Here is a 286,979-nt window from a genome sequence, read left to right as displayed (position 1 = left end):
CAGCTTTGTGAGATTCTAGCCACAGAGAAGGTAACTTTCTACCATCAGTTCTAGTTCTCAATTGTGGTATTGCGAAAACAAATTAGTATAGTATTTCAAACTTAATTTAACTCGCCTTCATTTCTGAACAAACTATGATGTGTACTTTTTGGTGACAGCCTTGTATCTCGTACAGTTCTTAAGAGAACACTATTAAACAAAAGCCAAGACTGGCACATCACTGTACAGTATTTACAGTAGATGTAAAAAGTCTACGCACACACAATGCAGCCCTATGAGGGGCACCAGCCAGTGCAAACTGGTAATGGATAGGCTGACCGATGAGGTTAGACTGGAATCCCCGTGGACCATGATGTTCACAGATGAAATTCTGCAATGCACACCGTGGGTACAGAAAGTATTCAGACCCCCTTAAAAATTTAACTCTGTTATATTGCAGCCATTTGTTAAAATTAAGTTAATGTTTTTCCTCAATGTACAAACAGCACCCCATATTGACAGAAAAAAAACTTTTGCTGATTTATTAAAAAAGAAAATCTGAAATATCACACAGCCGTAAGTATTCAGACCCTTTGCTGTGACATATATTTGACTCTGGTGCTGTCCGTTTCTTATGATCATCCAGAGCAAATGAGAATCATGAGGTCAAAGGAACTGCCGAAGAGCTCAGACGGAATTGTGGCTAAGCACAGATCTGGCCATGGTTACAAAAAAATTTACGCTGCACTTAAGGTTCCTAAAAGCACAGTGGCCTCCATAATCCTGAAATGGAAGATGTTTTGGACGATCGTAACCCTTCCTAGAGCTGGCCGTCCGGCCAAACTGAGCAATCGGGGGAGAAGAGCCTTGGCGAGAGCGGTAAAGAAGAAAGTTCTAGAAAATCAACCATCACTGCAGCCCTCCACCTGTCGGGGCTTTGTGGCAGAGTGGCCTGACGGAAGCCTCTCCTCAGTGCAAGACACATGAAAGTCTGCATGGAGTTTGCTTAAAAAAACAAAAACAAAAAACACCTGAAGGACTCAAAGATCGTTAGAAATAAGATTCTCTGGTCTGATGAGACCAAGATAGAAATTGTTGGCCTTAATTCTAAGTGGCATGTGTAGAGAAAACCAGGCACTGCTCATCACCTGTCCCAACAGTAAAGCGTGGTGGTGGCAACATCATGCTGTGGGGGTGTTTTTCAGCTGCAGGGACAGGACGACTGGTTGCAATGGAAGGAAAGATGAATGCTGCCAAGTACAGGGAATATCCTGGACAAAAACCCTCTACAGAGTGCTCAAAAAAGACAGACCCTAAACACACAGCTAAAATAACGGAGTGGCTTCAGAAGAACTCTGACTGTTTTTGAATGGACCAGCCAGAGCCCTGACTTAAATGCAATTGAGCATCTCTGGATAGACCTGAAAATGGCTGCCCATCACCGTTCACCATCCAACCTGACACAACTGGAGAGGATCTGCCAGGAGGAACGGCAGATGATCTCCAAATCAATGTGTGAAAAACTTGTTGCATCATTCCCAAAAAGACTCATGGCTGTATGAGCTCAAAAGGGTGCTTCTACTAAATACTGAGCAAAGGGTCTGAATACTTATGGCTGTGTGATATTTCAGTTTTTCTTTTATAATAAATCTGCAAAAATTTCAACAATTCCGTTTTTTCCCCTCTCAGTATGGGGTGCTGTGTGTACATTGTGGAAAAAAATGAACTTCAATGATTTTAGAAAATGGTCGCAATATAACAAAGACCGAAAAATTTAATGGGTTCTGAATACTTTCCGTATCCACTGTGTGTGTGTGTGTATATGTGTGTATGAGTTTTTGACTTCGGTACCCCTCCCCCATCTCTGCCAGATAGGCAGTTCGGCATCCACAGAATTAAAGTAAAATATATTTTGAGTTACACTAACAATATTCGATCGTGCCTGCAATGTGCAACTCATTGCACGCACCACACCGCCCCTCAGAGCTCAAGACGCCCACAACAGGAACATTGCTCCCAACAACGCACACACAAGCGGCGGCAGTACAAGCGCCTCAAGCCTCATTACATTGTTCCCAACTGCCGCGATAAAACTATACCCCAGATGCATAATGAAATTCAGAAGTGTATTGCTGCACAAGGAGAAAACAAATGCTGTTTTCTCACTATCACTGACATTAAAAAAAAAATAACTGAAGTGACCGTGAATTATTTTCCACTTTAAATGTATCATTTGTATTGATTGGAGTTGTTTTTTTACACTAATTTACTTATTCAATAGAATACATAAATGTTTATTTTAAGCTAAACTGTGGATGTTTTTTTTCTTTTTTCTTCAGGATTTAGTAACTTGTATTTTTTTCAATTGTATTACATTATCTTTAGGTTAAACTTTATGTAACCGTTGGTTAATAATAGTTTTCCCATCATACTTATTTTTGCTGTTACTCTGTTAGAGTAATGTCACTGTTTTATAACATTCCATACTACAAAATTAGTAAAAGTATGTATGTTTTGTGCTCTTACAATATCGCATTAATATCGGTATCTGCCGATACTCACGGCTGCAAATATCAGTATTGGAACAGAAAAAGTTGTCTCTACATCCCTTTTTTTGGGGGGGGGGGGAAATGCTTGTTTATTGGGTATAAAACAAATCTCTTTTTCTCTATCTGTATTTTACATTCCTGAAGCCTGTTTGCGATTATTTTGAAACATTTCAGAGATTGGTTTCATTAGTTTGTTAAAAGGTCGCTGCATGTAAAAGGTAAATGTGCCAGAAACAACCGTACTAGCAATTTATGATTAATGAAAACTTTTTCTGAGGACGTCTTGGTGTTTGTGTTTCTAGGATATGCTGGCTTCTGAACGAGATTACCTAAAACAGGAGATGGGCATTTTCATGGAGCAGACCCAAATATTGGAGAAAGAGAGAGCTGCTATTTCACAAGAGCTGGAAGAAAACCGGGAACTGGAGGAATTCAAATCTCTTGAGAAAAAGTTTGGAAAAGAGCTTGAGGTAATGAAGAAAATAAATACAGTAGAACCTCAATAGAACAGATTAACGGGGGCGGGGGTGTTATCCGATATAGCAGATGGTCCGTTACATTGAAGTACTTTTTTTTTTATTTTTTAAAGTCCATATGCACCCGTTTTGTAAAGTACAAAATGGTTTTGTAGGGTTTTTTTTTCATGGCCTAAAATGCCCATTACAGTACAAAGTTACTGTCAATAAATATAAAAAAAGGCTTAAATGTTTGAAAGTTCCACACACAATCCAAATTTAGCACGCCGGTGTGCTTGGTCATGGTGGCATTGCTGACGTATAGTACTCATCATAGGAAAGTCGCTTCGATGAGTCGCGAGAAATTAGTGTGCGTTCTGGTTCCAAATGCGTTACAAAGGCGAAAGGCTTGACAACATTTTTTACTGTATTAGAAATGGCATGTTCCACACTCCAGAGACTGTTTTTGTATTCCTCAGTTAACACTGCCGTCTTCTCTCTCGTGTACTTTTTCTTTCTACGACACAACAGAACAATCGTGACATGGCTGCCATGTCAATTCCCCACATTCAACATGACCGCCACATAGGCACGGGAGGCACGTCTAGTCATATTGTACATCTGTGACACAGAAATACCTCTGTCCCATTCTCTGCCTGCACTGCACCATTAAACAATAGTGGCCAATCCTGGAACTAACAGACTTTGTCATTGGCAGTTTAAGTGACACATGGAAACTTTTTTGTTTTTCTTTTTTTGACAAATAGTTCTGTCCCGATGGTACGTTTGATCCGATATCTGTTATATCGGGGTCCGTTTCATTGATGTTCCACTGTCTTTATAAACAAATGAGCAACACAACACCTTTTTCCTCCTTTTGGTCACTTGCCTGTACTGTACAATGCGTTCTATATACAGTACGTGCAAGTACACTCATCTACAAAAGTATTGGAACATTGAGGAATATTCCTTCATATTCGCTGTACCTGTACTTAAAAGCATTGCTGTACTTGTAACGGTACACCAAATTTTGAAGTTAAAATTAGCCGTATTTACATGGTGCATTGTATTCTGATTAGAATTGTGTTCGAAGTCTAAATTTAATAAAAATTCTCTATATAAATGCCTCAATCGGAATAAATAGGCTGAAACCAAAATATATTCCATTCGCTTTCAGCCTATTTATTCCAATTTAGGAAGGGAATATCATTCGGTTTCACAGTGGTAGAATATTCTTTTCCTCAAACCGATCAAAAGTCATGTAAAGGCTTTAATCGGAATAGTCAGGCTGTGTTCTGTCTGCGCATTCTGTCTTGACGTAAACATGTAGTGACGTCATAGTTTACTTAGGGCTGCAAGATTTGGCCCAAAACCATTATCTTGATATTTTTAGGCTATATCGCGATACACAATATGTCGATATTCTCCTGTAAATCACTATATAAATGTTAAAATCAACTCTTTGATTAGGAGATGCCAACCCCTATCATCACCTCTCGTACATTCTGTATACTTGTCAATAACAGTTTCATTTTGTCAGGAACTTTTGTATCTTAGACAAAACAAACACATGCCACCAGAATTCTTTTTTTCTTTTATTCGTTCTGAGTGACAAAATATTGACAGCTTTTTTATTATTATTTTTACATATGATTTCAGTTTAGATTTATGTGACTTGGCACTAAATTGCTGAATATCTAATAATGTAGTGACAGTATTATTTAGAGTAACACATTCCAAGAAAAATCAGTTTGTATGGTCCTTTAACAAAGCTAGATTGGATTTATTCCCCCCCCCCCCCCCCCCATCTGTGGTAAGTAAAAATTTTATTTTGGGAACATTTATTGTGCACAGCTCAAAGGTCAAAATCAATACTGATTGCTCTTGCCACACACAGGCTGTATAATGTGTTCATGTACATGTTGGTTGTGATTATGTGGATTTAAGGTTTGTGTATATCTCTAGTGCCAAAAGTATTCGCTCACCTGCGTTGACTCGTGTATGAATTTAAGTGACATCCTATTCCTAATCCCTAGGATTCAATATGATGTTGGTCCATACTTTGTAGCTATAACCTATTCAACTCTTCTGGGATGTCTGTCCACAAGGTTTAGGAGTGTGTTTATGGGAATTTTGTAGCCTTCTTCCAGAAGCGTATTTGTGAGGTCACGCACTGGTGTTGGACAAGAAGGCCTGGCTCTGTCTCCACTCTAATTCATCCCAAAGTTCTATTGGGTTGAATCAGGACTCTGTGCAGTCAACTTCATCCACACCTAACTCTCTCGTCCATGTCTTTATGGACCTTGCTTTGTGCATAGCCAATGTTAGAAATGGAAGAACTGTTCCCCCAAAGTTGGGAGCATGGAATTGTCCAAGGTTTTGGCTCCTTAGTTCCAGTGAAAGGAACTCTGTCGGATTCAGCAAAGCAAGAGAGTTTGGACAATTCATTGCTCCCAACTTTGTGGGAACAGTTTGGATGTGACCCTTTCCCGTTGCGACAAGACTGCACCAATGCAGAAAGCAAGGTCCATAATGATGTGGATGACAGAGTTTGGTGGAGATAAACTTGACTGGACTGCACAGAGTCCTGACACCAACCTGATAGAACACCTTTGGAATGAATTAGAGTGAACGTTCTCGAAGAACATCACTATGTGACTTAAGAAATGCGCTTCTGGAAGAATGGTCAAAAATTCCCTGCCCAAACCCCTAAAACTTATGGACGGCCTTTTCAAAAGAGTTAAAGCTGTTATAGTTTTAAAAGGTGGACCAATGACATATCAAATCTGACTGATTAACAAGGGGATGTCACTTCAGAATGTAACCAGCTAGTGAAACGAGCCTGTTACCACGGTGACTCAGTCGGAATTTGTCTTATCAGGACCTTTGAAACGGGTTTATCAGGCTTTGTTATCTCAGAGTCGACTTCCTCAGAGTTTTCACATAACCTACTTGCTTAAATTCCCCCTCCAGGTCAACAGTTGACCTGAGATCTTCAGTCGGAATGGCGAAAAAAAAAAAGTCTTCATGTAACCCGGGCTATCGATTTGTCTAGTCTAAAACTCCACTTATTTCCCATGATAAACTCACAGAATTTTGCTTGCTTTTTGGAAAATTCCAGCCTGGCTTTTGTATTCTTGCTACTGATTTAGTGAGGGAGTTGAGAGAAGTGTGGTTGGCATCTTGTGGTGTAGAATGTCCCTGTAGCCTTTTGTTCAAGAAGTCAAACAGCCGTTTGTGATATCATCTTTTCTGCCATGTGGGGTTTGTTGCTGATGTCTATCAGTTGTTCTTTGGCTGCTAGCTCTCGTCTCATTCATCTTTACGCGTTGGTCGCAATTTTACGATACTTGTAGAAGGGAGTGTATTGGTAAATTTTTGTTATAAACTGTTGACATTTTACTAATATTTGTGATCTCACAGCGTGAGCTGCAAGACGAAATATGCTCGTTGAAGAAGGCTCTAGAATCCCATGACCTCCAGTGCTCTGAACTTAAGGTTAGGTGGCTTAGAGTTCTAGCTTTTCTTTCAGCTAAGGCCTGGTACACACACAGATTTTTCCACTCTTAAATGTTTTTATTTTTTAAAATCTGCACACAATCTGCAAAAATGGCAAAAATTGGCCATTTAACAGTTTTGGTCATTGTGTGTGGTGTCCTCTGACAATTTCAACGCAACACACGTAAAGATTCTGTTCTACCGCCGATCTAGAAATCTCGGGTGATCACACGTGGTCTCAAAAAAACGAAGAAGAAGAAACACTTCCGGATACGTGCCGATGTTTCCCAAGTGTTCCCAAAGGTTGTCGGAGCCGAGAGCCTTGTAAAATGGCAATGTTCTCAAATAAAACGCCCATCTTTGGAAAATACTTCTTGCCGTCTGGGGAACCCACTTTTCTATAAAAAAATGACATCTGACTCGTGAGACGAGTTTGTTTTCATTTACGTTCGTTTCCGTGTTCGTCAGTCTTTGGTACTTCTTTGATTGGGTACATTTTGTGTCACATCAGAATTCACGGCTTCATGATTCGGGAGAAAACGGCGTTCTCCACACATGAGTTTTGGTTGTAAATATTGAACACGGTCATTATTTAAGATTGTCGGCCAAGACCTGTTTCGGATCCTAAAATCGGGATGAATCCACTTGTAACACATCAGATCTAAGGACAATCTTATAAGACTTAAGATTGTCTGGCGTTTGATGTGCTTGTTTGGGAAGGGGCAGAATTATCACAATCAGGCCAATTATCTTTGTGTGTACTGGGCCTAAAAAGGGACGCAAATAATTTCAATATGCAGTGCTTAAACGCTTAAAAAAAAATTTCATTGAACTTTTAAAGTCCTAACTTGCGTGCATACCGTGCATTTAAAAACAAATGTTTTTTTTGTTTTATTTGAAGAAAAATTTAGAGACCGTCTCCGAAGAGCTGATGAGGAAGACCAAAATTGCTGATGATCTTCAGGATATGGTATACATGGAATATTTGTATGTGGTGATAAGTGGTTAACATTTTCCGAACAGTGAGAATGTTTGTTGAAATATTAACATTTTTTATTAGGAAAATGACAGATGAACAAGGCACAATGTGAAGATAACGGACATGTTTTTTCTCAAATATTTTGAGTTGACATAATGAAACATTGCCAAAGCACATGCTAATATGATAATTCAGTTTAAAAAAAAAAAAAAGGATTTTGTTTGTATTAGTGCACTGTTATGTAACTTATGTACTTAAAACTCTATTAAAAATGAATAACTATCGGATTTTTTTTTTCGTTTAAAGCCTTTGGTATATGTGATATCAGTTGAACTACTTCCTTCTTTCAGTTTGGCAAGGACTTGGCTCAAGAAGTGGCAAAGCTTCATCGCTCTCTCGACGATGCGGAGGGCCTAGGCAGAGAGACAAAGAAAGAATGGGCATTCCTACGAAGTGAAAACATTGGCCTGAAAGAGTTGAAGGTAGGGCTAGGTGATAAGGCAAAAACAAGATCAATAATTTTTTTTCACATCGTCCGATCTCTCATCACATTTTTTTGTTTTTAAACTGCCACTTTTGAACCACTGTACTAAAAACTTAAGCTAGAGTAGTTCAATATTTTAACATATGTAGTAAGTAAATTAAATGAAACCAATTTGTCTTTTTTGATTTCCGTAGCCAGTTGAGGTGTTGTTTTTTTAACTGTATTTTTGAGTACCTAAATAGATTTTTGTTTGAAAGCTATTTTTTTTTTGATGATGATCTTCTCTTCAGAATACCCTGACTGTCAGCCATGAGAAGATGGAAGCTGAGGTCAACAGCCTGCGTTTTCAACTTGAGTCTGAGAAATCAAAATTCAGGAAGATGCAGATCGACCTCCAGAAAGAGCTCAATGTTGTGTTTAACGAGAACACCAAGCTAACCACTCTACTCGATGGCAAAGTCCCCAGAAGTAGGTTTTACGAAATTTTATAATGCAACAGCTGTGTGCAATCTGAATCAATCTCAAAGGTTGACTAGCCCAACAGGAGTGGCTTTTGAGAGTGATGGCAAGTCATAAAATGTTTTCCATAAACAGATATGATGGATAATGTGGAACTTGAGAGAACAGTGATCAACCTGAAAAAAGAGCTAACGGCATCTCAGGAAGCAGAGGGAGTCCTGAGATCTCAGCTGGACGAACTGCGGTCAATTCAGGCTCACCCAAATGAAGTGAACAACCTGGAGAAGGTTTGTTTTTTGTAGCCAAACTCAAACTTCGTTTTGTGGCCGGGGGAGCACCGTAATTTCTCATGTATAATGCGCATTGTTTCCCCCAAATGTCAAGTCAATAGTGCGCATTATACATGGGTATAGGGCAAATTGAAAAAAACTTTTCCATTTTCTAAATGTATGTTGCCATCTGGTGGTTATAAAAAAGCTGTACACTTTCATTCTAATATGCCACCGCCACCTAGTGGTTATAAAAAAGTGTAACCTACACTTTAATTCCAATATGACAGGGGTACGTATGACTGCATATATGTACAGTTGTGCTCATAAGTTTTCATACCCTGGCAGAATTTGTGAAATATTTAAAAAAATTAATAAATGACTGACTGAACAACATCATTAATTTCTTTATGGGTATGTTTTGTGTAATGATGATGCATTTCTGAAATGCTTGACCGTTTAATTTGAATCCCATGAAAATTCATTAAAAATTTAAATTTGCCTGTTCCATCAGGTTTTCTTTAAAGAATTGTACTCCTCTTACAAATTGTGCCTGGGTAATCAAATATATGAGCACGTGTGTGTTTTCTAATTTACTAATTAAAAGTAGGGCTGTGAATTTCAAAATAAGAGCAAGCAAATGAAAAAAAGTATTACGTGTTGAAGTGCTTAACTTCATAATAATTATTTGAAAAAAAACCTAACAAAATACAGATCATCCTTTGTTTTGATCATATGGGTAGACGCAAAATAATGCATTCTAAAAATGCAGTATACATGGGTAGAAGGGTTTTCCAGAATACGCAACTGGGGGTTGCGTATTCTGTATTTTAAAATACATAGTCTTAAAATTAGGTGTCAAAGAAAAGTTTGTAATTGATTAAAGTCAATCATAATTAAGCATTTTAGTGTGTGGGTGAGAGAGGCAACCCTGAATTATGCCCTGACACACCTCCCTCATACAATAACCTTGCATATTAAAGCTGAAGTAACTTTTTTTTGTGCTTATGAAAAAAAAAAAAAAAAAAAACATTTTTACCCAAGCTGACTACTAGAAATGAGACAATGCTGATCAAGCCTAGCTGCTCCTCCTCTTGTATTTTTTCAATATTTGATCTTTTAAAATTTCTTCCACCGGCAACATTTTTATGTTGCGGCACACCATAAATGAAGTATGACTGGAAATGACATATTTTACCCAGCAATGGACGTAGCGTCACCCACTGTTTCCTGTTTTTAAAAAGCTAACTCAATATATTTGGCGTTCTTGTACCAGGGAAAATCTGTCTCCCTCCAAATGTAAATTTTAGAATAAAGCAGATTTTGGACACCACTGATGGGAGAAACATAGTCTATATAAGAACTTAAACACAAGGATAAGAAACACACTGTCTTGATGTGTTGTTCAGATTGCTGCTGAAGAGATGGAGAAACGAGAGTCGGAGGTCACAGCTCTTACAGCAGAGAGAGACCAGATCCGGATGGATCTGCAAGAAAATATAGATATGGTCAGCTACCGCGCTACTAAACTTCCTCATTTCTGTCCCAACATCTTTGAGCTGTTTTTCTTTTTTTTTTGTATTTAAAAATGTTTTCTTTTTTCTTTTGTGTGTTCACGCGCGCGTGTCCAAGGCCGTAATGTCATAGCTCATACAATAAGTGTTTGTCATCAAAACAGATGATTGAGAATCAGGAGGACCTTAGGACTGCTCATGGGAAAATAGTTGCTCTGAAACAACGGATCAAGCAGCTGGAGAGTTCCCAAACAGCTCATTTAGGAAAGCCTATTGATGACATGACTGCAGAGATTGAGACACTTCAAACACAAGTTAGTTACCAAAGCATTTACAAAATTAAGTGTGGGATGCCAACTGAAGGCACATGGGCCAACTGAATGCACCTTTGATTAATCCATAAAACATATGATATATATTTGTGGGAGGTGTTGCGCAGGGGGTAAGAGGAGAGTCGCCGATTCGTATTCCCGCCCAAGTTCTTGTCGTCGGTCTGTCCCTGGACAAGACACTTAACCCACATTGCCTGTGAACGAATGTGGTTGGCTTTTTGGTGGTGGTCGCAGAGGCCGTAGACGGAGAATGGCAGGCACGCTTCTGTCATGCTGCCCCAGGGCAGCTGTGGCTACACAAGTATCATAGCACCACCAAGTGTGACTGTGGCGTGAGTAACTAATATGTGCAATTGTAAAGTGTCTTGGAGACCCAAGAAAAGCGCTGTAAAAGTGAATTGCATTATTATTTATATTGACGAGCCAAAATATGACAACATCCAAAGCAAGAGATATCTATATCAAATTCTGTTCAGGTTATAATGCTTAGTTTTGATTGATACAATTGGAGCGGAATTGTTTTTTTAGCTAGATTCAGCCTGTTCCAGTAGTCTCCACAATGAAAACAACAAGTCCTGTAGAACTGCACTGTATTAGGAGAGAGAAGTGTGTAATATTTTTGGTAAATTTTCCTTTGGTTAATTACCTGAGTCCAAATTATTAGGAACAGCTCTGAATGATTTATGTTTGTATTTTAACTAGCTCTGAATAAGTAGCCAGAGTACAAAATTAAAATACTGCAGTACATGAGGATGTGTTGTACCTTGCAAAGCGTAGCAATCAGTTTTCGGTTTTACAGAGTACGGTCCCAGCCCTACTCTGAAAGTGCCAATCAAATCCGATCTTTAAATATTTGGTGCAGTGCTTCTATTTGGATATTACACTGTATATACAGGACGTGTGAGGACGCTGGCGTGCATGTTGCTGCTTTCGAACCTGTGAAAAATACCCATTCCTACTTTCATATTAGTCTTTTTATATGTATTGTTTTTGACCCAGTGATACATACTTGATACTCGTAGTAGTATCACTGAGAGTACAGTCTGCTCTAATTTCAGCCTAGTCTGACCCTCTGATTTTTCTTTCATAATTGTCATACGGTTATGTTTGTTTTCCCATAAGAGAGAGCAACTTCAGGCTACTCTACAAGTGGTCAGTGAGCAGAAAACACAACTCGAAGCAGAGCTGCAGCGGTTCATTGATGAGGTGAGTGAAGGTTTTGATTTTTTTTTCACGTTTGAAAATAACACACAGATTATGAAATTATTATGGCATATGATGCATTTCCTAATCTTTTAATAACTGAATTGGGGCTTTTGAAACTTGTTTTTGGTCAATTATAGGCTGCAGTGAATCAAAGCCTTCTCTATTCCCTCCAATCTCAGCTTGAAGATCAAATTCAGAAAAATAATGATGTTGAAAGAATGGGTCTAGAGAAGCAAGCTCAGCTGGAACATCAAGTTTGTTATATCTTCAAAATATGAAATGTGGAGCATTTTCCTCAATACTTTAAACTTCCACTTAAATAGTTTCCTCATTTTTAGGTTGAAGAGTCTCAACTTCTTCTACATTCCCTTCAAGATGATTTAGAAGATATGAAGCAGAAGAACTGTAATCTTGTCCAACTCAATGAGGAGGAGTTTAATTTAAAGCAAAGTGTGAGTTCCAAGTGTTATGTCATACTGATTTTGTTTCCCCCATATTTGTCCATCTGTTGGTGGTGTTGTTGCCTATAACATTAGCCCTCTTTTAAACAGATAAAGATTTTGAGTGTAGAGCTTGAAACTGTGAAAGCAGAGAGGGATGGCTTATGTGTCAACAAAGAAGGTGGTCATCAGACTTCCATGGAAGAGACTCAGACGTTGATCTGCAGACTGACATTGATAAGTGAAGAGAGGGATCAGCTCCTTGAGACAGTGGAGGGACTGAGAGAGGAGAAGATCCAGCTCAGAACAGAAGTGGAGGAAACAATGGTAAGGAACTGTAGAGATCTTAAATCATGGCCCATCAACTCGGGATAGCCAAAATCGATTAATGGCTCATAATAAATTCAATCAATTGTATGCAATTGATTGTTTAACGCTGAGGCAAGGCAGGGCACATGACTTCGTTGCAGCCAGCAGAGGCGCTGCTGATTAGTCTCAACTAGTTTGCAGTGATTCCCACCCATTGCCAAGGCATGTTAGTGTGCTGTATGGGCGGGTGTCTCTTTTTGCGCATTGTTTATGAACAATTTTTTTTTATTTTTGATAGAATACTGTACTTTTAATGGATGGAATAATGGCTTGAATAATTAGGAAATAAGATGTGTAACAAATCAAAAGAAGTAAGAATTGCTGCATTTTCTTGCAGAGTTTGCGCTCTTCACTGGAGCATTTCATCACGGCTTCCCCTAAAAGATATTGCAAAGTCTTATTAAAATTTAAGTCCACAGGAGCCATGAACAGATACAGGTGTTCTAAGTGGTTGCGGGGGTCTGTTTTGACCTAAGGTTTAATTGAAAAGGTAACTGTCAAAACTGCCCCAATAAAAACAAGTCTGAAAGATTGTTTTAATCATTAAAATTATGTTCTTACCTAGGGCTGCACAATTATGGCCAAAATAATAATCGATTATTTTGTTCAATATTGAAATCACGGTTGTTAATCACAATTATTCCTCATGTTAGGGAAAAATCTTACATTTGAGTGCACTATTTTTCAATATGTAACAGTTTTCAGTGAAAAATGTATCTCTAAATTCGAATAGATGATGATAAAAAAATTAAATTTACCCCCCAAAAAATTCTTCATTTACCAAGCTAACTTAATAAATGTGCTACAAAGCGCAATCATGAATTGCAACGTAATGGAAGCAAATAGTTAATGCATAAAACGCAAAAACATTAGTCTGCAAGCATCTGCTTTCATTTCAAAATCCCCGTCAATATTGTGAATTGTCAAGCACTGTACGTCTCAGTTGTTATGCTTGACCAGTGGTCAGTCGTGTATGGTCACAAAGTGCAAAAAACTGAGCAGTTGTGATTTCCATCTCTATTTACTTCCGGCGTTTTTTCATTGCGGTCAGGCCAGCCGAAAAGTTGAAGTCAAGGCATTTGCTAAAACAATGGTAAACAGTAGCAAACCAGGAGAAGCTCATCAATGCATTTACCTCAAGTAGACTTGACTATTGTAATGGTCTTCTGACTGGAGTCCCCAAAAGAGCATTAAACAACTCCAGCTCATTCAGAATGCTGCAGCTCGATTCTGACCAGAACAAAGAGGTCTGAGCATATTATTCCATATCTAAAGTCTTTACATTGGCTTCCAGTCAGCTTTAGAATAGTTTTTAAAGTTCTGCTACTGGTCTATAAATCACTAAACTGTTTAGGTCCTGAATACATGAAAGAAATGCTAATGGTATATAACCCAGGAGGGCTCTGAAATCGACACACTCAGGTCAAATAGTGGAGCACAGAGTCCAAAGCAAACATGGTGAAGCAGCATTTAGCTATTGTGCTGCATACAAATGGAATAAGTTGCCAACAGAAGTGACGTCAGTCCCAAGTGTGTGTTTTTAAGTCCAGGTTAAAAACGTTTTTTTTTTCCTTCTCTCATGCTTTTTAGAGCGTTTCCGCTTTTGAATATTTCTTGCAAAGTACGCTGTTTTAATTACATCCATTTTCTATCGCTTATCTGAGGTCGGGTCACAGGAGTAATAGCTTTAGCAGGGACGCCCTGACTTTCCTGGGAACGCCACGGGATCCCCCCGGAAGAGGGGGGATCCCGAGGTGTTCCAGCCGAAAGACGTAGTCTCTCCAGCGTGTCCTGTGTCGTCCCCGGGGTCTCTTCCCGCTGGGACGTGACCGGAACACCTCATCATGGAGGCGTCCGCGAGGCATCCGAATCAGATGCCTCAGCCACCTCATCTGACTCCTCTCGATGTGGAGGAGCAGCGGCTCTACTCTGAGCCCCTCCCGGGTGACCGAGCTTCTCACCCTATCTCTAAGGGAGAGCCCGGACACCCTGCGGAGGAAACTCATTTCGGCCGCGTGTATCCGGGATCTTGTTCTTTCGGTCACGACCCACAGCTCGTGACCATAGGTGAGGGTAGGAACATAGATCGACCGGTAAATTGAGAGCCTTTTGGTTTAGCTCCTTCTTTACCACAACGGACCGATACAAAGTCTGCATCACTGCAGACGCTGCACCGATCCGCCTGTCGATCTACCGTTCCATTCTTCCCTCACTTGTGAACAAGACCCCAAGATACTTCAACTCCTCCACTTGGGGCAGGATCTCACCCCAAACCTAGAGAGGGGACGCCACCCTTTTCCGACTGAGGACCATGGTCTCAGATTTGGAGTTGCTGATTCTCATCCCAGCCGCTTCACACACTGCTGCGGACATTGTGCCAGTGAGAGTTGGAGATCACGGCTTGATGAAGCCAAGAGAACCACATCATCTGCAAAAAGCAGAGATGCAATACTGAGGCCACCAAACCGGGCCCCCTCTCCGCCTCGCTTGTGCCTTGAAATTCTGTCCATAAAAGTTATGAACACAATCGGTGACAAAGGGCATCATTGGCGCAGTCCAACCTCACCGGGAACGAGTCCAACTTACTGCCGGATATGCGGACCAAACTCTGACTACGGTCGTACAGGGACCGAACAGCCCGTATCAGGGGGTTCGGTACCCCAAACTCCCGAAGCACCCCCCACAGGACCACCCGAGGGACACGGTCGAACGCCTTCTCCAAGTACACAAAACACATGTAGACTGGTTGGGCGAACTCCCATGCACCCTCGAGGACCCTACGGCTGTTCCACGGCCAGGATGAAAACCACACTGCACCTCCTGAATCTGAGATTCGACTTCCCGATGGACCCTCCTCTCCAGCACCCCTGAATAGACCTTACCAGGGAGGCTGAGGAGTGTGATTCCCCCTGTAGTTGGAACACACCCTCCGGTCCCCCACCAGGTGGTGATCAGTTGACAGCTCCGCCCCTCTCTTCACCCGAGTGTCCAAGAGATGCGGCCGCAAGTCCGATGACACGACCACAAAGTCGATCATGGAACTGCGACCTAGGGTGTCCTGGTGCCAAGTGCATGTGTGGAAACTCTTATGCTTGAACACAGTGTTCGTTATGTACAATCCGTGATGAGCACAGAAGTCCAATAACAGAACACCGCTCGGGTTCTGATCGGGGGACGTTCCTCCCAATCATGCCCTTCCAGGTCTCACTGTCATTGTCCACGTGAGCATTGAAGTCCCCCAGCAGAACGATGGAGTCCCCAGTGGGAGCTCTCTCCAGCAACCCCTCCAAGGACTCCGAAAAGGGTCGGTACTCTGAACTGCTGTTTGGTGCATAGGCACAAACAACAGTCAGGACCCGTCCCCCCAGGCGGAGGGAGGCTACCCTCTCGTCCACCGGGGTGAACCACAACGTAAAGGCGCTGAGCCGGGGGCAATAAGTATACCCACACCTGCTCGGCACCTCTCACCGTGGGCCATAGTGGAAGAGAGTCCAACCCCTCGAGAGAGGACTGGTACCAGAGCCCAAGCTGTGTGCGGAGGAGAGTCCGACTATATCTAGTCGGAACTTCTCGACCTCACACACTAGCTCGGGCTCCTTCCCTGCCAGAGAGGTGACATTCCACGTCCCTAGGGCCAGCTTCTATAGCCGGGGATCGGATCGCCCCTGCCTTCGGCCACCGCCCAGCTCGCACTGCACCCGACCCATATGGCCCCTCCCACAGGTGGTGAGCCTATGGGAAGGGGGACCCACGTTACCCTTTCGGGCTGTGCCCAGCCGGGCCGCTGTTTCAATTGTACTTTTATCTTGTTTTTTTCTTTGTTTTAAATGTTTATAAGCTTTTTTTTTAATGCTTTTAATCATGTAAAGCACATTAAGTTGCTTTGTGTATGAAATGCGCTGTATAAATAAATGTTTCTTTGCTTTGCTTACTTTGCAAACTCCAATCTGGCCTTCCAATTCTTTTTGCTGATGAGTTGTTTGCATCTTGTGGTACAGCCTTTATTTCTTATCTCGAAGTCTTCATTGAACAGTGGATTGTGATACCTCCACCCCTGCCCTGTGGAGGTTGGCAAACCATTTTGTCTGTCAATTTAAAGACAGAGTAGTCAAAGTAATCGAGAGGAGCTTCGACATGCAACAAATCAATGACCCAAAACACACTGCCAACACAACAAAGAACTTCATCAGGGGGAAAAAGTAAAAGGTCTTAGACAGGCCAAGTCAATCACTGGACCTTAACTAAATAGAGCATGTGTTTTACCTCCTGAAGAGGAGACTGAAGGGAGAAAGCCCCAGAAACAAACAAGAACTGAAAGAGGCTCCAGTAAAGGCTGGAAAAGCATTTCAAATGAAGAAGGCAAAAGTCTGAAGTCAATGGCTCGCAGGCTTGATGCAGTTATTGCAAGTAAGGGTTATGCCACCAAATATTAAATGTAATCCACTTTTAATTGAATTTAATCACATCTGTTCCAATACGTTTGCTCACTTGAAAAGTGGATTAAACAAGGTGGACCGTCCTGAGTGGTTTAACACATCTAGCTGTAAATACCATAAAATGAAAGCTGGAATTCTGAGCTTTTGTCTCATATTCATCTTTTGATCTGAAACCCAAATGTCTTCAGTATATAACAAAAACAATTTACCTTGCTGTTCCAATACTTTTGAAGAGGACTGTACATTTTTGAAAATCAATGTCAACAATTCATTGTACAACTTAGACTCCCTGCTCTTAAGCTATTTTTGCTGTTTGGTTTAAAAGTGCTGATGCTGAATTAAATATCCAATGGAGGATAACATTGATTTTTATAAAATCAAACTTTATTTTTAGAACAATTTTCACACAATGATATACATCTCAAAGTGCTTTACATAGTCAAAATAATCCCCTCCCACCACTGATCCACACAGATGCAAACATGCGCGCGCACACACAGTTTAAAAAAAGTAAGAAAATAACAATGTAATGACTTATGGCTGGGCACAAAGAAACCAAGTGGGAAACACGTCTCCAGGAGCCGGAGATTTTAAGCTTTCTTGTTGCAAAAAATTACAATTTTGTGACACCTTTACTCTTCACAATCCAATCTAAATAGTGGCTGGTATTGAATAACATACATAAAGGTGCATTTTCTTATTTCCACTGTAACATTTATGGTGGCATACAGCACATTTTGACAGAAGAATCATAATCAGCTTTATTGGCCAAGTATGTTACAAGACAGTTTGTCTCCTATAGCTGGAGCCCCTTTTGTATGACAACAAACAGTCACTATGACAAAATATACATTTAGGACATAAAAGAAATGCGTCGAGAGTCTTTGAACTATGAAAGTGTACCAGCAGTGTGGTGATACTGATATAATGGCAATTGTGCAAATGATGCCGAGTCATCAAGCAATTTAGAGCACTTTAAAGTGACTAATAGTGATACTTATACAGTGACGATTGTGGAAATGGTGCAAAAAGTTCTCAAACACAATAATACTGATTTCAAGTGGCTGGCAGGATTTGAATTCGCTCATTTGAACTATGAGTGTCCATTTTTGTTCATGTTGCAATTGTTAATATTCAGAAGAGTCAGAGCCAACCAGAGCTCAGGCTGGCTCAAGACAAGATAGTAGTTCTACAGGAAGAGGTTGACCTGTTGAGGAATGGAAACCAAGATGCTGGCAAATTTCAAGAACTTCAAAATCAGGCATGTGTTTTCTTTGTACACATGGATCTATAGCTTTATTTCTAAATATACTTTAGCCTCTTGACCACTATTATACTGATCTTACACAGTGCTGTATATGCAGTCATAAGCATTGTAATGAATCCAAAATCTCACATTTTCACAGATTCAGAGGCTGTCTGAGGAGCTTGAGTTTGTCGTAACAGAGCGAGACCATGTCCAATCTGAGATGGAGAAACTGATGTGCCAAGTGACATGTCTCAGTGAAGAGCGAAATCAACTGCAGGACCAACTTGAGGTACTGGGACAGGAGACGAGCCAGCTCAGCGCAGAACTGGAGGCCATTACAGGAACATATCAACTTGAGGTTTGTTTGATACAGCTCTACTTGTAGAAAATTTTGTTTGGTGTTTAGCTTTAAGCTTTTTCGGAAGTCAAGCTGTATGGTACAGTATACTGACACGAGTGAAAATTTTAATGGTGAAATATGATCAGTGAAATATAATCAAGGTGCAGGGTTCTTACAGCAAAATGGCTTTCATTTATGTATACAGTCAGGTGTTTTTATTTGTGTACAAAAGCCTATAACATACAGAAAATATAAAGATATAAATATTTATTCACTTACTACAAACGCGTAAAAAATATAGTATGTATTATATACAGTATTAGGGCCTCTGGAACTCACCGAAGGGTAGGGATTTCTTCTACACTGAAAGTTAAAAGCTTTCGCTGCAGATCGCCACAATATTTTAACTCCCCCCCCCCCCCCCATTTCCATCTTTACAGACAGAAGCTTTAACAGAGAAATGTGTGTGTGTTGAAGCTGATAAAATTGTCCTACTTGCTGAGAAGAGCTCCACTGACGAATTGGAGAAGCTAACTTGCAGAGTGCTGTCTCTCAGTGAGGAGCGAGCTATGTTGCAAAAGACACTGGAGATTCTCAGCCAGGAGAAAAATGAGCTCGCAGCGAAGCTGGAGGATGTGGCAGGAACATATAAAGCAGAGGTTTGTTACAACCTTAATACTGTCAGGTTGTTTTTATAAGACTCCATATTATAGTACAGCTTACTAAACAAATGCATTGACTAATTTTTCTTTGTAGAAAATGCATTTACTTGAGAAGTTAGCACTAGCTGAAGCTGACAAAGATGCTCTACTGGCTGAGAAGGAAAGTGGACGCCAGAGCTCGGCTGAGGAATTGGAGGAGCTGACTTGCAAAGTGAATTCTCTTAGTGAGGAACGAGCTCAATTGCAGGAGACACTGGAGATATTCAATCAGGAGAAAAATGAGCTTGCAGTGAAGCTGGAGGATGTGACAGGAACTTATCAAGCAGAGGTTTGTTACGTTAAAACTGTAACATAGTACAGCTTGCTAAAGAAATGCATTGACTATTTTTTCTTTGTAGAAAATGCATTTACTGGAGAAATTTGAATTAGCTGAAGCCGAGAAAGATGTTCTACTGGCTGAGAAGGAAAGTAGGTGTCTGAGCTCTGCTGAGGAATTGGAGAAGCTGACTTTCAAAGGGACTTCTCCCTTTGGGGAACGAGGTCAATTGCAGGAGACATTGGAGATACTCAATCAGGAGAAAAATGAGCTCGCAACGAAGCTGGAGGATGTGACAGGAACATATGAAGCAGAGGTTTGTTACGTTAATACTGTCAGGTTGTTTGTATAAGACTCCCTATTATAGTACAGCTTACTAAACAAATGCATTGACTAATTTTTCTTTGTAGAAAATGCATTTACTTGAGAAATTAGCACTAGCTAAAGCTGAGAGAGATGCTCTACTGGCTGAGAAGGAAAGTGGACGACAGAGCTCTGCTGAGGAATTGGAGGAGCTGACTTGCAAAGTGAATTCTCTCAGTGGGGAACGAGCTCAATTGCAGGAGACACTGGAGATACTCAATCAGGAGAAAAATGAGCTCGCAACGAAGCTGGAGGATGTGACAGGAACATATGAAGCAGAGGTTTGTTACGTTAATACTGTCCGGTTGTTTGTATAAGACTCCCTATTATAGTACAGCTTACTAAACAAATGCATTGACTAATTTTTCTTTGTAGAAAATGCATTTACTTGAGAAATTAGCACTAGCTAAAGCTGAGAGAGATGCTCTACTGGCTGAGAAGGAAAGTGGACGACAGAGCTCTGCTGAGGAATTGGAGGAGCTGACTTGCAAAGTGAATTCTCTCAGTGGGGAACGAGCTCAATTGCAGGAGACACTGGAGATACTCAATCAGGAGAAAAATGAGCTTGCAGCGAAGCTCGAGGATGTGACAGGAACTTATCAAGCAGAGGTTTGTTACATTAAAACTGTAACATTATAGTACAGCTTACTAAACAATACATTGACTATTTTTTTCTTTGTAGAAAATGCATTTACTAGAGAAATTTGAATTAGTTGAAGCCGAGAAAGATGTTCTACTGGCTGAGAAGGAAAGTAGATGTTTGAGCTCTGCTGAGGAATTGGAGGAGCTGACTTTCAAAGGGAATTCTCCCTTTGGGGAACGAGCTCAATTGCAGGAGACATTGAAGATACTCAATCAGGAGAAAAATGAGCTTGCAGCAAAGCTGGAGGATGTGACAGGAACATATGAAGCAGAGGTTTGTTACAACGTTAATACTGTCAGGTTGTTTTTATAACACTCTATTATAGTACAGCTTACTAAACAAATGCATTGATTAATTTTTCTTTGTAGAAAATGCATTTACTTGAGAAATTAGCACTAGCTGAAGCTGACAAAGATGCTCTACTGGCTGAGAAGGAAAGTGGACGCCAGAGCTCTGCTGAGGAATTGGAGGAGCTAACTTGCAAAGTGAATTCTCTCAGTGAGGAACGAGCTCAATTGCAGGAGACACTGCAGATACTCAATCAGGAGAAAAATGAGCTTGCAGCGAAGCTGGAGGATGTGACAGGAACTTATCAAGCAGAGGTTTGTTACGTTAAAACTGTAACATTGTTTTTATGACTCCACATTATAGTACAGCTTACTAAGCAAATGCATTGACTATTTTTTCTTTGTAGAAAATGCATTTACTGGAGAAATTTGAATTAGCTGAAGCTGAGAAAGATGTTCTACTGGCTGAGAAGGAAAGTAGATGTCTGAGCTCAGCTGAGGAATTGGAGGAGCTGACTTGCAAAGTGTATTCTCTCAGTGGGGAACGAGCTCAATTGCAGGAGACATTGGAGATACTCAATCAGGAGAAAAATGAGCTTGCAGCGAAGCTGGAGGATGTGACAGGAACTTATCAAGCAGAGGTTTGTTATGTTAAAACTGTAACATTGTTTTTATGACTCCACATTATAGTACAGCTTACTAAAAAATGCATTAACTGATTTTTCTTTGTAGAAAATGCATTTACTTGAGAAATTGGCACTAGCTGAAGCTGCGAAGGAAAATAGATGTCAGAACTCCGCTGAGGAATTGCAGAAGCTGACTTGCAGTTTAATGTCCCTCAGTGGGGAACGAGCTCAGTTGCAGGAGATACTGGAAGAACTGGAACATGACAATAAACAGATCAGAACAGAGTTGCAGGACAAGATGAGCATGGTATAATTGTGTAGTCATGTTTCATTGTAATTCAAGGCCAGTTACCTCTCTCTTGCACATATATTTATACATGTGTATATATATACACAAAACACTACATTGTATATAGTATTTTATTTTAGTATTTTACTTTTCAATCACCCTTTATCTCCAACTACAGATCTCTGCAATGCAAGAAAAGTTGATCAAGCAGAATAATCTCAATTTGCTGCAGGAGGCGGAGAAAAGAAAACTGGAGACCAGCCTTCAACAAGAGGTAGTTGTCATTCATTCACTTTTATACTGATTGTGACAAACTACAATCAACAAGGCATGTACATTTTCATCAAAACATGCAACAACACATTACGTCTTTGTCTTCTAAATACTAATGCTCAAACTAAAAGAAAATCCAAGTACTGTAAATTATCTCACAAATACCGATTGCCTTTAGGTACAGCAGCTGGAGGAGCAGCTAAAAATTTTAAAGGAAAAGCAATTTGAGGTTCAAGCTGAGTCAAACGCGTCACAGCAGGTTTGTTATTAACTGTTCAGTTTTATTTCTGTTAGTTGACACTCAGTTTCTCTTCCCCAATATTCTTGTTCATCTTTTCAGTTGCTCACTGAAGCAAAGGCAACCATCTCTGAACTCAATGAGAAGCTTAGAAGTTGTGACCAGAACATGACCGATTCCAAGGTGACAGCATCATCGAGGTTGCATGAGTCAACTCTGCGACTTGAGGTAAATCTGTCACATCCACCCACCCGTTGAAAGTAAAATGTACTCCTTTTACCAAAAGCCCTCTTGCCGAAATTTGCCTCTTTTGGTTAGTCCTGTCTCATACAAATGATGCATTTGTATGAGACAGCCACCCTACTCCTTTTACTGCTGGTTCAATGCTGAATACGGCTATCATGATGACGAGAGGCGCAGCAAGGGGGTGGCTACTTGTTGAGCACACAGTCTAAGACCCCTATCTCACTGGGCTGGAGACTAGTTGGGGACTGGAGTCTCCACTGGTTGCAGACGTCTCTGTGACGTCGCCTGAAGACCAGCCGAGCCGCCAAGGAGTCGCTGTGAAATCAAACGTTAGATTTCATTGGAGACCTTTTGGCGACTTGTCTCAATGCTCATCATCGGGAAAAACCTTCACGTAGCTTAATGCCACAAAACTGCAAGCAAACGTCACCAAAATTTGTATGGACATCTCCACATGCCCACTTCACCCTCTGAAAATATCAGAAGTATTGCCCTAATGTTTTAGATTTTATGAAACATTAAAGCATTTTCCTCATCAAAGGACTGTCCTGGTGTCCGTGCTGCACCAGCGTGGCGTAGAGCATGCATCAATATACATATATTTTTTCAATTTTTATATATATATATATATATATATATACACACACACACACACACACACTGTATATACAGTGGAGGGGAAAATATAAAACGAAGCTATTAGTATTCCATTCCAAGATCATTTCTATTCCAACATCTGTGTACCTTTTGGACTATTTTGACACTTTGTGACATTTAAAATATAAAAAAACAAGAATAAAACCGATTTTCTTCTCCCGATCAGCTGGGAATTAATTGATCGACCCAGATTTTTGGTCACGTGATCAGATCGGGACATCCGAATCAGATGCCCCAGCCACCTCATCTGGCTCCTCCTCTTAGAGACTCCCGGAGTTTCTGACCCTATCTCTAAGGGAGAGCCCGGACACCCTGCGGAGGAAACTCATTTCGGCCGCGTGTATCCGGGATCTTGTTCTTTCGGTCATGACCCACAGCTCGTAACCATAGGTGACGGTAGGAACGCAGATCGACCGGTAAATCGAGAGCTTCGCCTTTCGACTTAGGTCCTGGTTTACCACAACAGACCGATACAAAGTCCGCATCACTGCAGATGCTGCAACGATCCGCCTGGCAATCTCCCCTTCCATTCTTCCCTCACTCATGAACAAGACTCCAAGATACTTGAACTCCTCCACTTGGGGTAAGATCTCATCCCCCGACCCAGAGAGGGCACGCCACCCTTTTCCGACTGAGGAACATCGGCTCAGATTTGGAGTTGCTGATTCTCATCCCAGCCGCTTCACACTCTGCTGCGAACCACTCCAGTGAAAGTTGGAGATCACGGCTTGATGAAGCCAACAGAACCACATCATCTGCAAAAAGCAGAGATGCAATACTGAGGCCACCAAACCGGGCCCCCTCTACGCCTCGGTTGTGCATTGAAATTCTGTCCATAAAAGTTATGAACAGAATCTGACAAGGAAACAGTGACAGCAGCAGAAAAAGGAGACATTCAATTTTATTGACAATACAAATTCTGGGAAAAAATGTTAACAAGGTACCAGTGTGTCAAATGGAACTGTTGCTCACAGTCCCTTCTGAGAGACTTTTCTCCTAAACAGAGCAGATAATTTCCAGACAGACAGAAGAAAAGCCTCCTCCTCAAAGCTTGAGGCACTTGGTGTTTCTCTGTGCATACATGCAAATCAGTCGCCTTTCGGCGAAATTTGCCCGATTTGAACTCAAAATAGCCCATTTACTTGATTTGTATAGATCTGATGAGTTTTTCCTGGGGGTGGGTCGCCGTCGGCTGTTTTGTACTCCTTCAACGCTGGTAGCTAGCAGTAACGGTACCTATATTATGTCACAATGATCTAAATGTTGCTCGCTACTTTTATTTATCAATTATTGCTTATCAACTATTTCATGCACGAGAGTACGACTTCCGCATTGGGCGCTATTTGCGGCAGTCTAATTTAAGTGCTAGTGATGTTTTAAATCTAGTTCACCAATCAAACTACAAAAGAAAGTCACATGACCTCGCGCGTCGTCTTCTATTGTGCATACTGGGCATACGCAGTAACACTAGATAAGCCAGCCCAGCTGATCGTCGTGCCTAAATGGCCACCATTTTGGGAAGGTTGTCATTACCGTGAAGGCAACGGCACGCTGCTCTTGTTTACATTTACCCGAACAAAAACAACAGCTTTCATGTATTGTAGTGTTTGTCTGGCACTGTCTGCCCAAAAGTGGATTTTCAGCTCACTTGTAACTTGAGAAAACATTGTGCAGTAAATTGCAATTTTTTAAATTTTATTTATTATTTTTTATTTGAATGCTATTTAGTCAGTACTTGAGTCATTATTTCACTGTGTATTTTTTACTCTTAAATATATTTTTGGAGGACTACTTTTTACTTGAGTCACATTATTGTCAAGTGTAACAGTACTCTTACTTGAGCACGATGTTTGGCTACTCCACCTACCTCTGGAGCGGACATCTTCTATTGTGACTTTGTTTGCGCTGGTCTTTTGTATTTTGGGGTTGAGGTTCTGCGGGTCGTGGCCCTGGTTGGGCTCCTAAGCGGAACCGCAGAGCACACGTAATATCGGCGACAAGAGTTGATCCGCTAGTACATCTTGTATTATGAAACGCGGCTATAATTATCTAATTAGTTTACGGATGTTAATATTAAATGTATTAAGCGACACAGCGATGTTAGGTGTTATGTCACAACACAGAATGAACCAACTTCAAATTCAGAAATTGCCAATAAAAATGGGAAAATATTGAATTTAATATTTTCCTGGATGATGCATTTGGGATTAACCTTTGAAGTTGCTAATAGTGTAAAATGAACTGAAACAGACAATGATTTTAGTCAATTCTTTTCCAGAATGAGAATGCTTAAAGAGGAGGATGCTATTCATGTGGCACAGCTTGTAGCAGGCATCAGATGGAGATGGGCATGGCTCAAGTTTTACAATTGTAATTGTTGGATCTTTTCAAACACGAGGTTGTGCATACTTATGCAACCTGTCATTTTTATTGTTTCTTGTTTTTAATTTATGGGTGTTGTTGAAGTGTTGAAATTAGGTCTAGTCTCTTTTAAAACAAGGATTGCTCATCTCTTGTAGTCCTTATGTTACTTATTTATTTACAGGAGTTATTTGGAAGATTCCAGCAATTTATAGACTCATGCATCGAAGCTCACCACGCAGTCAAAGAGGATAGCCTCAGGATTGAATATTTCCTGAATGACGATGACGCCTTTCCTCAAGCCACAAATGACGCCCACAAGATGGTCTGCGGCCTGGGACACAAGAATTTCACGACTCTCTTTAATATAATTGTAAACAACTGTCCATTCTCTCCATTTAAGACTTCCTAAAGTCCTTTCTTGTACAATATTTACAACATTCTGTTCTTTGCTTTTCCAGGATGCCCTTCTGAAAAAGGCTAAGCTATACAGGATAGATTTCCGGCAGTTAGTTGAATACGACGTGTCCAGCTTTGAGGAGTGGCGCTTGCAGGATGTGTTGCAATGCAGATCACAGGCACCCAGCTTTACTCTGAAAGACCTGGACTGTTGCTCAGGCCAGGGACACAGACTGAGTGAACTGGTCCAAAAAAGACAGTTCTACATGCAGGTGAGCACTGCTGCAGGGCTCTAGAATGAACTCATCTTTCAAGTTACATTTAAAAAGGACAAAGAGAGGAAACATTTATAAACCTTTTTTTGGGGAGGGGCTCTCAATCACTTTCAGATTATAGCCGATTTTCACTACTTGCGGCAGGGCTCGGTCCCGTGAGGGGACACAGTATTTACAATTTTTTGGGGGAACCTACCTATTATTTGCTGGAAAAACTTTACATGTTATCGGTCCTGTACAGCCGACGTGTTTTTTTGTTTTTTTTAAATAACTTCATTGGCTGTCTGATACTTGGACAACTACGTCAAAAGACACGAGACAAGGCTAAAAAAAATTTACTTTTTGAATTCAAATATACTGTACACCATGGCGACGCGGAGTAAATGTCTTTTGCGGAGCATTGATCGGATCGGCAAATTATGACGTTAAAGTCAATGAGCATAAAATGCTAATTATCGGCCGATACCGAGCAGGCCGATCAGATCGGTGTGAAGTCTAGTAATATCTTGCTCTTTGATTTAAAAATTGACAAACATGCTTTGTTTGACAGAAAATGAACAGCATTTTGGAGAACCTCTGGGAAGGCTTGGATTCTTACCGCAATGAACATTCAGCAGAGGTCCAAGAAAGGGCCAGGTTCTTCAAGCAGGTGCAGGATGAGTACAACAGGGGGCCAGTCGTCGTGAGTAGGCTCGACCGCCTCTTTCGCGTTGAGGGTGATGGCAGATCTGCAGTGTCACAACGCAGAACAATGATTTGTAAGGTATGTTTTCGGTACTCCCCTTTTTACCTAAATTGAGCTTTTAATTTAAAACGAGATCATTTTTTTCTATTTGCTTGGCAGGGGGAAAAAAAATACTGTTAGCCCAGCTTTAACTCTTTAAACCAATTTAACCTATATAACTATTACAGTTGCAGTTGCATTTTGGTTTTGTGTTATTTAATTTATTCTTGTTAAACCCCAGCTGTTTTATGTTCCTTGAGGGGGAGGCGGCTCATTGCCCTTTTGACCAACAAACCACTCTGAAATGACACAAAAGCTCATCCTCTCTCAACTCCTGCAGAGCATCCTTGATGAATGGAAAGTTCAGGATCAGGAATTGCAGCAGCTGAGTGCGCAGGCTCAACGCCAGTGGCGAGAAGAAAAAAACAAGCGCGTTACTCTGCAACAGATACTGGAGGAACCTCCAGCAAGGTCAGAGCAGTCTTTGCTCGGCAACAACCAGCAACCTGGTCTACTCTCTCAATCTGAGGAGAAAGTAAAAGTAAGTGCAGTATCATATCACTTGGGGTTCATGACTTTAACACCATGCAACAACAGTTAACTTCCCACGTCTTTAATAAGTAATGTTCTGCATTTGTATTACAGCCTTTTGACTTGAAAAGCACTTTCACAATGTTCAATTATTCACACATTGAGTCTAACAAATCAGTTTCCCCAAATATTAACCAGCTAGTTACTCGAGCAATGCCCAGATAGTACAAAAATATGCCCTACGAAGCTGTGAGCAGGATGGGTCAGGTAATTATGATGATTGCTTTTCTCGCCGGTTATTCATAATAGTAGCCACTTTGCACAATAGCAAAGAATGGAACAGCAAGAAATAACCCACATTCAGAAAGTTATGCTTTGTCACCTGCGTGGAACGGAGACATGCAATTACTGCGTGTAATCTTTCCTTGCCAATTATGCAAGATAACTAGCACCTTGTGTGACCGTAATAAACAATACTAGAAATAATCAAGAGTCAAGAATGTTGAAGTAATCCTTCAGTGTAACATCACACTGTACTATAACATTGTCTACTGAAAGAGATGCAGTGTAATTTAGAGCAAAAAAAGAGAGAGAAGGTCCACTCTAAGCTACAGTAATAGTTGTTCCCACAGAGCAGAAAGAATATATTCCCGTATGTGTTGTTTGAGGGTTGAAGCTTTATAGCTACACTTAATGTAACGTCTGTGGTGTTTCACACTATATGAAAGCATTAAGATACCAGACTTAACGTCGTTTTTTTAAATGAAACAAAGTGTGTTTTTAATGTCACATGTGGGTCTGGAACATATCCCTATTATAAGGAGAGTTTCATCACAGGCCCTAAATCTACGAAGTACAATATTCTGAAATACATTTTGTTTTCAGAGAAAGTGAAAAATGGTGTGTTTGTATTAGCAAAGTGTGACATTTTATCTTTATTAGGCTAAGCAGCAAGAAGAGGACGAGCTGAAAGCCAACAGTTGCGTCTCTGACCACATGATGGTCCTTCAGCGACTGAAGACAGAACTGCTGTCGAGCCAGGCACAAGTTGAAGAGCTCAATAACACTATCAAAACTCTCAATAATCAGTTGCAAGAGTCTGAGGTTTGGTTTCAACTTTTCTATTTCAAAACTACAAGAGGCCATAGAGACATTCAGGATTACCTCTTACACAGGACTGAAACGCTCTTTTTCGACGACTGAAAAAATCCCATACACAGAACTGAAACGCTCACCCTTTTTTTATAGCTCTAATTCATGACTGAGACACTCTCACACACTAAAGCCTTCTCAAGCGCACGACAGGAATGCTCTCGCACACTACTGAAATGCTCTACCACACACAGACACAACTGAATTATTATTTTTTTAATCACATACATAACTGGAATGCGCTCACACACTTCTGAAATGTTCAGGTTGGTCTCAACTTTGGTATTGTCTATTACATAGGTGCTAAACGCAAGGCCCAGGGGCCAGATCCGGCCCGCAAACATCCTTTGTTGCCTGTGAAAGCAAATAATGTGCGTCACTTCATTTCCTGCTAAAATACCACAATTGATTGAGAATTGGAAGCAGTTTTTGTTACTAGTCCCCAGGGTTGGACATCGTTTGAATTTGAGCAATTCCGGTCCCGATTCCTGTTCCTTATTCTAGTTCTAATCGATTCTCGATTCCAATTATTTTAGGGGGCTGGGTCAAAAAAGTTTGCATGCTTTAAATAGTGTGTCCAAATTATGAACATCCATTTTCTTAGGAGCCCACAGCATAGACTAAAATGAACATTTGACTCGGGGTTCTTTATAACAGTATCAATATCAAATCTATTAACTAAAAGGCAATGTGTGTGGAACTAACCCAATTGACTTATTTATTAATTATTAATTGTTTCAGCTAAAAGTTAAATATAGCATTGTTGAAATTGTTATTGGGGACTGTTTTATCACATCAAATGGTTTATAGGTGCAAGTTCTAAGCTTGTGGCCTTTTATTTTGAAGGGTACGCACTCGAACCCAGCATTTTGGCACGAAAAGTAACTTCACACGGCACCGGTGATTTTTAAATGGATGAAATCAAATGCTATAAAACATATGTCAAACTCAGGCCCGGGGGCCAAATTTGGCCCACGATGTAATTATATTTGGCCCGCAAGACCATAACGATGTGGCCCGTGTCCAAAATGAGTTTGACACCCCTGGTCTATTACTACTTAAAAACTATGAGGGACTGTCAGGGATATAATTCAGGGTTACCTGAATACTTAAGCAACTAAAACACTCTCGCATCACTAAAAAGCTCTTACACACACGACTGAAATGCTCTCACACCTACTCCATTTTTTTTGTCACTTACACACAATGCCGCTTTCTATGAAAAGCTGGAAATGTTACTGAAACAACTCAATCTTGCAAAAGAGGTGATAATAATGGGTGACCTAAATGTTAATTGGGAAGTTAACAAAGTTAGGAAAAAATTGAAAAGGGTTATGGATGATATGGATATGACTCAGGTTATTAATGGCCCTACGAGAATTACAAACTCCACCCGAACTCAGATTGATCTAGCCTTTACTAATAGGCCAGAAAGGATCTTGAAGCCATACAATATGCTCACAGGATTGTCTGATCACAATCTTATAATGGTTACAAGAAAATTAAATAAAAAGCGCTTCAAACCCTTGGCCACCACTGAATCCAATAGGATACCAAAACATGAACAACAAAATTTCCAAGATTCCATCCAAGAAGTAAACTGGGATGTATTACTCGCTGGTAAAAATTTAGATGAGGATTGTTCTAAATTTGCCAACAAAATACAAGAAATTATTATACAATTTACACGGATAATTAAACTAAAAGCTAGAAAGAATGGCCTGCCTTGGTTAAACACATTTATTCTGAAACTGATGAAAGAACGCGATCATTCCTTGAAGTTGTCGGTCAAATCAGGATACAATAGACAGCACTTTATCTCACTGAGAAATAGGGTAGTGAAAGAAATAAGAAAATCTAAAGCTGACTTTTTCATTACTGCTCTGAATAGTGCAAAGGGAAATAAAAAAATAACCTGGAATTATATTAAAAAACTATTGGGTGATACACAAAATAACAAAACAAAACTAATGCAAATTCAATTAAATGGAAACATCCTGACGGAACCTCAAGTGATGGCTGATGCTTTTAACTACTTCATTGAATCTGTGTCAGAAATCTCTAAGTTTGCAGTAAAACAAAGGAAGGAATACCCTGCATTGTCTGCAACGCAGTTCTTTACTATTACAAATATTACTGAGACCGAAGTTATCGATTTTAATTCATTCACTCAAACCATCTAAGGCAAAGGATGTTTTTGGAATGGACACGAGCATGCTCAAAGATCTAGGTTCAACTCTTGCTCCTCCTATTGCCTCAATCATTAATCTTTCAATTTCATCTGGTCACTTTCCAAAGGCCTGGAAATCTGCTATTGTTACCCCCGTCTTTAAATCCGGTGACTTAACTTCTCTGAATAACTACCGACCTTTAAGCATTCTTCCGGCCATTTCCAAAGTTGCAGAAAAATGTGTGTCAGAGCAGATTGTCCATTATTTAATCAGCAGCTCCCCCTCTCTCCACGCCATGCAGTTTGGTTTCAGATCCAAGCATTCCACTGAAATGCTACATGCCTCTTCATTGAGAAAATAAAATCTTCTCTCGACAAGGGTGGAGTTGTAGGGGCGGTGTTCTTGGACCTCAGGAAAGCTTTCGATACAGTAAATTACTCTGTTCTTCTTACCAAGCTCTCAAAATTTAACTTCTCTCGCAAAGCTGTGAGCTGGATTGAATCACATCTGCATGACCAAACACAATCTGTATCAGTTAACAACTGCAGATCAGAGTCTCTTTGGCTAACCTCTGGAGTCCCTCAGGGATCAATATTGGGCCCCCTTTTATTTAGTCTTTATATCAACGATTTGCCCACGGTTTGCTCTGAAGCAGAGTGCGTAATGTATGCAGACGACACAGTTTTCTTTGTTCATGGTCGCTCCAAAGATACTGTTGCTGCTAAACTCACTAATACAATGTCCTGTGTCACAACTTGGTTGCAGGAGTGCTGTCTACAGCTAAACATTTCTAAAACTGTAGGCATGTATTTCACTAAAACAAATAGAGTATCACCTGACCCCGACATACTTGTTAATGGAGAAAAAATGCAAATTTTCAGCCAATACAAATATTTTGGGTTAATAATAGATTCACAGCTTTCCTTTAAAGCCCATATTGACAAATTGTGTAAAAATATCAAATTAAACCTCGCAAATTTTCGTGCAATTCAGAATGAAATGTCAACTGAAGCTGCAAAAATTTACCTGCGTTCGATGATTCTTAGTCACTTTAACTATTGCATAACCAGTTGGTCCCAGGCTGGTCAGAATGCAAAAAAAACATTGGAAGTTTTGTACAAACAAGTAATTAAAGTGATGGATAAAAAACCAAGGCACTATCATCACTGTGCAATTTTAAAAAAATAGTCTTTTAAACTGGGACAGTCTTCACATATTTGCAGTTTTAAATTTGATTTATAAAGTACTGCATGATTTGGCCCCAGCTCCTCTGGCTGAGTTCATCAGCCAAAGAAATAGCTCTGAGCGTGTCACTCGAGGCTCTGTCAGAGGTGACTGTCTCATTCCTCTGCGTAGGAGCACTTTCAGTAAGTCAGCCTGGTCAGTGAGGAGCGCTGGTGAGTGGAACTCAGTACCTGAGGAGGTTAAACTGCTTACAACATACAAGGCCTTCACAAAAAAACTGAAAATGTGGCTAGTTAACACGTATAGCTGCCAACACTAAAAGTATGTTATGTTGTCTTTTTGTTATAAATTATGGTTTTATTCTCTCTTAATAGTATAGTTTGATTATGTATCCTGTATTATATTCTCTTGTAGATGTATTTTACTGCTTTTTTACATCATGGCCAGCGGACTACAGATGAAAACTAGCCTTCTGGCTAATTCTGGCTTTTTTAACCATGTGTACTTCATGTGTTTTATGAAATTGCATTGTCCCCTTTCAAAAATAAACTGATAAACTAAACTAAACTGAAACACTTTTGCGGACACGATAGTGATATTTTGCACGCATATACACAACTGAAACGTGTGTATGAGGTATTCCTGAATGATATCCCTGGCTGCCAAAAACAATGTCATTAACACACTGTTTTACTGGTGTAGAAACGTGCATCACCTTGTTCTGCTGAGCTGCAGAAAGTCCAAACCCAACTGTTCAAGATGCAATTGGAGTTGAACGCTGCTTCTGATAAGCATCAACACGAGTAAGGATCAGCCTCACAGTATCAGCACCGTATTCTCCCTGTTCTGAACATTTCTGCCACAAACATTTGCCTCTCTCAGGATCCAGAAGATGACCGTTGTTCTCAATATGAAGGAAGAGTCAGTGAGGAAGCTGAAGGAGAAACTAAGGACATTGCAGCAGCAAGGGGAGGAGTCATGTAAGGCAGTGGTTCGCAAACCTTTTACACCAAGTCCAATGCAAACAAAACTAACTATATTGACCCATGTGGCACGATGGATGACTGGTTCTCACGTCCGCCACACAGTTCTGAAGACGCGCGTTCAAATCCGGCCTCCCTGTGTGGAGTTTGCATGTTCTCCCCGTGCCTTCCTCACACATTCCAAAAACATGCATGGCAGGTGCATTGAAGACTCGAAATTGTCCGTAGGTGTGAATGTGAGTGCGAATTGTTGTCTATGTCCCCTGCGATTGGCTGGCGACCAGTTCAGGGTGTACTCCGCCTCTCCCCCGAAGTTAACTGGGACCCTCGTGAGGATAAGCGGTTCAGATGTATACTTATTTTTGGAAGCCATTGTAACATTATGCAGTTTGAACATCAACACTTTTCTTACATGTATGAAAATAAAAACTGAATCAATTAATGCATTGTACATAAAAATTAACTAGAAATTGTGCCTGAATACAAGTTGTTAAACAATGAAAACGTATTGTAAATTGAATACAACTGAACTTAAAATATATTCTACTGCATTAAAGTTGAAGCTACTGTAACTTTATGCACAGTTTGAACATTTAATTCCGTGATTGCTTTGTGTATCACTCGAGCGCATACCTGTGGACCCTAGTGAGGATAAGCGGTGTCGAAAATGCATAGATGGATAGGGAGCCCGTGTAGTTCATTGATGTAATAGTCCGGGATCATCTGACAACAGTAAGACGTTGACAAGTTTATGAAGCCTATAAGCAAAACATTAATTAAGTTAGACGTTTGCTGTGGTGGAGGTAGTTAAGCCAAGACACTGCAGTGGAGAGATGCCAGCATTCATCCACATCCATCCTTTCTTTTGACCTTTTCACTAAGACTCCATCTTCTGTGTTTTTATTATTATCTCACTGTCTACGACTCTAGAGGACAGAATAATTTCCATTCTTTTTAATCTGCATTGTCAAATAATCCGATTCATATATTTTTTGTTTGTATGAAGCTTGATTCTCAGCTTACTGTATATTTTCACTATATTAAATCATTCCATGGCCCGCTAGAAAAGTATGATCTTATTTTTTAGATTATCATGAAATAATGGAGAAATATTGGGAAGGTTTGGTGGTATATTAACAGCTTTAACATTTTTGAATTTACACAAATGTATTTTTCTTTAGTCCTACAGGGTGAAGAGCTTCATGACCGACTGCTAAATCCTCGAAGTGTGGTGAGCAGGCATGTTCTTCGTGATAGCAAACTGGAGGAGGAAGTCAAACGGCTTCAAATTCAAATCGGTCATCTTGAGAAGTAAGATGAACTCACACAGAAGAAGTAATAGCACATTGGCACATCAGTTCGGTCTCCTCTTGACATGTTCTGTTCCATTCCAGTGTGATTTCCAGTCAGCAGGCTGACCTTGCTAAATGGAAGAACAGAGCGGTCAAGCTGAAGTCCAAAGCCAAAAGGGATGTTCAGCCTTCCCCACCCCATACGCCCACCAAACAGGGACTTTGTGCTTACCCCGACCCCTTGCTTCAGTCACCAAAGAAGTTCTTAGTTGGGCCCCAGAAGGTGCTCGAACCCCCCATTACGCTGCTGGATTCACCAAAAATCCCACTGCTCGACTCTCCAAAAAGCAAATTTTTCGACATTGCTTCAAATGCAGACCTACTCGCCAGAACCTATCCCAGGCAGTTCTTCGATAACTCCAGTCTTGGAACCACTGCAGGTAAGCTCCATGAACAAATCCAACGTTGTACTGCCGTTTATATGCAACTCTTTGTCAAAATATGTCATTTATCAGTGGTTTCCAATGTTCCCATTGGGGCACTGCTTCATGGTGGCATTTTGGATGCTAACTAATGTGTACATTTGTGTGGGGACTTGACTGCACTGACACGTCAAACTGGAACTGCATCCAAGTGCCCATCCTGCTTTTTGATGAATTCCCATTTCTCAACATGTCACATCACTGCCTTGGCAAGTCTTTATCTCAGCAATAGCTGACACGTACTGAGGGTTTCCCTCAAGGGCCTTTACAGCTGTGAAAATCGTAAATGTTTAATCACATCATTGTCATTACGTATAAACAGTTGGCTATGTATTTGAATATTATTTGTCATTTTTAAACGACAAATAGAATTTGAAATTTAAAATTTTTTTGAAAATAGCAGCCATCAAATTCTCAAGTATACAAGTGTTCAATTTGTTAAGATATGCCTTTTTTTTTTTTTTTTTTTATCCCACAATGGGGAAATTCAAATTGTTGGCAACAGCAGTACACTCCACAAGCAAACCAACAGTGCACATAAGTGGACTATATGTATATTAAGAAAAAAATTAATTTAGATACATTGCAAGGAATAGAAAATAGAAGAATATAAAACATTTTGAGGGTGCTTGGATTTGGGGAAAAAATTAATGTAATATTTGTTAAAACTAGGCTTTACACGATCAGGATTTTTGGGGCCGATCAGAGTTTAAAAAAAAAAAGATAACCGATCCGATCACAAGATGGAGCAATGTCTATATACTTGTGTACTGAATACTGAGTATCTTCCAAAGTATTCTCTATTCAGGTCATGTATTCTAATCAGTCAGGTCAACCCAACATTACAACATGACAAATAAAGGGTGCTAACTTACTTTATTGTAATTAAATAACTTCACACACACCAAAACTTAAGAGCATGATTCGACAGAATGCCGGATTGTATATGTACAACCGTTAGTGCTAGCACTAGCGTTCTAGGCTACATAACATTTTGTTGTCTGCTTAGGAGTGGTATCCCATTAAAGGTACGTGAACATACCTCAAGCAATCCTTGAATGAACGGCCTCTCCCGAGCACCAGGGACCACCACCACGTCCCCCCACCCCCCAATTTTGTTCTTATAATACACACGGCGCGATCCATTGGTGTTGTCGTCGCTATGGTAACGCGTGTATCCGGGCGCGTTTGAGTTGACAAGATAAAGCCCAGTGATCGTAAGTGTCGTTCTCTGCAGTTTGTGACCGTGCATGACTGACCGATGGTCAAGAAGAACAACGGAAGCTTATCGTCCTTGGCCATTCTTTATATTGGTGACGGAGATTTTCGAATAAAAAGTCGGTGCTTGCAGTCTGATGTTATTGCCTTCCATTCATGAATTGTATTTGCTTCCATTAAGTTTCAATTTGGTGATTACACTTTGTAAGAGCACATTTATACAGTGGGCCCTTGCTAAAGTTGATTTTATTTTCTTTGGCACATTTATTTTTTAAATACGCTCATTGTATTTTAAGATCCATTTTGAAATGAAAACGTGCATATTGTTTAAAAAGTAGTGCAATAAAATTACGTTTTTCCCTAACGAGGAATAATCGTGATTTTTATTTTGGCCGTCTTCGTGCAGCCTTACCATACATGGTACCACGCTCTTAGTTAATATATGATTAATGCAATACTTTTTGTGTGCTTAATCATTAGTTAACGCTTTAACTTTGACAGCCCTACTTGTTTTATAACCACAATTTTTTAGTCTCGGCAGGTTAAGGTGCACAAGAAATTGTGAAACTGTTATTTCCACATTCACAACAGTGTTGATTCACGAAAACCAGTTCTTAATGGCTGCATTTGTTGTTTTTATTTTGCAGATGCCAACCCGGATGAAAGCTGCTCTCAGCCTCCAAGGCCAGATTGTATAACGCAGTAAACTGGTGTGTTTACTTCATGTTGCTGTTTTCAACTGTTGTTTTTTAATCGGTGTTTTTTAAAATTCAATTAAAACACTTTTATTATTGGGAGTGTCATTCATTGATCTGTTGTGATTTCACCTGACAAACTCCAAATAGCTGGAAACTAACCCAACTACCTACTTATTTGCTTGTATTGTGTGCTTTGTATCGTTAGTCTTTAATCCGTCTTTAAGATTTCATTTTTTATTTAGTTATTTTTGTCCTGTTCAGCTGTTAGCTCAAGCAGAATGGAGGATCTGTATCCCTTTTATGCCGCTGGAGTTTTTAAGCTTCTACTGTGGTTTCTTAGTATTATAATTGAAGTTTGAGAATCAGTCGAACAGTCAAACAAAGTATCTAGAGGGGAGAGAGAAACAAAGACAAAAGACATGGCACTAATTGTAAACAGGATGAGAGAAGTCAATAATTACATTATCTACAAAAATGAAACAAATGTGTTGCATGGGGCTGTTGTGCTACACGCTGTGAGGGAAGGACGGGAGAAGCATGCAGGCCAAGGGTCGTGAACCTGGCTGTACAACAGAAGTGTGGTGGGATTGACTATGTAAACTATAAAAGTATAGGACCAGAGTATGAGTGAGGGGATACACAAGCAATTCGCATAAGAGTTATTTGTCGCAATAAGTGTGTGACCCCACACCCAGTGAAAGAGTCCTTAGGGGTGCGTGCCTGCGGACACATGCAAGTGTATTGACACTGTTTTACATAGACAAAGACTGACAGAAGTGCCCTGTAATTGCTGTGCCTGCACCGCGGAGGATGAGGACCCCAGCCAATCCGGCCGTCCTCAGGAGGACCGCCATGCAGCTAAGTGAGAACCCACCTCCCCCTGTTACTATGACTGCCAGATCCCCGACTTGCAGTCATTGGCCCTACCCTGTGTATCAGTGCCCCCACCCCCCCAAAATGGTGTGCATTACAATCTGGCCCCCACCAGCAGCCAGAGCGGGGTACCCAGGCGGGCGGCAGCTGGCCCCACTCTAGCACCCACGGAACATGGGCGTGTCACCATCACACCAATACTCCCCAGTGGTTCCCCCCCACCCCTGGGAAGACCGGCTCTGCAATAGGTAAGCAGCTTGGTGTGAAGAAATCAACTGTGGGAGCAATTATTAGAAAATGGAAGACAAACAAGTCCGAGTGATGGGCAAATGGTACTGAGGCTTTGGAGCTTGTCACTCTTCCTGAAGCAGAGTGATTCGTAACGCTGTGTCGGAGCTTGTGTCAAAAACACCAGTGTCACGTGACCGATGACGCTCGAAGCTTCGAAGGTCATCCCTGTTTCGCTTCCTACGTCATTCAAAATGTTTCCAAGGTTTTCATTGGCTCGTAGTCTTTCAGTATGTTCCATTGCCTTAATGCGTTTCATATATTCTTTGGGTTAATCTGGAATATGTTTTAGAGTATGGGGGAGAGCATCTGCATATTTTATTTTAAAGACGATATAATCATTATTTGGTATGAATTAACAAAACACTTGAATGACAATACAGACTTTTCTGAACTTTTATTGCTGTCGTGGGAAACTGTTCCAGTGGTGCTCTTTAGAGGTTGCTATGGCATCAGTTGTCCACCAGATGTCACTGAAGCATTGAAATTTTGAATCTTTTTTGGCACAATTCTTAGGAAAGCCTCAGTGCTTCATGAGGCTTCACTTGCCCACCACTAACAAGTCGACTAATAATCTCCCTCGATCTGGGGCTCCACGCAAGATCTCACCCCGTGGGGTCAAAATGGTCACAAGAACGGTGAGCAAAAATCCCAGAACCACGCGCGGGAGACCTAGTGAATGACCTGCAGAGAGCTGGGACAAAAAGTAACAAAGGCTACCATCAGTAACACTACGCCGCCAGGGACTCAAATCCTGCAGAGCCAGATGTGTCCCCCTGCCTAAGCCAGTACATGTCCATGACGGTCTGAAGTTTGCTCGAAAGCATTTGGATGATCCAGAAGAGGATTGGGAGAATGTCATGTGGTCAGATGAAACCAAAATAGAACTTTTTGGTCAAAACTCAACTTGTCATGTTTGGAGGAGAAATAATGCTGAGTTGCATTCAAAGAACACCATCCCTACTGTGAAGCATGGGGGTGGAAACCTCATGCTTTGGGGCTGTTTTTTCTGCAAAGGGACCAGGATGACTGATCTGTGAAAAGGAAAGAATTAATGGCGCCATGTATGGTGAGATTTTGAGTGAAAACCTCTTTCCATCAGCAAAGGCATTGAAGATGAAATGTGGCTGGGTCTTTCAACATGACAATAATCCCAAACCCAACCAAGGAGTGGCTTCGTAAAAAGCATTTCAAGATCCTGGAGTTGCCTGGCCAGTCTCCAGATCTCAACCCCATAGAAAATCTTTGGAGGGAGTTGAAAGTCTGTGTTGCCCAGCGACAGCATCAAAACATCACTGCTCTAGAGGAGATCTGCATGGAGGAATGGGCCAAAATACCAGCAACAGTGTGGGATCCCGAGGCGTTCCCTGGTCAGCCGAAAGACGCAGTCCTGTGTCGTCCCCGGGGTCTCCTCCCGGTGGGACGTGCCCACAACACCTCACCAGGGAGGCGTCTGGGAGGTATCCGAATCAGATGCGAGAGCCCGGACACCCTGCGGAGGAAACTCATTTCGGCCGCTTGTATCCGGGATCTTGTTCTTTCAGTCACGACCCACAGCTCGTGACCATAGGTGAGGGGAGGAACGTGGATCCATCCATCCATTTTCTGAGCCGCTTCTCCTCACTAGGGTCGCGGGCGTCCTGGAGCCTATCCCAGCTATCATCCGGCAGGAGGTGGGGTACACCCTGAACTGGTTGCCAGCCAATCGGAACGTAGATCGACCGGTAAATTGAGAGCTTCGCCTTTCGGCTTAGCTCCTTCTTTACCACGACGGACCGATACAAAGTCCACATCACTGCAGACGCTGCACCGATCTGCCTGTCGATCTCCCGTTCCATTCTTCCCTCACTTGTGAACAAGACCCCAAGATACTTGAACTCCTCTACTTGGGGCAGAATCTCATCCGTGATCTGGAGAGGGCATGCCACCCTTTTCCAACTGAGGTCCACGGTTTCAGATTTGGAGGTGCTGATTCTCATCCCAGCCGCTTCACATTCTGCTGCGGACTGCTCTAGTGAGAGTTGGGGGTCACGGCTTGATGAAGCCAACATAACCACATCATCTGCAAAAAGCAGAGATGCAATACTGAGGCCACCAAACCAGACCCCCTCTACGCCTCGGTTGCGCCTAGAAATTCTGTCCATAAAAGTTATGAACAGAATCTGTGACAAAGGGCAGCCTTAGCGGAGTCTAACCCTCACCGGAAACGAGTCCGACTTACTGCCGGATATGCAGACCAAACTCTGACTCCGGTCGTACGGGGACCGAACAGCCCGTATGAGGGGGTTCGGTACCCCATACTCCCGAAGCACCCCCCACAGGACCCCCCGAGGGACACGGTCGAACGCCTTCTCCAAGTATGCAAAACACATGTAGACTGGTTGGGCGAACTCCCATGCACCCTCGAGGACCCTGCCGAGGGTGTAGAGCTGTTCCACTGTTCCACGGCCGGGATGAAAATCGCACTTCTCCTCTTAAATCTGAGATTCGACTTCCCGATAGACCCTCCTCTCCAGCATCCCTGAATTGACCTCACCAGGGAGGCTGAGGAGTGGGATCCCCCTGTAGTTGGAACACACCCTCTGGTCCCCCTTCTTAAAAAGGGGGACCACCACCCCAGTCTGCCAATCTAGAGGCACTGTCCCCGATGTCCACGCGATGTTGCAGAGGCGTGTCAACCAGGACAGCCCCAAAATATCCAGAGCCTTTAGGAACTCTGGGCGAATCTCATCCGCCCCCGGGGCCTTGCCACCGAGGAGCTTTTTAACCACCTCGGTGACCTCAACCCCAGAGATGGGAGAGCCCGCCTCAGAGAACCCAGACACTGCTTCCTCATGGGAAGGCGGTGGAATTGAGGAGGTCTTTGAAGTATTCTCCCCACCGGCTCACAACTTCCAGAGTCGAGGGTTGCAACGTCCCATCCCCACTATACACAATGTTGATGGTGCACTGCTTCCCCCTCCTGAGATGCCGGATTGTGGACCAGAATTTCCTCAAAGCCCGTCCGGAAGTCTTTCTCCATGGCCTCACCAAACTCCTCCCATGCCCGAATTTTTGCTTCAGCGACCACCAAAGCCGCATTCCGCTTGGCCAGCCGGTACCCATCGGCTGCCTCAGGAGTCCCACAGGCCAAAAAAGCCCGATAGGACTCCTTCTTTAGCTTGATGGCATCCCTCACCGTTGGTGTCCATCGATGGGTTTGGTGATTCGGTCACTGCCTCAGCAATGTAGGCGAGGAACATGGTGGGAGTTTAAACTCCTTCTGACAGGGGATTCCGCCAGACGTTCCCAGCAGACCCTCACGTTTGGGCCTGCCACGTCGGACCGGCACGTCGGACCGGCATCTTCCCCCACCATCGGAGCGTATTCCCCACCAGGTGGTGATCAGTTGACAGCTCCGCCCCTCTCTTCACCCGAGTGTCCAAGACATGCGGCCGCAAGTCCGATGACACGACCACAAAGTCGATCATTGAACGGCGACCTAGGGTGTCCTGATGCCAAGTGCACGTGTGGACACCGTTATGCTTGAACATGATGTTCGTTATGGACAATCCGTGATGAGCACAGAAGTCCAATAACAGAACACCGCTTGGGTTCTAATCGGGGTGGGCCGTTCCTCCCAATCACCCCTTTCCAGGTCTCACTGTCATTGCCCACGTGAGCATTGAAATCCCCGAGCAGAACAATTGAGTCCCCAGCAGGAGCGCTCTCCAGTACCCCCTCCAAGGACTCCAAAAAGGGTGGGTACTCTGAACTGCTGTTTGGTGCATAGGCACAAACAAGAGTCAGGACCCGCCCCCTCACCCGAAGGCGGAGGGAGGCTACTCTCTCGTCCACCGGGGTGAACCCTACCGTACAGACGAGCCAGGGGGCAATAAGTATACCCACAACTGCTCGGCGCCTCTCACCGTGGGCAACTCCAGAGTGGAAGAGAGTCCAACCCCTCTCAAGAGGACTGGTACCAGATCCCAAGCTGTGTGCGGACTCGAGTCAGACTATATCTCGTCGGAACTTCTCGACCTCACACACCAGCTTGGGCTCCTTCCCTGCCAGAGAGGTGACATTCCACGTCCCTAGAGCCAGCTTCTGTAGCCGGTGATCGGATCGCCAAGGTCCCTGCCTTCGACCACCGCCCAGCTCACACTGCACCCGACCCCTGTGGCCTCTCCCACAGGTGGTGAGCCCATGGGAAGGGGGACTCACGTTACCCTTTTGGGCCCTATGGGTACAGGCCCGGCCACCAAGCGCCCTCCAGGCCTGGCTCCAGAGGGGGCCCCTGGTGACCCGTGTCCGGGCAAGGGAAACAGAGATCCATTTGTTTCTGTCTTCACAGGGGTTTTTGGAGCCGTGCTTTGTCTGGTCCCTCACCTAGGACCTGTTAGGCATGGGTGACCCTACCAGGGGCGTGAAGCCCCAGACAATTTAGCTCCTGGGATCATTGGGACACACAAACCCCTCCACCATGGTAAGGTGAGGGATTCCACCATAATTTATTAGCAAAGTATTCAAAAATCAGACAATGTGATTTTCTGGATTTTTATTTATTTATTTTTTTCCCTCCTAATTTTGTCTCTCATAGGTGAGGTATAACTATGATGCAAATTACAGGCCTCTCTCATCTTTTTAAGTGAGAGCACTTGCACAATCGGTGGCTGACTAAATACTTTTTTGCCCAACTGTACATCCATAGGGCGGCACGGTGGACGACTGGTTAGAGCGTCAGCCTCACAGTTCTGAGGAGCGGGGTTTCAATCCCCGGCCCCGCCTGTGTGGAGTTTGCATGTTCTCCCCGTGACTGCGTGGGTTTTCTCCGGGCACTCCGGTTTCCTCCCACATCCCAAAAACATGCATGAATTGAAGACTCTAAATTCCCCATAGGTGTGAATGTGAGGGCGGATGGTTGTTTGTTTGTATGTGCCCTGCGATTGGCTGGCAACCAGTTCAGGGTGTACCCCGCCTCCTGCCCGATGATAGCTGGGATAGGCTCCAGCACGCCCGCGACCCTAGTGAGGAGAAGCGGCTCAGAAAATGGATAGATGGATGTACATCCATATAATTGAGCACAAGATGTTTCCCACATAATACTACACTGTACTGCATTTTATTACTATACGATTTAAGTTAAATAAACGGTTTTTGATTTCTTGTCTGTTTAGACCAGCTGTCTAGAAAATGGATGGATGGGATTAAGAGTAAAACAAAAAACAAATGTTTTTTTCCCCCAAGGTTTCATCTTTTTCTATTTTTTTTTTCTTTATTTTTTAAGGTTGGCGGCAAATGTTGGATTGCAGTGTCGACTTCAAACCAACAGGGAGCACACTAAGACTTTGTTGCAGTACGTTAAGATGAAAGAACATGCATAAACATGCGTTTTCTATTTGGAAAAAAAAAAATACTGAGATTAAAATGGATAATTAGGTTGTGAGTATTGTTGAGGTTCTGACTAATGATTTCAGAAAAGTGCTGCTGTCTTGCTCTGTTTAGTCTTTCGCCACTTACATTCAGCTTTTTTTCCTCCACTTTGTTTTAGAGGCCTTTAGCATCACGGTGCTCCTCCACGGTGTTTAAGGTCAGCTCACGGTTGGCCAAGTTTTGAGGAGAGCAACAGCACCCATGACATTTGAGATTTTCTAGGTGAACTTATCCAAAGGTTCATCAACTGTCTCTGAATTTACATTTTGTGGCACAGCTATGGCCTCCAAAAACCCTCATTTATGGACTTTTTCTGAATAGACACGGACGTTGTCTGAAATTTTGGGAGAATCTGAAATTCAAAGAGCACACAAAAAAGATCAGAATTGGCCGTGTCCTTAACGTCAACAGATACAATGTTGACATCATTAAGACATTATCCATCCATTATCTTGACCACTTAGCCTCACACGGGTCGCGGGCGTGCTGGAGCCTATCCCAGCTACCTTCGGGCGAGAGGCGGGGTACACCCTGAACTGGTCGCCAACCAATCGCAGGGCACATACATACAAACAAACAACCATTCACACCTAATTTAGAGTCTTCAATTAACCTACCATGCATGTTTTTGGGATGTGGGAGGAAACCGCAGTGCCCGGAGAAAACCCTTTCCTTGTATGTTTGATTAAAAAAAATTCACTTGTTTGCATTTTTTTTGATTGCCAATTAAAAATGGAAATAATAAATAATTCCTGAAATTATGGGAACGTGTTGATAGTGTGTCTGGTGATTTATTTATTTTTTGTTAACAAAAGAATAAAACTATTATTTCCATTCTGCATTGTTATCAAAATGGGTATTGTATATGATTGACTACAATTATGTATTTCTCTTGTGCTTACATTTCATACTGTACTTTTACTTAGGATAAAATAATCCTTCAGGTGGTACAACAGCACAGCACATTGTTTAAAAAAAAGAAAATCAATGCATTGGGAGGTGAAGCAACAAGGAAGAAAGCAAAATCCATACCTTGGCAAGCCGTCATTGGCATGCTACGCTCTGATGCAGAAGACCAATGTGCAATCCTGAATCCAAAATACTGACTCCAAGTCATAATCCCATTTTTTTAGGCTCGTCTTTCTGGAGAGAGAAGCCGGGGACTGGTTTCATTTGTAGACATTGTAAGAAACACACATCAAACATGTCATTGCAGTGGGGGGAGGAAAAAAAAATAAAAGGACCTGAGTCCTCCCCCCATTTTCTGCCCCCATCAACATGTGACAAAAAAAAAAAGTTTAAATTTGGTTTCAGAGGATGAACGTATCAGTGTGGAGACGTTCTGCTGTCAGGTAAAATGACAGATCGCTTTTACAGTATCGCCACTTTGAACTATATGAAGTTAAGAAGACAGATTGTTTTTGTCAAGCAGAGGGAAAAAAATGACCTCGAACCTAAACCCTTTCACAACTGTGAACAATCTAAAAATATTCAACCCCTTTAGAAGTAAAACTGATGGAATTTAGGAGAACTAATGTCACTACTGACTACAAAGTTGCACATACCTGCGATACATATTTTTGTCTTTCTTAGTCAAAGAAAGCTATCATTTAGCAAGCATTGCGGGCCAAAGGTGAAATGGGAATATTTGAATACGTCTAATGAAAGGCACCATATGAAAGGTGCCTCTTGGTGTTGTTTGAATCCCATTTGAATTCCGCTTCTTTTGTTCATTTGGCAATGTTACATGTTCTGCTGCTAATTATACAAGCTCGCTAGTCCTCGCACCCTCACAAAGATACAAACGCGACTGTTTTTGACATGTTCATTTAATGCTCCAAATCAGATGTAAATATGCAAAGAAAGTCCCTTTGGGATTTCTTTGAAATGCAAATTGGAGGTGCAAACAAAGATAGGGGAGACATTTAAAGTCCCTGCAAAGTGAAAACGTTCTAAATTTGACACTCCACAGAGAAGAGTTGTTAACAACTCTGCCAAATTTGAACGATTAAACAAATAAATCGGGAAGTATAAAAAATGAGGCTTCAAAATCATGAAAAATCAAGCCACGTGAAACCACGTGAAAAATATATCTGCTTGAAGCCTCTCGTGGCTGGAATAGATCCCACCGGGTCGTCGCTTGGCTTTACACTTTTTAATTACCATGTTTTTATAATGTACAATAATTAATATAGAGGGTGTTTTTCTCATTTAAGCAACTAATTACAACTATTTTTTTGCGGGGGGGGAAGCTTGATCGGATTAATGGCATTTCCATTCATTTCAATGACAAAAGATTATTTGAGAGACAACTCTTTTGAGGGTACCATTGTATTTAGAAACAAAAACCTGTAAATTGACTTTACAGGGTCTTTACCTAAATATGTTTCATTATATATATGTAAATCTGGCGTCGCCTGTGTGGGGTTTGCATGTTCTCCCCGTGCCTTTGTGGCTTTTCTTTGGGTACTCCGGTTTCCTCGCACATACCCAAAACATGCATGCTAGCTTAACTGAAGACTCAAAATTGTCCGTAGGTGGGAATGTGAGTGCGAATGGTTGTTTGTTTCTATGTGCCCTGCGATTGGCTTGGATTGCAGTGGACACCCGCATACATTCAGCACCTGCAGATTCCTCCATTCTTAAATGTTTTTTTAAAAAATTATTTATTTATTTTTTTCAGTTTTTTTGGGGCGGGACCAAACCCCGTTTTTCGTGGGAACTGCTTATTGGTGGTAAATCCCTGCTTATTCAAGAATTTATTTGGGTTTTATATTTTATTTCTTTTACTAACGCAATTATAATGGCCGTCCTTTATTTGCAGATTTCTGCTATTTGCTCTCTGCAAATATCGTTTATGCTGACAAGCCATGCCAGCCACCTTAACGATCCTGTATTTTACCAAAGCAACTTTTTCTAGTATTTGGGATGTAATTATGTCTGTCGCTATGGTGCCTCAGTAAACGTGAAATATGAATTCAAATGGTCCACGCATTCCTGAGTAGCAAAGATCTCCGCCTACCTCTCCGCTTCTGCGCCAGCACAGTCAACAACAAATGCGTGTGCTGTCACAAGTAGGTCTTCTCCACAGAGGCAACCAATCAGAGGAAAGGGGGCGGTCTTAGCCAAATACGGTCAAAGCGGATACGAAACTGGGTCAAACAGAAGTAGCTGTCAGAGGGGCCTTTTCTGAACAATCGTATGACAAAACCAAGGTGTTTTTTGAAATAAAATGGACACTTTTATACAAAGTCCATGTCAGAGAGTCACTCGATGGAGGTCTAAGTGGCCAAAATGTGAGCCCTTTACCAGTGGCACATTTTCAATGTGGATGGGACGGAGGATAGGATTAATTTAACACACTGAACAGTCTTAATTTATAATAATTATGAAATTGGCATAATATGTGTGTCATCTTAGAATTTCTCGTTAACCGTTGCTGTGCTCTGGACTCGGGCTACAAAAACGGCACAGTAGAAAAGTACAAAATAATGTGTTAAACACGGTGATGACCACAAGTTAGCACTAAAGGGGCTTAAAGAATTCAGGACTGCGCTCAAACTGCAGGAATGCAAAATGTACACGAACCACACGACAAAGGACAAACAAAAAACGCTCTGCAAAAGGCTAGGTGTGAATATCAAAAACAGAGCAGATACAAAAAACAAAGTACACGTGAAGGCTACCTGGCGGAGACTGGCTTTAGGAGGGAGACAGGAAACGTGGGTGGATCCTAAGGGAGGCATGGAACTTGAGACGCATTGCAGAGAGATTGATCATCCTCTCCATGGGGAAGGGTCCAATGAACTTGGGAGCAACTTTCCGGGATTGGATTTGCAGAGAGAAATCACCTTCATCACAGCCGGGTGTATATTGCAGAGCTTGGGAACACGGTTTGTGCAACAGGAGACTTTATTTTATTTTTTTAAAGCTATTTGAGAGCGAGCAGCTCGAACAGACCTCCAGATATCCTGACACCACTGAAGTGGGCCTGGACGGATGGAAATGTGACATCCCGCTCTTGAGTGGAAAACAGCAGTGGTCGGTACCCATATGCCACCATATGCCCGGGTGACATGCAGTACCAGTAACGGAGCAGGTGAGAGAATGATGCGAGTACTCCACCTATGGCGGGTTCAGGCTCCAGGAAGCAAGTCAATGAGCAGAAACACATCTGAGGGCTGATTCCAGCTCCCGGTTGGCTGTCTCCGTCTGTCGGAATGTGGGTGCTACCCAGAAGTGAGGCCACGAGAGGCACCGAGCTCCCTCGTAGAAGGCATGCCAGACTTGAGATGACAAGCGAGGACCAGGGTCAGAGACTGTATCCACAGGAACATCATGGAGGCGGAAGACGCGGCGTATCGAGAGGTCAGCGGTGTCAAGGGTAGAAGAGCGGATTCCGGGACAGCTTGGAGAGTGGCAGAAACCCAAGGACCCATCGGGGATGACTGACTGGTGGAGAAACGGTGATCATGACAGAAAGTAGTGCAACTCGGCACGGAGGTCTAGCCTTGCCTGCGCAAAGCAGTTGATGTTGTGCCAACGGAGCATTGCAAGCCACAAGTGCACAAGAGCTGATGTCTCGATGTCACGACTGCTTCTGACAAACAAACCGGTTGAGGGTCGATATAAAGCCGATAATGGATCTGGCAACAGACTCGCCCTGATCCAGGAGCTTTCTACCTTCCCGGCAAGGGTCCAGTTGAACGGATGCAATTCCTTGTACCGAAGATACTTTGAAGTAAAAAAAAAAAGAAAATGTAAGACTTCGCCCTGTCCACACCTTGAGATGACACCGCATCATCAGCAACTGGGCTTCAGTATCTTGCTCGAGGTTACGCCATCAGAAAACTAAAGAACCTATTATGAACTTATTAAAGCCTTTTTGTTCACAACACTCCTCTTAGTCAAGATTTGAAACCGTAACCCCCATGATATTACCAAACTAAGCAAATAAGGCAAAAAAATTTCACTCAACATTGCAGCAAATGTAGAAAAATATAACAACAGTGCACTAGTTTGAAGTCCGGAGTTTTTTTGGCGTTATAAGATACAAAATAAACAAAGTGCCCCCTCAGGGATAATGAAGACATTATCATTCTCCAGTTATGATTTATAGTTATTGTCGATTCTATTATTGCTACTTTCGAATGTGCATCTTTAATAATAATCCAGATTCACTATAGTTTTGCCACTTTACTCCACCTGAACGACGATGAGGTGGCACGGTGACCAACTGGTTAGCACATCTGCCTCACAGTTCTAAGGTTGTGGGAGCAAATCCGGCCTCGCTTGTGTGGAGTTTCCATGTTCTCCCCGTGCCTGCGTGGCTTTTCTCCGGGTACTCCGTTTATTTTCAAGGTGGACCCCGCCTCTCGTCCCGAAGATTGCTGGGATTGGCGCCGGCATGCCCGCTGGAGGCATGCTGAGGATAAGCGGGACAGAAAATGGATGAATAATGATGACATAATTTACTTTTGCTTCGGTCTTGTGGCCTCACCGCTAGCAGTGGCTAACTGCTAATGCTACGTGTGCTGTGCAGCGAGTGTCAGGCTGTACTGACTGCGCTCACATTTTTATGCTTTCCACAAAATCACTTGGGTGGTGGTGGTACATCTTCAAACAAATAAACAGAGTGTGGCCCGCTTTTGAGGGTGCCGACATACGTTGCACATTAGTGAGTTGACAGCGTTGCTCCATGTCGATTTGGAGACGCCACCGCACAACCGGCGATGGAAACTTGCGGACCGGTCGGCCGCCTCCATTGGCGGTCTGGAGCATGGAGGAAGAGCGGCCGCCGATGATGCCGCGTGTGCTCTGTGACGACGAGTTGGACGCTGAGTTTTGATTTCGCCAGCCGAGGAGGCCCGTTTTCTTTTGACTCCCACAACTGCAGGAAAAGGACAACTCTGATTGGCTGCTGTCACGCACATTCCCGCCGTGTTAGATCGAGGAAATACGCAAACAGTTGATAATCTGGAAATTTATCACGATCTTCGATCTCGATCATATAATCGCCCAGCCCTAATACGAAGTAGAGAAAATGGCTGGATGTTGTAACTGTCTTTTTGTCGATGGTTCACAAATGTAAAGTGCATCATCCCCAAAGTGTCAAATTCTAAAAGTTCTTCACGGTGGTGGATTTCTTGGTCCGCAGGGCTGCTTCTGACTGCAACGGATCTGAGCAAATGGCAGCTGCCAAACCAACTCCTTGGATTCGACGGCCTTCGGGCTGTCTATTGATTTCCAAGAATTTCCTCTCAGCACTTTTCATCTCTTGTTCTCGCCTGACTGTCGGACGTTCTCCAGCGCAGCCTCCGCTAAGTGCGTGAAGGTTGTGAATGCACGTTGCGTACCGGGTGAGATAGAGGAAGGGCGCAGCAAATCCTGGTGCAGGTCTCCTTAAACTGAACCGTCCCGTCTTTTTATTTTCTACCTGTCAGGTGGGAAAGTGCACGTGTGTCGGGGGAGAGGCAGGCAAACAACAGGATATGGGTTGAAGGCGCATGTGAAACGTGCAGTAGTAGGTGGGTGAATTTGTGTGTGTGCCTATTGATTTGTGCAGGTGTGTGTGACGGTGTGATGGCGCTGCCTTCAGGCTCCTCCAGGCATACGAATAAGAGAGCAGGTAAAGGGCAGCAGCCAGCATCTTCTGATGATTCTCCGCCATCTCCTGTTTTGTTGAGACCCCTGCAGCAAAGACGTGCACGTGTGTGAACCAGTTCGTTGAGATTCGATCAGAAGGATTGGCATGACTTGGAAAATAGCAGTCCGAAGCAGCCGCCCAGGTATGACTAGATTTTTGTAAAATATTTATTTATTTATTTATTTTTACTTTACTGTCGAGTGCAGCCAGGGGCCATTTGTTCCCCACTGGATGCTTTTTTATTGGCCCGTGGCATATAAAATTAAAAATGCCCCCAAAAAAGTTGATGTTTAAGGGTAGCACACAATTCTTCCTAAATTAAAAATAAGTATAACAAATGATGTCACACTTTTTATTTGAAAACGTCTCATAGAATTTTTCCAAAGTAATACAAATCAGTTTAATGCAAATACTTTCATGTTTTTGAAGGGACCAAAAAAAATGTTTTTTACATTTTTTTTTTTAGGGGCCACATTTGCCCAAAAGCCATCTGTGGTCGAAGGCTCTCACAAAGCACTTTTAGGAAACAAACACCACCACTAACAAAATCCCACCCCAGGACACATCCTTGGATAACGCCTTAAGCCCACATAAAGACAGAAAAAAAACATCAACTGTATTTTCACCCATGCAGGCAGCACTTCATCACGAGGTGCCAAACTATATGAATTATGTACAGGTCTGTGAATCTGGCGGATGCAGAGGGCTCGTCGCCAAAGACAAATATCACCAAATCCCCATGCCAACAATTTGACATGACAATGGGGCCAAAAATCTGCACAGTTTGGTTCCAGACACATTTGTGGACATCGGCAGCTCCCCAAAAATGTACTCTGTTGTGTAATTTCCCACTCCAGAGACCCACATATTTGCATCTGTCAATCAAAGTCCCTTTTGGTTACAGCTTCAGAAGTTACATTTTCTAAAAACATTTTAACATTTCTACGATCATGCACACAACTGGACTACATTTTAATAAGCATGTGACAAAAAGCTCAAGTAAAACCCAAATGATTGTAGATATTATTTTAAAGTCCTTGTAACCATATTGGTTTTAGTTCTGGTTGTAGTGCTAACACACCACGAGGTGTAATTTAACTTCATGATATTTACAATCCATATTGTATTTAATACATGTATTTGCCCATGTGTGTGAGAAATCTTTTTTCGTTGCCATTTGAGAGATGATTTTATCCTTTGCGCTACAGGCCCATCAACGCAAAATGGTGGCCTTAAAAACAAGTACAAAGGCTTTTTCAAGACAAAAGGCTTTTTGTTTTAAAGGCACAACAAACTCCTGCAAGGATTTCAAAAATTAAAATAAAATAAAATAAAAAAAGGTTGAGCTGCAATCCAGTGATAGCTTTTCTTAAATGAGTCCTAAATGGCTTTAGTTGAGTTACACACGGCTTTTGTGGGGGAAGAGTGGCTATCAGATTACGATCAGAGCTTTATCGAATCCCAAATTTCTGTTTTTCCCGTCGGTCATGGTTGCAAGTCTTGTTGAGTGGCGCGGGGGACGTCGTCTCCCTGACAGGGTCAACTCAACTGCTTGTGATGGGAGCCTTGTTTCAGTTGGCTGCTTCCACGGTCGGCAGGAGAAGAGGGATCAAGTGTGTCCGGCATGTGCACACACACACACACACACAAACCTTTTTTTGCACAATATCAAACTTTAAAGATGCATATGAAAGGTGGTAAACATGCATTTGCTATTTGCGACAACAAAAGTCTGACTATAATTAGCGCAGTATTTTGATCACACACGCTCCTTTACCTTAACCGCGGATGAATATCTGAAATGCGCTGCGGGTTGCTATCAGGTCAGCGCTAACGCCAGTGCAAAGATAAGTGAGGAGTCTCCGACTGGTGCGCTCCGCGGCAAATTTAGTTTTAAAAGTTAAAACATTGAAAAGGAAATTTGCATATAGTGCAGCGCGGAACTCTTTTCAAGGTTTTAATATGTGGTATTATGTGTGGCATATTTGGCGCCTGTGAGAAAATGCGATTTAATGAAAAATGTAAAATGTGATTAATCTGATTTCAAAAAAATGTATCTATTGACAGCCCTAGATATATTGCTATAATGCGATAGTAAAAACAGTGTAAATGTACTCTCTCTTCAAAAGAACTCAACACGCAGCCATTAATGTCTAAACCGCTGGCAAACAAAAGTGAGTACACCCCTAAATGAAAATGTCCAACTTGCACCCAAAGCGTGGGTTGTGTGTGTTGTATTGCCACCATTATGTTCCAGCACTCTCTTAACTCTTTTGGGTATGGTTTCGCAGTGTGCCTCCTGAATCCTCTTCCAATATTTGATGATGACATTGCAAAGCTTGTTGAGCTTGCTGGAGATCTTGTGCTTCTCCACGTTTGGTTTGAGGATGCCCCACAGGTACTCAATAGGGTTTAGGTCTGGAGCCATGCTTGGCCAGTCCATCACCTTTAACCTCAGCTTTTTAAAAAAAAAAAAATTGGGGGCATGTCATTGGTCATCTTGGAGGTGTGTTTTGGGTCATTATCATGTTCCACTACAAGCTTTAAACTTGACATGTCTGTGACTCATAGATTGGGATACTGATCGATTGAGGTTTTGGGCCACTTTCTTACATTTCCAAGATTTCTAAGATATTTGCACTGTACAGTATATTTGTTAAGTCTTCAAATCCTGTACAAAACCAACACCACAAACCTCAATTAAGAAAAAGTGTATGATGAAACAATAACAGATTGTGAGTAGTTTTTTGTTTTTTTTCTTCTGTCTTGCTCTTTGTGTCTTGGCACCCCGATTGGAAAATTCCACTTAAACCTTCCGCATCTGCCTCAACTACTGGTGCCCATGACGCCATCATCTCCAATGTCTCCAAAGCATTGCCGCCTTGTGTTGACTGCGATCTCAGCAAACAATATTGTTCTGACAACAGATGAAATCAGGCTGTGAGACCTTCTCACAGTTGTCATAGGTGGCTGAATACATTTAATCTAATGACGCAAGCGGTGAGTACGTGGTGTTTTACACTTGGTCCGAGAGCGAGAGATCGGAGACGTTATATCTCATATGCTTAACTCACAATACTCTGAAAGCCGATTTGCAGGAGAATTGCTCACTTTCTGCCTCAGGACATTCATCGAGCCTCCACAGACGCGTCTGGTGCCGGCATCGGGACTATAAACAGAGATGTGGAAAGCACTGAGGTGTATCTGTTAAGCTAAATAAAAAAACACATCTACAATGGCTGAGGTGTTGTAAGGTCTGATCGGTGATGGGACAAAGGGTCCCCTGAGGTGTTCAATCCTGCAGCACAGTTAGCAGACCAGTCTAGTTTGTTATCCAGGTACAAACTCAGGTATTTGTTGGTCTGCACCCTCTCGGTGTCCTCCCCTCTGATGATGACCGGCTAGAAGAGTTACCTGACCCTGCCGAACAACTCCTTGGTTTTGGAGATGCTCAGCAGGAGGCGGTTCTTCTCACTTTAGTTGTTGAATGCTGTCGCCGCGCCACTGTACTCCCTCTACAGCCCGTCCCTTATGCACGCCACAACTGCTATGTTGCCCGAATATTTCTGGATATGGTAGGATCATGAATTGTATTTGAAGTCTGACCTATACAGGTTGAACAGGAATGGACCTAGGACTATCCCCTGTGGGGCCCCGATGCTGTACACCGCTATCTCAGAAACAGACTTTCCCAACCTGCCAAACTGTGGTTTTCCTTTTAGGTGATGTATAAATTTAATGAGATGAGGGAGGGATCCACCTCTGTCCCCCCAAATGTGTCTCTGAGAATCTAGGGTTGCATGGCGTTAATTGCACTAAAAAAAGTCACATAACCTGACACGTCCAAGTGGGTTTAGGCCCAGGAAGAGCAGGTTCAGGACTGTGTTCCCCAAAGCCATATTGTTCTGGTAAGAACATTATAAGGGATCCACCAGGGGTCCAAGGAGGCAAAGAAGCAGTCACTCCAGGGTCAGAACTAGCGCTTCAAAGTCATTAGTCTCGGCTGGACATCCTACCGTGGATGCTGGCACAACACAGCTGAGCAGAGCAGGCCCTAAGCAGCCTCGGACACTCCATCTAGGCCAGTTGTGTACTCAGCAAAAACCTGCGATCCACCGGCAACCTTAAGTCCTCTCCCACGAACCAGATGGCTGTCGTCGTACCAGGACTGACCTAAGAGACGCGGCACAGTGCCACAAGGCCTCCAGATGGCCTGAAAATACAAAGAAGAATAAAGAGTAACAAGTAACTTTTAGCCTTTCTGCTAACTACATTGCGGTTGCAAACTCTTCCCATTGTCATTTTTCTTGTGCTCAGTGACCGGATCCGAATCTGTTGCTCTTCTGTTTGTGTCCAACAACAGCGGAAGTTTTGGGTCTCTTCCCAATTGACTATTGTTCCTTTCAAATCACAATTAGTGTATGGTGTCCATGGCTTGTCTGATTTCGGTGTTGACCACACACATCAGCATTTGTGATCAGAAATATTGACCAAGTTTAGCACCAGCGCCCTGACTGTTTTCAGAGGACATCGGGAACTAAAAATTGCACTTAACAGCACAGGATAATCGAAGCTGACAGTCGGGTCTTTGCTTACTTTGATGGGAAACGTAGGAAAATGCTCAAATTTGGCCTCATGATCAAAAGGTCTTTCCGTCTTTTTAGTTTGACCAAGCAAAGGGTCGCGTCCTTGTTTTTACCATTTCTGGATCGTGACACCCCAGAAAGCAACAACATTAAGTCCTTACATTGAAACACGGCGAGGAAGATAAGATAGATACTTCTTTGCTACTAATGTCCCATTTGAATGTTCGTTAATTGTCAAATATCAATCATGAGGATGTGAGCTGCGGGTTGGCAACTGCAGTTTATAAGAATACATCACAAGCCTACCAGGGGACCACTTTGTGCTTCCCATATTTGAACTGTGGAGACAGAGACATGACTTCATGTATCTTGTGACGTAAGTATGACCACAATTCATGAATTTCGAACACTTTCAATGGGGGTTCATTTCGACCATAAGCCATTGCCTGAGAGATTTACAGTGGCGTTAATGGTGATCACGCCATTAAGGACCTGGGACAAAGATGGAGACTGGTGAGAGGTAAACTCATAAGAATTGGTACATCTGATAAAATTTCCTCGCATAAGTGCCGCAATTACTATTGAAGTTTTCATTCTCAGAGCAAATTCACAAACATTTCTTGCGGATTTAAAATAAGGCAAGATGGGTTCACCAGTTAAAATATAACCCCGGTCTTGCATTGGCTCCGTCTCTGCACAAAAAATGTTGAATTTTGCATGAGTGTCCAAGCATACGGTCTCCCAGGAGTGTTGTTTAATGTTGCTTCCTCGGGGCATCTTCTTCTGGTAGAATGAGAATACGAAGCGCTGGCGCTCTCATTATACGAGCAGGCCTCGACGCAACAACGAGCAGAGGTCAGAAAGTGCAGACATACGTAACTTCTCCCAGCCGCAGGGACCAATCAGGAAGCCGCGCCACGCAACCAGTGCTAATTTACATAATGACCGCCTCCGCGGCAAGATTCTCTTTCCATGACTTCAGAGCTAGGCTAGCTGAAAATCCAGAGCCCCTTTCAAGTCAGCGATGTAAAATAAGATGCTAAATGTCCACAGTCAAATCAGTCAATTTTGCTTTTCACAACGAACTGCGAGCGGCACGGTGGACGACTGGTTAGAGAGTCTGCCTCACAGTTCTGAGGAAAGGTGTTCAATCCCCGGCCCCGCCTGTGTGGAGTTTGCATGTTCTCCCCGTGCCTGCGTGGCTTTTCTCCAGGCACTCCGGTTTCCTCCCACATCCCAAAAACATGCATGCTAGGTTAATTGACAACTCTAAATTGCCCCTAGGTGTGAATGTGAGTGCGAATGGTTGTTTGTTTGTATGTGCCCTGCGATTAGCTGGCAACCAGTTCAGGGTGTAACCCGCCTCCTGCCCGATGATAGCTGGGTAGGCTCCAGCATGCCCACGACCCTAGTGAGGAGAAGCGGCTCAGAAAATAGATGGATGGATGGACAACTAACTGCCACAATTTTCAGCCACCCGTGATCAAAGTTGCCACACCAGCACGAAGCCCCGGTCCACATGCCAGCTGCCACATTGTGGCATCCTTGGCAGAGTTCCAAGGCCAAAATCACTGCTGACCAAAAAGAACATAAAGGCTAGTCTTACTTTTGCAATAAAAAAATAAAAATAAAAATCTGAATTTTGGGAGAATATTTTATCGACAGACAAGATGAAAGTTCAACTCTTTGAACTTTGTCTCTCGTTAGAGTTGATGTAGATGTAACACAACATTTGAGAAAAAGAAGTGATGGTCTTGGTCTGCTTTGCGCCTTCAGGACCTGGACGACTTTCTGTGATTGATGGAACCATGAATTCTGCTCTTTACCAGAAAATCCCGAGGAAGAAAGTTGGGCCATCAGTTCATGACCCCAGGCTGAAGCGAACAGGACAATGATCCAAAACACACCAGTAAGTCAACTTCTGAATGTTTTTTTTTTTTTTTTTTTTAAATCCGGACATGAATCCGGATGAAATGCTCTGACGTGACCTTAAAAAGGCTGTTCATGCTTGAAAACCTTCTAGTGTTGCTGAATTCAAACAATTCTGCAAGAGAGAGTGGACCGAAAGATCTCCACAGAGATGTGAAAGACTCATTGGCAGTTTTAGAAAAGGCTTGATTTCAGTTATTGCTGCTGAGGGTGGCCCAACCAGTTCTTGGGTTTGGGGACCATTACCTTTTCACATTGGGCCAGGTAGCTTTGAATAGTTGTTTTTCCTTAATGAATAAAATCACCATTTAAAAACTACATTTTATATGAACTTGGGTTATTCCCCCCCTAAGATTTACATTTGTTTGATGGTCTTGGACATTAAATTGGGGGAAACTACATTTACCAAAAAAAATAAGAATTTGAGAAGGGGACAAATACTTCTTCACACCACTGTACTTTGACCAAAGAACGTCTGATACATTTTAATAAGACACCTGGGAGATGTTTTAAACCGTCTAAAAAAAAAAAAAAAAGGCATAATATGTCTCATAAGCGTCATGGGAATGAGATCTATTGTAACTGTATCACAGCTCTTTTATGCTACAAGTCTGTACTCCAATTTATTTTGACGGCTTACGTTTCAAGTCTTTGCAGACATCAAGGGGTGGGGTTAAGTGATCACAATTGTTTTAGGTGGCGTGAAATAATGACTTCAAAAGCAGCAGTAAAGACAAAACCATTGATTTGCACCAGTACGAACAAGTAAAATGTTTTTCATTGTTCCTATAATAATTGATTGTACTTAATTATGAGCTAATCCTAGTAAGGCTCATGTGGTCAGGCTACACGAAAAAAAAGGTTTAGTGGCTGTCATATGACTCTTGACTTTGCAATTTAGGGAAGATAAAAAGCAGCGAACACAGAATGTAGCCGCGCGTTGGCGAGCGCGTCATCGTGCGCAACCCATTTTAAAGCCAAGTTCGCTCATGTTGCCATTTTGGGCTGAATTTGGTCGAGAGCCGCAACATCAAAACTTGAAAACGTGCCGTGAAACACTTTCACTCACTCAGAAAAGATGCTTCCAGAAGCTGGTGTTCCTTTTAAAAGTGCACAGCCGAATAGCATGTTTTATATATCGCCATGTTTACAGTGTAGGGGAGCAACTCATGACATCTCGTAAGATTACGTCATTTCATTACAAAATGTATGTAATGGCAATCCGTTACATTACTGGGGGAAAGTGTCTAATCAAATGATTTTGCTTTTGAAAATTGCCGCGATTGTAATTTGAGTTACATTTGGGAAATAGCCGCAAAAGTTCAGCTTTTTTTTTTTTTTTTTTTTTTTTTTTTTCTCTCCCCCCCCTTTTCTTCATACCACTTCCTCCTTTTACATTTGATGTTTGCGATTGGCTCACTCTGGTCATGTGCCATTCTGCTGTAGTCTCAAACATGACATAATTTTTCCAAATATGACCTCGGAGCGCCACCTTGTGGTGTAATCTATTAGTTTGCCTGACATTTGGAAAAAGTTAAGACTCGTCACTTCAGAACAAAGGAAAGTGACTTTTGAACAGTTTCATCTTTGTGCACATTTGTTATGAGGTCCAAAATGGGAAATGCTTTGCACATGCTGTACATGCATAATGCAACAAGTGTTTTAATTATGTATTTACATTTCATCATGTTTTGTTCTAGGTTTATTATTATTATTGTGAATAACAAATGTGGTTCATTCCAAAAGAATGATGGAGGGTTTTAATCAACTTTTTTTTTCAAATTTTATTTAAAAGATTTTTTTTTTTAAACATTTTTTTTAGAGGAAACATTCAAGGGTCCTGCTGATGCATTCATTGAAAATTAAGAAAAGTCATCAAATGTAATCAAATGGAGCTAGTTTACTACTCGTTTATTACTTTGAGAAAACCATTTCGCACGACAAATTTGCTACAACACGCGCCCGCCCCCTCTGAACAGGAGCTGGTGCGCATGCGCGGCGCAGCTGGCGTGGCTCGGCGAGGCTGAGGAGCGTCGGTCCCCTCGCGTCTGCGTCTGCTGCTGCTGCTGCTGCTGTCTGCCGGAGACATTGCAACATGGCAGCGGCGGTGCGCAAGGACCTCTCCCGGGTCCGATGCTGTCCTGAGACCCCCAGCCCACCCCGCCCAACCAACACCACGCTGGAGGTCGACCTGTGGAGAAAATAACAGGTAAGGAGGAGGGGTGCGTTTTTTTTTAACCGACATCTGAGCGTGGATATTTTTCAACTTATTTTCCAAGGTCCTCAACGCTGGACATAAGTTGATGATGAAAAAAATTTTTTAAAACAATAATAATGATAATGATGAGGTCCAAGCCTTGTCTGAAGGGGAAATTGCATAGAAGTATAAGTGTATAAAAATATTTTTAATTTATTTAATAAAATGTTTTTTATTCCCCCCCAGCACGACATGATCATCAGCAGCAGCAGCAGCAGCGTCTATGGTAAGCTTATTTACATTTAGATTTACATTGGTTTCCCCATCACCGTTGTCGCCCCACTGTTCAGTCAGTAGAGATTTGTTACTAACAGAAACTTAGTTGAACACCAGTAAAATAAGAATTGAAGAAATGGAAAGAATTGAAATATATGCAAATCAGTCATCGCAACCTTGCATCTTGTGTCTGTGTCAGAAAACATTCCATAGAACTAGCACAAAAGAAGTTTGTGTCTTAAAAAAAAAAACACTAAACATTTTCATTTAAGTGAGATCTCATAACAGGTTTTTGCATTTTGACTTCAGTGTAACTAGCACATTTTTTTTTTTTTTACACTAGGGCAATAATTTACAACAACTTTTACACAGTAGCACATCATAGATAGTAAATTTAGATACATTATACATTACATTATAAGTATTTGACTCATAAAATGATATGTTCCATTATTTCATGAGCACATTTTTTTTTTCTATATGAAAGCCAACACCACCAACTATAGAAAACATTTTTTTTTCATGTTTTTATAATTCAATTTTTTTCCATCAGACATTGTAAGACTTTTGTTTATGCAAATGAAGGCAATGCCCACCATACAGTACAGTAGATTGATCGAATTTTATTTTTTTGGTACTTTTGTACTGGTTCTGTGTCACTTTCAGGGCCACAATATGTTCGTATATTTGGCTTTTAATGAAGGCAAAGGATTCAAAAACAGCATTCGAGGATTTCTTTCTCAGTATCAAATGTTGCATTCTTTATAGAGGGTTAAACACGCGTTACAAAGTGGCGAGCTGGATCTTGTAGTGTTGAAATACAGTAGCAAGTACCTTTTGAGTTTTGGACCTATATATACAGTATGTTGATAATTGGCCTCATTATGAATGCAGAGTATCGTCTCCCATCTCAGCATGTGAGGTGGCTAGACGGCGAGTTAATCGGCGAGAAGGAGGGGCAGCGCTTCTCCTGGGCCTTTTTTTTTTTCTTCCTTCTAAATCCACGCTGTCCCTCGCACGAAAAGAGCGGCGAAGGTGGCTAAGTGACTCCCCGTGGGGCCTTATAGATAAATTATCCTGACACTTTCTATCAGTCTGTAATGTTTACCATTAAAAGCTATTTTACCATCCCGGATTGCGCCTGCCCCACGGGACCCTCTGACAGATGTAAAGTACGATGGGGGCCATGTGCCTTTTCTTTCTTTCTTTTTTTTTTTTTTAACGTTTGTGAGGTTTCTTCATGTCTGTATGAGCGAAATGGTTATTATCCTCTTTGAGCAAATATGTGAAGCGTCTGTTATGTTTTTGTTGTGGAAGCGAGCGCACTGCATGTTTGCTCAAGAGCACTTCGGGTCCAACATGGAGCTTGCTTTGGATGGTTTTTGCAGGTCCCTCGAAGAGATTTGACATCCTGAACCGCTCCAACCCTCCCCACCAGCTGAATTGTCTTTTTTTTTTTTTTTTTTTCTTAGAGCCACAAGTGATGCAATACATAAAACAGAAGCGTAACGTAATCGGTACGCACTTACTTACCTTCGTGGCTGACCAGTTCCCGACACACTGAACCATTACAGCTATCCGTTTTTAAGAAAGCAGTATTACTCAAATGTATCTAACCTTACTATTTTCACTGTTCATCGTCTAAAATAACATCCAGACTTTCAATCTTGAGGTGACATAATGTCGCATGGCTCCCGCAGAATGAGGGAGAGGCGGAGTTTTCTGACGCTTCTCAGGCAGTTCAAAATACATTTTCAACATTTTAAACTGGTTAACAATGCATAAAAATAATAGACAACGTCAGGACAGACCAATAGTATTTATTTGGGAACAAATATGAAAAGGACCATATTTGGACATACGGGGTAAGCGACTTCAAAGCAAATCACGGAGCGTTTCCGTCACTGAAATGCACTCAACGAATGGGGCGATCGTATCGCTACACTCATTCCGTCAATTCCCGCCTGTTTCCCCTTTTGGTATTCTTATAAAACTACCGCAGCTTTCCAGGGCATTCCGCTTCTTCCGTGACAATTGCGCCATGTTGTTTATGGTTCAAGTTGTCAAGTTCAGCGGTGTACGGCCGTGTCGTTCCAAATTTTTCTACCAACTTATTCAGTCCAACTATGAAGGGTGCACTGAAGAAGACGCGACTGAGCACGGGCCTGACTCATTGTGGCGCATCCCCATCAGAAGAGCCGAGAAAAGCTTTCACGTAACGTGCTGATAACTGCAAGACAACCCTTAAGTGATCCCATCACTTTTGAAGGAAAATATCATTTAAAGGCCTACAAACGCTTTCGTCAAAAGAATGGGATTGAATGTTTAACAGTAGAACTCTCGCACCCGTATCCCAGATTCTCCAGCGGATATTAAACCAGTCAAGAGTGAAAGTGTCACATATCCTTAAAACAACAAAAACAACACAGTTTGTAAGTCTTTCAAACTATTAGACCTCTATACTGTGAACATTGACATTTATTCCATAGTTCTGGACTGAAAAACAAGGTCTCCAGAAAAAAAAGAAAATAAATCCCCCAAAATATATTCAGTAGTCGTTTGAGGCATTTTTGTCTGTTAACATATTTGATTTTCAGCCAGATTTTGGCTCGCCCACATTTAGGTCAAAAACCTGCATGAGCCTGCTGACGTCAGCGACAGAAGGTGAGCACATTTTCTTGTGTTAGTACTGGCTGTGTTCTTGGTTGCGTCACAAATCCCTAGTGTCGATTGGTCCACACTTTGTCTGTTATTTTTATGCAATATTAACCAATTTGAAGTGGTGAAAATAGCGTGAGAATACATCTATGATTGCTCAAAAATACCTGGGAAGGATTGTAAAACTCAGCTGCTTATTTGCTTGTTCTGCAGAAGCCTGCGGATTTATTGTCTCCCATATTGAAAGTCTGGATGTGTTTTTTTTTTTAGCCAATAATGAGTGAAAATAGTAAGTTTAGATACATTTGCGTAGGCTTGTTTTGTTGAAACCGATTGCTGTGATGCTTCGTTGTACAAGGAAGGCGCATGATGAGCCACGAGGGTAATCGTTTATTTATTTATTGATTCGCTCATGTCTTGAAGATCTTTGAAAAAGAGTTTGGGAAGATGACGTAACACAGGCGTTTGCTTTTGTCACGTCAAAGGCTTTTTTTACGGTCTTTTTTTAGCGGTCATCTTCCTGATTCCCGGTGGATTGCGTGTGTATGGACGGAGCAATTTTGATTCCGGGGCGGATTTTATGTTCCTGTGACTGACAGAGCTAATCAATTTAGCGATTTAGTGAATTTTGGGGGATCTGGGTTCTTCCTTGGCCCATTTAACAGCTGACGACAAAAAAAACTGGTTGTCTATTATTATTATTATTATTATTATTATTATAGTATTGTAGTCCTTACCAACTCACAAAGAAACTAACCAATAAACAGATCAATCATCTTGATTCACGCTTGGTGGAGGTAATAATAATAATAATAATAATAATGTGTTGTGGTCTATGTGAGAGGCTTTTTTCACCATTTAATTATTTTTGTGAGTTGCCGTATAGAGAATCCCCGCATATTAAGATAAAAAAAATTTTAAAGATGTTTTTTTAAACATCCTAACCCACATTATTTGCTGTAAAACTCGCTTCTGTTTTTTTTTTGTTTGTTGTTGCTGTGGCTAAGGCAATAAAATAATAATTTTTTGGGGGCATTTGGTGCTCAGGAACCATGTTGACGTCACTTGAAGTTTCATTTAGACAAAAGTAGTGCTTCGGGCAAGCAAGATGGCGAGATGGACACATGCTTGAATGACCCCTCTCCCCCACGTGATGCATTAACCATGCACGAAGATGAGGTTTCATGTGCGCTATTGACTTTTGAGTAGGTGTACGCTTGCCCGCTGTTGGCTTAGTGTTATTGCTGAGGTCAGAATATTTGCGTCAGTTGTAGCTAGATTTTTATTTATTTTTCCGTCCATGTTATGGCAAAGGCTTATTGTATAATGTTATAATATAATGCTAATGTTGCTGCATGAGCATGATTAAAAAAAAAATCAAATAAAAATGCTGACAATCGTCATCTTGTACGTTCCGAGTCAAGTCAGGTCAGGTTTATTTCTATGGCGCTTAACCGTAAATATTCTCTCTAAATTCCTCAAAAGGGATTTCAACCATTTGGAGAGAAAGAAGCTCTCCAATTGCACTTTTGCCCACTGTCGTTATCCATGTCTATTATGCTAAACGTGTGTCGAGATGGCCGAGAATCTTAAAGAAAAAGGAAAAGAGCAAAAAAAAAAAAAACCACGGAAGCAAATAAACCTCCTTTTATTGTTGCTTGATGTTACTGCGAAACATGACAGATTGATCTTGATAAAGGGCCCCATACATGTCTCCTCTTGACGGCACCTTCCTTCCTCCAGGCCCCTCCGAGCCCCCCCACATGACACGCTCACTCATGTGGGCTTTGTCCTCCGAGTGGCACAAAGCGCCGCACGATTTGCCCCATTGTGGCCGCGCCCAGCGCTCGGACCCGAGAGAAGCTTAGCGTTGAAAATGTTTCGGAGGCGGCTTTGATGGCACGGAGAGAAACTAGGTGGCCGCCGTCAAGCAACTCCATTCAGCCATGTGAATGGCTCATTCATATTTTCAGACAATCGCACAGATGCCGTAGTGTTGCTTCAACAACAATGGAATACAACAAAGATGGGATTGTGGCAGCTTCTTGAATTGTGCCAGTGTTGCGGGCAGGAGATGCAGCTTGGCAGTCAGTACTTCTCTCAATATAATTGGACCTCATTATCATACTCATTTGTTTCTTGGGATTATGTCATAGCAGGATTAAACATTAACAAAGGGATGGATATTTTTAAGGTCCCATGCCATCAATTTATTTATTTACTTTTTTCATAATTGTTTTTTTTTTCTTCTTGTTATCAGGTTTATAAGATATTTTGGGGTAGAAATGCCCAGAATGCCCCTTTTCAAGCGATTCTATTTGGTATTTTATTCCTGGCAATTAAGACGGCTGGTAAATGTAAATAAATTCTGCTCGGATTAGACTGCTTTTATTCTTAATTCCATTCATCCATATTTTCCCCCCATTCAATCAATAAACATGTCACAGACTCATTTTGACCCATGTTATGCATAAAAATTATTTTTTTTTTAAATGGCATGGGACCTTAAGTGCTATTTAGGAACTATGAATGATCAGTTGATTTAAAAGAAAATAAAAATAAAATTCCCAATAGGTGTAGTTGCCCCGCATTGTCCCCCACTCAAGGTGCCTTAATTACGTCTTTGACATGCTTTGGTCAAAATGCCCCAAGGATCAAGAATTGCAGTCCACTTTAGTCCCTCCTATTTACCATTACGACCAGGGGCGGCGCAATGAGATTGTGACGAGGCCCGCAGTGTGGAACAAAATTTTTTATGTACTAATGTTAACATCCTATAGCTACACTCTGAGAACCAAATCCAAATAATACAATTGACCGCTATAGATGAAGTCATCCAATTGATATTGAAGAGGGCTGAGGTTAGCCGGTCGGCGCAGCGCTCGACAACCGTTCTGCTTTTGGACGTGTCCGCGAATACAGATGCGTGTCAAATAACTCCGTCGGAATGCTAAACGAGTCGCACGATGCGAACGTCGGTCTGAAAAGGATCCGGCCGGCTTACGCCGTGACACGCCGCGGACTCGATGTTTCGGGAATGTGGGCTCGCACCCAAAGAGGGAAGAGGACCTTCTACTCGTATTTGTTCATTTTTCTTCTTTGGAAAATTTGCACCCCTTCCCACACAAATGCCAGTCTACCTAACAGCTTGTTTATCAAGTGTTGAGACTAGTGGGAATTGCCAGTGGCAGCACTACTATCAACAGCATATAAAAAGCGGGCCCCAGGCTATAGTACCGTCCAATTATGTGATCGAGCGCACCGATACATAAGACACACCCACTATATTAACAACAACAACCAAAAAATCTTTGGTAAATCAGCCGCACTTCACCATTTTGCGGTCACATTTCTTGTTTGGCTGCATAATGGCTGTTTTAATGACTCAATAAAGCCCAGCTTGTAATAGATTATTACCCGGGCAAATGCTATCGATCTGTCTCTGCGCTGCAACGTGATCTCTTGAGAAGGACAATCGGAGCACTCGGACATCGGTAGTGCATTTGTCACTTATTAGCGCAGTTCGATGCGCAGTGGGCGAAGATGGAACAAAACACATTTTGTCCATAGTTACTTCAATAATATTTATGGACAAAATAGTTTGATCAGATGAGAAGAAGTATTTTGAGGACATTTTTCAGTAGACTTGAGAAAGATGTGTCGTTATTGATAAAAGCGACATTTTAAGTTTGTTTTGTGGGAACTTTGATGAGTTTACTTCCTTTGACAACATTTGTGCCTGAGCTGAGACGCTAACTAGTGGCCCCGTCTTTAGTCCTGGTCCTCCACAATCTGAATCGCCTGCTGAGATGCTTGAAAATGAGTCTCAAGTGAACAAATTCTTCTTTTTTGAAAAAGGGACAGCAGATATGAATTAACATTTTAATAAATGTAAATGCAGCCAAGTCAACTTGAACGGCTAGTTTTCCTTGTCAGTCCAGACCGGACTCCGGATTTGCCCTTGTCCCCTTTTTGAGACCTCAACACAATATAGCACCTGACCCGATTTTTGAGATACGAGTATTTTACACCAACTAGTCTTGTGTTGACTTGTTTGTATCAGTTCAATAAAGTTCTTTAAAAAAAAAAAACTCTCATCCAAAAGCACCAGTTATTATTATTACTCAAATTTGACCACTAAAGAGCAATTCTATTCATCTATTACGATTTGTGGTGAAATGTCCGACCCATCTGGATTTAAAAAATATATATATATCTCTCTCTATATATATAGACTGTATTTTTCAAAGAAACTAAATGTAGTTTGGTCAGCCCAATGGATTTGAAAAGAAGGCCTCCTCTGTGTCCTTAAGATTTTTATTATTTTTATTTTTTTTGTTCTGCTTCTTTGTGATCCGGTTTCTCTTGATGTGTACATCAAATGCAGGCAGGCTTTTCTGCGCGGACTCGAGTCACTCGGGTGGCTTTGTGGACCAGAATTGGGCCTTGTAAAAGGACTATAAAAGCCACATTGTCCAGTCAAGAGCGTTTTTGTCGATAAATGGATTTTCATGCTCGTCAAGTATGAATAACTGTGGAGAATGTGGAATTATCGTCTCATCGCATAAAGTTTGTGTGGTCTTCTGAGGGTCCTGCAGTATTTGATTTAAGATTCCTAGTTTATTGTAGGTTGATAATATTATTTTAGCACGCAATACACATTTTAAATTAATCAGAGTGTACTTAGGTGAGCTCGAAGGTCTAATGTGTATTTTTCCAATCCAGTGATAAGTTTAAGTTCGCTTGCCCCCGACACTTTTAGGCCTTCGCTTGTCTGCCGAAGAGCTCGACGGTTAACGTCTCCCGGAAGACGCCGCGGGATCGAGCGAGCGGACGTCCTCGCCGATCCCGTCAGACCCCACACCCCGAGGTCCGCGACAGTCGTTTAGCCGTAAACTCACGTGATTAGAAACGACGTCCGGCAGTCGGTGGGACCAAAGCGCGAACGGTAGCGCGCGGGGCCCCCGCGTTCATCAGCCGCAGATGCGATTACGCCGATCGATGGTTGGGCCCGTGACGCCATGTGGACGGCGAACACCTGAGGAGACTGCGCGCATGTGTGTCCATATGCTACTCTGTCTGTGTGTGTGTGTGTGTGTGTGTGTGTGCGCGCGGTAATGCGAGATCAGACGTAGCCCGTTAGTCGCAGTCTCACATCTGCTGTCAGCCGCTCGCTGTAACTCCGTTAAGGATGTTATTGATTGCTCATTACGGGCCTGTTCCCTGAAAGTCGAGCGTCCCCTATGATCACATTAAACCCCGCCCCCCCCACCGTCGGACCCCCTCCCGAGATACCGTCTGCTCATCAGCTCACATCAAGTTTCTCCTCCGAGATCTCTTATCAAGCAGACATCCGTTTTTTTTTTATCCCCCTTTTTGATTTAGTCAATTTATTTATTTTTTTAAACACACAAAGTAATTGATGTGTTTTTCGCCTCTGGTATGTAAATGACTGAACATGGATGAGCAACACTCTAAATTACAACGCGTTTCATTTTTCTTCGCCCAAAGTGATGTTTAACGTTCGCTTTGTGATCTGTGTTTTGTTGACTCCGTGACGAACAAAGACGAGCTGACGGCGAAGACATCATTCAAACTCTCACGATTACAATGATCATCATTTTGTTAAAAATCAATCGTAACACGCAGAACATAAGTCGCAGTTTCGCACGTGTTCACGTTTTGTAAATATATATTGTTTGTACTGCTTCCTGTTAAAGGGTTTAAGGCGAATCGTTTTGGATTTTTCAGGACTTTGAGGTGGCTCGCGGCCACGGCCTGCCAGTCTGCTCGTATTGCGACGCTGTGCCAGCCCGGGTGCTTTTTGTGTTGCGTTCAGGGAGGGGAATCGAAAATGTGGTCTTCTTGAGAACCGGTTCGCAGTAATTCCATTCCTAGGACTCAATTGTTTGCTTGCCCGACGATTCCACTTATTGATGAAAACAAAACAAAACGGTGCTTTGACAGCCCTCGGCCACTCATGAGGCGGTTAAAAACATCTTGGACATATCATGTAAATATGACTTTTTGGACTATTTGTATACAAATTTGCCATTGGTAGCTTTGCGCCAGCGCCATTCATTTTTACTATGGACGTGGAGCGGTGATCATCTCGTGCTGTGTGTCAGATTCTGCAGAAATCTCCGACAACAACGCAACACTGGTTGCTCATTTGTTTTTTGAAAATGAAAATCAAAAACTAATAGCCGCTAGTGGAGTCAGAAAAGTCGATACATACGGTCGTAAATATCGCTACAGTAAGTCGGCAACGCTGAGAAGCCGCTCGCTTCGTCTCATGCCCTCCGTCGTCATGGTAACAAAAGACACTCAGCAATTGCATGAAACTGACCCCACACACCTGCAAAAAAAAAGCACAAGTTATCGTTGAAATAATATGTTGTAATTCTTTATCCTTTATGTATTTTGACAGAAGAAGGTCAGAGATCTTTTAGTAAGATATCAACAAATGAGGTCAAGAGGTTAATGTTTAATGCCCGTACGTCTCGTGCTAGCAAAGGCTCACTCAGCGTGGAGCATTTTTATAAACGTCCGCGCTATTAACGTTTCCAGTCTGCGACGGCCACGGCGCCGCCGTTCGTGATGTCCTCGCTCAGACAAATAACAAGGGCGGGGGCGGGGGGTGAGGGGGGTCGCCGAGTGACCTGCTGAATGCTTGTTTCGGGATTAGTCCCGGCCGGCACTTCCCTCCAAGTGGCCGATACATCGCTACTTCCAGAAATGAGTCACTCGAAAGTGTCGCCGTGTACTGTATGATAATGGATAACCATTACAACCCACACACGCACGCACACAACTCCTCATCGTCACTTGAAATATGATGCACGCAGTCCGCTTAGCGAGCACTTAATGTCCAAAAACCGCCCATTTGCTGAGATTTACAAGCCGGGCGACAGGAAGGTGACGGTGGCGTGAGAGGCGGGGTTAAACACGACAGCGCCTCCATAATTAGCTCATTTTATTTACGGAGACGGACGCCTTTCGATGAGGTCATGGAGGCGCCCTCGCTATTATTTGCCCTCTTCTTCTGCAGCCGCGTCGGCTGGTTTGAAGGTTCTTTTTTTTTTTTTCCCCCCCATCGGTCGCGGGATCCACGTCATTTCTTGAAGGATTAGGCCTCCGTTCATAAAGTCTATTTTCCTTACCCAGCACGCAGGTGAAGAACGTGCTTCCCAGGTAAGGATCTGGCAGCCGGAGAGAGGATCGGCTGCGCGTGCGCCTCCCGGGTTAACCTCGGGGTCGCTCTAAAGAAACTTTATGATCGTTCTGTTTGCAGAGAGGCGACTTTTCCATGACAAGATTTTGCACCGTTACCGCAGAGTTGGTGGTACTGGATTCGATGAGCACCCCGTACATCTTTGATATACATTTACACACACACAACAGATATAGTACATGAAGGAGACGGTCCCGATTGCTATGTAAGCAGCAATAATATGGTCACTCATAGTACAGGATATTGTATTGTTGAGTATCTGTTGCTCCACCGGTTGTGTTCTGTTTGTTACACCACGACGGCAATGCTATTTGCTAGTCCATTTATGGCATTTCCTATTATGTCTTAGCATTAAGCTAGTGGACGAGAAGCTCAAGTCTATTTGTTTTGCGCTTAATCACAAAAGTCTCAAAAGGCTTCACAGTTGACAAAGATTGACGACATCCGCTGATCTAATTGTTCTTGAAATGAATTCATGGCATTTACTCCATAAGCGAATTCAATCCAGTGCCAAAAACGTTTGGCAGCCATCATCTCAACTCGTTTGACAGGGCATCATGCGAACACGGGAGCAAACACTAACATGGCACGCAAACGTAACTTTTTGACGGATGGGGGCCAACGAAATAACAAATGCAAAAAAAAAAAAGGGGTTTTATAATCTCATCATTCTCACTTAAACTGCTACACCTGTCTGCATTGTTCACTCCTTCATAAGAGCTACTGATTATTTAAACTGTTATACATTGTTAAATATTAGTTTTCAACATTTTAATAGATACAATATTGCTTCTACACCCCCAAAACGTCCTTCTTTGATACATCCAAGATTGAAAACTGCGTGAGCATGGATGCTTGTTTGTCTAAAGAGGACAACGAGCGCTATAGAAAATCCATGATTGGCTTCATAAATTGTTTTGTTGATTTGAGAATCTTATAATTAATAATAATGCATTACATTTCTAAAGTGACCAGGCTAACCCTAACCAGCAGGCCAAACATTTCCAGTGTGCGTTTACTTCTACTCAGGGCTGTCTTTGAGGGAAGGCGTCAAGCCAGGTGATTAGCCACGCTGCGCTAGTCGCAGGAACGAGCAGACACACCGCCAACACCGACTATTTACACACACACCTTAGGCGCAAGTCCTCTCGATATCGTCTGGGAGCGACGAACAAAGCCGTGCGCAATTTCCTTGATCCTGAGCATTTGTTTAACGGCGCCCTCGCCATTTAACCCGCCCGCTCGCGTGCTCGTCTTGTCCAAGCGAATTTAGATGCCGTCTTAAATCTTTTTGTTGTGATTCTACGGCGGGCAGGGATTGACAGTGCGTTTTAATCACATTTGCGACTAAAAATAGATGTGTCCGTCTTGTAAAATGTGTTTAAGAGCAGAGTAGAGCATTATTGAAAGTGACTCTGATCCTTTGTGTATTCGTTAATATTGGTGTGTGTTGAAAGGGGGACTAGGGCATTGAAAAAAAAAAAGTCACAACTTATTTTGAATGAGTCGAATAGATGATAAACAGACAATAGGAACACCTTGGAAGAGTTAAGGACTGCTGAACACGCTGATATGATTCTTTTATTTTACCTTCAAGTTATCTGATTTTAATTGGAGGTTGAACTAGTAACTAAAAGTAGATATTGTATTCTAGTTTTCTCATGTGAATTTGTTGTTTTTTTATTATGGCGGTGGATGGGAGAGATTGGTGTCACTGCAGTCTTTGAGTACAGTAAGTGATGAAGAACAAATGAAATGAAATCATATGGCAAGAAAGTTTTCATGCAAAAATATATAAATTTGTAAGTGTGAGGACAAGTTCAACAGAAACATTTGCGTGAATTTCTGGACTGTCACTTGGATGTTCTGATAATAGTTGAATTACTGAATTAACTGAATTAATTGTATGTATAAATTTGCGTGAATGTGTCTTCCTTTTTAGTTTGGAATCCGTGCCAATATGCGAAAATATGAAATAATAAAATGTCTTGAAAGACAACGTATATTTGTTGGATGTCTCCAGTCATTTGAGTATTTTGTTTTTCTTATACAAAATGCGGAAATATGGGGAAAATTTACATTTATGGTTGAAATATAAATGCCATAATCTCTCGTGTATAATGCGCACCCATGCATAATACGCACCCCTAAAGTTGACCTCAAAATTCTGGAAAACCCTTCTACCTATGTATAATGCATTTGTACAATGCATGCTTTTGCTTCTACCCATATGATCAAAACAGGAAGTATTATCTGTATTTTGTTAATTTTTTTTCAAAGAATTATTCTGAAGTTTAGCACTTTATTTGAACACGTAATACTTTCTTTTTATTTACTTGCTCTTATTTTGAAATTCACAGCCCTACTTTTATTTAGTAAATGAGAAAAGATACAGTTGCGCTCATATGTTTGATTACCCAGACAGAATTTGTAAGATGGGTACAGTTCTTTAAATAAATCATGAAGGGCCAGGTGAAACACTTTTCATTTTATTTTAATGGGATTCAAATTAAACTTTTAGCATTTCAGAAAAGCATTATCATTAAACAAAACATAAGCATAAAGAAATTAATGATGGTTGTTGTTCAATTATCCGTCGTATTTTAAAACAACAACAACAATATTTCACAAATTCTGCCTGCGTATGTAAACTTATGAGCACAATTGTACATATATGCAGTCATATGTACCCCTGTCATATTGGAATGAAAGTGGAGGCTACACCTTTTTACACCATATTAGATTGAAAGTGTACACCGTTCTCATAACCTCTAGGTGGCGGTGACATATTGGACTGAAAGTGTACAGCGTTTTCATGTCCTCTAGATGGTGGCATAAAATATAATAAAATGTGAGGTTTTTTTCATTTCCCCTATAATGTATAATGCGCACTATTGACTTTTGACAATTTTTGGGGGAAAGAAATACAGCAGTACCTTGACTTGCAAGTTGAATTCGCTCTGTGACCACGCTCGTAACTCGGTTTATTAAAATGAATCGAAATGCCATTAATCCGTCCCCCCCCACCAAATAAGCGCTAACATTTTTGTTACATGTTTTTCATAGAGAAAAATTGCTATAATCTACATGAGGAAAACATCACCGCCAAACAGCGACTGACGGCATCATCGCAGTTGCCCTCCCGACCGCTAGAATCAGTCTTGATTTGTACTGTTAGCGATGTCGTTAACACCGTTAACTGTTAGCTGTTAGCAGTAGTGTCAACGACATTTTTTCACCTGTCAGCCAGGGAGGAAAAAAAACAAAAAAAAAACAACGGCGACTGCTTTGTATATCTGCCTAGTTTGTCTGACAAAATTGAGCGACATCGTTAACAATACCTTTGCGATCGTTTCATGATTTTTTGGATTTGTCTAGCGCAAGTCAACTTGTCAAAGCTAATCTTCTGATGATTGTAGTTTGACGGTCACACCGTGATGTCAAAGAGCATTGATTACCATGAATATTGGATTTTATTTATATATTTTGTTTCTTAAAAGATGCTGACATGTGTCAAGTATCTTTATATTGCCACCGCAAGCTGTCATCTTTCCCGCAGCCAACCAGCAGCAGCCCTTCGTGTCTTTGAATTAGTGACAGCTCATTTCTGCGGGTCAACGCTCAAGCGCGTGAGACTTTGAACTCACTCTGTTTACTTCCCTCATCCGTTGTTGTTTTTTGCTTTTGACAGACCGCTTGTCACCGCAGTGAGCTGAGGATGAGCTCAAATTCGACTTCAAAGTGCATTTGGATTCTTCTTTGGTTTTGTTTGGAGGGAAAAGTGAGGTGTGGAGAGACATTCTTATGGTCTCTTAGAATTTCTGAAATGCAGTGCTAATGCTAATTTGGTTCAAGTGTTCAGGCTCTCATTTCACTTCTATTCTTTTATACTAAGTGATATTGCAGTGAAGTGAAAATGCACACTAAAAAGTTGTAGACACTTGGAGACAGAGGTGGCGGTTTTAAGTACAATATTACTGCAAGATGAACAAAACCTAAAGACTATAAGGGTAATTAAATGTACATCTAAAAGGCAAATGTAAGTTTTTAACAGTCAATAGGTTGTCTATGTCGTCGTTGCGCCGTCCGTGATTTAGGACGGCCAGAGGCATCTGCTGCTCTCGCTGCAGGTCACAAGAAACGGTACCACGTGCGTCCCAGCTGAGTGGTTCTCAATTAAAAGTTCAATCTCATACGAAAATCCACTCTCACATAACCGGGGCGGGTCTGGGGCAAAAAAAAAAAAATCAGCCCCTCATAATTAGCAGAGCACAAACGACGAGTCATTCATGTACATACAGTACGTGTTCTCCGAAGGAATGTATATTTGTGTTACCGCAAACCCAACTCTAATTATTGTGGTTTATTGTCTGTACGTAAACTGACGATGCCCAGGTTGCTCACATTCTAATCGTTATAGGACATGGACGTGCCAGTTGCATGAGGCAGATGATAACTGCCTGTTGATGTGCACATATAACCTCGCCTCAGGAGAAATAAACAGACCTTCTTAGACTTATTAAATTGTATCTCTCATGCTCAAGCATTCACACACGTTATTCTACCTTTATTTTGTATATTTTTTTATTATTATTATTATTATTATTCCGTTGCGTTTTTTTGGACGGGCTTCTCCTTCGCCATTTTACATCCGATTCACTCCGTTCCAACTCCGACGTGTTCGGAAAATTCACGTGGCGCGTGCGATTACTCGTCTAAGGCGCAACATCATTCTTTTTCACTTTTAAAACATTCAGCTCATTCAGAACTTCTCCAACACACGTTCCCGTATTCCCCATATTCCCCATATTACCCACATTCCACATTTTCACCCACATTTTATGATTTTAGCACCCAAATTCTTCCCCATTCCACTCTATTCTGCCTTGTTCCCCCCCGCTTCCACATTTCTTCACCAATTCAAACCATTCCCCTTACTCCATGTTTTCCACATTTCCCACATTCCCACATTCTACACTGTGCATCACTGAAATACCCGCATTTTAGCCACAATAAGACAACTTCTACATTGTTAGCTACAGTTTCCTTATTTCACAACCGATTTGCACCGTTCCTACTTCTACGTGTTCAGCTCATTCAAGCCAACCTGTGAACCCCCTTCACGAAATTTCAAAATAAAAAACCCAAAATTCCAAATTTTGCTACAACTTCCTTATTTCTCAACGTATTTGCACCGTTCCTACTTCTACGTGTCAAGTGCATGATTTAAATCAGCATTGGAGCATTCACACGCAATTTCTCCTGGAATTGCACGTTCTAGTTCTCAAAGTTGTTCTGTGTGTTGTCTACTACAGGGTTCACATTTTTCCTCTCTCAATAATAACTTTAACATGAACAGCAAACTTAAATAATGGAAAAAGCAAAATGTTTGCGTACATACTGTCCTTTAAGTCTAGACTAGGAAAAGTTCAGGAAAATACTGCCCAAGTTGTTGTTGGAGCAACGGCAAAAGTGTGTTGTTTCCGATCAGGTTGCATGTCAGTCTTCAGGGAGTTAGCAGAGATGTAAGATGTGTCTGACAGCTTTGCCAGCCGCTGCCAGACTCCCCTTGGCTAAAATGTTATAAATGAACGCAATTAGCAGATTACCATTGTGCTAATTAGCCACTTGCGGCTTCTGAGAGATGGTTGGAGAGGCGATTCGCCAAGGAGAAAGTAGTCTGGGGACTTGTGATCCCTCTACTGGACTGTTTTGTTAACAAACAAACCAGATAATGTTGTATTTGCTGTAAAACAAGGTAGCACAAATTTGCCCGTACCCAACTGTCTCTCCCTGATGATCAATAACTAATGCAAGGTAGCTTAAAGACATCTGTATTATATTTTCTAGTACTAAGGGTTCAAATCGTCTGTGATGAATTTCCACAGCTTTTGGTAGTTACACGCAGTGGAGTGAGCCGGTGGCCGCAAGTCGGCGTTTTCGGACGCCGTGGGCTGGTGAATGTAGCCGGAGATGAGATGGAGCAAAGGGAGCTGGGAAATCAGCAAGAGCGGGCGCAGTAAATAAGAGAGGCGGGGGCTAGAAAAAAAGCTGACAGGGACGAGATATTGCGAAAATAAAAGGAGGTGATTAGAAATATTGATACAAATCTTGTGGTTTAGGGTGGGGGTGCAAAATACATGTGAAGATTTAAGGCCAAAAGGCAGCAATGGCGGGCTAGCGAGAGGAGGTCAAGGAGGAACTGCGCAGTGTTTGGTCATTCCCACCCTGCGGCAATCGCCACAGCATTGCGTGCATGCGTTTGTTCGTCAGGCTGCGTGAACGAGCGCCGTCGTGCCGCCGATTACGTCGTCGGAGAAATCGGATGGCTTTGTGTGAGGCCGCGAGATGCTCGGCGAGGCGCGTTTAATGAATGGTCATACAGTGGTAATAATACTAATAGCAATACTTTTTTTTTTTTTTCTGAGCGCCCAAGGTCACCTTATAAAGCAACAACAACGAAACAAATGCAGAAAATAAATACATACAGTAAATAAAATATATATCGTTAATAAATACATACGAAACACTCGCAAGGAGCATGGAGAAGACACTCACGATGAACGTGGTAAACGGCAAAGCTCCTGATATAACTGAGTAGGCCACGCCCCTTTCAGGATCACATCATCACATGACTACAGATTACATTTATTTTTTAAATAATATTTTACATTTCAATTTTAGCTGCATGGGAAGTGTATGAAGCGGGCTGCTGTTATAGGCTGTGTTCTGAAGAAAAAATAAATAATAATTTCTGACAAAAAGCTACAGAAAAGTTTCAGTTTTCGGAAGAACACTCAGGGCCGCTTCGCAAAGTCCAGCCTCCTAACCTTTAACCTTTATGCCACCTTTCCTTAACCTTTACAGGAACATGTCGTGGGGTCAAGAAGAGATGAAAAGATGCTTCCTTTTTCCAAAATAATGCACTGATTCTACCGATTTAAAGTGTTTCGAGAATAATTTAAAAAGATATAGATACTAAAATGAAGTCTTTTTTCCCCCTCATTGCAATTGTCAACGCCTGGCGACTGTGTTTGTATGTTTGTATGTCTTTTCTGAATAAATATTTCATGGAAAAAAGTCTGGAGCAAAGGTTTATTTTTTGTGTTCGTTTTCTGTACTTTTTCCTCTCTCCTTCGAAGTTTTATCCCTTTCAAATGTTTCCGTATTTTAGAATATTTTGTGTTTAGAGCTGTTTTTTTGTATGGACAGTAATGTTCGTCTTACAATTATAGAGGCAAATGTTTATGTTCGCATTGTTATTGTTCACAAAGACTGTATACTTGATTCATGTTTGTCTATATATATATAATTCAAATCAATTGTTTTATACATATTTTAAAAAATTAAAATCAAAGGTTTACTGAATTATTTTATAAGTCTCTAGCGTGAAACTCCCGAGCGTCTACGCGTAGTCTGTAAACTCTGTAAAGGTTGAAACTTACGCCAAAGGTGCCATCGAGGCACTTTTCTGTGACACTTTTGGAATTCGAACAAACTGTCCTCCAAGTTCTTCAGGGTCATCTCGCTCGGCTCGGCTCGGAAAGGTCACTCATTCATTTTCCGTTCCGCTTGTCCTCACGCGGGTCGCGGGCGTGCTGGAGCCCATCCCAGCTAACTTGGGGCACACCCTGAACCGGTCGCCAGCCAATCGCAGGGCACATAGAAACAAACAACCATTGGCACTCACATTCACACCTACGGGCAATTTAGAGTCTTCAATCAACCTGCCCTGCATGTTTTCTCCGGAGTGCCCGGAGAAAAGCCACGCAGGCACGAGGAGAACATGCAAAGGAAGGAAAGGAAAGTTCCAAAGCAAAAATGAAAATTGGAAGAAGCCCTCAGGTTCTCAGTCAGTCTTTCGAGGCCTGTACGTATTGTAAACAGTCGGAATGCTGCGTCCTTATTACATGTACTGTATTTACCCATGTGTTGTCTTTTTTTTTCTCTCCCCAGGGTTGAAGATGCAGTGGCATCCTGAGCAAAGCAAGTGGGCCGAACAGCATTTTGACATCTCCTCGACCACGTGCTCTCCAGCCCACAAGGCCGAGCCCTACCGCGTAGTACCCGGCCACCTGCAGTGCTCCGCCGCCTACCAGTACGCCTGGGCCAACGATGACATCTCGGCCCTCACCGCCTCCAACATGCTGAAGAAATACGCAGAGAAATATTCCGGCATCCTGGAATTACCCGTCTCTTATCCCGAAGCCTCCAGTGTCCCGGGAGGGCTAAACGGACGGAAGGGGGAACCAGAACCCTGGCAGGACGGCGTCTATCCAATGAGCTGCATACCTGAGGTGGTTCCCATCCGCAAGGGAGGGGTTGCAGCAGCTTCTGAAGTGGGAACTGGCTTGTGCAGCTCTCCTGGTCTTGCCTCCAGCACTCTGAGTGAGCCCAGCTACTCCAGCAGCAGCTGCGGAAGCCACACCTCCACCACACTCCACTCATCCTCATTGCCGTCTCAGGAATTTGGCGTCGCTTACAGCGGTTCCTACTTGCACAGTAGTTACAATTCCCAGTCTGTGCCTGCCCCGGCACATCCCTCCCTGCAGCCCCCTCCACCACCATCTCACTCTACTTACAATGGAAGTTCCCCAAACTTGTCCAGTTACAATTACCCCACTGCAGGATACCCTGGCCAGAGCTCAGTCGGGCCTGGATACAGCACCGGGGGAGCGCCCCCACCGTCCTCATACATCCCCTCGGGCATTGCCGCACCAACACCCCTCCCCCCGTATCCATACCATAACCATAACTTGACCCCAATCACCCCGAGTCCTCTTAACAGTTGTTCCTCCAACTTGCTGAAGAGGAAAGCCTTCTACGTGACAGGCCAGGGAGATATCGACTCCTCTTATGCAAGCTTTGGCTATGAACAGACTCGAAGCTCAACCGAGAGCCCGATGTACAGAGTGGCTGACAGCAGCAGCACAAACAGAAGCTGTAATAGTCCTAATGGCCGTAGTTTTGATCGGAGTGCTGAGAAGCCATCTCTACCCTTTAATCCACAAAAGCAGTCCACAATCCCTTCGGAGCAGCAGCAGAGAAAGTATAGCAGCCAGGCAACGAGCAACCCACTATCTCCGCCAGCCTATGTCTCTTCCTCACTCGGGGGCGCTCGCATGGCAAACTCCCTCGTCAACTTTATAACCCCGCCCCTCAGCGAACAAACTGCCGAAGATCATCGTATCTGTCACTCCCGCTCAAGGGCTCCCTCCTCTTCAACCATGTCCTCCTCACGCTCTGCTGAAGAGCAGCTAAAAACCTGTGACCCTCACCTCTTGGACTTGGTAACCTCTGAAATTGTTCAGCGGGGCCCTCCCATGGACTGGAGTGACATTGCAGGATTAGAACTGGCCAAAGCAACCCTGAAAGAGGAGGTTCTATGGCCCATTCTACACCCTGACATGTTCAGAAACTTAGGACCCACCCCACGCTGTGTGCTGCTGTTTGGCCCAAGAGGCAGCGGCAGGACGTTGCTCGGCCGTTGCCTGGCCATCCAGCTCGGGGCTTCATTCCTTCGACTCAGTGGGTCTACTTTAGTCACCAAGTGGCTGACAGATGGGGAGGAAGTTATCCGAGCGTCCTTCCTGGTAGCGCGCTGCCGTCAACCATCTGTACTGTTCATTAGTGAGGTGGACATGCTGCTTTCGGCGCAACTCGGTGAAGAAAGTCCCATTAACAGACTAAAGGGGGAGCTACTTTCCCAGCTGGACTCACTTCTAATGGGCTCAGGTGTGGATGGACGGCACCAAGTGGTTGTGGTTTGCTCCACAAGCAGACCCCAGGACATAGATGAGGGATTGCACAGGTATTTTGCTCGCCGGATTTTGGTATCCCTGCCCGATAGCGCAGCCCGGCACCAAATGGTCAGCCAGCTCCTCACCCGATCCCAGCACAAGTACTGCATGAGCGAGGAGGAGCTGGCACTGCTGGTCCGACACACTGAAGGTTTCTCGGGACTTGAGCTGTCCAGACTTTGCCAGGAGGCCCACGTGGGTCTGTTACACATATCCACTCAACAGGGCATGGAGATGGCCAGTATGATTAGGCCGCTAACCTACCAGGACTTTGAGAGGGTCTTTTGTAAATTTCATCCCAGTGCATCGCAAAAAGAGATCGATATACACACAGAGTGGAACAAAATGTTTGGATGCAGACAATAAAAGGACATGCTTGATTTATAGAGGCCCATTTCTTCAGGAAGGGAAAAGAACACAGTAAGGCCTCACGGAAAATAATTCACTCCGGTGTTGCAGTATTTGTATATACACTATACAGTATGTATATATACTAGGGGTGTAACGGTAGGCTACCCGTATTTGAATTTGGATTTTTCGGTACAGAACATTCGGGAATGTACCGACGTTGTGTGAAGTGCGTAAAAAAAACAACAGAAAATGTCGGCAGCCTCTGCCGGGCTGTTTGGATCGAGCCAAAACAATTCCAAACGGCCGACCGGCATTACCGGCCTCCCCGGTTTCACGGTTGCTCGGGAGCCACTGAAGACACGCTAAGTGATCAAAGCTAACTTGCGTTGCACCGGCTGCAGGCTAGCTGAAGTCTTTACTTCCACTTCTTCCAAGTATCATTATCGCTACAAGAGTTCGAGGAGTGACAACGTGACACATTGAGCCAACGAGAGTGGGAGCAGACACCGACGCCATGCTAACTGCCAAAGTTAGCTTACATATAAAGTTGCAAATCAACAGAAAACCAGTAAGAGTATTCTAGCTCGTAAACCATGTTACAGCGGCCAGTAACCAACTCCAAATGGTCAATTTGCAAGAATATAGATTAAGAATATCGATTAAGAATATAGATTCACAGGTGAAAAAGTGAACTAAACAGTAAACCCGCACGCTGCAAATGTCCATAACCTGGAAATAACTTTAATTTATTTAAGAATTTACTGCAATCAATTCAAATGTTGTTCAATTTGTTCTTGTTTATACAAACCACATGCTTTGTTTTGCATTTTCTTCCCTGACTGTACCGAATGTGTACTGAACCGTGATTTTGGGCGTATCGTTACATCCCTAAAATATGCAATTCTGAACAGATTTATGAGACCACCTGACATGAAGGCACGAAGAGATAATCTGACATCGTGTAGCGCTTCAGTGTTGACTTTCAATTTCAGTGAGCTCTCTAAAGTAATTCATCAAGCGGGCAATTTAAACACATTTTTATGTTGACAAACGCTGGTAAATAACTATATCTTGACATTGGAATCAAGAAATAATGTGTTTTTTGAAATGTTCTATTATAGCATGAAAAATATTTCATTTAAAGAGCTAACATGCAGATGAAGCACAGAAAGAAAAACATGTTGGTAATTACCAATACTGTTCACTTTTCATTTTTATACATTTGTCTATTTATTTGAAGTCTGAATCTGGAGCATAAACCTTACAATGGGTGGTGGTCTTATAAATTTGTATTATATTTGTGTATATGTACTGTATATATAAATACATCTATAGTTATACACTTCTTCCAAAAGTATTGGAACAGTGAGGTCCATTGCTTTACTTACAGGTATGCTGTAGACTTAAAACATTTGGGTTTGACATCAAAAGATGAAAATTAGATTTTTTTGAAGGGGGGTGGGGGCATAATGAAAAATCTCCCAGTCTGTTTGGTTGCATCCTTCTTTAAATTGACAGCCAAAATGTTCCTGCTGCCTTCGGAGTTCATTTTGCTGTTGCCATCATGTTGTTGATTGATTGAGGGGGAGTGAGCCCGTCCCAGAAGACGCCATGCAAGCCCAAGCCATGACATTACCGCCACTCACAGATGACCTCGTTTGGGGTCACCAGATCCAAATTTACCCCAACATTGCTTTGATGAAGGTTTGTCTCAGCAGTCCAACAAGTTTGGCGAATAATTTTTGTAGGCTTGTCTCTATCCAGTTTGGCGAATCCCAGCTTGGCCTTTCCATTCTTTTGTAAATGTGTAGTTAGCATCTCGTGTAGCTACTTCGATTCACGTTTAAGACTTTCCCTTCTGCCCTCTGGTGGCTGTTGCTGATGTTACCAATAGTTGTTTTAGGGTCTTTATTTGCTATTATTTCCGTCTACCTGTTTGACATCTATCGCATGGTACACGTGATTTGTTTCTTCTTGACGACATTGCAAACATTTGTGCAATGGCTGATTTTAAATCTTCTCTCAGCTTCACGTGTGTTTTTCACCCATAGACAGCTCTCTGGTTATCATGTTGGTTACACCTCTAACTAGTATAAATGTTGTCTTCGCGGGCAAAAGCCAAATCTTTAACTCAGTGAATTAAATTCAGTGCAATTAATTGTTTGACTATTTAATGTAATAGGACACACCTTGGCAAAAACAAAAACAAAGAAACAAAACAAAACCCCTTTCGGTAGCATTGTCGGATTCAAGCCAAGGCAGCAATCTTTGGATCGGATACACAAAAGTTGTGTACTCGATCCGCACGTAGATACCTGGAAATAAAAGCTTGAAATATTGCTCTCGTCTCATATTCATCTTTTGAAGAATTTCAAACCCAAATGTTTTCAGTTGACAGATTCGCTGTTTCAAAGCTCCAGGAGGGGAGTAAAAATAATTATGAGATTTAGTTGGTTGTCCAAGTGCCTGAAGTGGTGCTTTCTCATTTCATTTGCATCGTGGTCGACATTTATAGACGGAATTGATGAACATTTATGAGCTTTACGCCTCTGTGTTTCAAAATGGACACTTACTCACATTTTTATTGTCTTTACCGGGGGAACAATAGTTTGGGCCTTGACACCACAAACCAAACAAAAACTCAGGAAAAGGTTTGGGAAACATACTGTTAATCTGAAGATATCTTAACAAGACGCACCCAAAGTATGTGTGGACAGAAAGTACGCACTAAAAGTACTTTCAATTACATTTCACAAGTCCAGGGTTAATAAAGTCAATCTCTCTAGCCCATGGCTCGAGTGCATCATGCCCGGGCAGCAGGTGGCACCCAGAAGCTCTGGTTTTCTCGTCTACAAGGCAAACGCTACAAAGTTTAGTCTTGGAAAGTTTACAGCTACAAAACGTTCGACTCACTGACTTCAGACAGAGTTTGTGTGTGTTTTTGTTCGAATCTCTGTGTGGCGTAGTCCCGGCCAAGGTGGTCGCAAAGCAGTGCGAGGGTTGCCTGGCAAAACACGCAGGTGACCATGAATGTCCGCTACTCCAGGTGCTCTGGAATAATGAAATATTTCCAATATTGACTATTTTTTTCCCCCTCTCTCTTCGTCATCAAGTTATAAAGTTCCTGTAAGGTGAAAATAAATGTCTTCTAAATTTGAATTCTTAACAACCCGCTAGATTTGAACGATTGAAAAAATATAAAATTGAATTTAAAAAAATACATTTAAAAAAAAAAATGAGGCTTTGAAATCGTGAAAAGCCAGACTATTGTCGCTGCGCTCAAATACTGTGGGCGTGTCCACTGAATGATCTGAAACCACACACCACTCAACTGTCAATCAAATAGCACTTCTATGTCCTGTAAAAAAAAATGGATGCATCTTATGCCTGCACACGTGAAAATATTTCCGCTTAAAGCCTCCGGTGGCGAGAATATAACCTGCGTGGCTTTCCACATAACGACGAGAGGCGCTAAACGGACGGGCAGCGGTCTCGTCCGCGGCGTCACCTCCTCGCTCGGGAGGTTAAATAACGGCGCGGAGCTGTTGCGTAAATTGGGGCGTCTAGGGAAAATCCATTTTCGGGGCGTTGGCATTGCTAGCTGGCAAACGGAACGCTCTAATGGGAGGGGGGGAGAAAATCACAATTGTACCACTGATGCGAACGAAGGTGCTTGAGTTCTTAAATAGTCAGGTAGAGGGGGACTCATACCGGACGCTAAAGTGCATCACGTGGTGCTGTTTTGGCCACTCCCCCCCGCACGCCCCCCCACCCCCCAAAAAATCTTGAAAACTGAAGTGGTTTAATGCCATACCGCCACAATTCATTACTACAGAGTACTCTTGTTTCACGTTTTCAGCAATCATCTTCAAACATGCATAATGTATTCAAAAATGTCTCAGAATTCACTTTACAGGGACTTTAACTTCCCAAACCATTCAGATGATGTTGCACTTGGATGATTAAAAAAGAAAAATCCAAGTATATAATACAAAAATTATATGACAAGCAAGTCATTTAAGATTAGAGGTCTTTTTAAAAAAAAAAAAAAATTATATCCACTTTTTTGCACTGAAATGTATTTTGTCTTCTTCCTGCTCTATCAATGCCGTCAATAATTGTATTGTTGCCAGCAGTTGGTGTTTTATTTGAACCTCTGATGTTACAGTCATGAATTAAGAAAACAAAATGTTGGTGCGCTACTTTTGATGATCGGAAGGGTCAGTGCCGTGGTCCAGCAGAGCGGAACACAAAGCACTTTCCAAAAACAAAATCCCCAAATTCCTCTGCGAGAGCTAACGGGGGGGATGGATTACAGCCAACTTTTTTTTAATTTTTTTTTCTCTACCTCATGGCTACAAAACCCCTGATGGTGTTTACGTTGCAGTAATTCTTTTAAAATGTCCAATCTGATTGGTGGAAGATTAAAAAAAAATATATATATATACACACTGAGAAGTTCAAAAAGAGTAATAATAAAAGAGTATGAATAATAACACATGACATGACATTTGGTGCAGTCCACCTGTGATGACTGCGCTTTCGATATTTCATCTGAATCGCCAATTTGCATTCAACTGATACTTGCACAGAAACACGCACAGTTGTATGTATAATCAACACAAGATTTGGCCAGCTACTTTGGTTAATGTGTACATAGCCGAGCACCTTTTCATTGACTGTTTTATTTAGTTTATATGGTTGAGTGTGTTGAATTTTCTAGTATTTACCAACACACTTGCGAAACTTTGAAGCAGTGTGTGATGTGTTTGTTGTAAATACGTGCTAATCCAAACGTGCACTTATGAGTTTTCACATTCTGTACTGCCATTCTTGTTGCCAGTCAAGGTATTTTAATGTAATGGAAGGCAGCAAACAAGTCATTAAAAGACAACTCACAATCTTCTTGGGGCTATATCTTGTATGCTGTATTTTTATTTTATTTGATTTAAAAAAAATTTAAGTGTCACATTTATTTTACTGCCTTGCATCGTACTCGTTAGACTAAAATCTAGTTGATTAGCTTGTTTGTGTCAGTACTTGAGCTCTCAAAATTGGCCAAAAATTGCATCTCTCTTTTGGATGAATTGTTTTTTTTTTTTGGGCAGGGGACGTAAATAGATTCTTTTTGGCCAGAGAAGTAGAAGGCAGACACAGCAGGAAATCAAAGCTGACCATCAAATAGTTCAAATATTACAACCCCAAAAAAATAAAATCAATTATATGATGAACGTTTAGTGGCTGGTGTCAAATAGAAGTGATAAAACTTGATTCAGAACAAATAACACATCTGATCAGCAGCTTAACCTCACTTAATTTTGATGCGAACATAATTTTCCTCATTGTTACAAATTGTCATTTTGTAGTCATTGACGTCTTTGCTCTGTTCACTTTTGATCAATTGGGCTATGTCAGCAGACTGGAGCTTTACTGAACCAAAGCCTTCACGTGTTAAAGAAACCGTAAAGTGTGTGCAGTGTGTCATCCCAATCACTTGTAATAAACACATTTTCCAAACAGCGCAGTTTCAGTATGCTTAATCTGAGAATTACAACCAGTGATGTCGCGTTACCTAGAACGTACTGTATGTACTTTCTAGTGGTGTAAAACAGCAAAGCTCTTTCTCAGTTTCTCGACGAGCACACATTTCTAGTTGTTCAAGGTCTGAGAAATTGTCGTGTAAGTTAAAAAAAAAAAAAAAAAAAGGTGAATCCCACAATGAAGTCAAATCAAATCCCGCCGCTCATTCACACAGACACGCATGCGCGCGCACACGCAGGTAAAAATAACAATCGGAATCATTTCAGTCACAATTTTCTGACAATTTTCAATGGAAGCATATCTCATACAAGATGGTAGCAATGCAGCATTATCACAGGTCATGATCAGCGTTTTACTGTGCCTTACCTCGTTGGTGTTTGTTTTTTCAGTTTTCTCTATTTGTCGAAAGCGATAAACTGAATTGCGCAACGATTAATCATCTCACAAAACCTGAAATGTTGCTGACGTCAAAGGACAAATCATTGCAACGTATCTATACCAGCAAATTTACGTGGGTCCCTTCTTTCATATTGCGGCGGCGCGCCATTTCACTTTAAAATAATATATAATAATAGAAAAATTCCTATGTAGTTATTAGGGAGTAAAGAATGAGTGAAATGCTTCCAACCGCAGTCTGAGACTAACAAGACAACAAGGCTCAAGTGTACAGTTCAAGACACGAGAGAATGGAGAGAGCTGATTGGAGGAGGTCAAATCCATCCAGGGCCATTTCAAGTACAACAAGTCAGATCAGATCAGATCATGACAACAACGTTGGATTGTAACAGTCAGGAGCAGCTACCCTTGAAAAGAACCGCAAAGTGATACAGTCCTCTTGCTCTGGGTCCGGTCTGACTCGAGCAAAACGAGGACTTCATCCAATGCTTACCGCCGGCGGCGGAAGAGACTAGGCGTCGCAAGGAGTAGACCGGGGAAGGCCGTCCCGTCAACGCCAATGGCCAGCCATGCCTTTGCGAGTGCCGTGAGGAGGCAATGAGGCAACAATTCCGATTCCCCGTAAACAGTGGTCAACGGCGACGACGCTTGCAGCTCCTGGGAGACACCCACCGCCGAATGTACTGTGGCCGCCACACGCGGTAACGAGATGCTGCGTCAATGAACGGCCAAGCTAAAACGCCACAATGGAGAAGGACCTCATCCCGTTGCGGTTGGTGGCGCAGTTCAACGGTCGGTCGAGGGGACGGCAGTTCAATTCGCTCTCGCTTTGGGAGGCAAAGAGCTTCAGATTATCACGGACCCACGGCAGCATTTTGGTTGTCGCACGCACGCTGAGAGCTTTGGCGCCTACGCTGTAGACCTTCAGTTTCATGGATACAGGAGGGCGTGGCCAGCCAAGCCACAGCGCACCCCAACCACGAATACAGCTCAGAGAACGGAGGACAGGCCGGAGGCCTATGGAGGGATGTTATCGGTGCGGGGAACCGGGGCACATCGCTCGCGACGACCCGGACCCAGCACCGAGAATCCCGCCCACCTCGCGCCGAATCAGAGCTGCGCCTGGGACCGTACGTAGCTCAACTGTTACATCAAAGGGCAACCGTGCCGAGCCCTGGTGGACAACGGGTCCACCATCTCGCTGATTCGTCCTGGAAGTCTTCCGGGATGCACTGGCTCCAAGAATCAAGGATGGAGACCCCTCAAGTGCTAGATCAACACTCACTGGGGGACGAGCCAAGATGGGGGGCAAAAAAGCCCGACCTGGGACTGTAGCTGCAACAGGAGTTGACCGCCGGTTTCGCCGAGCATCATCGGTATTGACCCGCTGACCAAGCGGAAGCAGTGGTGGCGTCGCATCGGGGCCGAAGTCATTGAGCTACACCCAGCTAGGAAAGATGGCCATCGGCCTCCGTGATTCTGACGACGACGAAAGAGCGCATCGTGTCGAAGACCCGGTGGTCACCGGTGGCGGAAATCTGCGCACTGTTATGGAAGAAATGCCATACGCCTAAACAAGTGAATGATAACTAAAAGAACGTGACGTTTTGGTTTCACTTAATTGATCCAAATGAATTTAACCGACATCGATTTGCTACTTCAGGTTGGCTGGGGACTTTTCGGAAGCCAATATTTCTGTTACTCTACAGGTAGATACGCACAAGAGGCGCTATTACCTGTTGGAAGAATTGTTTTCTCGTAACTCCGTCTGCGGGTGTTTAACGTTCTCCTTATCACCACGTCAGAGTTCAAGCTGTCGTCGTGTCGGCCGTCGTCCGAGCAGCGGAGTCGGCGGCGGGCGCTTCCATCTTCCGCAGGACGATTCTTCCGCCTTGTGCTCTGTGGTTCAGGCATTACATCCCCAAAAACTATTTCCAATGATTTGATTTTGTTAACGCTTAACGAAGATGGTCAGGGAAGACGGTATATATTTTATTTAGCAAAATGTAGTAGCGTTAAAGTACGGATATGTGAAGATTCTACTTAAGTACAGCCGCAAATCTTTTCTGCTTCGTGTTACATTAAAATACTTTGTGTTTCGGTGAGCCTTCTGTCGAGTCCCCCCGCTGTTTCGTCCGTCGCGCCATTCCTCCTTTGCCACCCGCCCATGCTTCCTCCTCATTTTATTCATTCGTTCCTGTTTTTTTTTTTTTTTTTTCTCTCTCGTTTGCTTTCCTCCAACTAAATGGTCGATGATGCACTAATTGTGTGCAGCAAGTGTTTTATGTCTTCCCACCAAACTGCCAATTGTGCTCCAATAGAGTCCGCTCCAGATCCGGACGGCGATTGGATGAAATGAAGGTAGGTGGTGGGGTCAGGGGGTCAATTGAGGGTCGTGCCGAGGGAGAACGAGCCTCGGAGCCATCACGTGTGGTTAATCCAAATCCCGCAGGACCCGAATCCTCCGTCACCAGCACAATTAATTGAAAATGATTACCTTTTTCTTTCTTTCTTTCTTTCTTTCTTTCTTTCTTTCTTTCTTTCTTTCTTTCTTTCTTTCTTTCTTTCTTAAAGCTGCAAGTCTGTTTTTTCCTACAGCAGAGGTGCATCCTCATTATGACTTTTCCTCTTATCTCTTGATGGACTCGTAGCGGCTATAGACACACAAAAGACTTGGTGTGCTGATGCCAGAACTTTTTTTTTTTTTTTTTTTTTAAATCATTTGAAGTTCTATCAACCTTTAGAGAAATGTTGCTTTTGCCTTTTCTTAAAAAAAAAAACAACAACTGCTCTACAGGCTTTGTCGAGACCGGCACATAAACACCTTGAGTTGATTGTATTTTTTTTCCTCTCCTGACGACGACATCATTAGTGCGTCTCGTCCGATGCATTACACATAATTGGAATCAACATCTATTCTGGATGCTCTTGACCTTCCGCTTGTTTTGCAGCATTCATAAAAACATTGTCTCACTGCTGGGAAGGAATATTAACGAGGCGGACACATGCCAAGTGCCTTGGCTTTGTTTCATGTGGGGCAAATACGTCTCGCTTAATACAATTTACTTTTTTCTTTGATTTGATGAATACAACAGATCTGAGATCCATATACTCTAATATACAGATTATTTTACATATACACGCACATGCTTGTTTTAAACAGAAATGCCCAGTTTCCACTTCTTTTGGGGCATTTTTTTACAATACTTAATTCATAACTTCCCCATTTTAAAAATGTTTTATTGGACTTTTGATGAAATGAGAACAATGAGAGGCCAAAGTTCACACTTGAAAGAAAACCCTGAAAAGCTTAAAGGTGAGAGGACAAAAGATTTTAAATTTTTTCTTGGTAACTCTACAGTACACTGAAAATTATTTTGAGGAAAAGGCATAGATTCACATTTTGTAAAAAAAATTTAAGCTTGATAAAGTGGTTTGGTCAGATATCACCAATATGCTATATATTACTGTAAAATAAATAATGATGATGATAGTACTCTAAATTGCCCAGAGGTGTGAATGTTTTTGGAGAATATATGTGCCCGGTGATTGGCTGGCGACATGCTCAGCCTCAAGCCAAAAATCAGAAGGGTTAGGCGACAGCTCATCCTGGAGTCGCGACCCCAAATGAGGGGAAGCGGTAGAGAAAATTGAAGGCTGCATAATAATAAAAACTTATTACAGACCACTAACATAACTATTAAGTTATTGCCACGGTGACATCAGAGCTGCTGTTTTCCTCATTATGTACCAATGTGGAATTAAAATAAAATAAAAATAAAATAAAAATAAAATAAAAAGTGGTCGAATTATATTGTTGATTTATCGAATTAAAGACAGAGACACACAGAGATGAGGTGGGAAACCCGTAGAGGAGTTTGTACAACGTACACTGATGCGCCTCACTCTTCAGTCAGACCCCATCCCTGTCAACCCCACCACCTCCCGTCAAATACCCCTAACCTCCCACCCCAATCCTCCAAGTCCTAAACATGGCACGTGGCTTTTGCCCTCGGGTCCGTCCGCCTGACAGCTGTTGATTTAGATCCTTTCGGCACACGCCAGCGAAAGAGCGATTCAGTCACTCCCAATCCTTCTCCATTCTCTGACCTAAAACCTGATTCACAGCTTTTGGACTTCTACAAGGCCCATAATAATCAAGCCATTGTCAGCACACATGATTGGGTAAGATTTTCTGCGCCAATCTACCCACAAAAATGTGTCACTTAACATGAAAAATGTACTTGTTCGATCATTAACGGAACTAAATCGGACATTTCGCAGATATCATTTAACATGAATAGGATTCGTCCTTAAATAGAAAACAAACAGGGTGAAGTGGACTTCCAATACTGTGAAAAAAGAAAAGAAAAAAGAATAGAAAATAGAAAATGAAGTGCAAGGAGGGAACGGGCAGTCTACTCAGTGACACCCCCTCAGTCAGAACTTTCCAGAAGACAAGCAAGCTACCTGTCATGTCAGTCGTTCTGCTAACGTCCCAGAGTGACTGTGAACACTGTGGGAAGCGTTGCCATCCTCACAAACACCTCCGCCACACACACAAACGACAGAAGAGTGTTTCTGAAGGTCCCCTCCTGTGACAAGACAGCTTGTTTTTTTATCCACTGATGGATGGAGGTGGCTGGTGACACTGAAACACTCCATTGAACCGACTTCGCTGTTCCTCTAACATCACCCTGCTGGTGTGTGAATAATAACCCAGAGAGAACCCTATTTCATTTGAATAATATCCACCAAATGCTAAAAGTATTTGAGAGCAAGTCAAACAAGGATGTTTCTTGTGCCCTGATTGACAAACATCATCATATTTAACCACATTCACTGCCATTGACTGCTTTAGAAGGCAAATATCCCACCCAATATGACCAACATAACTGAGGTCAAAAGTAAAATAGTCAAATTTTTCGCTACACCTACACAAAATGGCATGTAGTTTAGGTCAAATGTATTTTGCATATGTAAATTAGCAATGTTGTTACATCACATTCCAGCAAAATTCAGAGCAGCTCACTTGCAGACACATTTTCACAAATGGGCAACTAAATTTGCCGATCTTACAGGCAACCAACCAGTCACCTTTCTATTTGTATTTGTGTACAAGCATTTTAAGTCACAGGTACATAATATAGCATGTCCCCTTTAATGTTACTGCTAGCCAAGATGCTACTGATTTTAAAAGGCCTTCGAAACAAGACCACCCTCAGAAATTGGCACAATATGAATACAAAATGTGGAAGAATCCAATCAAAATACAAGCTTTTTAGGATTGGAATAGTCTTAGCAATTGAAATGTGTGTCACTGAATCCAGTGTGTCATCATTAGCTTCGTAGTTGTAGTGATATCAGTGTCCCCTTTTTGGTTTGCTCCAGATCAAGCTGGGATAGCGCCGGAAAACCTGCCCAGATGAGATCCGCGAGGCTTGCTGCTTGTGCCGCTTGTGCCGAACACCGAGCACGACTGACTCTTTTGACTCTCCATCGCACATCTGGGTTGTTTCCCTCAGGAGGAAATTTTACTGCACCGTATACTTGACAGTGTCAGAGATACGGGGCTGATAAAAAAATTAATTTGTGCTACTTAATTGGACTCAATTAGGCTTCATATAAATGGTGAGATCATTTCAATTATGTTTGCATTTGCTTGTCCTGCAGGCATAATCTACAACCAACCGGGACCACTCCATTGCTGCACTTGTTTTCGGCTTAATTAATTAGTTACTGATAATTAAGTGAACCCATTTAGCACGCGCATTTAATGAAGACATTCGGTCATATGTAGCTTCAAACCCTCCCCCTTAAATCATAGTGAAGGTAGTTGCAATTAATTGTCCAACTCCGAGCTGCTATAACGATTGTAGTAGTAGCAAAGTTTAAGGGATAATCTGATTCCAGAAGACTGCAATTTCTTTTTTCCCTACAAAATTCATCAAAAGTCAATAGAGCGTATTATACATAGGTATAAGGAAAAAATGAAATTGACATTGTATTAATGTATACCGGTACGGAGGGGTTGTGAAAAAGATGTACGGTCATGGCATAACCCGCCTCTTGCTCAAAGTCAGCTGGGATGGGCTGCAGCACCCTCGCGGCCTTCGCGACAATGAGCCGTACAGAAAATGGACGGACGGGTCGGCTCCGCTCATCGAAACATTGAGGTCCGGACCTTTGCCCTGAGAAATCCTTTGCAACCGGACCCCTCGGAATTTTAATTGAGGAGTCCTGTATTGTACTGTAAAGTGGCAATATTAACTCATATTTTACAGTCCAGAAAGCCTGAATCCCATCAGCCCCCAGCTAGTTGCCTGTTGTTTGCCTTTGTATAGCCACATAAGCTCTCGATCTATAATTCCATCATCTCATCATGCAATTATTAAGTCTGTGGGAAAAAAGCTGCTCACCGGATTCCTTGTGAACGTCAATTGATCCGGCGGAATTTGCATGGGGATCCATTCGGGCCGAGCCAAAAGAGCAACATCGATCAGATGAACTAAGGCCACTACGATGGCCCGCCTCCCTTTCAAAGGTTAAGGTGAAAATTAATTTGCTTGTTTCTCAGTTCAATCCCGCTATGGGGGCTGGCAAATAATTCAAATGGGAAAAGTGAATGTGACTTTGATTGCCTGTTTTTTTTTTGGGGGGGAGGGGGGGGGGGGGGGGGGGTTCGCCCTGCTGGATTGTGTGATTGTGGTTGTTGAATACAAATGGTTTTGAAAGTTGAGATTGGACATTTTTGAACAACCTCAGCTCGGACAGGAGGTTGAGTTCTACTTTTGGTCATTATTTTTTTAAAATTTATATTTATATTTGTTGAGTGGCAGTTGATCAGTCCAAGATGCAACCACGTTCAGTTTTAACCGAATCCTGATGCACAGTGTTGGGATGAAACAAAGTGGATGTTTCAAGTAGCTCTTTACTTGACTATTTTCCTTATAATCCCTACATTTTAAAACATACTTTCTTGTACTCCTTCAAAATTTTGCAATATGCAAATCCTTTTCAAACTCAATTGAATACACTACAAAGACAATGTATTTAATATTCAAACTGAAAAACTGTTTTGTTTGTTTTTTTGTTGTTTTTTTGTAGTTGTTTTTTTGCAACTATTCCCTCATTTTGAATTTGATGCCTGCAACACGTTAAAGCTGGGACAGGGACATGTTTACCACTATGTTACTGCGCCTTATCTTTTAAAAACACTCTTTAAGCTATTGGGAGCTGAGGTCACTAATTGTTGAAGCTTTACAGGTGGAATTCTTTCCCATTCTTGCTCAACAGTTTTGGGTATCTGTTGTCATATTTTTGTCTGGACTGCTGGCAGGCCAGTCTAGCACTGGCACTCTTTTACTGGCAAGCCACGCTGTTGTAACACATGCAGAATGTGGCTTGGCATTGCCTTGCTGAAATAAGCAGGGGCGTCCATGAAAAAGACATTGCTTGGATGGCAGCATATGTTGCTCCAAAACCTGTATGTACCTTTCAGCATGGTGCTTTCACAGATGTGCAAGTTACCCATGCCATGGGCACTAACACACCCACATACATCTTAGATGCTGGCTTTTGAACTTTACGCTGATAACAAACGCGATGGTGGTTTTCGTCTTTGGCCCAGAGTACACCACATCCATGATATCCAAAAACAGTTTTATTTGTTGACTCGTCAGACTAAAGCACACTTTTCCACTTTGCGTCAGTCCATCTCAGATGAGCTAAGGCCCAGAGAAGCAGGCTGGCGGCGTTTGTGGCTGTTGTTGATGCATGGCTTTGGCTTTGCATGGTAGAGTTTTAACTTGCATTTGTAGAATTTTCACGAATTGCATACATTTGAGGCGTTGGCAAAGTGTTAAGTGTTACTGAATGACAGTTGCATCTATTAATACAATATCAATGCAATATTTATCGACAACACCGGCACCCAGTTGCTCCTGTCTTGTATCCCACAATGGCTGAGATCTTTTTAGTAAGAAGAGAAAGAAGGTTGGGGGGGAGGGGGGGGGGGGGGGAGTGCGTTAAAGCGAAAGTGCTCCAAAGTCAAGGTCCATTCATGTAGTTATTGTATGAGATGGTTCCTGTCAAAGATGACAGTTGGAAACACTTGACCCACAAAAATTAATTCTTTGCCAGGGCCAAGTGACAGCTATGAGTAATTCATTCTTTTGAAATGTTGAGGCAGATGGAGAGAGAATGTAAGGAGAAGGGGAGTGACATGGAATTTGATAGAGCGAGACAAGAGAGTCGGAATAAAAATGAGCCAAACACAGAGAATTTAGATATGCAAGGACAACTGGGATGGATTAGAGCAACAATGACTATCCAGTAGAGCATAAATAACATCAGATCACCGACTTTCTATTGAGCCGCTTTACTTTTCAACAAATCAAATATGAAGTATGTTTTTTTGTTTATAGATCGCTTTCTAAACCTGTAAAACTGAAAGAAAAAGGTCATTTGCAAAAGAAACGTAATCATACTAATACAGTCATGCCTTGAGACACGATGCATTTTCTACTCTTATTATGATTGTGAATTTTGAAACTGCGAAACGCAAAATGCAATAAATGTGTGTATTGTTTTTATGGGACAATGGTAAGAGTGCAGAAGACTGAGCTTGAAATTGTCCCACGAACTGTCTTTGTTTCCCGCCACATCTGCACAGGTTTCATGCGCCTGGTGGTCTTTGCGGCATCATGGTGGAATCTTGAAAGACGAAAACAGCTAAAAAAATAAATAAATAAATAAAAATGATCATCCACACTAAAAATAAGGACTAGAAGTCGTAAATAGGTCTGCGGGTGCCTTGACCTAGAAGTGAGTTCTGCATTGACTGCTGCTCCAGTATACCGGAATATGCTCAATAACAATAATTCATAACATATCTACTGACTTACTTGCGAACCTTTTCAGTCGGCTCAAAATGAGGTCTAAAAAGGTCATTTCAGTTTGAAAGTCGTCATTCTTGTTCAAACGGGTCACACATCGAGAGCTCACTGAAATCGAAAGCACATCGTGATTCGAGTTGGTCTCTTCTGGTTTTTCTGACAGGTGGTCTAAAAATTATGTTCAGTGCCATCAAATGTGCTCGGGCAGAGGTCACACAAACTCCAAATACACTGACAAATATTCACATTGTGTTCTTGGAAATGCTTCATTTACCAGAGAAAAAGAAAAAAGAAAATGAAATAACCTCCGGTCATGAAAACAAACCGCGTATGCAGAAAGACTGACGGTTTTTATTAAAGGATTGACTGTGCTTTGAGATCATCGGAATGTACTCGTGTGAAGTCCGTGAAAACATTTGAATGCTAATAGCTCGACGGGCGAGATTGGAAGAAAATAATAAATAAAAAAAAGAGAAGCCTTTGAACGCGGCCGGCGCCGTGCTTCAGATGGCGGGTGGCTGCACGGCGCGCTTTGTTGAAATTAGCGAAACTTGGCAGCGATCACCATCCTCAAATAGCGACATCTCCAATGCGCTGTGTTCTTTGCAGCCCTTGAACTTAAAAAGATTTAAAAAAAAAAAAAAAAAGGTGTGACTGAAGTGCTATATATGCGAGCAAAGAAAAGTCCTAAAAGTACTGAGCTTAAAATACAAAACTGGGTTGCCAGTGGAAGAATAGCTGTCAGAGCTGACCTTTTAACCTTTTTGGAAAAACAGGGCTTATCGTGACAGACAACCCCCAGTAAAAGGTTAAAAAAAAATAAAAAAATACAAATGTGGAGATAGATGTGCTGGACTTGAAGTCATGCACTCGAGATGACAGTTGCAAACTCCCCCACACTTTGCGGGAACAGAGTAACATGGATAAAGGAAGACAGAACCCGGAAGAGATGGGATCGTTCCGGCGGGACGCTTGTCGGACGACCTCCGATTGCGCTGGACCGCTTGCTTTGGTTTTCTATGGCTAAACGTCTCACATGCTGAAACAGCTTCAATTCATATTTTCAGACAGTAAGTGGTTTCAAATTCTGAGCATTCGTAGCACAGCTCATCTTTATTGGCAGAGCAAATGGTGGCAGCCCATCGAAATGCACTTCTTTTTTATAACGGTGAAGACAAAAATGCCTAATGAGAGAGATATAAAAAGCTCCATCAAAATTGTGTGAGTTGCACAATTCACGTGTGTTGCCCGTCAAACCCTGCAAATAAATAATCCAAACCACTCAATAAAGCCATTACGCTCTTGTCTTCATAACATGGTAATAACGGCAAAGATACGCGCTAGTTCCGACACGTGCACAAACTCATACATATTCATTCATGTCTCAGAAATAACATTCCCCCCCCCCCCCCCCCCAAGTTGCAACTGTAATGAACACAATAAACACATTTGTGGTAGATAAGTATGCGCATATGGTAGAAAATTGTTAAAATTAAAAAGGCCGAAGACATAATTTTACATGCATATTTCATTATGTTGCATTCAGTTGCTTATGAGCATAAAATGCGGGGAGAAAAAAAAGTTTTGAATGATCCAATTTCCCCTGGCTCTCTCTCTCTCTCTCTCTTTTCCCGTCAGCGTTATTTAGAGAGCTGCTGATGTTTTAATCATCGGAGAGGCCTCATTGTGATGTGCCGCCACCTCTGCGTTATCTAATTGTCTGGGGCCAGGCCGATCGCCCCGCGTCTGGAATGTAAATGAACTCGCGGCGGAGGAGGCCGTCAAGCCGAACGTGTCCCTATTCCGCCTTTCTGAGGACGCGTTGGAGCATTTGGAGACGAGAAACAGAGACGTATAATATGACCTCCGGCGAGGGATGCAGAGAATGTCTCCGCCTCTGATCGTCTCGATCCGCTCTTCCTGTAACGAGATAGCAAGATGCTAACCGTAATCAGAAAATAAACGGTCAGCACGGCCTCGCCGACTTCAATCATTTTACCGATTTCCTTGCAATTAGCCTTCACATAAGACGCAACCAAATGTCTTGACATAAATTTCATTGAGACATCTATTAAAAGCCTCATGGGTGACATTTAAACGTGTGCGTGCGTGCGTGCGCGCGCGCGTATAAACACCATCATAAGCAATTAACACATTCTTAGTCCAAAATCGATCGCTTTTAACGACTTGCGATCAATATTGTTCAACCATCTTCTCGGTTTAGGATAAAAGTAAAAAGAATCTATAATGCGCACTCTCATTATTCTTGGCGTGACCTTTAATGTCATCGCTGTTTGATCATGTCGGCCTGTCGTTCATTTGGTCTGACGCACACACAAAAAAAACATCGTTTCCTTTTCATACGCGAACATCACCGAAATCTCCAGATATATTTATTTATATTTCTGTGTATATGGACGTAAACTAACATGGCGAGCCCCTCGCGCAAAAGCAACGTTGGCGTCTAATTGCTCATTGGTTATAAATCGGCGCATTTGCATTTTGTTGACAAAAGTTGATTTTGATCAAAAGTCAGCTTTCAGAGATTTGGATTTTTTTTTACGCATCTTTTAGCTGTTCATTACTGCAAGGAAAAAGTTGCCAAATAGCGAGCCAACGTTTGAAAAGTAAATGCTTGTTGGATGCTCACCTCGAGCTGCAAAAGCCAGATTATTAACGGCAAGGTTTATTCGAACGCTCATAAAAGGTACTCTCATTTCCTTTTTGACCTCCGCTCCCTCTGTGGTACCAGATGCAAGTCCTGTGCACAAGTAAAAAAAAAAAAAATAAAAAATAAAAATAAAAAAGTACAGCCTCTCAAATGTACTCAAGTGCAAAAGTACTACAAAAGTAAAACTGACAAACAAACAAAAAAATGCAGAATTGGAAAATGAAAACCGAAAATAATACGATGTTTGCTGGCACGAGACAAGTGATTGGCCGCGATCGTTCTTCAACAAACGTTTGTTTCAATTAAGGCCACAGGTGGAGAATGTACAGTATTGCTTCTTTGAACCTCCTGTTGCCATTTTTTTTTCTTCATGATCCCTTGTTTCCGTCCCTTCATCTCAATTGATGAAGATTCCAACTGCAGTTTGACTTTGCCTCTTGCGATTTTTTCTTATATTTTTTTTTACTTCATGTCGTCATTCATAGCAGTTGGAAAATCTAACACGCCTATTTGACTCAGTCAACAGTAGGAAGTTTGAGTTCAAATGTAAAAAAAAAAAAAAAATCTCCTAAAGATTCCACCGAAGTACAGTAGTGAAGTATTTGTGCGCGGTTTTGAGAGCTACACCCCGATTGCGATCTTATTGTCGGAGCGCGAGGTTACCTCATGGACTTACGGCCTCCAGCTTTTTTTGTTTTTAGGAGAAAGTCAAGTCCTGATTCATCTGTCACCTTTCCCCGTTCTTCTCACTAGGTGGCCTTGTCAGTCCCCGGTCTGACCCACATTGAATTTGGCTTTTGGAAAGGCCCCCTCATAAAAGGGTCTCCTTCGCTCAATCCCCGAGCATGCATCTTTTTCTTTTTTCCTTTTTTCCTTTCCCGGAGCCCACAGGCTAAAATCCATCCCCCCCCCCCCCTCCCCTACCCATCGTATTCTGCAATGTTTTCATGGCAGCTTTACCCTGCTGCCTTTTATAAAGTTCATAGCCCTGCTCGGAGGCAAAGAGAGGAGATAGAGAGGGAGAGAGAGAAAAAAGAAGAAACTGCAGTAAGGTAGGCTGACATCACAGTTACAACCCCCCCCCCCCCTCCCTCACTTGAAAAATCAGGAGATTTGTTGCCTGTCACCGATTCTTCTCAGGGGTTGCGCCGATTTACAACATCTCAGCGTTGTCGCATTTAACAGCGTCATGTCATTTTTGCCAATTTGTCTTTTTTTTTGAATGGCTGATTTCACATGAAATAAGGAAGGCAATTATTGGCAAATAGGAATCTACCGAGATCTTTCTAAGCCACGACACACTCCTGCAAAAACGGTTGGCTAATCGCTGTGCCCTCCCTCAACTCGAGTTCGAACCTCAGCGGGGGTCTCTGCCTCCGTCGTATGAGGGAGTGTTGTCACTTCTGCCGGCGCACATTTCGGCACATGTACAACAAGTCACCGCTGTGATCGCTGAACGGCGGGCCGGGGCATCCGGAGGCCAGCTGTCCTCTCAGCTGAGCGGACCGCAAGTTGATAAAGAGCATTACAACACGCGGTGGCAGGAGGATACCAAGCCAGGTCAAACGTGTACCGTGCAATAAAGATCACGGAGATAAACGTAAACATGTCTCGAATACAAAATCAACATTGCCCGCTTTTTGTTTACGGAGAATATTTGTGTTCATCTTTAAGAGTTTTCTTGCTTTTGAATCGGTGTTGTTCAGCTACGTAATCATCAAATGATTTGCTATACTGTACTGCTGATCTTGTTCAGGGTCACGGGGCAGATGACTTCACCCGGGATCGGTCGCCAGTCCGTCGCGGGGCACAAAGAGAGACAACAACAGGCCGCGCTCGCAATCGCGCCGTCGGTGACGAGGAACCGAACCCGCACGAACTGCGAGCAAAGGCAAACGACTCAACCAATCAGTGACTTTCGGCTAATTAGAATAATCCTTTTCTATAATGTTATAAATATGAAATCTAAAAGTGCTTCACATGTGCGGGCAAATCTCAATGAACGTCACGAAAAATAGAAGCGCTCTAAATAGCAAGTACTCGTAGTATGCTGTCCTGATCAGAAAAAGTCAAGGCTGTCTTTTCGCAGACTGCGAATCTGCGGCGGAGCGCAAAAACTGCCGAATCCTGATTTTCGTAGACTCTCGAGGCATGTTTGCCCCATTGACATACCGGTCTGCACCAAGTTGAGCGTTGAGTTGTGTCCTTTGACATGCACCTGGTGGAGCGGCAATTTGGTGGCAGAAAGTCGGTCTAAACCTTCGCCCATTCATCCCACGTCTAAATCTCGCAGGTGATCTAACGCGATTTTGGTGACTTTTATCGGGACGAAGGCAGACCGATTCTGAGCTCCGTGGACATGTGTGCTAATTATTGTTCATCAACTGAATAACAGTAATATTTGAATATCACGGTTCGGTGCTGCTTCGCTTCCTCGGAGCCTGGACGCATTGCTGTCAACGATGGGAAAATAAATTCTCAAGTTTATCGAGATATTTTGTGGAACAACTGAAGACCACCTGTCTGTAATCTGTCTGTAATACCGTATTTACGTCACTAAAGCATTCCTACATCGCAATATATTTAAAGTCACAAAAAGCCAACAGCATGAACAATGACAAAACAATTATTGCATGGCGACGGCGTGCAATTAAAAAAGTTCTTTCCTGTATACAGCACACTTAAGCCCGACATTGGTCATAGCAAACTTTGATTGAAAGTCCATTTCTCTTTGTTTAATGGGTGTCTTTTGAAAACTGGCAACATTGGCATAAATTGCATTCGATATCCAATCAAATGCATCTTTCTGAATCAAAAGCCTTTGAAAGCAACTCTAGATTTTAGAGCATTGGCTATGTCTGTATGGAGAAAAGGCTTATTTGTGTTCAAATATAAATGATCATGAAAATAGCAATGACTGTACTAATCTCTTAACACACTCTTGTTTGAAATGAAACTCGCTGCGGATTTGGACATTTATGCAAAAATACTGTCCTCTGCCGGTGGAGAGCGAAACAGCATGTTGAAAATTGCCGATTTCTCAATTGGCTCTAATAACTTCCCAAATGAATGAACATATTTGAGGCCTTCCCGTGTGCTGTTCCTCCTCGCCAAAATATGCATTTCAGGTTCACTGCAGACTGCTGCGGAAAGCTGAGACTTAGTTTGATGGCTGAGCGTGACAGAGATCCAGTTCGTGATGCGCACGGGCCACCGGGAGTGACACAATTTCAACAAATGAATAGTGAAATAAATGCATATTGAAATAGTCAAATGCATACATATTTAAATAATAATAATAAAGAATAATTCAATAAATAAATATTGAAATAATTAAATACATATTGAAATAATGACACAAATTGAAATAAATAAAATTGAAATAAATGAAAATGGAAATAATTGAATAAATACTGAAATAATTGAACATTTCATGACATATATTTATTTGTTTGACGATGTGCAGTATTTATCTATTTAATTTGGCCACTGCTGGTTCGCGAATGTGAGTGTGAATGCTTACTTGTGTATATCTGCACTGTGATTGGCTGGCGGCCGGTCCAGCGTGTACCCGGTTTCTGGCCCAAAATCAGCTGAGGTCGGCTCCTGTTCAAGGTTTTGGTGCACTCTCTCAAATACCCTAAGAGGCCACAAGATGACACCAAAACCCTGTGTAACCGGAAAGTAGTCATTGGTGTCAAGGAAGTACATATGCTTAAATGACATCTCAAGTAAGAGACTGACATGTTTGGATGTCGGGAAGGAGCTTCATTTAGCCTGGGTCGTTGGTGGAAGTTCAAGTCGTCACCACATGTATTGCATTTTTGTGGCACTGAGCAGCTAAACAAAGCTGAATCCAATTTTATTTTAAAAGGGAATGCCGTAAAACACATTTATGTCTCCACCATTCCGTCATTTGATCACGTGCTTGTATTTATGTTTTTATGGTATCAGCAGCAGAGGGCGGCGTAGATTTGCTTTTGTTTTTCACACATCGTGTACTGGATGTGTTTTCAGAGTGCAGTGGAAAAAAAAAATAATAATTCCTTACGTCACATCCCCCATATCACATCTTAAAACAATTTGTTTTAGAGGTGATGGAGGCTGAATCCTTTTGCACACGAGACTTTTCACATGTTCATTTGTAAAGAATAACAACACCGTATCAATTGCTTTTCTTTTTTTCTTTTTTTGGGACGGCCAAGTCAATAATGTCACAAGCTTGATGCAGTCGAAGCAAACAAAAGGATTTGCTTTGACATGTGCAGTCTTATTATCATGTCAATCTGCTCCAGTTCCAGATGGAAACACCTGCAAAACAACAGCTAAAATGTTGATGTCTTGTCTAATATGTTTGTTTTTTTATGTCAGATGTACTGCAGATGTTGTCAATGGATTAAAGAAATGGACCACTCTGGATCCAAAGGTTTTGGAGGGGCATGTCCGAAGGTGGTGCGTTCGCTCTGCTCCATCATGAGCCTCGTTCAGCCACGAGTGTCAGTCAGCTGCTACAGCTTTTTTGCACTCTTCTGATTTTGCACAATTCTCGGTGTCAGCCGTAAGTCAATACAGGCTCAATATCGATTGGTGGGCTAGTTAACCTCGTAAGACATCCACAGAATGGATTGCCCTGTCGCCACATTGGAAAGGTGGAGCCTGCATGCAGACTGGACTTACAGCGGAGTGGTCCAGATTTAGCATGTCCTCAGGCGCCAGGAATATTTGGGATCAATCATATCCAGTTTATAAAAAAAAAAAAGCAATTGTAGAAGTCATCATTGTACTGTTTCTCATATTTCCTCCATGCCTGAGCAGATTTTTGACAACGTGTGACAAGAGATGAAAACGTTTTGCCCCAGAGCTGAACTGACCTGCTTCAAATCAAGAACCTTGTTTCATTTTGGTCTGGCATTCGATTTAATATGGCCAAACAAGTTGATGTCAACTATATCAGTACATTTTTCTTTTCAGTTTTCACGGTCAGAGTACACAAGATAGTTTCCATGGCAACTGTGGCTCCAACTGCGGAGCTGGCACGGAAACAAAACAAAGGATCAAGAAGAGAGTGTTGGGGGGGGGAGGGGTCCTACAATCAGGTGAAGCTGGCAACAGCTGATGCCATCCAGTGACTAATTAAACCTTGGGTGGCTGTGCATCAGTCGTCCAATGACCGATGGCTCCAATCCCGACTCTGACTGTCAAAATCAACGTGACAAAATCACAGAATGGACAGTCTGGGTGGAATGGGCAATTCAACCGGAGAACAACGCAACAAGCATTCTGAAAATCGGATAATGGGTTCCAGAGAAATAGTTTTTTTTTGTGTTGGTAAAAAAAAAAAAAAAAAAAAACATTTAAAAAAAAAGGCCTTTTGGGAAATGTTTTTTTTGTGTGTGGTATCGCCTGTAGAAAATTTGGTGGGGGAAAAAAATTCAAATCAGAGTAAAACTATAACTTATTTCTCAACATATGTCTTCGACCCTTTGCTTTCCCGTTTGCGACTCAGGAAGCACTTCTGCAAGTGGCTGACAAGTTTGAGTTAAAAACATCCACCAATAAGCTCACTTGACACTGATATTGAAAAAAAAAAATAATAATCTCTAATTGTACCATAGAGAAAACTGGGGGAAAAAGTGTTATGGCCTGAGGACACCAAGGTTGAACATTTGGCCATAATTCCAAAAGGTATGTTTGGCGCGAGCAACACTGCTCTTTACCAAAACAACACCACGCCAGCAGGGAAGCGTGGTGGTGGGAGCCTCATGCTTTGGGGATGTTTTTCATGAGGTGGAACGGCGGTGAAAGGAATTACGAACAGTTCAAAATAGCTGTCAGTGTTAGCACAAAACCGTCAGGCTTCAGGTGAAAAAAATAAAAAATAAAATAAAAAAGCCTACTAGAACAGCTGGAGTATATTTTGTGTTAATCAGATTCACTGATTCCAATGGTGGCAGGTGTGTGCTGACTCACATTAAAGATGAGTTTGAATGTTATTGGTTAATTCTGAAGACAGCCACATCCCAGTTACAAGAGGGTGTGCACACTTGTGCAACCACATTAACTCAGTCGGTTGTGTCCCCCACCTTCCCCCCCACTCGAAAAGATTCACATTTTGTTGTTCAGGTTATAGATTTCAAAAACGGTAGATATTTTGAAACGATTTATCTTGGTCTCGTTTTTTTAATTTATTTTTTATTTTATTTTTTTAAAGCAGAGGTGTGTTGACTTTATATATTCGCCGCGCACATGACGGGATTCGACCCCTTGGCTCTCGGTTTGCATTTCCCAAGTTTATTTTCAACTCAAAGGAAGTGTTATTTGATGAAAGGAAACAGCGGGAGCACATTCGCTAACTAATCTAATCTTACTGAAAAAGTGCTTGAAAGGACCGAGCCAGGTCGTGAACAAGCATCTGCGAGCTGCGCTTGCCAGACATTTGAGCTGTCAGTGTGACACTGACAAGACAAAGCAGCTACTTCATGCCGAGCTTCCCTCGACTGCTAAGCCGAACTGTATAGCGCTCCAGAGATAGCAAGAGAATACGCGAGGAAAGGTGACGATGAAGGCTTCTTGACGTCTTTTCCTGACTTACAGCCTGTAAACATCCGAACTAAACCTTTGCTACGTAAGATGTTACTTCTATAGCAAGTCAAGTCCAATTTTCGGGTTGGTTTGAGATGGAGAGACACGGGAGGGAAAACAGGATCGAGGGGATGCGAGAACAACGAGCACAGCAACGGCCGTATCAACGACAGTAATAGTCCCGTGACGACGGCAGTAGCGGTGATACTGGTCCGCTCTCAGCGCTCCCGCCCGTCCCTGGCCTTGCACTGGCCGATAACAAGCTGATAAATGGGAAGGCGCATCTCTTGGAGCAGAGTGCACCAGCCGTATGGGGATCGTCATTAAACGATCCCCATATTTGGGTGACATCGAGCGTCGGGGTTTGCTGCATTGGTAACAGTCTATCCCGGGTAACGACGCTACCCGGGCTTTACGGGGTCAACAATGAGGTAGCTTGACTTGATTCTAGAACGCTGAATAGAAACCTTCATAGTGTTAGCAAAAACGTTTGAGAGTATTATATAGTCGGTGTGTTAAAAGAGTCACACGTGTCCAACTCTTTAGTGTGAAGTCTCCTTTCTTGGTTATTGGAGAGACCACAGCACGCTGGAAAAGTTCCCGTTGTAAAAGAAATGTTGAGCAAATGATGTCCTTAAATATTCCAAATCTGCTTAGAAAACTTTGCAGGTCGTCCGGCCATGCCTGGAGCTTCCCCAGAAGCCATCTGTGAAAAGAGAATCTCCTCCAGGGTGATGTCAGAGACCTGCGGTCATGGTCCTTTTTTTGGGGGTCCAGATCGTTTCAGTTTCTCTTGTCCTAATTGAGTTTTCCTGTCTGCTCCCTATGTCTTTGTCTCTACCTTTTCTCGTCAGCCTTGCTATGTCAACCAATCAGCTCTCTCCTCAGTCAGTTTGTATTTAGTTCCTTGGCTTTTCTTTCAGTTGTTCTCATACATTTGAACTATGTCACGTGTCCTGTTATTTGTGACATCTGTGGCGGTGAGTCCCTCTTTATTTTATCACTTTGTACCTTGGTTTTTGGACTTTTCCCCAAAAATTTAGCATTGCATTCCGGGACCTGTATGGTTATGGTTATGGTAGCATTTAATGTCAGTCCTCAAAATATGTGAAAGTTAGCTCAGCTCCCCACCGCCACCCATCCTGTTGTAGGCCACCATCGTAGTTATTTTGAAAATGTGCGTCTGTTTTGTTTTGCACATCTGTTATGAAACAGTGCGGCTAATAAACATAATCACCCCCACGCACGTTTCTCCAATGATTTGATCATCGATGCAGGCCAAAGTTCCAGAGGGAAAGGAACCACTTTGACGCGACGGCCGAAGCGCTATCATGTCAAAGTCAAAAGGTAAGCAGAGCTGCAGTGTTACTCGTAGTTTCTGATAATGTTCGGCCGCGTAATCACCCTAAGGGTGAGGGCGTATTTCTCTTTGGCCATGTCATGCGCTACATGCTTTTTAAAGGGGAGTGACAGAAACAACAAAAAGGAGGGAGAGTGAAAAGGTAATGAAATAAGAAGGCAAAAGACAAGACACTGGCTGTAAAGAAGATGAGGAAAGAAAATGTTTCTATACCTAGTACAATGATACATTAGAATCGAGTGTTGTATGGGGGCAGCCGTGCTACACCCTGCGAGGGAAGAACAGGACAAGATAGGACAGAACAGGACAAGACAAGGACAGGAGGAGAAGCATGTACGACAGAGGCAGTAGACTACTCAAGTGTGGTGGGAGTGTAAATATATGTGTGTATGTGTATATATATATATATATATATATATATATATATATATATATATATATATATATATATATATATATATATATATATATATATATTTATATTTATATATTGCTGCTTGTTGTGAAGTTTTATTGCCACCATAGCTAATGCTCGTAACTTAAGACAAAAATTCCTTTGTTCCAAAAATTCGTAAGCCAATTTAACAGAATTCGTAAATCAATTTAACAGAATACATTTAGAAAGTGAGTCCTGCAAAACAAATTACACTTTCCTTTTCCTACGAAGGATTAGTCATCCATTTATTAATGTCAGCTGTGCTATTAATACATTTTGAAAAAATATTGCTCATAATTTCACAGACAATTCTTGCCCCATTGGAACATATACGTTGTGTGCATGGTAAATGAACAGTATGTAAGGGTTAAGACACCTGGGAACTGTTGTTTTTCAAATTTGAGGGGGGATCGTCGATACATCTCCATTACAAAAAAAAAAGAAGACACGCCCACCCTGCATCCGTCAGCACTTTTCATCCCTCAGAGCACCCCACCTTCCCTTCCTCCCTCGACCATCCACCCCCCTCACCGCCACACGTTTACACAAACAATGCACTGCGCTCTTGTGGCTGCACGCACACGCAAGAGTCGACACAAAAGAGCATCTCGGAGACCAGAGGAGGCTGCTTGTATCTGTGCACGCGAACACCCTGCAAGACTGTTAACGTGCGTCATGGGGAGATGGTGGTGGGGGGGGCTGGGGGGGGGGGGGGGTGGTATTTTTTGACCACCATGGCTGACTAGTGACAAAAGGAGAGGATTTTTTTGGGGAGGGGAGAGGGAATCATGCCGGTCCGGAGGGGTCACATGGCGCCACAGAACACATTTCTTGGAGTCATAATTCGTAAATTCGAAGGACAAAGTAAGTACAGTGCATGATATGTGTGTCCTGTGCCGTGTTGCATGCTGCACCCCTGAAATTATTTTCACAAAAACATAAAACACAAGTGTCATTACTCAAGGATTTGATTTAATTTTCGTCCAAAATAGGTTTTCTTGTCCTTTTAAACAAACAAAACCTCCTGTCAGTGGTACAGGTGCCAGAATTACATCTTTTTAATTTATTGGAATTCTACCAACTTGAAATCTCATTTGTTATTAATGAGCAGTATTTTTTATTTTTATTTTTATTTTTTTTATGGAGAGTTTCTTTTGAGATTTGGAGCTGTACAAATGGAATTTAATTGAATCATTTGGAAACTCAAATAAATGTCCTCGTGTCCCTTGATCGAACAGTAAACTCACCCCAGACCTCTCAATCAATCTTAACTTATGTCTCACTTTTCATACATGCAATGCAAGCCAAATTGCTGAGTGCAAAGACTTAAACCCCATGGAGACTCTGTGGGGTAATGCCAAGCTCTGAGGCACTCGACCCAGTCATGAAGATGAGCTGCGAGCTGTAAGATATAAATCATCACAATGATAACACAATCTCTTTTTGCAATGGCAACATTGATTTCCATCCATCCATTTTCTTGACCGCTTATCCTCACACGGGTCATGGCGTCGCTGGAGCCTATCCCAGCTATCTTCGGGCGGGAGGCGGGGTACACCCTGAACCTGGTCGCCAGCCAATCGCAGGGCACATAGAAACAAACAACCATTCTCACTCATATTCACACCTACGGGCAATTTAGAGTATTCAATTAACCTACCGTGCATGTTTTTGGGATGTGGGAGGAAACCGGAGTGCCTGCAGAAAACCCAACCCGGCACGGGGAGAACATGCAAACTCCACACAGGCGGGGCCGGGGTTTGAACCCCAGTCCTCCGAACTGTGTGACGGATGTGCTAACCAGTCGGCTACCGTGCCGCCCAACATTGACTTGCAATGCCAAAACTTCAATGGTGTCATTTTTCTGGCTCCACAACTATGAGGACGACGCACTGTTGTTTTCGCGACCTGTCTAATGAACAATGTATTTGAACTTTCTGTTGACAGATAAGAAATTCATTATCGCCAATGCTTGTGTGCAAAATTGCGCCATCATCTACTGCAACGACGGATTCTGCGAAATGACCGGTTTCTCCAGGCCGGACGTCATGCAGAAGTCGTGCACGTGCGACTTCCTGCACGGCCGCTTCACCAGCCGCTACGCCATCACCCAAGTGGCCCAGGCCCTCCTGGGCTCGGAGGAGCGCAAGGTGGAGATCATGTACCAACGGAAGGATGGTGAGTGACCTTGACTGACTTTGTGAAATACAATGTGGTGCTTACTGTTATCTGTCTCGATGTTTGTTTAATCATGTTTCGAAGAAGTGCCAAGTTAGCGTGGCACAAATCAAGCAAGTCAAGTCGTGTCCCCGTTCAATTTCAAAGCAAATCGAGTTTACGCATGACTTGGGTAAGCAATTTAAAAGTCAAGTCATACAATCTTGCCCAGTCGCAACATTTATTTGCACATGAGCCACTTTGCACTCAGTATCTATACTTGCGTGAATTAGCTATATCAACACATTCAAAATCACTTTGTTTTTTTGAAAGGTCCCAAACCAGTCTCTGTGTTGCCTATTAATAATGCATTCGACTTAGCGCTTTTCAAGGGACTCATTCCACAGGCACACCCTAGTGGTGGTAAGCTACTTGTGTAGCCACAGCTGCCCTGCAGGGGGCAGTCTGACAGAAACCTGGCTGCCATTCTGTGCCTACGGCCCCTCCGAACACCACTAAACATCCAACCACATTAATTCATAAGCAATGTGGGTTACGTGTATTGCCCAGGGACACGACGACAAGATGCGTTCGTGCGGGGATACGAACCGCCAACCCTCTGGTTTCAGGGCGTACCCTGACACTCTGTGTAACAACAATTACTTTATTGTCTTCTCAGTTGATCCCATAACCGACATGAAACTTCGTTCATTTTTGACCAGCAATATTGGTTAGCTAAACTGTGAAGTTAACATAGCTTACATCTCTTTGGGGGTTTTCACAGTTGAGAGTGTGAGGCTTTGAAGATAGATAATTTTTCTTGGGCCAAAGTGATGCAATGCTTCGTAATCCACAGCTAGCGGGTCAGGAAAAGCTCAGAGTTCACTGTTGCGTTAATCCACGATTCACATAGATCCAGGGAAACTCATACTTTGTTGACTTTGTACATCAGGCAAAGAGGCACAATGAGTGCCGTAGTTTACGTTTATGTCAAGTTGATTCTCAAGAATACCGAATAAGAAGAATAAGAATAAGTAATAATAATAATAAGAAGAATACAGCTTTTAGTGATTTAAAAAGAACCTTAGCATCCTTTCTCGTGTTAGTTCTTTTACTGTTTTTTTCCAGTTTATAGTGGACCACATATTTGCAGTCATCATGTGAGAGTCTGAGCGTTCAACTCGATTGTTGAAGTGTGATTTCTGAGAGTCGTCCATCTCTGTCAGTTTTTGGCTCACAGCTGAAAGTTGTGTTTGACTGTCATAAACGGCTGCTGGCATTATAATGCTGTGGAAGAGCTGCAGCTTTGTTGTGGATGGAAGTACTTTTTGATAACCAAATATGATTCATGGGCTGCAATACTTGTGCTGCCTTCAATTTCAATCAATATCAGTGAGGCCTCCTCTGGAAATGATCCCACCCAAATAGGTGGACTTCTTCTGCTGGTTGAGCTTGAGCATTGACTTTCTGCTGGCTTTTCCTGCCAATTTGTATCACTTTGGTCTTCTCTTTGCTGATTCGGAGTCCTATTTTGCTGCAGATTTGTGTAGTTGGGTCGTCATCGTCTGTATGTCTGTGATATTATTTCTGATAGATAGAGAACACCTATATGCAGCATCGTCGCATATAGGACGTGAGCTTCGCTGGGTAGTTTTTGCTTCATACGCAGTATTATATTTCCAGCATTATTGAAATTAACGACTTTAACCTTCAGAGATTGGAGTAATGGAATCGATTTTTCAGCAATAATTTGTTGGCATGGCTCCAGATGACACATGATTTTAAAGTTGGATGTATGAAGCAAATCCCCCACACGATGTCATTATGTGACAGTTACCACTGGTGCCGTAGGCCACTTTGCACCCCCACAGAGGCTGCTGGCTTCCCCCCTCAGGTCTTGTCGTTCGCCCCTTATTGAGGAGCTCACTGCGTCGCAGGCCACATCCATCCCGTCGAGTTCCGAACTTTTTTTTCCCCCTCATAGTCTATCAGTATTTCAAGGGACAAGACCACGTCTTATGGTTGTAAGTAAGCATTGTTGGTCGTCTCCCCACTGGAACGCTCCGTAGCTTTTGTTTATCTAAGGAATGTCAAGCATGTGCTACATATAAGTCCTGTATCAGGAAGGATAAGCTCTTTGCTGTATTATGGCTTCACACATGCGGTTGCAATGCGACATGAACAAAGCACACAGATACAATGTGACTTGTCTTGAAAGTAATAACTGCAGTAACATGAAATGATGGCAGCAAATGCAGGTCAATGACATTAAATTGATAACCTCAACTCTTTCTCGACTGTCTAACTTTGGGGTGAACATGATTGATTTCTTGCCGAAAGGAATGGAGCGTTGCGATACGGTGCTGTTTTCAGGGTGACAATTCTTAAATAAATTGCTTTTCCACATCAATCACTTGAAGATGTGTCCAGCTGTAATTGCTTTGTTTAAATTGTATGTCACATGACCTTTTGTCTCGCCAAGGTTTAATGCAAGCGAACAATAATGTGCTTAAGTATTTCGTTTAGTGAAACAGTAAATTGCAAAATTACTGGATAATAATAATTATATTGTAGCATTTAACATTTTAATTTCAGTTCAACTTCCGCATGCATACTTCCACAAAATGAGGTTAGTAAATACATTTATGGCAGCTGTGGCATAAACCTCACATTCGGTGGTAGTTTAATACATTTGCCAAACACTGTGGTGTGCCTCAGGGTTCAATTTTAGACCCTGTATTATTCAAGTTGTACTCTACATCTCTATGTCTCGATTGATCTATGGTCCAGTCCTGGTGCAGACGGCTCCCTGAGATGGTGTTTCTTCACCTGGATGCTGTGTACTCAGCCTCAAGTTATTAGGTCATTACAGTATTATTTTTAACCTGTAAGTATCTTTGTGTTTGTGTCTTTGTGGACGTGTGGCAGGCGGGTTTGATTTATCTCTAACTAATGGAAAGTGCTTTGTGTTGCATGTTTTGTATGAAAAGCACTTACAAATAAAGTTTGATTCATTGATTTATGGTTTTTTGGAGCACACCATGTTAAATTAACTGTGCAGGGTGGCAAACGTACTGTATATGAACCCCTTGGCTATTGAGTTCTCCACTAGCTCATCGGAGTCCCGAGTCAGCGAACCTAGAGTCCAACCAATATGCTGAGATTGGAGGTGTTGGTTAAAGGTGCCCTTCCCTTTAAAAAACACACACCAGTATGAGTATGTTATTCTCAACAAGCATTGCCCGATGTGAACCACGTGTCACACAAACGAGCTCTCCGAAGACCTACAATTAAGAAATCTTAACTTACATAAAGCTCGGAAACAGTTACAAAAGTACTGCTATAAGATGTTGTGTTCATCAGTCTACGGCAGGACAGACTGTCTATAAATGAAGAAAGTTCAGAACTGTTGCTACTAGGGCTGCAACCAATGGTTATTTTAATAATCGATTAATCCGTCAATGATTGTTTTCAATTATTCGATGAATTGTATAAAAAAAAAACTTTTAAATTTCCATCCCTTTATTTCAAAACAGGACATTATTTCAAATTGAAACTGCTGAAAATGCACAAACATACATTGATTGTGAGTCGAGTCAGAAAATACAGCTAGGTATGTTGAGCATTGTTTTCCAAAGTAAAATCTAATTTTTGCAAATTGCAACGCAAAGATTAGATAAATAGTTGTCAATTAATTTTATAATCAATTAATTGTTGATTAATCGATTAATCGTGCATCTGTAGTTACTACTCTCCCGAGGCATGGTTGTCCCGTAAAGATGACTACAAAACCACAGTGAAGAATTCTCAGTGAGGTGAAGAATATTCCTAATAATCGTACACTGGAGTGTTGGATAAAGAATTACAGAACTCTGTGGCACATGTTTACATCTCTGTTGACAAATTTAAAAGTATTTGATTTCCTCGATAATTTACTGCACAAAATATATTACAGCTGCCAAACTGCACGGGGATGTGACATTTCAAGTCTTCTACTTTGCAATATAAAATTATCCAGGCGGAATGGTGGAGTCGCACGCCTGTTCAAAGTTGAGAGCTCCCGGGTTGAAATCTCAGCTCATCATTTTGCACATCTCTGAAGTATTTCTAAAGGACTCACTGTGTACTTTGTACTTACAGTATGTGTATATGTAAAATATATGTTGTGGTGGTGTCTTCATTGCAATCGTACCAGAGTGACATCAACTACTGGGGACAGATTTCTTGTTTTTGAAAATACTTGGCCACGACAGATGATTCAGATTCTTTGGGAAGTGGGAAGAAACCAGAATACCTGGAGAAAACCCACGCAGAGACGTTTCAATGTAGATTCGAACCCGGACCACTTGAATATGAGGAGAAACAAACAATAGACACCATTGTTTTTGTAACTGGGCAAACTTACAAAATCAACTGGATGAAATGATTTTCCGCACCAAAGTGTGATGAGCTTGCTTCCTCTTCATATCAGCAGACCTGATGTGACTAGTAATATAAAAGTGATGTACCATTCGGGGAATCGTACTACTGAGCCCAGCAGAATCAATGCTCAGCAACGCATAATTCAAGCCCTCGCTTTCTAAAGTCAAGTGAGAAGCACTTGATTCATTATCTGGCTGCACAAAATGATTTCGTATTTATAGCACAAATTCTAGAATTGAAGTGGAAAAAGAATAAAATTGGCCACTTCTGCATCCTAATGAATTTGTGGACAGCATGTTAAGCTCCTCCCGAAGAGCTTCTGCGAGGCAGGCTGAGCTATAAATAACTTCCTGTCGACAGTGGAATTGCAGCCTGATTTGACTGTGAGGATCTTCAAGAAAGGTTCATTTTACAACTGAATATGCACTGGAGACCTTCCTCATTATTAATGAGTCATATGCTACAATATATGAAAATACTGGCATAACATTACCAGACAGACACCAGTCTCCCACTGAAGGAGGCTTAAAAAAAAAAAAAAAAAAAAAAACATCCAGAGGAAAGTATTGCTAAAAAGAGCACGGGTTCTCCCCGGGAACCCGCATTTGGCTACCACACACTTTTGGAGAAGTCACAGCAAGCCAAACCACTCAACTTTTAAAACATAAATATCTGTATACAGTACACATAATTACATGCTCAAAGTGTCTTCTAGAAGCAGATATTAAGGGACTGAATACGTCAACTTAAATAAGGCTACATAATGAGATATTTCACATCCTGTATATCTCTGAATTCATTTATGTTGCCATAAATATTTTAGATCATTTTTTTGACATAGATGTAAGTATATAGCACTCACTAGCATTTCTTTGTCATTATTACGGCAGGTCATCATCTGGAAAGGTCCTATCTCAATGGTGGAGATGTCACCGAGACTGGCGAGAGTGATCAGTCGCGGCGACTCTGGGACCAAAATGTTCCTTGCGCTCTCAAAATATTATATCCAAATATCCAAAATATTGGGCCGATATGATCGTTCTGATATTTTGAGAGGGGGAAGTGGCCATGAGTAGAGCTGTCCACGTACATTTTGGTGACGAGTTTTGCGATTTTAAGCTACGTTAAGGTGCTCTATAGTGAGCAGAGGAGTTGCCAAAAAGGTCTGCAATGAAATCGAACATCTTCGATTTGACTGCGACTCCATGGTGACCCGCTGAGTCTCCAGGAGACGTCTCACTTTTGTTGCCTGGTTTAGACGAATAACTATGTTGAGGGGAGAGTACATTTTCACTGTACAGTACAAGCTGTACACTGACTACATTGTAGCAAAGTATCATTTCTTCAGTCTCGTCCCATGGAGAAAAATTGTAATAGATACTCAATATGGCTGCATATATCATCTCTAAGCAATTTGGTTAAAACTGATTTGTGGATGTGGGTTTTGAATGGAGCCTCATCCTTGCAATTATCTGACAATTATCACTAACAATGATCGGATCTCTTTTGGGTCAGGTTCCAAGTTCCTCTGTGCAACACATATCATCCCAGTGAAGAATGAAGAAGGTGTGGTCATGATGTTCATCCTCAACTTTGATTGCATTCTGGACGTGGGCAGCAGTGCCTCAGTGGAAAAGCTAAAGCCCGCCTCCCCTTCCAAAGCTGACCAACGTAAGTGAAAACCCGATAAAATCCTTCAAGGTGCTCAGGCTAAACTAAGTAAGGTGATAAAACTGCTGATATTTTAGTAGCAACATCATCAAATGACATGTTAACCTAGTTGCCTAGCTTCGATATCGCCTGAGCAAATCTCAAAATCTCATTCCTTGAAATTGTAACACCAGGGAGATTTTCTGCCTGTATCTTATTTGGGGATGAATTGCCTTTAAAAATATTTTAGTTGTTATGTTTGGGAACAGGCACAATCAAACAACTACTACTACTGCCAAACTACAAGCATAGGCTTTTACTGTCATCTACTCCTCCTTCAGGGAAAAGGAGAGCCTTCCATTTCCATTTGCCAGTTCTGCCGTTTCTGGGCATCAGCAAGCAGTCCTTGCCTCAGGAAGACCCTGATGGTTTGATGGTTGACTCTCCTTGCCACAGCGACGACTCGGTGGCAATGTGCAACGACCGACTCCCAAACATCCGTGACAGCTGGAGTCCCCCAAACCCGAATGACACCCGCACCCTTATCGCCCCAAGTTTTTGTTCCACACCTGTGTCTGCCCCTTTGGACCACTCGTCGCCCAAAGGTGTTTGGGGCAGATTATACCCAGATGAGGCTGTTGTCAAGAGCCAGGGTGATACAATTTTTGCTGCTCCATCTATCCCAGGCCTCACTCCAAATGCATCCAGGGAGAGTGTATGTAGTATTCGTAGAGCCTCTTCCCTCTATGACGTGGATGGTTTTAGATCCTACTCCAAGATGGCCTTCAGGGATCGGCATGCCAGCGAAGGTAAGATGCTCCTGTTTTACTGTGCCCATGCGACAAATGAAGTGATAGAATCAAGTCATTTCCGTGTTTGTATGAACATACTCCCATCTGACATTATTGAAACAGTGAATCCAATTCACCACATGCCTCCAACAGATTCAGTTTTGTCCGTTTTTCTTGGCTTTACTCTGGACTTATCTTCTCCAAGCCTTTCTTGGCCTCCTCACTTTGCTTTTGTCTTGTGTCTTACCATCCAGTGCTGTCCTTGTTATGTTGTCTTTTGCTTTTTGTAAGCTGTGTCCAGTCCACCCCCACTTTCTCATCCTCACATCCTGGCTTGTGGGCTTCTGGTCTGTTCTCGTCCGTAGACTGTTGTTATCCTGTCAGGCCATGTCATATTCAGAATGTGTCTTAGGATTCTGTTGATCAAGGGCAAGTTTGTTGGTGGAGGTGTTAGTCCCTTTCCTAGTCTTGGATCCATACAGGAGGACTGTCTTGACCTTGGTATTAAGGGGGGTGTGGGTGTTCCCCTATCCTCCACTTCAGAGTCTAAAGAAACAAGAAGAGTCCAGTTCACGCTATTTCCAGATACTTGCAACTGCATCTGATATGCAACTTGGGAGATCGCATCATCATTATCATCGGCGTCAATGGTTGCCCTTCGATTGGCCTGCGACCAGTCCAGGGTGTACCCCGCGTCTCGCCCGATGTTTGCTGGGATAGGCTCCAGCTCACTCGTGTCCCAAGTCACCGGTCCAGGGTATAGTCTGCCTTTTGTCCGACGTCCGCTGGGATAGGCCCCAGCTCCCTGCAGTTACAGAAAATTGATGGGTGGATGTTTTGTAGCACACACTCTCCACTTCTCTCATCTCACGCCTGTCTGAATCAGAGCGACGCTCTCTTCTGAGACCGTGAAATGTGTCTGGTGCTGCTGTGAGGCTGTTTGAATGAAACTAATGGTGATTAAATCCAAAGTGGGAACCCAAAATGATGTTGAGAGAGGGGAGAAACAGCCAGTCGATAAGTTGCTTTGTTGGGCTCATGTAGTCACTAAATGAACATAAGGAAATTAAGACCTGCTTAAAATAATTTACGTTGCCAGTGAATTCAAGACATTTGAAGAGCTTAAATTTGGATTTTCGAATTTAAGAAGGATCAGAAATAAGCTCATCAGAGGGAGAGCACAGACTGGAAACTAGAGAGGCCAGATTGAGATGTTTGGACGTGCTGAGGGAGGGACACTGGATACATCGTTAGAAGGATGCTGAAAATGCAGCAAGAAGATAGTAGGCAAAGAGGAAGACCAAATAAGAGATTTATGGATGTGGTTCAGGGAAACTTGCAGATAGCTGAAGTTAAGAGCAGAAGATCTGGAAGAGGATGATTCACTGTGGGAAAGTAGAAGTGTAGCTCTCATTGCTACCCTTCTGTTGTTTTTGGAATTTGAAATCTGATACAGTTATATTTCGACCACAAAGTAATGAATATTGCTCATCTGGGTTCATGTCAGATCCAGTTTGCCGACAAAAGCTCTTTTTTTCCTCACTTCTCATCTTCTGCTGGTCCCCTCACACCTTCCCTGCTATTATTGCTGCCATCGCAGACAATGGCCCCAATATCAAAGGTAACAAAGGGAAGCTTCCTGCATTTCCAATGTATCCCATTTCTAAGACATCTGTTGGTCAGCGCACAATTCAAGCATGCCGGCTGCACGGGTTGTGCCGAAGTCTTGGATCGATCGTGTGTTGGAATAAATAAATGAGATTTTGTCCGTTTGTGGTCGCTTGTCAATAAGATTGGTTGAATGTGGGAAGAAATGTGACTGGGCATGCTGGCCCCAATGAGAGACTTTGGCGAGAGGCGGGGTACACCCTGGACTGCTTGCCAGCCAATCACAGGGCACATATAAACAAACAAGCATTCACACTCACATTCACACCTACGAGCAAGTTAGTCTTCAATTAGTTTTTGGGATGTGGGAGGAAAGCGGAGTACCCGGAGAAAAACCACGCAGGAACAAGGAGAACATGCGAACTCCAAACAAGCGAGGCAGGATTTGAACCCGGGTCCTCAGAACTGTGACACAGACGTGCTAACCAGTTGTCCACCGTGCCGCCGCTACTTTGAATTACTAGTTGAAATTTTAGATGAGTTTCTGTGATAACCAGACATGAATCAGTTGGGTTTTCATTTTGTTTTCATGTTTTTGACCATTTGTACTTTTCAGAAAATGGCTGAAAGTGCATGTGCAACTGTTGCTCTCCTTTTTTTTAATTCATTTCCAGCGGGGGTGTAGCTGAAGCTTGCTTGTAATGAATATGTTGGCAAACAACACGAAGCAAAAACCAAATGGACCAAGCAAGGGCTCGTAACTTGAAAAACCCGTTGATTGGGGCACTTGTATGTCAAGGTAGCACCGTTTTACTTTTCATAGTGTATTACTGTGCCTGTTTTAAATAATAGCCAACACAAGGGGGGCGCATGTAGAGTAGCTGAGTCAAAGGTCAGTGCTCCCCAACCTGGGGGCTCCCATAAGAGTGTGTCGGAAGTGATGTTGTATCGTCTGCCCTGTGATGCGTTTCAACTCACTCCATGCTTCGCTTCGCGTGTCATTGCAATCAATCCCCTTTGCTTTCGTTTCCTCAGGGCCTCTCATCCAGATCAAATCAAGTCTGCTCTGCTCCACCTCTGACTCCAACCTCAACAAGTACAGCACAATCAACAAGATTCCCCTCATCACACTTAACTTCTCGGAGGCCAACATGGAGAAGAAGTGCCCCTCCACGCCGTCTTCGGACAAAACTGTGATCGCACCCAAGGTCAAAGACCGCACGCACAATGTCACGGATAAAGTCACACAGGTGAGGTCATGTGAATACATAACAGGTATACAGTAAAAAGGGCTGAGCACTGCCGCGAATTGTGGAAAAAAAGTATGTGACGCCCCTCTCCATCAAGCATGCGAATGCTATTTTTTTGCATTCTTATTTTAATCACATAGTCGGACGGTGGGCCGTGCAGTGAGTGTGACTTGTTGATGTTCAGGTTGCTTTTATGAGGAAAATAAATTGTAAGTCTGCGTTTGTAACGTACAGTATAGTGGAATTAAAGCATGACGAAGCCTTCACTTTTTCAGTCAAGTAGTGTACAGTGGACACTGCAGGCGTGGGCGAAGTACATTGTTACAGTATTACAGCAGCACGCCCGCCCCTTGACGCTTGCGATTGAAGGTTGTAAAACTTCCATTGCAAGCAGCACCCACCAACCCCACCCCGCGGTCGAAGATTGTGTTTTTAGTTTGCAAAAGTTTGATCAGCTTTGATTGTGGGGGGCGAATCCCCAATCTGTTAAACCTTAGTGACGGCCCTGGCTAAAGTGGAGTTGCTCAGTGCTCAGATGACAAAAAAAAAATGGAGTGCAGTGGTTCTAACCAAAATGATGAGAAAGCAGCCCATATGAAAATGCCTTCTCTGGCCAATAAAAAAGGATTGTCCGAACTTGGGTTCACAATGACCCGTCACCCTCTCCAGGTCCTTTCACTGGGCGCCGATGTGCTGCCGGAGTACAAACTCCAGAGCCAGCGCATGGACAAGTGCACCATCCTTCACTACAGCCCCTTCAAAGCCATGTGGGACTGGCTCATCCTGCTGCTGGTCATTTACACGGCCATTTTCACGCCCTACTCGGCCGCCTTCCTCCTCAACGACATCGAGGAGCTGGAAAGACGGCAGTGCGGCTACTCCTGCTCGCCGCTCAACGTGGTGGACCTGATGGTGGACATCATGTTCATCGTGGACATCCTCATCAATTTCCGGACCACGTACGTCAACAACAACGAGGAGGTGGTCAGCCACGCAGGCAAGATCGCCGTCCACTACTTTAAAGGCTGGTTCCTCATAGACATGGTGGCCGCCATCCCCTTTGACCTGCTCATCTTTGGATCGGGATCTGACGAGGTGAGACGCTAATAATCCTGTGCAGTGTAAACCTTCTGAGTAGTCACTCGCGTTCGGCCGCCCAGAAGTGCCCTTGTGCCTTTTATTTACAGAGATTATGAAAAGATGTCATGTGTTATTATTATTATTAGGGGAGTTGTGTTGCAGTTTCCAGTAGCACTAAAACTGCACTCATACTGACTGTTGTTATGGAAAACATATCTTAAATAAATCTCTGGATTTGTGTGGAGTCACAGTTTTAATATTTTGACTGCCACCATTCAACGCGATAGAAAAAATTTACAGTATACGTGTAGCTATAAAAATCCGATCCAGCTTGAAAACTGTTATATAGAGTGTATTAAATCAAATGTGATCATTTGCCTTTCAACCGCTGTGACCATGTTCTTGCTGGATATCTTTTAATTTCTCGGGGTCTCAGCCAGGGGGACTGGCCGCAGTGTAGAATAAGATAAAAAAAATAAAATAAAAAAAAACATTTGACGACATTTGAGCGATGCCATGCCGAGAGACACACTACGTCCTTGTCGTATAGGTAACTGACCGATGGAGGAGGTGAAAAGGGGTGGTTATTTTTAGCCCCCTGAAAGTGGAAATACATTTTTTTTGCAGATTTAGTGCCTTAAACTGTGAGTTGCTTAGTGCTGAAATAGTGTCTGTTTTGAAACCTGCTGTAATCTTGGCCTAATCTTGCAGGGTTGCCTAGAAACCATTTCCCACAAAGAATCCTTTTTTTTCTTTTTCTTTTTCTTTTATTACTGATTTAATTGGCAATCGCATGGAAATCTTTGATCTTTTTTCTTTTATGATCCGGTCCGGTTTATTTATTCAGTATGATGTAGCAGCACTTGCTCCTTATTATTATTATTTGTAAAAAAAAAAAAAAAAAAAATGGAAATGTTTAAGTGACATCTTAACATTCTTAACTCTCACACAACTGTAAAAAAGACGTGTAACCAGTTTAAATGATCTGCAAAGGCCACCGTAGTTCTTTGCCGAGGCCACGATTTTGGGTCTGACTGAAATAAAGTAAGCCCCCTCACATTTGCGCTTCACTCTTCCCAAATTCGCCTTTTTGAGGATTTTCCGTGGAACCAAACCTCAGCGATTCGCTGAAAAACTCACCTATTTGCATATTTTCTGTAACGCCCTTTACTGTATAGACAATGGCGCTTTTCGCAGGGAGTCGGGAGCGAGCCCTGGCAATAATACCAAAACACATTTCAAAGACATTACCATCAAAGAGAAATGGCTTACACATGATTTTGAAAAAGTTCCCTGAAAGTGCGAGCCCGCATGTACATGAGGCGAAGATAACATCCAGAACTTCCACTAACAGCCCAGGCTAAACTTAGCTGCTCCCCGACATACAAAGATGTAAGTCTCTCTCTGTCGAGGTGTGTCACTTCAACATACTTCCTAGACACCAATGACTGCTTTCTTATTATATTGGCTTTGGCACCATCTTGTGGCATCTTTCGAGCATTACAGAACGAACACAGATTTTTCAGCAAATGGGCGAGGCCACGTCCTATCGCAAACGGTGAATTTGCGAACGCGAACCGCAAATAAGCGGGGCTTCGCTCTGCTCTGCATAATTCCAAGTGTCCTTTCGTCGCATTGCAGACCACCACCCTAATTGGTCTGCTGAAGACCGCCCGCCTCCTGCGTCTGGTACGCGTCGCGCGCAAGCTGGACCGCTACTCCGAGTACGGCGCCGCCGTGCTGATGCTGCTAATGTGTATCTTTGCCCTAATCGCTCATTGGCTGGCCTGCATCTGGTATGCCATCGGCAATGTGGAGAAGCCATACTTGGAGCACAAGATCGGCTGGCTGGACAACCTGGGCTTGTCCATAGGTGACTGCGTCTTGTTAGTTTTATTTAATCAAACCTGTGACACTTTATAATACTCCGATTGCTCTCTCCTAGGGAAAAAATATAACTACAGCGACCCGAGCTCCGGGCCGTCCATCAAAGACAAGTATGTGACTGCGCTGTACTTCACCTTCAGCAGTCTGACCAGCGTGGGCTTTGGCAACGTCTCCCCCAACACCAACTCGGAGAAGATCTTTTCCATTTGTGTCATGCTCATCGGATGTGAGCGACTCAATCGGAATCGTCACATTTGCGCATACGGTAGCCCTTGTGGAATTGGCCAACAGGAGGCCCGGCTGAAACACAGCAATGCCTCGTTTATCGCAGGTTTTAGGTTCCAGACCAACAGATGAAGTCCGCCACATATTTTTTAAAAATGATTTATACATATTTTAAAGCTGTATGACCCTCCCCAGCCTCTTACTAATCTTCCTCACTCTCCTATGAACCTCTACCATACATTTTGTTCCTTGTAATATGTTTTCATGTTTTGTTTTGTTTTTTTACTTTTAAAGTTTTAGGCTAGGAAGCATTTATTTTACCACGGAAAATTTTTAAAAAATACACCGTAGCCTCAAAATGCTGCATTATGGCGAATTATGCTCAATATGAATATGATTTTTAAAAAAGCCGCAATGCACTGAATCTCGCAATAGGTCTAAAACCCTCTCCGGACGTTTTGTGTTCGCCAGCGCTGATGTACGCCAGCATCTTCGGGAACGTGTCGGCCATCATCCAGAGGTTGTATTCCAGCACGGCTCGTTATCACCTCCAGATGCTTCGTGTCAAAGAATTCATCCGCTTTCACCAGATCCCGAACCCGCTTAGGCAGCGGCTGGAGGAATATTTTCAGCATGCCTGGACGTACACCAACGGCATCGACATGAATATGGTATGAGAGGAACGCATTCTGCTCGTTTCAGTATGGCATGCAACGCAAAGTGAGACACCTTAAAGATGTATCAAAATGCAGTACAATTACAGTAACTTTATCGCAGATTTTGAAGATGGCTGAGGTCATGCATCAGTTCATACATCATTCTGCTTCGAAACAATTTACAGGAACATATTATGGGAAAATGACTAATTCCTTGTTTCCAAAAACACGGGTCTTTACTTTGAATATTATGTGATTAGCGTAATGTCTCCTTTAAGTTTGTTTCTCACTGCATCTATGCTTCTTCCAGTATCTCATGTGCATCCCACTAGTGTTGACAGTACTTACAACTACTTGTCTTTTTCATGTCTGCCTCACGTGAAATGGAACGATCGGACCACTCTGGTGAGAGCAGGAGGTACATATACGTACCATTTGTTAACGCTGCTACTGTTCGTATTATGATGGTCCAGTGCATAGCCCATAGCAGTGGTTCCTAAACTTTCTCTGCTGCCCCCCCCCCCCCCCCCCTTTGGTTCATAAGAAATCCCACACACACACACACAAAAATAAATAAAATAAATAAAAACACACTCCATTGCAGTTTATTTCACACATTGCAATTTCTCTCGCCCCCCCCAAGGGAGCGCGCCCCCCTCTTTGGGAACCACTGCCCTATAGTTTTACTGTTAAAACAGCATATTAGCATCACTCTGGTTTTAAAATGCTTTGTTTTAAGATTAGCAAATTATTTGAGTCATTGACTTCGTTGAAAAAAAGATATTGCTATCACTTTGTAGGTTTTGAAAATGCTTAAATAGCTGTGACTGATATTAGGTCATGTAGACATATTATGTTAGCATTATGCGATGGGCTATGAATTGCCCAAGTACCTGTACTTGTGTCTGATCGTCACGGAATGCTTCAGCCTATATAAAAATAAAATGTAAACAGGTCTGTATGGAGAAATAAATAAGCTGATGCAGGACAGTATTGTAATAAAAAAAAACAATCCCCACAAACTAAGGAAGGTTTAAGAAATGTATACACACACGAAAAACGGTCCTTTCTGAACAAATTATGATAAACTAAAACTCCAGCACTGTCAATCGCCTTAACTTAACGTAAGAACCAAATCGTGGACTAGCTTTAACCACAAATATGTCTGCTTTTAGGTGCTGAAGGGTTTCCCAGAGTGCCTACAGGCAGATATCTGCCTTCACCTCAACAAGAACCTCCTGCAGGGCTGCAAGGCCTTTCACGGCGCCACGAAAGGTTGCCTCCGAGCCCTGGCCACGAGGTTCAAGACCACGCACGCCCCCCCTGGAGACACGCTGGTCCATAGCGGAGACGTGCTCAGCATGCTATATTTCGTCACACGCGGCTCCATCGAGATCCTCAGAGAAGATGTTGTCGTAGCCATCTTGGGTGGGTCTGAAACTGTCACACCTCCACATTATTTAGCGCCGGTTCACGTCGGCAACGTCCAACAGAATTAAATTCACTGCTGCCGTATCCCAAAAATATATTGAAAGTGTTCTGGACAAAAAATTAATATATCCTTAACTTCCAATTGTGTTGTAAAATTGTTCGAGGCAATCACTGCAATCAAACAGGATTAAAAACTCCGGATGGGGAACCCTTGAAAAAGTGGTCATGAGTGCCTTTTTCCCAGGCATGGCTTTGACATTTTTATTTATTTATTTTTTTTTTTTTTTGATGATACAATTGTAAACTTTCCCTGCCATCACGATGAGAGGGAGAGGAAATCCTCTGAGTGTGCGTTGCATCAGGTGGCGTGGGCACATGCTCGCTAGAGAGAGCGATAGCTAAAAACAACTCAAAAGGTTCAATTCCTTCCGACTGCCTACCGCTTGGTGAGACATGCGTCTGGTCTCAAATGAAATCCCATTTCTGCCGCATAGCCATTCGATTGGACCTGTTATTATTCCGCTCCAAGGAGGTCAAAGTGCTGAATATCTCCCTTTGACTTCAATGTTGAATTTTTGTTTTACCCTTTCTAATGAGTGATCAGAAGTGAAGACGTTTTTACATCGCTCATCGCCATTCAGTATTTAACCGATATGGGAAAAAAAGCATCTCTGTGTGCCCATGCTCTAAAATGTTAGGTCGAATTTTGTTCGGATCCAAACAGAGCGCCGCTACCCAGCCTGGCCATTGCAAATGGCAGGTCCCTTGGAAAAAAAATTATAAATACTAATTAGTGGCTCAACCCGGTCTTCTGCAGGCAAGAACGATACTTTTGGCGAAATGATCCACCTGTCCGCCAAGCCGGGGAAATCTTGCGCTGATGTGCGGGTTCTGAGCTACTGCGACCTGCACACCATCCAGCGGGAGGAGCTCTTGGAGGTTCTGGATATGTACCCAGAGTTTGCTGAGCATTTCATCACGAACCTGGAGTTGACCTTCGACCTTTGTGATGAAAATGCCAAGGTATGTATCCATTTTTCCCAAAAAAAAGGTGATAGGCTCCACAGAAAAAGAAAAAAAACTGTGAATTTGTGAATAACGAAGCACAAAAATTCGGCATTTTTTTTAGTAAATGCAGTTTAAGAATGACGTAAGTAGTATGATATTCTAAGGTTTGTTCTGATTCAAATCCAAAAAATCTGATTCGATCCCAATTCGAGTCAACACCGATTCATGCACAGCCCTCGTAATAATAATAATCATAATAATAATGCATGAAAAGCAAGATGCAACAGGCAGGTCACGTTTATGTTCCATGCTGTAGTTACAACAGCAGTTCATCCCAAACCAAGAGAGGCCAACATTCAAACAATTCTAAATGCACAAATTGAATTTTATAATTCCTTACTAGCGTGTTTTATAACAATGCATTTGATTTGTATCCCATTTGAACCACCCAGACAACCAACCCACAAGACACCGCTTCCAACATTGACGCTATAACCAGTCGAAGGAGAGTGTCATGCACCAGGAAGGCTTCCGCTGGTATGTTAGAACTGCCTTTTATTAACACATTCACTGCCATTGGCGGCTTTAGAAGTCAAATATCCATGTTAACTGGGAAGGCTGGCAGTGAATGAGTTAATCACCATATCATTTTGGTCAGAGGGTAAAATCAAAATGTCAAAGTGACGCAAATGATTGACACAGTCATGCCTCTTGTCAATACACTAGCTCATAGGCTAAAGGAGATGGGTTTTTTTTTTCTCTCAAAATATTATTTTAATAAACTTCTACACTCAGGTCATGGAGACAGTTTTAACATATTTGACAAACATTTTTTTTTATTTTTTTTACTGCAAACTTCAGCTTTAAAGTGCAGCGCGTTTGACTCCACAATTGTTCTCCTTTCTTGTCGGACGCACAACAACTTGAAAACGATTCCGTTGGTGTCGTCTGCTTCTGAGCGGAACTTTTGGGACTCGCGATCTTCCGAGTTGCGCACAGGAAAACGTTTCTCCCAGTCTACTGCGTGTCTCCATTTGAAATATTGAATAAATGTACTACTACTACTACTACTACTTTTGGTTGCAACAACCTTTGAACTTAGAAGCGGATTTTTGTTTTGTTTTGTTTTTTTGCTCATTTTCTGACACTGCAAACCTGAAACAATTTCAAATTTCTGACTAAACTTTTGTAAACTAGCGCCTCTCTGTTTGCTTCCATCACGCGAAGAAAGATGGTAAGTGCAAAGAAAAATTCTCAATTTTTGGATAAAAAAAAAAATTGGCCTGACCAAAACTCGATGAATTGATTATTAATCAATCAGCCCAAGCGCTTGCATTGGATCTCTTTAGATTCGAGTTTCCTGATTCCCGATACCTGCGCTTTGTTCCAGTTTCTCTACAAAAGGAGCCCGCAGCAACATTGTGTCACACCAAGCGGAGGCAAATCTGCGCGTCCTCCCCTGCAGCCAATCAGCAGGGAGATTCTGCCATGGACGAAGACGAGGACAAGGAAGAGGAGGTCGAGGAGAAGACAAGCAGCAGGGAGGGGAAAGAGGAACAGAAGCCCTGCTGTGCCGGCGAACTGGGCTACCCGCCGGTGACGGACGACCGCTCTGGCATTCTCGGGATCGGCACGTCCGGAGATGGCGCGCAGGTCCGTGGAAAAGGTGAGGATGGAGGCTTTCCTTCCCATGACGAGGAACACAAGGAATCGAGTTATGTCCCATAATAGCCGTGAGAATACACAAAACTTTGTTCTGTCTGTCAATTAGACAGCTCTGGGAAAAATACAGACCACTGCTGATGATCTATTTATTGAGGAAAATGAATATGTTTTCATTCTGTAAACTACTTACAAATACAGGGTTACTATGCCGACAAATTTCAGATTTCAAAATTCCACAATTCTCCAGACCCTAATTTCCAGACTTCTCGGTGAAAAACTCAAATCATTTGTGACATTTGAGATTTGCTTCTTATTATTCCAATTATCATCCTTATTGTTATCGATTCCAGAAGATTCTAGCAACGTAGCTCGTGCAAAATACAGAGCAAAGCCACAGGATGACTTATGTGCTTTTTCCCCAAAATATGATTCACAAATGCCGCCTCCCCCAAGTTGGACATGTCAAACCAGTTCACAAGTCTGCATTTAGCTTAGCGGACTACTTTGTAACCCTAACCCTGTTTTTAAAACCCTATCCCTGTTTTTGAAGCCTAACGCCATTTTTAAACCCTACTTTGAAACACTAACCGTGTTTTGAAACCCTAATTTGAAACAGTAACACTGTCCTGAAACCCTAACCTTATTATTATTATTATAGTATCAATCCAAAGTTGTCATAGCGCATTTATAATCATAATAGCAATCAATGCAGTGCGTATGTACATGTGTGGATATGCATAGTTCTGTGACTGCTCCAGTATATGAATGAGCTCTATAATGCCAAAATGTTAAACGTTTTCCAGGTTTTTTAAAAAAAACCTTACTTTCTTGGATTGCTTGGTTGCGGGTCTGGTTTTGTGCTGAGAGATTTTTGTGCGTGCAGGCTGCCGAGTCGAGGTGAAGGAGTCGTCCCTGTGTCCGGCCACGCCTACTGGGGAGGAGGACGTCGATACAGACCTCAGCTATGTTGAAGTAGAGCAGCGGCTGGACAGACTGCAACAGCACCTCGACAGGTGCGGAAGGGAAACTAAGGTCTAAAAGCGCCCGGTGGGATACGACGTGGTCATGCGACCTTACGGTGTTCGGCTTACAGGCTGGAGTCCCAGATGACGGCCGACGTACAAGCCATCCTCCGGCTCCTCCAGAGGCAAACCACCGCCTTCCCGCCCGCTTACAGCACCGTCCGCTCCGGCGTGCCCGAGGCTGACCATCAGGGAGCAGCCGGAGTCCTCGGCCATCCAGGCGACTCCCAGACTCAGTCCTACTCCGCCTCTGCCTCTGGTAGACTAAAAAACGGTCCTCACATAGTTTGGGACTCGATTGGAAAAAAAAAAAAAAAAAAAAAAAAAGAAAATCTTAACCCTGATTAACCCAAAATAAAGTTCTGATGTTCTAGTAGGCTTTTCTTGACATTTTTCTAGTCACAGCTTACAGAACAAGCCATGGTCTGCAAGACCTTCCACAGCATCAGAAGGATTTCCTAACAGTCTGGAGAACGTTACAAAAGAATTTCCAGGGCATTAAATGCATCGTGGAACACAATGAAGACAGTCATCACCAAGTTGAGAAAATATTACGAACAACTTGACATCCCTCCAAAGTTGATGAAAAGACGGGGAAAAAAAACATTGGTTCACACCCTCGTGGTGGGAAGCTACACGTGTAGCCACAGATGCCCTGGGGCAGTCCAACGGAAGCGTCAGTGTTTGCGCAAAACCTTCAGGCAAAAGATATCAGGGAAAGCCTACTAGAACATCTGAAATTAGCAGGTGGTTAATCAGAGGCACTTTAAATGTTAGCAGCTGTGTGCCGACTACCATTTAAAATGTTTCAATGTTCATTCTGAAGCCAGCCACGCCCCCCACGTATGAGAGGGTGTGCACACTTGTGCATCAAAATCGCATTTACTTTTTTTCATTGAGTTCCACAGGTTATAGATCATATTTAAACAAATGGAACAAGTTTTGAAATCATTTATCTTGGTCAATTTTTTACAACACAAAAACTTTTGAACAGGGGTGTGTAGACTTTTTTTTATATATATATATATATATATATATATATCCACTTCCACAACTGGATGGAATTTCATTTAAAATTCATCCAACTCCTATTCAAATTCATTCCATACTTGTGTTCTGACTTTTTTTTTTTTTTTTTAAGACTCCTGGCCCAGAAGAGGTCCGACTGAGCGCCACCTCCCCGTTCCTGCGCCGCACAGAGACTCTTCCAGGTACGAACGCAGTTGGATGCAAGCAGGGACTCGAAGCGTGTCCTCTGTCGAACGACGCCACTGCCAGAATCCCCTGAGGCCGTCTTCAGACTGCGCGCGCTCGCTGCAGCTCAGTACCAACGGGACTCCGCAGACCCATTTGTGACCCGTGGCTTCCTTACACGTTGCCATCCCCAACGTTCCCAAGACAACTAAGGACCTTCTCCTAAGTTTTGACTCAGGGTGAAAGAAGTTGAATATGCAAAGGAACAACAACAAAGATAAACTTCCATTCCTTTACAGAATATCCCTTGCTAGTTGCAATTTGGATTTCTTAAATCCATTTATATATACACTGTGTACAGAACATATAAGATCATAATCTACTATAAATGTATTTTAAATACAACACTGTCAGTGACATGAGATGTGCATGTTTTTTTTACAGAGTATTTTTGGTTTGTGACGCATGTTCCTTAATATATCAATTTAGTAAGTAGAAATGCACAAATATTTCGGGTAATTTTGAGGTTTTTAAGATATTTATTTTCCTGTGTATGTGAACATATATTGTATGTCACCTCATTTTTGAGCAACGAAACAACCGAAAATAAAAAGCGTACAGTGATAACTTATTTGTGTTTATGGAGTACAAAAGTAAAGAAAAAAAACATGACAGGTCTGTATGAACACTGGAAAAAAATCCAGTGCATATAAAGTTGATTAATATCCATTACCTCTTGGAAATTGTGATAAACATCGCAATAATTTATTTTAATAATATCATATCTCCACCTTCCATTTGTTTATTGCTGAGCGTGCACATGTAGTTTTGAGCTCTCTAGTGGCCAGATGGTGGCTCGATTAAGAGGACTACCTGAATCGATATTGAACTGGGGAGAGGAATATTGTGATGCATCGATTAATCAATATTTTTACCCATCCCTAACTAGAGCCACGAACATTTCTATGGCTTTCTGTGACTCTTCCAGTCTCTCCAAAAAACAATTGTAATTGAACTAGGAAATGTATCGGTCCATTCGTGAATCAAACACCTTTGACCCAAAAGCCCAATGTCCCTCAATATTTGAGAGCGGTGTAGTCGGAAAAGAAAGAACATTCAATATTCACAACTTAACTTGGCGTCCAATAGCCTTCACATGAAACTGGTACTTATTTTTCAAAATTCATTAAAAATAAAATGCTGTACTGAATAATATAAATGGCACATTATAAAATCTAGTGCTGGTCACAATTCATTTAATGCATGTTTGTTGTTGTTTGCCAGGATGTAATACAAGGCATCGTTTTTTCCACAGTTAATCCTGTGTCTGTGTTCTTTAATGAAATTGAACAAAATGTTAAGTACACTAGAAAAATGCACAATTCTACAAAGTCAATGAACACAAAGCATACAGGATTTATAAAACGCTTTGTGAGTAACAAAATATGATCTACTACAGCCTCGGTTACGTGCAGTCTCTTTTGGGGGCTACAAAAATACAACTTGATACTTTGCATACATTTAAAATAGATTTATATAAAGTTGTTATAAGACAGCACGATCTTCACTCCACTTCAAAAAAAAATGGCACAGGTGTCACCAAATCTCTTTTCCAAACTATGACTCTACCTTTGGCTTGACACATTTTTAAATTATACTAGTATGTGTATATATCCATTTATAAGCAAATACATTAATGTTATAGCAAGCTTTACAAGCAAAATGGTCCCACGCCTATAACCCTCCAGGGACCCGACTGGCCACGATTGCTTTTGCTGTACAGTGATTGGTCCGGCGGCAATGCCTGATTGGCTCGCCAAAGGATTTTGGCATGGTTGCTCCGCCCACCAGCAGCACTTAAATGGACATAGTGCAAAGGATGAACTGCAAGAGAACAAGAGAATTTTATCAAATCAAGAACAGACCGAACACTGAAGCTGCATCCAACACAACAATTAAAAATATATATAATAAAAATATCAGATTATAAACTGGTCAAAACAACTGGTGAATGGCGAACAAGGTTTTGAAAACGGCTGGTAGTGAATGAGTTAAAGGGGACATATTATGGAAAATAGGCTTTTTATTATTTGTATACAAATAGTCGGCTCTCTGCAGTGACTGTCCATCATTCATCAAGTGTGAAGTTAAACAACCAAGTTATATTTTGATTATATTTACTTGAGAATATTTTGTTATCCGCCTATTACTGGAAATGTGTTGTGAGAAAGCCATTCTGCACTTTTGCATAATAACCACCATAAACAGTTTCGCAAAAAAAGGCTTTGGTGTGTTTGTTGTGTCGTTGTTCCACAAATACGCCAAGCGATCGATATTTCCTGACAGAAAAGCCCAAGCTTTCAAAGACTCACATTGCTAAAAGGTGAACCATTGATGTAATAACAACAAGATACTACATTTAAAAAAAAATCTATATAAATAAAATAGAACCCTCCTTTTGTTATGTTAAATTAAAATGTTTATTTGAAGTTAATTTTGATCATTTCAAACCTATTCCATCCATCCATCCATTTTCAACACCGCTTATCCTGGTTAGGGTCACCGTACAAATATAGTTGTACAAATGTAGTTGAGCTGGGCGGTAGCCGAAGGCGGGGACCTTGGCGATCCGATCCCCGGCTACAGAAGCTGGCTCTAGGGACGTGGAATGTCACCTTTCTGGCAGGGAAGGAGCCCGAGCTGGTGTGTGAGGTCGAGAAGTTCCGACTCGATATAGTCGGACTCACCTCCACACACACCTTGGGCTCTGGTACCAGTCCTCTCGAGAGGGGTTGGACTCTCTTCCACTCTGGAGTTGCCCATGGTGAGAGGCGCCGAGCAGGTGTGGGTATACTTATTGCCCCCCGGCTCGGCGCCTGTACGTTGGGGTTCACCCCGGTGGACGAGAGGGTAGCCTCCCTCCGCCTTCGGGTGGGGGGACGGGTCCTGACTGTTGTTTGTGCCTATGCACCAAACAGCAGTTAAGAGTACCCACCCTTTTTGGAGTCCTTGGAGGGGGTGCTGGAGAGCGCTCCCGCTGGGGACTCCATTGTTCTGTTGGGGGACTTCAATGCTCACGTGGGAAATGACAGTGAGACCTGGAAGGGCGTGATTGGGAGGAACGGCCCCACCGATCAGAACCCGAGCGGTGCTCTGCTATTGGACTTCTGTGCTCGTCACGGATTGTCCATAACGAACACCATGTTCAAGCATAAGGGTGTCCACACGTGCACTTGGCACCAGGACACCCTAGGTCGCAGTTCGATGATCGACTTTGTGGTCGTGTCATCGGACTTGCGGCCGGATGTCTTGGACACTCGGGTGAAGAGAGGGGCGGAGCTGTCAACTGATCACCACCTGGCGGTGAGTTGGCTCCGATGGTGGGGGAAGATGCCGGTCCGACGTGGCAGGCCCAAACGTATTGTGAGGGTCTGCTGGGAACGTCTGGCAGAATCCCCTGTCAGAAGGAGTTTCAACTCCCACCTCCGACAGAACTTTGCTCATGTTCCGGGGGAGGCGGGGGAGATAGAGTACGAGAGGACCATGTTCCGCGCCTCCATTGCTGAGGCGGCCGACCGGAGCTGTGGCCATAAAGTGGTCGGTGCCTGTCGTGGTGGCAATCCCCGAACCCGTTGGTGGACACCAACGGTGAGGGATGCCATCAAGCTGAAGAAGTCCTATTGGGCCTTTTTGGCCTGTGGGACTCCTGAGGCAGCTGATGGGTACCGGCTGGCCAAGCGGAATGCAGCTCTGGTGGTCGCTGAAGCAAAAACCCGGGCATGGGAGGAGTTCGGTGAGGCCATGGAGAAAGACTTCCGGACGGCTTCGAGGAAATTCTGGTCCACCATCCGACGTCTCAGGAGAGGAAAGCAGTGCAACACTGTGTATAGTAGTGGGGATGGGGCGCTGCTGACCTCGACTCGGGACGTTGTGAGTCGGTGGGGAGAATACTTCGAAGACCTCCTCAATTCCACCGACACGCCTTCCCATGGGGAAGCAGAGTGTGGGTTCTCTGAGGCGGGCTCTCCTATCTCTGGGTTTGAGGTCACCGAGGTAGTTAAAAAGCTCCTCGGTGGCAGGGCCCCGGGGGTGGATGAGATTCGCCCGGAGTTCCTAAAGGCTCTGGATGTTGTGGGGCTGTCCTGGTTGACACGCCTCTGCAACATCGCGTAGACATCGGGGACAGTGCCTCTGGATTGGCAGACTGGGGTGGTGGTCCCCCTTTTTAAGAAGGGGGACCGGAGGGTGTGTTCCAACTACAGGGGGATCACACTGCTCAGCCTCCCTGGTAAGGTCTATTCAGGGGTGCTGGAGAGGAGGGTCCGTCGGGAAGTCGAATCTCAGATTCAGGAGGAGCAGTGTGGTTTTCGTCCTGGCCGTGGAACAGTGGACCAGCTCTACACCCTCGGCAGGGTCCTCGAGGGTGCATGGGAGTTCGCCCAACCAGTCTACATGTGTTTTGTGGACTTGGAGAAGGCGTTCGACCGTGTCCCTCGGAGAGTCCTGTGGAGAGTGCTTCGGGAGTATGGGGTACCGAACCCCCTGATACGGGCTGTTCGGTCCCTGTACGACCGGAGTCAGAGTTTGGTCCGCATATCCGGCAGTAAGTCGGACTCGTTCCCGGTGAGGGTTGGACTCCGCCAAGGCTGCCCTTTGTCGCCGATTCTGTTCATAACTTTTATGGACAGAATTTGTAGGCGGAGCCGAGGCGTAGAGGGGGTCCGGTTTGGTGGCCTCTGTATTGCATCTCTGCTTTTTGCAGATGATGTGTTTCTGTTGGCTTCATCAAGCCGTGACCTCCAACTCTCATTGGAGCAGTTCGCAGCCGAGTGTGAAGCGGCTGGGATGAGAATCAGCACCTCCAAATCTGAGACCATGGTTCTCAGTCGGAAAAGGGTGGCATGCCTTCTCCAGGTCTGGGATGAGATCCTGCCCCAAGTGGAGGAATTCAAGTATCTTGGGGTCTTGTTCACGAGTGAGGTAAGAATGGAACGGGAGATCGACAGGCGGATCGGGGCAGCGTCTGCAGTGATGCGGACTTTGTATCGGTCTGTTGTGGTAAAGAAAGAGCTAAGCCGAAAGGCGAAGCTCTCAATTTACCGGTCGATCTTCGTTCCTACCCTCACCTATGGTCATGAGCTGTGGGTCGTGACCGAAAGAACAAGATCCCGGATACAAGCGGCCGAAATGAGTTTCCTCCGCAGGATGTCCGGGCTCTCCCTTAGAGATAGGGTGAGAAGGTCGGTCATCCGGGAGGATCTCAGAGTAGAGCCGCTGCTCCTCCGCATTGAGAGGAGCCAGATGAGGTGGCTGGGGCATCTGATTCGGATGCCTCCCGGACGCTTCCCTGGTGAGGTGTTCCGGGCATGTCCCACCGGGAGGAGACCCCGGGGACGAACCAGGACACGCTGGAGAGACTACATCCTTCGGCTGGCCTGGGAACGCCTCGGGATCCCCCCGGAAGAGCTGGATGAAGTGGCTGGGGAGAGGGAAGTCTGGGCATCCCTGCTGAAGCTACTGCCCCCGCGACCCGACCCGGATAAGCGGTAGAGAATGGATGGATGGGTCACCGTACAAATATAGTTAAAAGAAATCAAGCAATACAATAAAAATAACAGAGCATCAATAAAAATGGAAAAATTATTTGGGAAACGTTAAAATGTATAGGCAGTCGGGACACTTGGAACGTAGCTGTGGCCACTTCCTGGTTAGCTGCCATATGTTTTTGTGTTGGGATCAAAATGATACATACATGCATTTTATGTGTTGTGTTTTAACATTTCACATGACATACATTAAAGATCAGGGATAATAATTCATTTATTTATTTTTTTTATATATTTTTTTTCCCCCCCTAGGGATGGGAAAAGCGAGTTCCAATACCAGCTATCGGTATCGGGCCGATACCGGCCTGACTTCAAGCTATCGGGTACTGGTGAAGGCTGCCGACAACAGCCACCGATACTTTAAGTGTGTGTGGGGGATTTAAAAAAAAATAATGTTTTAAATAAATAAATAAATCTGACATTGATAAGTCCTCACCACCAATAGTTGGCGCTACCATGCAAGGATGTGACACATTGGCAAAACATCATGTGATTAAGGAAGAGAGAAAGGTCTTAGTTCAAAATTATCTGTTATTGTGTTAATTTAAATGTGATGTTATCAAAAGTACTAGTGGTATTAGTACTCGATACCATTGAGTACTCCAGAGTGAATACTCGTACTGTTATCAGTATGAAAAAAAGTGGTATCGAACATCCCTATCAAAAGGTAGCACGAATAGAACCCAAGTGATTTTGAAGACAGCGCACGTGCACATGTGGAAGGTACTGTGACTTACGTCATCATAGCCAAAATGTACAGAACCTTGCTGCATGGTATCTCTCCTCTTAAAATGATCTGCAATGGGAATATACATGCAAGTAAGTGCGAAGGCGGTCACAGAGCTACCATTGGCTCGTTCTCACGTAGCGCGCGTGCTACCTGTGAGTGCACGAAGCTTGACGCAGCAGGCCACGTAATCGTCAAAGTAGATGCGGCCGCTTTTGTTGTAGCGCTTGATGACTGCGTTCAGAGCCTGAGGACTGATGCGGTATCCTGGTTTAGTGGTTACAAAAAAAAAAAAAAAAAAAAGAAGAATGTTATATAGTGCTACCTCGACTTATAATAAGTTGAACTTGTTTTCCGCGATCTAGCGCTTAACTCAATGTATTCAGATATCAAATAAATGTTTCCCGTTGAAATGAACTTTAAATGTCATTGATATGTTCCAGCCCCACTACAATACAAATTTTACTTGAATTTAGTTTTTTTTTTAATTAAGACAAATAGCACTATACAATGGCACCCCGCATATTTGCAGTTCGGCATTTGCAAACTCACCTATCCTATATTCAATCATTCAAAACAAGTTAAAAACTTACCTTTTTCATTTTGCATTTAACTTTCATTTACCCCTCAACCAATTCACCTGTTTATTTTTGTCTGTTTTTGCTTGTTTGATGTGTTGTAAAACATCTGAGTTTTATGAAAAGCGCAGGGCAGGATTGATGCTTTACCTTGAAGGTTCACTGAACCAGTGAACAGCAAAAATCCAAAGTAACCGACGCCCACACAATAAGGTTTGTAATTGCGGCAAAGCCATTTCTTCTATCAGACAAAGCTACGGCCTAACAAAATGAAGCTCATACCCTCACTTCAACATAGATTCTCTGCATCAAGATACCACCAGATGGCACTGAAGTAATATTTTTCATTTTCTCATCTGTCTCTCACCCATTGAGCTGATTGCCTGGTTCATCTCATGGGGCTCAACAGTACCACTCCTGTCCCGGTCAAACATTGTGAAGTTCTGCTTCCAGCCGTTCAGCGCCACAAACAGCTCCTTGAACTCATTGAAGCCCATCTTACCTGTAAAGTCTCTCTGGTGATGGGGTGGTGAAGGCGCAACATTGCGTAAACATGTACAATGACCTTACCGCCGCGGTTACCCGCAGTGATGCGCAAAAGGATACATCGAGCATCGCGATCATGATTCTGCATGTCTCCAGGCTAAATGCTGCAACAAGAAGAAAACAATTTGTACAAAGAATCACAGCTTTGCATGGCCTAGCATAGAGAAGGCCACTCACGGCTGTAGGTTCCAGTGAAGCCAGATTGAGTTAAACACCTCTGCAGCTCCACTGCATCCACCTCACCGTCCTGTACACAAGTGTCAGACCTCATGTACTTGGGTCTGCTGGCCAGAAGACGCTGCAGATGCCAGTTTTGTTCCTTTCATACCTGGCCAGCAATGGCTGTGAAGTAACCCCACATTGGGTCATTGGCAGCTGGGGCCAGAGCACCATACGTGGCCTGATAGCCTCCTCCATAGGGGGAGTACCCACCACCCTGGGGCAGTGCACCTCCCATTGGGCCAAGCATTGGTCCACCCATGTGACCAAGTACGGGTCTCCCCATTGGTCCTCCAGGCATTCCTTGGGGCGGCATTGGGCTGCCATACTAAGAAAGGAAATAGACTCAAGGTCGGAAATTTCTTTGAAGAAAACATGAAGGGCCTGGCAAGACACATTTTATTTTAATGGGATTCAAATTAAACTGTCAAGCTTTTCAGAAAAGCATTATCATTAAACAAAACATAACCATAAAGAAATTAATGATGGCTTTGTTAAGTCATCCCTCGTATTCAAATAAATAAATAAAGCTTTCACAAATTCTGCCAGGGTATGTAAACTTATAAGCACAACTGAACATATATGCAGTCATACATACCCCTGTCATATTGGAATGAAAGTGTAGGCTCCACCTTTTTTATAACCTCGAGGTGGCAGCATATTAGAATGAATGTGTACAGCTTTTTCATAACCTCTAGATGGCGGCATAAATTTATAATGGCGGCACTATTGACAATTCTTGGGGGGGGGGCGGCATTACGGTAAAATGTGAAACAGTGCATGCCACCTTTGTAATTTACAATGTGAGAGCTTTTCATCATTTTAATTATTTTACTGAACTGGAAAGGGCAGCACGGTTAGCACGTTTGTCTCACAGTTCTGAGGACTGGGGTTCAATCCCCGGCGCCACCTGTGTGGAGTTTGCATGTTCTCCCCGTGCCTGCGTGGCTTTTCTCCGGGCTCTCCGGTTTCCTCCCACATCCCAAAAACATGCGTGTTAGGTTAATTGACAACTCTAAATCGCCCGTAGGTGTGAATGTGAGTGCGAACGGTTGTTTGTTTTTATGTTCAGGGTGTACCCCGCCTCCTGCCCGATGATAGCTGGGATAGGCTCCAGCACGCCTGCGACCCTCGTGAGGAAACGCGGCTCAGAAAATGGATGGATGGATGGATTCCAAGCCATTCATATTTTTGTTATTTCAATGTTTAAGTAACCATTTTAAGATTTGACAGTTTAGTTACAGACTTTCCCCAAGAAGTGCCATGCTTCTCTTTAATAAATGTGGGAATGAAATTGCATTGAAATATACAAAACAGTGAAATTTATCTTGCCGGGCCGGGAGCTCAGCACCCCTAAACTTCTGATCCTAAAATCGCCCAGCTGCCTACTGTACTTCCAAACGAGCGGAAAATCCGCCAGGCTACTTCCTATTCGGTCGCTTAGCAACCAGCGCCAAATACGGGCAAGTTTTCGCCGACATAACTAACAACCCTTTATTTCTCAGTGACTGTTTTTCTCAATGTCTTTATGTCTCCAAAGTGTTCTCTGTCAATTGCCTGTCTGTTGTCGTACTAAAGCGGCTTCAACTACCGGAAACAAATTCCTTGGGTGTTTTTTGAACCTACTTGGCAAATAAAGACGATTCTGATTCTGATCTCTGCGCCGTCCTTGCGCTCGACTCCGCGGTGTGCGTCGGACAAACTTAAAGTGAGTGTAAGCACACTACTTATGTTTTATTGGATCTGGGATTTGTCATGTAGTATAGTTCTTCACCAGCATAGAAATGAAATACTGAACGGGTGTAACCATTTTAGTTAAATGTTCATGATTTTTTTTTTCCCAACCCGGAAGTCATTTATCTCTCTGACATACACACAAAATACGACGAATAAACATATTGAGGCCGTTTAATGTACTCACCCCACCGTATCCCGGGTAAGCCATCTGTGTAACTGAAAAAGAAAATTAGCACAAGTTGAAAAGTGGTCAGTCGTGCATAACACAAGTGACACCCTTTTCTACTTCCGGTAAGTACTTGCCAGACGCTAGCGGAAGTAGAAGCCAATGTGTGACGTAATGAAACTAATTTGTTTTGGTTGTTGGAAATAAAGATTGAAAAACAACAACAACAAAAAAAGAATCCTTCTCGATTCGACACCGCATAAACAGCCAACTTGTACATCGACGCCGAGAGATTGTAGAGCGACTTTATCCTGTTTCGGGTTCTAACCATAGAGAAATTCCATGGATGCCTCATTGAGCGGGTTGGCCCGTTGCTGCAATACGCGTGCGTCCGCCATATTGGATGTGGCAAGTCACCAATAAACGAATTCAAAATACACTGAACGTCACGGTGGACGACTGGTTAACACGTCTCCCTCACAGTTCTGAGGACCCGCGTTTTCCCCGTGCCTGCGTGGGTTTCCTCCCTCATACCAGTAACATGCATTGTAGGTTAATTGAAGACTCTAAATTGCCCGTAGGTGTGAATGTGAGTGTGAATGGTCGTTTGTTTATATGGTGGTCGGTGTACTCTGCGTCTCGCCCAAAGATAGCTGGTTTAGGCCTCAGCACGCGAGCCTAGTGAGGATAAGCGTATGGAAAATGGATGGATGAACAACGCGACAGCATACAAATTTAATAGCTTTATTTTTTTCTTTCTTTATTTCACCCACACAAACACACATAATGTTGATTTATGTTTTCATGAGGGAGGGGTGAGTACTGATAAAGGGTATCAGTATCGGGTCGATACCTGCATTAGGACTGGTACTTGTGAAGGCTGTCAACAATGATGGCAAATTTCATTTTCTACTTGAACTAGTTCAAAGTTCAGTTCACCATTCCAAAAATGAACTGGTTCAGTTCATAGTTCATTCCATTTCCCCACTGTTGCCACCCATTCAGTCCGCACTAGTAGCCAGCTGCAGCTTTCACCCTACAATCTCAAAAACATGAGGAAAAACGTCTCGCTTGAGCTTGTGCTTTTATTGTATTTGAGCATTTGGTCTTTTTTAAAATGAGGAATTCAAACAAAAGCAGGACTTTTGTCGTTAATGTGCAAAGAAAAACACGCAACACAGTTTTGACAGGAATCGGAATCGGAATGTTGTGTGAATCGACCCCAGTCGGCTCTTGATTCAGTCACACGGTTGTTTCATTGTGAAACAAAAACAATATCGTTAAGTGGAGTCACAGCGAAGGAAACAAAAAGAAAAAGCCTGATCCACTTTTTAAACAGTTTACTTTTACACTGACACTAAATGTGTTCAAAATGTCATCTCTAAGCGATTTGGTTTCGTGGCATGTAAATGGAAAGGTTGTAGGCTACTCCTCAAACAAGACATGCTGCATTAGGGAAGATTTGTTTGCAGAGGATGTACGCCGTGAGTGGAACAAGTGATGAAAATGGTGTTTATTCCCCATAAATGTACAGCTTTTCTATTTGTTAAGCTTTCAACGGGCTTTTACTGTTTACTGTGACTAATCATCGCCTCACACCTTCCGGCATGACGGAAATAACGTGCGCTCTTGCGTATCCGCTGAGGAAAGACGCTGTTCTCACAAACGTGTGGTTTGTATTCAATATTTGTTTCATTCAGAACTTTTGTCATGTAAATACAGTGGATAAAAAAAAAGTCTACACCCCCCTGTTCCAACGGCAGGTTTTTTTGTGAAATAAAGCATTTCAAAAAAAATTAAGTTTTTCCCCTTCAGAGAGCAGTCTCATCTTGTGTTCCATAGCGTAGCGTGTTGGTAAGACAGTAGCCAGGCTCTAAAAAAATGAAGTATATCTCAGTTTCATTGTTTCCATTGCACTTGTGCTTTTATTGTATTTGAGCATAAACTTGCATCTTTTGCAAGTAACTGTGCTCCCGATCTCATTTTTGGTCAAATATCTCCACACGCTTGTCGCATAGTACAGCCATACGCCATCCTGCGACAAGTGTTATGACAGTTTGGTGATACGAGTGCTGTGATATCAATAACGTTCTCGTTATCTCCAAACATCCTGGTGACGAGGATGCCCTCATTCCTCACCCCCAGTCCCGTCCATGTATCGATATTTTAAGACGGGCGGTAATCGGAATAGCCGAAGCGTGTGAGGCTAACCGCTATTGTGATTCACCGTCAGCTTATTTTTGTACTCTCAGACACGCTCGGATGGATGAAGACCGTGTGACCTCGTTGGCTCGACCTTTTGCTGCTCCCTCCACAGAAGATTAAAGCCAGCGACGATTGGCTGATTGGAAGACGAGATGCCTAAACACGATTAGCGATTAGTCGACTTTAAGCGTTAAACATTGAGGCGGCGCAGTAGAGTCAACAAAGTGGTCGACTAATTGGTTTAAACCCTACTTTAGGCTGGTGCGTTAGAAAACTAAATTACACAAGCACAACTTACAATTAATTAAGGGTTTCAAAGATTGTTGTTGTTAAGTCAGAGCATGAGGGCTCCTTTTGCAGCGAAGTTTTTGTTCATCTGACACTTTGGGGCCACAGAGATCTCGATATTCGTACTCCAAATTGTCAACCCGCAGCTGCACCACAATGACTTTCATGGAAGTGAGCTGAGGCCTACGTCACCGACATTCCAGCAGGTAGAAAGGTTGGCGATCCCGCAGTGCACATCGTGTCTGAGCGCTCCGGTACTTGGCAGACGGCGGAGTCCGGTACGGGTTGGAATTTTGAGAGAGTGGGACGACCGGCCGCACTGACTCAGCATCCACAAAGAAGCGTTCCAGCGGGTCTCACTCCCACCTCCCCAACTGTCAGTTACGGTCAGGAAATTCAATGGCTTCCTTGCCGGCTATGAAGTTAATACTGTACTAGCAAGTGTGACCAACCAGTACTATGACAGTGAAAATGAGTTCACACAGCACATGAGTACGACTTCGGTTACTCACTGGCCACTTTTGTAACGAAACGACCTTCTGTAGCTTAATAAACTTTTGACTTTGGGTTGGCAGCACAACACATGTGGGCATGTTAGCAGGATGCAACCATTCGCACTCACGTTCACACCTACGGACAAATGAGAGTTTTCAAGCCACCCATTACCATGTCAGAATTTGATACGGTCCACCAAATAAACTGTAGAGAAAACGACGCAGCAGCTGAAATCATCAACAAGCTGTTTTGACTCAATACCATCTGATTTTTTCAAAACTATTGCGAAGTCTGTGCTAGCTGATTTGCAGCAAATAAGCAATTGCTTAATTCAGTGAGGCGAGCTTCCTAAAACTCTTAAAGTAGCTGCCATGAAGCCTCTTCTGAAAAATAGAATTGCTGAAGGCTTCCATGTTAGCAAGCAATAGAACCATCTCAAACCTCCCCTTCATAGCCATGATTGCCGAGAAAGTTATTTTTAATCAACTCACTCATTTCTTGATTTTTTTTAATTGACTTTTTGACCTTTCAATTAGGTTTCCGAACTCATCACAGTAAGGAATCAGCTCTTATCAAATTGCTAAATGATATAAGGTTGAACACTGACTCGGGAAAGGTGTCAATTCTGGTCTTGTGGGTCTTCTGACTGGACTCCCCAAAAAGAGCATTAAACAGCTGCAGCTCATTCAGAATGCTGCAGCTCTGGTCCTGACCAGCGCAAAGAGGTCAGATTACATACAGTATTACTCCATTTCTAAAGTCTCTACACAGGCTCCCAGTCAGCTTTAAAATTGATTTTACATTTCTGCTACTGGTCTATGAATCACTAAATGGTTTAAGTCCTGAATATATGCAAGAAATGCTAATGGTATATAAAGCCGGTAGGGCTCTGAGAGCGACAGACTCGGGTCAAATAGCGGAGCACAGAGTCCAAAGCAAACATGGTGAAGCAGCATTTAGCTATTATGCTGCACACAAATGGAAGAAGTTGCCAGCAGAAGTGATGTTAGCCCCAAGTGTGAATGTTCATAAATCCAGGTTAAAAAGTCTTCTTTTTTTTTCATGCTTTTTAGAGCATTTCCACTTTGAAGTGATCTTTCCTGCACTGTACGCAGTTTCAATTGTATTTTTATTTTTTTTCTTTGTTTGAAATGCTTTTAATCGTGTAACGCACATTGAGTCACCTTGTGTATGGAATGCGCTAAACTGTATATGTTTCCTTTGCTTTGCTTTGCTTCAGTCAACCAACCATTCACGTTTTTGGAATGTGGGGTGGAAACGGGAGTATCTGGAGAAAACCCATGCAGGCACAGGGAGAACATGCAAACACCACACACGTGAGGCCAGATTTGAACCCTGGACTTCAGAACTGTGAGGCAAATGTGCTAACCAGTCATCCACCGTGCTGCCTGTACATAGTAAAATATACTTCTTTAAAACATGCTGGGAAAAGTGAACGTTTTCTGCACTACGGCTGTTTTCTACTGACTATATTGGCAATTATTATCTATAACAACATTAGAAATACTCAGTAATATGTAATATAATATACATTGTAGAGTATATGATTATATTATTATGTACTGTGTTTTAAAAAAAAAATTTTATTCAAAATTTTCTCACGCACTTGTTCACAAAAAGGTGAACCTCGCTCCATCTTTGCTGGTGAGCAATTGAGGGAAGCTCCTTTTCTACCTAATCATGGCGCCCACCTGTTCCCAATGAGCCTGTTCACCTGTGGGATGTTCCAAACACGTGTTTGATGAGCATTCCTCAACTTTCTCAGTCTTTTTGGCCACCTGTCCCAGCTTTTTTGGAACTTCTTGCAGCCATAAAATTCAAAGTGAATGATTATTTGCTAAAAACAATCAAGTTGATCAGTTTGAACATGAAATATGTTGTCTTTGTAGTGTATTCAATTAAATATAGGTCGAACATGATTTGCAAATCATTGTGTTCTGTATTTATTTGTTTAACGCAACGTCCCAACTTCATTGGAATTGGGGTTTTGTGTGTGTGTGTGTGTGTGTATATATATATATATATATATATATATAATCTCCATGAGAGAGCAGCACGCCCTCTTATCACTAGATCTTAAAGCCTTGACAGGAAACGTCTTCTATTATGAAACTACAAATTGTCCTTATCCTACCAAAGAAAATTATATCAATAAACTATTAATGACAACTGTAATTTTATTTTGGGAAAGTAAGGTTTTGATGGAAGAAATGAAATGAAACAGATTGGAAGAAGTCATAGCCTGATAAAGACAAAATTCATTTCCCTTTTGACTGGGATGTTATTAAAAATGAATTCAGTTGTCATTCTCACTGACACAAACAAACTGCAAAATCCTCAACCAAAACGCAAATTAGGTAGGATTGTCTTGCTTTTTTGGGAAGGACATCTAATTCAGTCTCATTTCAAATGACTTTAAAGAAAGAAAACTCAGTTTCTCCTGAGCTGGCAAACTTTGCTCGGTTGTTTACACATTTATTGGCCTACCTTTGAAACCGAAGGTAATATTTAACAGCAAAGTTCGATAGACTCACAACTCTGTGTCCACAATTAGCTGCCGCCGTATGACTGCTCTTGTGATTTTTGATTTTTTTTGTTCACCTATTTAAATTATGGTTAGTTAATTGACCGTACTTGCTTTTCTTTTAGTTGGCATTTTACATGCGCATTCACAGGTTTTTGCTCACTCAGGTCTCCATTGCCAAAGTGGTCCTCGGGGTTCTTGGACTGGTTGTTGTTGTTGTTCTGATCACAGTACCCACCGTGATTTATCTAAAAGGTAAGTCTTTTTTCACCATATTTTTCTTTTTTTTTGGAAGGGGGGGGGGGGGTTTCATCGTGAGAATGCGCCTATTTTTTCAAGGCTAAGAGCAGAACAGAAGGTAAATTTAAGTTAATGGTTAACATTTAAGTGTCCTCGGCTGTTATGAACTGTTTGCAACCTTTTAAAGCGTCTACCATGTCCTTCATTCTCTTTATGGTGGGTCTCATGATGTGAGGATCATCTGAAGCTCATAATGATGTTCAACGGTCATGTCAATGTGCCATTCTGCCGTCGTCTCAAATGTCACATTTTTCCAAATATGACATCTAAGTACCACCCTGCGGTGCAATCTATTAGTTGATACTGTTGAACAGTTTGACAATTTTTGACTATTTTGGGGAACATTCACTTATCTGGGCTGTCATATGAAGCAATATTGTCCAAATTGTTCACATATGTCATTAGATCAACATGGTATCATGTTGATCTAATGATACCATGTTGATCTAATGCCAGTGCAAACTATAGGCCGGTCCCAAGCCCGGATAAATGCAGAGGGTTGCGTCAGGGAGGGCATCCGACTTAAAACCTTGCCAAACAAATATGAGCATTCATCCAAAGAATTCCATACCGGATCGGTCGTTGCCCGGGTTAACAACGTCTGCCACCGGCGCCGTCAACCTGCAGGGCGCCGGTGGAAATTCAGCTACTGTGGGTCGAAGTCAAAGAAGAAGAAGAGGTGGAAAGCGGGTTCTTCGGCAGAAAGAAAAGAGGAAAGCACAGAGCCTAGAACTGAATGTGGGGACTATGACAGGAAAATCACGGGAGTTGGTTGACATGATGATTAGGAGAAAGGTTGATATATTGTGTGTGCAGGAGAGCAGGTGGAAAGGCAGTAAGGCTAGAAGTTTAGGGGCAGGGTTGAAATAATTTTACCATGGTGTAGATGGGAAGATAAATGGAGTCGGGGTTATTTTAAAGGAAGAGTTGGCTAAGAATGTCTTGGAGGTGAAAAGAGTATCAGATCGAGTGATGAGGCTGAAACTTGAAATTGAGGGTGTTATGTATAATGTGATTCGCGGTTATGCCCCACAGGTAAGATGTGACCTAGAGGTGAAAGAGAAATTCTGGAAGGAGCTAGACGAAGTAGTTCTGAGCATCGCAGACAGAGAGAGAGTCGTGATTGGTGCAGATTGTAATGGACATGTTGGTGAAGGAAATAGGGGTGATGAAGAAGTGATGGGGAAGTACGTCATCCAGGAAAGGAACTTGGAGGGACAGATGGTGGTAGACTTTGAAAAAAGGATGCAAATGGCTGTAGTGAACACTTTTTTCCAGAAGAGGCAGGAACATAGGGTGACCTACAAGAGCAGAGGTAGAAGTAGGCAGGTGTATTACATCTTGTGCAGACGATGTCATCTGAAGGAGGTTACCGACTGTAAGGTAGTGGTCGGGGAGAGTGTGGCTAGACAGCATAGGATGGTGGTGTGTAAGATGACCCTGGTGGTGGGGAGGAAGATTAGGAAGACAAAGGCAGAGAAGAGAACCATGTGGTGGAAGCTGAGACAGGACGAGTGTTGTGCAGCTTTTCGGGAAGAGGTGATACAGGCTCTCGGTGGACGGGAAGAGCTTCCAGAAGACTGGACCACTGCAGCCAAGGTGATCAGAGAAGCAGGCAGGAGAGTACTTGGTGTATCTTCTGGCAGGAAAGGAGAGAAGGAGACTTGATGGTGGAACCTCACAGTACAGGAAATCATACAAGGAAAAAGGTTAGCTCAGAAGAAGTGGGACACTGAGAGGACCGAGGAGAGGAAAGGAATACATTGAGATGCGACCCAGGGCAAAGGTAGAGGTGGCAAAGGCCAAACAAAAGGCATATGATGACATGTATGCCAGGTTGGACACTGAAGAAGGAGAAAAGGATCTATACAGGCTGGCCAGACAGAGGGATAGAGATGGGAAAGATGTGCAGCAGGTTAGGGTGATTAAGGATAGAGATGGAAATATGTTGACTGGTGCCAGTAGTTTGCTAGCTAGATGGAAAGAATACTTCGAGGAGTTGATGAATGAGGAAAATGAGAGAGAAGGGAGAGTAGAAGAGGCAATTGTGGTGGACCAGGAAGTGGCAATGATTATAAAGGCAGTTGGTCCTCATGACATTCCTGTGGAGGTATGGAAGCATCTAGGAGAGGTGGCTGTGGAGTTTTTGACCAGCTTGTTCAATAGAATTCTAGCAAGAAGATGCCTGAGGAATGGAGGAAAGTGTACTGGTGCCCATTTTTAAGAACAAGGGTGATCTGCAGAGCTGTGGGAACTATAGAGGAATAAAGTTGATGAGCCACACAATTAAGTCATGGGAAAGAGTAGTGGAGGCTAGACTCAGGACAGAAGTGAGTATTTGCGAGCAACAGTATGGTTTCTTGCCTAGAAAGAGTACCACAGATGCATTATTTGCCTTGAGGATGTTGATGGAAAAGTACAGAGAAGGTCAGAAGGAGCTACATTGTGTCTTTGTAGATCTAGAGAAAGCCTATGACAGAGTACCCAGAGAGGAACTGTGGTACTGCATGCGGGAGTCCGGAGTGGCAGAGAAGTATGTTAGAATAATACAGGACTTGTACGAGGGCAGCAGAACAGCGGTGAGGTGTGCTGTAGGTGTGACAGATGAATTTAAGGTGGAGGTGGGACTGCATCAGGGATCAGCCCTGAGCCCCTTCCTGGTTGCAGTGGTGATGGATAGGCTGACAGATGAGGTTAGACTGGAATCCCCGTGGACCATGATGTTTCCAGATGACATTGTGATCTGCAGTGAAAGCAGGGAGCAGGTGGAGGAACAGTTAGAAAGATGGAGGCATGCACTGGAAAGCAGAGGAATGAAGATTAGCCGAAGTAAGACAGAATGTACATGCATGAATGAGAGGGGTGGTGGGGGAAGAGTGAGGCTACATGGAGTAGAGATAGCAAGGGTGGAGGACTTGAAATACTTGGGGTCAACCATCCAGAGCAATGATGAGTGTGGTCAGGAAGTGAAGAAACGGGTCCAAGCAGGTTGGAACGGGTGGAGGAAGGTGTCAGGTGACAGAAGAGTCTCTACTAGCATGAAGGGCAAAGTTTATAAAACAGTGGTGAGGCCAGCCATGATGGACGGATTAGAGACACTGGCACTGAAGAGACAACAGGAAGCAGAGTTGGAGATGGCGGAAATGAAGATGTTGAGGTTCGCTCTCGGAGTGACCAGGTTGGATAAAATTAGAAATGAGTTCAAAAGAGGGACAGCCGAGGTTCGATGTTTTGGAGGCAAAGTTAGAGAGAGCAGACTTGGATGGTTTGGACACGTCCAGAGGAGAGAGAGTGAGTGTATTGGTAGAAGGATGATGAGGATGGAGCTGCCAGGCAAGAGAGCAAGAGGAAGACCAAAGAGAAGGTTGATGGATGTCGTGAGGGAAGACATGAGGGCAGTTGGTGTTCGAGAGGAGGAGGCAGGAGATAGGCTTACATGGAAAAGGATGACGCGCTGTGGCAACCCCTAAAGGGACAAGCCCAAAGGAAAAGAATCCATGAGTCTTGATTCATTCAAAATGTAATCGCCACTGGTTATGGATCACATTATTGGTGGAGAACATTTTGAAATGATATTTTGGTCTCATTTTATTTTTTTACATCACACAAACATCCATCCATCCATCCATTTTCTGAGCCACTTCTCCTCACTAGGGTCGCGGGCGTGCTGGAGCCTATCTCAGCTGTCATCGGGCAGGAGGCAGGGTACACTCTGAACTGGTTGCCAGCCAATCGCAGGGCACATACAAACAAACAACCATTCGCACTCGCAGTCACACCTACGGGCAATTTAGAGTCTCCAATTAATGCATGTTTTTGGGATGTGGGAGAAAACCGGAGTGCCCGGAGAAAACCCACGCAGGCACGGGGAGAACGTGCAAACTCCACACAGGCGGGTTGAACCCGGGTCCACAGCACTGTGAGGCTGACGCTCTAACCCGTCATCCACCGTGCCGATCACACAAACATGGCATTTCAAATGGGGTGTGTAGACCTTTTATATCCACTCTATATATGGGGACTGGCGCACCAATAAAACAAAAATAATAAACCAATTTCTCCTTCCTAACTTAGCTGTGGGCCAATTAAGTGCTGAAATGATTGTGACGTATCATCACATAAATCCGACACCCCTGCAATAATAAAGTTGTTCAAACAAAAGGCAATTTTCTTCAAGAACATGGTCCAACTATTGAGAGAATAAAGGCATCTTTTCCAGAGTAAAAAATGTCAATGTCAAAATTATATTAAAATCACGTTAAAAAAAGTCTTTATTTCGTCGTTAAAAGTTTAATTTTAATATCATAATATTAAGACTTTATCTAAATTAATTTGACTTAATTCTAGTCAGAGTATGACTTTTTATCCTTACTAAATGCATCTTTGTTCTTGTAAATATTACAACTTTTTCTTGAAAAACCATGGCTTTATTTTCATAACATAACCTTTTGTCTCTAAAAATATGAATTTGTTATCGTAACATAACATTACAATGTGTTTCATTGGTTTTATGATCATAAGGGGGTCATTGGAAAAAGTCCAAGTTGAGATCTCCCTGTTTTATATTCAATGAATCCGAGAAGAAGTTTTGATGATCCGGCGAATACAATCAGGGCGCAGTGTGCAACCTCCCGTTTTCTTGAATATTTCAGAGGAGCAGGATGGATCCACGGACAGGAAGTTTTTCACATTGGCGGACGTGTTCAACAGTGACCTCAAACCCAAATCTTACAGCATCAGATGGATCTCTGGTGAGTATCCGACATGTTGGAGGTTTAGCGCCAATCAATACAGAGCTTTTCAGTTTTCTAAATTGTTTTGTTTGTAATTGTAACGTCATTTCTTTTTGTAGATGACGAGTATCTGCAGCGTCGAGAAGGCTCCGTCTATCTCCATAATGTGACCACGGGACAGTCCTCCATGTTCTTAAGTGCAGACACATTTGTAAGCCATCGATCTTTGTCTTGACATCGTGGTAGAAAGCGTAACGCTTGAATTGAGACCGGTGGGGCTCCGGGTCATGCTGGAGCCTATTCCAGCTATCTTCGGGCGAGAAAATGGGCCTAACAGATCAGAACATTTGGTGAGAAAGTGTTATTTTGCCATTCAAACAGACCGAAAAAGGCGCTTCTGACTACCAGCTGTCTGCTGACCGCAGATATGTGGCACTTCTAAGTAACCGCCGCATGGTAAGACTCAGCTTTTGTTCTATGGGTCGGTATCACAAATATACCAAATCACCCCTTTTTACATAGTTTCAGTCTACAATAAGTTAGTTGATCAATTTACTAATTTTGATCATGTATATTCCATTTTCTTAATCATATTGAACATTTTGCATGTCCCCGAAATTGCTGTCCACCCTGTCATTATGGGCTAAGTGCGCCTTTAAGAAAGCGTCTGATGTTTTGGTTGACATTTACGACCAGCATTTTGTCTTTCTTCAATGGAGACTGAAACAGTGGCTGATTGTAGAATAAATATTTACACTTTTGTCATTTTCATCCTATTTTGAATGTAGTTGGATGTTGTCAAGCGTAACATGTCCACTCTGTCAGTGAAATCGCATTCAATGAAAACCTTTCGGAAATTCAAAATATATTTGTTAGACAGGACACAGCCAGCTTGCTAACTGAAATATGTTGCGAGGCAAAGGTCTACCGCTAAATGCTAACATTAGCCAAAATGTCCACCCCGTCAACAAGCTCACTGTTTGCATGCACATTGTCTATTTGCAGTGTGTGTTAGCTTGACCAGTATGCATTTATAACCGCATAAAATCTATTTAAGACAATAAATATGAAGTTCAATGGAAAGTCTCAAGTTTTGGGGGTTTGAAATGGGAATGTCTCAAAGGCACCTTGACTGATGTTTGTCTTTATTCCACTTGATGTTGACCATAAATCACAAGAGAACATTTCCTTTCCTGATAGGTGTGGCGGCATTCATTCACAGCGTCGTACTCTCTTTACGATCGCACTTTAAAGTAAGTACGCAGTTTTTTTTATTTTTATTGTAGGTAATTTTTCTTACTGGATTTTTCATCTCAGCAAGTTTGTAGAAGCTAACAAGCTACCTGAAGAAATCCAATACTTGGCTTGGGCGCCTGCAGGGAACAAACTGGTGAGTGCGACTGAATCAAGCTTCAACCGGTAATATCACATTTGGGGCGCATGATAGATTAATGAAACCTTGATCAGCCTTTCCCAAACACTTAATGTCAACTCTCAGCCAGAGATGGATTATTCAGCCTTCATAGACTATTTTCTTTCGGATTCCTAGGCCTTTGTTTGGAAAAATAACGTGTACATAAAGACCAGCCCAGATTCAGGGCTCCACCAAGTGACATTGGACGGCAAGGAGAATCAGATTTTAAATGGAATTCCTGATTGGGTGTATGAAGGTAAGTAAGAAGTAGTTAGAAATAAGTATAACCCTGGACCTAAGTCTTAATACCCTTCCATTGGAAGAAAGTAAAAAAACACATTTATCAAGTGTAAAACCTGGAACTGACAAAAGCAATAAAAAATCAATAATTCTTATTTAATTAAATAATAAAAACAGATCTGCGCAAAGGAGAGTCTCCCGGCAGCTTTGTACTATTATGGGACTATGATGAAGTGGCCTGATTGAAATCCTACTGAACATTTGCAGGAGGAGCTGAAAAATGTCATCTGGAGAAAACACCCTTCAAATCAGATCCAGCTGGAGCAGTTTGCCCACGAGGAGTTATACTTCTAATGATTATTGTTTTTGTCATTTTCAGGTTATTTCAATGACAATTTTACAGAAGGGTACTAACAATTTTGTCCAAGCGTGTATGACTTGGATTCAAAGCACACATTTTTGTTCCCCCCTACCAGAGGAGATGTTTTCATCCAATCAGGGCCTGTGGTGGTCCCCAGGAGGAAAATATGTGGCCTATGTCCAGTTCAATGATAGAGAGGTCCCCAATGTGGAGTTCTCCTGGTACGGGGATAGTCAGTATCCCAGTACTGTTTCTATCCCTTACCCAAAGGTGGGTACCCATCAATGAAAGCTTCACCCCTATCCAATGTTGGATAGCCACATAGTCGAAACACCTGAACCCTTACCCATATCCAAAGACGGGTACCCTGTCCATGGCTTTAACCCGAGTCGCGATTGAGTAATTCGTATTGTCCTCTCCAGGCAGGTTCCCCAAACCCAGTGGTGAAGCTGTTTGTTGTGGACACAGATAACACAACAATTATCACTGAAGTCCTCGTTCCGGAACCCTTCAGCTCACAGTAAGAGAACCCTTTGGGCTATTCAAGTTACATAACAGATGAGGATCACGGTTTGCCATCTGTGGCCAAATAGGGAGCACTACTTGGCCACAGTGACTTGGGGGACGGACCAGCGTCTTGCCATCCAGTGGCTACAGAGGCTCCAAACCCACCTCATCCTTCAGATCTACGACCTCCAGGACCTCACCTGGTTCCCAGTTGAGGTACAAAACAAGTGGTGTCATCTTTCATATGCTAGCAAGTCTTACTATACATACTTATAAATGATACTATACAGTGGTGGCTGGAGAACTCAACTCACTTGACAACAAGCAGCAATTTGGCAGATAGCAAACAAAACAAAGAATTACACGTATTGTAAGACAACCAAATAGCTTCACCTTAGGAAAGTCCCTTTACCTTCATGCTAAGAAACAATGCAAAACGCCAGAGACAGACTAACGCGTAGTATTGGTGTTGCGGTGTCTGAACCCTGAGAGCGACGGATATTTGAACACAAACGGTGGAGGAACACATTAAGACAGATTATAAAAATTTAGCATATATTTTTTTATCCTCTGTGAAGACTGACTAATATTACTGCAGCTTATACTGTGACGTTGTGACAACCATCTCCATGTTCAGCCACATATCTGTATTGTACTGCCCCCAGGTGGCCAAGGCAAGAACACCGAAAGGTCCATTGACTTGAAGAAAAAACGTAGCAAAAATGTTTAATTCTTTACATTTTACTGAAATATGTTGTTACGAGTATTTCGAGTTACGAGCGCGGTCCCACAACAAATTTAAAGTGGTAGTAAACTTATACTAATGGACTGTAGATGAAGAACTATTTATGTCAGAATTAAAACATATCTTCTGTCTTGCTTTTTGCAGCGTCTGGACGTGGAAAGCTCCTCTGGTTGGATTGGACGGGTAAAAATAAAACAATTACATACTGTAGTTACAAAACAGTGACCCAAATAATGTAAGCCAGTTTGTGCAATCCTAACATATTTTTTTCTGGCTAGTTTTCTCCATCAGATCCATTTTTTTCTGAAGATAAGATGAGTTATTACTTGTTGATGAGTGACTCCAAAGGCTACAAGCACATCCATCACGTGGTAGAGGTTGGCGGAGCAGACAAACTATCACGAAAGAATATATCATGGTATGTGTCAGAGTATGGGATTTTGGACTAAAATGTATGCCAACTTTTCCTTTGCAGGGCAACGCTACGCCGATTACCAAAGGAGAATGGGAAGTTGTTGCCATTCAGAAAGTAACTGCAGATAGTGTGTAAGTTCAACTTTTTAGATGGATGGAACGGTAGATTTCAAATAAGGTTGTTGTCGCTTTAACACTCATCATATATCACAGATATTACTCTAGCAACCAAGAGGGTGGAAAACCAGGAGGCAGGAACATTTATCGGTAACCCGTCTATTCCGTTGCAATGTATTTACTTTTAATTTGAACCTCATCCAACGTGTGCTTGTTTCAGATGGACCAAGGGGGAGGTCACGTGTCTAACTTGCAATTTAAGCAGTGACAACTGCCAGTATAATTCTGCTTATTTCAGCCACAATGCACGATTCTACCTCATGAGGTGCAATGGTCAGTTCTTCTTTTTGCATGTTAAATATCTTTTAAATGTTGGGTGACAGACATATCATCAAGTTGTTTATTTTTGATCAAAGGTCCTGGCATTCCGTACAGCTCTCTTATGGATAACAAGGGAGGCAAAGGTAAGAGCTACTAGCCTAATGGAGAAAGACAGAAAAAGGATTGTGTTGAATTTTCTTTCATCTTTTTCATCACTAGAGCTTCAACGCTTGGAGGATAACAGCAAATTCAGCCAACTGATATCCGACATCCAAATGCCCACCATGCGTCGCGGAACTGTCAAGATTGCTGGTTACAGTGAGTTCATTAAGCTAGCTATCCAATCGTTTGTATTCAGCGGCGGTTTCTGGCATGCACTTCAAAATACAATAAAATTGCTAGGGAAATGCTTTTCTATTGTATAATGGTGTCATATGTCATTGGCGGTTGTATGGGCAATTTGGAGGGGTCTTACACAGGGTGCCATTCAAGGTAGGACCGACAATGTTTGTCCTTTAATATGTAATAAGTGAGATATTTTAGGTTCATTGAATACCAAATGGCCCATAGGAGTGAATTTGTACAAGTCCTGTGATTGACAGGTGCAGAATGTTGTCTCATCATCTCTTGTTTTGTTATGAAGCATGTACTTTACTGATACATATTGCTGCACCACCGCAGACTTCTCTCGTCACGTTAACACCACTGGAGAGTTATTGCTAATATTACTGTGCAAAGCTTGTCCAAAATTTCAATCAATTTGGATTCAATCTCTATCTTGCTGTTCACGACAGAGCTCTGGTACCAGATGTTTTTGCCACCAGACTTTGATGAATCCAAGAAGTACCCCTTATTGATGGATGTGTAAGAGTACATCAGCAGCCTCTGGAAAAACTCGTAGGCAACAGACGTAGCGTTGAAGATTAAACCACTCATCAACCCTCCAGGTATGCTGGTCCCTGCAGCCAGAAGGTAGACTTTACCTACAGAGTGAGCTGGTCCACTTACCTGGCCAGCACAGAGAAAATCATCGTCGCCAGCTTTGATGGGAGAGGCAGTGGTTACCAAGGCGACAAGCTAATGCACGAAATCTATAAACGTCTCGGATCCTATGAGGTGGAAGATCAGATAACAGCAGCCAGGTAGGGAGGCTGAAGGGTTAACAACCATTTCTACTCCTTGTATGAGAAGGCCTTAACTAAATTTCCATTTTAGGGAATTAATCAAAATGGGATTTGTGGACAAAGATAGAGTTGCAATATGGGGATGGGTAAGTAGTCCAGTAGAAGACATTGTTTAAGCCACTTTGCACCTGATGGGACTTTTCGTTAGTCTTATGGCGGATATGTGGCTTCCATGGCCTTGGGATCCGGAAGTGGAGTCTTTAAATGTGGAATGGCAGTTGCTCCGGTCTCCAAATGGGAATATTATGGTATTTAAAATTTTATATATATATATATATATATAGATTGGCTGGCAACCAGTTCAGGGTGTACCCTGCCTCCTGCCCGATGACAGCTGGGATAGGCTCCAGCACGCCCGCGACCCTAGTGAGGAGAAGCGGCTCAGAAAATGGATGGATGGATATATATATATATATGCGGGGTTCAATCCCCGTCCCCGCCTGTGTGGAGTTTGCATGTTCTCCCCGTGCCTGCGTGGGTTTTCTCCGGGCACTCCGGTTTCCTCCCACATCCCAAAAACATGCATTCATTGGAGACTCTAAATTGCCCGTAGGCATGACTGTGAGTGCGAATGGTTGTTTGTTTCGATGTGCCCTGCGATTGGCTGGCAACCAGTTCGGGGTGAGGAGAAGCGGCTCAGAAAATGGATGGATGGATATATATATATTTTTTTTTTTTTTTTTTTTTTTTTTTTTTACAACATTCCCACTATTACAATATGTCAAATAACAACTGTCCACTTTGGGTTTTTTCCAGATTCCATCTACACCGAACGGTACATGACGAAGCCAATTGACAATCAAGTAGCCTACATTGTAAGTTTGCACACACCCTTCAGCTGTGCAGCTACGTGTTTCAATCGAATCCCATTCTGCGCAGAACTCAACAGTGACTGCACGGGCCAAAAACTTCCATGCCGTGCAGTATCTGCTGGTTCACGGAACAGCTGATGGTGAGTCACGCTATTCACGGTTATTTAATACAAAATAGTCAGCAGGGTGGCGTAATTCATAGCACATCTGCCTCACAGTCGAGGGTTTGTGGCTTCAAATTTCAGCTAAGGCTATCCTCTGTGGAATTTGGTTGTTGTTGTCATGCTTGTGAGTTTTCACTAGGTGCCATTTAAACGTGGGCTGCAATTGGCTAGCAACCAGTGCAGGTTGTACCCCTGTCTCTTGCTCAGTCAGCTGGGACAGGCTCCAGCTAGCTTACCCACGGCCCAAATGAGGACAAGCAGTACAGAAAACGGATGGATGATTTCAAGAACAAGATAAATTTGACTTGATTTTAAATATGTAACACTCGCGAGCCAAAGTCTGGAGGTCTCCCAGTTGGCTTTTTGTGGCTTTGATAGGGAGGCAAAAGGTGGAGAACCCAAGTGCAGGGAAGCAGATAGGCAAGGTAGGAGTGCAGGAGTCTCAAAAAGTTATTTAATTTCAGAAAAGGCAAACAAGGATCAGGACCAAACACTACATTCATTCGCCAAATCTAAACTCAGAGCAACAAGGAAACACATGGAAACAAAACACCCACCACTAGAAACATGACGGGACTAAGGAAACGTAACATCTGACGTCAATGCACCAACACCGACTGAAAGGAAGCAGGGAACTAAATACAAGCAAATTGACGAGACAACGAGGCACACCTGGACAAGACACGAGTGGGTGGAGGAAGCTGATCGGTAGACACAAGGGACAGGGCTGACGTGAACAGGAGGAAATGAAAAGACAACATTGACAAGGGACAACATTGACAAGGGACACGGGAAAAACATGACATGACATAAAACAAAAACTCAATCTCATCAAAAGAAAATCAACAAAAATGTGGATAATAACAAAAATACATGCATGGTAGGTTAACTGGTGACTTAATTGTCCATTGGTGTGAGTGTCAACGGTAGTGTTTATGTGCCCTGTGATTGACTGCTGACCAGTCGAGGATGTAGCCTGCCTCTTGGCCTAAAGTCAGCTGGGAAAGGCTCCAAAAGCACCTGCAACCCAAAACAATGCAGCTCTTCCACTAATGTAACAATGTAACAGTCGGATCAGGCGTGGCTTGATGCTGATCTTTTGTTACCATCTCAGACGCTACATTGGTGTAGCAACAGAGCTAACACAATACCCCACACAAAACTCAAAATAACAATACAAATGATGATGACAAATATGCCATTTGTGACTAAGAGGAATCGATAAGTGGAATCGGCAGGCAAGCAAACAAAACTCCTAGGAATCCAATAAACTGTGAACCGGTTTTCAAAAAGAACCAGTTTTCAATTCCCGTTGCTTGTTATATGGTTACTCTTTCTAGACAACGTGCATTTCCAGCAGGCAGCTGAGATCTCTGAAGCTCTGGTAAAGGAGCAGGTGGACTTTGAAGCAATGGTAAGCGAACTAAACTTGATGTTGATATGCAGCATGTCAAAATTAAATTATGAACATGTTGATGTTGTCCTTCAGTGGTACACAGACAAGAACCACGGGCTTTCTGGTTCTGCGTATCAGCACGTCTATACCCACATGAGTCACTTCCTACAGAGGTGCTTTGCATAAAGTTGACTGGATCAGCACTCTAGAACTCCTGCGGCTCACACAAAGCAGACTGCACATCACACGTTTACCTGTTTAAATGATGTACTGTCATTTAAATGGAGGCCGACATTGCAGCATTAATAGCAAAAAAAAAGTTAAAAACAGCACTCCACAACTATCTACCCAGTCAAAGAAACAATAACTAATTGTGTGACCTTAAAATCAATTGGATGCTAGACTAGTTTGTATTTATAATCTCTGATGTTGCCATGGTTGCCCAGATACCCACTTTAGTGGGCTATAATATTGGTGGACATTGTAATGTGATGTACAAATGAAATACAAAAATAAAGTCTTTATCTTTCTAATTGCTCAAAATGTATTGTTATTATAGTGTTTGAATTGTTTAATGCATTGATACTTTTTGTATGTGTTCCTACCGATGGTCTGAGGCCTCCCTTTACAGCCAGCGTTCTTTTGGTGATTTACCACTGTTTTAAACTGGTCACCTTTGTGTTAGCAACCTTCCATGTAGCCTGAGATGGCACAAAAAAATAAAGAACACAAGTACAAGATGGATGGCCTGCAGATCGGACAAGGTGACATGATACTTAAATAAGAAGACACTGAGAAAGGCCAATACTGGAAGCTGGAGAGGAAAACTTTTGAGTTATGTGGAGTCGTAATAGTAATTTAAATACTCATTGACAGCAAGAGGGCACACTGGTCAAGGCTAATCAGTTGAATGGCTTCTTCAGACAGACCAGCTCTTTTGGCAGCACCTTATTATATCAGTCCCTGGATCCCCGTGTCCACCAGCAGTAGCATACGCCGCATGTGTGGGTGGCCCTTGTTTGTTGTACCAGGTCGTATAGTGGGTGGTGTTTATGTCCTTGATCATCTGGATGGCTGCCCTTTCCCTCCTGCTTTGCAGTGTTGGCAGTTGTGAGGGGTCCAGTGGTGGGGTGGAGCCACTGAAGATGATCCTGAGGGCTCTTCTCTGAAAAGTCAAGAGTGTTTGTTGTTTGCTGCATCCGAGAAGGAGGACACCAACATACTCCAGACAACAGACACTAGATCTTCACTTATTAGTCTGTCTGGCAATGACCATCAGGAAGTGGAGCTGTTTGGTGCCATTCCCTTAATATCTGCTCCACCTGGGTGTTTCGACTCAGGTTGTTGTCAAGGTGGAAACCTAGGTCTATGGTGGTGGTAACCACCTGGAGCTCTTGTCTACACAGAGACAGCAGCAGGCCATGGTGGAATTTTGGAGAAACAAATCGTCACCTCCACTGATTTCTCACCATTGAGCAACATGTTGTTGGCAGATGCTCTGCCTCCTTGGACGTGGTGGTGTTGCTGCTGATGTCTGCAATGGCAAAAGCCTGAAATAGCCCTATGTCGTCTGCATACCTGATGTCCAGTGTGTTGCTGAAGGTAGTCTTCCGAGGGGAAATGTACAGGAGGAATAGGTATGTGGAGACCACACTCCCCTGAGGTCATAACCCATAACCGTAGCCAGGCCAGTTCCTTCCTGATGTTGCAGCGGTAGGCGGTGGCCCACCTGGTCGAAATCTTTCAAAATTTCGGTCTACCGGACTCGTACCATGGTTGGCACTTTGCAATATGCAGCCACTGACTGGGAGTTACTGGCTTTGACGAGAGCTGTTGTGGTGCTGGAGTTACGGACTGTTGGATTCAGACCACATGGTTGGCATTCATCTGTGAACCATGAACTTCTCCTGTATTTTAGGCAGGCCAGATGTGAGTGAGATGTGCCTCCAATCTTTAGAGTGCTTGGGGTTTTCCATGGCCATAGGAGGTGTTGACAATGTGAGCAGTGATGAGATCCAGATCTTCAGAATTGTCCTTCAACTGCTATGGTGGTATGCCATCATGCCGTCAGAGTTTCTTGAGCACTTGCTTCATTTGGCCAATGCGGCTTTTCTGTCTGTCTTGGCTTATCTAGGGAGCATGGCTGCATGGCTTTCAGGGGCATGCAGATGTCTAGAGCCATTAGGATTGGTGGAGTTAAACAAATCTTCACCTTCTCTTCAATTGTCTTGCCTTCATCGATACAATATGTGTCTGACCTGGTAGAGTAACTTGGGACTTGCTTGAAACTTGAAGGTTATGACTTGAACATATGACTTAGTCCCACCTCTGCATCCAGACACTCGTCTACAAATATGTTCTCCTCCTGGACTGAAGGCTCTGGTGCATCTAGCAAGCCACAGCCCCTCCTCTCCCCCTCGAAATTCAAATCACTACATGATCGCCTCTCTGGCATCCACAATGTTCAACCAATCTCTTCCAAAGCTAAACCTTGTTGAGAACCTCAAGGTGATATTGGTACATATACTGTTGAATGTTAAATGCCACCCGCTAATGCAAAAAACAATTGTTCCTTATCTGTTTAAATACGAACTGTAAAGAATCCTCAAATACTGACTCACTGTGCCCACATGACACCCACACACGCACACACACTGTACTATCACGTGGCCCATTAAAGGATGACATCCTGTGATCTGTTTGCATTCATTTGTTTGAACTTCGCACCCATGGCCTAACTGGCATCACGCGCCAATGGCTTCCTGACAGTGACTGAAAGACACTTGACAAATGGGTCGAGAGTAATTTGTGGGCGGTAAATAGGGGTGAAACCATCCCAGCTGAGCAGATCCACCTTCAGGTATTCAAGAGCTACAAGCAAAGACGAGAAGTCATCCAGGAACTAGCGTCCTTATTCTGAAAGAGGAAAACAGTGAGCCAGCCTTTGAGTCAACGTCACTGATATGGTGCAAGTTTTATAGTACTTACTTTATATGTGTGGTTCTAGTTCTGGTGCTGTGGCACAGGTCGTAGCAATGGCAAACATCCGCTCCCTGGCTGGCCTCCTTGTCGTCCTCAGCTTTGTCCAGACTAGCTGCCAGGTTCCTCTTCAAGACATCTCAAGGTACATCAACCAGACACGCGGTTGAGAATATATGTGCCCGAGTCGCTTTGTGACGGGCTTGCTCTTCTTCCTCAAGCTCGGAGACAGACGATGATTTAGCGAGGAGACACTCGGAGGGAACGTTAGCCAACGACGAGCGCAAATATCTTGAAGACCAGAAAGTTAGGGACTTTGTTCACTGGCTGATGAACAACAAGCGGAGCGGGTTAGTGGTCCATTTATACAACTGATTGGCTTTTTCTGATGTGAGAATTCATCACTTTATATTACTTTTGCTGAATGTAATGGATTTTCTTAGAACATCCAAATATCACATTTAAAAAAAAAAAAAAAAAAAAACTTAAGCAGGTGTTTTTTTTTTTTTTTAACTTAATAACCAACCATTCTAGACAACCCTAAGGTAATATTATTGACATGAGTGTAAAATCATCCATCCGTCTATTTATTTTTATTTTTTTTAACCACTCATCCTGTTCAGAATCTCATGTGGTCATTGCAGTCTCTCCCAGCTGATTCAATTAAACTAACATGCCGTACATGTTTCGGGACTGGAGATGGAGGACCAGAACCCACACCGGCACACACAGAGAGGATGTAAAAGCCACACCCAAAAGGCTTATGCTGACTTTCAAAGCTAAGCTGAACATGTTGTTTGAACTTCTCACTTGCCGTTACCACGGAGACCACAGAGCAACTACTGTCGTGGTCTGAGACGGGGGGTTCGCAAGCTTTTACAGTCCAGGAACGCTTTCCACGGAGACCCCCTAATAATCCTTAAAACTAAACAAAACCACCGCGTTTCATATTTGCAAGAATAAAAATAAAAATAATAATTGCAATAAATGTATATTTTTTTAAAAGATAAACTTAATGAGAATAAAGTTGGATTTTTATTTCATGGGAAAAAAAAGTTGCAATCTTGACAAGGACGAAGACATTTAGTCACGATTAAAAAAAATCACAATCTTACGAGAATGAAGTCATATTTTTAATAGAGATAAAGTCAGAATATGATGATAAAGTCAAAGCTTTAACGAGGGAATTTCAAAAATACAACTTTATTCTTGTAATATTACACATTGTATTCTGAAAAGTAGGTTTTATTCTAAAAAATAGGATGTTAACAAAATATATGCCTTTTGTTCTATGAAGAAATAAGACTTTATTCTTTTAATAATATACCTTTTATTAAAAAAAAAATAATCATCTGATTTATGTGATAGTACATTACAATCATATCAAAGCTTTGAATTGGTCCAAAGTTTATGTGAGGAGTATCACTTAAACTTCAGCTGTCTGATTTAACTTCAACAACATCAATAATGCGGGGACTATTTCTTGAACCAATCAGATTTCTGCATTTGTTACTCCCTCTGATTGGGCGGTCAGAGCAAAACTTGTTACAGCTAACCTGAACTAGCAAATCACGTCTGTCGTCATCCGCCCACATTAATACAATTAGGGTTTTTCGGTGAGTATGATTTATATGATATCAATTTTGACCGTGTCTGTCACGTTATCAAAAAAAAATTTGATTGTGAACTGCTCCAGATGATGAACATGTCACACTGTGTTCTGTAATATTGCGCTTTTCGATGGTATTGATGCTTTCTATAATTGCCTTTTAACAGTGGCGGTGGACGAAGTGGTGTAAGTCCCCAATGAAGGCCCAGGTCCCGAACGCGTGGCCTGCCGATGCTCTCACTGCAGATTTTTTATATCGTGGAGTAGTTTGAGAGGCCCTAACCGAACGTGGCTGTCTTGTTCCCAGCGCCGTGGAGAAGCGCCACGCCGAGGGGACGTACACCAGCGACGTCAGCTCGTACCTCCAGGACCAGGCGCTCAAAGACTTTGTCGCCGGGCTCGTGTCAGGACAGATCCGAAGAGAGTAGGGGAAAGTCCTGCTTGTTTGCCTTCGTCCAGTGGCGATGACTTCGGCTGCTTTGTCCCGCCCCTTTCACCCTTGACCTTGATTTCCTTGAGCAATAATAAATCACATGAATGCGTTGAGTGAAGTTGTACTTTGCAACACAAAGTAAGCGAAGGATTAGCTTCTGACTTTAGCAACTAATTAGTAGCTCTGAACACATGCTGTACCGGTGGTCGAGGGTCGGAATCCTCCCCGTTTGGAGTTTGCATTTTCTCCTTGTGCTTGCGTGGGTTTTCTGCGGGTACTCCGACTTCCAAAAACATGCGCGAAACATGCATTGTCCTTAGTTGTGAATGGTCGCTCATTTATACGTGCGCTGCAATTGGCTGACGTATTTCACAGCACAAACAAAGTAAGCTAAGGATTAGCGTCTTACTTTAGCATCCAATTAGTAGCTTCGACTACATGCTGCGCCGGGACATACAGTACATATTGACTCGGTCGAAGTCAGCCGGGATAGACTCCAGCTCGGCCGAGACCTTAGTGAGGACAAGCGCTACAGAAAATGGATGAGTGGAAGGATTCAAATCTAATGGCTTCAAAATCATTCGGATATCAAAGTGTCTTGCAATGAGGAAAATTGTGTCTCGGAACTGACAGAACTGTATCTTATATTTGTTTAGCTATTTTAACATGAAATAACACCTTTTCCTTTGTTGCTCTGGTTAGTGAATGCGTGACAGGTTATTTTCCTGACTTCCGTGTCGGTTCAATTCGCTCTCACTGGCGGTGAGAACGGGAGCATGAAAGGTTGCCTGTGATGCCAACTCAGGGTTTTGTCATCCTTCAGTCAGAACACTCAGACCAACATCCAATTTGTATCTTTCACGTCAAACAGCACAAACAACACCAGCAAATGTTTTGTGTACGAATAAGTCGTATTGATTCCCGAATATATGCATTAAAGGATTCATTAAAAAGTCATGACCATATCAGGCAATTGATTTAAAATAATATAAAACTTTTTTTTTTACACACCAGTTGTGATTTGCTCACGGGCACAAATCCGGGCACCCTTTGGGTCAGGTTACAGACCCGTAATGGTTTTCATGGTGTGCGTGTACCCAGATGGGACGCCAAGATGCACGATCGGGCGTTCAACCGCAGACGGCACGTGGATGGAAGCTTCACCAGCGACGTCAACAAGGTCCTGGACTCCATGGCGGCCAAGGAGTTTTTACTCTGGGTCATGACCTCCAAGTCTTCAGGGGAGAGGTAACGACTCAGTAGTTGCCTTAGCCAGCTAGCGTGATCCTAGCATGATTTTCTGTGTATTCCAGTAAGAGAAGACAAGCCGAGCACTGAGGACGAGCTCTCTGTGAGGACGACGCAAGAAAAACAAATTTGAGGAACGGGAAGCCATACAAAAAAAAAAAAAAAAAAAAAATGCAGATTCTTCCATTGTTTTGAAAGCACCTCCAGAATTATTTTTTCTACACATTTAAATTATTTTCTATTTATATAACGTACCGAAAAGTACATAAAATGTAAAGCTCAGGTATAAATAATTCTGCTCTGCAAAATAAATGTTTTTTTCATTGAGTGTTTGCGTTACTTCCACTTCACACATATAGCAGTGATTCTCAAAGTTTGCTACAAGAAAGACTCACTGAATGAAGTGTTCTAACTCTGCACTTTGACAGATAAAATACAGTAATCCCTCATTTATCGTGGTGGGGGGGGGCGACCACATATTTTTGGGAACATCCATCCATCCATTTTCTACACCGCTTCTCTTCACGCGGGTCGCGGGTATGTTGGAGCCTATCCCAGCCATCATCGGGCGAGAGGCGGGGTACACCCTGAACCGGTTGCCAGCCAATCGCAGGGCACGTAAAAACAAACAACCATCCGCACTCACATTCATACCTACGGGCAATTTCGAGTCTTTAATTAGAGGAGAACATTCAAACTGAGAACATGCAAACTCCACAGAGGCCAGGCCGGATTTGAACCCGGCCCTCAGAACTGTGATGCGGAATTGTTAACCAGTCGTCCACCGTGCCGCCATTTTTGGCATCATTGATACATATTTTAAAGCTGTAGATACGTCCCCAGACTTGTTAATCTACACACTCCTATTAACCGCTACCATACACTTATAAACACTTTCTTGTCATATGTGTGTGTGTGTGTGTGTTCCGGGTTTTGTCTTCCCCCCCTGTTTCACACACACCTGCTCCTGTGAGCATCTTCACCACCTGTGCCTCGTTCACCCTAATTACCCCTTGTATATAACCTCGTGTCTCATTTCCTCTCGTTGCCAGTTCGTTGTACCTTGTCGTCGCGTTCCAGCATTCCTTGTTTCCACGTCATAGATTCACAGTAAGACCTGACCCTGTTCCGATTATCGACCTTGCCTCTTTGCCTCATGTTTTTGGATACTGTTGCCTCTCTTGGATTGCCTGCCTGTGTACCGACCTATGCCCGTCTATTAAACCTCTCTTTTTGGAAACTGTCCATTTGTTTTGGAGTCGTGCATTTTTGGGTCCTATCCTCTGTTCCGTTCTTGACAGAACGAACTGGCCAGAACATGGACCCAGCAGACTCAGACCCGGTGCGCAAAGCCCTTCAAGCGCAGGGTCAACACCTCGCGAAGCAGGATGAGCAGATTGCCGGCCTCCACCTTCATCTAGAGGGACTGTCAAGGAATCAGGACAATATGATGAGACAGGTGGCCTCGCAGTTTGAACTTCTTTTGAAATTTTTTCAAGAGAAGGAACCAGTTGGCACCACACCCAGTACTGCCACGGTATTTCCATGTGAAGTAGTCACCATGCAGCCACCTGCCACCTCCGCTGCTGTCTGCCCACAGCTCTCTCGACCGGAGAGGTTCTCTGGAGAATCTGGGAACATTAAGCCGTTCATCACGCAGTGCGAACTCCACTTTGAACTGCAGGCAGCCGCCTTCCCCACCGAGCGGGCAAAGATCGCATTCGTCATTTCCCACCTGACTGGTCGTGCGGAGGCGTGGGCTACTGCTGAATGGAGCCGCAATTCCGCCGCGTGTCATTCATGGGCTTTTTTCGTCAAGACTATGGAGCAAATTTTTCAATTTTCCACTCCTGATCGTGAGGCAGCTCGCTCCCTTGTCACCTTACAACAAGGCAAGCGCAGGGTGTCAGATTACGCGATTGAGTTTCGCATTCTAGCAGCTGAGACTCATTGGAATAATCGGGCCCTACTCGATGCCTTTTTTCAAGGACTATCCCCCGTCGTCAAGGATCATTTAGTCTCGCTAGACCTGCCAACCGACTTGGACACTCTCATCGCTCTCGCCCTCAAGATCGACAGAAGGCTTTTGGATCGCAAGCTGGATGGAGATCGGCGGAGGGATGCATCACCGCGCACTTGGAGGACGAGCCTCGGTGACAAGCCAAACCAAGGCAGATTCCCTGGTGCCAGTCTCAATCCACTGGCTAGCGTCACCACGGATGAGCCCATGCAACTGGGCAGGTTCAGTCTCTCCCCTGAGGAACGTCAACGCCGGCTGAGGGAAGGGCGGTGCTTCTACTGCGGTCAGTTGGGTCATTCCGTGAGCAACTGTCACGTCAAAGTTGCCTGTGCCGGTAGCCAGGGCACGGGAGAGGTGAGTCTGAATTTCATTAAGGAAGACCCTACACGGGTTCTTCCTAAAGTGACACTATGCTCTCCTGATCAAGAAATTCATACACCTGTATTAATTGACTCTGGTTCTGATGCAAACTTACTCAACTCCATCCTTGTTAGACGTATGCACCTTAGAACCTTTGGAATAAAACGCCACCGCAACACCTATGCTGCAGTCGGCAGTTTTATGGGCAAAATCACTCACCGCACCCAAACACTCACATTGACATTCCCTGATTCTCACTCGGAACGCATTAGTTTTCATGTTTTTGACGCCATGAATCATGACCTTATCTTAGGGAACCCATGGTTGAAATTACATAACCCCCACATTGACTGGTCCTCTGGGCAGGTTATGTCATGGGGCAGCGATTGCGCCCGGAACTGTTTCAAGCCGCCATGTGATGTTCAGGGTCTAAGGACAATCCACAGACCCCATCTGGGGATCCTGATTTATCTCAAGTGCCCACCTGTTATCAGGATATTAAGGATGTTTTTTCCAAGTCCAAGGCCAAATCTCTTCCACCCCACAGACCTTATGACTGTGCTATTGACTTGCTGCCTGGAACCACACGCCCACGAGGGAGGTTGTTCTCTCTTTCAGGGCCGGAACACAAGGCCATGAAGGAATACGTAGAAGAATCACTGGCAGCCGGGATCATTCGCCCATCTTCATTCCCTGCGGGAGCAGGATTTTTCTTCGTGGACAAGACAAGACCCTGCGACCCTGTATCGATTACCGGGGTCTCAATGAGATCACGGTAAAAAACAGGTACCCTCTTCCTCTCATCTCCACCGCGTTTGAGTTCCTGGAGGGAGCCAAGATTTTCACAAAACTGGACTTAAGAAATGCATATCATCTAGTCAGGATAAGGGAGGGCGGCACGGTGGCCGACTGGTTAGAGCGTCAGCCTCACAGTTCTGAGGTGCGGGGTTCAATCCCCGTCCCCGCCTGTGTGGAGTTTGCATGTTCTCCCCGTGTCTGCGTGGGTTTTCTCCGGGCACTCCGGTTTCCTCCCACATCCCAAAAACATGCATTAATTGGTGACTCTAAATTGCCCGTAGGCATGACTGTGAGTGCGAATGGTTGTTTGTTTCTATGTGTCCTGCGATTGGCTGGCAATCAGTTCAGGGTGTACCCCGCCTCCTGCCCAATGACAGCTGGGATAGGCTCCAGCACGCCCGCGACCCTCGTGAGGAGAAGCGGCTCAGAAAATGGATGGATGGAGGATAAGGGAGGGGGATGAATGGAAAACAGCATTCAACACACCAACGGGACATTATGAATATTTGGTAATGCCTTTTGGGCTTACTAACGCTCCAGCTGTTTTCCAGAACCTTGTCAACGATGTCCTGCGCGACATGTTGAATGTTTATGTTTTTTGTTTATTTAGATGACATTCTGATATTCTCCCCGGATGAGGAGACTCACATTATTCATGTCCGCTCTGTTTTGCAGCAGTTACTGCAGAATCAACTCTGTCAAGGCTGAGAAATGTGAGTTCCACCAGGCGTCCGTTTCTTTTCTGGGTTTCGTCCTGGCTCAAGGTGAAGTCAAGATGGACCCTTGCAAAGTCGATGCCGTTATTAATTGGCCTACTCCCACGTCACGCAAAGATGTACAAAGGTTCTTAGGGTTCGCAAACTTCTACAGGAAATTCATCAGGAATTTCAGTTCTATAGCCTCTCCTTTACATGATCTTACCTCGCCACACAAACCTTTTGTATGGAACCCGCTTTGTCATGCAGCTTTTCAAAAACTTAAGTCGAGCTTTACCTCCGCTCCCATCCTTACTTTGCCAGATCTCAAACAGCAGTTTGTGGTAGAAGTCGATGCGTCTGATGCCGGAATAGGAGCAGTGCTCTCCCAGAAATCTCTCAAGGATGAGAAGTTACATTCTTGTGCGTTTCTCTCCAAAAAATTGACCCCAGCTGAAAAGAATTATGACATTGGCGACCGTGAACTGTTGGCAGTCAAGGTGGCTTTGATGGAGTGGAGGCACTGGCTAGAGGGGGCACATACTCCGTTTTTAGTATGGACAGATCACAAGAACCTTGAATATATTAAAACTGCCAAAAGATTAAATGCGAGGCAGGCTAGATGGGCTCTTTTCTTCTCTAGATTTAATTTTACGTTATCATACCGACCGGGTTCTAAAAATGGTAAGCCAGATGCTTTGTCACGCATTTTCTCCGAGGAGAGTTCTTTGTCCGACCCTAATACTATTTTGCCTAAGTCATGCTTCATTTCCGCTTTTGTTTGGGACATTGAGACTGCGGTTCAAGGGGCTCTGAAAGACACTCCTAGCCCTGAAGATTGCCCCGAGAACAGGCTTTATGTGGTTCCGACCTTAAGGGGAAAAGTCATCCACTGGGCTCACACGAACCGAACGGTATGTCACCCAGGCATTGCCAAGACGCTATCAGTGGTCGAACAGCGCTTTTGGTGGCCTAATGTTAGGAGGGGTGTTAGCGATTACGTCAATGCTTGCCAGGTATGTGCTGCTAACAAGGCCTCTCATCAACGTCCTTCTGGGGAGTTGCGACCCCTGTCAATACCACAACGTCCTTGGTCAGACATTTCCGTAGACTTTGTTACAGGATTACCGGCCTCTAAAGGCAATACCACCATTCTTACAGTTGTTGACAGGTTCTCTAAGATGGCGCACTTCATTGCACTTCCAAAACTCCCCTCAGCTAAAGACACTGCCGAGCTAATGATTAATCAGGTTTTTAAGTTCCATGGTTTCCCCAAGAATGTGGTGTCTGATAGGGGTCCCCAATTCATTTCGCAATTTTGGAAGGAGTTTTGTAATCTCATAGGTGCTACCGTCAGTCTGTCTTCCGGGTTTCATCCTGAAACCAACGGCCAAACCGAGAGGCTGAACCAGGACCTGGAGACGGGGCTCCGATGTCTCGCTTCACAGGAGCCGCGATCCTGGTCTCAGAAACTGGTTTGGGTCGAATTCTCCCACGATTCCCTCCCCTCTGCATCCACTGGTCTATCGCCTTTTCACGTTGTGCATGGTTACCAACCATCTCTGTTTCCTGCCATAGCCCCAGAATCCACAGTTCCAGCGGCATTAACCTTGGTGAGACGCTGCAGGAGGACCTGGGAGCGAGCCCGCCAGATGCTGCTGCGCCAGGGACGGTCCTACAAAGCCGCTGCTGACCGTCGGAGGACACCGGCCCCGAACTACAAAGTGGGTCAGCGAGTTTGGCTTTCGACCAAACATATTCCACTCCGGGTGGAGTCCAAGACGCTTGCTCCCAGGTTCGTTGGGCCCTTCCCCATCACAAAAATCATCAACCCTGTCACCGTGAAGCTGAGGCTCCCAAGGTCTATGCGGGTCCACCCTACTTTTCACGTCAGACTACTCAAGCCAGCCCGGGAGTCCCCTCTGGTCCCGCCTTCCAGGCCCCCTCCTCCCCCCCGGTTTGTGGATGGGGGCCCTGTCTTCTCTGTGAAGCGGCTGTTGTCATCTCGTCGGAGGGGCAGGGGGGTTCAATATCTGGTGGACTGGGAGGGCTATGGGCCTGAGGAGCGTTCCTGGGTACCGTCTGCGTTTATCGTGGATGATTCTCTCATTCGGGACTTCCACGTTGCGCATCCAGGGGCCCCAGGGCCGTCTGGGGCTGGCCGTTAAGGGGGGGGTACTGTCATATGTGTGAGTGTGTTCTGGGTTTTGTCTCCCCCCCCCCTGTTTCACACACACCTGCTCCTGTGAGCATCTTCACCACCTGTGCCTCGTTCACCCTAATTACCCCTTGTATATAACCTCATGTCTCATTTCCTCTCGTTGCCAGTTCGTTGTACCTTGTCGTCGCGTTCCAGCATTCCTTGTTTCCACGTCATAGATTCACAGTAAGACTTGACCCTGTTCAGATTATCGACCTTGCCTCTTTGCCTCATGTTTTTGGATACTGTTGCCTCTCTTGGATTGCCTGCCTGTGTACCAACCTATGCCCGTCTATTAAACCTCTCTTTTTGGAAACTGTCCATTTGTTTTGGAGTTGTTGACAGGTTCTCTAAGATGGTGCACTTCATTGCACTTCCAAAACTCCCCTCAGCTAAAGACACTGCCGAGCTAATGATTAATCAGGTTTTTAAGTTCCATGGTTTCCCCAAGAATGTGCATTTTTGGGTCCTATCCTCTGTTCCGTTCTTGACATTTCTACACTCTTACACACCTTTTAAACTCTAAAACGTACAGTCGTGTTCACCATGAGTGGAACTCATGAAGTTGAAGTACTAAATGTGGAACATCTCCAGAAGAAAATGAATCAAGTGAAAAAACTTTCCACAGTGAACTTGAGTTTGATACAAAACAGCAAATGATAAACGAAATTTTATGGACAGGTGAAACAAAAATTTAGCTTATTATTAGCGATGCGCACAAACAGTATGTTTACAGACGGCACAATGAAGCCTTTAAGAAAAAGACCACCACCCTGACAGTCAAGCATGGTGGAGGATCCATAATGTTGTGGGGCTGCTTTGCTACATCTGGTACTGGAGGCGTCCAAAGTATTTGAACAAATTTTAAAGGAAGAGAAGGAGAAATACCACCTGAGAAGTGCAAAAAGCTTATAGATGGATACAAGAAACGTTTGGAGGCTATCATCGCTGCCAAAGGGTGTGCAAGCAAATATTAAGGAGGGCTGCCAATATTGCTGCACATGCTATTTTCTTAGTGAAATTACTTTGGACCGCCAATGAAAAGATCCTGATGATATAAGTTTAGTACTTTTCCATTTATTTCTGAAGATATTATACAAGTTGTGCAAAAATAATTGTGAGCAGGCCTCGATGGTAATGCACAGTAGTACTTTTACTTTAGCTATAATAATGAATTTATCTTTTTTTTCTGATCTTTTTTGCAGTTTCAATGTTTTAGGCTATTAAGTGTTTCTTTCGGCATGAAAAAAATTACAGCATACACTCCAAATCCTGCTATATGGCAAAATATGTGTAATATGAATATGGAAAAAAATATCCACAATGCACTGAATCCACAATAGGTGAACCGCAATATAGCGAGGGAACACTTAACATCCAATTCAGAGAATATCGGGCCCTATATGGCCGACGTAGATAGAAATAGTGGTGCCTTGAGATACGTGTTTAATTCGCTCCAGGACCACGCTCGTAACTCAGATCGTCTTTCCCCATTGAGTTGAATGAAAATGCCATTGCAGCCTCCCTCCAAAAAAAAAAAAAATTTATTAAGGAAAAAAAAAACACTTTAGTTTATAAAACATATAGTAAAAACAATTAAATAGAATGTAAATAATTTAACAGTTTGTGCATCACAATTAATGCATGGCGACACCTGGTGCATAACTTGTCCACTCGGGGGCAGTAAAGTACAGTCATGACGATACAAGTGAAGAAGACTATAACAACCACTCTTAGTGACTCAGTAAACTACAGTTATATGAATTGTTTAAAAATAATATGCCCGTGAGTATTGTTGTACAGTGTTCCCTCGTTATATCGTGGTTCACCTATTGCAGATTCAGTGCATTGCGGATTTACTTTCATATTCATATTGCACATAATTTGCCATTTCGCGGGATCTATCTCGCACACCCTCTCTTCCATCCGCTCCCTTCAGGCAGGAGGTTACGGAGCATCCGATGCAGGACCACCAGGCTGAGGAACAGCTTCATTCCAGAAGCTGTTAGACTATTAAACACCGCAAAAAGCTCGATCGTGACACTTACGGCGTTCAAAGGGCAATGGGGGGAAAAAAATGCATCATTCCACATACGTTTATTGAAATTTTAATAGACACTCGTCATTGCATCTTTCTCATTCTGCTGAACAAAACCACAATTTAACAACAAAGTGGAACTGATTACTTCACAATCTCCAGTCAAATTAACAACCAAAAGCACATGGCTATCATCTGTCAAAGTTTAAGGCAAAAAAAAAAAACAACAAAAAAAGTAAAATACACACAGATGCAGTCAAAATATGTGATATTGATATTATTTTGACCTCTTATTAGTTTCTCTAAGCATGGAGAGAAGCATCAGACGTCAGGAAAGAAACATCTACATCAGAAAACTGCCTTGGACATCATTTTTGGTAATATATTAGTAACACTGAATACAATAAAATATAGTATGTATTGTACATCGTTAAGACTCTTCAGCACGTATTACAGGTTGCCCTTTGCAGATTTTTTTTTAATTATTGCATCCCTAGAAGTACTAACGGTGTCTTAGAAAAAAAATCCTTTTGAACGCTAACACAACACAGAAGACAGCGTAGGTCCATGGATGACATGTACTGATAAGATGATAAACGATAAACGTTTTTCTACAAGCCACTCCAAACATCAGCAACGATGGACAAAGAGAAAAAGAACAAGTCGCAATTTGCCAAAGGAGGCTAAGATAATGAACTACCTTGAAAAAGGTGGGAAAAAAAGTCTGTAACATCACAAAAAAATGTAAATATACAGAATATATGAGATTGAATATAATTTTTTTTTTTTTTTTTTTTTTAACTGTAGATTAGCTTTAGACACACTTTTCACAGAAATCCTAACTTCTACATTAACGTCCATCACGTAAATAAGCAGTTTAATAATTTGGCTGAAGCAAGATTTTATAAATGTTACCGGTTTTGCAAAACATAAAAACATATAAAATACAATTAAACATTTTTCAAAATGTGTCCTTTAGTTGGCCCGTTTTGTTGCTGGTTTCACAAAAATGTGCAGTAACTCTTTAATATAGTCACCGATGTTGTTTCTAATTTTGTGTTTCATACACAAGTTGCACATGACACGCATAACAAAAAAAACAAACAAAAACAAAAGTGTTTCACAGTACAAAGGTGGTGAAGTGTGGCACAGTTTTTTTTTTTTTTTTCAATGACCATAAGGAACAGAATGATGGCATTATCTTCAAGTGTGTGTCATCACAAACTTGTCTCCCGGTCCAAGCTCTTGTCGCGCTTTCGACGCTTGTGGCGCTTCTCAACACTCTTGGGAAAACTGGGCAGAAGGGGGGGAGGGAAATGTACATATTGTACAAAAACATATCGCAATACCGGAAAATGAGACTTTTTCTGAATGTAGTGAGAGGCTGAGGGGAAATGCCAAAGAAACAAATTCATTGAGGACAACATTGATGGACAGCTGTCATTGCACTCCCAAAATATCATGCAAACATGCCCCCTAGTGGTATTACGCAGCATAAGTACGACAACGGAGCAATCTGATTGGACAGCTAGATAGCTAGCTTGCTAGCTAGCTACCTAGCTAGCTAGATAGATAGATAGATAGATAGATAAATGAATGGATGGGTAGATAGATAGAGTAGATTGCTAACATGCAATGGGCAAAAGTGCACGGACAGAAGAACAGCATGCGTGTCCATGCCAGGTGTGAACATTTTCTCATTGATTGCAGATGGCAAGGTCAAAACTTGTGGCTATTCCAAACCATAAACGAGCAACAGTCCAAGACTCACCTTTGGCTTCTCAGCTTCTGAGAGGTTAGGAAGGGGAGCTGGAGGGGTGGAATGAGGCAGAGGGAGGCAATGCAGGAGATTCTATGTTAGTCTACTGGCTGGACAACCGTGACCACAGGGCTTCTCTCCAGTCATGTCCTCGCACACATTTTTGGGGGTTTGTTTTTTAAAGGGAACACTCCAGGGTCACAGACAGTTCTGTAAGTTCATTTCACAAGATTCAATTGTGTGCAACAGGCTGACAAGAAAATATCACCGTCAACATTTCATTGAGTGAATGGAGGAAAAGGAAACCATTTTTGTGTGTAGCGAAGGGATCAGACATATCGTACTTCATTACACATTAAGTTAACAAACACATATAAAATCAGCAGACATAAGGATGCAATGGTAACACACAGAGAGTCAAGACAAAGGTTTTGTGAAAAGTAGGTTTTCAGTGACCTAAAACACAGTTTGTGTATGGACCAAAGGCAAAAAAAATACTCGTTTGTTGAACCTAAACATATCATCTCCACACTAATCCTGGGAAGATCAGATTCTAAATTCTAAACATGTCAGTTTCATCAAAATACAATATTCCCTTCTTTTTTTTTTTTTTTTTTTTGCTGTTGGCCTACCTTTTAGCAGGTGGATCCTTTTCCACGGGGTTCACGCTCTTCCAAACATTCCCAAATGAGCCTTTGGACATCTCATCGGTGATGTTCACTGTCGCTGGGTCGCTCCTTCAAATGCACCCGAAAAATAAAGCATCAAATTAGCATTACAAGGTTAAGCATAGAGGATGGAGGGTGAGGCTTTGAGGAAACTGTGGCATTCCAAACTGACTTGTAAACTTACTTGTAGTGTCCCTCAAGCGGAACCTGCACGATGCCTTCCTCCTCGGCAATAATGCTGTGCTCCTCCTAAGGAGAGACCGAAAGTGACCGTCAGGAGCGATCACAGCAACATGTCCACAACACGCATGCAGTTCGCCTTGACAAAGCGTTTTTGTTTAAATTACAAATGACTTCACATTGACCTCTTGTGCAGCATCTTCGAGCTTCTTCTTTTTCCACTCCGGTATCAAGTCATCCAACCAGCTAAGTTCTCTCTTGGTGAAGATTAAGTCCAGAAGCTTGCGGATGAAGACGAGAGCCAAGACCTTATGGAAGAAAAATAGACAATGCACACTCTATCTGCATCCATACAAAGGTTTGTATTACATTACTTGAAATGCTAGACGCTTAGTTTTTTTACCATCATTGGGAAAACTATGGCGGCCTTGGAGGTCTTGATGACCCACAGCAGCACCAAACAGCTGAGTTGGATGATGGTGAAGAGGTGCACCTTCCTGAGTGGAACGTGGCGAAGGTAAATGAAGTCAGGCTGGTGTTTGGCCGGCATCCCAAACAGCTTGAGACGGTCAAAGAACTGCCAACGGAGAGGTCAGACATCATTCAAAGTCAATTGGGATGCTGCTCTGAGGCCAAGAAATAATCCCAGAACGAACACATCTACTCTGTCTCCCCGCCACCCCCCAAAAAAAATTATTAACAATCTATCTACAGCAGGGGTGTCAAACTCATTTTTGTGTTGGGCTGCATTGTAGTTATGATTTCCCTCAGAGGGCCGTTAGAACAGTGAAATGTTTAATCACCAAATCAAATTATTACCATTACACAACAAATTGAGAAAAAACTAGTTTTGAAATCAGAAATAGTTTGTTCAACTATTGTTTAAGTTACTGTAGAAGAAGGGTTTGGTAACATAAAAATGCAATATCTCAACATTATTGTTTATTATTATGACAATTTGGGTCCAGATTTTAGCAAAAATCACGGCAGTTGGCGAGCATGATTTGCTCTCGCGGGCCACATAAAATGATGTGGCTGGCCACATCTGGCCCCCGGGCCTTGAGTTTGATGCCTACAGTATCTTATCTAATTGTACATAAAGTAAAAAATTATAATAATACTTAAATGAACAAACAGTTCTTGAAGAGCAAATGGAAATTTACTGAATTTAAAAGTTAAATACGACTAACTATACTGAGGCAGCGTTTCTCTTGTGTGCCACTCGAGGGAGCCCACGTGCCACACTTTGAGAATCACTAATCTAGACAACCCCATTTATGTTTGAGAACTTCCTTTAAAGGTAAAGCGCAATAACAAGCCAGACCTAACTCCTCTGTAGTCCAGTGGTTTTACATTAGACAACAAAAATGGCTGCGTTACGACCCATGCTATTTTCTGTCCGCTCAAACTGTATTGCCGTTGTAGTTGCATGTTAATCTCTGTGTGCCGGTTCTTTGCTGAGACTGGTCAACTGCTCCTCCCTGATTGGTGGCCCTCATGCCCGACGCAAGTCACCAATCGGTGCCAAGCAAGGAGGCGAGATCGCAGATGGGATGCCAGGAACACCGCCAGCTGCACTCGTGATCCGCTCCAGGGCTTCAAAGGGAGTCTTTGGTCTTTCGTGCTGGCTGGCTTTAATTTCATGTGTCGCTACACCCCTCGTTTGTATTGTACCGCTGTCTTTGTATTGAACTGCGGACTAGATAATAATATTCAAATTGTCTTTGTGTAGCATGTGCCGGCAGCCGGGATTCATATGAGCGTTTACTCTTCTTTGAGTTATATTGTAGTGTGACAGTAGTGTGGGCACTTGTTGGCACTTGTTGGCCTTTTGGCCTGTGGCATTTCTAGGCCACTTTTGTATTTAATAGATTTGCAAACTGGCTCAAAGACAGACTTGTTCTGTACTCTTTTTGTTACAGTGATTAGATAGGATTAGTTTGTGTTGGATTGTTCAACACCGCTTGGTAGTTTTTGGAAGTTCCAGTTCAATGTTAGTCCCTTTCTCCATCACAAATAATCCAAAAGGGTCGTAACAGGCTGAAAAAGACCCAAAACTCACCTGGATGCCTCTAAGTGAGGACGCCCCCATGTAGAGAAACACTCCATACAGCACAGGCATCGGGATGAACTGGAATTCAAACCCAGACAAGTCATTTGTGAGGTTTGCATAGTTATACATCCAGCATGTGTTTATTAGTTTATTTTGCTGACCTTCAAGACAGAGGTCATAAAGACAGAGCAGCCCATTAGGGTGAAGATCATGAGACCAGTAAAGCGCTGCTCACGGATGCCCAGGAACTTGGGCTGCTCTCCGGGTGCAGAGCACTCGGACTCCAGCTTCAAGCTGTTCACGTGAGAGATGGAGAGCACGGTGGCGGCCACGAACCACGGCAGGCCCATCACAGAGCACACGCCCAGCATCACGCCAACCACGAACAAGTCTAGATGATAGCCGCAGCCTTTCTGAAAGACCAGAGCCAAGACCAGGACATTTATTCTCGAATCCAAGAACTACTTAGGAAGTAATTTACAGGTGTAGACAGGTATACCTTCAGTTTGTGTTCCTTCCTGTTGATAATAACAGCCGTGATCTGTTGGTCCATGAAGATGAGGATTGTGCACAGCAGAGCAGGGATGAAAGTGATGATGGTGGTCCACCATGGGTTGGGACCCACGGGGTTTACAACCCAGCCACGATCATCTCTGGTTGGCTAAAAGCAGCATAGACAGGAATGAGGCTGTTACTCTTCAATACAGTTGATGTTTAAGTGGCTGTTATTCTTTAATACTGTAATACTGTATGTTTTCTTTTGTTTTTTTAAAGAGGTGGGATGGCGGCTGTGTGAAAGCTGATAACAGGAAGCCGTGGCTGTGGTGTCTAATACCTGAGATTCGCTTCTCCAGTCCTTTTGTGTTGAAAATGTCACGATGCAAGTATTGCATATGTCACACCAGATGCTACCGTGGATTAGAATTGTCTGCTTGTGGGAAGCTGTGTCCTTTGTCAATTTGCACATAGACAAGATTCTGTCTGAAAGTCAAAAAAATGTCAAGTCTGTTGCATCTCTGATGGGGCACTTTCAGAAAGGGTCACACACTCAAGGACTGTTCATGGGAGTATCATAATAGTAGGGTCCCCAGTCCTACTATGCTTCTGTTTAACCTCATCAGCAGCTGGCACCTACTGACTAAGCAGGGGGACCACATTGGGGTTTCCAATGACTTTCCTTGATTACAGTCTTGCCTGTGGTCCTGCCGTGAGACCTCCCTGAGGACGAAGGATCTATCGGCGCTGATCCGCACCATCCTGTTGTAGAGGCCCCAGACACGGTCAACGTGTCCTCTTTGACGACAACTGCCTCCAGCTCATCCTTCGTTGCTGCCTGCTTGACCGTATCCCATCAGCAATCCTGCGCCAGTGATGTTGACTCGGTGCTCTGCCCGCTATTCTCCTTCAACGTCAGCTTCGGTGGTTTGTTCACGCCTCCCACAGATCCCCTGGCGAGGTCAGTTCAGTGAACATTCAGATCAGTGAGGTCTTGCAACTGACCTCACCCTCACCACAGATGATGACGAGTTTGTTCAGTCTGTGGGTGTCCTGACAGTTTTTCTTCTGCAGGTTGCCAAACCATCCATAACTGCAACCACGTCCTGGAATGTGAACTACTTGGGGTTAAGGACGGGCTGCTCCAGTGTCTTCGTGACATGGGATATGAGTGAAACTGGTCTAAAGACACGAAGCTCTTCTTTGGGACAGGGTCTTGTGGTGTCTGTTTTGTATTTTTAACATCTTTGAATTCATAAATGTTCCTATATATGTAATGAGAATCACTGAGCCTTTTTTTTCATTATTATTTAAAAAAATAATAATTCTTGATCCTAAAATAGTCCAAGCGTTGCTTCAAAACTTCAGGCTTTTGTCTCAAAACTAGATAAATCTGACCTCTTTAGAGTAAATCACACAGCTGTGGGCCTCATGGGCATCAAGTTAGAAGACACAAGCACAACTGAAACCATTCACGTGAGTGTAGGAAGGTTACAGATATCAAACTGGTATCGCAACTGAGAGGTCAAACAGATGACGAGTAAGAAGCGACAACTCAGTAGACTGAGTGATAGTTTGAAGACAGAACGTGACACCAATAAAGCATAAACTTCACATTAGGCTGCCGATCATGCACAACTGTACCAGTGAAAACGGTCCATACGGAAAGCCAAATGGGAAAAAAAGGAACTTTTCAAAAGGAGCAACACATTGTGTATTGAAAAGTATATAAACCCATGTTTGTGCAGTGTCCTAGTTACCGTTTTTAACTCTGTTCTTCAAGAGATTAATATCATTCAAGAACTTTTTATATTACAAATGACATCAAGCACCAGCCTCGCCTGTGTGGAGTTTGCATGTTCTCCCCGTGCCTGGGTGGCTTTTCTCCGGGTACTCCGGTTTCCTCCCACATCCCAAAAACATGCGTGGTAGGTTAATTGAAGACTCTAAATTGCCTTTAGGTGTGAATGTGAGAGCGAATAGTTGTTTGTTGATATGTGCCCTGTGATTGGCTGGCGACCAGTTCAGGGTGGACCCCGCCTCTCGCCCAGCAAGCCCGCGACCCAAGTGAGGAGAAGCGGTGTGGAATATAGATGGATAGATGAACCAAGCTGCTTGAGCGGAAGTCAAAAGGTCAAAATGGTGGCAGTTTTGCACACTCAGAATCAGTTATTGCTCTGAATACTTCACAAAAAACTTATCAAGTGGACTAGATGAGACTCACTTTAAACTTGTTGGGAACTTGTAACTTTGGTGAGGGAATGCCTAGAGCGTAGTCAACCAGAACCATGGTGAGAATGGTGATGAAGACTGCAAAGTCACTGATGATGGCTCGCACCTGAAGACAAACATGGACAGGATACTCTTTTAGATCAAAACGGCATAGACTGCAATGTACAGTAGCTAGACCACTAGATGGCTCCGCTGGTACTGGCCTTGGTAGGAAAGTAGCGCCTTGTCTTGAACTCCTTGAGGAAGGCGGACATGAAGACGGTAGAGAAGAAGAGGACCACGCACCAGAACAGGACGTCAGGAATGTAAGGGCCGTGGGGACCGCAGGCGCTGCCTTCGAACTCCCCGTGCAGATCTTCGCACTCCTACTGGCACCAGAGGACCCGAAGAGGATGATAGCGGGATAATGATGGCAAACGGGTTCGTCAAGTGAGTGGTAATCAACATCCTACAAAGACCCTACCGGCAAGTTTTCCATTCATAATTTAGGGGTCAGTGTTCCTCTGGGTGAAATGGCCCGAACGTTAAAACACAAATGACGTACGTCTGGCAATGCTATGCAACCTCAGCATTTTTCTGTCACTTTTCTCAATGAGCTTGCGTATGACAATCACACTATTCTTGACATAAAAAATAATTAGCGGGAATGCTTATATCTTAGTATTGACACAACTGACACAGCCTCTGAGGTGGTCCCAGCACTGACAGTTGTGGTCTTTGTAAACCCAGAACCTTTGGCCAAATAAAATTGGATTGTGCCGGTAAACCCGACCAGTGAGTTTAAAGATTATTTACCGTAACTTCCAACATAGTCCAGTTGACCTGGGAGGCTGTGATGTTCCTCTCCTCCCAGAACAGCCGAGTGTCATTGCTGGGATCCCTGGGCTCCACACAAGTGCACCTGGAATTCAATAATGCAGAATTGGAAGGTTTCGTACAAAGAAAAATCTTATTTTTGGGATTGGTAAAGAATTAAAACGGATTGTTCTTCCTAACTTTTGAAGGCGATAACTTCATAAAATCACTTACGAATATTGCGTTAGTTTCTGAAGATTGTTGTTTTTATTGATGGGGTAGTGCACGCCAAGGTGGACGAGTTTCTCCAGGGCTTCGTAGATGAAGATGATGCAGATCAGGGATGCAAAGGCTTCCTCTGTGAACCGGGTGATGTAACAAACAAGCGAGCTGGCATCTGTGGCCACAAGCAGGAGACAGAAAAAGGATGTCCAAAGGCCTATACAGGCCCTCAGGGAGAGGTAGGAGAGGCCATAGTCCCTGAAACGAAATGTTTAACAAATGGCATCACTTTGCAAGAAGATTCAACTGCGAGAAGTGACTAACATTTACTCAAAGAGAAAAGACACACTTGCAGAACTTGAAGAGGATCTTCTCAAACACAAGAACCGGACCGGTGCTGCCGAGGATCGTAAGTGGCTGCCCAGCAAAAAGCGAGTATGCAATTCCAGTCATGGAAGCCCCAAACAAGGACTCGATGGCACTCTGAAAACACAGCACTGATCGTTCTGGGTCATATACTGTATTATCATATATCGTATGAAGTCATGCTTTGACAGTAACCGAATGTTGCTTAAGCACTGCATCCCTTTACCTCACTTTATTGTTTTAGGAATTCACCCTCATTTTAAAATATATAGTGTTCCCCCTCTATATTGTGGTTCATCATTAGCACCCCTGGAATAAAGCAGTTATTTAAGCAACTGTGTTGTTTTTTGACAGCTCTCTTTATTGGAAGTCATTTCACAAGTGACTAAGAAATTGCTTTGGATTGTTTTTCTGACAGTATACATGCAAGCCCCAATTTCGGGTTGCTTGCCTTCAGTGTGGTACTACGTTCTGCCACAACGTGCTAGCAGGCAGCACTGAGGTCTACAGGTAGAGATGCGGCGTAATTAAGTGCAAGAAGAAGAGATAGAGAAGGGCCCCATCTCAGCACCAGTAATAGTCATTGTTCCGACAAAAACAATACGAGCCTGCGAGCATTGTTGTATACTTTGTTTGTATGTGATGCTGCTCTGTAGCAGTTGTTTGAAGGTTTACATTTACACCAAAACCTATGCTAATTTCTTTTAGCCCGTATACGGATTAGTGACAGAGAGAATGGACTGAATGTTTAATTTTCTTTTTTGTGTCAGTTTTACAGTAAACGTCAACTCGGAGTGACAATAACATATTTTTTTAAATTTTCACCTACTGTATTGTGGGTGGGTCTAGAACATAACCCGCAATAAAAGGGGGTTCGCTGTTTTTTTTTTTTTTTTTTTTTAATTCTCTTACCACACGCCCTTCAGTAGCCTCACCCAGAAGACCTCCAAAGGTGATGACAGGTGACATGCAAGCACAGTAAAGGAAAAGGAAGGAGGCCAGACACTGCAGGCTGACGGCGTCAGTGTAGTCAGAAAGGTAGTGATGGGCCTTCCGCTTGATGTCCAAGATAAACCCGCCGAACAGCCTTGGAGGAAGACACATTTTAGCAGCACTGCTTTGCTGTGAAACCACAAAGTTAATAGTGTGGGATTATCAACAGCTGTGTGTCAGTGTAACATTCTGAGCTTAACGACAGAACCGAAACTACTTGCCAACACTATTCACTTTGTCATGAAGCCTTTACAGACAGCTTTGTCACCTGCCTTTTTAATGAAAGTCAGGTTTTAGGGATAGGGTTTTTAACGTTGAATTTGCCGCCTTCCAAGGGAGTAACAGAGGAGGAAAGCTGCAAGTGTGAAGTTAAGAGTCTGAAGTGTAACACCCGAAACTGCCTTGTGTTGAAAGCAAATGTTTCTGTCACGCTGCCAAGCACCTACTGTAATTATCTCATTGCATAAAGCCGCAATGGCTCTGCAAAGGCGAACTTTGGACACAACAATTGTCATGCATCTGTGAATTCTGTCTGAAGGGCAAAGGTGAATAAATCTGCTGGTGCGTAGCTGATGTAGCAATTTACCAGGAAGCTGGTGTGCGAGCGATTGTGGCGTCTTCCTGTCTTCAACTTACTTTCCAGTGCGTTGAAGCTCAGGGCCACCGTGGCCTCCATGTTCCCCTGACTCCACAAGATCTGTAACTCCGTTTGGAAGAGGAGGAATCTTCCGCTTTTCCTGTGTGATTTACAAGGAAAAAAAAGGTTTTTTTTCTTAAATCCAACCGCCACAAATTTCAAGAAGAATGTGGAACTATAGCAGTGCCGTTACACTCAAACACTCACCCCAAAAGCGTGACAATATATTGCAAAATAATCACATATTCCTCTTGCCTATCTGCTTGTATCGAGCTCGAAGGAGCAATATTTGGAGAGTCCTTGGTCCCTTCAAAGGCGCTATATCAATGTCTACGATTATCATTTATTAGTGATGTCCAGAGTCGACAGGTCTAAAAGGATTATGTCAAGGATTTCGACTACCAGGCGATCTGACCAAATGTAATAACTTCAGGACCTCCGTGTAAACTGGCCCAGCTTCAAATTAATCTTGGCATAGTTGTAATTGAGATGAACTTTGAGAGAAGGGTGATGGCAACAAGAAAACAATTAGCTGTAGCAAAATGGAGATTACCGTGGATTATAACAAAAATGACAGGGCAAACAAATGTGAGCATTTGTTTATTTTGTCATTTCTAGCCATCTAGCGTCAACTCTTAATGTTCTATTCTTCAAAACTTAGTAAGGACGTTGCAAAGATGAATTTGCCCAGTCAATGAGCAACCAGCAGTGATTTAGGTCACACACATGGGTACATCCGGCTCGGAACCCCAACTGGCCAGCGACTGGAAATCGTACCTTGCATCGGAGTATCTAGTGCCGCGGTGTACTTGCTTTTGACAATGTAAATGCAATAAGCAACTGTGATGAATAACTACCATGTAGTCAAAAATAGGCTTCAGTAACATTTAAGCTTTGTACTTTTTACCTTGTAATAGTCCTGTTAGAGTAAAAGTACAATAATTCAATACACTTTCCGCATCTGGTAACGTGTACAGTATAAAAATGAAGGTGCGTTTATTAAGGGAAAAAAATGAGTGGTGGTGAATAATGGTGTAGTTCAGGGATTCCCAACCAGTGTGTCGTAGCACTTCAGTGTTCCATGAGAGATTATAAAGTGAGTTTGCCGATATATGCCAGCAATGGATAGTAAATGTTCTCCCACTAGATGGCAATTGTCCTGTGTATGCACTTTTTGTGACATTTTTGATTGGTGTTTGTCCATGAGATTTTGCCTCTCATGTGAATATGTGACTCGGCTCACTGAAGTTTGGGAAACACTGGTGCAGTTTATGTGTAATCCTATGAACACACAAAGCAAACTACTCACGGGTGAAAACAATACTATCAATTGCTTCCTTTTTTTGGGAGTGGGAGTTTACCTGAGAGGGCACATTTTTGGGTGGTTCTATTCTGATGGAGGGATCCCACTCGCCAGGGGGTAACACTGTCACTTGGTCCAAGAACTCATCAATACCTGCGACAAGATCATTTCTGTCTTTGGCTTTATACGCCACATCATGGAAAACCTGGCGAGGGAAAAAGTTGAACTGTTATCCAAACGCTTTTATTGAAGTTCATCTCGCTGGTGGAATAGCAACATCTGGCATTAATAAAAGCTGCAATGAGAACTCCTGACGTTCCTCACAGCATGCTGTGCGTTCATCCATCTAGAGATTACTTTTTGGGCAGAATTCAAAGTACAGCTGGAGCTCAAGAAAACAACAAAATCTGTCGTTATTACTGGTAACCAAGGCCTCACCTCGTCCGTCATCAGGGTTGCAATAGATCGTCCAATTTCATGGTACTGTGGACCTTTTCCCAGAGGCCCAAGCAGGATGAAAAGGAACCTGTGAAATGCAAAAAAGAAATAGTACATAGAGGACACAGTCAGGGAGCGCACCAGATCATCTGTCCAAGAATAAACATGGAGGTCAGCGGGAGTAACCTGGTGGTGATGGGAACCTCAGCCAGACCGCTGAGCAGCACGGCGGGTGCCAGGCGGACGAAGGCCACCACAGGACGGTCGAGAAACTCCAACTCCCCGACCAGGACGTTGGAGGCCTCGGCACCAGGCGGGATCTTCTTCATGAAGTGAAGGTCAATCTAACAAACAAAACTTTTCAATGATTGATGACACCAGCCAACGGAAATGACAAAGACAGAAATAAATTAAGGACTTTGATGCTGTTTAATTCAAATCAGCATATAACAGCAATCCCCTAATACTACGAGAATATGCCCCTAGGGCGTCACGGTATTAGAATGCTATGCAGGAATCAGAATAAATGCTTGGTAAATCCCATTATCTTCAAGCTGGCTATGGTTTTTCATATCACTGTTTTTATGTCTACGATCTCACCTTTGATCACCAGTTTGCAATCACAAACTGTTAATGTGTTGGGCATTGGTGATTTTTCACATAGTAAAAGTGCCTCCACAAAACTATACACAATCAACATTCTTTTACGCACCATTCCTGAGAAAGTTATTATGACAAGCTAAATAACACAAACTTGATTTAGACTTGGAATGCATTGTTGTCAATGAAAAAGCACTTGTCAAAGTACTAGACAAAGGTTCTGTATCTAGATTAGTCCAATTTAATAGATTTCTAACAATTTGTGAATATTAACAGGTTCAAGTTCTGTGAAAAGTTAGCAATGGCATCCCACAAGGGTCTATACTGGGAACAATATTATTTATAAATCCTCTTTGGAAGCAGTTTATAGTTTTATATAGAATATAAAGTTTAATTTGACTAACTCAATAATTGGGAGGCATGGTGGATGACTGGTTAGCACAGCCGCCTAACGGTTCTGAGGACCGGGGTTCGAATTGCCGGTAAGTGTGGATGAGAGTGTGACTGATTGTTTGTCTATATGTGCCCTGCGATTGGCTGGCGACCAGTTCAGGGTATACCCCGCCTCTCGTCCAGAGTCAGCTGAGATAGGCGCCAGCAGGCTCGTGACCCTAGTGAGGATAATCGGTTCAGAAAATGGATGGATGAATAATTCAATAGTTGGAAGACCTGGCCATCTCTATCTTTTCACAGCCATAATGTTATGTATGTTAAAAAGTTGTTTCTCTCTGTTGTAGCTATAGTAATTCTGTCTCCAGGAACACTACTCCTTCTTGCAGACCACTCTGCTACAACATACAGTATTATTGTGAGTTTAGCTAGCATTGGTCTAATTGCCAGACACAACCATTCACACTTAAATTAACACCAAAAGGAAGTCAGCGTACCTTGAGAACACCCATGCAAGCATAGTGATTCTATCTTTGGTCACTCTATTTTACGCCACCCAAACAAAACAGATTTAAGGTGTCTTCCAGTTTTTGTTTGCCTTTGTCACCAAGGTGATTGCACACCAGAGCTGATGTTGTTTCTCTTGTTTTCTTTAGAGTGAGTATGGTCTTGGACAAGCTTAAAATAATCATCTTGGATATGTTCTCTAATGAAACTACACAATACATATACAAATAAGTTTGAATGGGTGAATGAATGCTTGAGTCTCAGTATTTTTAAACTTTGTCACATAACCATGAGTGTCAGTGTTTAGGCTGTTATGTAAGGGTGGTCTTCCAGTGACATTTTGTCCACTTTCCCAGGATAAGCTGCAAAGGTTGAGCATTCCACATGGTACCCAATCTTAAATCAATAATTTGACCCGGTCTCACTTTTCAGCAGATAAACAGCCGAACCAGCGGTGGCTCACCTTGCTGAAGTCGACGGCACTGTTTTCTCTGCTGACGTCTTGTTTGCCCTCGGTGCTGGCTGACTGCGACTGCGATGAAACGGTTTGGCCTGTCAAGAAAACACTGATGTCAGGTCCAGCAACATGTGTGTGTGTGTGTGTGTGTGTATATATATATATATGATATATATATATATATATATATATATATATATAGACGATAAGTCAGACTCATCATTACAGTGCTTTTACCGGATCTCATTAGTTTGTTGGAGTGTATGTTAACCGTACTGTATGGCTAATAGAGTACATAGCCCAATAGCCCACTCGCCGTTCTTATCCATAGAATGAGGCTCTGATTGCTTCTTGCCGATGTCCGCAAAGGAGCGGACAATCGGGATGCGGTTGGCGAGCTTCTTGTGGTTCTGGTGGTGATGCTGCTTGAGCAGGGCCTCACGGATCCTCCTCCTGGCATCCTGTCCCAGCGGGCCGGAAACTTCGTGCTGATCCAGGACCATATCTGAAAAGTAGAACATGCTGGGCTTGCTTTTGTTTGACTGTACTCTTAAGGTACTTTCCCGTCATAATGCAGGGCAGACTGTGTCTTTTTGGGGACGGTTTCCCCTAAGCACTTTATCATTCCAAACTCATCTTACCCTTAAAAATAAATGGCTTTATGGATGATTTGATTTTGAAAGCGTGCACCACAAGCACGTATGTGCATGTACATGCACATTCAATGAAGAGTCTCCATAAGTTCCATTAACAATCCAGGCTAAACTAAGCTCCTCCATAACATAAAGAGAGATGTGTCACTTCAACATACTTCCTTGATACCAGTTTTTAGATTCCTATTAGCCAGGGTGTTGGCATTATCAAAAGAGCGCAAAAAACAACAACAGGTGAGGGTTTTTTTTTGTGAATAGCTGAAAATACGTTCCACAGAATAAACTTGAATAGTTGACTTTGTGAATAGTGAACTATAAGTATGCGGGGGTTTCCTGTATACATGGAAAAGAAACGGTTTGGAAACGAGTTTGCAATTTAGACACTATAAAACATAATGATTGGATGAAAATGATTTGTAGAATCCCATTCATATTTGTTTTTGAAAATCTGTTTTACCTGCAATCTCCTCCAGCGAATTTGCCCTCATGTCCAGCATCACGGTACCGTTCATAATGCAGCTGCGGAGCTCAAAAAGACTGTGGAGAGACAGCGTGGCCACGTAGGGCTTACTCCATCGCTCGCCACCATCTTCAACGTCCTCCTCAAACTTCAGCCACCTACACAAACGCACGCATATCATTTCAGTTGTTGCCAAACTATCAAAATCTGGATGAATAGAAAGTGATAACGCTTGCATTTGTTTATTTTTTGTATTCTAGTCTTTCAGCATTCAAACACTGGACAGTGGACTGCACTTCTATAGCGCTTTATCTACACTATCACAGTGCCCAAAGCGCTTTACAAAGCCTTACATTTCATTCACACACACATTCACACACCGATGGGCGACTGCTGCCATGCCCACTGGGAGCAAATTAGGGTTCAGTGTCTTGCCCAAGGACACTTTGACATGCAGACAATCGTAGCCGGGATTCGAACCAGCTACCCTTCGGTCACTGGACTCTCTACCTACTGAGCCACAGTAATGAATGTTTGGCTCTGTCAGAAGTCACAAAAAGCAATACAATAATAACACAAGCATAGCCAATTGTATGTAAATGCTTGAATCGCAGCATTCACATTTTAGCATCAGTGTGAATGTAAAATGAACGTAAATAATTGAGTCGATACATTTTCACATTTTATCTAGCAGTGCAAGTCCAACCACAACCAGTTTTTGTCATCGTTTTTACTTCAAGTCAGCAGTAGTCGATCACTTTCCTGCCACCAAAAGGTACCCTGGCGACTATTGTTTACAAACATTATGTAAAAAGGTCTACAGGGATGTCACCAGTGGGATCCCGTGCAACAAAAACAGAGCCACCTGGCAGTCTCCTTCCATTCTGCATCCTCCCCCTCTCTGAGGCAGATTTCGTCCAGCTCGGTGAACAGGGCGTGCGGAATGTGTTCCTCGTCGCCATCCTCAGTCCCCAACAGGAACTGCACCCTCTGAGCCGGCGTGTTTGCTGCAGCAAAGACAACGGTGGGGGACAAGCCTTCGTTTCTGCTCAAACTGCAGCTATGCTAGCAGCCACAAGCAAACGTAAGGGACGGAAGGACACCGACTGTGTGAGGGAGATTCTCGTCCATCGTCAGCTGTCGAGTCCCTTTCCTTGGAGCGCTTCCTGTGTCTATGACCGTGGTGACGGTGGCGGCGATGTGATCTCCGGCCCAGAGGAACATGTACCCCAATGTACAGAGTACGGTGACCTGGAGCCAACAAAAAGCAAACAACTTCATATTCCAACCGTTTGGTGACAGAGCTTTTACTGTCGTGCTGCAGCTTTCTTGCTCTGGAACTTTCATCCTATTGAAATTAGTCTTGGACACTTAAAGCTCTATTTTTGTTTAAAAAAAAACAAAACATCATTTTCACACAAGCCACTACGAGAAGAGATGACACAATGCTAATTAAGCCGATCAGCTCCTGTAACATCTTGTGGCATTTTTCAGTATTTGATTATTTTTTATTTATTTAGTGACTATCATTGTCCCCACACTGGCCCACTCAGTAGTGCACCAGAAATGTGTAACGGAAATGACGTATTGGGAATTTTACCGAGCAGTTGGTGGAGCGCGGCTTCTTGTCTCCCGTTGTAAAAAGCTATTTGAACATATTATTTTGAGAATATGAAGAATCGAACAGTTTGCGTAACATGATGAGGTATTATTTACAATGAGAATTATTGTAAATAGTAAATAATGAAAAAGTAGTGGAATAAAAATGTTTTACATTTACCTATTTTTATTATATTAAAAATTGGTTAATAAATCACGTTAATTATAAAATACAATTTTAAAATAAGCATGAAAATTTTACCATTTTTGTGGTTGCATTCTTTTTAGCATTTTTCCTTAAACTTCCTTAAAGTAAAATGTATTCATTCATTTCTGTTTAATTTTTATTCATTTTTCACATTAAATATTTTTGATATATTGTAAATAGTAAAAATATTGTTAAAAAATTCACATAACCATTCAACAATGTGTATTTATTTAAAAAATATATGAATTCATTATATTAAATTCAGTACAAATAACATTTTAAAGAGATTCTATTAGTATTTTACATACATGTTTTAATGATTTTTATTTTTATTTTTTTAACCTCATCTACAAATGACCTGGCCCATCTGTCAGTTTTAAAAATGAAATTCCATTTGTTAGTAGCCTGGAACTAAACCATTTCCTCTAAACTTTGTTAAGGGTTGAAACACGTCACATGGACCAGATTGTTTTTTTTTTGGTTTTTTTTTTTGCTTATTTCTCACTGAATAAACACCTTAATAAGTCAATGTGAACACGTTGCGGATGTGGTTACCTATGATGTGCAATTTTGAGATATTTAAAATTAGGATTGTTTGCTCATGTTGGAAATTCAGCTTTTGTGTGTGTGTGTGTGTTTGTTTTGCATTTAATGCAGGCCAAACAAATGCACCTCCAGAAAGCTTTTCCCACATTTTCGCTGCTGCACTTGTGCGTGCAGAACTTGAGCATGCATGCACAAGGTTGGATTGAAGATAATCAGAGCTGACTGTCTCCTCTTTTTCACTGCAGTCGAGCTGAGCGGCCAGCGCAGCCGCAGCGCAGCGCACGCCCCCAGCCCTCCGCCCTTCCCTGGCCCTCAGCTGAATGCTCAGAGAACTGTGGATGCCCTGTTCTTGCCTCCTGCACCATATGAGGTGCCAGAGTGTCCAGTAAAATCAAATAAATCTGCATCATAGATTTGACACATACAATATTTTATCCCAGAATTTTACACCACTGGGAAAGTGCGTTGTATATGCATAGGACATCTTTAATCAGGATTTCCTACAAACTGATTTGTACTTAAATCTTTAAACTTACACCTTCACCTTCTTTTTTCAGAGAAACCGATTTACATTTCTATGTGACATGTTGAGCAAAATAAATGCGTACTGTTGGCTTTCATTTCTAGAACTATGGGAATTAAATACAAATTGTATCTTTGTAATTATACGACTTCAAGGGGAAAGCAGAGCAGCTGCAACAAACGCAAACTGAATCGTTTCCCGAGATGAAAGCCCAGAAGACCGGTCACAGGTTTCCACAGAGTTGGTGGCAGGCTGCGACGATCGGACAGCGCGTCAATACAGATTCCGTACATCCGATGTTGGGACTACGCCGCTCAGCCACAAAACTTAATATCAAAGGACTTGAATGATGAGGATGTGGAACGGGATGGAAGCTGAGCGAAATCTCCCAAGTAATGGCTCCTCCCCTTCCAGAACTGCTGGCTGAGTAGAACATGACATTTAATGTTCAACCCTTCACCCTTTTCGTTTTTTGGCTACTTGGGAAGGGAGGACGTCACCCCTCAAAATTAAGTACCGTACAGACGCTGGCCCAACCGGGCCAGTTCAAATTGAATAGAAAAAATAAATCAATGATGTATTCAACACATTCTACAACGAAACAGAAGTAATACTGTGTTAAAGGCTTTAACAATATAGTATAAAGGCACAAAAAAGGAAATAATCAGTGAACCTTAGGGTTAGTATCATATTATCTCATGACTATACATACGGGGCCAGTTGCGGTTCTGTCAGGGCTTCCGCAATTTGGCTCATGGGCCCACCACTCAAAAAAGGTTTAATGTTGCCGACTGCACACCGCAGGAGCAGTTTGTTCCAGAACCAGTGTTACGGTAGAAGCGGACGCATTCTTCATATGCTGCTGACCAAGAGCCTGATATATTCCCACGCTAATTCACGTTGGCACGAGGTTTTTATGGTTGGTGTCCTCTTTTCCACGCATACAGTAGTGTCGTGCGATCCTTCCAAACAACTCAACTTTATTTTTATCTGTCCACATGGTTTGCCAGTAGTGCTGTGGAACATCCAGGTGCAGCAGCTTCCTCCAAGGTGTCCTCTCATGAAATCCAAGTTTTACCTATTGTAGATTTGCCAGCAGAGCACGTGCCAGATATTTCTGGAAGTCTGTAGCCGCCACTCTAGGATTTTTCTTGTCATTGAGCGTTCTGCGCTGTGCTCTTCCAGTCATCTTTCCGGGACGGCGACTCCTAGGGAGAGTAGCAACATTGCAGAACTTTCTCTGGATGAATGGATAGACAGACGATCTGTCTCACCATGGACTGATGCCCATCACGGCTTTTAAAGAAACTTTTTGCTCCTTTCCAGGTACATGCAAGTCAACAATTCTTAGTTGCAGGTATGTTAAGAGCTCTTTTGTGCGAGGCATGGTTCACATAGGGCAATACTTCTTGAGAATAAACTCAAAGCGGTGTTTTGTTTTTCTTTTAGGGCAGCTTCCAATCTCATCACGTTTACTGGATTTTAGGTTGGCAGACTCCTGACTCTGATTAGCTCTTGGAGAAGTCATTAGCCAAGGGCTTGACATACTTTTTCAACCCTGCACTGCACTGTTTGCATGGTGAGGTCATTAAAAAAGATGAAAACATGATTGTGTGGGTTTAGTTTAAGCAGACTGTGTTCAATTGTTGTGCCTTAGATGACGATCGTAGCCTGAGGACTCAATGGAGACATCAGACTCCGATTCAGTACAAAGGGTGGTTTACGAGTACAAGTTCATGAAGAACATGAGAACGTTGACTTCAACGCAGTCGGTGGTGAAAGCAAATCTTTCTCGGCAGGTGTAATAAAAGAAGAAGATGACAGCAATACTTGAAGCATGTCAATCTTCATTCATGTGAAATTATTCACTTGTGTCTGCTGTGAGTCCGTGGGGTGCTGCGTATGATCACATTAAGTTGTTTCCAATCGGCAGTCAGTGGACATTCCATCTAAACCACTACAGTGCATCACTCTGTGTCTGCTATTTTTGTTTATTGTACAATAATCAACACAGCAACTCTTTGGCATCCTGAACATGGCTGATTTTGTTTCGATTCCACCGAAGTACAGAGCACTCCTGAACTGCTGAAGTGCCGTCGTATTCGTCCCTCCCTGCGCTTTGCGAGATCGAGGGGACTTCCTGCTGCTCGCGGCGAGTGAGTGTCTCTTGAACTCGACTCACGGGGGAAATATAAACACAAGATTGTTGTTGTTTTTTTTAAAATCAAGATTACAGTTCATATAAATATGTCTTATTTGCAACAAGCAAATCAGATTTCTGGAACCTAAATATTAATTTTTAAATATTGCCCACAATATACTTTTGATACAACAAGCATACAAAATGCTGATTTGTGACCACAAAATAGATATAATGTGCTTCCTTCATACTATCCATCCATCCATCCATTTTCTGAGCCGCTTCTCCTCACTAGGGTCGCGGGCGTACTGAGCCTATCCCAGCTGTCAGCGGGCAGGAGGCGGGGTACACCCTGAACTGGTTGCCAGCCAATCGCAGGGCACATACAAACAAACAACCATCCGCACTCACATTCACACCTACGGGCAATTTAGAGTCTCCAATTAATGCATGTTTTTGGAATGTGGGAGGAAACCGGAGTGCCCGGAGAAAACCCACGCAGGCACGGGGAGAACATGCAAACTCCACACAGGTGGGGCCGGGGATTGAACCCGGGTTCTCAGAATTGTGAGGCTGACGCTCTAACCAGTCGGCCACCGTGCCGCTCCTTCATACTAATTTGTGGGTATTATATTAAACCCACAATAGTGTTTTGTGCGCACGTTATTCCTATACTATACATACGTGTGTGTGTGTGTGTGTGTGTGTGTGGATATGATATGATATATGATAGAGCACACGAATAAGGCATGGCATGAGTCCTCATCAGTTCGATACTCCATACTGGTCCAGGCCACTTGTGCTCAAAGTGTTGCGTTTGCACTTATGAGACTTTTTATTGTCTGATTGATTGATTGATGAAATGTTTCATTTGACGTGCAGTAAGAAAAAACAAAGAAAAAATGGTGGCACCGCTGTTGTGCACAATGTGTGGCCAAACCTTGCCTCACGCTAACGTGACCATTTGTTTCAAAGAACGACTTTATTATACTGACAGGGTTGTTACCTTCGAGTTCTTCCTTCTCAAAGTTGGTGTTCAGCATGGAGCGGGTTCCGCCGCGGTCCACCACTGCTTCCTCATCAGTCCTCTGACACAAACACACACAGATGGACAAAGCTTGGCTCAACTGGAACCACACGTAATCTAAAGTCTACCATTTTTCAAACTTGCACTCTTTTTCGGAAGTGGGTAGATATGTTTAAAACCGCACCCAAAGAGGGAAAACGAGCTGTAGCCACAACAACGAAGCAAGCCTATTGGGATACAGTTTTTGAAAGCCATTTTCTCCTGCTCAGGGTCATCATACACTTTGAGTCGTGCTTTAAAAAGCTTGATAAATAAATGCTCTTCACCACCGCTGACAAGAGTCATCAGTCATTATAAGAACTGCCACAGACAGATAATGAATAGAGAGCTCACGTTGATTCTAGTGGATACAGCACGGTGCTTTTGCGCCGTGTACAGCTGTTAAATACAGACACTGACTTTGAAAAACAAGAAAATGCGCCCAATGGGCTTGTTAGCACGTGCGTTGTAGAAGGATGGAAAATTAAACATAAAGTCGACAGCCTGCAAGCGTTGCATAGTTCAACTGGAATAAAGCTATAGCGAAACATGATACAAAAGCGTATTATACTGAATTTGAATGATCACAGGATGAGGGTTGTAAAAACAGCGGTTCGCTCTTAACAAATTCTTTTTTGTGGTTGTTTTTGTTGTGCAACCTACCATCAGGTACATCACTTATTTGCATGTCCTCTTTCTGTAATGCCCTAGGTTGCCACAAGATGGCCCCAAAGCTAATAGGAAATGAGTTATTAGTGTCAATGTTGTGTAAGTATGTAAGTGATACATCTCAACAGAGGGACTAAAACATTTCCATGTTGAGAAGGATTTGAGTTAAGCCAGGGTTGTTAGTGGAAATTACAGAGAGATGTTTTTGTTCTGGTACCCGTAAAATTTCAGTGTACTCTTTTACAATTAAGTAATCTGTAAGCCGTTTATTATTAAGGGTAATGTTGTCTGATGATTATGAAATGAGCTTTGCTGTATATTGACAGTTTACATTATTTATTTATTATACATTATAATGATTATTATTATATTATTAGGTATATATTTTATTGTCTGTGTAGATTCTCAGTCATCCAGGGCATGCACAAAATGAACCACGGATCAGTTGCACACAAAATCACTGTGTTAAAAGAACAAAACCAACACAACATGAATTTCACACACAAAAACAAACAAAAAATTCAATTCAATGACATTTTGCTGTTGCCATTCCCCTTGGTAAGTGCCACTCTCATATCAGAGGAACGGACTTCGCTGTTAAAATTCACAACATAGTCTGTTCCTTTTCTTTCCGTTATTTCTACAATCCTCGAAAAGGGTTCATTGGTAAAAGTACATTTTTTATGATTGGATGAGCTGTCTGACGGCACAGCAATGCTCCTCAAGTCAACTGTATCGTGGAAATGTTAAATAAAGTTAGTTGAAAAAAGAACCCAGCATTTCGACTCGAGGCGCAGCCGAGCAATTCAAGCATGACAAGAAATATGCAGCAAAAATGTCTATGATTCCTTATCGCTCGGGTATTGTAACAAAAGCGTGTTATTAAGACACGTGGGAACTGTCATCAAATGTATAATATGTTTCTTTTAAGGGACTAAACATTTTCATCTGATTCCAATTGCTTATTGTTGGGATCCAAGATCATACACTCAACATTGTACCTCTGCTTTGTGAAAAGAAAATAAGTACATACTGTATGCAGTACAGAGCGACAAGCTCTCGCTGACCATCCCGCAAAGATTACCGGGCAAGTCAAATGGTGCCACGTCACTCTCTCGCACACACGGGCGAGCACGTTGATGGTGAGCTATAAGATCAAAAGGCTTCGGTGAACAGACGTGGCAAGATCATGCCGATGCCTTGAAAGTACATGAGGACGTACGCTCAGATTAGGATTCGTTACAAAATCCGTGTACACAGTTGCACGGTAGACTGCGAAAATGGAGCATAAGACTGGCACCAAAAAAGCATTTGCCCCCTTACTATTTGGATTTTGCATATTTATCACACTTAAATGGTTTTGGATAATTCAGACAATTTGAATGTTGTATCTCACAAACAACAATCCAAGTAAATAAAAAATGCCGTTTTTATGTATATTATTATTATTATTATTATTATTACTTACTTAATTAATTAATTAATTAAATAAGGGCAACCCAATACAAACCCATGGTGCTCTATGTGAAAAGAGTAATTGCAACCCCCCCCAAAAAAAATCCTTTTTGTTTTATATTAAATATTTGTTAAAACAGTTATGACTTGACAGTAGTAAATGGTAAATATCTGATCTGTGAAAATATCATCATCTCTTAACCCCCCCCCCCCCAAAAAAAAACACAGTGCCCGAGGAAAAACAACCAATCAGAGACAGAAGGCATGACTTACGAAATGTCAATCATTTGTCACGCATTCGTGCTCACTTTGATTGCGGTCACACCACCACGGCCTCGCAATAATTAAGACTTCAAACCAATAACATTACAGTCATAGTCCAATATGATTAAGGTGCTTTTTCTTAGGTTCTGAGGTCAGCACAAGGCCACGGGGGTGGGGACAGAGAGGGCTGAGTTTTTTTCACAGATTTATAATGTACTAATGTTAAGTCATAATGACAGAAGTCACTTAAATAGTACCTGTCAGACAAAGTGAAGTAGGCTGCAAAAACCCATAAAGAAACACATCATGCCAAGATCTAAATAAACTCAAGAAACATAGTGACTGAAGTCTTTCAGTTTGGAAAAGGGTTACAAAGCCACATCAAAGTTTACGGGACTCCAGTGAGCACAGCCAGAGCACATAATCCACAAATGGAGGAAACTGGGAACAGTGGTGTGCCTTCCCAGAAGCGATCGGGGATCGACGAGGTCACAAAAGTACCGAGAACGACGTCCAAAGAGCTGCAGGCTCAGTTAAGGTCAGTCTTCATGACTCAGCCACTCAACAACCACAATGACACTGGGCAAAAATGGCATCAATGGGAGAAGTCCAAGGCAAAAAAAAACACTGCTGACGCCCACCCATAAAAAAAAAAAAAGGATTAGCTCACATTAATATATATTGACTTTGACCCAACTTTTAATATTGGCACCAATGATAAGTCAACTCGACTATCCCTACCTGACTACAAAAAAATCTGAAGTGGTTCAACCCCTGCTATCAATGTTTACAGAGTGACGTGCACCACGAGCGTCAGTGACGCACTTGCACTTCCTGTCCATGACCAAATAAGTCCGGTGTGGGAACCCGCTACGCCTCTGTACCTTACCGAATGTTTCCCACCAAATAAGCCAAATATAAATACATGTTTCACTAGACCGCTATTATGTAATGATGAGTCAAAATCTCCTCCCAGCAGGCCTTTGTTTCTATTTATAGGCTGCGAAGATACTGAAATAAATCTGACAGAATTTGAACGATGACAAGAAATACAAAGGAGAGGTGGAGGAGATAAAGTTCCGAATTTGTTGAGTTGTGCTGTGTGATGCAGACATCAGGCGAGCACAGGGAGCATGTAACCACGACTGCAGGGACGAAGAGTTGGAGGAGGAGGAGGGGTGGACGTGCGAGCAAGCGTGACGAAGGGACATGCTCACGTGTTGTACACGACATCACTCCAGAAGAATTACTGCGTGCCGCAACATTATGACCAAAGCCACGAAAGATGAATTCAATACAGTATATTCTGCCTTTGCAAAGATAATCATGTTCAGTTTTTGCTCAGGCAGAATGAGTCCAATGTCAAGTTCCTCTCCTGAAGGTCACGATGCTTCACTTCCGCTGTGTGCACATCATATGACCACACATGGCTTGAAACCAAGACACAATGCACAATCCACACAGTTTGCTATTATTATTATTATTACACACTGTATGTAACTGTATTAAGCTAAGATCATTCTTTTGACTCTGTGTTGTACACAGTATATGTATGATTGTATTTTAACTATATGAAGCACTTTGTGCGTCCCGTCTTAGAAAAGTGCTAAAGGGTTCAAAGGGTTGAAGCTAGTTAAATTCTTCAAATTCTTATAAGGTCATGTTTTACATAATTTTGCTTTATTTTTTCGTCTCACCTTTCTAGGGTGGTCTTCCATATTACAGACACTAAATTAGGTAATCAGGGTCATTTCACGCCAATTTGTCATAAAACTAAATGTTTCATTTAGATTGAGTTACTGAAACGACACATACGAGGTATTTTGAATTCACAATTGTAAACTGTTCCCAATGAGCCACACACAAATCCCACTGCCACAACATCTCCAACTTCACCGAACTTTTGCACATTTGCAGTTATCATGAGCTAATGCTAATAAGCTTGTTGGCTATTGCTCCTCTATGCTAACACTGCAGGCCTGCTTACCTTTTGGCCTTGACATAAAAATGCTTCTGTGTATTCCAGCAACCAGACCCCTACTGTCATGTGACAATGGGGGATCTTCACCCACCCTAGCTGCCAGGTCATGGGCAGAGAAACACGGTGTGGGGATGGTATTATGCGAATTAGCCGCACTATTACATCGCAATCAGTACAGAGCGGCTCGCTTGCTTGCATAACATTAACTTGGTCATTTCATTTCGGCAACTCCAGAGACTCAGATACTTGTATGCAAGCAATTAAAAAGTCAAGTTTCCATATTATTTCCCCTCTAAAGCGCCTGAACTGGCTCCTTCGATTCATATATTTCACACAAGCTCCTTACGAGTAATCTTTTCACAATGTCATGTAGCTCTCTGGGATGCAGGTACAATGTGTGACCTCATTCGGGCACTAAGCTATTCACGGGTGTTCCCTGGGGAGCGACATAATGAAGGTTGTGGGATCTACTTTCAAAGTACACAGTATACTTCCCCTCAAATAAATTCCATCGGACTCGGCAGACGTGGCAAAAAGGATGTCAACAATATGTAAGTTTACAAAAGATGGCTGGACAGGCAAAGGAATGCAAATGTATCTACTTTCAAGCTGCATTCATGTAAATACGACAAACAGGATGATTCTGTGGCTTGTAGTTTGCAAAGAGAGAGATGGATTATCGGCGGCTGCACGGGCTCGTGTGATTGGCGAGTGGATTTAGTTGTCATGGTTTTTCATCCCTACAGATGGTTACCGTGGCAATGATAACTGCTGAGAGCATCACTACTTAAAAAAACAGAAATATTCCTACCGTCTACAAGAGCTGTCAAAACCGTCCAAACATATGAGTATATTTGTTTTCTTTTTTCATTCCTATGAAATACCCGGGATCAGTGCAGCAGGTATAAGCCCCAATCTCGCAACTCAACCGTACCATCTGTCAGGTCAAACTCCACAGGACCTCTCACGTGCACAACAGCACTTCCTGTCCCGTCACCAAGAACTTTCCCGAGAAAATAAATACGAGCGGCTCACCTGGTAACTAAATCCCCTGTTGTAGTCCACCGAGAGCATTTTGGGGCCCTTGGGATGGGACAGGATGGTCCCTAACCCCCCTTGTTCTGCAGGCAGTGGCAGGAAGAGAGAGTCAGAAGGGTTACGTGTCCCACTCGGAAGGAGGACGTGGTTCACCTCGATGTCCGCTTGGAATGCGAGGTGGCGAGCTCACATCCAAAAATCCCAGGGAAGAAATAGAGCTTAGCGCAGCGCTGATTCAATCGTGTCTCCTCTCATCCAGGGTCAAATGTTTCTGACTCGCATCCATCCGCCAATCCGCCCATCACCCCCACCCCTCAACAGGGATTAGCGCTGTGACATCACCGATTCTACCATGATGTGAGCGCAGCTTGTCTCTCCCCGAGCCTTGCAGATTTATTACCTAAAGTCTTGGGTCAGGGACTGCGTCCCAAAAGGTTTAAAGTATTTTAAGAACAAGAACAAAAAAACAGGGCGATACTGTCAGATCTCTACCAATCTGCTCAGATTAAATGTCTCCAAATTCAACCACAACCTACTCCAGACGAGCAAAGACCATGAGCACGAGTCAATTCCAAGACTGTGCCCAACCATAAATGAAGCAGTTTGACCCAAAAATAACAACTTCAGTGTTGCTTTTGCTACACTTGCATCTCTGGCAACACCATTGCGAGCCTGAATCTCTTAACTTTAGTGGACAAAATGTTGTTGGTCCAGCCTGGCTACCGTTCATGTTGTGATAGCACTTGAATCGGTGCTAATACTAGTCAGAGTTGGGTGCAATGCTTGTACTAAGCAACTACAGACATTTCATGATGTGTATTTTTGTTGACAGTCTGGATTTGCTCTTGGATCAGCAGAATACAGCACACCGTCAAACAGCTGAGCGGACTTATCCTTGTTAAGGCAGTGAAAAGACGTGCTGCTATCAGAAGTCTCAACAAGTCGGTAAATGTTGAGTATAGTGCTACTTGCTGAACCAAAGATGTGTTCGCTATGAGCACGTTCTAATTTGTTTACATGCCACTGGTAGTTAGGACATCATGAGTTTAGCATAATACCAGCATATCAATAACAAATTGCTTCATCTTGTTAGCTGCCGAGGCTATCGCTAATGTTGTTGCACAACAAGAACACAAAAGAGAAACTGGCTACAGGGCCATTCAGCGTAAAACATTCATGTGCTCCTATGTAGGCCATAGCGAACCGAGTTCAGATGGCTTTCACATCAAATACAAATCGCGTTTGGAACCGTATCAAGTACACCTCTCGCTGGGGGTCTCAAAGCGGTTGACTTGGTCCACCCCCCACTCTTTTATATAACTTACCATAGGTCAAAATGATTTTGTGACCTGTTTTAAGTTTGACATCTACATGTATGCGGTTTGTCGATTGCATGCAATAATAATAACGACACTCACTATTCCAGTACCTGCCCACTTAGCGGTTGGTACACGCCCACTCATCTCAGGAAAAATGGCTGAGTGACAAGCGAAGCGGCTGCTTCTTGTGCAAAGCTTTGCATTACATAGATCATTTTACACTTGAGACGAGGTGAGTCCCAGGATGCAAATGTCTGGAAACAATGAGTCCCAGCCCTGGGACAATGAGTCCCTGCAACTTATTATCATGGAGTACAGATACAGTAATCCTCCGCTATATGACATTTGTCGCTTTGCGGTCCCGCTATATTGCAGATTTTTTCTTGTACAATTGGTAAGATATTTTTGTGTTATCCATGGCTCTTGCCTGCGATTGGCTGGCGACCAGTTCAGGGTGTACCCCGCCTCACGCCCGAAGATAGCTGGGATAGGCTCCATCCATCCATTTTCTGTACCGCTTAATCCTCACAAGGGTTGCGGGCGTGCTGGAGTTTATCCCAGCTATCTTCGGGCGAGCCGCCGGGTACACCCTGAACCGGTCGCCAGCCAATCGCAGGGCACATACAAACAAACAACCATTCGCACTCACATTCACACCTACGGGCAATTTAGAGTCTTCAATCAACCTAACACGCAGGTTTTTGGGATGTGGGAGGAAACAGGAGTGCCCTGAGAAAACCCACGCAGGCACGGGGAAAACATGCGGGGCCGGGGTTTGAACCCCGGTCCTCAGAACTGTGAGCCAAATGTGCTAACCAGTCGCCCACCGTACCTTAGGACAATATATTTCCCCAAAAACTATCATGACAAACGATAGTATTGTTTTTTATGCCACTGATATAACGGTATTATGGCGCAGAATAATTTAAGTACATCCTTTTTTTTTTAAGAACAATTACTTTTCAATTCTAAAGAACATCGACGTGGTTTAGAACAATAAATAAAATATCTAAGATAAATAAAATATATATATACATCAGACTCTGGCTAAGTGTGCAAAAACTGCATTTATACAAATATTAAACATTTGGCACATAGAGTCATAAACCCACTAAAGAGGCCCAAAAAGTCTTAAAGCCTGCCAAATTTGAATGAATGAATTATTTAAAAAATAAAATAAATAAAAAACACCATGTATGTACTCAAAAGCATTTTACCTGGTTAAAGATAAATAAAATGTCAAATAAGGCCTGCCCTTGAGTTGCCGGATTGTGATGTGAGACCTTTAGCTGTCAATCAAATGACGCTGAAAATGAGTTTGCTGAAGTCAACTACTGCCGGAATATTGAGAACAAGTGCCGCTGTGATTATGGTTTATAAATAGTTAACTTGCCTGAATGTGTGTGTGTTATGTGGGGAACACGCACACACACACACAACTCCAAGTGCTGACGTTTTAACGATGTCGCCGCGGTCGAGTGAGCGGTTGAGCTCCTTAGCTTGCTAGCTCGCAGGCTAGCAAATGTAATGTAATGCTGTTTCCCATATTTATATTAGATATTAATGATCCAATTGGAGCAAAGCTTATGTACATGTCAAATATTAATGACAAATCCAGAGTTATAAAATGCCAGGTGTACACTGTATGACCAACTAGAGCAGCTTGAAAAGGGGCATCCTGGGTATTTTCAACCCAAATTATTTTGCGAACCCGAAAAAAAAATGATGGCATGGGATCTTTAAATTTAAAAATGTGTTTGATTTGGTGAATCCTGCAGTAACCTCCTACAGAGACAACAAATATGTACAATAATGACACAATAATGACATAAATAATAATAATCATAAATGGGCAATGTGGACACAATAGAAAAGCACTTGTACATAAAGAGCACATAACTATAGATAACAATACTGATAATGACGGTTCTGCTGAGATTCGTTTTCTTTCATACATTTCAACTGCCCGCGTGCACTATGACCTCTAACCCATAATACTAACCGACCAATGAGTGAAAACAATACTTTTTCCCACATTCATGCTTGGCAGAAGTTCAAACATTGCTGTTCTACTAACATTGCATATCGAAACAAAATCTTATTTTTCAATTCAATTTTATTCTTCAAATATATTTTTTTACAGAAAACAACAACAAAAACACAAGCAAACAAAAAGATATTTTTCAACTGTTTCACTTTTGTGCATTTTCTGAGTTTGAATCGGAATTTCGGATTCAGTCGAACATTTCAACGGTCAATTAGTGAGCCCTCGAAGGTCAGGCTCCTGTCATTGACCTGTTAAGGTCTGCTGGCCGTCTTTTACTTACTGTCCCTCACTCAAGATTGAAAACTAAAGGTCAAAGAGCCTTGCAGTCCGTTGCCCCCAAATTGTGGAATGCACTTCCGTTTGAGCTAAGAGACTGTTCCAGTAAGACCTGATTGTTTTGATTTGCTCTTTCTTGTATTCACGGGATAATGTTTGGGATTCTGTATTGTAGCCATGTTAAAACATTTTGTAGATCCTTCCTGTGAGAAGTGCTACAGACCAAAATGTGCTTACTGATCATCATCATCACAAAACTGCATTTTCTTTTTTGGTCCTGGAAACTAAGTCATGAAACTTGCGGAGGAAGCCGAGCCAGAGTGTGCAAATTAAGTGAGAGAATAAAATGATTGCACTTACCACATTTTTATTTTCTTGAGGGCATTGTTCCTGCAATTAAAGGACATCAGTCAACAGGACGAAAAGAAAACCCATGCTTCATACATACACAGTCCTTAACAAATGTATTCGACAAGCACCCAATCAAAGGTTTGTGCCGCAGCTGGCCTAAATGAACAGTATTAGCAAACGACATGCTGTAGAATTAATTAAACTGTAGGACATGTGGGACTCGGAAAAAATGGATTCATGAGTTTCGAGAAAAAAGAAAAGAAAGGGAAAAACACAGCTGAAAGATAGCACTGATGTAATGGCATCTATTCAGATTGTAACATGCTAACAGTTGGTATGCTAAGATATAGCAAAATAGCGACCGGAGTTGAGAAAGTGCTAATGTCTTTTACACCCTGACACGTGCAGGGACTATTATTACTGACTTTGACATCACAACCCTGATTTTGGTGTTCAAAAAGTTTGAGGCTTCGAGTCATCACACCGACAGACTGATAGCCGATGACTTCATGTTATTCTGAAAATATCAACGTAATCATCATTTCCGGGGTTCTGTGCACCTGAACAAAGTTCCTGAGCCTGAAGCAGCAAAACAGCCGCACGGCATGATGCTCCCGCCATTGCGCTTGACTGCGGGAACAGTATTTGAAAAGGTTGAAAGCCTCACAGGTCCTTCTCCAAACAACTTCCCAACTTTCTTGCATCAGACCAAAGCGGCGACTTCCAAAACTCATTTTCATGTTTCCGATTTTCTAGGATAATAACAAATGAAGTCCATCACGAGGATGAGCCCTCTTATGGGAAATATCAAGTCGAGTTTAGCAGTAACCACCAGGACCAGTCCGGCAACAATCATCTTTGCAGAGTTCACTGTATTGAAAAATCAACAATTATTTTGGTAACTGGTTGTGGCAGAAACCCCAAATCGGGTGGTGGTCTCCTAAATCTGTTCAGCACCGAGTATCGTCGCCATTGATGCCATCAGATATTTTCCTTACCTCTGTAAATGTAAACATTCACTCTCCACCACCGATTGTGTAAACCTTTAAAACAGCCATCATCCACAATTTCCCTTTAATGGCACGAAAACGATTTATTTACGATACATAATGTATCTTTGGTCATCTTATCTATGACAGCCACATAGAGTAGCAGGCACAACAATGACATGCTCTCCCACTACACGGCTGAAGGTGCACAATTAACCTGCCTTGGCTGAATAAAGGTTAGGAAACGCTGCTTTCGAGCACATCGCATTGCATCAGCGCTCGCTTCCCGGGGATTACGGCTCACCTGCGGCTCCACATCGGGACATGACATCCTGCTGAAGCTATGAACACACTCGGAAGCTGAGGGAGAGCAGGCGCGCCATGTGTCACCCCAAAACAAAAAAAAAACAAAAAAATGGAGTCAACATCTCCCATCTCTCGCTCAGGCGGAATGGATTTTCCCTCTTTCCTTCCGAGCATCTGAATACTGATGAGGTGGCGCTGCCGTTTACAGTGAATTCAGACATTGTTGTTTGAATTTGTTGGTGAGCCCAATGGAGTGGGCCGCTGACCTTTGCGGGCAGGTGCTCAATCTGACCGCATCACCGAAAGAATAGGAATCGATCGGAGGGAATTGAGCACGGGCCTTCTCGCGAGTTGAAGGCGTGAACGGGCAAACCGAGTCGAAGATGCTCCACGCGGGCTGGCGGCTTGCATAAGAGGATTTGGGTCCAAATCAACAAAGCTATTTGTAGTTCTACAAAGTGCTGCGCTTTCACTGACGCCAACAGCATTTTAGAACTTCAACAAGACTGTGCATTTCTTATTTGTAGAACTGCACTGCATCATGAGCTGTGTCTAATATTTCGTCTCCCGTAGTTACATGATGCAGGACACAGTACAGTTCTTCAACCACAATTCCAATATTGTTAAATTGATACTGTACCACTGTGAGTGCCACTCAAAACAGAGCAGTTTTTTGCATGAAATGACGTGCAATTTCGCATGTGTGACTAATGAATTGGCCTGTGAGTGTAAATTCCAATTATGCCCAGTGCAGTGCATCACTGAAAGATTTAAAATGCTCATTTAAGATACGCACGCTGATTGTGAAAACAGTAAAGGCAGCTTCAAATGTGTCCAAGACCAAAGCAAATCAGGTCGACCGTCGTGTGCTTTATTCTAAAGACAAATAAGGTGGACATTTCACACACCAATGAAGTCATAACTCTGACTTACCGCTGGCAACAGAGGCTCCATCTGAGCACCCTGGTCGGTAATGTCCATCTTTTCCTCCTCCTTCTCCTTCCAAATGTGCTTTCTCTTCTTCAGTTGAGACGCTGATTAAGGTTGACGATGAGGAGCCTGGCTAATATGGCACGCTCCCTCCGCCCCCCACCCCTCCCCAGTACAGTATATTTACCGGTTTGGCTTTTCTCAAATGGAGCTGGCAAAGCGTGCCCTACATATTTTACGCATGGAGGAGGGAGGTTGCGCCTGCCCACACTAACGTGGGGAAGGGGAATCGTGCGAGACAGCCTCCGTATGAAATCATTGTAACACCGATATACGCGTATTGCTACAATATGTCACAAATACTGCTGGGGGGGGGGGGGGGGGGACACATTAAAGTTTCCTACAGCAGCGGCATAAAATACACTTAGAAATGCACGTGAAAAAATAATGTCACAACATAACGTGGTGGTGCAAGTCCACATTTCAGTTTATGCGGCACGCGATCAAGTGCCGCCATCGAAGCATCGTGACGAAGGATGTTGCGACAGCACGCTGGCAGTCTGGCGCCGCCCTCTGGTCAAAACTGGGAAGTTTCTTGGTGCTGCCAAGAACCATATTAAAGTGCAGTACTGTACAGATTGCCTACTATGCAAATACGCCCCCTATAGGTTGCTGCTAGAATTCCCGTGAATCCATCCATCCATTACCAGTACCACTTCACACACACACACACAAAAATCTACCCAAGTACCACCATAAAAAAAAACATGATTAAAACATATTGCACATAAAAGTTGATTAAAACAAACGAACATTTCTTAAAGATTAATTGCAAATATATTGTGCTTGAAAGTTAGACGCAACTGGACAGTACATAACAAATGTAGGCTACTGCACTGGATTTCTTTATTTTTTCTTTTTTAAAGATAATAAATCTAAGCCACTGTACCATGCCCAGTGTGAACATTAAATTCAGTCATTCTTTCGCTTACCACTAGAGAGAGCCTGCAGCCCACCAGTGGCTACGAGTACCCCCTGCCATTTTACAATATTTTGACCTCATTTTAAATTTTTCTATCCCTATTGCCTGCAACACTCTAAAACAAAAAAATCAAATGTAACAATATCATCGTTGAAAAAGGTTAGTGAGGGATACTGTACATGATCACTGCACCTGTTTTTAGCCTGTTATGAACCTTTGATTCACCAAAATGTCATGTAATTGTGTAACTTTATCACATTGTACAGTTTGTTGTATTTACTTTAATTTTGCTTTGTTTTACTTTGCTGTCTGCAGCGTGGTCGGCATTGTAAATTAGAATCTGTGCTCAACTGCGAATGGATGGACGGACGGATGGATGGGTTTTATACCAACTTGTATAAACTGAATTAGTCACAGTATTCACACTTGAATATATATGGTTTTTTTTTTTTTTTTGTTTTTTTTACACAAGGCAGTATGTTTGAACTACAATAGCATGGTATAAATGCAAATAAGAGTAGACATTTTAAGGAATCAACTTCTGTGAGAGTTCACTTACTATTTGGATTCGGATGTTGTCCGGATCAGAACCGCCCCGTCACACGTCATAACTCCGACAAGATGGCCGGGAGTCGGGGGCTAAAGTGAGGAAGGAAACCAAAACACGGGCTGCTTCGAGCTCATGACGACCAGTTATTGCGAGTAGAATCGCTTTCTGACTCGGTTCTTTGGAGTTCCGTGTGCGACATGCCGGGGTCGGTGTTGTTTGTGGCCGCGACCAGCAGACAACGTTCGGTTGTCTGCTATGTTTGGCTAGCTAGGTAGAGAGCTAACAATGCTATCTGCCTGCGAGCTGGCAAAACTGTTACCGAGGGACTTCACTCTTACAAAGTGACAGCGGCCTTAGCCTTGTGTGAAAAGTTTCATTTTGTTCCCGAACAACATGTCAATTGCGGCCATCTCGTAACATCTTGCGTGCGTCGAATGAAAGGGAGAAGTTAAATGACTCGACCCCAACTAGGAACTTAGCAAACGCCTGTTAGCTTGTTCACCCTTTTATGATGTAATTTATTTTATTCGGGGAAGTTCAGGCACATTTTCAACTCTACAATAACTGCTCAACAGTACCCGGACCTTGTAGTCCCGTGGGCCCAGCCGCCCACAATTACGTCACCTAACAAGTGCCGGACGTGAGTTTAGCCGAGGAGCTGTCAGCCAGTCCCACCATGGCCCACCCCCCTGGGAACCTGCCCGGGATGCAGGTAAGGCGAACCCGTGCGGTGTTGACCAAACTTTATTGCGCCAAGGGCACATATGTTACAATGTAAAAAAAAAAAAATCTCAAGGCTGAAATAATCACGATCTCGTGTCAATTCACACACAACTCTGTATGCAATCTGAGGCTGTTTGGTTCAACACAAAGCAATTATTTTGTCGTGATGGGGTGTGTCACAAGTTTCAGGACCGGTGTCACAAAAGAAATATTTTCGACCCAGACTAGCGACTACGGGTTTTCCTATACAATGCGGACCAGACGATCAGCCAGCACACCTTGCGACGTTCGCTTCATTCAGTGTGCGAGAAGAGACGAGAGATGTGGCAGCTGACCTTGACCTGAGCATCCGACAGTTCTTGGCTGAGAGGAACATTGCCGTGCTGGAGCAGCCTCCCTACTCGCCTGACCTGGCTCTCAGTGACTTTTGTCCACTCTTTCTCAAGCTTAAGGAAGACGTGGATGACATCGAGATGGCCCGTGACGACTGAGCTGCAGAGGATCTTGAAAGAATCCTTCCAGAGGTGTGCGAAGGCGTGGCACCGCTGAGGCTGGGAAAGTGGCTTGGACTCCAGGGGGATTACTTTGAAGGGGAAAACTTTGAGTTGTTGTGACCCCAGTCTTGAAACCTTTCAGAGACACCTCATGAATGGCAACAGATGGATACTCAGGTTCATTGTACCTTCTCCCATCTATTAGAAAGGGCATTTCATTATGTCTGTCACTATACACTTACAGGCATGCAAAAAAATATTACACCTTTTCTTCTATTTTCTTGTTCATTTTAATGCCTGGTACCACTAAAGGTATATTAACCTGAATAATACAATAATTATGACAAAAAGGCATCTTATTCTGTAATATTTTGTCCTATTTGACTTGGTTAATCTTAATTTTATTCTAGTGATTTTGGTTATTACCAAGAAAATCATGGAAAATGGCTAGATAGTAGCTCTAAAATGAAATTCTTGTGAGCTATTTTTGTTGGCATCATATTTGTCCAAATAAATGTACCTTTCGTTGTACCAGGGCATTAAAGAAAATAAGTAACTGAAGAATCAAGGCTCGTCTAATCAGTCTGCTTTCATAGAGGTCTGCAGAAATCTGACATTTGCTGCGGAGAGTCTGAGAATTTGGACTATTTTAAGTCTCACAATCATTAACCGATTATCAAAATAATAATTTTTGATAATCGAATAATTTGATAATCGATTAGTTGTTAATTGTTACGCCGCTACACATTACACTACATCACAAGGGACACGACAACGGTGTACAATCCTTGAAAACTGGTTGTGCAACCTGATGTTTTGAATTTACTTTTTCCACTGGATACTTTTTTTATTGTATTTTTATTTTGTCTATGATTCATTTGTTTTTCTATATAAAGGGTGTTTATAAATAAATGGAGCGAATGAGCAAAAGAGCCATTCCTTTCAAGTACCGGGTAATTGTAAGCAAAATACTATATCTGAATGTATATCGTGATATTGGGATAGAAAATTTACCTATATCCTGATACAAATTTTGTCCATATCCACAGCACTATACGGAAGCATCTTTTGTATGATCAGATAAAATGATATCTAATGGTGATGATGATATCCAATACCATTTGTATTATTTAATTTTTCCACATAAGTACCAGTAATCAGATGGATGAGCAGTTTCGATAATGGGATCGGAATCGCTAAATTCTCATCCATCCCATCCCTAGTTATGTGTAGTACCAAAAAGTATTGATTTGTTTATTTGTTTTAAAATCTCTTAAATCCAAGGTGAATGATTAATGAAATATGTCAGCTTGCTGATGTTTCTTTACTCCCCACCACTGCTTTTTTTTTTTTTTTTTTAAACATTCCCTTTTCTTTTTTTCTTGATTCTACTTTTGTGTTCCTCGCCCTCATTGTGCACATATGCCTCTACATCCGAACATCCATCCCGCTCAGAACATACGAGTGGACCCAGAGGAGCTCTTCACAAAGCTGGAGCGCATCGGCAAGGGTTCGTTTGGCGAGGTCTTCAAAGGCATCGACAATCGGACTCAGAAAGTGGTGGCCATCAAGATCATTGACTTGGAGGAAGCCGAGGACGAGATCGAAGACATTCAGCAGGAGATCACCGTGCTGAGCCAATGCGACAGCCCCTTTGTCACCAAATACTATGGCTCCTACCTGAAGGTGATGCCTCGACAGCCATTTAGTTTCCAGTTTTTGGGCAGTGACGGAACATCTTCATCACCCGTGTTTCTCTGATTTGTGATTCCTGTGTAGGACGCCAAGTTATGGATCATCATGGAATATTTAGGAGGAGGCTCTGCTTTAGATTTGGTGAGCAAGACCTGCTGATCTTTGTATTTTATTCTTTTGGTCGTGAGTAAGGTACGTGAAAACTACTCAAAGCAATACATTTGTTGTTTTGTCTTCATAAGATGGAGCCAGGTGCTCTGGATGAGACCCAAATTGCCACCATTCTGAGAGAGATCCTCAAGGGACTAGAGTACCTGCACTCTGAGAAGAAGATCCACCGGGATATCAAAGGTATGTTTTCATGCAGTTGTCTTAAGCTATTTACAGTGTGCCTTTTATACATTCACTGGAAGAGCCTCAAGTTAGTGGCAGAAGGAGATCCTAAATAAAACAGCTGGTGTGAAACTGCTATTGTTGCAAACAATGACTTTGGACAACTCTGTTGTCTCTACATTTCATCTGTGCTGTATGCTTCTGTTTGAAATTAGATGTACATATTTAGTTTTCAGTTTTAAGTATGTGAAAATGTTTGGTAGTGATAGTCTACTTCTGAATCAAAGATGACTCCAGTTAATATAAGACAGGCAGTCTCACTAACAAAACAGAGCAGCTCATTCAACGAAAGATTGGCGACGTTCTGCTTCAACAGTTACCATGACGATGACAACAACAAGGATCGTAAAACACCTTAAGGAATGCTGATGATGAACTATAACCATTGGTATCCACAATTTTGGGAAAATATTTGCTTTGAGTAGCAACTCTTCCCCCACGGTCTCCAGTTGCACAAACTAAATTAGATAAAGCTGGCTGGCGAGCAGTTCAGGGTGTACTCCGCCTTTCTCCCAGAGTCAGCTGGGATAGGCTCTAGCTCGCCCACGACCCTGGTGAGGGTAAGCGGTATGGAAAATGGATGGCTGGATGAAAATAATACACTCATCTTAGTCATTTTAGTTATGTAAATTTCATTGGGGTCTTGCATGTCTTAAAATGTACTTTGGTTGTTTCTGTTTATAATTTCTAATATCCAAAAGTGCAATTAAAAAAAAATAAATAAATAAATAAAAAATATTTTTTTTTATTATAGAATCAAAATATGTTGCAATACTTTTTTGTTTGTTCAAATTTCTTAATTCTAAACAGTGCTAATTGTTGTCACTATAATTGTGATGTACAACCCCAATTCCAATGAAGTTGGGACGTAGTATTAAACATAAATAAAAACAATACAATGATTTGCAAATCCTGTTCAACCAATATTTAATTGAATACACTACAAAGACAAGATTTTCAAGATTTTCATTTAATGTTCAAACTGATAAACTTTATTGTTTTTAGCAAATAATCATTAACTTAGAATTTTATGGCTGTAACACACTCCAAAAAAGCTGGGACAGGTGGCAAAAAAGACTGTGTAAAGGATATCATTGGCTCAGGAACACTTCAGAAAACCAATGTCAGTAGATACAGTTCGGCGCTACATCCGTAAGTGCAACTTGAAACTCTACTATGCAAAGCAAAAGCCATTTATCAACAACACCCAGAAACGCCGCCGGCTTCTCTGGGCCCGAGCTCATCTAAGATGGACCGATGCAAAGTGGAAAAGTGTTCTGTGGTCCGACGAGTCCACATTTCACATTGTTTTTGGAAATTGTGGACATCGTGTCCTCCAGGCTAAAGAGGAATAGAACCATCCAGACTGTTATGGACGCAAAGTTCAAAAGCCAGCATCTGTAATGGTATGGGGCTGTGTTGGTGCCAATGGCATGGGTAACTTACACATCTGTGAAGACACCGTTAATGCTGAAAGGTACATACAGGTTTTGGAGAAACGTGCTGCCATCCAAGCAACGTCTTTTTCCATGGACGCCCCTGGTTATTTCAGCAAGACATTGCCAAACCACATTCTGCACGTGTTACAACAGCGTGGCTTCATAGTAAAAGAGTGCGGGTACTAGACTGGCCTGCCTGCAGTCCAGACCTGTCTCCCATTGAAAATGTGTGGCACATTATGAAGCGTAAAATACAACAACGGTGACCCCGGACTGTTGAACGGCTGAAGCTGTACATCAAGCAAGAATGGGAAAGTATTCCACATACAAAGATTCAACAATTAGTGTCCTCAGTTCCCAAACGTTTATTGAATGTTGTTAAAAGAAAAGGTGATGTAACACAGTGGTAAACATGACCCTGTCCCAGCTTTTTTGGAACAAGTTGCAGCCATAAAATTCTAAGTTAATGATTATTTGCTAAAAACAATAAAGTTAATCAGTTTGAACATTAAATATCTTGTCTTTGTAGTGTATTCAATTAAATATAGGTTGAAAATGATTTGCAAATAATTGTATTCTGTTTTTATTTGTTTAGCACAATGTCCCAACTTCATTGGAATTGGGGTTGTAAAATGGTCATGCTGTTTCAACTCTTCTCTACCCAGCCGCCAACGTGCTGCTTTCTGAACAAGGCGAGGTGAAGCTGGCCGATTTTGGTGTGGCCGGCCAGCTCACCGACACCCAGATCAAGCGCAACACCTTTGTGGGCACGCCTTTCTGGATGGCACCTGAGGTCATAAAACAGTCTGCATACGACTCTAAGGTTAGGCTGGTCCACCATCACAGTTGAACCTTAAAGGTCGAACGCAATCTTCTCCAGCACCATGGTCAACCCATTTTAAAACCATTTTGTCCATCGGAAATTGAGTGAATCCCAGCTGATCACTGAGTCAAAAACTTAATGGCTAATAGGAAAGTAGTAATTGGTATTTTTACTTGTTTTGTAATTGATATTTTTACTCGTTTCGTGAAGCCACAACATACGGCAGGATCCTCACACTTGTAATGAATAAAAAAAAAAGAACTCATCTGTAAGCCATTTATTTTTAAGGGTTATGTTGCAAGATTAGTTTAAAATGAGTAATTATTAATAATTATACGGCGGCACGGTGGACGACTGGTTAGAGCGTCAGCCTCACAGTTTTGAGGACCCGGGTTCAATCCCCGGCCCCGCCTGTGTGGAGTTTGCATGTTCTCCCTGTGCCTGCGTGGGTTTTCTCCGGGTACTCCGGTTTCCTCCCACATCCCAAAAACATGCATGAATTGTAGACTCTAAATTGGCCGTAGGCATGACTGTGAGTGCGAATGGTTGTTTGTTCCTATGTGCCCTGCGATTGGCTGGCAACCAGTTCAGGGTGTACCCCGCCTCCTGCCCGATGACAGCTGGGATAGGCTCCAGCACGCCCGCGACCCTAGTGAGGAGAAGCGGCTCAGAAAATGGATGGATGGATAATAATTATACAAATACTTTGAGACAGAAGTAGAGGGTTAGGGTTAAAACTATTACTATAGGGACTTATAAAACTTTTTGGGAGGTGAGGGGGGTCCATTTTTGCATTTGATAACTGTCACAAATGGTTTATATTGATGCTAAAAAGTAGATCAGTAAAATAATCAACCTTTTATAAAATAGTGACACATACAGCTGCTAGCCAGTTTATGTGTTGCAAACTAGCAGCTAGTGCCTGTGGTCGTCAATGTTTTTGGTTTCAGGGACCCCTTTCAGGGTAGACATTTCCCTCACAATCCTAATGTCAATTAAACATAACTAATCTGTACCACTAAATGTCATAGGAAGGTATCTGTTCTTTAACTCTTACTTTTGCTCTTAAAAAAAAAAGAGCGAAAACTTAATGCAGGGACATCAGATTTATGCTGTCACAATAATTTAACAGTCCCAAAGCTAAGGAAGGGAGGAGTAATTGTACCGGGGAAGTAATGTTTTGAAACTAACCCACTTTCCCTTGCATTCCAGACAGATTCCGCACTAATTTGGTAAAGGAAAAATTTAAAGAGCTTTCTAGAAGTTTCAATAACCTTCAAAACGTTCCACGAACTTCTAGAACATTCTGCCAACATAGATGGCAGCATAAATGCAGGGAACGTCCACTCAACAGATCAGTTTACTTCCAGCCATCACAATGCAGAGAACTCGATCGTCACCCGTCATTACTATCTGCATTCGTCACGCATGTCATCAAGAGGTCGTAAGCATCCGGCAGATGCATTTTGCTACGTCTGTGGCAAATTTGTCAAGACTAGAGCTAAAAAGTACTCTCTAGAAAGATCTCCGAAAATGCCTGAGGCCTACAATGCATATGCCTGCTATCATATATCCAGACCTTGTGTCATCCATTGCGCCAGTGCCACACTGCTCTGAGCTTCCCATGGCCACTGCTCCAAAGAAAGAGCAGCAATATAGTTGGGATGCTGATTCTTGAAAGTAATAAGCATAAATCGCAGAAAACTTCTCATTTCTAATGTTTCTATTGTCTCACTTGTGTAATCCCAGAATAAATAAATGCTACTATTGCATCATATGTTGTTTTGCATCTACTTTGTGCAAATCAGAGTACAAATTTGCCACTTTGTCCCAATGAGAATAGGTAAATTTCATAACTATGATCCTGGACAGAAAATCAAAGTTAGAAATGAATATAAGCATCATGTTTTCTAGACATAAGCAAAAGTTGATGCCCAAGGACAACAATTGTTACATTGTGTTATTATTTTTTAATTGAAGCTCCGGTCCCCATATGTTGGCCCACTTACACTTTTTAAATTATACAACATATTTAATTGCAGTTTTTTAATTTAATTTAATTTTTTGTTTTTAGTGGCTCACCAAGTTAGCTGACAGTTCCTGGGGGGTCCAGGCACCCAATTTGGGAACCTCTGACTTATACTAGCTGAACTTCACCATCTCCCTCCAAGTTTTTACACAACTTTGGAAGCCTATTTGTCTTTTGGAATGTTCTAACATTGAGATTCCACATTTGTGACCGTTCAAAAAGAAAGTGTAGCAACAGCTCTGTTTGCTTTTCAGGCTGATATCTGGTCTCTGGGAATCACAGCCATTGAGCTGACGAAAGGTGAACCACCGCACTCCGAGCTCCATCCCATGAAAGTTTTATTTCTAATCCCAAAGAACAACCCTCCGACTCTGGAGGGAAACTACAGCAAGCCGCTCAAGGAGTTTGTTGAGGCATGCCTCAACAAGGAGCCCAGTTTTGTAGGTATTTCCCTCCGGCAATTATGTTTACCTTGAGCCTTTCATTTGAAATGGCTTTTGCCTGCTTCATTTCTGCAGAGGCCGACTGCCAAGGAGCTGCTGAAGCATAAACTGATTGTACGCCATGCTAAAAAGACATCGTACTTGACAGAGCTGGTGGACAAGTACAAACGGTGGAAGGCAGAGCAGTCGAGAACCACAGAGTCCAGTTCTGATGAGTCAGACACGTAAGTGTTAACTGATATATTCATATTTGCAGTGGTGGGAAGTAACAAATACTTAGTTGTCGATTTTTCAGGCATCTTTTTTTTAATTATTTGTTATTCTGATGACTTTTTTTTACACCCTACATTTGAAGGGAGTAAAGGGAGATATCTGTATGTTCATTCTGCTCCTTACTTTTTCCAAATAGGCTTGTTACTGTTTTTTAACCTCCGCGGATGATGATGACAAAGATGTAAATAGAAAGTGTGGAGTTTGCATGTTCTCCCCGTGCCTACATGGGTTTAATCCGGGCGCTCCGGTTTCCTCCCACGTCCCAAAAACATGCGTGGTTAGGTTGATTGGACTCTAAATTATCCGTAGGTGTGAATGTGAGTGCGAATGATTGTTTGTTTGTATGTGCCCTGCGATTGGCTGGCAACCAGTTCAGGGTGTACCCCGCCTCCTGCCCGATGATAGCTGGGATAGGCTCCAGCACTCCCGTGACCCTTGTGAGGATAAGAGGCTCAGAAAATGGATGGATGGACATTTCAAGGTTGAAATGGCATCAAAAGTTTTTAGTTTTCAAAGACGAAGAGATAGCTTCTCCAGCCAACACTGCCATGTGCCGCTATGTTCATCTATTCGGTTTCACGTTTTAACACGTTACCCATGTTGTCACTATGTGTTTTCATGGCGACTGCAAGTTCAGATGCCGCCGTAGACTGAACATAGAAGTAGTGCGTGTAAGAATAAAGTGTTTGATGTTGTCAACTCGAAGAATGATTTGTGGCAAATGCGTAGTTGTGGCATCCTCAAAAACACCACTTTCTGGAGTTCAAAAAAGTTCTACCTAATCTGTAAACACACCAGTAAGGTCTATTTTTCAGTTATCATTAACTAATTTTGCCTTTTTTTTTTGTTAGTCAGTTCACAACATTAACAAAGTTATGGGAACATGATTGTTAACATAAAAGCTTGAGCCAACGCTGGCTAGCTCTTAGTTGAAAAAAACGGCTGTTTTATTTTGCTTTAGCGTGACTATGAACTGTTTTTCTTCCATTGCACCATGTTATCCAAATGGATATTGTATATAATTCACAGTAAAAATGTTTTTACGTTTTATTATTGTACTTGGGTACATCTCAGTCAAATTTTTTTTCTTTTAAGTACAAGTTGAATCAGCACTTCTACTTTTTACCAAAGTCTTACACAGTTATCTTCTACTCAAGTACAGTGTGTGTGTACCTTAGCTGACTGTGCATTTTTGCACGAGGCTATGAATGTGCAGTGTTGTGTGGCATGAAGCTGAGGAGTTGTTTGCAATGTATGTTAGGGAGCAGGATGGGCAGGCGTCGGGCGGAAATGACTTTGGCAGTGACAACTGGATCTTTACCATCCGGGAGAAGGACCCAAAGAAGCTGCAGAACGGCGAGGGGCAGTCAGATGAAACGGAGCAGGTGCCATGCGAAGTAGTCACACCTCCCAAATCAATTGCACACAACACTTGTTTGTTAATGCGGAGGATCGTCTTCTTTCCCTTTGGCCTTTCGTCTTATTCAGGGGTTACCACAGTCATCCTTCTTTCATCTCTCCCTGTCCTCAGCATCTTCAACATCTAGCTCCGTGTACGGTCTTTTGGTCGTTGCTACCATCTCCAAGCTATACAACACGGCTGGTCTCACTTCCATCCTATAAACATTTCCATTCAATTTAGCTGGTGCTCTTCTGTCACAGATCACTCCTGACACTTACCTCCACCCGCTCCGTCATACCTGTACCATGACTCCCCATAAAAAAATCTTCAGAATTACCTATATTAATAGTTTAAACCATAAATATACCACAAACTATGATCCCAAAATGCTTTATTATAATTTCGAACTCCTCTTACAGCATTACCTTGAAAAATAAATGACTTACAGATGATTTGATTTTGGGGAAAAAGTAACTGTGTCTCTCTCCGGAACAAGTGAAAATGGCAATTGTCAAGCAATAATGAGACCGTCGTTGTTTCTTAGCTTTTATGAATCAACTAATCAAATCTGAGAATATTTACTGTTGAGAGGTTGAAATTCTGAGGATTTGGACAATTTTAAGTGAATGCCTCTAAAGGGGTGATTGATTTTCAAAATAGTTGTCAATTAATTGACTTATTGTGACACCTCTACTTCAGTAGATGTCTGTGCTGCCCGACATTTTGCGGTACAACGTGGCATTAAAGTCCAAATTTGGACTTGCCAGTATAAGGGGAAAAGCCATTAAAAAGGATCGCTCAGAAATCTGTGATATAGTTATGGGGGTTCACAGGACTCTCCTTAATACTCCTCGTTGCCCTGAACAGTTGATGCAAGTATTTGAACATTTACCGACCTTGTAAAAGCAGAGAATAGCATTGATGTTTTGATTTGCCTACTTTTAGTGGTGTGGTGCTATATTCCCCTCTCACCTTTGATAATTCTGTGCAGACTAAAGATATTCCAAAGAGGCCTTATTCACAGAGCCTGTCTACAGTCATCTCTCCTACATTAGCCGAGGTAACAATTCAGAATCCACAACAAAAATATCAAGAATCCCTTGGGTCGATACTCAAAAATTGTTAACATTGGCAGCTAAAGGCCAGGCAGGAGCAAATGAACCGGAACCCTGTCGCCCTGGACGACTTGAAGGAGGCCATCTTGCGGACTGAGGAGGCTTACCCCGGCATTTCGGATTCCCTGGTGGCTCACATGATCCACAGGCTTCAGAGGTAGCACCTGCCACCATCTGCTGTTGTCTTGATGTGATTGACCTGATTTAATTTTTTTTTTTTTTTTTTTTTTTTTTGCAGTTTCTCCACAAGCAGAGCGTCTTCTTTGCCATAGTGAGTGGATCTCTGCTACTCACCCACGGAACCATCTCGCTCCCCTCCCACCTCTGCCATTGACCTGTTCACTCAGTAGCAGCTGATCTTGATCAACATCTATTCTGCGGGGACTGCTGGCGTTGTCGCTACGTGGCATTTTGCCCGACGAAGAACGGAAGCTCTCAAAGCCTCCGACGCAAGACTTCAGTCCACCGTTCCCTTTTAACCGAAGCAAGCGTCATATACCACCAGAACCTTTTTGACAAAGCATGCTCGGTGTGAACATCCTCTTTACGCCAACATGCCTAAAGGTAAACAGCAGCGTTCTTCATGGAAAACCTCAGGTAAAGTGCTTTAAGTTGACTGTCAAGTGGGCAGGGTTGTCAATTTGCAGGAGATGATTCACTGTGTACAAAATGGCCCCACACATTTTGTAGATGCTTCTACTGAAAAGGAACATAATGAGCATTTTTTTTGATGAGTGGCACTTCATCATGAGATTTTTTTTGTTTGTTTCACCAGTCTGTGAGTTACGGAGCCCCAAACATATTTGTGGCACAATATAGATGTAACGTATGCACAAATTGCTAAATTCTGAGCTTGAAAACAAATTTGAGGCCATGTAATGGGTATAATGTCCACACAAAATGCTCTGGCCTCGAAATATTAATCTGTGCCATCAAATAGGTATAAATTGGGGCCATATTCTCCCGTTGGCTCGAAGTCTTTTTTCTTTGCGCCTGATTCACGCACTTTCAAAGTGTGTCGATTCTCCCGCGCTAACTTCTGCCACACTAGTGACTCATTGAAGTCTGAGGGAGGCTGTAATTCTCTAAAACTGGAGCTTTCTTGAGACATGAATGCCATTGAAATCCACGTGGAAAACATGTCACACATTGAATGTGAAATTAACTTCCATAGCGGCTACACAAGTTAATCACTGAATTGCTGATGACATGCCCACCGCCCCATTCATAAGCAAGTAGTGTTCAGTCACAACACAGTATTGCTTATGAATGGGGCAGTGGGCACGTCATCTGCAATGCATACATATGAAGTGCGACATTTTCCCGATGCATTTTGTAAGGCACCGATTTATTCAGTCATAAGCACAGTATTGCGGTGACCGGCTACGTCGGAGCGGTTAACTAAATCAAAACATGCATTATGATGTTTCACCTTCCCGGGGCGCTAGCCTTTCAACAGCATCTGGAGTGCGGAAGAGGAAACACGCTTAAGTCTTTGGGAGAATTTGTGCTCGGCCAGATTTGACAGGGAACGCCCACCTTTCAGTGTTACTCCGCCCAGAGTGTGTAAATAGCAAGAAAGTGTGCAAATGATAGAATTAACTGGTCGTCAGAACGGGCGCGGGCAGAAAACTGCAGAGCTGCGTGCCTTTTCTGACTAAGCACATGGGAGATTAGACCCCTAAATGCTAATTTCTGACCGAGAAAAAAAAATTGCGGCAAAGAAAATGGTTACAATGTTATGAAATACTAAATTGCGGGTTTAATATCATTCCCATGAACAACATGGTAAGCAAATGGAGCAAAAACTGCAATACATGTCCTTAAGGTTTGTTAGAAAATGTTTCCTTAGCACTTATAAAATTTATTTACGCTATTATTAATTTTAATATACAGTCCCCTCCAAAAGTATTGGAAAATAGGTCAATTCCTTTGTTTTTGTTGTATACTGAATACATTTGGGTTTCAGATCAAAAGATGAATATGAGACAAAGACAGATGAGCTTGTGTTTTGGATCATAAGCAGATCCTTTCTTTCTCCATACTTTGGCCTTTCCATCACTTTTGTAGAGGTTAAACTTGGTCTCATCAGTCCAGAAAACTTTTGGGGCTCATCTCTGTACTTCTTTGCAAAATCCAATCTGGCCTTTCGATTCTTTTAGGTGATGAGTGGTTTGCATCTTGTGGTATGGCCTATATATTTCTTTTCTCGACGTCTTCTTCGAACAGTAGCTTGATACCTTCACCCCTGCCCAGTGGAGGTTGGCAGTGAAGTCACTGACTGTTGCCTTTGCCTGTTTCTTCACGAATCTCAAAATGTTTCTGTGGCCGACCTGTTCGATGTGTTGCTCAGTACACCAGTAGTTTTTCTTTCTTCAGTCAATCTAAAAGGCAACACCTGCGCAACTCTAAACACCCATCAGTCACATGTTCGAATACTTTTGCTCACTTAAAAAGTAGGTGGGTTCAAACAAAAGGTGCTCTGTCCTGGGTTGTTTAACACGATGTAAATACCATGAAATAAAAGCCGGAATTCTGAAATGTTGTCTCATATTCCTCTTTTGATCTGAAACCCATGTCTTCGGTATACAACAAAAATAAAGTAATTGACCTTGCCGTTTCAATACTTTTGTAGGGGACTACATTTTTCTCTAGTGTGAGGATAAAAACACACTAGAGAAAAACACCCTGTTAATGTCTTTCTCTATTTAAATGCCTCTCTGTAATACTTTGCAATGCCAGGCTTTTCAGAATGTCTTTGTAGTTGATCCCCAGCCTAAATGAAATTCAATCATCCTCATATCACTGACCATTGTGCAGCTTCAGACGGGGCCCGTTTCTAGGGAATGTGCACTCTATATGCTTACCCAGTTGGCCAATACGGACCAACAGCTACTTGTGGCCACAAATTACCATTTCGTGGTCACAAATTAGCATTTTGTGCACACAGAATTTCTGTACTGTGGCCACAATTTCCTCCCTCCCATGCTCTGTAGTGAGTAAATCTCATTAGTGTTTTCTCAGTCGACATCCCAAGTTCCAATCCTTCCATTTCAGTGGCCCGCAAAGAGCAACTGTGTTTGAAGGATGGAGGGGATTCTGGGACAACACAGCCAAACAATGCCACTCATCAAACCCTCCTCACACGAGAAGTGCCATGGTTGGACTTTTTTTTTTTTTTTTTTAAATGACTGTTTCCATTTCTTTTTTTTACTCCATGAAAGTGTGGCACTTACTGAAAGAGAACAGAGAGCAAACATTTTTATAATTGCTCATAGCCATGTGTTGCTATGTTTACTTAAGAGCTCCAGAATCTACTGCGCTAATGCAGCAATAATGTTGAAAAGTTGTATCACTTGTCAGCACAGATAAAAAGCAAATTAAGAAATATATGGTATTTTTATAATTGCAGTTATGGAATTATGGAATGCTTAAAGTTATATATATATATATATATATATATAAAAGCTACACGCAAAAAAAATCTGTACATTTGTTTATCATAGCTGGCAGTTTATAGTACTGTATATAATATTTGCTTGTCATTTGAGAAGTTAAATGTAAGCTTTTAAAGTGGCATAAGAAATAAAGAAGCTACTGCAGATTTTATAGCTACCCTTATAATTTGAATAGAAAACAGTGCAACATTTATTTGTATATAAATGTATATAGTACACATACAATCTGCTTGTTCTCATTAGGGCCGCAGGTGAGGTGGAGCCTATCCCAGCTCACTTTGGGCAAGAGATGAAATACACCCTGGACTGGTCGCCCATCAATTGCAAGGCACATACAGACAAGCATTCGCGCTCGCATTCAGCCCAATGGAAAATTTAGAGCAGTTACGAGTGGCACACAAAATAATCACTGCCTTAACTGTTTAAGTACTGTATAACTGAACTGTACATGCATTCAATAATACATTTGCACTTAAGTCGTCCCGCACTTCCCATAATGTAATAGTAGCTTAAATATACTTTTAGGAGAAACTTTGCTGTCATTTTTGATGAACACTAAGGCTTAGCACGCTATTGTGTTTTGTTTGCTGTACTTGGTGTAAAAAGTCGAGAGATAGTTTAGCGTCTTCAGTGAACCTAACATGCATGTTTTTGGAGTATGGGAGGATGCCAGAGTACCCACAGAAAAACCCACACAAGCACCAGGGAGACCATGCAAATTCCACACAGGAAGGCTGCAGCCGAGGTTGGAACCTCAGAACTGTGAGGCACTTAATATGCTCACCGTTCATCCAGTGTGCTGCCTATACACAAACTAGTCTTGACAAAATTCAAGAAAAAAATGAAAAAATGTTAAGCAGTTCAAGCAATTAAGTCAATATTTTGAGTATGGAGAGTATTATGTCAATGCACTTTCATTTGAGCAACAAAACCAGAAGACGATACCGCGTACCGCCATGGCCCAAACAACACGACACTGAACTGAATCACTTCTTCCAGGTGTAACTGTAATTGTTCATAGTGATCTGTGTGAGTGCCGTCTTTCCGAGGCCGGACGGTTGCTGCAGCTGCTGGATGGAGGCCGGATGAAGGCCAAATGCAGACAGGTCCGCTGACCCACTCGCACACTATTCCAAACAAAAAAATGCAAAAATATTAGAAAAATGCTCATTTTATGTTTTTTATTTTTTTTTATTTTTACGGCCACATTACCGTGGTTCCATGAGTGTTCAGAATGGCCGTGGGCGCATGCGTGTAAAGAACAGCCGAGAAGTTTCCTTTCTGTGCAAGCCGGAGCAGAGTTGTTATGGCGTGTAGCGAGGATGGCAGTACAGGTCCTGGAGGACAAAAGAAAAAGCAATTCATCTTTCCCTGTGCCTTTGTTGCCATCCTGGATTGGATGGATCTGTCAGCTGCGCACCTGTTATCTCCAGACTGCTGATGTTCTGGTAGGTTGAACCAACTTGGCTCTTCACATTCACACAGCGGGCCTGAAGAGATCAAAACACACACAGGTCATCAGCCGCACTTGCAAGTCAGTTTCATTTGAGGTCTTTTATGTTCAGCGGTGGGAGTACTTTGTTACTGTGTTTAAGTAGACTTTTCCCCCAAGTACATGAGTTGAATCAGTAAACCTACTTTCACACAAGTATCTGTACTTCTACTGAGAGTACTTTGGCCACCAGTGTGTACCTTTAGCGAATGCATTGCAGCGCCTCTAAAAGCAACGGGGGCCAGTAATGTCGGGGGTAGCCCCGTCTGAGAACCGGCCACCGCCACCACACTCTTACAGTTGATCAGGAAGTTAACGAGCGTGAACGTGTGCGGCCCCTCCACACACACCACAGACTCCGGCTTGTGGTCCACGCTCACCGCTCGGCCCTCCTCATGACTGGACGAGAACGGTTAAGGAGAACACGGTGATAAGGAAACGGGGGTGCCATGGCTACAGGCTGGAGGATACAGTTGGATGCTGATACTGTCTGGCTTCTTGATCTTGTCCTGGACTCCTATCTCCTCCAACCATGAGAGACTGCTGCCTCTGTCCTCATCGTTGTCATCACCGTCGGGGTCATCCGAGCAGCACCCGTCCTCTTTGTGCTCTGAGCTACTGTGATAGAAAGAATAATTAGATTGAATTTATGGATACATGGATATACTGTAGAGAAATGGATGGGTAGGTTGGTAGCTAAATAGCTAGATAGATCGGGCAGATACGACCACGAGAATGATTCATTGTGCTAGCAGTCTCCAAAATGAAAACGACAAAACAGGCATGCCAAATAATGTAAAATATTAGAGTATGTGTAAGTCATTTTTTCAACCAAGAAATTAGATAATGGAAATGTAATGGCAACAGTGAAAATCTTAAAACTCAATTGTCTTGAGCTCTTTACTTCAACCCTGTTCAATCTCAGTTACCCCAAGGCGATGATCAAAAGTACTTTATCAATACAGTGAAGCCCCACCTATTTGCGCTTCACAACTCACCCATCTGTGACTATATTTTTCCCCATGTACAACTTGCCTGAGCTATTTCTTTGGAGGGGTGGGGGCACTTTGGTGCTCTTTCTATAGGCCCCTAAGATAGCAGCAGAAGAGCCCTGGCTAAAAGTATAGTTTTTGGTATCAAGAAAGTATGCTGACGTGACATATCTCTGGTGTCTGTCTAATCTTTGCATGTCCGAGAGGAGTTGACTTGTTACATGCATACTTCAGGTTTTTTTTTTTTTTTTTAAATAAGCCATTTATTTATTTAATTAAAAGACAAAGTGAATTTAGGATGGCAGCAATGAATATCATTTTCCTAGAAAATCAACTGGAGGTCGTGTATCAAATTGCTCACTCTTTCTGCTGCCGCTCCTCGCCACAAAGAATTTGTTGCTCTCTGCTCTTGCTCGCCGTCCTTTCCTGCTCCACCAGAGGCAGACTAAACTCGATACCTGACCATCAATAATGACAGCAATGAATCACACAAACACGCCAGTGGCTTCGGCAACAACTCACCTTCTGTCTTCATGGCCTCCCGGAGGCCTCTGGTGGTGGGAGAAACCAGCGCATTAATGCTGCTTGAGCCTCCGAGACCAACCGCCCGGAACAACACTGTGAACTGCAATGGGAGATGGTGACGAGAAGCTCGTTCAAATCAGCGTTTTTTTTCTCTTCTGATCCTTTGCGATTTGAAAATTGCATTCTACTACATCGCAATGTCGATTTGAATTTGATTAATCGTTCAGCACTTGTACAGTTCCTGCATTTGAGTTGATATTTGGTAAAGCTCTGAAGGACAGCTGTACCTGATAGGCGCAGACGTAGAAGTAGGGACACAGTCTGGCCTTTAGTAGACTGTATAGTGACGAAAGACTGGCTGACCTGCACAAACATACAAATTATTTGATATGTACATTTGTTAAAGAGTCCATCAACCTAGTGCAGCCAGTGATTCTCAACCACTGAGAAATTTCTGAAGTTATGAGCAGTCGCTTGGTCATTTTATTTCTCTTTGTGTTGCGAGCCAAAATTTAAGTTTTAGATGTATGTCGTCACGAGTGAAGGGGGGGGGGGCGGATTGATGCATTGAAGGTACTGTAAAACCTCATATGTGGGCAAGGCGAGCCAACACACTTTCAGCCATTTACTGAATGGAACCAACAGCCAAACACAAATACAAAATGAAAACACTTGCAAGGTGCTGCTGTCAGCCACAACTTGCACCCAGATGCTCACACGCCGACTAAACGGTCAAAATGACTCAATCTCCTGACGTCGCTCAGTAGGCCACGCACCTTAAAGGCACACACCCGACACACAAATACTACAGTACAGTAATCCCTCGCTGTATTGCAGTTTACTTGTTGCGGATTCACAATTTTTTTGTTTTGTTGATGAGTGTACTGGAGTTACTCGCCAGCTCATCTTTGGTTCAGTTAGCATTTCTAGCAGCAATAACACATCAGGACAAATAGGCTCTGTTACCTTGCAGAAAAATAAACTTTACTGCCAGTTTCAACTCTCACATTTAGTAAGTCACCAAGTTGCTACGTAATGCAGTGTACATGACCAGAACGCCACTATTTAACACACAAGCCACAGTGAGAGTTTCAGCAAACGCATAAATTCCAACGTAGCCTGACATAAACTATAGCTAATGCCCACATAACAATATGGAACAAATGCAAGTAAAGAGGTACATTTAGCTTGATTTCCTACAACTTGTAGTTAAAAAGAGCACTGCAATGAATTCTGAGAAGCAACGGCAAGCACCATGATGCCGACAATGTTGAGACCGACTGTGTTGGCAGTTTACCACCCTGTCAGTTCAGTTTTAGGGCCTGCTCCTTGTGAGCCTTTTCATTTTTGTATTGGTGTGTTTTGACTTTTTCTCCCTTTCAATAAACTGCGGAAAGTGCATCAGCGACATGAAGCTCGCTGATAACTCTGATGTAACACAAAGCATAAAAATCAACCGAGCGACAGCTTGTAACTTGAAAAAGTCATACATAGGGGGCACTCATAGGTCCAGGTACCACTGCATTATACCTTTTGGAACTTTTTTTTGGGTGTGGTTTACTGTGTTATTGTTCCAATGTAAAAAAATGTGCCTTGGCTCAAGTTTGAGAAACACTGACCTAGAGGGCTCGCATTCTTACCATTCACTCATTAGACCCCGCCGCAGTTCTGCGTCTTGTGCCCAGGGGGCGTTCTTTCCAGCAAATCTTCGCTCTGCGTTGATCCTGGGGAACAGCGGCACCCAAGACAGGCTGGGATGCTGCCAATAGATCAGACTCTGCTGGAAGGCACAGCGAAGCGCTGTGCATGACTTCGGATCCTGCAGGAGGAACAACAGAACTAAATGCAGTATTTATTTTTATTTTTTCCAAGACACGGCGATAAGGTCTCGCTACCTGTAGATTGTGCGGCAATGTATTAAACTGCGCTCGGCAGTGCTGGCTGAGCCCCAGGGCTTCCTCCTGAGCTTTGGGCTGTTCAGACCAAGACAGCGACAGCGAGGATGTAAAAAGGAGACGAGTCTTCAAACTCCAGTCGGCCGGATACTCTGTGCAGACGGGGGGCGCTATGGAGAGAGGAGAAATGCCCTGGGGGCTCTGGATGGAGAGACAGGAGAAAGTAACGTAAATACACTGGAACCTCTAAACTCTTTGACGTCCCTTCAGAAATGTGTTTAGGACTCAATTACAGATTTGACTCCCCCAAAATTTTGGAGGGAAGAAGAAAAAAAATGACCTGCAGGGCTGAAACATTGTGAAAATGCCATGTGATGATTACCATGTAGCGCTGCATAAAACACAGTGGTAGGGTAGGACATTGTTTTTCCCGAGTACCTTCTGCAGTGGTGTTTTAACATCTTCCTCGCTTTCCTCAAAGAGAGAGTCATCTTCAGAGGGAGACGAACCCTTCTGACATGGGAAATAAGAAGACCTTACACGTACAGCAGGTGCAATGACATAAACCAAGTTGTTCAGTACTTCTTTAAGCGGAGTCCCTCGTGTGCCGGAAGAGATCGTCAGGTGTGCCACGAGATATAATCACATTTCACTAAATTGGTGTGAAAATTAATATTTATTGACGACAAATAGTGTCTCTTTGTTCCTATAGCTAAGTACTGTAAATTTGTGAGTAAATTGAGATGAGATCGTTATTTCAGTATACAGTGGTACCTGACTAACAAGTTTTTCAAGATACGAGTGGGGTTTTTTTTTTGTCTTGAGTTGCGGGCAAAAACGTTAAGAGTGCCACATTTAAGCAAACTTGCCACTCCCAGTTGTAGTTTCGAGGAAAAACAAACAATGAGAATACATGTGTGATCAACAAAACCGCACATGACTTTCTAATGGAAGTCTGCGAGCTTAATGGCAACTCACAATGCGAAACACCATAGATGAGCTAATGAAACTGGTGTTGACGTCCCATGTGATGTGCAATGAATATAGAAACGTGTATACTGTTATTATAACAATACTGACGTTTTTTTAACCTCTGCAACAAGACGAATTTTACTTACCGTCTTCGTTTTTATACGTGTATTATACTGCCACCTGGTGGCTAAGAACAGGAGCGGCACAATTCATGCATGAAATCGTGTTGCACAAACAAATTCTTTACTGTATGTTTTTATAAAACTATTTTTCACGCTGCAGTTGTATTTTTGGTGTTTTAAGGGATTTCCATTCATTCTTATGAATGAATATCTTTTTGAAATACGTGCGTGGTCTAAGGCAAGTTGCCACTGTACACTTGCGAGTAGACTGAGACGAAATGATGTTAGTATTGTCGGCTACTTTTTCTTTTCGGTGGCTTTCAGTAGGACAAAACAACGCTCCCGTTAACTAACCTGATTGTCGTTCCGGTTTTCTATTTTGTCCATCAATTGTGAGAAAGCCAAGTCGTCCCTCGTTCTTATTTCTGGCTTTCGGCCGCCCGCTCCTTCGTCGTCGTTATAAACGAAGCGCTTCTTCCTCGGGCTGTGTCTGTTCTCAATGCTGGCGAACGGGTTCCTGCGTTTCACCCCACCGGAGCGGCTCCGGGTGTTGGAAAAAAGCGGCCCGGGTGAGAAGGGCCGGACACACGCCGACGACGAGGCGCTTTGCGCGGCGTCCCCGCTCGGCTTCGAGAACTCTTCGCTGCGGGTTCTTTTCCTTCGCATTCGCATAATTTCCGATGGTCGTTTGAAGCCGGGAGAGTACCCGCACTCATCGGACATTGTGGCTCCAACTCGTTTGTCTGTAAAGTCGTGTAAATATTGTCCGGTGCCAACGCGAAGCTTTCCAAATCTGGCGCCTCGCGGAGTGACGTAGCAATGTCTTCTTCGGCGTCTTTTTTCTTCTTCTTTGAGTAAAATGGCGGATACCAACCAGCGTTCGGGTGCTTTAGCGCCACTCACCGGGCTGGAGTGGGGATGAGTAGCAGGTGCAGTTTTCCTAAACTAATGGAGTCATTTTTAACAATGTATCTGTATCATTAAAAGCCTTGATGTTTTTAAGTCTCACATTCAACGTTTCTTCCATTACAAATACTTTCCCAGCATTTCAGTTCAGCTCCATCTTTTCAACGTTAATTCACATTTCGACAGAAATTGCATGTTTTCCATATCCAGTGTAATGTCTCCGTGATCGTTAGGATCTCCATATTTGCTTTCTAGATCTTTTCAGCCATATCTGTGGAAATTGAGGCTAATTATTATTATTATTTTTTTTTTTTATGCGGAAGACTGAAAAGGGATCGAGCAATTACGCTGGGGAACACAGTTTTTGTTGAGTTAGGAGCGACAGCTGTTTATAACTCGTTTTTGGGTGCGGAATACAAAACTTTTTCAATTTTTGAACTATAGATCCCCATTTTCTTAAAAAAAACATGAAAAATACTGTACTTAACAGATATGTGCTTGTTTTATAAAACATTTCAAATAATTTCAAAATAATAATAATAACTTTAACGTTTGAAATCTGAATTTTTTTTCAAGTCTATTGTTGTTTCTACTATTCAAAATGTTGATGCCAATGTTTTCCCTTATGATTATCAGCTCCGAATATCGGTTATTGGCCTCCTGAGCTACTTATAACTGGTATCACTATCGACCCTGAGAAAAAAAAACAAAAAAAAAACATATTAGTCTATCCCTACTGAAAACATTTGGGTTTTACATCAAAAGATGAATATGAGACAACAAATCAACATTTAAGCTTTTATTTACAGGTATCTACATGTGAATCTGTCACAGAACTTACATTTGTAATAAAAATAATAATAATAATAATAATAATAATTAAAAAAACGTAATTTCCAGGTGAGGTACGCACACTTGAGAGTTTTAAATGAACCGAACATGCATGTTTTAGGATTGTGGGAGAAAGTCGGACTATCTGGAGAAAACCCCCGCAAGCATGGAGAGAACATGCAAACTCCGCACAAGACCTGAACCCCCGAGCTCAGAACTATGAGGCAGACATGCTAACCACTCCTCCACCGTGTTGCCCAGCCGTACATCAACAAAAATCCAATAATAATGCAGTGGTGCCTTGACGTATGAGTATCCCAGTGCAAAGATTGGTGGGGTTTGCTTTGTGTTGCGAGCAAAAAATCTGACGTACGCCACTAGATGGCGGCAGCGAACTTCACAACATCCGGTCAAACGTGAAAGTGCAGGCAACTGTTGTGTTCTTGTGCCAAATTTCTTGATTGTAACCATAGAAAGTGAGTGCCGAGAAGACGAAGATGATGTCTATTGAATTTAAGCTTGAGAACACGAGCGAGGCCAAATGGCAAATTTCAGCAGCGGCGAAAAGGTGACGTCGACACCCACCCGTCGCCTGTTCACGGAATGTGTTGCCGTTCGGAAAAATCACACGTGTATTTCCACTGGGAAAAACGTCTACGAACCCTCCATTGACGAATGCGTTTCAATCATTCAAATGATTTCTGAGCTCCATCCTTGAAAAGATGGAGACGCTGCAGAAAAGTCAAGAGAGTGTGGCCAAAGAGGTGCACCGAAAATCAGCCAAGGTATCAAAGTCAAATCCGTTCATTTCTATTTTCATATTATTATTCCGATGTGTTTTTGTACAGTACATTGCTATTTCTTAGAAGAAACACATTGCAACCCCTAAAAAGTTGTTGTTGTTTTTGAGTGGTTTGGAACGGACGAACGGTGTTTCCATTCATTTCAAGGGGGGAAGTTGATTCAACTCACGAGTCAGTGTACTGCTGTAATAATAAGTCTTAAGTCCCCCGGAAGATCAGTTGAAAAATAAAAATGTACAAATAGTGTCGACCTTTGCTGAACCATTAAAAGCGTCCCGTTGCCCGCCAAAGGCGGACGACACGAAAGGAAAATGTTTTTGGACTCCCGTGCATCATCAGTAAGGCCTCCACACAGCCTCGGCGTTTGCCGGGGAGCTGCTATGGCTGGCCTCCACCTCCACAGCCACGCCCTCGTTCTGATTGGGCAACGACGGGTGCAGGAGCGGCGAGCCCGTCGAGGCGTTGGTGCAAGGCGGAAGGATTCTCGGCGGGGAGCGCGAGTCGCCGCCGCCGCCGGCCATCATGGAGAACTGGTATGAGCCAGCGGCCGCGGAGTAGTACACGTGATACGGCGAGGAGGTGGACTGGAAGGGCCTGTTTTGGCCCTGGTGCGGCGTATTTGCCGGGTATGGAGGCGGGAGGTAAGTGTGATACCTCCCGGCAGGTGCGGTCGCCATCGCCGTCGCCATGGTGATGCCGAGGGCGCCGTTGGAGTGGGGATTGTGCGGGGGCGTGTAGGTAAAGGCGGCCGCCGTGGGAGGGTAATGCACGCGCGGGTCCGAGAAGCGGGTGTCCGGCAAGGAGGGGACGGAGGCGAAAGATCGCTCCAAGGTCATCCGTGGGTCACCGAATGCGGTCAGGTCGGGACCTGAAGGAGGCCAAAGTTCAAGGCTTACGCTTTTGTTCATTTGGTGACTTTGCACGCCGCCGTTCGCTGTTATCTTCGTCTTGCAATGTGAGCGCGCGCGCGCGTGTTACCTGTGAGACGCGAGGTCAGGTCGCCTAGCGACGAGCGACTCGGCGAAAGGGGATTGGTCGAGTGGATGCCGGGCGTGGCGATCTGGCCGAGGTAGGGATAGGATTGGTCGTAGGACCACGGTGGAGATGACTGCATCTGTCGACCTTCTGAGAGAAACGAGACAATTGTGAGCAGATTTTAGTTTCTGGATTGTCAACGCTTTCGTTGACTCAGTGAAATGTTCCACTCCTATATCGTATCCTATCAAACTATTTGTCCTCAAGTAGATTTGTCAGCTGTCTGTACTTTACTGGACTATTTATTTTTCCGGCGACTTGTTACTTCTGACCTTTTCAGATGAAAATATCTGTCCTTTCCCCTGCCTCCATTTGAAAAACGAGCTCGTTACATTTCAAAAACCTTCTACGGTGAGCGACGACACCACGTGAAAGATGCGAAACTGGTTGAAAACCAAAACGCCGACGAACCGGAACCTTCCGAAATTAAGCTAGTCAAGTTTATCTGAGTCGATATGGAGGAAAGCGAGCAGGACGGTCAAAGATGAAAAGCCGAGAAACTTGTCGCCCGTGGGCTTACCTGGAAGTCGTCGGCAGTAAGAACGACAATTCATGGCGGATGCGGTGCCTGTGCTAAAGGTGCCTGTACACAAGTTTTTGGCATTCAAGAATTCACTGTCCAATTGAAAAAACATTAAAAAAACAAAAAATGAATGAAAAAACAAGTGAATGCCAACTGTTGAACAGAAACAAGCACAGACACAAGATAAGCTTTCTACGGGAGAAAGAGTTTTGTTCCGGCTGCTTCCGTGCAGGCCGCAGGAGGCGGGACCACAATACGCGTCCAATCCCGCCAGTTAAAATCAAGTCCGACAAAGGTGACCAAATAATACACAGGTAGGAAGTCTTGGGTCCTGGAGGTGCGGCCGCTTTCTGCTTGGGATGCCTCACGCAAAGGCTCAAGTGTGCGCACAACGCGGCAACTAAAGGAGACTTGGCAAAATGGGCGTACCTGGCAAAGGTCAGAATTGACAACGTTAACACGGACCTGTCGATCGCAAGCAACGCAGCCGACACGTTAGCGTCTCGGGCGGTCATCGGCAGCCAGGGGGGCGGCCCCGGGACGGACCTCGTCGGGAAGTGTCTGTCATCCGAGGACCACGAAGACCGAGAAGGAAAAATGTTGAAGGAAGAACCATCGAGCAAAACGGCAGACGGGTCGGTAGGACAACCAGCCCACAACTTGGACAGCCGACATCTCGCAGAGACTCGCGAGCGGCTTGCGCTGACCTTTGACCTCTGAACACGCCGCGTACAGAGACTCTCAACGAGCTCATCTGCGTCATGAGGCGTGAAACGTCTTCCGAGGCAAACCGAAGCGTTCGCTTGCCGAAGCGGTTGAACGTCCTGATGATGAAACGACCGGATGAATGAGAAGATTGACAGGCAAGCAGGTACAATTGATCGATCGATTACTTCCTCACAGGACAGCGTGACTGGCTCACAGTTACACAACAACGGACGTGTTCCCTTTTTTGTTGAGTTGAGTTTATGTTGCGTTTGACGCGCTCGCCGTCACTACCGGGCAAATAAGAGGAAGCGATACCAGTCGTTTTAAGTGCCGCGGTGAGGTTCCGCGACAACGCAGAAGCACAAACGGTAACGAGGGTTGTGAGAAGATGAAGCTCCATGACTCGCCGGAGTGCGTGCGACTTGTGCGTTTGAGTCCGAGCTGCTTTCAGTGTGATGAAAACATTTGTTTCATAAAGTTCGCTGACAAGAGCGGCTTTTACGTTAGACCTCGACGACTTCCGACATCTGCAATACGAGCCTTTCGAAATCCATAAATGTCTTGGGGCGACAGAGAACGACAACCTACAAAAACGTAGAGACTGGAAAGGGCGCTCACGAATGAACGTGCACTTTTTAATTTGTATTACTATTATTATTATTTTTTTAAACCGCTGCCTATTTTGTGCCAGGATCGTTTGCCAATCAATCTTACCAGTCGCCATCTGGGTGTGCGCGGGGCCGGAGAACGCGGCCGACGACTGACGCGTGTTACAGGGCTGATGTTGTTGAGGATGATGATGGTGGTGGTGGTGGTGGTGATGCGGATGAGGAAGAGGATGGTGCGGGGGAGTCGCTCTCATGGAGCTTCGCCTCAGCTGCTCCAGCTCTGTCAGCCTCTCGGAGAAGGCCAACGAGCCGGGCTTGATGTCATCCATCTTCTGGCGATGACCTAAGAGAAGATTTCATTACTCAGCTTGATGTACATGATCTGGTCGTGTGTGTGTGTGCGCGCGCGCATGCGAGTCGATGCGCGTGTGCCACATCGTCTGTGTGTATGTCGCCTTGACAACCTGTAAAAAGGCCCTCCCAAAAATTCTTCAATAAAAAAAAAAACAAAAAAAACGTCATTAGGTGAATTTTTCAGCAAATAGCTGAGGATCGCTTCCACAGGAAAAAAAAAACAACACACGAGAATTTGCGACTCGTGAAATGGCAAATATGTACATGACCTCTGACCGTGCATGTATGTGCGCTTGAATGTTTGCGTGTGTGTGAGAGACGCATCATGTAAGAGGAGAAGTGAAGTGAGAGAGGAAGTTGGCCTATGCATCAGTGACTCACTTAGCTGCGAATTTGGAAGCGACGATTCCAAGTTTCAAGTTTGGCCAACATGAAAACAAAAGCAGACGAGGAATCGAGGCTACGGAATGGATTCGTTCGACCGCCCAATGGCGGCTTGAAAGTGAAACGCCGCGTTTGAGTCGGCACTCACGTCGTGGCTCTCTGGGACCGTCCACTGTGATTTTGATGGCTCGCTGGTATGTCGCCACCTGCGACGGGTTTGTGAACACCGTGATGGTCAGGGTGAAACTCTTGCCTACGAGGAGGGAAGAGACGAAAGAGACACCGGGAGAGTCACATGAAAGGCCGGCGAAGAAGCGCACCGCGACGTCGAATATTTCGGTGGCCTTATTTAGCTACACGAGTGGCGAAAAACAATTTAATCGCTATACATTGGGATTAACGTCACATTTTAGAGAAGAGCAGTTGAAGCATGTTCAAAAGTGAAAACGGTGAACTGAAATGACGACAAATGGACTGTTCGTTTGCGGAGGCACAGACCCGAGACGAATGGCAAGCGCTACTTCTGCAAAACGGGAAATTGGAACTCCTGATGACAGTCGCCGTTTTCATCATGTGAACGTCATCAGAGCCACATTGACACATTTGCGATGCGTTGGTTGGAGCAAATTGCGAAGCAACCCCGGCTGACTTCCTTAAGTAGAGTCGTTTTGCAAACGGTTTACGCCAAGTACCACCTCAAGAAAATCTAATTAAATCTCTCAACAATGACATAGATTAGCATAGTAAACTGAGGTGTCCATCAAAATGAGGCAGGTTTAATTTTTTTTTGGGGCGGGGGGAAGGCTATTTAAATATCACTGTACCATTATGCGCAATTTAGACATGAACACTTCGCTTCCAAAAATGTACTTCAATAATGATTTCATTAAAATGTTGAGTTAAAACAATTTTACCTAATTCAATGTTCGAGAACAATCAGTTCTTCAATATTAAACGCAAATGTATTTTACTTAGAAGATAAATATAACTGTAACATAATTCTGCACAGTTGAATATTTAATTGAGTGATTCTTTTGTGTACCACCAGAGGGAGGCACTGCTTGTCTTTTAGCGCCAAACAAATGCAAAATGTGAAATACACAAATTGACTTTGCATTGTAGATTTATAGGCAACGATATACCTTCCATTGGCTGTAGATATTTAAACAGTTGCCAGTGCATTTGCATGTATGGAAATAAAAACTCTTGTCAGGATTTTGAGCTTGACTCGCTTATAACACCGTTATATACGAGACACCGCTACTTGAAATAGATAAGTGGAAATATTTGCCTAACTGTTGGGGACATGTTTGTGTCTGAGGAAGTGGGGGTGACTTTATGAGGAAGTTGTTTTGAATACTGACTTTAAATTCACTTGCATTTTCCGCCGCGTGCGTGTGTGCGTGTGTGTGTTCGGCACGTGTTTTTATTTTGGCAACGTGTGCTCATACCCCTGCCGCTGCGTCCGACGAAGCGCAGGTCGTTGAAACGGGCCACTTGGTTTTTAATGGCGGCCGTGGCATTGCGGAGCTCCGCCGAGTAGTTCTCGTCGTTTCCCGCCATCACCGTCACCATGGTGCCGTCGAGGACCTCGCCGAGGGCCACCACCTGGTCACGCCCCACAAAAAGGAAAATAACAAAATCGAATTCTTTTTGGATTTTGGAATATGACAAACTTGTGTTTCAAATTAAGGGTGTCCAAACTAGGCCCTGGGGGCCATTTGTGGCCCACCGTCCGTTTTTAAGCGGTCCGCACCGTATACAAAAAACAGTATTTGACATGGCCGACGTGTTTGTTGTTTTTTTTTTTTTTTTTTTTAACAAAAAGTCCTGCAATAGTGCAACACCCGTCACTACCTCAAATAATAATAACAGTGAACTGCATTTTTTGATATGCAAAGATGCGATGAAATGATTTACAGCAAAAACTGTGACACCCGAAAGAATTAAGATCATGCGGTTTCAGAAGAAAACAATGTAAATCACAATTTTTTATTTGTATTTTTATTTTTGCTCCGTTGTTAAGGTCCAATTTGTGAAATAGCTTACACGAATAATCCCAATCGAGTAAACCCTTGTTGTTGTTGTTGATTGTTCCTCTCACATTAGCATAATTATGCTAATGCTCAAAATCCTAAACTAATTTGAATTACTTTAAACAGAAAAATGTGATGTAGCAGTTTTTCAAAATTATCGTATAACATATAAACAAAAACTATAATTGCTTAGCATATATTTTCCCCACACTGGTCAATTTTATTTAATTTTTTTAGTATGTTTAATTAAGAAAGGAAAAAAAAAGTTTAGACGCGTTTTAAATGGACACGGCAGTGACGCCGACGTGACCTTTGGCTTTTCAAGTCTCGAACGCTGATCCGTTTTAGGCGTCACGACGACAATCTGCTCCGGGAAGCGCTAAGTGGCGCCTCATTAGGACACATCACGCAAAGTGTGAGCGCACGCCGACCCGTGCGGCGAGTTTGCCGCACGGGTCGCTTGTGCGGCTAAAAGCCACTTTTCCCACAAATGCGTTTTCGCCTGAAAGTGCAGGAAAGACGCGCGCAGGCATCGACAGGATGTAACGAGACCGTGGACCCGGGAAAAATAAGCAACCGCCGGAATACACTACATACTGTTAATATCATTGTTTTGTTTTTGGGGGTCATTTTTTGTTTGTATGTTCGTTTACTTTCAAGCCACTGTGGACAAAATGCATCCAACAATTTAGACAAAAAAGTAAGAGCAGATGAGGATTATGGTATGTATGGTAATGGCAGAGAGACTTTTCTCCTTCTTACAAGCCAGCGTAACATGCAAATAAAATGTTGGATATTAAATATTGCCGCGACCCTAGTGAGGAGAAGCAGCTCAGAAAATGGATGGATGGATATTAAATATTGACTGACTGCTGTTTCCCGACCTTTTTGTGGAGCCAAGGCACACATTTGACATTATTTTGCATTCCAGAAATCTCACCGCCAGCCCACCAAGTACAAATGTCACTAAAAGTATATACCGCACGAGGCCTTTTCACGTCATTCGATCAATAACGGTAAAGACGCGACGCACCAAATTTCCTATTGAAAATCAATCGATTTGACTGATTTGAGTATTTGAATTATTGGCAATGGTGATAATTGTTTTTAAGAAAAAATATATTTGTCCAACTTTGAAACATCTTTGCCGTTATATGTCCCAAATAAGGTTTTGTGAAGAGGCTAATACCATTTTTGGATATATCGGATTTTTCGCGTTTTCCGTGAGAACCAACACGAATGCATGTTAGTGTCGAAAGAGTTTCTTTTTTTTTTTTTTTTTTTTTTTGCTTCTTTTACAAATGCCACTCAAGCTGTCTTTAGCGTTATTGCCACTGGAGAGAGCCTCATACAAGGATGAGGCAGCCATTGCAAGATTGCAAAATCAGTGCCGCTATTCCTGAGATACGAATGAATATGTACGAGTTTGTCAAAGTGTCGGAAGGAGCGCATGTCTTTACCGTTATTAGGATTGTGTAAAGACTTTGAGTAGCCGGGTTCATTTATTCGCAGAGTCGGACGGGCGACATTGTGCCGCTCACACCGTTTCTATGAAGCCGTTTATGTCTTTATCCATATGCACGTTTTTCTGTACCGTTATAAAACGAAGTGCATTTCAACGGGCCGCAAAGAAATTGGCAAATTTAGTTTTGGCCGCCATTGCTGAAATCGATCTCATCGAATTCTATTGCACGACTGGCAAAAGGTTAAGTGGACCTTCCGCCGTCTAGCGGAAGAGCATTTCGCGGTTCTGTCTGTCACGATACGTCGCTGGCATAGATGGACAAAGATGCATCATTGAGGAGGAAATCAATGCAATGAGTCCTGACCTTAAAGGCGATGGGCAGGGTTTTGTTGCACCTCCAGTGCGTGGGCAGCACCGAGCACAGGAAGTTGGGGCTGTCGGTCTTGACCAGCTCGCCCGGATGATCCGACAGCACCTGGCAAAGAAACGCACGGGGATTTAGTTTCGCTTTGGGAAAACGCTCCCACGCCCACCGCCCCCGGGAGGAGTCGGAGCTAACCACGTCTCGGTCGGCCACGCGCAGCTTGCCCACCAGGGAAGCCCCGCCCCCAGCCTCCTGGGCGCCCAGGGCCTCGGCCATCTTGCCCCCCGAGGCGAGGGCGGTGGACGGGGGGGTGTAGCGCCGGCCAGGGCAGGGGTCTGCGGGAGACGTCGATTGACAGTTCCATTATACAAAATCGTCATCGCCGATATCGGTAAGCATCTGATTTCAAATTTATAGCAAATTCATTGCACTTTTTTTTTTCTCCCCCTCATGCTGCTGCTGCTCATGTTAGTGTTATTGTCCCATACGCAGCTAATATTGCTAATATTAGACACTCCCCAGCCACAATATTAGGTACACCTGCCCAATCTCAAAACTAACACAAGGTCTCGCTATTAAAACTTCCATTATACAAAAAAAAAAGGTGATCATGCTCAGGTTTTGCTTGACAACGTCACAGAAGTTTTCATGCCACAACATATTTAGTATTTGGGTTTCAGTTCGCAAGCGGTGAACTTTTGACACGAGAGGGCCAATAATGTCATGATGATGATGATGATGAGTATTTATGGATATACGCACTGAAGGTCTGTAACGCATGTAATGTTCTCGGGTCAAAGCTTCAACTTTGGATGGCTGCTTTTGCATCCCGCGCAACACACTATTGGCCATAAACTGTCTGCGCAATTTTCTTGAATTGAAGTCATTAGGCTTGAATCGCTCACACACACGCACACACAAAAGCCCTTAAGTCGAAACGCAATATTTGAGTAACGAGCAGTCAAAGCGTGATTAAATTTTTGGAGGGAGGGAAACCCTGTATAATAATAATAATAATAATAATAATAATAACGAAGGCTGTACCGTATTTGGCGTCCCACAGAAAGACCATTTGTGCGGTCAATAAACGTCTTTTTTTGGGGGGGGGGGTAATGCCAAGTCCTTAAACGGCGCGTCCTCCAAAATGTCCTCCCCTTTTTCACTTTTCTTTCCAATTCAAAACAAAACAATTGTGGCGAGAATCTTCCCTACGAGCTCCAATGTGGCGTTGTCGGCGTCAGACGAGAAGAAGAAGAAGAGAGAGAGAGAAAAAAGAGACGTCAAGCTTTTTCGACGCGGAAAAAGTCTTCACGGCAGCGAGCGGCGCGCCCGCGCGTGCGTGCGTGCGCGTTCCCGTTGGCAGCCAGTGGATTTTGAACGCGACAGCCCACGCACGTTTGCGTCTCATCCGGCCGAGTGCTGCCGACTGCTGGCAGCTGATTGGTTGCTGAGCTGGCAAGAGCCAAGCTGATTGGCCGGGGGGTGGGGGGGGGGGGGTGTATAGGGCCAATCAGGTTGTTATCCGTCCGCAGTGGAGGGGGAAGGGGGGGAGGGTGGGGTGGGGGGTGCAGATTCCTCCAATTAAAGCTGCACTAAAAAAATAAATAAACATTTATTATTATTATTATTATTATTATTTTAGAATTGTGCTTCCCCTTTGTTATATTTCTAAAGGAGCCCCGATTTGTTCCAAACTCTTGCCATGAGCGCCTTAAACAGTTGATTTCTAATTTCCTCGCGACATTTTTCCCGTTGTGCCGCTATCGAGCGTATGTTTTGTCGTATCTCGGCCGCCGCGCATCATTTGCATCGCTGTTGTTTTCCGTTCGCTTCCGGTCTTTTTAAATCGCTCGAGGACTACAGCAGGCGCGTGCGCCCATAGACCTCAAGTGGTGCTCGAGCACCTGGCCTTTTTGCCCTGGATGAAAAAGCGTCCTTTTTTGCTACAGCCCGTTATTTTTTTTTTTTCATTTTTCCGTATTTAAAAAATAAAAAATAAAAATAAAAATGACCAACCGCATCATCAGTTCCGCGCAAAAGTGTTTTGCTATCTGATGGGCATTTATTCGAGTCCCGGGGAGAATTGGCAGAGGGCCTTTGAACAATGAGACCTGTCAGACACTGCGGAAGCTCTCTGCGGACCGTGGCGCTCGTGTTGAAAAATGTGACGACAGAAATGTCAGGGAAAGCTTACTAGAACAACTGAGCTTTAAAAATGGCGGCAGTTGTGTTGCGACTTCAACTTAACATAAGTTTGAATGTGATCCCTTAATTCTGAACACATCCACATTCATAAGAGTGTGTGTGTGTGTACTTCCACTCTCCAAAATATGTATTTTGTCAATTTATTGTACAGGTTATTGGTTAACTCATAGTGGAATCTTTTTGAAATGATCTATCTCGGTCTTATTTTTTGTATGCCATTTGAACAGGGGTGTGTAGACTTTGTATATCCAATGTAGCTTCCCTTCCTTTAATTGTTGTATAATTGACTGTTGATGGCTAATAAGTATATTACCCACCCATAAAAATGTCTGCGCACGTGCCTGCTCTGCATGCTTTACAAAATTGCGCGCGCATCAGAATTCCCGCGCTTCGCACAAATATTTCGGATCGTCTTCAAGCGCGCGCTCGACTGCGCAGTGCCGCTTTGCGGCCAGTAGGGGGCAGCGAGGGGTCGAGGCACATAGCATTTGTCTCCGAGTCAATTGGAATGCACCAAATTGGAATGGGTAATAATAAAATAATAATAATCTGTTGAATATATAGCTGACAGTACTTTCTCCTTTGAAATATTTGGGACACCAAAGTTGATAGTGAGTACATAATTTTTTTTGTGTGTGTGTGTGAGTGTGTGTGATTTGAGTCGAGTCAACAATTTTCTTGCCTTCCAGCTGCTGTCGGAAGAGTTTTGAGTCAACGCCAGTCTGCCTCTGTGGCCAAAGGGGAATGATGAAAAATGTAAACGCCTCTTTTCTTGTCTGGCCAACACATGCGATTTTTTTTTTTCTGCCCTCGGAAAAAAAAAATGCTATTTCACTATCTTCGTAAAAAGCCTAGATTAAAAAAACAAAAAGAAAAAAGAAATACTATTTGAACGGCATCTTTATGTATCTTTGGGGGGGGGGGGGGTTGATTGCAAAATTACTGATGCGCTTTAGATGAGATCGTTTAGCGAGCACGTTGACCTTTGTCGCGCAACAGTGTCATAAAGCGAAAGTTGATGCCCTGAATTTTCCGCAATGATGACATCACATGCAATTCACAGGTGCCTATGTTGAGCAATATCTACTCTTCGATTTACAGGAAGCAAAGTTTGTAACATTTGATGAATGAGCGGTCAACAACTTGACGTGAAAAAAAAAAAACACAACGTGGGCCAGAGAAACGGATGTCATGTTCCGATTCGGCGATGCAAAATTGTTATAAGTCAGCTGGGAAAAAAACTATTTACAAAAAAAAAAAAAAAGGCTCTGGAGGATTTTCTATCGGATGAATATGATTTTTACAAGGAGCATTCTGCACCAAAACAGCTTTTTTAATTAATTTTCCCCCTCAAATAATTACATTAATTGACTGGGTCAAAACGCAAAAACTCCTATCAGATTTTTTTCAATTTAATAATTTTTTTTTTTAAAGAAAAGCCAAAAAGTTTTGTTTCAGGATGCTATTTACAGCTTTCTCTCCAATGAGAAAATGTAATGATTGCATTTCGTGTGCGCAATATATGCACGCGCTAATTCTCGGAGACTGACGTAAGAATTTGTGTGCAGACTGCGGATTATTATTATTATTTTTATATTTGTTTTTAATGTATATCAGTTGAAGCTACTTAACTGACGTCCAAGACAAACAAAGCTTATCCTGATCCAGGAAAAAATAAAATAAAAAATCAAATCAAATTCTCACATCCGTCATTCATTCTTCAAAAATATGCAACGTTTTCTCATGTTAGCGTTATTCATCTTTCGGTGGCATCATCAACAAGCACTGGCACACCTGCACGACCTAACGACACGGGGAGATTTTTACCTTACTTTCGAAAGTACAAATTGCGAGCGCGAGCAAATCCGAACTAGCGATTCCAGCGACGCCGCGCGAGCGAAGCCGCCGCTGCTTTACCGAAGCGTTCGCCGTCCGCTCGGCCCTTCCTCATCAAGAACACGGCCAAGGACAGCGGAGCGGAACCAGAGAAAGCTCCCGGGTTCATGTTCGGATCCTCGCAGGCCGCCGGCCGTTTGTCCGATTTCCAGCTGGCAAATTATAAGCAAAAGGAATATTTGAAGTCAAAGAAAGCGGATCAAACGAACAAAAACTTGGAGACGGGCAACCCCGAAGGAAGAGAAGTCGGCCACCTTCGTCAGCAGTTTTTATACTCTCGTTCGCCTCTCCATCCTTTCCCCCTCCAGCATAAGATTAAAAAAAAAACCAGAAAAATATGAAGCGCGAAGAGGAGCCAGTCAAGCTGAATTCATCGTGGTCTCCTGTAAAGCTCGTAGCCACAGGGGACGGCCGCTCCACTTTGCCCTCGGGCGCTTTCCTTCGCAGCTGCTAATTTCATCTTCACTTGCCACTCAGCGCCGTATCCTCCATTTTTTTTGTTTTGGGGTCACTCCCATCTTTTCCGAGCGCTTCCCTTTCATTTCCATTTTCCATCCCATTTGGAAGTTCGGCTAGAAAACTGACAATCCTCAAGTAAAGGTAAAAAACAAAACAAAAAAACGAGAAGCAGTTTGGATGATTCGATTTTATTTTTTTTTTCCTTCCTTGTTCAACTGACTTTGAAGCAGTTTTGGTCCATTTAGTCCAGCGAATCGGAATTTTGTGGCGACGAGCATTCCATGCCATCAACAGTTGCGTCTCATTCAATCACAACACGGCGGGAAACGACATTTATTTTCCGGCCAAGCATTTTGAATTCAAAGAGTGGAACTCACGATTCTTTTCGATCGATGAGTGATTTGCAAAGCGCGGCACGTGGGCTCCCTCTAGTGCCACACGAAAGAATCGCTGAATGAAAGGTTCCAACTGCGTCACGGGCACAGGAGCTTCAACGTTTCTTTTTTTGGGGGTGGCACTTGACGTAGACATTCATTCAACACTCGGGAGATATTTCAATTCTCTTTTAATTGTAATGATTTGGATTAACAGCTAACTCAAAAGCAGCATTGTCAAATTTGAATATGGTGAAATCATTTCATTGTACTACACTGTGATGACCTGAAACACCTGCAAAGGCTTTTAAATGGTCTCAAGGTCTGCTTCTGAATCAACATACTTTCTTAAACCTTTTTTTTGTTAACTTTTTTAAAATCCTTTGTATTAGCAGACGGGGGTGGTGGTCCCCGTTTTTAAGAAGGGGAACCGGAGAGTGTGTTCCAACGACAGGGCGATCCCACACCTCAGCCTCCCTGGTAAGGTCTATCCAGGGGTGCTGGAGAGGAGGGTCCGTCGGGAAGTCGAATCTCAGATTCAGGAGGAGCAGTGTGGTTTTCGTCCTGGCCGTGGAACAGTGGACCACCTCTACACCCTCGGCAGGGTCCTCGAGGGTGCATGGGAGTTCGCCCAACCAGTCTACATGTGTTTTGTGGACTTGGAGAAGGCGTTCGACCGTGTCCCTCGGGGAGTCATGTGGAGGGTGCTTCGGGAGTATGGGGTACCGAACCCCCTGATACGGGCTGTTCGGTCCCTGTACGACCGGACTCAGAGTTTGGTCCGCATATCCGGCAGTAAGTCGGACTCGTTTCCGGTGAGGGTTGGACTCCGCCAAGGCTGCCCTTTGTCACCGATTCTGTTCATAACTTTTATGGACAGAATTTCAAGGTGCAGCAGAGGCGTAGAGGGGGTCCGGTTTGGTGGCCTCTGTATTGCATCTCTGCTTTTTGCAGATGATGTGGTTCTGTTGGCTTCATCAAGCCGTGATCTCCAACTCTCACTGGAGCAGTTCGCAGCAGAGTGTGAAGCGGCTGGGATGAGAATCGGCACCTCCAAATCTGAGACTGTGGTCCTCAGTCGGAAAAGGGTGGCATGCCCTCTCCGGGTCGGGAATGAGATCCTGCCCCAAGTGGAGGAGTTCAAGTATCTTGGGGTCTTGTTCACAAGTGAGGGAAGAATGGAACGGGAAATCGTTAGGCGGATCGTTGCAGCATCTGCAGTGATGCAGACTTTGTATCGGTCCGTTGTGGTGAAGGAGGACCTAAGCCGAAAGGCGAAGCCCTCTATTTACCGGTCGATCTACGTTCCTACCCTCACCTATGGTCATGAGCTGTGGGTCGTGACCGAAAGAACAAGATCCCGGATACGAGCGGCTGAAATGAGTTTCCTTCGCAGGGTGTCCGGGCTCTCCCTTAGAGATAGGGTGAGAAGCTCGGTCATCCGGGAGGAGCTCAGAGTAGAGCCGCTGCTCCTCCACATCGAGATGAGCCAGATGAGGTGGCTGGGGTATCTGATTCGGATGCCTCCCGGCGTTCCGGGCACGTCCCACCGGGAGGACGACCCAGGACATGCTGGAGAGACTACGTCTCTCAGCACGCCTGGGAACGCCTCGCCTGGGGAAAGGGAAGTCTGGGCTTCCCTGCTGAGGTTGCTGCCCTCGCGACCCGACCTCGGGTAAGCGGTAGAAATTGGATGGATGGACTAAAATCCTTTTGATTGGTTATACTAGCAAAGAACACAAAACTAGTGGTAACGATGACGACAATCAGGAAGTATTGGAAATGTTGAGTGCCAGTGAGGCCTTTCGACCATCGTCCGGCGCTGTCCGCGGTGCTGAAGGAACGGCTCGCCCCGATAACGAGGGCTCGGACAATTGATCGATATCGCGGTATGAACATCACGCATCGATACGCTCGCTGCCTCGGAAAAGCTCGATTTACAGTTTGGGGCTTTCATTTTGGGCGCGGCCGCCTCGCAAAGAGGAGCTCCGGGTTCGAGGTTCAACTCTCCGCTGGGACGTTTGAGTTTGCTTTTTCTCCCACGTTTCAAAAACATGCATAGCGGGCTCATTAAAATTAGACATTACATTGTGAATTTTTGAAACCACGACCTCTGACCTGTGAGGAGGAAGTGCGAACCACAGGTCTCGCAAATAAAAATAAAGTATGTGGGCTTTTTTACCTCATGTCATCATCAGTGGAGATTGGGGGGGGAGTAACAGGCCTATTTTTAGAAAGTACAGATGTCCGTTTTCATATTTATGGAACAGTGTTGGGGAGTTCACTTTGGAAATGTACTTGGTTACAATTACCCTCTTGAAAATGTAATATTACTTTATCCGTTTCAATTACATTCTAAAAGTAATATAACTAATTACATTGGATGACATTTTGATAACTTTTCTCAATTTGGAATGAATGCATCAACAGGAGCCTTGGACGATTCCTCTAAGAAAGTGGATGACAGTCATAGAGCTTTCAATTGGAATTAACCACATATTTGAGAAGTGAATGTTCCATTCAAGTGATATGGGGAAAGAAAAGAAAAAAATGATTTTGTCAAATGTAAACACAATTGTCATCATGGCAATTTCCAAAATCAACTTTCTCCCAGTAACGGAATGTATTACAATGAGGGTTGGGCATCGTTTGAATTTGAGCGATTTCGATTCCTGATTTCGATTCCGCTTCCGAGTGATTCTCCATTCCGACTCTTTTAGGGGGTTGGGTCAAAAAGAAGCTGGCATAGTTCAAATAAAAGGTGTCCAAATGATGAACATCCATTTTCTTAGCAGCCCGCAGCATAAACTAACTTTATGAATTCACGTTTGAGCTATAAGTTAAATATAGCATTGTTAAAATCCTTATTAGGGACTGTTTTAACACATCAGTGGTTTATATGTGCAAGTTTGAACTTGACTTCCTGTTTACAGCGTGCAGCCTTTTATTTTGAAGGCTACACACCGGAACGCAGCATTTTGCCACGGAAAGTAACTTCACACGGCACCGCTGAAAACAAAAGTAAGACGAGACGGCCTGAAAAGGAGTAAGAAATGGAACCAAATTCTCTTCTTTGTAAAATGTTGCTACCTTTACCTACCCACAGATGAGACACAAGATTAGGGTTTGTGTCCCGGGTTCGGCGCAGTAGATGTGCGCAGACTACAATAGGTGTCGCTTATTAACGAGTCAGTCGGACGCACACACGCGCACACGCGCGGCTGTTCTATAATTCATGGCTTGTATTGCGTGGATGCAGTAAACTGCTGCTTCAGAGTAATTAATTGATTTTTCTGACATATCGGTTAGCAAGACCGACCGGCAAGTGACACGCAAACATACTGCAAAAAAAATGGGAGTTTAAAATACAAGGACAACAAAATAATAGTCATGAAATAGGGATTCTAAACATAATTATCCGCCGATAGAACAAGAACGTTGGACTTTGCAAGGTTTTGGTAAAAAAAAAAAGTCAAACGTGTCGCTACCCTCAAAATCCCCAGCAGTGACTTAAAATTAAAATTGTTGTTTACGACTACGTACGGCAATAAGTTACGATTATTTTAAGCTCAACTTGCTCATTAGTTTGTTTGCAAAACTTTCCGAGGCAACTCATGGAAATTTATAAAAATGATTAGGAGTAAAGCAATCATTTACAGAATGAAAGGGTTGACTCTTAATAGGAAACTTAAACAAAGCCGGTGAGAATATATTTGATCATCATCCTGACTAAAACAACCAGATTTCAGGCAAGCATGCTCGGTTGCCTGAAGAGTTGAGCAAAAATGCAGAGGCTTGGCTCGAGAAGATGATTTTTTAAAATGATTTATTTTTGGATCATTTCACTTTTCAAATGGAACGATGTTGGTATTTTGGAATGTCGTGCCTTTTTGATTCTTATCATGGGTCGGATCAGAGGGCCTGAATGTCTTCTTATGACAAAACGTTTATTTATGCCGCCTTGAGCCGTTCCGTTCGTTCTTCCAATTTCCCAAATTCCCCAGCTTAACCTCCGCATGGAAATTTACCGGAAACAATCCGGAAATGAACCAGAAATGTTCCGTCCCTTTGAAACCTCGTCAAAAAAAAAAAAAAAAAAAAGTTAGACCCCCAACGCGGCAACAAAAGGTGCAACTGACAAGAAGGTTTGTTCACACAAAGTACAAAGTAAGAAAACTGGTCACATACGGCGAGTAGGAACAAAAGTACAAAAATAAAGCCCTACTGACAAGAAGGTAAAAATAGTCATTGACAAAGTACAAAGAAAAGGTTGCTCGAAATAAAGCGCTAATAGCAACAAAGTTCAAACAAACAGCGACGAAAAGCAGAACGTTCTGGAAGAAACAAAAAGCACCAACGAGTCACACAATCCAAAACAGACTCGGTAGAAAATGTCAGCTTGTTTTCTGATGACTTGTTTCATTTTCAGTCAGCTTTTATTTCGCAGCCTGAAATTTTTTTCGCTGCTGCTGCAAAAAAACAAACAAACAAAAAAAACAACAACCTATATGTGCAAAAAGTATGACGTTTAACACCGCAGACACGTTGCCCCCGCCCCTTTGTGTGGATGTCACGCGTCTAATTATCTCCATGTGGCAAGACGCAACAGACGCAGATGCAACCTCCTTTGGAAATAACAATGTCACGCTTTCATCCTTTCTGTCTGACAGGTGAGTAAATCCTGCCGGTTAAAAAAAAAAAAAAAGAAAAGCGGTTATTATCTCAATTTTCATTTTTATTACAAGAAAATAGAACTTAAATAAATGCATAAAAGCAAGTTGCACTGCAAGTTCCCCTCACACTTGATCCCATCGGCCGCTTTACAGCTTGTATATTGTCAGAATGACTTTCAAAATGCAGAAAGTGCGTATTTTGCGCGCGCGCGTTTTGAATTATTCAGCCAGACGAGCGGCTAATTCTCGCTAAACTAACGATTGATTTTCTGACACAAGAAATGAAGGCCAGAGTACAGTGAACAGCTTCACGCGCTCACGGGTCTGAAGGCTTGAAGGCGGAAGTAAGATGGGGGGGGTCAAAAAGCGAGGGCGCACGTTTTCGAGCGATACCGGGAGATGCAGGCGGGAAGATGAAGGAGCCTCCGGCGGCGTTTAGTGCAGTTTGAATAGCTGAGCAGGTGCATTAGGCCGACAAACGCACGCGGACTCTCTCCGCCCGTCTCGGAATCGGGACGCGCCGCAGTTGAAGCAGCGAGCGAAGTTCGAATCGCCTGCTCGTGAAATCGGCCATTGGGTGTTTGGCGCAAACGTGACGTCCCACGGCTTCCCCCCGCAGATCACACTGGAGTTATGACCTAAAAATGTAATATTTTACACATCAAATATTAGTCCTTTGACGTGCCTGTTTTGCTGACTGGCCAGCCGTCCGTCTGTCTATCGATTAATCGATCGATCAATCGATTGATCGCAGTAAAAGCCAGGAATGCTGCACGAGCGGTCGGTGCCAGCGTTCTTACTCCTCCAAGAGTGGATTTGAAGTTTCACAGCAAATCAAATTTGAGCATCTAAAGGGTATTAATCCCACAAGTGTGTGCGTGTGTGTGTGTGTGTGTGTGTGTGCGTGCGTGTGTGTGCGACAGGTAGACGTCACGGCAAAGTGGAAAAATGTCATGACATAGTTTTTAACTGTCAACCGTGAGAGACATGCTTGTCACAGGCCAGCGTAGCATCCATACATGCTAAATTGATTTTTGAATAGTTGATTGGTCTACAGATTTAATTGAATAAAAAAAAAAAAAAAGCAACACAATCAAGAGGAGTACCCAAGTCAATACTTCAGGTAAGTTGTGTTGTCTTGCCTGCAAATACATTTCAGTTTGAATAAATAAAAATGAAGTTGGGATTTTTTTTTTCTAGGGTTTTCATCATTGTACGATCGCGTTAAAAAAAGGTCTGGATATGAGACTTATTATTGTATAAGTATTTTTAAATGTGAAAATCAACAACACAGTCTCCGTTGCTTCATTGCGGTATGTTGGCGTGGACTGTTCAGCGTACGATCGGGCGTTTGCATGCCGAGTCGCCCACAAGAAGACTCCCCGTAATGCAAGCGAATCATTCGAGTGGAAGGACGCAGCCAAATGAGCCAATCGGACACTCGGAAAGCGACCGCACACAGACACAGCGAATCCCAAACGAGCCAATGAATAAATCAGAAGGCGCAGTCGATGTGTGGAATTTACAAGAATAGGAGGATGCTAATGGGTGGCGGCCACATACGAACACGTTCATATCAAGTCAACGCGTTGTCTTAATTTTTTTGGAAACCACAAAGTGGGGACAAATGGGGCGCACGGCAGGCAGAGTGGGTGAGGCAGAGTGCGAAAAGGCTGAGTCGACTCTTTGCACGACTTCTTTGTCAACCGCAGCACTGATGGGACCTCGCCAGAGTTGGACAAACACGCCGCCGCCATCTCGCCCATTAAAAGCGTCGGAGGGACCCCGTGCGGTTAGCAGATGCCGGAAACATCCGTGGAGCTCGCCGTGCTCGCAGACTTCATCGATCGTCAAATGGCTGTTCGCTGTTGGCGGTTTCTCCCGGCTGCGCTGCAAAAAAACTTCGACGCGAGTTCGAGTCAGCAGGGAAACGCGGCAAAACGAGTGTACGGCACTCTGCGATCGTGCTCACTTCTGCCACTCCTGCTACAATCGACAAAAATGTATCCGCTGGAATGTTTATTCACTTTAAGGCTTTTCCAAAGCGACTTCAGCGATATCAGTCATAAGCGAGTCTCAAGTCTTAACCAGGTTTCAAGCAAGTCCCAAGTTACTGTGGGGAAAAATCCAACCAATCAAGTCGAGTCCTTGTCCAATTGCCAGCAAGTTGAGTCATTGCTTGTGTTAAGCGAGTCTTAAAAGAACGTAAATTGACTTTCACTCCATTGCGCTTTTCTGCCTTCAAGCTACTCAAAGCGCAAAAAGTCAGACAATCTTGTAGCAACTCGCCTTCACACATTAGCCACTTTGCACTCAGTATCTCTACGTAGCTAATGTATGTTAGTTTGCTGTACTAATGCATTCGCAATCGCATTCGAACGCAAAAAGACTTTCTGGCAAATTGTGCCAGAAAATTCTCTTTGGTCTGCGACTCTGAGAAAACAATGCATACATGCTACAAATACACAAAACCGCATACACTTAAGAAAACATCCATCTTCCCTTTTAAAAAATAAGGAATATGTAACGACTCGACTTCGATTATCTTCACTGAACATAGAAAATTAATGAATGGAAGATCTTAACACATGACGAAAACTCCGAGAAAAGTAATCTCCAAAAATACAGAAGAAAAAAAGATTTTGAGTCGTTCCTAGTCTTTCTTTCTAACGATCACTGTGCCACATGCATCCTCCTAACTTCCTTCTGCCGTCACTACGCGGAGCGCCAATAGACTTACGTTCTTCAGGAAGGCTTCTAGTTCTGTGCCGCATTGTAAAAGACTGACGAAATAGAAGATTGACACAGAGTAGCGGCTAAAAGTCCCCCCGCCCCAACCCGGCCCCCACGCCAGTGGGCACAGCCAACGAGCAAAACAACTTACAAACGCCTTAAAGTTGAATTACGAGGTGCTCAAACGGTAAGGTTTGCATCACTTGTCTTAAAATCAGCCACGAACAGACCTGTTGCGTTTCCTCTGTTGTCGTTACCTGACACACACACACGCACAAACAACACAAGTGTAGCCTCCAGATAACCACATTAAGCGCCGCGTAACGAGGCCGAGAACGGTGAACAATGTCGGCAAGTGGAAACAGATTGTCCGGCACTCCACGCCGTGTGGCAAGAGGTGTCAATTCACCACACAAATCTAACAAAACTACCACGAATGCAGTTTGATATATGAGGACTCGGCACCGATACAAAATCCCAAACAATAACACGCCACATTGACGCTTTTATTCCCGTCAAAACATCAAAGATTAATGGGATGGGAAGCGAGGAAAACAGACGAACGGAGAGATTTTCATCAATGCAGTAAAATGTGGATGATAAATAGCAGGTAGCGTGGCGGCGGAGCGCTTAGCACGTCGAAGGTTCAAATCTCGCTTCCGGCTTCCGTAAAGGGAGTTAGCATGTTTTCCAAGTGCTCCTGGCGTCTTTTTGTTTTTTTTCAAAATGTGCATCTTTTTGTGTTGCTCGCTTAGCGCCTTTTCATTTGGATAACAAGCTAATCCCATTTATTTACAAACAACTTGATCAAAGTGCTGTACATCAGAGGATATAAAATCAAGCCATGCCAATATAAAATATAGCATCAATAACATAAGTCAAATGCAGGACATAGAAACACTTTACAACAATTGGGTTTTCAAATGGGATTTAAATATAAGGAGAGCTATGGGAGCTCGTTCCGAAGTTCAGGGGATGCGACAGCAAAGGTTTTGTCGCCCCGCGTTTCAACTTTGCTCTTGAGACGACAAAGGGAGGTCTCAGAGACCGTGTTAAGACTGTAAAAGTTTAGGGCAGTAGGATGGAGCCAGCCCTTTCAGCGCTTTTAAAGCAAACAATGACATTTTAAAATGAATTCTAAAATGGATTGGGAGCCAGTGGAGTGACGCCAGCACAGGTCAGATGTGCTCCAGTTAAGAGTCGAGCCGCAGCGTTCTGGACCGATTGTAAGCGAGCGAGGGAAGACTGGCTGACACCAACGTAGAGGGCGGAATAGTCCACTCAAATACATTCAAGCCATCAAGCCAAAGCTTTGGCCTTCAGGCAATCCAGCAAGGGTGTTGCACAATAAAAGACATTTGGAATTAAGGGGTGCCGGCACGGCGGGAGACTGGTAAGCACATCCGCCTCACAGTTGAACCGGCGTTCAAATCCCGACCCCGCCTGGGTGGGTTTTCTCCGAGCACTCCGGTTTCCAACCACAACCCAAAAACATGCGCGGTAGTCTAAAATGTCCCGTAGGTGTGATTTGATTGCGAATTGATGTTTGTTTTGTGTGTCCTGCGATTGGCTGGCGACCGGTTCAGGGTGTACCCTACCTCCCGCTCGAAGATAGCTGGGATAGGCTCCAGCACGCCCGCGACCCGCATGAGGATAAGCGGCAAAGGAAATGGATTAATGGTTTAAGGGGCAGGTAAATTCGGGTGACGTCTGCTTAGAAGTGGAACGAGATGCCATCCTTTTTAATGATAGCCTCTTGGGGCAGCAGGTACAGGGAGAAGAGGATAGGCCCCAGAATGGAACCTTGGGGGACTCCATTTTCAAGAGCTGCAGTGGATGAGCGATGCTTACCAAGCAGAAACAGAAGCATTTCTGTTAGACAGATAAGACCGAATAAAACAATTGTGCGTTTCACCTGCTCCCAAGACTCACTTGGTTACACCTCCCTCTGTCTTCCCCACCACCACCCAACCATAATGGTACGACCTGAGGAACTAAGGATGCCCGTCAACAGGCTGCCCATCACCCGTCCATTACTACCACTTCTTTCTTTTTCTTTCGTCTTGTCTCTTTGGTCTCCCTCGAGCTCTCTTGCCTGGCAGCTCCATCCTTATCATCCTTCTACCAATATACTCACTCTCTCTCTTCTGGACGTGTCCAAACAATCCAAGTCTGCTCTCTCTAACTTTGTCTCTAAAACATCAAACCTTGGCTGTCCCTCTGATGAGCTCATTTATAATTTTATCCAACCTGGTCACTCCGAGAGCGAACCTCAACATCTTCATTTCCGCCACCTCCAGCTCTGCTTCCTGTTGTCTCTTCAGTACCACTGTCTCTAATCCGTACATCATGGCTGTCCTCACCACTGTTTTATAAACTTTGCCCTTCATCCTAGCAGAGACTCTTCTGTCACATACACACCTGACACCTTCCTCCACCCGTTCCAACCTGCTTGGACCCGTTTCTTCACTTCCTGACCACACTCACCATTGCTCTGGATGGTTGACCCCAAGTATTTCAAGTCCTCCACCCTTGCTATCTCTACTCCATGTAGCCTCACTCTTCCCCCACCACCCCTCTCATTCATGCACGTACATTCTGTCTTACTTCAGCTAATCTTCATTCCTCTGCTTTCCAGTGCATGCCTCCATCTTTCCAGGATTCCAGTCTAATCTCATCTGTCAACCTATCCATCACCGCTGCAAACAGGAAGGGGCTCAGGGCTGATCCCTGATGCAGTCCCACCTCCACCTTAAATTTGTCTGTCACACCTACAGGACACCTCACCGCTGTTCTGTTGTCCTCGTACATGTCCTGTATTATTCTAACATACTTCTCTGCCACTCCAGACTTCCACATGCAGTACCACAGTTCCTCTCTGGGTACTCTGTCATAGGCTTTCTCTAGATCTACAAAGACACAATGTCGCTCCTTCTGACCTTCTCTGTACTTTTCCATCAACGTCCTCAAGGCAAATAATGCATCTGTGGTACTTTTTCCAGGTATGAAACCATACTGTTGCTCGCAAATACTCCCTTCTGTCCTGAATCTATCCTCCACTAGTCTTTCCCAGAACTTCATTTTGTGGCTCATCAACTTTATTCCTCTATAGTTCCCACAGCTCTGCACATCACCCCTGTTCTTAAAAATGGGCACCAGTACACCTTTCCTCCATTCCTCAGGCATCTTCTCACACGCTAGAATTCTATTGAACAAGCTGGTCAAAAACTCCAAAGCCACCTCTCCTAGATGCTTCCATACCTCCACAGGAATGTCATCAGGACCAACTGCCTTTTCATTTTTCGTCCTCTTTAATGCCTTTCTAACTTCCCCCTTACTAATCATTGCCACTTCCTGGTCCACCGCACTTGCCTCTTCTTCTCTTCCTTCTCTCTCATTTTCCTCATTCATCAACTCCTCAAAGTATTCTTTGCATCTATCTAGCACACTACTGGCACCAGCCAACAGATTTCCATCTCTGTCCTTAATCACCCTAACCTGCGGCGCCCTGAAGGTTGACGCCGCCGGTGGCGGACGTTGTTAACCCGGGCCACGACCGATCCGGTATGGAATTCTTTGGATAAACGCTCATATTTGTTTGGCAAAGATTTAAGCCGGGTGTCCTTCCTGACGCAACCCTCTGCATTTATCCGGGCTTGGGACCAGCCTACAGTTTGCACTGGCTTGTGCCCCCCATAGGGCTGCATTCCTCCACTACTACCACTACCGATCATTATTAGCATTCAGGAGTATTGTTGATAAGAATAAGGCTTTCAAATGATTAAACATTAAGTTTAGGTTTTGGATATGTCAACAAATATGAGGTAAAATTAGTTGCAGCTGTTCTTTCGTGGCATGTTTCTCTAAAGGAGGCTGAGAGTTCGTCTGCCTGTGGGGGAGTGGCTTCATTTAGGCCAGGCTAACATATTCACCTTGCCTTCGTCAGGTTTCAGTCAAACAAAATGGGCTCGGACAACATTACTTGAAAGTAGTAATTTGATGTCTTGAAGTCCAAATTTGATTCGCAATAATAATATAATAATTTTTTAAAAAATCAATTCGATGAGTATTTCTCAATGTGGCGAATTGATTGGTTTTCGGGGACCGAGCAACACAGCCGTATGAAGTCTAGTTTGGGTGACGGGACAGCGGGGACACCGAAAGAACTCTGCGCCCAGCGGACGTCCTACTGTGTGTGTTCTGGGAGCGCTCAGTGGGAGCAAGCTCAGCAGTGACCCCTCCCAGACAAAACACGACCCCCAGCTGCAACTTCCTGGATCTGGTCAGACGTACAAAGACAGACGATCACGTCATGGTCACAGTAACTACAAGGTCAAGCAACAAAAAAGTAATCCTTGAATAAGCCATAATTATGAGCTAACTTCTAAATGAGAATGACATTCTTTTATATATACAGTATGCAGGCTACACTTCATTTCTTTCAATGAATCATTGTCATGTTCATGAATTTTTCTCGCAGCAAGACCGTTACACATCCTAAATAACATCTATCCATAACCCTCCCCCACTACCCCGTGCTCCATTCGTCATCCTCAGCACCCTAGAATACGTCGAATCCCCCCATCCCCATGAAACCACCCACCGAGCTCTCACGACATCAAACTGAGTCTGAGTGAATACGGCTCACATGTTTGTGCCAAGTCACTCTGTGTGTGTTCCTAGCAGCTGCTAAAATAAAACAGAACAAATAAAAGTCAACATGCTCGCTAATTCTTTGGGGAAGGGGCAGTCAGTGGCAATTTTCCAATAAAATCTGAACTGAATCATGTCGTACAACATCAGACTCTGATTCATTCTCAGGGCATTGAATCGATCGCAACTGGACTGCTCTGGTTGTCTTAGAAGATGTTTCGCCTCTTATCGGAGCAGGCATCATCAGTTAGGAGTGGACGCTTCGGATGGAACCTTTATGTCACAGAAAACCGATTGTCAAGGGGAGGTACATGTGATCCATGCCTACCACAGCGTGTTCTTTTTCTTTATCAAATAATTTCACATAGGAAGTCAAGAAGAAACAGGGCAATCATTTTGACTCTGGCAATTTGTGGGGTCGCGCCTCTCTTCTTTTGTCGAACAGTCGTGACGTTTGTTGCTTTCTGATGAACAATAGGTCAGACGAGCGCAACCTGAGCGTCCAGATTGCAGTCGCATCAGATACATTTCCGGTTTATACTCACATACGACAGAGGCCTGTGTCAGATTGGAAAAAATACACTTTGGCCACAAGTTTCGCTTTTTCATCCACAGAAAAAAAATATACATTTATTTAAGTATTGTTGTAAAACACTATATGTATAGTTTATGTATTGTTTTTGTATGGCTTGTGGGCAGCGCTATGGCTCTTGGTCGCTTTAATCCCGGAAATATATTTTTAGCGTGTGTGCATTTTGATTGACTGTAATCTGCGACACTGTGCACCGGCGATTCAAATGTTGAATCGTGGCAAAACCACTCATAAAAATAGTTGGCCAATCCCGCCCACTGCTCCAGACTTCAGTCGGGTTCGGCTCTGTTGCTCGGTGTGCGAACAATTGAAATCCTTGAGAATATATCACCGTGAGAACGACTTCTGGGTCCAACTGTTTAGTGTTTCAGTACTTTTTGCATAACTTGCTGTTCTCTAACAAGAAGCTGAACGACGTGTTTGGTCCATGAATGGATATTTCCTAGTTCATTTAGAATTGGTGTTTAAACAGTCCTCTTCATCATCCTCTTCATCATGATGTTTACATTTTGACATCATGAGACCAAGACGACGGCCAAAAATTGATCAGTGGTACCTCGCTGTTGTGAGGCTTCAAACAGGATTTTCTCAGTGCCCACGAAACATAGCGCGTCATCAGCAGGTTGCAACATATAACCCCAATTCCAATGAAGTTGGGGCGTTGTGTTAAACAAATAAAAACAGAATACAATGATTTGCAAATCATGTTCGACCTATATTTAATTGAATACACTACAAAGACAAGATATTTAATGTTCAAACTGATGAACTTGATTGTTTTTACCAAATAATCATTAACTTAGAATTTTATGGCTGCAACTTGTTCCAAAAAAGCTGGGACAGGGTCATGTTTACCAGTGTGTTACCTCACCTTTTCTTTTAACAACATTCAATAAACGTTTGGGAACTGAGGAGACTAATTGTTGAAGCTTTGTATGTGGAATTCTTTCCTATTCTTGCTTGATGTACAGCTCCAGCTGTTCAACAGTCCGGGGTCTCCGTTAACGTATTTTACGCTTCATAATGTGCCACATATTTTCAATGGGAGACAGGTCTGGACTGCAGGCAGGCCAGTCTAGTACCCGCACTCTTTTACTACGAAGCCACGCTGTTGTAACATGTGCAGAATGTGGTTTGGCATTGTCTTGCTGAAATAAGCAGGGTGTCCATGAAAAATGCTTGGATGGCAGCATATGTTTCTCCAAAACCTGCATGTACCTTTCAGCATTAATGGTGCCTTCACAGATATGTAATTTACCCATGCCATTGGCACTAACATAGCCCCATACCATCACAGATGCTGGCTTTTGAACTTTGCGTCCATAACAGTCCGGATGGTTCTTTTCCTCTTTGGCCTGCAGTACACGACGTCCGCACTTTTCCACTTTGCATCAGTCCATCTTAGATGAGGTCGGGCCCAGAGAAGCAGGCGGCGTTTCTGGGTGTTGTGGATAAATGGCTTTTGCTTTGCATAGTAGAGTTTCAAGTTGCACGTACAAATGTAGCGCCAAACTGTATTTACTTACATTGGTTTTCTGAAGTGTTCCTGAGCCCATGCGGTGATATCCTTTACACATTGATGTCGGTTTTTGATGCAGCGTCGCCTGAAAGATCAAAATCCCTACATTCCTTGCAATTGTACGTTGAGGAACATTGTCCTTAAACTGTTCGACTATTTTCTCACGCCCTTGTTCACAAAGAGGTGAACCTCGGCCCATCTTTGCTTGTGAATGACTGAGCAATTCAGGGAAGCTCCTTTTCTACCCAATCATGGCACCCACCTGTTCCCAATTAGCCTGTTCACCTGTGGGATGTTCCAAACACGTGTTTGATGAGCATTCCTCGACTTTCTCAGTCTTTTTTGCCACCTGTCCCAGATTTTTCGGAACGTGTTGCAGCCATAAAACTCAAAGTTCATGATTATTTGCTAAAAACAATCAAGTTTATCAGTTTGAACTTTAAATATCTTGTCTTTGTAGTGTATTCAATTAAATCTAGGTTGAACATGATTTGCAAATCATTGCATTCTGTTTTTATTTATGTTTAACACAACATCCCAAATTCATTGGAATTGGGGTTGTAGATAAAGGGAGACTGGGGGAGTCACAGAAAGGCATGGAAGTAGACGTCCTTGGAAATTGGTATGGCTCCGACGCCCACAACTTTGAGTAGAGTGTACTGAAATAATGATGATCGGGTATAAATTTATTTACAAATAGACTTGGTCTTTGTGAAATCTGGGCCAGTTTAGTTGAACACGAAGCTAATATTCTCTTGCGGGCCTTTTGCGATCTAGTGGAAGAGCATTTTATTTGTTCTGCAAGTCCCAATATATCGCTGGTATAGCGAGATGACCGAAAACACATTATTTGTAGTAAATAAATAGAAACATTTCTTTGAAATTGGACAATTTCCTTAATGATCTGTCACAGTAAAGTGTTTTGGAATCACTGCCCTGAATGATGGAGAAAAAGAGTGGAAATATGTTGTGCACTAAACAATTTGCATCATTCATAAGATAACACGAGGAAAACCAATGTCATCGCAGGCTAATGAGGTGCGTTTACCGTATCTGTTCCTCGGCGTCTCTGTCAGTTTGGGGTGTCAACAAATGAAATAATTGGTCCCATGAGGTTTTCAAGAGTGCGGAATTCTGTGTGTAGTTAGTTGCTCAGTGTTGGCCGTGGCCTCTCTTGACTTTTTGTTAAGGGCTGTATATGTTAGAGCTAATACCTTCATCTAGTTCACATCAACTAGTTTAAAGAAATGTTTAATTGCTTGATTTAAAGTACAGGTAAACAATCGTGCAGTGTTTTTTTTTTACTTTTTAATTATGTTGATTCATATAAAATAGCTGAGCGGCAGACACTGGAGACTAACCTAATTATTATGATCTTTGTTGTTGAATTGTCGGAATAAGGACGAGCGTGTGATTATGACAGCGTGTGACTCGCAATTACATCAATGAAATGATGAGCTTGGGATGTTTTCATTTTCAACATCATTAATGTTAAAGTCGTGTACCTGTAGTGTTTTCCATCCATGAATTTTCTGTAGCACTTGTCCTTGGGAGCTGGAGCCAATCCCAGGTGACTTTGGGCGAGAGGCGGGGTACACCCTGGACTGGTCGCCAGCCAATCGCAGGGGCGTAGCCATCATTTCAAAAATTGGGGGAACAAATTGCTCGGGAATAAGCCAGCTTTTACGAGCAAATCACATCTTCGTCGTGTCCGAAGAAGTACAGTAATAACAAATGGCAACACCGAATGCAAAAATTCAGTAAAACACCATCCTTGCCAGCAAGCTTACTAAAAAGGTTTTGAACTGTTTTTATTTAAAATGATTATTTCTAAAAATACCATATCCTCTTAATTGAGCATTCCAACATTCGGGTCACATGACTTGACTCGACTTAAGTCACCAATTATAGAACTTGGGACTTGCTTGGTTAACACTCAACTTGACTTTGATTTACAACTATATGACTTAACAAGTCTTGTTAATGTTTACAAGTGAAAATTTTCAAGGTAGTTTCATTTTTTAGAAAATGATTTTTCTGTGTGTGTGTGTGTGTGTGTGTGTATGTGTGTGTGTGTGAGAAGTGTGCGTGAACCTCGCAACTCACCAGTGAGCTGCGTTGAGTGCTGAGACCACCTCTTAAGCGCCGAAGACGTTTACAATTGGATTCGAGGACTGTCACTTCATGAACTGGTTCATTCCTTTTCTCAATTCAGTTGGGCTCAGCCATGAGCGGAAACTGTTGCAGTCTTTCACTCACTCATGAATCTTCGGCGAATGGTGCAGCCAGCCACTACGAATGAGTGCGACTTGACTTACTTTATTTTTGCCGCAATAACTCGGGACTGACTTCAAACTGGAAGCTTAGCACACATGTGACCTCCTCCCACCTCTCCCTTGACGATGGAGATACAATCACACTTTATTACCGGGGCGCATGTGGGCCTGCTGGAGCTAACGACGGCTTAACGACACTGACGACCCTGCATTTAGGATTGTGCCATGTTGCGTGTGCTCACATTTATGACCTAACGACTACATTTCAAGGAACACCTTGATTTGATGACACTCTTTCAACATGTTCCGAGAGCAGCTTGACGGTCCTGAAAATTTCACAGATCATTAGACATTTGGTGCGCAGTGACGGAATACCATGGATTGTCCGCTCAAGAGCCACGCCCTCTGGCCTGCAGTAAGACTGTAATGACCTTATTTAGGGTCTTCACTCATGTAAAGGCTAAATGAGCTTCTAGTATTACGATCTGATTGAGGTTTAGTGTATGTTGTTAACATCACAAATAGCCCAGGGTAAAACACGTGCACACAAACACCCGCACACACATTTACTCTTCTGGGAAGTTGTTTTTTTAAATCATTGACACATCAGTACATTAGGCTAACACGTTCCGTAGCCTTTTTTGTGGTTGAATTTACTCAGAAATATTTGAATCTTTTTATTTTTATTGTGCGCTGTGCTGCTTATCATGAATAAGTGGCAGAGGAGCAATCGTATAAATTTTAGGACAAGCCAAGCACATGCGCGTGTGCTTATTTCACAATTGTGCATCTCATCGGAGGTTCCCCTCGAGACCGGTTGCACTTTTGTGACGTTTTCGTGCTTCAAGTAGCATTTTATTGCAAATTGTCTTTCTTTTAAAGTTGATCCTACATTTGCCATTACTGCGTTTTGGGTTATTTGCACCTGAAACAAATCCCCAAAAATATGAGTTATGGGCGGTCAAAGTGTGAGTAGCCTACATTTTTGGCGGATACCCACTATAACAAAATATATTATGAAAATGAAAAAAGTCTCTGTAAAGTGAAAATAAATGTCTTGTTCAAATTTGACACAGTGTCGTTAGCAATCCTGCCAAATTTGGCTGATTAAAAAAAAAAAAAAAAAAGAAAATCGCCACCTATATGAAATGTCTTAAAAATCGTGACAAATCACGACGCTCTCTCCGCTGAATGCATTGAAACCACGCCCCCGCTCAACTGCCGATCGAACTGTCGAATATGCACTTTCCTTTTTAAAAATGAATTAATAAAATAGCACTACTACGACCTGGAAAAACTTGCCTAGCATCTTCATGTGTCTTGATGACTTCATGAGCCTCGAAATGATATCCACTAAAACCCTGAGGTGGCTAGAATCTAACCCATGGGGTCATCGCAGGGTTTCTCTATGTTGCGACAACGAGGCGCTCTAAAGCGGCCACACCGGCGGACTAAGCCGAGCTGCTTAGCTAACCACAAGTCGAGATTTTCGGGTCCAAGTGGATCGCTGGGTCCCATTTTAGAAATTAGAAATCTTGTTCCGTGGTCAGAAAAAAAAAGATCTTTACAGACACGAAATACATGCTAGATCCATGATGTTTTGCCTTTTTTTTGTCTGATTTTTCTTGTTTTAGTGTTTAGTTTCTGGACTAGCTGTCTCTCCAGTTCACTGCAAAATCCCAATTAAACCACCCTGCACCTGTTTTTTAAGAACAATGCAACGCACGTTCGCGGTGAGCTTAATGCTCCATGTTAGGTGTGGACAAAGCTCCTTACACCTGCCGTTTCTCCCACTTTCAACTAATTATTAAGCACACCCGCATGTGGCAAACTATGCAATTGAGGCGTAAATTGCGGGCTGTTTTCTGACACAAGATCGCCGAGCCGCCGCGAACAGCGTCGTCATTGCCAGCGTGTGTGTAATTAAAGGTAACAAAAGCTGAACAGAGCAGCAGATGGCCGCCATATCAGATTTTTGGATGGTGCTGATTGCACACAACAGAGGCGAACGGAGCAAATGTCTACATTTATTTGTAATGGCAAATTACTATTTTGCAAAAGTCAGATGCTGTAAAAAAAAAAATCGTCGTTGCCTGTGAAAAACATCACCTTAACTCACCGTGATTCTTCAACATAGGGTCATTACGTTGTGTAACATCTGCGGATGACAATACGACAGAAAAACGTGAAAAATGTAAACAAAAAATTAAAATAAGGCATAGGTAGAGTGAGGTAAAGTCTACCGAGGTTGAGATCTTGATTAATTGATAGATTGATTGAAGTGTTTGGGATCGACTTATAAGGCAGAAATAAAGAACAGCAAGCGACATGGAGGAACGTGAACCAGGAGCATTAATGACAACGATGCAATAGATTAATTTTTTTTAACTTGGCAAAGCAATGGGAATACGTTGCTTTGATAGCATGAAAATAGAGCTAACTAGCTAGCTCTTAAAACAACAACATAGCATATTTTTCAGAAGTTGCTGTACGACATTAGTAAAGCTTTTGGGAACATGTTGTTTTGATAGCATAGAAGCCTGAGCCAACGCTACTTTCCTTTACTTTTCAGCGCTATTATTGCCACCAACAGCTTGACGGTACTTTTGACTTTTTCGTGCTCAAGTACATTTGACAGGCTGCGGATTTCAGAGTGTGAGTACTTTTGCCACCTCTGTTTGTGAGGCGGGACAATTATATGATACCGTCTAAAAGGCCAACAAAAAAAAGCTACAGACTGCACATTTCCTTGCGTGCCGTCCCTCAAGTAAGTTCTGCGCCGTTGTTTTTCCTCTAATACAGCTTCAGAAACAATCATATATATTGACACACACATTGAATATAAAATAAGAAGCCTCATGGAGTTTGTATACGATAATCTGACAAAGTTGTGGAAGCCAATAAATCATGAGCACAAATTCATATTTTGTGGCCACACATTCGCATTTTGGACACAAATTATGTGGCCACAATTTATTTTTGGAGCTCCAAACTTATTCAAACCTTTGTTTACTCAACTGAGGTATGCAAATGCTGAGCTGCAGGTAAGATTTGCGCAACTTTAGACTCATATTTTTCCAGGACATGTTGGTCAAATTCCAAATAGTAAAATGTTTCACATTCGATGTTCTAAGGTTTGAATGGTCACTACCATTCATTATGGTCATTATGAACATAGAAACGTTGGAATTATAATGTTCATGTTCAACTAGATAGCCGACTTACGTGACATTTTTGTGAGTTACGGTATGAACCGCAGCAAAATGACATTATTCCGGAAGGTGAAGTCATTCCCAATCAATGGTCATCAGTCTTTTTGCTGACGAAACGTCTGCACTATTTGGGAATTTTGTTTCCACAGCGTGGCTATCTGTCTTCGGGAGTGAGAAGGATGGCCTCACTTTGTCCTCCCCAAGGGAAAACTGAGACCCTTTCAAGGCTTGTCTCGCTCTCTTTTTTTCCCTGAATCGTCTTTTCTTTTTTTTTTCTTTTTTCAGGTCTATGAGGGCCATTAGTTTTTAACAGTGAATGGTATAACAACTCTAACCAGGAGGCAGTATCAACAACAATGTTCAGTTGTACCCAGTCACACAAATTGTTAGCCTAATAGCAAAATTGCCCATGTTTCATTGTCATTTTTGAAGTCAAGACAATAAATTCAACAAACGAGGCGAGTCAATTTCGCAAGCCACTATTTAGGATCTTAGTAAATCGAGCCAAAAGCATCCAGTCCGATTGCCGGAACCTGGTGATTGCGATGATATGTTGGGATGCGTTCGCCACCATTCGAGTCCTCAAATCGTTTCTCTCCTTTGGCTTTGTAATATCAACAATTTTGGAGGGAACTGCAATCACTCATTGTGTCATAAGGTGAGAGAGCGATGCAAATGTGCCCTCCCCTTAACACAGGGATCAACGCTTACAACTTGGATTTTCCCCTCCCGCGCTGATACGGGAATATTTATTCATATTTGATGCCACTTTGGATTGAAAAAAAATCAATTAGGTAATCAAGTTTTCACAATGCGGATGGCGTTCCGCTGGTGTTTTGCATATTGCCTGCCAGTCGTATCATTAAAAATGCATCCGTCGATGTCACGGCTGCCAAACGGCCTTTGATTAGTTCCAGCAAATATATTGAACCACATCTCGCGCATGCACTGAAACGGAATTATGCTGAATCTGCATGAGTAATATAAAAAAAAAAAAAAAGGTGGCCTGCTGAGCGCTTAAACTTTGTTCATGCCAAAGGTCAGCAGTCATGAGTTTGTGTGATTAAACCTTTTCTGCTGCTGTTTTCTTCAGATTGCAGAAAGTGGACAAACAAACAAAGGCCGCGCTACGTTGTGAGCATTTTATTTTTTTTGGGGTGTGGTAAAAAAAAATTAACGTTACTTGAAGACAGGTTATAAAGTAATCCCCCTCAAAAAAAAAACCATTCCCGTGAAACATTACCTCAGCTATTTGCTGTAAACTCACCTATTTGCAGTTTTGGTGCGCCTACTGAAATACCACAAGATGGGGCCAAAGCCCTGTCTAATAGGAAAGTAGTACTTTGGCAAAAAGAAACATGTTGAAGTGATAAACCTCGACTGAGGGACAAACTGTGAATGTTGGGGAGGAGCAAGTTTCGCCTGGGTTGTTAACGGAAGAAGCTACGAGGGAGTCTGCAAGTGCATGTGCACTGTTACACATTTCTTTTAAATTAAATCTGTAAGCCATTTATTCCTAAGGGTGACGTTGTAAGATGACTTTGAAAGGATACTGAAATGTTTTGGGATCATAGTTTGTAGTTTGTTTACAGTTTAAACGATTAATATAGACAATTACTGTGTCAACATTTTTAGCCGGCTGACATTTACGCTTGTTTTTTTTCACTATTTATGACAGGGCTCTGCGGTGTATTAGCATTCGCCACATTGCTCAGCTTCGTTGAACAAATGCTGTTTTCTCTAAATCCCGATTTGTTCTTCGTGTTGACAGTAACGAGGGACTTCTGAATCAAAATTGAATCGTTACTCCTCGTACTAAAGTATTCTGAAATAAAGACATCATAGTCCAACTAATAAAAAAGAAAATCCAATTTGATTTGATTCTGTTGAGCTTGAAAGCGAGGGCGCTGGCATGTTTTGGCTGCCGCTTCTCCTTCTGGAAAAGTTTGGCTTACTTTAACTAGGATCCTCCGCCATATCTTGGACAAAGGTAGAACCCGGGTTGGTTTTCCACCAAAATGGTGAAATATTTTGTAATTTTTGTTTTTTTTTAAGTAAAGTCCTGTGCCAGCAGTTGCAGCTCTTGTCAGAATAAAGTAGTACGATATTGTAAGATTTGTTCTGATTTTTCATTCCCACTCGATTCCGATTTCACGTGACCACTGATTTGTTTGCAGCCCGACTGTTTTCCATCTTTTAGTCAAAGGAACTGGGATGTGAAATGCAGACAATTCGACTTCACATTTGCAAGGGGGATCCCAAGAGCAAAAAATATATATATTTGAAAAACAAATGTGGTTTCTTTCAGAAACAGCAAATTAGTTTTTGACGGTAAAGTGCCTTTGAGCCACTTCACTCGGCTTCTGGCTGGTGATTAAAAAAAAAAAAAAAAAGCCTCTCATGTGTCAGAAATGACCGCATCACCTCTTGCTGGTCACACACACCCACAGTCGCTCGCGCCTTCACGTTCCCACAAAGCCACAATGCATCTTGGGAACCATTAAGGAAACCGGAGACCACCGCAGTGGGCAAAGGACGCAAACATGGGGTGAGAGGCTGAGGGCAAGTGAGACCGAGATGGGGAAAAGTGATGGATTCATTGCTTCTTCTTCTTCTTCTTTTTTCTTTTTTTAAGCGTATTTCAATTCGTGGAGAAGGGTTGGACAGCAAATGGCAGAACAAATCTAAAAGTAGAAGAATAAGGATCGAAAAAGTCTGTCATTCGTTCATCGCAGATGGGGGAAATTACATCTGTCATCTGTCTGTCATCTTGCACAAAATAAGATAAATTAAAAATAATAAAATGCCGTGGTGCATAAAAACACTGAAAGGATACATTGGTGAAGTTTGGCAAAAAAATATACGAAAAATACAGCAGAACTCGAGATGCAATCAGCATCATTCATTCGTGCAGGGAGGGAGGGGCCGTTCGAATGACGCACTTTGCATCGGGAAATGAAAACAAAAAGCCCATTTCATCGCCAGAAATGAATTTCTTTGAAAATTACACTTTGAAAGTTGCAAACGTGCATGTATGTCGAGTGTTTTGTGTGTAAACAACAGTGGACCGCTCAACAGAATGAGCTTGATAATACTTTTCTAGATTCTAGATTTTTATTTATTTTTTTTTTTAAATTAAAGATTAATATTAATGAAGCAGCTCCCGTGTTCATTATTCATTATTTACATACTCAACTACTGTAAACCGATGAGTCAAATGTGGGCCACAAAGGACTAATCGGCTGACGAATAAGTAGAGGGGAACAGCTCACGTTCGGCCAACAAATTCCACTCGTGGTTCTCACAATTGCGCGTCGCGTCACCCACGATGCGAACTTGCTTCCCCTCGCGTGCTGCAGAGCCCGCCTGTCAAATGACTAATCTTTGCAATTGCGATTATAGATCCGCTGCAGCCAAATGTCTAATTATAGCAGGTCGCCACGGAGATGCGATAGCCAGGAAGTATCGTTTGCGCCGAGCTGCGTTTTTGCCAACCGAGACGCTCGCGCTATGCGGTTTGAAGTGGAAATCAATGTTGACTTTTTAATTTGCTGAAATTGTGCATCTTTTTTGTGTGTGTGTGTGCATGTGTAGGAATTGTAGACGGCATTATTTGTTCAAAGCCTCTCCGAGAGCACACTCGGTTTCAAGTCGCCGTGGGCTTGAGGAGCACCGTTGTATTTGATTGCGGCTGTGAATGAATTCAGACCACACGCGCGAACGGAGAGTGTGTCTATTTTGGACAAATGGAAGGGAGAAAGGAAAAAAAAAAAAAGAAGGGCAGAGACCAGCGTCCTCTTTTATACAATTAAGTCTTACAGTAAGCGTTTTTCAGAAAGACATACTGGAAATCTCATTTCTATCCTTTTTAGTAATCAATTACCAGAGAAGTTTCAATGCTTTTCTGCATGACAGATACATCTTTCCTGGATCCATTTACCTTGCTTCACTCCATCTGCGTTCCACGCTTTGGACTAACCTGCGGGAGAGAGAGCATTATGCATAACATAAAGGGGGAATGATATTATTGGTCCAAATGAATTGGGTCCTCGAGGTTTCTTTCGTGTAAGTTCCAGACAAAAGTACAATTATTGTCCTGTCAATTATATGCAATACCAATTTTGATAACTGCGCACAATTAAAAAAAAAACAACAACAACAAAAAAACTGTACACATGTTATGAACTTACGTAATGCTGGTACTCAGGGGGAAAAAAAATAAATAAATAAATAAAAAATAAAAAAATCACATTTTTGTTTTTAAACCAAGCGATAGCGTCTGCTCGACTTTTATGCTATCAACACAACGTGTGCTACGTGCAACGGTGTTATTTCATTCAACATTTAGTTTTAACTTACATTTCTAACCATTAATAATAAGCCATAAGTTGTCATTTGATAACCGAAAGTAACCATAATAGTTTTCATCAGTGATAGCCACAACAAGTATGCTTAATATGCTTAACTTTGAACTTTCATACCTTTTTTTTATTAGATCCAACAATATCTAATATGTTTTTCATTTTAGATTAATGGAGTAAAAGTAAAAGTTTTCCAGACAACAAATTGCTGACGTTAGGCGGCCAAAACCAACAAAACAAACAACCACAACAACAGCAAGTTTTTGAAGGCATCAACATTGCAGAGTCAAATTTTCATTCATTTCCAAAAATCCAAAAATGAGAATGCTAGTTCTCTTTTCCGTGTCGTTGGAAAGCGGGTACACCTTGTTGCCCGGTAACTTGCTGATCGTTATTGGGGGTTGTTTAAGGGAAAGGACTCCATGGGGACCACAAGCGCTGGCTGCTGTGTGATAATATCAGTTTCTTATGAAGGGAAACATGAGCGGAAATCTTTAAGAGACAGAGAGGGTTCACATAGATCTCTAGGGTCACTTCTAAAATATTTCTGGCGAGGACGATATGCAACGCTCTGCTCAGCGCTAACTGCGGGTCGTTTATTCAGCAGGTTGTTAAACCCCCCGTGAGTATCGGAATCGAAAGAACCTCCATTTCACGGACTCATCGGGGAAGCGCTCTGGTCGTCCGTTAAAGCTGTTTTGTCTGTTAAATACGAGCACTTTTTTTTTTCTGTGGCGTGACACGACCAACCTATTGTAAATAAATGTCCAAATGTTTGAAAAGTTTTAAAGTTGACCTACGCTTACCGCTAAACTTCGCTGCGATCGGCTAATGAAAATGCGGCGAACGTGCCGTGAAAATAGCGCTTCCTTTTCCCACCTCCGTTACGATTGGATGCCATACAGAAGGGCTTGACAAACAAACAAACAAACAAACAAAAGTATACTGTACTAAAATCAGTATAGAATGTTTGAGAGACGAGACACAACGGGCGCTCCCGTAAACAACAGCCATAGATGTGAATAGCTAGATAGGACACGCCCCTTTTGAGTGGCGTGCCTACGTGGGCGCTAAGCTAAGCTAATGTCCACGTCCTCATTTCGCGCGGCATTATGTCCTGTCGTGATTGAAAGCCTGGAAGTCTTTCAGACAATAATGAATAGAAATAGTCAGATACGTCCAGCAGCGGCAGAATACCTTTGATAGTGTTGAGGGGGGGCACAGAACTTTTGGGGCACTTTTTCCTGCTCCAAGGGCACTTTTTGCCACACCCATAGGGGCACACAGGGTAAAAAGTGGCCTCTGGATACACCAACAACATAATCAATATTAGTACATTATTTAGCAGACCCCCAAGTTACTGTTCACGGACCCCCGGGGTCCAAGGAGCCCAGTTTGAGAACCATTAGGCTGAGTTGTTTAGCTAGCAACTACAGAGGTTGCAGACGTCCGTCACCGAACTGACGGTGCAGTGAGTACGTTTTTCTTTTGTGTTCCACATTTGCATGTCACTTGTCACGTTCCCTCTCAAAATATTTCCGCAAACGTAACCCTTGCTTTTTGTTTCAAATGTAAGAAAAACAGCAACAACCAAAATGTCCAGATGATCCGATGTTAAGACCAACCAGCAGTGCCGCTCGCATCGCTTGCTCTTTTGCTCTTGTTTTGGCATCTGGCTAGCGTTATTTTGTTTATGTTTGCTTCTGCTCGGTTCCGCTGGGCTGCCTTTCCTCCCGAGTGTCACGACGGGATGTCTAAGCAGGCACTAACGGGAGGCCTCGCAGGGTCGGCGTGTGAGACTTTTTGTTGTTGTTGGTTGTTTCGGTGTATGTATAAATGCAGGTTCCCCTGGGCCAGAGTGAAGTGTTTGCTTCTATGAAAACACTGTGTGGCAGGTAAACACACACACACACACAAGGATCTGTCTACAAACTACCAGGGTGAAACCAACTCGATGAAGGCAAAGAAGAGGGTAGTGTGTGTGTGTGTGTGTGTGTGTGTTGCAACACAACAGCCTGCTGTGAGCTCCGTACAAATAAGAAGCCAGGTTTAAGATACTGGAGCTGATTGCAAGTCTCTTTGTATTGATGTGAATATCACTTTGCAACCGTGTAAAAAGTTTTAAAAAAAATAATAATGCAGCTAAGTGGTAGATGGACATGCATTGTCACACCTTTCAAAGTAAAAATATTTTAGTTTTTTCTCAAACCACCATTACAGGCCATGATGTTCGCAGATGACATTGTGATCTGCGGTGGCACTGAAGAGACAACAGGAAGCAGAGCACATGACAATGTTGATGCTCTAGATGCTCTCGGAGTCACCAGGTTGGATACCATTGGAAAAGAGCTCATCAGAGGGACAGCCGAGGTTCGATCTTTTGGAGACAAAGTTAGAGAGAGCAGACTTGGATGGTTTGGACACGTCCAGAGGAGAAATAGTGAGCATGTTGGTAGAAGGATGATGAGGATGGAGCTGCCAGGCAAGAGAGCTAGAGGAAGACCAAAGAGAAGGTTTATGGATGTCGTGAGGGAAGACATGAGGACAGTTGGTGTTCGAGAGGAGGATGCAGGAGATAGGCTCACATGGAAAAGGAGGACAGGCTGTGGCGACCACTAATGGGACAAGCCCAAAGGAAAAGCAGAAGAAGAAAACAGTGATATATTTAGTGAATAGCCTTAGTGTTGAATTTTAGGTGATGACATATGATTGAAAAGATTGAACAAACCCAGAACCTTTGACTGTGATGCAGTCGTGCATGCCGAATGTACCACCGTGTCGTCCAGTTTTTAATAATAATAATAAATAATTGGACAGCAAAATTATTGGATGAGGGAAAGGAAAATAAATCAAGGCTAATGCTTCAAAATGCAAGAAGCTGACATTCCAGCTGAACAGATTCAGATTCAGTCTGCGGCAGGAACGTTGTCAGTAAATCACAAGCTGGTTGCGGGTTGGTCTGCTTTCCAGTCGGCCGATCTCGGATCTGACGCGATGCTTGAGCTTGCTGAGGTTAAAGGTCATCATGGTGCATGCTTGTTTACATATATGGTGCTGGATCTTCAGCTCCAGGAGTCTCATTTTCTCATACAAGCACAGGTTGAAGTACATATTCATTGTTTTTCTTTTTTGCAGATGGTAGAAACAATCATCACACAAATACAAAAATATGACAGACATTATTTAAAGATATTTGAGCGTGTGTTGACCGTTGGGTGGCGCTTGTGTGACTCTCATTTCCAGTAACAGTGACTTCCTGTCAGCCTGCAGCAGTAAAACAGGATGAATCCTTGTTACTGACAATGACACGTCACTATCACATCCAATTCCCAAAGGCCTGAATGCAAGGTTCAAACTGTTACACCTCAGTGTGGATGAAATGAGAAATGGGGAAAAGGTGGTCCAGAAGAAAGAGTACCCCAGAACGTTGTAGGAGTCAGATGAGTGTCTGACAGGCTCAATCGCCTGAAGCTGGAAATGAAAGGTGCGAAGTTGACTGCTGTGGGTGATTATGCTCCACAAGTTGCCAGTGAGTTAGTAGAAAAAGAGAAATCCAGGTGTAAGTTGGATCAATAGAGAGTATTCCCAGGTAGGAAGGAGAGCTCGGTGATTGGAGGAGACCTCGGTGGGCATGTTGGGCACGGGAACGAACAGAAGTGATGAGTAGTGAAGAAAGAAGCAGAAAGAAACACAAAAGGACAGACGCTGGTGGGTTTTGCAAAGAGAATGCAAATGGTTCTAGTGAAGACTTCTTTTCGAAAGAGAAGAACAGAGGAGGAATTGTGATCTGTGTAGAAGATGCAATCTGAATGAGATCGGAAACTCCGAGGTGGAGACTAGCGAGAACATCGCCTGATGGCATCGGATGCTAGCGTACAGGAAGTGAAAACGAACATGAAAGCAAAGGCAGAAGGGAGAACCAATTGATGGATGACTTCAGGGATATGTTGAAACAGTCTCTGAGCGGACTTAAAGAATTGCCAGAGGATTAGCAAACTGCTGGGATACAGGTAGGAATGTGCTTTGAAGGTTTTCTGGACAGAGGAAAGAAAGAAAGAATACAGAAGAAAGTGTATGCAAAGAAGAAATTGAATACAGTAAAAACAGAAGCCAATAGGGCGGAATACAAAGAGATCTAACCGAGAGAAAGAGATGTTAACAGATGTGAACAAAAGAGCTTCATCGTGTTTTAGGGGAACTGGAAGTGGAAGTGTTCAACAAGGTGCCAACGGTGGAGTTGTGGCTTTGCATGAGAAAGTTTGCAGTGACACAAAAGTACTGCTGCGAGATCCCTATAGCTAATTACACTGCAGCAGTAACAGTTGGTTCAAGTTGAAGGTAGGACTGCATCAGGGATCGTCTCCGAGCCCCTTCTTATTTGCCATAGACGTGCTGACAGATGAGGCAAGCCAAGAATCACCATGGACTGTGATCTTTGTCGATGGCAAATTTGTAGAGAGAGCAAGGGAGCAAGAAGTTGTGCCCTACAAAGAAGAGGAATGAAAGTGAGTCGAAACAAGACATGAATATTGAGGTTAGAAGGAGTAAAGGCGGAAGCCGTGCACGTCGTCAAGTGCTGCGGGGGTTAATTGTCCAGAGCAATGGGGACTGTGTGGGGGGGGGGGGGGAAGATATGAAGAGAATGCAGGCAGGGTGTATCAGGGATGATGTGTGACAAGAGTCCCAGCCAAAATGGAAAAAACGAAAGGTTTGCACGACTGTCGTGAGAGCAGCAACGATGAATCATTTGGAGCCCTGAACACAAGACCGACGAAAAGACGACGATTCGCAGATTCTCTTTGGAAGTGACGAGGATGGACAGGATTGCAAATGGAAAAGTCAGAGAGACGTCGCAGGTCTGAGGCCAAATTGAGATGGTTTGAACGTGTGATGACATTTTGGTAGAGGAGAGTTTGACAGGGGACGCGAGGATAGCTGGTGTGCAAGAAGACGACGCAGAGAGAGATGGAAAGCAAGACTCGAAGGGAAAGACATTTGAACTGTATTCTTCATTTCAAACATTAAGCCAACATTCAAATAGAACAAAGCACCGAAAATAATAGACACTCAATCTTTTTGTCACCTTGTTGTTTGTATCCAGGGATGCAGGAAGGCCATCAATTTAGGTAAATAATTCACAAGCTGAATAATGAATTATTAATTAGGCTAAAGGCCTAATTGTCATTTGTTTATGAAGCACAGCCAACACCTGAAAATACAGAAAAGGTTGTTAAACTACAATAAAAAATTTAATGTAAAACACAAAACCTGTTTTTTTTTTTAATGAAAATGTAGGTTTTTCTTTGAATACATTATTTTCCACCAGTGACTGAAGCGGTGACATCATTTGCAACAATGCAAAAGAATACAAAAATAAAAATAAAAAAAAAAGAATATGCAGTGTTTCTCTAGCGCCCCACTTTCAGTGTATCGAGTGTCCGGGACACAATCTCGTTAATTGGGCGGAGATTGCAGCGATCTCGCGCGTCTGCTCAGACTGGACCTTTTAGCAGCAGCGCTGCACTATTGGATTGAGATCATGTTGACTGCATTAACATCTGCTAACATCTTCGTGCAAGCAAAACATTCCATCAGTGCTCGGTTGCTTCTTGAAAAGGCGAGATTCGCCAGGCAGGGCGCTGAGGCTCTCCATCGACCCAAATATTAAGACAGTATACCAACATCTGCGTAATCTTTTGATTTGTTTTTGATTGGTGCTGTCAATCTGTATGAATTTGTGTTTTCTCCTTTGTATTTTTGGCCATTCTAATTATTTGGTTAGCCACTTTGACTACAATGAGAAGCTGAAAGTATTCCAAACAGTTCTTGGAACGTCAAACTGCAACCAGCAGAGTAAAAAATACTTGACAGCTTTGTAGAAGAAAATATTTTGGAATGGATCCCACCAGAGAAAAAGCCTCTTGTGCAGGGAAATTAGTGAATATCCAATACATACAAATGAATGGCAAATGGCTTTAAAGTAGGTTATACATAAAGTCTAAACACACTTGGTTGCCCAAATACAAACCTTGCAACAGCTCCTGGCCTTCTCATTCTTTACACTCAATATCTGTTTCAAGGTGTTTAAACCTTCCCCATCTATGGAGAATCCCTCATTTAATAACAAACACAAACAAAAACCCTGCAGCAAACATTGTTTTTCCGTCCACACACAGTTGGTATACTAGTTTGGAACCAGCCTCCCCGAAAATCAGTTTGTGGCTCACACTCACCTCGTGCGCTCGCTCGGGAGTGAAGCTTGTCGTCTGCCGCGGGTCTTGTTAGCCACATACGTGTGACCTTTGGACTTTAGACCAACTTGTGGAGGTGTCTAATCTTTATGGTTGGAGAACCGAGCATAAGAGTCCAACAATATGAGATAGGAGCTTTTTTCGTACAGAGCTGAGAAATATTAGGACACCTTTTATTGTTATTAGCTTATGGTGTGGCAAAATCTTTATGATGAAAATGTCAAGAAGTCACTCCGTGTGAATTTTTTTTTTATTTCAACTCGTGCTTCTCAAACGAAATCTACCGCCTCCAAAAATACTCGGCTCTCCGCGTACCGCCATAGCGACCGACGTTCAAATACGGTAGTGTAGTCAGTAGGTCAAAGCGACACACAAAGTTATTTTCCTAAAAAGTATATTTTATATTTTTGTAGAAAGAGAATATTGCAAGTCATCACATCACAAGTGACTTTTCTGGCTAAAGAGCACTCCTTAAGGAGCACAAAACCCTTTTTTTTTTTTATGAAATTAAGCAGATTCTTTGACGTCACTCTTTTGTAGTCACCTCAGGTGAATTTTAGTTACGTAAACTGATTCACAACAGACGTTATTGCCGACACACTTGAGCCAAAACGCACTCCGGTGACGGAGGAAAGGGAAATACTCCATCTGAGGGGGGGAAAAAATGAATACAAAATTTCAAATTCATTTTTTACAGATTCAAAATGATCAGAATGTATTTTTCCAAGAGAGAGTTTTATTAATGTATATATTTAGAGCAATGATAAAATCATTAGGTGAAGTGACTTCTAAAAAATGTAACTTCATTTTAACAGCAACAAATCTCCGCAAAAATAGGACTTTCTTTCGTAGTAATTTGCCTTTTGTTAAAAAATATATACATATATAGTTATTTTATACATGTTCGAAAGAGGAAGAGGATGTTCAAATCAATTAATATGTTTAAAGGGAGCCAGTTTGAGATCTCTTGTCCTCGTTCGAGTTAGTACTCGGGCTGCAGCATTTTTGGACCAACTTCGGTCTTCAGATGCCTACGGGAGAAGCCTTTTAAGTTACAATAATCAAGCCTAAAAAAAAAAAAAATAAATAAAATGTTTTTCAGCATCAGCTGGCAGCAAAAAAAAAAAAAAAAAACAAGAAATAAAAAAATTTTGTTATATTGCACAACTGCAAAGAATTGTTGTCCTTGGCACTTGTATGTGGGAGCAGAGAGATAAATCCTGATCAAAGGTGACACCACGTAATTTCAGGTCTGTGTCTCACTTGGTTTGTCAGGCAGGCCGTTGTGGTCAAAAGGGAATTGTGAGTGGGACGAGGCAGCAGAATATACAACGCATTTCAACATGGCTAACGTCCAGTCTTGCAATGGCAGCTCGAGCATATTTACGCGCTCGGAAAAGACGAGCCGTGTCTGGTTCATGGTGCCTACGTGATACTTAAATGAATAACGACAGCTTTAAAATGATCACGTTATACGTTATCAATAGGCAGCAGACCTTTCTGGTGAACTAAAAAAAAAAAAAAAAAGAGTCATAATTCACGACACGTATTTCGTTTCTAACATAAAGAAATCGGACATAATATTTTCACTTACAGATAGGTGTAATGCCGTGAAAATTATTATTTTTTCTATTATTGGTCTCACAGTTCATTAAAACAACAACCATGTTCGAGCTGGTTGGGACATGTTTTTTTTTCAATGCGCTCCCATGAACAATTTTGAACATAAAGTGTTTGTTATCAGAGGACAGACCCGAGATATTTTGTACAAGATGGCGGAGGCAGCCGCAATCAAATCAAATGTCCAACTGTCCAACAGTTATGCAACAGTTAGTTGCAGAAGTCTAATTAAAGGTCAAATCAGTATACAGTGACCCCCAACCTTCGCTATTCACAAATTCTCCTATTAAAAAAATCCCCCATTCGCATATTTTTTGTCACCTATTCACGTACTTATGTGCTATTTCTATCTGCTTCTTCTTCTTTTCCTTTGGGCTTGTCCCTTTAGGGGTCGCCACAGCGTGTCATCCTATCTCCTGCCTCCTCCTCTCGAACACCGATTGCCCTCATGTCTTCCCTCACCACATCCATCAACCTCTTTGGTCTTCCTCTAGCTCTCTTGCCTGGCAGCTCCATCCTCATCATCCTTCTACCAATATACTCACTATTTCTCCTCTGGACGTGTCCAAACCATCCAAATCTGCGCTCTCTAACTTTGTCTCCAAAACATCGAACCTTGATTGTCACTCTGATGAGCTCATTTCTAATTTTATCCAACCTGGTCACTCCGAGAGCGAACCTCAACATCTTCATTTCCGCCACCTCCAGCTCTGCTTCCTGTTGTCTCTTCAGTGCCACTGTCTCTAATCCGTACATCATGGCTTTCCAGTCATTGCCTACGCCTTTCTACCTGTTCCTCCACCTGCTCCCTGCTTTCACTGCAGATCACAATGTCATCTGCGAACATCATGCGCCACAGTCTAACCTCATCTGTCAGCCTATCCATCACCACTGCAAATAGGAAGGGGCTCGGTGCTGATCCCTGATGCAGTCCCACCTCCACCTTAAATTCTTCTGTCACACCTACAGCACACTTCACTGCTGTTCTGCTGCCCTCGTACATGTCCTGTATTATTCTAACATACTTCTCTGCCACTCCGGACTTCCGCATGCAGTAGCACAGTTCCTCTCTGGGTACTCTGTCATAGGCTTTCTCTAGATCTACAAAGACACAATGTAGCTCCTTCTGACCTTCTCTGTACTTTTCCAACAAAATCCTCAAGGCAAATAATGCATATGTGGTACTCTTTCTAGGCATGAAACCATACTGTTGCTCGCAAATACTCTGTCCTGAGTCTAGCCTCCACGACTCTTTCCCATAACTTCATTGTGTGGCTCATCAACTTTATTCCTCTATAGTTCCCACAGCTCTGCACATCACCCTTGTTCTTAAAAATGGGCACCAGTACACTTTTCCTACATTCCTCAGGCATCTTCTCACGCACTAGAATTCTATTGAACATGCTGTTCAAAAACTCCACAGTCACCTCTCCTAGATGCTTCCATACCTCCACAGGAATGTCATCAGGACCAACTGCCTTTCCATTTTTCATCCTCTTTAATGCCTTTCTAACTTCCCCCTTACTTATCATTGCCACTTCCTGCTCCACCACACTTGCCTCTTCTTCTCTTCCTTCTCTCTCATTTTCCTCATTCATCAACTCGTCGAAGTATTCTTTCCATCTATCTAGCACACTACTGGCACCAGCCAACACATTTCCATCTCTGTCCTTAATCACCCTAACCTGCTGCACATCCTTCCCCATCTCTATCCCTTTGTCTGGCCAGCCTGTAGAGATCCTTTTCTCCTTCTTCGTTGTCCAACCTGCCATACATGTCATCATATGCCTCTTGTTTGGCCTTTGCCTCCTCTATCTTTTCCCTGTGTCGCATCTCAATGTATTCCTTTCGCCTCTCCTCGGTTCTCTCAGTGTCTTAGTTCCTCTTAACTAACCTCTTTCCTTGTATGATTTCCTATACTGTGAGGTTCCACCACCAAGTCTCCTTCTCTCCTTTCCTGCCAGAAGATACACCAAGTACTCTCCTGCCTGCCTCTCTGATCACCTTGGCTGCAGTGGTCCAGTCTTCTTGGAGCTCCTCCCATCCACCGAGAGCCTGTCACACCTCTTCTCGAAAAGCCGCACAACACTCGTCCTGCCTCAGCTTCCACCACGTGGTTCTCTTCTCTGCCTAATCTTCCTCCCCACCACCAGCGTCATCTTACACACCAGCATCCTATGCTGTCTAGCCACACTCTCCCCTACCACTACCTTACAGTCAGTAACCTCCTTCAGATGACATCGTCTGCACAAGATGTAATCCACCTGCGTACTTCTACCTCTGCTCTTCTACCTCTGGTCACCCTATGTTCCTGCCTCTTCTGGAAAAAAGTGTTCACTACAGCCATTTGCATCCTTGTTGCAAAGTCTACCACCATCTGTCCCTCCAAGTTCCTTTCCTGGATGCCGTACTTACCCATCACTTCTTCATCACCCCTATTTCCTTCACCAACATGTCCATTACAATGTGCACTAATCACGACTCTCTCTCTGTCTGGGATGCTCAGAACTACTTCGTCTAGCTCCTTCCAGAATTTCTCTTTCACCTCTAGGTCACATCCTACCTGTGGGGCATAGCCACTAATCACATTATACATAACACCCTCAATTTCAAGTTTCAGCCTCATCACTCGATCTGATACTCTTTTCACCACCAAGACATTCTTAGCCAACTCTTCTTTTAAAATAACCCCAACTCCATTTCTCTTCCCATCTACACCATTGTCAAATCATTTAAACGCTGCCCCTAAACTTCTAGCCTTACTGCCTTTCCACCTGGTCTCCTGGGCACACAATATAGAAACCTTTCTCCTAATCATCATGTCAACCAACTCAACAAGATTTTCCTGTCATAGTCCCCACATTCAGTTCTAGGCTCTGTGCTTTCCTCTTCTTTCTGCCGAAGAACCCGCTTTCCACCTCTCCTTCGTCTTCGACCCAGAGACTTATGTGCTATTTCTATAACATCTTAAAATGCCGCAAGCCAAAGCCCAAGTGAATAGGAAAACATTGGTATCAAGGAAGGACTTTAATCCCTTGCCTAGGATTTTTTGTTTTATAACCTATCCTGTTATTCACTGAATAAATCGCCAATTCACTGTTTTTTTTGTGTGTGTGTGTTTTTGTTTCTGCCTTATAATTAGGGAGAGCTTGGACGCCATCTTGTGACATCCCATTGCAAAGGAACTATGTTGCAGTGAACTGAGAGAAAAGCTTTCCATGTTGGGGAATCATTGCCGCATTGACGTGAACTTCGGGTGCATTTTTGCTGTAAGCTATTTATTATATCCCCCCCAATCTGTTTTTTGATTCCCCCCCTCCCCCCAGATAGAGCAAATCAACATCACAGTAACAAGATGAAAATAATACAAGACCAAATAAATAAATAAATAAATAAATAAAGGAAGAATATTATAATCTAAGGGACCAAACCCGACACACAGACAAAAGATGAAAAAGTTGAATTATGAAAATGATATGAATGAACAATAGCACACTAGCCAACGACTTGAATACCTTCTACTGCAGATTTGAAAAGGACAGTTTCACACCACACACCAACCCGGCCGCACCCGCGACCACAATCACACCTCTGACCTCTGCGTTAACCATCCATGAACAGGATGTGAGACGCATCTTCAAACAACAAAAGATTAACAAAGCGGCAGGCCCGGACCACGTGTCTCCATCCTGCCTCAAAGTCTGCGCGGACCAGCTCGCGCCAGTCTTCACTCAGATCTTCAACAGATCACTGGAAATGTGCGAAGTTCCATCCTGCTTCAAACGCTCCACCATCATCCCAGTCCCCAAGAAACCTGCAATCTCGGGTCTGAATGACTACAGGCCTGTCGCTTTGACATCTGTGGTCATGAAGTCCTTTGAACGTCTTGTGCTGGACCACCTCAAGAGTGTCACAGGTCCCCTGCTGGACCCCCTGCAGGTTGCCTACCAAGCGAACAGATCTGCGGATGATGCAGTCAACATGGGACTGCACTTCATCCTAGAACACCTCGACAGTGCAGGGACCTACGCGAGGATCCTGTTCGTGGACTTCAGCTCAGCGTTCAACACCATCATCCCTGAACTCCTTTCATCCAAGCTTCTCCAGCTCAGCGTCTCACCTGCCATCTGCCAGTGGATTTACAGCTTTCTGACGGGCAGGACACAGCAGGTCAGGCTGGGGGAGGCCACCTCATCCACACGCAGCATCAGCACTGGGGCGCCCCAAGGTTGTGTCCTCTCTCCGCTGCTCTTCTCTCTCTACACGAACGACTGCACCTCAGCGAACCCGACTGTCAAACTCCTGAAGTTTGCAGATGACACCACTGTCATCGGCCTCATCAAGGATGGTGACGAGTCTGCATATCGACAGGAAGCGGAGCGGCTGGAGCTGTGGTGCGGCCGACACAACCTGGAGCTGAACACGCTCAAGACTGTAGAGATGATCGTGGACTTCAGGAGGCATCCTTCGCCACAGCTGCCCCTCACGCTGTCCAGCTGCCTTGTGTCAACCGTCGAGACCTTCAAGTTCCTGGGAATTACAATCTCCCAGGACCTGAAGTGGGCGACCAACATCAACTCCGTCCTCAAAAAGGCCCAGCAGAGGATGTACTTCCTGCGGCTTCTGAGAAAGCATGGCCTGCCACCGGAGCTGCTGAGACAGTTCTACACAGCGGTCATCGAATCAGTCCTGTGTTCTTCCATCACAGTCTGGTTTGGTGCTGCTACAAAAAAGGACAAACTCCGACTGCAACGGACAATCAAAACTGCTGAAAGGATTGTCGGTACCCCCCTACCCACCCTTGAGGACTTGCACGCTGCCAGAACTAAGACAAGGGCGTGCAAAATCCTCTCGGTCACCAGCTCTTCCAGCTCCTTCCCTCAGGTAGGCGCTACCGATCAATGCAAACTAGAACTAGTAGACATTCCAACAGCTTCTTCCCTCTTGCAATCAACTTCTTGAACAGCTAACTTACAATTCCATTACAACAAGCTGGCAATTTTTGGCTTGAGTTCGTTGTCACATTTCTGTATTATGTATTACTCGTGCACTCACTGTAGTTGTCTCGCCGTGCTGCACTATTTGTATATAGTGGCCACTCATGCCAGAGTAGCATCTGCTCCATTTGCACACTGATTGAGGAGTATCTGTAACATTTGCACAACCATTGTCCCAGATCATCGCAGTACTCGTCACTTTAAACCGCAAACACTCCTTGAAGTCTCAGTGCCCTTTGCACAATGGTCATTGCACCGGACTATTGCGATATTAGCCATTCGAACTGAGGACTCTGCATCTTTTTGCACAATTGTTGTTTGTTGTTGTTTTTTGTCAATGTCTTTATGTCTCCAAAGTGTTCTGTAAATTGACTGACTGTTGTACTAGAGCGGCTCCAACTACCGGAGACAAATTCCTTGTGTGTTTTGGACATACTTGGCAAATAAAGATGATTCTGATTCTGATTCTGATTCTGATTCTGATGAATAGTAATAAAATAGTTTCAACTGTGAAGATAGCACAAAGATATTTACAACTATGAATATGGGCAATTTTAAAACTTTCGCGCGGGCGTGAGTTCTTTGTGGCTTTTCGCAAATCGCAGCAGGTGTCGGTCTGTATTACTTAAGTGGTTTTGTGTTTGTTGCTCGCTCATGTCAGGTTTTTTTTTTTTTTTTTTTTTTTTTTTTTTCACAAAGCATCATTAACATGAATGTAAGAAAAAAATGAGGGGGACGCGTGGCACCTCTTTCAAGAATGCAAATTTGTGTCAATAATTATGCAAATGAGTTCCAAGATTTAAACATTAAGCCTCATCAAATATCTTACTGTACGTAATCCATTTAGCGCTATTTTTTTTGGAACCACGTCCTAATGATTGCTGTGAAAAGAGCAATCCCAACACCATAGACAGACCGTGATGTTTACGAACACACACAGGCACAAGCGCACACTTGCGGCGTATCCTTCTTCTTCCAGCCTGGCCTGCAAATTGTCCATCTCTCTCAATTACTTCTCTTCTGCTGCCATCTCGCTTTTGTCTCCGCCACGGCCCCGCCCCCCACCGACAGAAGCGCAATTGGAGTGGAAGCAAATCAATCAAGTATCGAGCAGGGATTGGATTTGGACGGGGCTTCGGATCCCGGGTGGGCGCTTTTGATTTTAGCTCTGCTCCAATGAAGGTGCATCAGAAGTATTATTATTATAGACATACAGTGAGTGTGTGCGTGCGTGTGTGACGGGCCTACGTCACATCTGTCGAGCAGAGATGTTGTCTTACGCAGTTTGGACATGACAATGCCATCAAGACTGTGTAATGAGCTGGACTTTCTCCAAATCCAAACGTGTGGTTCCCAAGCTTTGACCTTGACGTGAGAGACGAAGACGCCTCTCGCTTCTTGCAGCTTTGCCACGATTTGGTTCGCCGTCAAAGCGAGAAGTCACGTTTCAGGAAGCATAAGCATTAGCACAAGCATAAACTTTAAAACACTTTTGGTTGAACGGACAAACAACTTTTCAACAAAGATGCAACTTTTAGCTATGGGGTTCTTTTTTCAGGAAAGGACTCGTCAATTGCCAGCGGTCATCACCAGTTGCCACATCGCGACCAGCGACGATGCGCCACTCACGCACGGAATGTTGCGATTACGCATCGTCCTCTTCCGCACAAACGACATCTTCGTCGAGACTGTCCTTAATTGCGCCACATTTAAAGGGAATGAGAGGAGCCGCTTTGATTGGCAGCAAATGAAGTCGGCCGTAAACACACCCACAGCGGTGCAGCCCGCCCTCTCTCGGCTCCGCCGGGGTGCGAAATTACTAACAGCAGTCTAACCCGCTCCTAGCGCACAGTTGCGCTGCCCGCCATGCCGGATTTACGCCATTGACGACCATGGGATCCTGAGTGTTTCTGTTATAAAAGGTTTGAATTTGACATTTCTGTCCGTTTGCATATTTCTGTTCTTACTATATCGCCCTAAGATGGCGCCCAATTATCCTGCTGATCCTAAGGCGCCATGTTAGCAGAGGGTTAGCTAGCGTTAGCCCGCAGCTCGACAGCGAAAAGCAGCATCGTGGAGGATTTCCAGTCAATTCCAACAGGCATGGGAGGATCCTTGCAGTGTTGACGCTGGAGAGAGTAAGGTGATAAACCTCACAAGAGGATGCAAAGAGAGGTCTGGATCGTTGTCGGCGGCAGTGGAAATTGACAGCTTATCAGCTGGTAACGGCTAGCTAAGAGTTATTCGCGATGTCCTGTGTGTCGTTTCAAAAATATTCACACATTTTTTGTTTCGCTTCCATGTTTCCTGAGCGAGTTCAGATCAGGAAAAATGCTTGCAAAAATAAAAATGTTGCATCTTTCCAATTTCCATCCATTATTTTTTTTTTGCAATACTTTCTCCCAGATCCCAAACTGTCACCATGAATAAAACCTTCTTTTTTTTTTAAATTGTGTGAAGTAACACTTTTCCTTATATCATACGAGTATAAGCAGACGTTAACCAGTCGAATGGTTACATTAAAAGTCATACTCTTAAATCACATTTAACTTTAGTGGCACAAGATAAACGTAGCGTACCTCCCATCTGTCATTCTTTAACGCTAACTACCACACAAATGTAAAATGAAATTGGCCACAAATGTAATGTTGATCTTTATCTCACAGATTTATTTTTCTTCTCTCATTATTTTTTACAGTTGATTTCAATAAATAATCAAGTCTGCCGTCCAATCTTCTTGTATGAACCCTCACGCGGGCACGAAAACAGACTTTGCGTCCGTGTGAGTCGGTGGCGGCACATTTAACTAATGGCCGCATTAGTCATGTGACTCATTCTGTGACATTTATGATGCTAAAAGATGGGTGCCCCTGTCACGCGCGCGCGACGCGCACATGCTTGCGAATGAAAGATTGCACTTCAGTAAAACAGAAGAATATCATGTATGAATTCTGAATTGTATCATTTGTTTGTGTTGTTGTTTTTTTTAACCCTTGCAGAAATGTATACATCTCACGCAGGTGTGCCACGTGTGGGTTAATAATTAGATTGCAGTTAGATGTGGAGTGGGGCTACGCCTACCTCGGTCCCTCAAAGGTCAAAGTTTGAGGTTCGAAAGTCCACCCGCTCTTTCGTTAGTGTGAGATTTACTGTTCTGATAAATTTGTAAATGTTTGCTGAGAGCAAAATTGATGGAAGCGATTTGTTGCAGCAGCAGCAGCAGCCATTGCTCGTTTGCAGGCTTGTACGGAAACGTTCTCTGGAATCACAACCGAGTGAGGCAACAGGCGGCTGACGTCCGTGCCTTCCCTCGCAGACGCGCCGTCGAGACGTCCTTCCCTTACGAGACGCACGTCAGTGCTCGCGTGCGTGCGTGACCATCAACATTGATCCCCTGTCATCCTGATCACATTACAACCCCAAGCCCTGCCCACCACTCCGATTAAATCTACATTTTTAATTTTCCTCCATGGATGAGCAAAAACGGTAAAAAAAAAAAAAAAAAAAAAACTATTTGTGGCAAACTGATTTCGCTACTGTCAATTTTAAGGTACGTTACAAGATAAAAGCTACATTTAGGCACACGCATATCCATATATGAGCTGATATTGCATTGTCACACTGCAGTGAGATAGATGTCTCTGGTCTGACCTGTGGAGAGGACAAATCTCCACTCGACATGCTTGGCCTTAATATTATTAATAATGCTACTTGTTTTCATTAAAGTCAGTGGCCACTACCGCCCATAATCCCCATAAGACGCGCACACTGTATGACGATAAACCATTACGCGGAGTAAGTGAAATCGATGACGTCCTGCTCATGTTGCCCAAATTAGAGTGGTGGTGACCTTGGATAACCTCAAGTTTTTATAGCTACGCGCGCCAAGATAATCGGATAATCGGGCTGATTTGGAGCCTTTTTTGAATCAAGTAGTCAAAGTTTCTCGTTCGCCAAAAAAATTATTAAAGATTAAAAAAAAAGAATACAAACATCAGTGTTATAGTAACAATAACACTCAAGCTGCACATTTGTTCTGTTCCATGTTTGGAAATCATGCTGTGCACGATAGCGAAGGCCACCACATTGGTCAGACTTTATTTTTTTTAAACCTCATTTACAAATGACCTGTTCCACCGTTGCCGCGGCGAACTCGAATTGTGTTTTCGTGGTGTTGGCGCGGAGGACGCAAGTGGAGTGCAGAAGACAAAAAAAAGTTTTTTATTCTCCCAAAAAAAAATAAAAAATAAAAAAGGCAAACAGGAACGATTACAAAATGATTCAAGTCAAAGAAAAAAAAACAAGATTGAAAGTAACAAATATGAGCAAGCAAAACATTAACCGCTACAAACAGGGGAACTGACATGGAGCGAAAGAACGCTAAATACAAACAAACTGACGAGACAACGAGGCACACCTGGATTTGACGCGGGCGGCCGGAGGGAGCCGATTGGTCGACGCGAGGAACGGGGCTGACGAGAACAGGTGGGAAGCAAAGCATAACGAGCAGACGAAAGAAAACGAGACAAAACGAGAACCAAAACTAAATAGAAGCTGAGCATCAAAACCACAGATATGAGCTTTTGTGAGCAAACTATACAAAAAAATAAAAATATAAACTTTTTTTTATTTATTTTTTTTTTTATTATTTTTTTTTTTTTGGTTGTTGTTTGTTTAATGTGGCACGGTGGCCGACTGGTTAGAGCGTCAGCCTCACAGTTCTGAGGACCCGGGTTTAATCCCCGGCCTGTGTGGAGTTTGCATGTTCTCCCCGTGCCTGCGTGGGTTTTCTCCGGGCACTCCGGTTCCTCCCACATCCCAAAAACATGCATTCATTGAAGACTCTAAATTGCCCGTCAGTGTGAATGTGAGTACGGATGGTTGTTTGTTTCTATGTGCCCTGCAATTGGCTGGCATCCAGTTCAGGGTGTACCCCGCCTCCTGCCCGATGACAGCTGGGATAGGCTCCAGCACGCCCGCGACCCTAGTGAGAAAATGGATGGATGGATGAAAATGTTTGTTTAATAATTCCCGAAACACGATGCGCGGCTGCGGGGGATTATATTACTATATTCTACCCTAACAACAGCGATTATGGGCAACCTTCAGGTCGTTGAACTCCTTCTGGAATGATGATGATGATGTTCCACCTTTCAGTTGTGGTCGATCCTTCCCCCTTCCAGATCTTTCCTCCTCCTCCTCCTCTTCATCTCGCTTGTCTGCGTTCCCTCCGCCCGACCATGAAGTGGCGCGCTCAATGCAGGCCACCTAAACACTATCTGCCTTCTGCCAGTGGCAAGAAGGATTAGAATGAATTGATCAGGATCAGCGCCCCCCCCCCCCCCCCCCCCCTCCGCTTGTTTTCGCATCCATCTGCGGACATCTCCTCTTCCTCTTCCTCTTCCCCCTCCTCTTCCTCTCCCTCGTCCCGCATTCCTCTGGTCGGCGACACTTTTATCAGGTGGTCTTTGCTCCCCCCCTGACTCAATCTACCAAATTGCTGCCAAGTGGCAAATCAACCAACTCGAAGCTCTGATGAAATCTAAGATTCCTTCGGAGGAGGGGGGAGGGGGTTTCTTCGTACAAGAGTATTTTGGCGTATTTTTCAGGAACATAATTCATAGATTAAAGGTGTCTTTTCCACAATAAAAGGTGTAATCCTCCATGAATAAAGTTGTATTTTTTTTATTCACTTATTGAAATATGACTTTATTCCCTGCTTCCACTTTGATATCATAATATTACGACTTTACCTTGGAAAATGAAACAATTCTCGTGAAATTACAACTTTTGACGTTTCATCCTGACAAAAGGTTCTTTTAAACACTGCATTTTTTACTCGGGGCTGAAAATGCAACTTTATTTCTCATGCTTTTTTTCTCCAAAAGATATGATTTTATTTTATTTTTTTCAAGTTACAGTGCCATAAAGCAACGATGCTCAGCGTTAAGTGGCCTTTTACTGTACGTGTTTGAAAATAAGGTCAGACAAATGTCACTTTACAGAATTGGGTTAAGTGAAGGTTCTTCATGATGAGCACATGTACAAATGTTAACGAAGGATGGATAATAAAATGCTTTTCATCTATTGCGTTGCGACGGGAAACGGAGTGCGTGCGTAGAGTAAACACGCACAATCACACGTGCGGGAAGTGTCAAATGAAAGAGCAAAGAGGTTTGCCATCAAAGCGTCACACAACGCGCGGCGAGCGAGATGCGGCCCGTGCCCTTCTCGCGTTTCCTTTGACACGCGGTAATAGATTCGGCGTGAGGCCCGCGCCGTGGCTAAGTGGCCTCACCTTTCACTGAAAACAAATCACTCGCTCGCCCGCTCGCTCGCTCTCATTCTTTCTTTCTCACACACACACACACACACACTCTTGATTTGTGACCTTCCGTTTTTCCGTCTCCCAGGGGTGCTCTCCTCTTCCTCGCCATCCTTTGAGTCTTATCGCATACCCTCCTCGTTCTTTCTTTCTTTTTTTTTTTTTTGCATGTATTCCTTTTTTCTCTCATTTTTCCCCCCCCTCTCAGACAAAACACTTCATTTTGATGGGACACTGCTGCAATGACGATGAACTTTATTGTCCTTTTTGGGAACTTTGTACTCCCCCCTTTTTTTTTTTTTTCACTTTACAATATGAAGTCCTTCAACACCAAATATTCATTTTCAATTGCATGCAAAAAAACATTCAGAATAAAATGCGGCCAAGTATTATCAGTGGTGGGAAGTAACAAATGTACTTTAAAAAAAAAAAAACATTTTTCAAGTGTCAGGTCTTTTTCTGACAATATTTGACTGACAAAACAATTGAATGTGCTCATTTAGTCCAAATGTCCTTGGTACTTATTTTAACCTCCTCAGATGACGACACGACGTTAAAAAAAAAAAAAAATGTAAATAGAGAAAAGTCAAGTCAGCTTTTGTACTTAATGTCAGACATTTTAGAGGCTTCCCCTTTTTACTTTTTTTTTTTTTTTAACTTTGTTATATCTGTGGGCTACTCAAGTGCAGAGAGTGAATGAATAAAAACAACACCCGACTGCTTGAGTGGATGTCAGCGGTGAGGCCTTAAAAACAACGAGACTACCCTCTAGTGGTGTGTGTGTGTGTGTTTGTGTGTGTTTGTTTAAATACCTTATTCATATTTGAAGACAAAACTCAATTGTGTAGCTATTGCATTAAAATGTTTGTCAATATTTTAGTTTTCCAGATTTTTTTTTTGGGGGGGGGGGGGGGGGATGGGGGGGATGGGGGATACCATGTGACACACTTGGGAGTCTGTCATGCATACTGCACTTGGCAAATGTTTCAAGGGTTGAAATTTGGCAGGGTTGCTAACAACACTCCCCTTTGTGGTGCGTTCAATCCAGAATGTTATTTTGAAGTATACTTTTGCTTTTGGTGTGTTTGCATACATTTTGAACACTGTTCCCAATACAAGACACTTGGGAACTGTTTCAATTGTAAAACAAAAACGTATTCTATGTTGTTTGAAGAGTGTGGTCCTGGACCTGCTATAAATAGAATTTGCAGTTGTGATGCCTAGTGTTGGGGAGTAACTAATTACTTTTTTTTCTTCTTCTTCTATCACTTTCCCCTTCTAAAGTCGACACTCGTGATCGGCTGTCTCTGGTCATGTGCCATCTTGCCGTAGTCGCAAACATGACACAATTTTCCAAATATGACCTCCAAGGACCATCTTGTGGAGCAATCTGTTAGTTTGTCGGAGATTCGGAAAAGGTTCGACTTTCAAACGGTTTCATCTTCATCATTTTGGACTTATTGTCTTAATTGTGCACATTGGTCATTAGGTCAACGTGGTATGGTAGAGTGGTACACATGCTGTAATGCAACAAACGCATTTTTTTTCAAATCATGTGTTTATATTTCATCATGTTTTGCGATCAGTTGATTATTTGGGTCAAGAACAAATATGTTTGTGAGTTGCAAAATCACGACCTATGGTTTCAATCCACTTTTTCCAAGAAAATGATTTTTTTTTTTTAATTTGGTAGCATTTTTCAAAACGAGTTGTTCACTTGACCCCCCCACCCCGACCGCCGCTTCCTTTTCAGAGTTTAAGAAATGATTGAGTGAACGTTCACAAGCAAAAATTCTCTTCCCCCAGCAACTGACACACGTACACACACGCGCGCACACACGCGCGCGCATGCGTACGTTCAATTTATCAAAATCATTTATGTTTTTTTAAACCAGGGGGAGTGCTTATTTTAGGAACCGAGATCGTCACTCGCTTCAAATGCCGATCTGTGACATTAATCAGCACAAAAGAGTCACCCTTTCCTGTCTTTTGTGTCTTTTGGACAAGTTGCCCTCTCATGTGCATCACACTTCTTTTTTTACAGTGTTTGTGTGTGCGTGTGTGTGTGTCACGGGGGTGGGGGGGGGGGGGTTGTTGCTGGCAGGAGGTTTGGGGGCCTTTCGTCCAAGTTCAAAACAAACCCCGCATAGTGTGCGTTTGTGTTCAAGTTGTTTTAAATGTTTGAATGTACTGTATTTGTATTTGCGGTGTGTGCGTGTGTGTGCGTGCGTGTGTGTGTGTCCCCTCATGCGTCAGAGGGTCTTTCTGTTACTGTGGTCCTGAGCAAACATATTAAGAACTAACTTATCACTGCTTCTCCAGCTCGAGGCCCCACACACACACACGCACGCACACACATACACACACACACACACACAACAAAGCCTAAACACACATTTACAAAACCATATTGAAGCTGAAAGCTGGCTGCCAACGCGCCCAAATGTCACCAATCTGTTGAGAAGCAGCGGGAGGCGGGGCGAGGCGGAGCGAGGCGGGCCGATCGGCGGGCGCGGATTGAGCCGGCGCTCGGGTGTCCCGGCGCGGATTTAAAAAAAGGCCGAGTCGTCGACGAGGGTCGGGGAGACGAGAGGCGCCGACGGACTCTTGACAAGCCTTCTTCTTTACGAGGCGCATCCCCGGAACTTGACGACACCCGAGATTCATTCAGACAGCGAGAAAACTTTTTGTTTTTATTTATTAGATTTTTTTTGTTTTGTTTTTGTTTTGTGGTTTTTTTTGGGGGGGGGGGGGAATTGCCGCATAGACGACGAACAACTTCTCTTGGTTGAAACGCTTCATTTCCACTCCCGTCTTTTGAACATCCAAATTGAAAACGATGATGACCGATGGACCATCTTCAAAATAAGACCACGCCAAAGAAACAGCGAAAATCCAAATAGTTTTGTTTTGGTTTTTTTCATTTTTTTTGGTCTTTGCCCAAATCCAAACTCGAAAGATGTTTTGTCGATCCGTTGCCCAGTTGCCGTTCTTTCCCGTCGTGATGCTGATTGTCGGCGCCCAAGTCCAGGCGGCACCCACGGAAAGAGGTAAACGAGCTTTTTGAAGTATCGGTTTGCTTTTTTGACTGATTTGACATCGATTATGAAATGAACTCGTTTCATCAATGATCTTGCTTAAGAAGTCCAACCGGCAATTTCGAGATAATGTTGACATACCGAAGGTTTTATCGCGATCCCCAGATAAAATGCAAATATGTAAATATGCAAATCTGTTTAGCGCGAGTCATCATCTTCACTATTGCCGAACATTTAATATGAATATGATGAATATGTTTGACGAGTTCAAGCTCCGATCCTGAATGAGTGCCATACTCTCGTTTGTTCTCTGAATTAAATAGTGTCACATGACATGAGCCTGACTTGTTGCTGTTATGTTAGAAGGTGAAGCGAAATATGAATTGTGGTATTTCCATTTCGACCTCGCCGGCATTCGGCGATCATCACGAAATGCCAAAAAAAGGAGACTCGAAGACATTTCGGCGAAAATGTCTGACTGAGTCGAGTTGTGATTTGACCTTTGACCTCATCTCAGTCAATTATCTCACGGGAGACGAATGAATGAGTTCCGCGCGCGGACATTGGTCGGCGTTTCAAGAGCGCTCGATATTGCGGCAAAAATACAAAAATGGAAACGTGAGACTTGATCCCAGTGAGCGGACCTGGGACGCGATACTTTTGGAAAGCTACAGAATTCTTGTTTGGGACAACACAGAAGAGCGAAGTTGGTTCATGACTTTGACTGTGGTTCTTCGGAGCAGGAAGATCGGCTTGGCGCTAGCTAGGGGGAAAAATCAAACTCGCAGTTTGGTTTTCGAGTTTATTTTCGGAGGCTCCGTGCGGCGGGAAGGATTTCGAACCGGGGACGTGTGTACACTGGAAACGAAATCTGAGTCGCAGTTACTGGAGGTGAGGCCACGGCAGAAAACGCGGTCAAACGGGCGAGAGGTTCAGAGGTCGAAACTGGGAGATCGGTCTGAGAAAGAATGCCGGGCGCTCTTGCGTCAAGATGGCGGCAAGCGGAGAGCCGAGTGTTCGGCGCCTGTTGCAGCTAACGTTAGGCGATGCAATCACAAGGCGGCGCTGTGAGTTCGTTAGCCTTCTTGCAGGTGAGCAGCAGGACCGCAGGAAAGACTGTCACCGCTACGGTTATTGTTTTGTTTTTTCTTGCGTTAGAATATTACGACAACCTCGACAATGACACCTCGTCCATTTTCATTTGTCTAGATCTGATGAAACCTCGGAACGGTCTTCCCGCTCTTCTTCATTTGTCAGCGGTACCCCCGAGGTCTTCGGCCTCGGCTCAGAGCGACTCCCTCGAGCGCCGGCGTCCCGAGGGCAGAGCGGCCGGACGAGGAGACGGAAGCGCCGCCTCCGAGAAGCGAGTCCAGATGCTGAAGGTGATCTCGGTGCTGGAGGGGATGCACCGGACGTTCAACAGCACACTGAGCGCCAGGATCGCCTTCGTGCCGCGAGGTTCGTTTTCTACCGCTTATCCACATTTTAAGTAGTCCGGCTTACTCTTACTAATCGAGCATTTCCAAGCTTTTATCCTTTTTCAGCTTTCTCGCTCTTTATTTTCCGCCTCATGGCTTGTTTGTCGGCCTAATGTCGCACGAATAGCGAAAAAACGGAGCACATCGCTAGCGTGGTTCTCCACTTTAAAAGTCCGATTTGGATGGAGCCCGTTCGTAGGAGGTGTGTGACGAAGCTTCCGGGATTGATGTCACAAAAGCTATTTCAAACCCAACGCAGAAGCGGCGAGAGTCGTGGCAGGACAACTCGTCTTGAGCATCTGACACTTCCTGGCCAGGAAGAGCAACTTCCCTACTCACCTTCATTCGTGTGATTTTAGTTTTATTCCCCCCCCCCCCCCTCTCTCTTTCCAAAACGCAAGTGGGTCGTCAAGGGGGAACCTGTTTTGAAGACGTGGCCCACGTCAAGATGGCCGTGCGGGGAGATTCCCTCGGGGAGCGCGCGAAGGTCCCACAAAGATGGCTGGGAAAGTGCCTTTGACTCCCGGAGGATTACTTCCGAGGGGAAAACCTTCTTGTTG

General features: G+C 43.0%; 11 protein-coding genes and 1 long non-coding RNA gene across 32 annotated transcripts in view; 7 read left to right on the top strand and 5 right to left on the bottom strand.

Annotated features, from left to right (window-relative positions):
• The window catches only part of cenpe (centromere protein E), a 64,225-nt gene extending 27,502 nt beyond the window's left edge, over positions 1-36,723 (top strand). The window contains exons 17-53 of one of the 5 annotated variants that reach the window (XM_061785640.1): positions 1-30; positions 2,831-2,998; positions 6,407-6,481; positions 7,383-7,451; positions 7,811-7,942; positions 8,235-8,412; positions 8,539-8,690; positions 10,082-10,180; positions 10,351-10,500; positions 11,641-11,724; positions 11,862-11,978; positions 12,063-12,176; positions 12,276-12,491; positions 18,108-18,230; positions 18,376-18,576; positions 18,999-19,217; positions 19,315-19,548; positions 19,619-19,852; positions 19,947-20,180; positions 20,275-20,508; positions 20,582-20,815; positions 20,911-21,144; positions 21,237-21,470; positions 21,562-21,762; positions 21,923-22,018; positions 22,196-22,276; positions 22,358-22,483; positions 25,704-25,892; positions 25,981-26,190; positions 26,744-26,956; positions 27,258-27,458; positions 28,391-28,552; positions 32,659-32,759; positions 32,839-32,936; positions 34,121-34,250; positions 34,334-34,671; positions 36,579-36,723. The exon at positions 1-30 is cut by the window's left edge and continues 27 nt beyond it. In XM_061785640.1, the coding sequence (XP_061641624.1) occupies positions 1-30; positions 2,831-2,998; positions 6,407-6,481; positions 7,383-7,451; positions 7,811-7,942; positions 8,235-8,412; positions 8,539-8,690; positions 10,082-10,180; positions 10,351-10,500; positions 11,641-11,724; positions 11,862-11,978; positions 12,063-12,176; positions 12,276-12,491; positions 18,108-18,230; positions 18,376-18,576; positions 18,999-19,217; positions 19,315-19,548; positions 19,619-19,852; positions 19,947-20,180; positions 20,275-20,508; positions 20,582-20,815; positions 20,911-21,144; positions 21,237-21,470; positions 21,562-21,762; positions 21,923-22,018; positions 22,196-22,276; positions 22,358-22,483; positions 25,704-25,892; positions 25,981-26,190; positions 26,744-26,956; positions 27,258-27,458; positions 28,391-28,552; positions 32,659-32,759; positions 32,839-32,936; positions 34,121-34,250; positions 34,334-34,671; positions 36,579-36,637 (5,970 nt within the window). In that variant the 3' untranslated portion in view covers positions 36,638-36,723. The remainder of the gene's footprint in view (positions 31-2,830; positions 2,999-6,406; positions 6,482-7,382; positions 7,452-7,810; positions 7,943-8,234; positions 8,413-8,538; positions 8,691-10,081; positions 10,181-10,350; positions 10,501-11,640; positions 11,725-11,861; positions 11,979-12,062; positions 12,177-12,275; positions 12,492-18,107; positions 18,231-18,375; positions 18,577-18,998; positions 19,218-19,314; positions 19,549-19,618; positions 19,853-19,946; positions 20,181-20,274; positions 20,509-20,581; positions 20,816-20,910; positions 21,145-21,236; positions 21,471-21,561; positions 21,763-21,922; positions 22,019-22,195; positions 22,277-22,357; positions 22,484-25,703; positions 25,893-25,980; positions 26,191-26,743; positions 26,957-27,257; positions 27,459-28,390; positions 28,553-32,658; positions 32,760-32,838; positions 32,937-34,120; positions 34,251-34,333; positions 34,672-36,578) is intronic. The other 4 variants (XM_061785796.1, XM_061785884.1, XM_061785720.1 and 1 more) reach the window with 4 other exon arrangements.
• Positions 36,724-76,665: 39,942 nt separating this feature from the next.
• On the top strand, positions 76,666-80,309 carry LOC133483728 (fidgetin-like). Its single transcript, XM_061785374.1, has one exon. It carries the CDS (start codon positions 76,693-76,695, stop codon positions 78,892-78,894), a length of 2,202 nt encoding a protein of 733 aa, XP_061641358.1. The 5' UTR covers positions 76,666-76,692; the 3' UTR covers positions 78,895-80,309.
• Positions 80,310-105,492: 25,183 nt separating this feature from the next.
• Positions 105,493-127,435, top strand: LOC133483580 (potassium voltage-gated channel subfamily H member 7-like). Of its 2 annotated transcripts, none has more exons than XM_061785112.1 (16): positions 105,493-105,626; positions 106,710-106,940; positions 112,857-113,012; positions 113,333-113,800; positions 116,426-116,640; positions 117,310-117,735; positions 119,362-119,593; positions 119,666-119,833; positions 120,304-120,503; positions 121,673-121,916; positions 122,737-122,942; positions 123,380-123,464; positions 124,318-124,593; positions 125,476-125,605; positions 125,686-125,873; positions 126,756-127,435. In XM_061785112.1, exons 1-16 carry the CDS (start codon positions 105,551-105,553, stop codon positions 126,968-126,970), a joined length of 3,516 nt encoding a protein of 1,171 aa, XP_061641096.1. In that variant the 5' UTR covers positions 105,493-105,550; the 3' UTR covers positions 126,971-127,435. The 2 variants fall into 2 exon arrangements, with proteins under 2 accessions (XP_061641096.1, XP_061641011.1); XM_061785027.1 differs by having other exon boundaries at positions 121,664-121,916.
• Positions 127,436-128,047: 612 nt separating this feature from the next.
• LOC133483677 (sorcin-like) lies at positions 128,048-136,565 on the bottom strand. Its single transcript, XM_061785238.1, has 8 exons — positions 136,406-136,565; positions 134,594-134,812; positions 134,443-134,512; positions 134,326-134,369; positions 134,087-134,234; positions 133,295-133,408; positions 133,152-133,210; positions 128,048-128,692 (listed from the first exon to the last, which is right to left on the bottom strand). Exons 1-8 carry the CDS (start codon positions 136,427-136,429, stop codon positions 128,666-128,668), a joined length of 705 nt encoding a protein of 234 aa, XP_061641222.1. The 5' UTR covers positions 136,430-136,565; the 3' UTR covers positions 128,048-128,665.
• A 5,293-nt stretch (positions 136,566-141,858) lies between these two features.
• Positions 141,859-155,161, top strand: LOC133483414 (dipeptidyl peptidase 4-like). 2 transcript variants are annotated; one of them, XM_061784659.1, is made up of 26 exons: positions 141,860-142,011; positions 142,088-142,175; positions 146,873-146,971; positions 147,073-147,164; positions 147,335-147,409; positions 148,154-148,206; positions 148,271-148,343; positions 148,503-148,623; positions 149,084-149,238; positions 149,391-149,488; positions 149,562-149,691; positions 150,365-150,403; positions 150,499-150,597; positions 150,696-150,766; positions 150,848-150,901; positions 150,972-151,084; positions 151,168-151,215; positions 151,292-151,390; positions 151,867-151,936; positions 152,020-152,214; positions 152,288-152,342; positions 152,405-152,504; positions 153,013-153,071; positions 153,136-153,208; positions 154,573-154,646; positions 154,722-155,161. In XM_061784659.1, the coding sequence occupies exons 1-26, from the start codon at positions 142,009-142,011 to the stop codon at positions 154,812-154,814; spliced, it is 2,229 nt and encodes a 742-aa protein (XP_061640643.1). In that variant the 5' UTR covers positions 141,860-142,008; the 3' UTR covers positions 154,815-155,161. The 2 variants fall into 2 exon arrangements, 1 of the variants encoding a protein (XP_061640643.1); XR_009790117.1 differs by lacking the exons at positions 152,405-152,504; positions 154,722-155,161 and having other exon boundaries at positions 141,859-142,011; positions 154,573-154,641.
• A 135-nt stretch (positions 155,162-155,296) lies between these two features.
• On the top strand, positions 155,297-161,194 carry LOC133483476 (glucagon-1-like). Of its 2 annotated transcripts, XM_061784824.1 has the most exons (6): positions 155,297-157,560; positions 157,636-157,752; positions 157,829-157,957; positions 159,524-159,640; positions 160,751-160,897; positions 160,963-161,188. In XM_061784824.1, the coding sequence occupies exons 2-6, from the start codon at positions 157,664-157,666 to the stop codon at positions 160,985-160,987; spliced, it is 507 nt and encodes a 168-aa protein (XP_061640808.1). In that variant the 5' UTR covers positions 155,297-157,560; positions 157,636-157,663; the 3' UTR covers positions 160,988-161,188. The 2 variants fall into 2 exon arrangements, with proteins under 2 accessions (XP_061640808.1, XP_061640887.1); XM_061784903.1 differs by lacking the exon at positions 157,829-157,957 and having other exon boundaries at positions 160,963-161,194.
• Positions 161,195-169,062: 7,868 nt separating this feature from the next.
• On the bottom strand, positions 169,063-202,215 carry LOC133482805 (sodium-driven chloride bicarbonate exchanger-like). 7 transcript variants are annotated; one of them, XM_061783539.1, is made up of 27 exons: positions 201,927-202,181; positions 199,708-199,737; positions 190,239-190,320; positions 185,324-185,467; positions 185,082-185,223; positions 184,214-184,374; positions 183,420-183,608; positions 183,110-183,198; positions 181,336-181,493; positions 181,150-181,237; positions 180,770-180,916; positions 179,408-179,508; positions 178,691-178,865; positions 177,762-177,895; positions 177,425-177,670; positions 177,191-177,296; positions 176,599-176,760; positions 176,388-176,501; positions 174,168-174,329; positions 173,830-174,081; positions 173,678-173,746; positions 172,019-172,192; positions 171,801-171,923; positions 171,620-171,684; positions 171,400-171,504; positions 170,780-170,817; positions 169,063-170,301 (listed from the first exon to the last, which is right to left on the bottom strand). In XM_061783539.1, the coding sequence occupies exons 1-26, from the start codon at positions 201,972-201,974 to the stop codon at positions 170,805-170,807; spliced, it is 3,279 nt and encodes a 1,092-aa protein (XP_061639523.1). In that variant the 5' UTR covers positions 201,975-202,181; the 3' UTR covers positions 169,063-170,301; positions 170,780-170,804. The 7 variants fall into 7 exon arrangements, with proteins under 7 accessions (XP_061639523.1, XP_061639374.1, XP_061639429.1 ...); XM_061783390.1 differs by lacking the exon at positions 170,780-170,817 and having other exon boundaries at positions 201,927-202,183; XM_061783445.1 differs by lacking the exons at positions 170,780-170,817; positions 199,708-199,737; positions 201,927-202,181 and adding exons at positions 195,703-195,788; positions 195,859-195,981.
• A 1,287-nt stretch (positions 202,216-203,502) lies between these two features.
• On the top strand, positions 203,503-217,893 carry LOC133483257 (serine/threonine-protein kinase 24-like). 4 transcript variants are annotated; one of them, XM_061784263.1, is made up of 12 exons: positions 203,503-203,549; positions 204,031-204,167; positions 206,128-206,358; positions 206,452-206,508; positions 206,610-206,718; positions 208,865-209,022; positions 211,306-211,491; positions 211,570-211,718; positions 213,029-213,164; positions 214,161-214,229; positions 214,305-214,441; positions 214,523-217,893. In XM_061784263.1, exons 2-12 carry the CDS (start codon positions 204,132-204,134, stop codon positions 214,554-214,556), a joined length of 1,302 nt encoding a protein of 433 aa, XP_061640247.1. In that variant the 5' UTR covers positions 203,503-203,549; positions 204,031-204,131; the 3' UTR covers positions 214,557-217,893. The 4 variants fall into 4 exon arrangements, with proteins under 4 accessions (XP_061640247.1, XP_061640514.1, XP_061640333.1 ...); XM_061784530.1 differs by having other exon boundaries at positions 203,505-204,167; positions 211,408-211,491; XM_061784349.1 differs by having other exon boundaries at positions 203,505-204,167; positions 213,029-213,152.
• Positions 217,894-218,640: 747 nt separating this feature from the next.
• LOC133483149 (protein downstream neighbor of son homolog) lies at positions 218,641-224,612 on the bottom strand. Of its 3 annotated transcripts, none has more exons than XM_061784036.1 (12): positions 224,095-224,612; positions 223,085-223,159; positions 222,647-222,847; positions 222,392-222,570; positions 221,039-221,114; positions 220,749-220,851; positions 220,588-220,684; positions 219,706-219,849; positions 219,435-219,633; positions 219,163-219,232; positions 218,955-219,079; positions 218,641-218,869 (listed from the first exon to the last, which is right to left on the bottom strand). In XM_061784036.1, exons 1-12 carry the CDS (start codon positions 224,461-224,463, stop codon positions 218,729-218,731), a joined length of 1,779 nt encoding a protein of 592 aa, XP_061640020.1. In that variant the 5' UTR covers positions 224,464-224,612; the 3' UTR covers positions 218,641-218,728. The 3 variants fall into 3 exon arrangements, with proteins under 3 accessions (XP_061640020.1, XP_061639930.1, XP_061640120.1); XM_061783946.1 differs by having other exon boundaries at positions 219,706-219,852; positions 224,095-224,611; XM_061784136.1 differs by lacking the exon at positions 223,085-223,159 and having other exon boundaries at positions 219,706-219,852.
• Positions 224,613-225,458: 846 nt separating this feature from the next.
• Positions 225,459-238,069, bottom strand: runx1 (RUNX family transcription factor 1). 3 transcript variants are annotated; one of them, XM_061783288.1, is made up of 8 exons: positions 237,880-238,069; positions 233,953-234,092; positions 233,758-233,868; positions 231,344-231,500; positions 230,041-230,145; positions 229,261-229,497; positions 227,259-227,405; positions 225,459-227,148 (listed from the first exon to the last, which is right to left on the bottom strand). In XM_061783288.1, the coding sequence occupies exons 1-8, from the start codon at positions 237,965-237,967 to the stop codon at positions 226,616-226,618; spliced, it is 1,518 nt and encodes a 505-aa protein (XP_061639272.1). In that variant the 5' UTR covers positions 237,968-238,069; the 3' UTR covers positions 225,459-226,615. The 3 variants fall into 3 exon arrangements, with proteins under 3 accessions (XP_061639272.1, XP_061639110.1, XP_061639182.1); XM_061783126.1 differs by lacking the exon at positions 237,880-238,069 and adding an exon at positions 234,802-235,108; XM_061783198.1 differs by lacking the exon at positions 237,880-238,069 and adding an exon at positions 234,802-235,108 and having other exon boundaries at positions 227,259-227,402.
• Positions 238,070-264,773: 26,704 nt separating this feature from the next.
• On the bottom strand, positions 264,774-269,006 carry LOC133482646 (uncharacterized). The gene is made up of 3 exons (XR_009789869.1): positions 268,944-269,006; positions 267,794-267,919; positions 264,774-265,201 (listed from the first exon to the last, which is right to left on the bottom strand). It is a non-coding gene; the product is annotated as an uncharacterized LOC133482646 (long non-coding RNA).
• Positions 269,007-284,502: 15,496 nt separating this feature from the next.
• urp2 (urotensin II-related peptide) overlaps positions 284,503-286,979 on the top strand; it is a 5,548-nt gene continuing 3,071 nt past the window's right edge. Inside the window, exons 1-2 of the mRNA XM_061779729.1 lie at positions 284,503-284,953; positions 286,151-286,399. Coding sequence (XP_061635713.1) covers positions 284,863-284,953; positions 286,151-286,399 — 340 coding nt within the window. The 5' untranslated portion in view covers positions 284,503-284,862. The remainder of the gene's footprint in view (positions 284,954-286,150; positions 286,400-286,979) is intronic.

The sequence above is a fragment of the Phyllopteryx taeniolatus genome, chromosome 1 (genome assembly GCF_024500385.1).
Source record: "Phyllopteryx taeniolatus isolate TA_2022b chromosome 1, UOR_Ptae_1.2, whole genome shotgun sequence".
NCBI classification, from domain to species: domain Eukaryota; kingdom Metazoa; phylum Chordata; class Actinopteri; order Syngnathiformes; family Syngnathidae; genus Phyllopteryx; species Phyllopteryx taeniolatus.
The sequence above is the reverse complement of the archived record's forward strand: the minus strand, read 5'-3'. Positions and strand labels throughout refer to the sequence as shown.

Excerpts from the sequence above, each read along its gene's own strand:
- LOC133483728 (XM_061785374.1), top strand. The coding sequence starts at position 76,693 with ATGCAGTGGCATCCTGAGCAAAGCAAGTGGGCCGAACAGCATTTTGAC.
- LOC133483580 (XM_061785027.1), top strand. The coding sequence starts at position 105,551 with ATGCCGGTCCGGAGGGGTCACATGGCGCCACAGAACACATTTCTTGGA. Across the intron at positions 116,641-117,309 it reads TCACGGATAAAGTCACACAG|GTCCTTTCACTGGGCGCCGA; the intron begins GTGAGGTCATGT and ends CACCCTCTCCAG. Across the intron at positions 123,465-124,317 it reads CACCAGGAAGGCTTCCGCTG|TTTCTCTACAAAAGGAGCCC; the intron begins GTATGTTAGAAC and ends GCTTTGTTCCAG.
- LOC133483677 (XM_061785238.1), bottom strand. The coding sequence starts at position 136,429 with ATGGCTTACCCGGGATACGGTGGG. Across the intron at positions 134,235-134,325 it reads TCATGATCGCGATGCTCGAT|AGAGACTTTACAGGTAAGAT; the intron begins GTATCCTTTTGC and ends CCCCATCACCAG. Across the intron at positions 133,409-134,086 it reads CCAGGCAATCAGCTCAATGG|GATACCGCATCAGTCCTCAG; the intron begins GTGAGAGACAGA and ends CCACTAAACCAG.
- LOC133483414 (XM_061784659.1), top strand. Across the intron at positions 149,692-150,364 it reads TCACCTGGTTCCCAGTTGAG|CGTCTGGACGTGGAAAGCTC; the intron begins GTACAAAACAAG and ends TGCTTTTTGCAG. Across the intron at positions 150,598-150,695 it reads ACATCCATCACGTGGTAGAG|GGCAACGCTACGCCGATTAC; the intron begins GTTGGCGGAGCA and ends TTTCCTTTGCAG.
- LOC133483476 (XM_061784824.1), top strand. The coding sequence starts at position 157,664 with ATGGCAAACATCCGCTCCCTGGCTGGCCTCCTTGTCGTCCTCAGCTTT. Across the intron at positions 157,753-157,828 it reads CCTCTTCAAGACATCTCAAG|CTCGGAGACAGACGATGATT; the intron begins GTACATCAACCA and ends TTCTTCCTCAAG. Across the intron at positions 159,641-160,750 it reads TCAGGACAGATCCGAAGAGA|ATGGGACGCCAAGATGCACG; the intron begins GTAGGGGAAAGT and ends GCGTGTACCCAG.
- LOC133482805 (XM_061783390.1), bottom strand. The coding sequence starts at position 201,974 with ATGGACATTACCGACCAGGGTGCTCAGATGGAGCCTCTGTTGCCAGCG. Across the intron at positions 181,238-181,335 it reads GAGGTTCCCATCACCACCAG|GTTCCTTTTCATCCTGCTTG; the intron begins GTTACTCCCGCT and ends TGCATTTCACAG. Across the intron at positions 179,509-180,769 it reads CCAAAAATGTGCCCTCTCAG|GAAAAGCGGAAGATTCCTCC; the intron begins GTAAACTCCCAC and ends TAAATCACACAG.
- LOC133483257 (XM_061784263.1), top strand. The coding sequence starts at position 204,132 with ATGGCCCACCCCCCTGGGAACCTGCCCGGGATGCAG. Across the intron at positions 206,509-206,609 it reads GAGGCTCTGCTTTAGATTTG|ATGGAGCCAGGTGCTCTGGA; the intron begins GTGAGCAAGACC and ends TGTCTTCATAAG. Across the intron at positions 214,230-214,304 it reads TCTCTCCTACATTAGCCGAG|CTAAAGGCCAGGCAGGAGCA; the intron begins GTAACAATTCAG and ends TAACATTGGCAG.
- LOC133483149 (XM_061783946.1), bottom strand. The coding sequence starts at position 224,463 with ATGTCCGATGAGTGCGGGTACTCTCCCGGCTTCAAACGACCATCGGAA. Across the intron at positions 220,852-221,038 it reads TCTACGTCTGCGCCTATCAG|TTCACAGTGTTGTTCCGGGC; the intron begins GTACAGCTGTCC and ends CTCCCATTGCAG. Across the intron at positions 219,853-220,587 it reads GAGGAGCGGCAGCAGAAAGA|TAGCTCAGAGCACAAAGAGG; the intron begins GTGAGCAATTTG and ends TTTCTATCACAG.
- runx1 (XM_061783288.1), bottom strand. The coding sequence starts at position 237,967 with ATGAACCCGGGAGCTTTCTCTGGTTCCGCTCCGCTGTCCTTGGCCGTG. Across the intron at positions 234,093-237,879 it reads AGCGGACGGCGAACGCTTCG|ACCCCTGCCCTGGCCGGCGC; the intron begins GTAAAGCAGCGG and ends CGTCTCCCGCAG. Across the intron at positions 233,869-233,952 it reads GCGTGGCCGACCGAGACGTG|GTGCTGTCGGATCATCCGGG; the intron begins GTTAGCTCCGAC and ends TTTCTTTGCCAG.